We start from the raw sequence: 218370 nt of genomic DNA, 5'->3' as shown, positions 1-218370 counted from the left end.
AAAGTTATTTTTGATAATCTGCAGAAAAATTAGACAGCAAAAACAGTACTGTTACAAAAATAATGTCGCAGAAAATGCCTCTGAAGTGTCTGTATAATTTACACTTTTTTTTGCCTCTATTCAAAAGATAACTCAGAAGTTAACTCATAGCATCACAGGTCTGTTCAGAATAGAGAACATTTAATAGAACTGGTGGATTATCGCAGTTCAGACATTTATCCCCTTTGTTATAGGAGCAATTGCAAGATGCTACACTGAACAGACTTATAAAATTAATATAGTTTCTGTTAGAGAATAGTACTTAATGTTATATCAAATAAGAAAATCATCTTTTTCAAGGTATGCCCTGCATTATTGTCAGTTGTGGGCTTTATAGGAGTTGGAAATTTGTAGAAAAGTGGTGTCCAGTAGGTGCCACAGGGGTTTCATCTCGCAGCACTGAGCATTTGGAACACATTAGATAAGGGAGGTATAGCCCCTGACTGCCTGTTCTTTTTGCTGAACCTCAGAGTCTGAATGGGTGACTTTCAAAGGAACAGAGAACAACTAGGTGCCTGTCTCCCATTGGTAATTAATGCAAACTGAGCACCCAACTGCCACTTATGCCTCTGAAATTCAGCTCTGGTTTACATCAGAATTCTAAGGAAAATAAGAAGGTGAGGTATTAGTGTCAAATTTATGCATTGCTCAGCTTTGTATTCATTGTATCTGTAAACAAGGTGATATTTTATTTGTATGCAAACTTGAATATCTACAGGCATTGTAGATGCAATATGCATTTAACTGACTTCTAACATTTTCCCCTCTTCCAGCAAACTTATGTTTGTTAAAAGTAGCCATGTGTTATACATATTACATGGGATGGAACACTAGTAGCATTTGAGGGCAATCCACTATATTGGTGATTGACTTACTCAAAGTAAAAAGTAATACATTTAATTTGAATAAAAGCTTGGCTGTATTAGAGGAGACTGTCAGGACCTAAATTATCCAGTGACTTTCTGAAAAGATATATACTCACACAATACACATTGAATATTAAATCTGTGACATTACTGGTACTGCAGCTTACAAGCAACATTTCAATCTCTTTCATGTAGTGTTCTGTTTAAGCACTGGAAGTAGGCATTAATGATCTAATAAAAGGCTTAAGTCCTGTCCTTCTATGTCATGAGTATGTTCTGCTTGTGTTTCAGCGGGTTCAAGATATTTCAGTGGACTTAAACAGAATGCTGCTTTTCATTTGCTTTGCTCTACTTATACTACCCATAATAATTTTGATTAATGTAACCTTTTAAAATGTATATGGGTTGGGTAAGTGGTGCTGTAACTGTCTCTCTTTAGTAACTGGCCCCAGCAACTGCACCAGCTTATTACCTAGTCACAGTTAAAGGAGTTTTTCATTTATTCAAAAATCTTCTTAATATTGAAAGTTCCATGTTCACTTCCCTCTGATAACCATGACATCTCCATATGAGATATATATTTGCTGTGAAACTTTCTATTTGAATAATCAGAGCTTGATAAATTCACTCACTAAGAATCATAGAATAACAGGGTTGGAAGGGACCTCAGGAGGTCATATAGTCCAACCCCCTGCTCAAAGCAGGACCTATTCCCAACTAAGACACATGAGAAACTTTGCCTGGAAAAAGAACAAGAGTTCTTGTGGCACCTTAGAGACTAACAAATTTATTTCAGCATGAGCTTTCATGAGCTACAGCTCACTTCTTCAGATGCACAGAATGGAACACACAGACAGGAGATATTTATACATACAGAGAACATGAAAAGATGGAAGTATGCATACCAACATGAAGAGTCTAATCAATTGAGATGAGCTATCGTCAGCAGGGGAAAAAAAACTTTTGAAGCGATAATTAAGATGACCCATAGAAGGTGTGAGGAGAGCTTAACATAGGAAAATAGATTCAATTAGTGTAATGACCCAACCATTCCCAGTCTCTGTTAAGGCCTAAGTTAATTGTGTCTAATTTGCATATTAATTTGAGTTCAGCAGTCTCTCTTTGGAGTCTGTTTTGGAAGTTTTTTTGTTGCAAAACTGCCACCTTCAAGTCTGTCACTGAGTGGTTAGAGAGGTTGAAGTGTTCTCCCACTGGTTTTTGAATGTTATGATTCCTGATGTCAGATTTGTGTCCATTTATTCTTTTGCGAAGAGACTGGCCAAACCGGACAATGTACATGGCAGAGGGGCATTGCTGGCACATGATGGCATATATCATGTTGGTAGATGTGCAGGTGAATGAACCCTGATGGCGTGGCTGATGTGATTAGGTCCTATGACGGTGTCACTTGAATCGATATGTGGACAGAGCTGGCATCAGGCTTTGTTGCAAGGATAGGTTCCTGGGTTAGTGTTTATGTTGTATGGTGTGTGGCTGCTGGTGAGTATTTGTTTCAGGTTGGGAGGCTGTCTATATAAGCGAGGACTGGCCTGTCTCCCAGGATCTGTGAGAGTGAGGGGTCATCTTTAAGGATAGGTTGTAGATCTTCGATGATGCGCTGGAGAGGTTTTAGTTGGGGGCTGTAGATGATGGCTAGTGGCGTTCTGTTATTTTCTTTGTTGGGCCTGTGCTGTAGTAGGTGGCTTCTGGGTACTCTTCTGGCTCTGTCAATCTGTTTTTTTTACTTCAGCAGGTGGGTATTGTAGTTTTAAGAATGCTTGATAGAGATCTTGTAGGTGTTTATCTCTATCTGAGGGATTGGAGCAAATACGGTTGTATCTTAGAGCTTGGCTGTAGACAATGGATCGTGTGGTGTGTCCTGGATGGAAGCTGGCGGCATGTAGGTAAGTATAGCGGTCAGTGGGTTTCCGGTATAGGGTGGTGTTTATGTGACCATCGCTTATTAGCACAGTAGTGTCTAGGAAATGGACCGCTTGTGTGGATTGATCTAGGCTAAGGTTGATGGTGGGATGGAAATTGTTAAAATCACGGTGGAATTCCTTGAGGGCTTCTTTTCCATGAGTCCAGATGATAAAGATGTCATCAATCTAGCGCAAGTAGAGTAGGGGCGTTAGGGAACGAGAGCTAAGGAAGCGTTGTTCTAAGTCAGCCATAAAGATGTTGGCATACTGTGTGGCCATGCGGTTACCCATAGCAGTGCCACTGACTTGAAGGTATATATTGTCCCCAAATGTGAAATAGTTGTGGGTGAGGACAAAGTCACAAAGTTCAGCTACTAGGTTAGCTGTGATGTTATCGGGGATACTATTCTTGATGGCTTGTAATCCATCTTTGTGTGGAATATTGGTGTAGAGGGCTTCCACGTCCATAGTGGCCAAGATGGTGTTTTCTGGAAGATCACTGATGGATTGTAGTTTCCTCAGGAAGTCAGTGGTGTCTCGGAGATAGCTGGGAGTGCTGGTAGCATAGGGCCTGAGGAGAGAGTCCACATAGCCAGACAATCCTGCTGCTAAGGTACCAATGCTTGAGATGATGGGGCGTCCAGGATTTCCAGGTTTATGGATCTTGGGTAGCAAATAGAATACACCTGGTCGGGGTTCTTGGCATGTGTCTGCACAGATCTGTTCCTGTGCTTTCTCAGGGAGTTTTTTGAGCAGATGGTGTAGTTTCTTTTGGTAATCCTCAGTGGGATCAGAGGGTAATGGCTTGTAGAATGTGGAGTTAGAGAGCTGCCTAGCAGCCTCTTGTTCGTATTCCGACCTATTCGTGATGACGACAGCACCTCCTTTGTCAGCCTGTTTGATTACGATGTCAGAGTTGTTCCTGAGGCTGTTGATGGCATTGTGTTCAGCACGGTTTAGGTTATGGGGCAAGTGATGCTGCTTTTCCACAATTTCAGCCCGTGCACGTTGACGGAAGCAATCTATGTAGAAGTCCAGTCTGTTGTTTCGACCCTCAGGAGGAGTCCATGCAGAATCCTTTTTATTATAGCGTTGGTAGGAAGGATTCTGTGGGTTAGTATGTTGTTCAGAGGTGTGTTGGAAGTATTCTTTGAGTCGGAGACGGCGAAAGTAGGATTTTAGGTCACCGCAGAACTGTATCATGTTTGTGGGTCTAGAAGGACAAAAGGAGAGGTCCCAAGATAGGACAGATTCTTCTGCTGGGCTAAGAGAATAGCTGGAAAGATTAACAATATTGTTGGGTGGGTTAAGGGAGCTACTGTTGTGGCTCCTTGTGCCATGTAGCAGTTTAGACAATTTAGTGTCCTTTTTCTTTTGTAGAGAAGCAAAGTGTGTGTTGTAAATGGCTTGTCTAGTTTTTGTAAAGTCCATCCGTGAGGAAGTTTGTGTAGAAGGTTGGTTTTTCATGAAAGTATCTAGTTTTGAGAGTTCAGTCTTATTCTTCCCCTGTTTGCTGTATAGGATGTTGATCAGGTGGTTTCGCAGTTTCTTTGAGAGTGTGTGGCACAAACTGTCAGCATAGTCTGTGTGATATGTAGAATGTAATGGATTTTTTGCCTTTAGTCCTTTTGGTATGATGTCCATCCGTTTGCATTGGGAAAGGAAGATGATGTCTGTCTGTATCTTTGCCTGGAAAGTGTGGTGACCTAAATAATCCATTTCTGTAGAATTTAAAGGTGTTTTTTTTCTTCTGCAAACAAAACAAACAAGAACCCTACAGCCTTAGCCCTCCTGATAGTAAAGATAACCTTCCAAAAGTGAAAGGAACGTAAGTCAATTTGGTGTCATAGTTGAGTCTGCAGGCTGCTCCACTGCTACTTCTGATATTTTTGCCAAGCATTAGTGACTGAAATTAACAAAACACTTTACTGCTGTTATTCTGTCCCCTCGGAAGCAGCAAAAGTGACAAGAATCATGTCATTTTTATGTTGATGCTGTATTAAAAACTGATTAGCAGCAGAAGCAGGTACTGAAATTACTCAGGGTATAGGGCAGTGTTTATCAAACTATTGTACTGGTGACCCCTTTCACATAACAAGGCTCTGAGTGCAACCCCATTTATACATTAAAAACACTTGTTTATATGTTTTACACCAGGGGTCGGCAGCCTTTCTGAAGTGGTGTGCTGAGTCTTCATTTATTCACGCTAATTTAAGGTTTCGAATGCTGATAATACATTTTAACATTTTTAGAAGGTCTCTCTATAAGTCTAAACTATTGTTGTATGTAAAGTAAACAAGTTTTTTAAAATATTTAAGAAGCTTCATTTAAAATTTAAATTAAAATGCAGATCTTATCAGTTTAGTGCAGTGATTCTTAACCTGGGCTGCACGCACCCTCTGGGGCAGGGCCAGTACAAGGATATTTTGCCACCTAGGCGAAACTTCCAACTTGCCCATTGGTTCGTTGAGGGGCAAATCCCCAACGAGCCTTTATAGACCCTAGGGGCCAGCCGTGCCCAGGGGCTGCTCCCCAGACCAGGTTCCCCCCTGAACTCCCCTGGAGGCTGCACAGCTCCCCTGCGAGCCCTCCCAACCCCACCCAGGTGGCCCCCGCCCTGAGTCCACTCACTGGCTTTGCCGGGCTTGGGCCGCTGCAGCAGCTCGGCAGGGAGGAGTCACCTTCTGGAGGCACCAGAGAGCCAGAGCGTCTCGCTTGCGGTAGCAGCGAGCCCCAGCCATGGAGGAGCCAGCGTGGTGCAGGGGGGCAGCAGCCCTACAAAGGTGGCGGTGGCACTGCTAGCGGGGAGCAGCTGCACTCTTCTGCCCAGGCTGCAGCGTGGCGCCCCCCTGGGGGCACCTGTAGGCTGCAGTGGATGTATGTGGGCACTAGCCCCCATGTGCCCCCTGGCTCCCCCCTCGCCTAGGGTTATCAATTTCAACAATCAAAAAAGAGGGGAGAGACCTGCCCTAACCCCATCCACTCCTTCCCACTTCCCACCCCGATTGCCCTGGTCAGAACCCTCAACACCCCACCCCACCCCTGCTCTTTGTTCCCTGACTGCCCCCTCCTGGATCCCGTGCCCCTAACTGCCTCCCAGAACCCCACCCCCTACCTAAGCCTCCCTGCTCCTTGTCCCCTGACTGTCCCCTCCTGAGACCCTCTCACTCTAACTTCCCCCCTAGGACCCTACTCCCTACCTGTCCCCTGACTGCCCCAACCCTTATGAACACCTTCACCTCCAGAGAGACCCCTGGGGACTCCCAAACCCCATCCAACCACTCCCCACCCCGACAGGACCCCCAGAGCTCCCAACCCTCCCCCTGCTCCCTGACTGCCCCCCAGGACTCCCCTTACGAGGCCCATGCTGGTGAGACTCTGGATCCACGTGGAGGCAAAACCACATGGAGTGCAGAGGCAGCGGGGGGTGGGGGGAGAGCTGCGGGAGGGGCAGCAGTGGCTCACATTTCTGGGAGCTGGGGGGCGCGCCTGCCCGGCCTGTGGCCTGGTGCCCCCCTGGGGTGGGGGCTTCTGCCGTGGATGCATGCTGGCGGTGGGCCTCATGCACCCCCTGGCTTCCTTCTCGCCACACTTGAGCTCTGCAACTCCTAGGAGTGTGAGCTGCCGCCGCCCCTCCTGCAGCAGGCTCAGCCCCGTGCCCTGGCAGCTCACACTCCCGGGAGCTGCAGAACAAGCGTGGTGAGGGGGGGAGCGAGGGGGCACACCTGCTGTCAGTCTGGGGTCCCAGCCGCTGGCCATGCTGAGCGGGGCCAGTGGCCAGGACCCCGGCAGGCAGCCACATGCCAGGCAAACTCGGCTCGCGTGCCATAGGTTGCCAACCACTGTTTTACACTATTATAAATGCTGGAGGCAAAGCAGGGTTTAGGGTGGAGGCTGACAGCTCATGACCCCCTGTTTGAGAACCCCTGATCTATATAAACAATAGATTCCCAAAGGGGTCCACACCTTCATCCAAAAAGTTTTAGGGGCACACAAATGAAAAAAAGGTTGGGAACCAATGGTATAGGCCATGAAAATAGAGTAGGTGAATAGGTAGAGCAGTGGATATCTTTCTTCTTTGCTTCTCCTGGTATTTCTTCATTCCACTCCCGCTCCCCCTCTGACCACTTCCCTGATGCCCTGTGGTATGTTCGACAGGGACATGGGAAGGAGGGGAGCGATAGCTGAAGGTCTGCTGCAAGTGGAATGGGGGCAGGAACCTGAGTTCCTGAGATTCTTGCACTTCTCAGCTCCTAGAGTTTCTAGGTTTCTTGCCTATGTTCCTCTCAGCAGCCAAAAACCTTTAGCAAGAAGGAAAAGGGAAAGTAGATAGAGGAGAATGGAAATTCAAGTGATCACTAGTCAGGCTGATTATGGGGCAGTGTGCTAGCTGCACCATGGTTAAACACCAGTTTCTGTTTGGCCTAAAAACTCCTGTGCTGGCAGAGAGTTTGTAGTAGAGTTTGTGATGCAAATGTGGCTAAAGGGCTCATGAAAAAGGTGCCTCACATGCACAAATGATTTGTTCTTCTTTTTGCTTAGAGCTGGGGAAAATACAGGTAGCAGCCGAAAACATACATTAGTGGATTTCCTCAGTCATAGTTGCTTTCCAACACCAAGAGCCAGTTTCAAAACCCAATAATAGGTAAAAGCTGCTGTTCCCTACGTGGAAGGTAGCCACATTGGGTAGACTCCATTCTTTAGTGAACTACTATATGTGCTCCTGCCAGAGCTGCAGTTGCCAGATTCTTGTTCCTTTCCTTCCCCGTCATCCTACTAGGGAAGATAGAGGAAGTTGGCGATTAAGTTGTTTCTGGGGCACAGCTACCAGCTCGGCTTCCCTAGCAGTTGCAGCTGCTGATGAATTTACTGTGCTCTACCATACATCAGGAACCACCTGCTGCTGTCCTAATCCCTCTGGCTCCTCTGACTATCTCAGGGGCCAAGGATGTTAATATAGCATTTTGTAATACTCCCCCAAAGTACTGCCCTTTTTGATAGGTGGGGAACTGTCATCAAGCTTTTGTAAAGGGAAATCATGCCATCAATGACTGCTTATTGGAGCAGCTAGTCCTGGAACCCACAAGGGGAGAGGCAATGCTTGATTTGGTACTAAATGGAGCACAGGATCTGGTCCAAGAGGTGAATATAGCTGAACTTCTCGGTAATAGCAACCATAGTATAATTAAATGTAATATCCTTGTAGGAGGGAAATATCAGAGAAGTCCACCATAGTAGCATTTAACTTCAGAAAGGGGAATTACACAAAAATGAGGAAGCTAGTTAAACAGAAACTAAAAGGGACCATGTCAAAAGTGAAATGCCTAATAGCTGCATGGAAACTTTTAAAAAAAAACACCATAATAGAAGCTCAAATTAAATGTATACCCCAAATTAAAAAAACATAATAATAGGACCTCAAAAGCATGAACATGCCTAAACAACAAAGTGAAAGAAGTTGTTAGAGGTAAAAAGACATCCTTTAAAAACTGGAAATCATAACTGACTGAGGAAAATGGAAAGGAGCATAAACTCTGGCAAACCAAATGTATAAGTATAATTAGGCAGGTCAAAAAAGAGTTTGAAGAACTAACAAAAGACTCAAACTAACAGCAAAAAATGTTTTACATCATAAGCAGGAAGCCAGCCAAACAATCCCTAGGGCCACTGGATGATCAAGGTGCTAAAGCAGCACTCAAGGAAGACAAGGCCATTGGAGAGAAGCTAAATGCATTTTTTGCACTGGTCTTCAATGCAGAGGATGTAATGGAGAATCCCACACCTGAGCTATTCTTTTTAGGTGACACATCTGAGAAGCTGTCCTAGACTGAGGTGTCAATAGAGGAGGTTTTGGAAGAAATTGATAAATTAAACAGTAATAAGTTACCAGGACCAGATGGTATTCACCCAAGAGTTCTGAAAGAACTCAACTATGAAATTGCAGAACTATTAACTGGTATGTAACCTATCACTTAAATCAATGTCTGTACCAGATGATTGGAGGGTAGCTAATGTCACACTAATTTTTAAAAAAGGTCTCCAGAGCCAATCCTGCCAATTACCGGCCAGTAACACTAACTTCAGTACCAGGCAAATTGGTTGCAATTATATTAAAGAACAGAATTATCAGACAGATTAATACGGTTTGTTGGGGAAGAATCAACATGGCTTTTGCAAAGGGAAATCATGCCTCACCGGTCTGCTAAGTTATTTGAGGGGGGCAACAAACATGTGAACAAGGGTGAGCCAGTGGATATAGTATACTTGGACTTTCTGCAAGCCTTTGACAAGGTCCCTCACCAAAGACTCTTAAGCAAAGTATGCAGTCATAAGAAGGAAGGTCCGCTCATGGATCAGAAACTGATTAAAAGACAGGAAATGAAGGGTAGGAATAAATGGTCAGTTGTCACAATGGAGAGGTAAATAGTGGTATCCCACAGGGATCTGTACTGAGACCAATCCTGTTCAACATATTCATAAATTATCTGGAAAAAGGGGCAAACAGGTGGCAAAGTTTGTAGACTATATAAAATTACTCAGGGTAAAGGCCAAAGCAGACTGCTAGGAATTACAAAGGGATCTCACAAAACTGGGTGACTGGGCAACAAAATGGCAGATGAAATTCAATGTTGATAAGTGCAAAGTAGTGCACATTGGAAAACATAATCCTAACTATACATACAAAATGATGGGGTCTAAATCAGTGGCTCTCAGCCTTTTCAGACTACTGTATCGCTTTCAGGAGTCTTTGTCTTGTGTACCCCAAGTTTCATGTCTCTTAAAAACTACTTGCTTACAAAATCAGACATAAAAATACAAAAGCATCACAGTGCCCTATTACTGAAAAATTGCTTACTTTCTCATTTTTCCATATAATTATAAAATAAATACATTGAAATATAACTATTGTACTTACATTTCAGTGTAGAGCAGAATAAACAATTCATTGTCTGTATGAAGTTTTAGTTTGTATTGACTTTGCTGGTGCTTTTTATGTAGACTGTTGTAAAACTAGGCAAATGTCTAGACAAGTTGACGTATGCCTTGGAAGACTACTGCAGACCCCCAGGGCTGCATGTACCCTGGTTGATAACTACTGGTCTAAATTAGCTGTTACCATTCATGAAAGAGATTGTGGAGTGATTGTGGATAGTTGCCTGACAACATCTGCTCAATGAGCAGTGGGATTCAAAAAAGTAACAGAAAGTTAGGAACCATTAGGAAAAGAATAAATAATAAGACAATAAGTATGATGCCACTATTTAAACCCATGGTATGCACACACCTTGAATATTGTGTACAGTTCTGGTCATGCCATCTGAAAAAAGGTATATTAAAATTGGAAAAGGTACAGAAAAGGGCAACCAAAATTACTAGGGGTATGTAACAGCTTCCATATGAGCAGAGATTAAAAAGATTGGGACTGTTCAACTTGGAAAAGAGGCGACTAGGGAGGATATGATGGCGGTCTACAGAATGATTAATGGTGTGGACAACATGCATAACAAAGTGTTATTTACCCCTTCACATAACACAAGAACCAGGGGTCATGGAATGAAATTAGTAGGCAGCAGATTTAAAATAAACGTAAGGAAGTACTTCTTCACACAACATGCATTCAACCAGTGGAACTCATTGCCAGGGGATGTTATGAAGGCCAAAACTATAACTGGGATCAAAAAATAATTGGGTAGTTTAATGGAGGATAGCTTCATTAATGGCTATTAGCTAAGAAGGTCAAGGATGCAACTCCATGCTCTGGGTGTCCTTAGCCTCTGACTGTCAGAAACTGGGAGTGAGTAATAGGATACATCACTCAAAAATTGCCTTTTTCTATTCATTCCCTTTGAAGCACTTGGGATTGGCCATTATCAGAAGACACAATACTGGGCTAGATGGAACATTGGTATGGCCCGGTATGGCCATTCTTATGAGCCAAAGGAACATTAGTCATAGGACCAACCTACTTAATATCCTTATGAATAACTAGTGATCTATGAAAAATGCCAGATTAACGTTTTTTGTGGGGGGAGGGAGGGGTGAAGAAAATTACAGGAAATTATCTAAACATATTGAAACAGTTTAACGAGCCTTGTGTGTATGTGTGTGTGTATGTGTGTGTGTGTATATATATATATGAATCATGACAGCAAACTGCTGATTAGATTAGGCTAGAAGTATACACTACTACACATGGTCACATTTTTGGTGTAATATAGTGTAATTTCATTTTTGTCTCTAAGGAAGGGAAACTATCAGGTGCCTGTCAGACAGAGGTGATTATGTATGATCTCATATCACCAGGTGGCTGAAAGGAAGCTAAAAAAAATATGAGGAAAACAACATGTGGAATCTCTATTGTTTCAGTCACGGAAATCTGTAAATCTACTAGGAAGGAAAGAGTAGTAAGATTGGAGATCCTCTTCTAAGCACTGAATTTGTTGACAAAGAATTTGGCAGGTGAAAGAATAACAAGAAATTGCAAGTTAAATACCAAGTTAGAGCTCGCAGCAATTAGTAGAAAGTGGTCTAGAGCAGGCAGTGTGGTTGTATAGTTTGAAAAGAGAACACAGAACTAGAAATTCCTGGATTCTAATCCTTATTTTGCTGCAGATTTATTGTGTTTCTTTAGGCAAGTCACTTAAGAGCAGTGTTTTCCTTCCCACAACATATTTAAAATGAACTGACCACCATGATGATGATGATTTGGGAACTTCAATAAAGTTGCTCAATCACATATTAGATATGCAAAAGAAACAAGTCATTTATTAGAGATACAAGTTCAAAGTGAACTAAAGGAATAAATCAGATAATTCTGAGATCCAAAATCCCATTGTGGTAATCTCTATTCAAAATATTTTAGTAAACCTCCATGCAACTGCTGAACTCTGTCTGCTTTTCCTTTCTTGTCATCTTTGGTTTACCAGCTGTGTGTTTGCATTTCTAATAGATGCTGTTTTTTTTTCCTCTAAGGGAAAAACACAACTGTTAATTAAAACAGTAATGGGGAAGCTAATGTAGTGTGTTAGTATTTACAACCTTAGAAATTGGTTCCCTATCTGCCCATTCCTTGTGTAAAGGGTCATATTTAAGCTCCATCTCCCTTCAAGGCCCTATCCAACCTTACTCCAGTACAAGGCTATATTTACACCTAAAATGCTTCTGGTGACCTAGCACTGTCTACATGGGGACTTAGGTTGGCTTAACTACATTGCTCAGTGTGGCCCCCCTCCTGCCCAGGAGAGGGAGTGCCCAGCCAGAAGCCTGAGTGGGTGGGGCTAAGGAGCCGTGAGCCCGCCCCTCAGAGGGTCAGGTGATGACCCGGAAGCACAAAAGCCGGCCGTCAGAGTTCAGTTGGAGCCCAGCCACCGCCGGGAGCAGACCTGCTGCAGGGAGCTCAAGACTGGGAACCCTCTAGGGCCCAGTGCAGCTTCCCTGACTGGCCGGAGCTTCCCCGTGCCCGCTACCTGGAGGAGCTGCTGGAGCTTCCCTGTGCCCCCTACCCGAGGGAACTGCCAGAGCTTCCCCGTGCCTACTACCCGGAGGAGCCACTGGAGCCTCCCCGGCCCTGCTGTTACCCAGAGGAACCACCGGAGCAAGCCAGCCCTGGCGCTGAGAGCCTGAGCCCCCTTTGACCCTGTAGTGCGCTCTGCCCCGAACCCGGGGACCCGAGCCTTGTGACTTTGTGTTTGTCGCCCCAGGACTGGAGCCAGGGGGCCTGCCCGGCCAGAGAACATGTAGCGAGCCGCTGTCGGAGAGGGTCGAGCCCCGGTCCCATACCTTCACACTCAGAGATGTGGATTTTTCATATTCCTGAGCAATGTAGCTGGATCAATCGAATTTTCTAGTGTAGACCAGCCTTAATTCTCGATTTTCCTCTCTTTCTGCTGCCCTCTTCACGCTAATCCACATAACTTATGAACCCTTTATGACTTTCTCTCATTCTTGCCTCGAGGCCTTATTCTGGACTGCCCTATAGGCCAGAACTCCCCTCTCAGTTGCTCTGGCTGACCTCCACCATCTTCTTCCATTCTGAAATCAAACTTCCTCAAAAACCTATAAACCTTAACCCATCTTCACCTTCTTAACTTACTGAAAAGAATGTGTACGTAAACAAAACTGAAAACTGTAACCTTTGGAACTAAACTAACAAGATGTGTTTAATTTTACCATTTAATCATATTGTTTTTCACTATTTTCGTCCTGCGTTGCCCGCTTACTAAACCATAAGGTGAAGGTCATTGTCTTTGTATCCATTTACACAGCACCTACCATGATTGGAGCTTAATACATAAGAGATGGAATCCAAATGTGGCAGCAGTACAATTCTGATGGGAATCAGGATATGAGAAGTAAAGTACTAATGGATAAATGAGGGGATTTTCTATATAGTAATTTTGGGCCTTATCCAATTAAATGGCTCTCACTGAGTTCAAATGGCATCAGATCAGATCCTTTATCCTCAGAGACAACCCCATTTTTTTAATTTGTAGGCTGCCTATCATATAAACTGTGGGATCAGGTTAAAAGAACTGTAGCTGTATTGAATGGAAAACTCTTACATTTCATATCTGCAAGAAAAGATGCACAGATGACTATACATGTATAATTGAACATTAGTTCTTCCTAGTACCTGCCAAACTATGTATATATTCTGAGTTCTTTCTCTCCTGTAATGACTGGTACTATTGCGAACACTCAGAACAGGACAAAGAATGCAGCACCCTGCCCTGTTCAGAGGTCAGGAATGTCACCATGGGCTACAGTAAACACACAGAACTTTGCCTCCTTTATAATCTCTTGGTGGTATTAAATCTAGTGTGTAACAACACAATTGTTTCTGTGTTTCAGACACTGGACTATAATCCAACTAAATTAAATTAGGCCAAAGGACCAGATCCACAACAAAGGAGATGGTTTCTCTTAATAAACAATTATCCTAATGCTCAATACATACAGAAAGGCCATGACAACTCTCTGAGGTTTTTAGTATTAAAAAGGAAAGTTTACAGAAGTATGGCAGTGGTTCTTTCTTCCTCTCAGCATATGTACAACATGCCTCAGCTGACACATGACCAGGATTCATCACCAAATTTGGTCCACTAGTTGTATCATTAGCTTCCCTGGCCTGGGCTAGGTACTGATGGGGAGTGCGACATAAACAGTCAGTATAAGTGCCTGTTGCTACCAGAAAGAATCTGTTAAGCCTGAATAACGACTAGGCAGAAAATAGAAATAACATCCATTAGTAGTTTTTAATCAGTCACCTTGGGGATTTTATGTTACTGTGCATTTAATTATTCTGCTTTTCAAACTGATGTGACCTTCAGCTGTTTAACATCCATGTCATTGTAGTGGCTCAACCATATCATAATACAGAAAATAGCTGGAGTTCCTGCACAGCTAACAAGTTATGCTATGGGAAATAATTCTGGTGATTCTGTAAGTGTCACTTGTCCCTCTGGGCTAGCACAGAACCAATACTCCTGCACGGTATTAGGAAGTATTGTACAGCTAGAACTGCATGTCTTTCACATGAGATGTGAAACCAAACTCCTGACCTGTGAAACTTGCTGCAGAAGCTGTATAGTTAACATCGGCATACTGGGTGAATTCTGTTTTGGGATAATTCTAGCAGTCTTCATTTCATGTTCTAAACTATTGTGTATAGTGTTTTGTGCTAATGCTAAAAGAGTTGCTGCAGGTAAGAGATGCAGGTAAGAGATGAATTCTTGACTATAGGCATGTGATATTTCAGGATGGAAAACACTACATAAACAATAGACTAAATGACGAGTACGGACAAATCCCGCCATGTACTATAGAATTATAGAAGGGAGGAACAAGTAACAAGCTAAATTAGAATATGACTGAGCATTGGATATGTCATGCTATAATTCCCCACTCTTAACCTTAGCGTCCAAAAGATGGGGTACCAGCATGAATTCCTCTAAGCTCAATTACCAGCTTAGTACTTGTAGCGCTGCCACCAACCAGGAATTCCAGTGCCTAGTACACTGAGATCCCCCCAAAACTTTGCCTGGGGAACCCCAAGACCCAGTCCCTCTGGATCTTAACACAAGGAAAGTAAACCCTTTCCCTCACCGTTGCCTCTCCCAGGCTTCCCCTCCCTGGGTTACCCTGGAAGATCACTGTGATTCAAACTCCTTGAATCTTAAAACAGAGAGGAAAATTCACCTTCCTCCCTTCCTTCTCTTTTCCCCCTCCCAGACTCTCTCTGAGAGAGAAAGTAATCCTAACACAGAGAGAAATTAACCTTTCTCTCCCCCTTCCCTCCTTTCTCCCCACCAATTCCCTGGTGGATCCAGACCCAGTCCCCTGGGGTCTCACCAGAATAGAAAAACAATCAGGTTCTTAAACAAGAAAAGCTTTTAATTAAAGAAAGAAAAACAGTAAAAATTATCTTTGTAAATTTAAGATGGAATATGTTACAGGGTCTTTCAGCTATAGACACTGGGAATACCCTCACAGCCTAAGTATACAAGTACAAATTAAATTCCTCCCAGCCAAATACACATTTGAACTCCTCCCAGCCAAATACACATTTGCAAATAAAGAAAACAAACATAAGCCTAACTTGCCTTATCTACCTAGTACTCACTATTCTGAACTTATAAGAGCCTGTCTCGGAGAGATTGGAGAGAAACCTGGTTGCACGTCTGGTCACACTCAGAATCTAGAGAGAACAACAACCAAAATCTAACAGCACACACAAAAACTTCCCTCCTTCAAGATTTGAAAGTATCCTGTCCCCTGATTGGTCCTCTGGTCAGGTGACAGCCAGGCTCACTGATCTTGTTAACCCTTTACAGGCAAAAGAGATATGAAGTACTTCTGTTCTATTAACTCTTACTTATCTGTTTATGACAGGATGTATGCCCAAGAATATCAGTAAAGATAAAAATAAACCTGTATCAGAAATATTTCTTCTTTATTAAAGGTAGCTCTGTATCTTGAGGACATCTGAAGTATTCTAAAACAATTATACAACACACTGTTTATGGATGAGTTCTGCTTGTGATGCCTGTTACCTGTAATACTGTCATAACTTAGTTTATTGCACCCAAAATATCCTTATTAAATCTCTCTAGTAGTTTGAGATTAGAAATAGTTTTCTTATATTCCTCTAGCAGCCAAATTGTATTTCACAGTACTGCATACAATATGGCTTGATAAATGGTCTCCTAGCCCCCTTTTTAAACTTCAGGATAACCTGTTTAGATAAACTGAATAGATTTAAAGTAAACACTGCATTTCATTCAGTAAGTCAACTGAGAACTGGAGGCACATCCATTTTAATAAAGGATTCTGCTCTATTTCAATACTAATTGAAATGTAAACATTCTTTTCAGTAAATTTCTATTTGTTTAAATCTCACTGTATAATACAACAAGAAAAGCACTCTTATCAAAAAAAGTTTTTGTATAATTCTCTCAAATTAACTATTCTAGTTAGTACTATCCAGTCACTTCTCTCCTTTTCAACACAGACTATTCCTTCAGTTACGCACTCTTGGGCCCAAAGAGACGTAAATGGAAAGTGAGAAAACAATTGTATGGAACTTTCAAAAGCTGATTGGAGGGCAGGGAAAGAAGACCCACATTACTTTGATTTGTGTTGTGGTTTCACACCCCTTCCCGCATCATATAGGAATAATGTTCTTGGCATTGGAAGATGCACAGAATAAATGGACTTTGGGGGGAAATCCTTTTTCATATAGTACTCCTTTTACTAGTTTTTAACAGACTCATCTACGTTATATCATATGGGATACCCTCTTGGAAAAAAATTGGCTTAAAAATTGATTCTACAATGCAGTCTGCAGATGCATTTTCGAAAGTCCTTCAGTCATTCTTGTGGCTTTTTGCTGAACTCTGTCCATTTTTCCAGTAATGGTTTCACCCATGCCATATACTGGGGTAATTAACCTCCCTATCACTACTTGATATTCCCATTTATACATCCAAGGATCATGTTAGACCTTTTGGCTATAGCATCACACCACAAATAAAGCCTGCTCTGTAGAAATATATATTTCTACAGGATGATGAGCCAAAGCACTAATCATCACCAGTAACTTGCAGCTCTCATTAATGTTTGGACGGTTTCAGTATTTTCAGTGATTCTTCTATATGGAGTACCATTCTTTATATGATTTATGCAAATAATAATGAGACAATCCTCAAACAACACTGTCAGAAACCCTGAATATTTGTATTTGTATATGTATTATGGAAAGGATGTTATGGTAATAGAGAGACATTGCAGATACCTTTAGAAAAAATTAAAAGTCGGTTTTCTGCTGGTTAGATAATCCTACCATTGCTGCTCTTCTATCAAAATTCACCATCTAGAATTAAACACTTTTCTGCATTCTGTATTCTAGAGTCTGAGATTCCTTGTGAGTTGTGTACTAAATATAAGAAGCACCCATGCCCTTTCTGACATTTCTCAATTCACCATTCTCCTGTCAGTCACATAAAGCTCTGAAAAGTGATCAGTCAGGCTTTTAAAATACATGTCAGAAATGTGCTTCTGTCTTACAGAGCTACAGGTTACATATAGCCTTGACTTGTGTCAAATCTTTATGGAATTTTATATGAACAACAGGAGACACTATTGTGTTATATCTTTGAAGAAGGAACATCTTTCACTTGCAAACTACTTTGTAAAAGACTATGATATTTATGACTCTCGTAGTGCATCCTTAATTATATGGAGCTTTTATATAATTGGAGTTTGGAAATAAAGTATAAACAACACGCAAGTGTAACGCTCACAGATCCCGGTTGTTGGCATGTAGGATCAAACTGGGGACTTCTGGAGCTTAGTGCATGAGCTGCTATCACATGAGCTAAAAGCCAACTGGCTGTTAACTAAGGCTGTTGAGCAAACACATTAATCTCTCTCTAAGTGGTTTTGGTGCCACTAGATGGGACAGAACACCACACCCAGAAGGTGTGTGGGTTACACAAGGAGCACTAATTTTAATTGATTTATAACCTCTTCTTTCTTCCACTATTTACATATTCCACTCTTCTATATACATTTGTGTCTCTGACTTCCTACCTCTTCTGTTTACAACCTTGTCCTGAAGGGCCTGTCTACACTTGAAAGTCAATTTGGATTAAGGTAGGGTGTGAATTTAAAGCACAGTAGCTATTCCAGAATGACTCCATATGTAGACAAGCCCTCATCCAGCAGTAATCATCAGGAAGGAAAACAGTTGTTTTGTGAACTTCAGTTGAATAAAATAGGACATCCCCTCTTAAGTTAAGGGTTGATGGTGGGTGTCTATAAAAAAGTGGTAGATTAGCTACAATTTGTTGGCAATATGGTTTAAAGAACTCATATGAATACTGTGAGGTTCTATATGGGACCTTTGAGAAAATGTAGGTATCTGAAATCTAAAGCAGTTGGAAACAGTAAAGGGGAGCACAGAAGTGCCTGACCTCCCTGATAGCTGTTTGAGTTAACTGAAAACAACCCTATGATTTGTTACATCAAATGCAACAATACATCAAATACTAAAAAGAAAACCGTAATCATTGTTTCTGAAATAAAGGAAAGGAGATATATCCAACACAAAATGGCACCTTGGGAAAAACAGAACTAAATGTCAAAGAATGGATTGTCCTCTAAATCTCTCCTCTACCCCACATCTTCAGATAATATTCTGCAGCTAATACTTAGCTATGCTTGTATGCTTCCTCTGCTACTCTGATGATTACAATTGAAGAAAAGAAAAAAGCAAATCCAAGACATTAATGTGACAACTGATATGGTTATATACCTAAATATGTAAAAATAAAAATAACCTCTCCCAGGAGCTTTAACCTCTCTTTTCTGTTTGTGTCTCCTCCAGTCTTTCTGATGTGTTTATATGTTGCATCATTCTAAATTACAGTGGAGCAGAACTGGATTTTTTATGTATGCAAAACGCCCATATACACACATGATGGCATTTAATCTTTAGTACAGGATGATATATCCATTCCAAACAGCTACTACATAAAAGGACAATGTGACCATCAGTTTAAGGACCCTAGAAGACTGCATATCAGCTGATCCGCGCTCAACTCAGCAGATTCTCTACTGCTTAAGTGCACATTTGCAGCATCATGTGCATAGGATTAACCATACAACTGATGTTATTGTTAATAGAAATTGCATCTCTATTCCACTGTATACAGGGCTGAAAATGTGATGTCAGGCATTCAAACCTCTAGTAAGTATACACAGTCATATTATATACAAATTATATGGCTTCATTCCTGCTCTGACACTTCTTTTCAGAGTTTAACATTGACTGAGTAAACTTTAGAATATCAGCTATCTGTTCCATAATATAAAGTAATGTCCTAATATAGTACAGTAATGCAGTAAGACTTTTCTCCTGTTTATTTATTGTGGAGATTGTGTAGAGAATGAACTGAGTGTTCCCATTTTAGCATGATTTATCATTTATCTTCCTTTGCGTTAGTTTGCTGGGATCCAGACATATACTCTGTTTATGAATTTGAGCAGTTCAGCACATGATTATTGACAAATACATATCCTTGTCATTTTTGCAGTCTCCTAAATTCTGCTTGATTCTGTGTGAGATTGCTGGGACAGGATAGACAAATTAAAACAAACCCTTTATTCTAACATACAGACTCTTGTGTTTGAAGTATTATCCAAAATTATTTCAAAATTGTTGCTGTGTAACTTTCCTGGAGATTCATCGTCTTCCTTTGTTGACATCATCTGTTACAGTATACTGCACCTGCAACAGACTGCTTAACAAGGTTATTATTACTTACATGACTCAGTTGTTATAATTGCTTACCTACTCATGGCCAATTTTCACAGCATTACAATAAGAGAAAGAAATGTGACTTTCAGGAGGAAAATATTTAACAGTAAGCGAGACATACATGTGGTTCTTTGGAAGGGATGCACAAAAAAACTTTACATAATAAAAATGTAACCCTTCTGACCCTCTGAGTTGGCAGCAACAAGGGCCGGGTTCAGTATCCAGGGGTTCTGTTTCAATAGCACAATGCAAAACCGGCTCGAGCCCCCACCCAGTGACCTGGGACACTTACATACCACTCCCCCTGGGTGCCTCTAGGAGGCAATACTTCCCCACTCACAAGCACGGAGTCAGAGTGTAGCAAAATCCTTTTCATAAAGGAGGGAAACAATGCGGCATCACATTGGAGAAACACCACAAACAGAATTATAACACAAACCATAAGCAAAAAACCCACCTCCAAGTACGTTTGGCAATGTCTTTTCCCCCTTAGGGTCTTAAGTCGAATCACCCCAAAGTCCAACAACCCAAAAGTCTCTGTTTCTGGTCAGTGCCACTCCAGAGTTCAAAAGTTTATCTGCAGAGTTTCTCCCCCCCCCGCCCGGGTGGAAATGGGGGGGTATACACAGGGTGTTAAGGGGCACCTTACATGGGCCAGAGGCCAACTGCTCTGCCTCTCCGTGGAGTTCTGCTGCAGCCTTCACCACAACCAGCTCCACTCCACTCCACTCCATCAGCTGTGCTGCTCCTGCAAACCGCTCTGCTCACTGTTCTGTGGGCTGCTCCAACGTGCTGCAAACTGCTCTGCTCTGCCAGCCACTTAGCGATAGATCTTCAGGCTCCCCTGCTAGTTAACACAGCACTCAGTGATCTCAGCTCAGTAAGCTTAGCTCTTTTAGTGATTTCAGCTTGTAGTAGGGGAGCCCAGGTGCTGATGCACCATTGGCCCAACATGAATTCAGCTCAGCAGCCTCTAGATGGACTCCTAACGGATTCAAAATTAGCTCTGCTCTTCAACAGTGGAGAGACGAGAATGTGCAATTGATGTTCCAGGTCCTCAAGAGGGACCCATGCCAGTCCCCAACCTTTCTCAATTCACTGGGTTTTGGCACCCATGTCCCTTGTCTAGCAAGCACCACCCACCTGTTGGTGAGACATCTCTGTCACAAAGCGGTCCCACAGTTCCTCATCCACACAACCAAAGCGACAACACTCCACTCCTCTCGCCCCAACAACAAAGAAACTGGGGATCCCAGAGCTGTCAAAACAATGCCATGGGCCACGCCAGGCGCGGTGGGTGTGCCAATGCAAATACTTGAAATTCCCTTCCACACTCCCCACAATTCACCACCAGATGTCAGGGCAGAGCCCATCCTGACTCTGCTTACATAAAGGCTTACAACAAATACCTTTCCAGACCCCCTTTTTGTGTGATCAGTCTGTTAATGTCTGAACTATGTGAACGTTCCTCCCTTTGTGAAGGAACAATCACTGTTTAGAGGAATAGCAAGTGAGCAGAGACAAAATGGTAAATTACCAGGAAAAGGAAACCCTTCATTTTCCTTCAAAACCAGCAGCCACATTTTAGGCCCTTTTCCACACCAGATAAATTTTATAAACAGTTTATTAATGACTGTGCCTGGTATAGTATATGCCATAATATGGAAAAAGGTGTTCTCATAAATTAATCGTTTAAAGCTGTTCTACTTAATAATAAAGGGAGGAAACAGCAATGTTCTTCTAACAATACTAGGCAGCACTAAGCAGAAAAGTTAGAAACAATGATTCCCAGTTCTTTCCTATCTAGTTTAGTGAAAGCCTTTTTTAGCTTTAGATGTAAGAAAACCCTGCCTGCACCATTATAAATAAACAGCAACCTACCAATACAACACTATACATGCTACAAAAGAAGACATTTGTGCAAGTGTTAGTTTTGTCTCACTGAAGCTATACATTTGTTCCTGTCAGCATCCAAAAGCCAGGCTTTCTTTAGTCACAAGTTCCAGAATCAAAAGAACAATGGTTTAGTCAGCAGAAGTAAATAAAAAATCAGGTTTCTTGCAACTTAGACTATTTTAGCACTCTACTAAAATGTAATGGATTCTACTAAAATGTAACTAGAAAATGTCACAAGAAACAACACAACCCAAATCACAGCAAACTTTAAACAGCAAAATTATAGCCACAGCACAAATCCTATTTAAAACAGACATAAATTAAACCTGCAAAAAGCCTGATTTAGATTTCAGTGCATTTCTGAAGCTAGCAATAATTGCCTTTTCCAGGTATTAATTTAATGTGAGTGTATCCATCTGGTGAAACCTCTTGTTTCAGCAGTTCTAGTAAAAATAACAAAAATTTGCACTGAGAAAGGAAGAGGAACAGAACTTCCTTTAGCTATGTAGCTAGATGTGAAAATAGAAGCTACAATCACACGAAAATTAAGCAGTTTTCCACATAAGCACAGACCCTTCTCTTCTAGCAATGCACCTGAAAACAAAGAGGCTAGGATTCTACATCTCTGCCCTCATTACCGCCTATATCCCCTCCCACACCCTACTCTCTACCCTGACTATTCTCATGACTCACTCATGACTTTGTGACTTATTTCATACAACCCCACATACCTTGGACAACCACACACAGAATGCAGACAAGCTATGTATGTAGAACATGAACCTCTAAGGACTTTAGACATTGCACCGCTGCACATCACAGCACCTAATTTTTAGGGGGCCTAGAAACTCACAGGAGCAACGTTGTGACTCTCGAAGCAGAGTATGGCACATAGGCTTCCTAAACCATGAATGAGGAGAGAGAAGAGCCTAAGCATGTGATCCACACAAGCCAACATGCCAGGCAGGGAGCTGCCTAAACTAGCCAATGGGAGATGCCAACAATAGGCATGTGTGCTAAACCTCACTACGCTCTCAGAGACAGGTATCTATCTCTGCTAGTGATCCATGAACAGGAACCAGCCGCCTGAAGACAGGGGGCTTAAATGCCCTATGCGAACATGAGTTTGGCATCTGTTGCTGCATACAAAACAGCTGGAGGTGATGGTGCCAATGCCCACCTTCTAACTTTTAGCACAGTAGTTAGAGAACTCATATGGGAGGTGGGAAACTCCAGTTCAAGTCCCCCCTCTGTCAGAGGGGAAGAAAAAAATGTGTACTCCTGCTGGAATTCTGCACCACTGCACAATACAAAATTAACACAAAATAGATGTTCCCTGCAGAATTTTATTTTTTCCCATGGCAAAGTTATGATTTCCTCCCAGCATCCCTACCCGCACCTGGCATTGATGCTGGGGGCTCCCCCTGACAGCAGGAGCCCCAGCCATGCAGGACTGCAGAGCTCTAGACACATGGGGCTGTCAGCAGGACATCCAGCCACCTTGGGCTGACAGCAGAAGTACAATTATATTGTATTTTGTCAAATAAAATATGCAGAATTTTAAAATATTGCGTACAGATTTTTTATTTTTTTTGGCACAGAATTCCCCAGGAGTAATTTGAATAGTGTCTCCTGTCTCTCAAGAGAGCTCTTTAATCATAATCACAAACTCTCAGATATTTTGATGTGGGGCTCCCTCAATTTCTTCTGCTGAAGCTGTTCACTGAGGCTAAATAGTGAAAGAACAATTGGAGTAGGGGGACTGGCTAAAGGGTTTCCCACCTCCCATGGAGGAGCCCCAACCACTGAACTACAGAGTAATTCTTGCACTTGCTCTTTCTCTGGCTCCATGACTCTTTACATATTTATCCACAGTGAAACAGCTTTCAGAGGAGAGACTGAGGGAGCCCTTTAACTACCCATAGCTCAGTGGTTACAGTACCCTTCTGAAAGGTTTGGGAGACTCCTATTTATATCCTTCTTCCTCCTCTCATAGAGAGACAGAAATTTAACCTGGGTCACCCACATCTCCAGTAAGCACACTAACCACTAGGCAAGAACTTTTAAGACCATCATGTCACCCAGACAGATTCTGAATGGGACCTGCCCCAATAGGCATGCTCAGAAGCCACCTACCAAGGTGACTTAGGTGGATAAATGCCTATTTTCCCCTGTTTGTGACTAGTTCTGGGATTTGGCAGGGGATAGGCACCCAGGTGTCTAGAGAGATGCAGCAGCTTGCATGCCTCAGGGTCTAAAACTTAAGCGTCTCAGGAACTCTGAGGAAAGTTAGGCAACAAGTGAGATTAGGCACCTTGAAAGCTAAGCAGCAGCCAAATAGGAATTTTTGTGGAACACAGTGGTGCTGCATACAGGGAGTTAGGCACCTATATCTGGAGTTTAGACATCTAAGGTGCTTCATGGATAGCACCCCTAGCCAACCAGTGGAATCCACAAACACTAGGTTAGGTGCCTAGGCTCTCTATACAATGCATGGAGTCAGAGACATACTGGTGCCTGAGAATGAGATCCACTAAAGTCTGAGCTGCATAAGCTAGCTCATTGTAGATGTGATGGAGAGGGGTGTGTCCTAAAATCCTACCCTTCTTGGGGAATTAGGCACCTAAGTCTGAGCTGGAGCGAGGCACCTATCTCTGCTTGGGATCCACAGCTGGGAACCTCTCCTGGAGTCAAGCACCTAACTCTTTTCTTGGAAGAACAACAGCAGTACATACCTAACTCCACACAAAAGGGTCCTGGGGGAGGGAGCAGAAAGAAGGCAATGGCAGCAGAAATCTCCTTTATAATTTTTAGCCTAGTGGTTAGGGTACTCACAAGGGGCAATGGAAACCCCCGTTTAATTCCCCTTCTATCTGATAGGAGAAGGGACTTGAACATGGGTTTTTCATCTATAAGCTGAATACCGTAACCTCAGGACCACCTACTCATTGATTACCAGTCATGTAGCATTTTGCAGCAGCACATATAGCAATTGTTTACATGGCAAAATAACATTTTAAAATTATTTACTGTATTTTTAACTTCTTTTAATGTTATTATTGAAAACAAGAAGGAATCATCACCAGTCAGCTATCTGCACAACCACCAATAAGTGGTCCAAAGACTATAGTCTGAGAACCATTGACCAAACTGCACCTTGAATAACAAGGAGGGCATACATTTGGAAAAATAAAGATGGGCAAAGAGTTTCCAAAATGGCCCTTTAGCCACAATTAGACTCAGAATTTTGCAATATAAACACTGGGAGAGGTAGGGGAACTCCATTCACTGCCATTTTAATGTTTTTTACCTGTTTGTTAAAAATATCTAGAATATATCTGAGGAAGAATATAGTTAAATAACTGCTTATTTTAAGGTATATCAATAATTATAGTAATTTATAGCCTATTTTATTCTAGGTCTGCCTAGCTCCAGATTAATAAAGCAATTCTGAGTAAATCTGAACTTGTCTTTTTCTTATGTCCCAGTACCCTAGTCTTTCCTATGCCTACACCTGTGTGGGAGGTGGAATTCGTTTACAAGGTTGCCACTGTCTCACATCTTACTGTCAGCTAGAAGCACGTTGCATAGTACTTGCAAAATAATTTTAGGTTGACAAAACATTGTGTTATGATGCTAACAGGTTTGTCCAGCAGGACAATTTTATTCAAAAGTGGTAACTCTGTCATATTACAACATTCAACAGAGCTGAGAACTGATGCATTGAGACATATGGACACGCAATGCAATTTTTAAATATTTTATATTTATGAACTATCTTTTTAAGGCTGCTAAAAGATCTGAATAAATTTATGCACTATTACATAAGCAGCTGAAGTTATCACATGACTTTGGGTCTAGGATTTGCAGCCCACTCTCTTCTACCTGCAAAACCAAAACAAAATATTATTTGGTTGGATTGTGGGCTCCAAGGATTTTTAAGAGTCATCAAATCTCCAGCTGGCTCTCTCAGCTAAAAAGCTTTAACTTATCCTTTAACAGCCTACTCTATTTAACATGTTAAAAATTACCTCTCATGTATTTAAGTATACAGTTTCTTGACAAACAACGTACATGGTATATGCTGAAAGAAATGAAGAACAGAGAAATTAGCAGATCAAACAAAAGAGGATTTTTTATCCATACAGCAGATCCAACAGTAGGACTTAATTAATATTTTTCTAGACTAAGATAAATGTTGATAAGACTTACATAACCATATATTTGTATATATGTAATGGAATAGTCTTATTTTGCTGATTTGATGCATAACAGATTAACATCTTCTGAGCTGTCAAATAACTTTATTTTTACAGTTCTGCAAAACAAAACAATGTTTATAAGCTACGTGAAGTCATTTCCAAAGAAGCCTTTGAAACTATTTGTGAACAATAAGCACTACAGAATCATTACACCGGTGTCCTTGGCTAAATTTCTCTTCCCTTATTGTTATGCACTATTGTTTGGCGGACAGCAGCTAGCTGTTTCAACGGCAGTGTAGTTTTCATGATCTTGTAGGATGCCCAGGGTGCTAGAAATAAAGCGATACTATTGCATTATTTTATTTCCTTTTTCCTGTAACAGTTAAACATCCTCTATGTCATTTTATACTTCAGATGTATTGCTTTAGGATGCTTTTGTCCTTCAGGCTTCATGTTGCATGCCGCACTCTTGCACCGCCGGAGAGCGCCGATCAGCAGGGTTCCACCTTCAGCGAGGGCCCTCCGGCTTCCTCCTGCAGTTGTCGCTGCAGGCTGCTTTCAGTATAGGCCAGGAGGAGACGGGGATGGGGACGCTCTGAGGACCTTGCCTCTGCAAATCCGCATTCCCCACGTTCCAGCAGCGGCTGACGTCTGTGGGAAGACTGTCAGCTGCGCTGCGGCAAAGGGCCCTTTAAAGTGGCCTTTCTCCTACAGCCCTCCTGGTGCAAGAGCCTGGAGCACAGAGCGCCTGTTAGCGCACCAGGCCAGTGGTGGGAAGCAACAGTAACACAGAACATGGCAAGAAGCGGGGGGGGGGGGGGGGGGGGGGGGGGGGGGAGGGAAGAGGTTTGCCCGGGAGATGGGAGCCGCAGGCCAGGTCCGCTGCTATGGGAACAGGGCGGGAAGGGCCCAGTTTGCCCCTGCAGCAGGCCAGGGGTGCGGCATCAGCAGAAAATGAGGCAGAGCAGGCCCAGTACACCAGCGTGAGGCAAGGTGGTAGCGGGCCGAGCCCTGGGGATGGGAAATTAGGACAGGCCGGTCGATGCGGGGAGGAGCGGACGCAGGCCAGCAGCAGAGGGCGGGAGAGGGGCTGGGAGCACAAGGCAGGCGCAGAAGACAGGAAGGGGGAAGGCTTGGGACACCTGACGATAAAGGGCAGGGACGGAGGGGCGCTAGGTGCACGGGGGCGGGGCCCCGCGGGGGAGAGGGTAATAACAACCCTAGTAGAGCACGCGCGCGCGCGCTGCTGGTGTCACGTGGGCTAAGGGCCCAGCGCGCCCGCGTGCGTGTGTGTGTGTGTGCGCGCGCGCGCGCATGCCTTTCCGCTGTCCACCCCCCTCGAGCGAGGCGTCCCGCCCCGGCCAATGGGGAGGCGGCGCTGTCGTTAACCCCTGGCCTGGCAGGTAGCGCTGAGGTGAGGGGCTGTGGAGCCTGGCTGCCACCGCCGCCTTCATCTTCTCCCCGCTGTGGGCAGTAGCCACCGGGGAGCGAGGCCTGTGGGGGAGCGAGAGGCGCCTGTCGTCGCTGCCGCCGCGGTCTCCGCTTCCCCCGGCCGGTGAGGGAAGCAGCCCGCGCAGCAGCTAAGGAGGCTGGGAGCGACGGCGGCTCAGGAACCGCTCCAGAGATGATGCCGGTAAGTGCGAGACCCGCTTCGTCCAGGGCGCCCTGATCTCCCGCTGAGGGCGGCTGCGCTCCTAACCTGTAGCCGAATCCGTGCTGATTCCCCTGCCTGGGTCGGTGGGGCTGGGAAGGGCGCTCGGCACCACAGCTCCCCCCTTCCTTCCCGGTGTAGGCCACTTCCCGGTGGGGGAGGGGGACCCAGCCATTACCTCCCCCCATGGGGGCTGAAATGCCCCGTGTCCGCCGGCGGGCGTGGAGGCCCCATGTCACCCGCGATCGCTGCCTGGCTGGGGCGGCTTCTCTCCGAGAGAGGCGGCAGCATCGTCTGCCCCATCCGTTCGCCCTGCTGGGCAGAGGGGCTGCCCAGCCTCCTCGGGGCCGTGCGTCGGACAGCCAGCCCTGCCCGCGACGGGCTGAGCATCCTGTGGACTTCGCGCTCCGCACTGCCTGGCAGGTCTCCCTGCTCTGGAGACCACTCGTGCTTCGGAGGTACAGTAATTTGCTGCTCCTCCGTGCGGAGCAGGTTCGAGCCCTGTGGCTCCTCGGCGGTTACAGCGTGGGCTGGCTTTTTCTTCGTGAAGCCTCGTTCGTTTGTTTTTCTTTAAACACATTTTCATCAGCCTCGTGCGAAGAAGGGTTGATAAGAGACCTCTCGGTTAGAGTACAGCTTTGGTCGTTTCTCAAGCGTCTTCATGTGACCTTCTGGTAGGAAGAATGCATGGAGCAGCTATATCGCCAGCCTCTCCATTTCGGGATGGCAGGATCTCTCTCCTGTGTCTCCTTTCTCTGCTCCTCGCAGCTTCAGTGCGGAGATATGTTGTTTTGGTTGTGAAAGTTAAATAAACAAATTAGTTTGTCTCTCACAGCATAAGAGTGGGGATGGCATGTGGGTGGCATGTGCAGTGGTCAGGAGAGAGTTGTGCTTGATGCCGGTATTAGGTTTGTGGCTAACTCTTGAGACTTGAGTGACAAACAGCCATATTTATTTGTCGATTTCAAGTTCAAATTTGGGTTATTAAAAACTAGCTTCTACAAAATAAAGCACCCAATATGAACTTTTATCTGTTTTCTTGAATTAGAATTGAAAGATTTTTTTAAGTTAAAATTCCTCCACACTGCTGTCAGTGAGAATATGGAAGTGAAATTGAGTAAAAACTGACTTTCTGTTGTCCAAGCTTGAGAGAGAATTCAGAAACTAAGAGTAAATTGGATCTAAATTTTCATTTTGACCCATACAAGGTGGTGTATACCATGAGATATCTTTACATTTATTTTTTTATCTATTTTTCTTCTGATTTTCAGCTGCCAAATACAAAAGGAGTCCATTAAGATTTAAAAAAAAATTCCTATAAAACAGATTTACCAAAACCAGGCACAATAAGAGTAATTGATTTGTCGTACTTATGTTCCTAGTCCATAAACCTATGGATGTTGTGCAGTTTTAGAGAGGAGGAAAAAATGACTGGTAATTTTATCAGCTTCTGTGCTTCAGAAATAGTAACATGTAAACTGAAGGTCATGGCAGTCTCTGATTAAATATACTTGTTTGTCATTGCCTGTTGACATTTTCTCCCGGTCCAAAAATCATATGCTAACTTCAGAAATGCAGTGTTTGCACTATTATACTCTTTCTAGGCCATTTGATTAGTCTCAGTGTTTTGTATTCACTCCAGGCTACTTTTAAAAATTGCAGTTGCTTGTAGTGGTCTTGCGATAACTCTGTTTATAAAGATTACCTCAAGTATTTTAGTATTGATGTCTTTTAATACAACACATTTAACTTGCAACAGATACAGCTGTTTTGAAAACTGGAAGTTGCTAAATCCAAGTTCTGAAATATTAGATTTGTTTTCCTTTCTGAAGAATTGAGAGAATCCTGTGGTAACGAAATAATACTTAATTGAATCTGTCATAACATAGACACGTGTACTTGAATACCTTTTTTGAGAGTGCACCTCAATCCTGATCTAGCACATCCTGGATAGTCTACTTCTGGACCTCTAGAAAAATGTCACAAATACCAAATTCTGTCTGTATAGTGATCTAGTTTTGTGAGCAGATCTGGGGGACTGGAATGGGACCAGACTTACTTTCACTTTAGGCTCAAAAATTTGAGTCACGATTTTTCAGGAGTGGACGGTTAGTGCCCTAATTTATTGTATTAGGTAGCTCCTCGACATCAGATTAATGAAAGCTTGCTCCTTCATGAAATAGCTTTTGAATAATTAGCAAACAAAAACATGTTTGCAAGAAGATACACTTAACCACACAGTGTAGTTCTGTTAATAACATCTGTTGTTCCAGTATTAGTTTTAACAAGCAAATTTGAGAAATTTAGAAATATTAATTTAATCTGTATCAGATTGGTCTGTTGACTCACAGTGATCAGATATCAAGGAGTTGAATGGTAAACTTGACAGTTAATTGGTTGAAACTGGATTTCATCCTTGATTCCTAAAATGTCTCAACTTGATGGGGAAGCGTGATTCCTTTCTACCTTCCCTCCATGCTTCTTTTTTCCCTCCTTTCTCCCTCCTCCCCCCAAAGGGAAGATGGAGGAGGATGTCTCCAGAAAGAGGTTTTACCACTAAGAATCTTCTTGCCATTTGTACACCTTTTTTCTCCCCTTCTTCTAAACTCTTCTTCCTTACTCTGCCACATCCTGGGGTATGTCTACACTACAGGATTATTCCAATTTTACATAAACTGGTTTTGTAAAACAGATTGTATAAAGTCGAGTGCACGTGACCACACTAAGCACATTAATTCGGCGGTGGGTGTCCATGTACTGAGGCTAGCGTCGATTTCCAGAGCGTTGCACTGTGGGTAACTATCCCGTAGCTTTCCCATAGTTCCCGCAGTCTTCCCTTCCCCTTGGAATTCTGAGTTGAGATCCCAGTGCCTGACGGGGCAAGAAACATTGTTGCGGGTGGTTCTGGGTACAGCCTCACCCCTCCCTCCGTGAAAGCAGCAGACAACCGTTTCGCGCCTTTTTTCCTGGCTAAACTGTGCAGATGCCATAGCACAGCAAGCATGGACCCTGCTCAGATCAAGACTGCAATTGTGGACATTGTAAACATCTTGCACATTCTCATGCAGTCTATGCTGAACCAGGACCTGCAAAGCCAGGTGAGGAGGAGGCGGCTTCGGTAGTGCTGCAACAAGAGTGATGAGGACATGGACACAGAATTCTCTCAAACCGTGGGCTCCTGTGCTTTGGAGATCCTGCTGGTAATGGGACAGGTTCTAGCCATTGAACGCTGATTTTGGGCCCGGGAAACAAGCACAGACTGGTGGGACCGCATAGTTTTGCAGGTTTGGGATGATTCGCAGTGGCTGCAAAACTTTTGCCTGTGTAAGGGCACTTTCATGAAACTTTGTGACTTACTTTCCCCTGCCCTGAAACGCCATAATACCAGGATGAGAGCAGCCCTCACAGTTGAGAAGCGAGTGGCAGTAGCCCCCTGGAAGCTTGCAATGCCAGACAGCCACCGGTCAGTCGGGAATCAATTTGGAGTGGGCAAATCTACTGTGGGGGCTGCTGTGATGCAAGTAGCCAAAGCAATCATTAAGCTGCTGCTACAAAAGGTTGTAACTCTGGGAAACATGCAGGTCGTAGTGGATGGCTTTGCTGCAATGGGATTCCCTAACTGTGAAGGGGCGATAGATGGAACCCATATCCCTATCTTGGCACCGGAGCACCAGGGCACCCAGTACATAAACCTCAAGGGGTACTTTTCCAAGCACTGGTGGATCACAAGGGATGTTTCACCAACATCCACATGGGATGGCCAGGAAGGGTTCATGACGCTCGTGTCTTCAGGAACACTACTCTGTTTAAACAGCTGCAGCAAGGGAATTGCGTCCCAGACCAGAAAATAACAGTTGGGGATGTTGAAATGCCTGTAGTTATCCTGGGTGACCCAGCCAACCCCTTGATGCCATGGCTCATGATGAAGCCATACACAGGCAGCCTGGACAGTAGTCAGGAGCTGTTCAACTACAGGCTGAGCAAGTGCATAATGGTGGTAGAATGTGCATTTGGCTGTTTAAAGGTGTGCTGGCGCACATTACTGACTCGCTCAGACCTCAGTCAAACCAATGTCCCCATTGTTATTGCTGCTTGCTGTGTGCTCCACAATCTCTGTGAGAGTAGGGGGGAGACCGTTATGCTGGGGTGGGAGGCTGAGGCAAATCGCCTGATTACGCGCAGCCAGACACCAGGGCGATTAGAAGAGCACACCACGAAACAGAGCGCATCAGAGAAGCTTTGAAAACGAGTTTCATCACGGGCCAGGGTACGGTGTGACTGCTGTGTTTGTTTCCCCTTGATGAATGCCCCCTCTTGATTGACTCATTCCCTTTAAGCAACCCACCCTCCCCCTTCGATTACAGCTTGCTTAAGGAAATAAAGTCACTATCGTTTAAAAATCATGTATTCTTTATTAAGAAGTCATTATAAAAAGAGGGAGAGAACTGACAAGGTATCCCAGCTGGGTTTGGGAGGAGGATAGGAGGGAAGGCAAAGGCCACTAAAAATATTTCAAACTAATGACAGCCTTTTGGTTGGACTGTCCATGAGGGTGGAGTGAGCGGGTGCACTGAGCCTTCCCCCACGCGTTCTTACACGTCTGGGTGAAGAAGATATGGAACATGGTGAGGGTTGTTACACAGGGGCTGCAGCGGCACTCTGTGACCCTGCTGCTGTTCCTGAAGCTCCACCAGACGTCGGAGGATGTCAGTTTGATCACGCAGCAACCCCAGCGTTGCATCATGCCTCCTCTGATCTTCCTGCTGCCACCTTTCATCACGTTTGTCCCTCCTGTCCTCATGTTCACTGGCATCTTTCCTGTAATTTGATACCACGTCCTTCCACTCATTCAGATGAGCTCTTTCATTGCAGGTTAGTTCCATGATTTCCAAGAACATTTCGTCTCACGGCTTTTTTTTCCTCCACCTTATTATCTGAGAGAGCCTTCGGGATGGAGTAGGGAGGCTTGAAAAATTTGCCACTGCATGAGGGAGGTAAAAAAGGGAGAGAAGTATTTAAAAAGATACATTTTGCAGAACAATGGTTATACTCTTTCATGGTGAACAACACTATTCACCTTACATAGCACGTGTGTTTTCACTACAAGGTTGCATTTTGCATCTTAATATTGAGTGCCTGCAGCTCTGGTGTTAGAGATCTCACAGACGCAGGTCCAGGCAGCAGAATTCAATTAGCATGCGGCCATGGTAAGCCATTGTCTTTCGGCTTCTGCAGCCTTCATATACATAGTGCCCTCCTTTCCCAAATACCAAGCAAAGCCCGTTCAGTGCTGCTTCTTTCCTGTTAACATACAGCAGCAGAAACCACACCCCCATCCAATTCTCTGGGATGATCGCTTTACCCCTCTCCCCACCACGTGGCTGGTAGCAGGGAAGATCCCTGCTAGCCAAACGTGAAAAAGCTCAGCTTCTTTACCCCCCTCCCCATTCTTCCCTCCCCCCACCCGCTTGGCTACCTGCAAGGAAGGATTTATTTTAAGCAACAGGCAGACAGGCCAGTAGGAATGGCCATCTCTGTCCCCTTAATTAAATTTCTGAATTTCAACCAGGTTACCATGAACGATATCACTCTCCTGAGGATAACACAGCGAGATAAAGAACGGATGTTGCTTGAATGTCAGCAATCACCGGGACCATACACAGCTAAGCTTTGTCATGCAATGTTACCAGATTACTTGCTACATGCATGGCGTGGTCAAGTGTCCTATTATGGAGGACGGAATAATGCTGCCTTGCCCAGAAACCTTCTGCAAAGGCTTTTGGAGTACCTCCAAGAAAGCTTCATGGAGATGTCCCTGGAGGATTTCCGCTCCATCCCCAGACATGTTAACAAACTTTTCCAATAACTGTACTGGCCATGAATGCATCCCAAGTCCTCAGGGCAAATCAATCATTAAACGCTTGCTTTTAAACCATATTTTATATTTACAAAGGTACACTCACGAGAGGTCACTTCTATGGCTTCATTGTCTGGGCTACTGACTTGGGAGGGTTGGGAGGATAAGCCCGTCTGGGTGAGAAAAAGCTCCTGGGTGTTGGGGAGAACGGAGTGCTGTGTGCTCTCTGCAAGCTCGTCCTCCTCATCTTCCCCATCTGCAGAATCCTCAGTCATGGCTGAGATTACCAACCCCACCTCGGAATCCACGGGCAGGGGTGGGGTAGTGGTGGTGGACCCCCCTAGAATTGCATGCAGCAAACAGCGTAGAAGTGGCATGTTTTTGGCCCTGCCCCGGACCTTCCATTTTGTTCTTTGGTTTTCTGGTAGGCTTGTCTGAGCTCCTTAACTTTCACCCTGCACTGCACTGAATCCCTGGTGTGGCGTTTCTCCATTATAGCCTTGGAAATTTTTTCAAATGTTTTTTCATTTTGTCTTTTGGAACAGAGTTCTGTTAGCACAGAGTCCTCTCCCCATATAGCGATCAGATCCAGTAGCTCCTGTGCGGTCCATGCTGGAGCTCTTTTTCGAGTCTCAGGAGACTGCATTGTTACCTGTGCTGATGGGCTCTGCGTGGTCACCTGTGATGGTGAGCTCTCCATGCTGGCCAAACAGGAAATGAAATTCAAAAGTTTGCGGGGCTTTTCCTGTCTACTTGGCCAGTGCCTCCGAGGTCACATTGGTGCACTGTGGGATACTGCCCGGAGGCCAATACCATCAACTTACGGCCACACTAACCCTAATCCGATACGGTAATACCAATTTTAGCACTAATCCTCTCGTCGGGGAGGAATACAGAAACCGGTTTAAAGAACCCTTTATCGATATAAAGGGCCTCGTTGTGTGGACGGGTGCAGCATTAAATCGGTTTAACGCTGCTAAAATCGTTAAACGCGTAGTATAGACCAGGCCTTGGTGGAATACAAGAGTAACTGTTCAGTTGGTCCTGCATGGTTGAATTTCCCTGTAGTAATGGTGCAGAGTGAATTGATTTTAAATCAAGGCGATTTTAAATAGATTTAAATTACCAAATAAATGCCTTGATTATAAATCTGTCATAATCAACTTTTTCATTCATACTTCAGTTACAGTATTTCCTAAAGAGATGTGCCTTCCCAGTGGTTGGTGTAACATTACAAGAATTTGGTTTTTTTGTTTGTGTTTTTTTTTAATTTTAACAAGTAAATAGAGCCTTTACACTGGATTTGGAATATCTTTTTGCTGCCTAGTAGGGTCTGCTATAACTGTATATATTTACTTAAGCAATTATGTAGCTTAATATTTCCAGGTTCTTATTCTTCATTCACCATTTTCTAAAATGTGCAATTCTGTTTTGCTTATTTACTAGATTTTTGTTTGTGATGTGTCAAACTGAATTAGGATGGTAATTGGAACTTAATTGAGCACAACATATAAAATTTATTTTATTAAACAAAGCAAGCCCTTAATGCAGTGCATGGTCAATTGTGCCATATTTATGAAGCTTGACCTCACACTAGGTATTTTTCTCTGCCATCTTTAACTCAGTTTTTGATAAGGCTCCTTGATTCAGAAAATATACTTTTTTTTATTTTTAAGCCTTGACATATTTTGTATCAAATTCAGATTTAAAATTATTTTTCTTTAAAACAAAAAAACAAACCTTATTACGATTCAAATAAAATTTTAATCCACCCTACTAATGGGAAATGGACAAAATGCCATAAGTCTCAGTTTTGCTCAGCTGGGTAATATTATTCAGGAGCAAAAATGGTAAACTTTTGGGTCTCCAGCTAGAAATTTGTGTGATAAATACAAAAATTCTGTGATTCTGCAGACTGTAGTCCCCATCCCAAAGTACTCTGTAAAAAAATGGACATGTGTATGTCTTGATTAAATAGTTGATATCACTGACCTACTTTCACCAAAAAAGTGAAAACATCTTTTTGATATGTGTCTGATTTGATCTTACTGGTTTTGTACATTTGGCCTTACCACTAACTATCTGATACCCTTTCATCATCTAAGCTAATGTGGCTCTTTACAGGTTAAAATAGCCATCTGACTTCCAAAAGTGCTGTGCGTATTCCTGTAGCTGCAATTACATTGACAATAACCAGTTTTGAGAAGACTACCTTTCTTTTCCATCACCCCTGTGCTCCAATAGCAACTGTGTAATTCTTAGCCTATAATTATTACATAGGAACTCAGGTTTGCCCACTCTTTGGGGTGGGAGTTTTATAACTGATGGTGACATTGAACTGAAGGTTTGTGGGGTTGGGGGAGAGAGTTAACTGGGGAAGACATCTTAAACGGGATATGCAATTAGAGTACTTCTCCTTGGCTGATGGCTTCAAAGTGATATGACCTTGCAGATTACTACCAGCCCTTTGCCTTTTCTACTCACCAGTGTCTACAAGGTGAAAGAAGAGGAAGAATGCTTTCTCCCCAGTTGCATCTCTTCTTGTGTAGGAAAGGAGTTGCTACAGTAGAGCTCAGCTACAGACATAAAGTATTCCTCCAATATACCATTTGATTTCTAGGTAGTTGTTGGTCAGTTCTTGCCTCCACATCCTATGCAGGGATGTGATTTCAATCCTATGGCTTGGGAATAAATACTTGTGGGCTGTGCACCTTCAGTAGAACGGCAGGGAAGAAAAATGTTGTGTAAGAAGTTGTGATGCGTGGGGTACATTGAGATGAATATTAGATTTCCCCCCCTCCCCCATCTTCCTCAAGTAACTCCTAGTTTGTTCTGTGGAACTTTTCTTTTTGGCCTAGGTGTTGACTTGGATAGGTTGGTCTGCTGACAGCCAGTATCTGTAGTTTTTGTGGTCTGGAGGGCTTCAGATGTTTGTCTGGATAGACTCCTATGGTGGTTAGGATGAAACCTGAACTTTGGATCTAAAGTTAAGGTGCCCTTTTAATTGTGTGTGTGTGTGTTTGTTTTTTTTTTTTTTTTTTTATTTTAGTAGTTTTGTGAGGGCGAATCAGTTACTTAGTGTTTTGTGTTCTTTTGTTCCTTTTGTGTTTTGCAACTTAATATGGTAGTACTTGAAAGTGTGTGTGTGTGTTTCTCCATATTCCTTTTGGAAAATGTGTGGTGGCTAAGTATGTATATAATCTGTTCATAATAGGAAGTTTGAGTAGTCACTTGCAATCTGGAACCCAAATGGGAGTGGGTGCGGAAGGTATGGGTGTGTGTGTGCATGCATGTGGTCGTGTGGGTTTTTTAAAATCTTAACTACTGCATATATAACTGAACTGTTTAAACAAAATTTTCCCAAAAGAGCCTCCTACTGTATTAAGTACCTGCAGGATTTTATATGAAGTTGGTTTTCAGATGAATGCTGAGACACTTAACGCTATATGACCTATATTTTATTTTTTGAATTTATATGTTCCAAAAAGTCTGATGTGGGCATGGCTTGACCCTAATTTAAATCAGAATAAATATACACTTATTTAGACTTCCTCTGAGTAAAAGGTCAACTCTTTATTCTAATCAGTCTAGAGATACGTATGTCAACTTGACATTCTTAAGTTCAGTTTCAGTTTGAATGCTTGGAGTTGGCAGTACTGCATTCATCCTGACTTATGCCTATTCTTGTTGCTCTTCCATATCTTCTTGGTTTTACTATGAGTACGTTTACACTGCAAAAAAGACCTGAGTCAGCAAGTCCAAGACCTGGCCTACACTACACAGTTAGATTGACATAAGCTGCTTTATGTCAACCTAACTATGTCAGTGTACACACAATAGCTTTGCTCCTGCCTACTACACTAATATTATAACTCTACCTCCACAACAAAGGGCTTGTTTGGTGTAGATAGGGCACTGTGTTACTTACATCAGCTATTGGCTGTCTTGTCAACTTCATGGCTATGCTGGAGCTATGAAATGGACAAGAAAGCCTGACACCAGATCTCTGTTCCAAGCCAGGCTGCCACATAGCTTGGGCTTCTCCACAGGTTTCCCACTGGGATCTCTACTGACCCTCCCCAGGGTCCCGGCTCTTTGTTCCTAGCCTGGACTCTGAGACATAGCTTGAAAGCCAGCAATGGGCATGAGTCATTTGACCCAGACTCTGAAACTCGTGTTGTGTGTGGACGTAGTGTTCTTTAGACTAGCTCTTACTTTTATTTCCACCTCTTAAGAGCTTATTACTTTAACTTTGTTGTGCCATTCAGTTGGGCAACAGACTGCTATGTATGAGGGGATGGTAACTTGGAACTAGGAGAGAGGGGTGTGTGTGTGTGTGTGTGTGTGTTTCTCCATTTCCTGTTGGTCTACTGATTCTTGTCCCTAATGTTGTCTACTTGAGGTTCTGAAATGATTTACTTCAGAAGCATTATTTGGAAACAGGCTATAGAAAACTAACTTGTTGACATTATTTGGCTCAATCATTTTTCTTTTTGAGCTGGGTAAATAAAGCAATAGTGTCAGTACGTGAAGACTAGGTTTTGCAGATTTCAGTTACATGCTGGGATATTGCCTGAATTTTATAGGGATAGAGTTAGTGGGCATAACTTGAATTTTAATCTTAATTTTAATTAAAATTAAATGGTTTTTTTAGGTTTCTTATTGAATAAAAGTAAAAATTTTAGAATATGTAAAGCACCTAGATTTGTAATACTGTTGAAGATGAAGACATATATAAAGGCTCATCCTTGTATTTTTGAACACATGAATAGATTGGTTGCAAGCAGCTAAATTTTAATTGTTCAAGAATAAGGGAGAAATGTAACCAAAATCTTTTTAAGAGGTTAACTGAGAGCAGGGGGAAAACATTGTTTTGGTAACCTGGGTCTATGCTTGATGTCCTTTGGAAGAGTGGCCGTGATGATGGGTTGACTCAGGATCTGGCAAAGATATGTGGTGGGTAGCATGGGAAATCGGCATCTCTGACTTGTGTGGTTATGATGCATATGAATGTAACCAATAATACTTTGCTTCATGACCACTTGGATCTTGGGTGGTCCAATCCACATGTTGATTTGTTCATACCATAGTGCATCAGGATCCACTTGCTGGCAGCCTTCGTTTGCATACCCAAGAGGATAACAATTAGTTTGTGGATGCTTCAGATCTTTAGTCTTAGTAGTAAAATATGAAAGCATAATGTTTCTAACTTCTTCAGGTACTATTTAGTATTCAGATAACTTTCAGTCAACTAGGATAAACACTGAGAGAAGTCATTTTTAAACAATATAAAAATTAACTACAAGTCCACTGGAACTAATAATGGGGAAATAAGTGAAGCTTGATCTTTATTTGTGCCTTATGAAGGCATTTAAAAACACCTGCTTCTCTATGGTTACCAGTGCTTGTTTTTTATTTCATAGGCTGTTTATTATGATGTTCTGAAGACTAACTAGTGTGTTAACTAACGTTGGGGCTCAAAACCAAAACAAAAGATTGTGTATTTTTGAAGATTGATTAGTGTTCACTGTATTTTATGTAAAGTATTTTATGTAAAGTATCTTGTAATATTGATTGAAGAAAGCATCTCTGCATGCAGCTCTGAATTTCTCAGCATGTCTACAGTACTTTTTTTCACATAGACAATTGTGGACAAAAAGAGTAGTAAGCTTTGGAGAAGATGTTTGAATCCTGTTCTTTGGAGTGTGAAAGATATGTAGTGGGAGACCTACTCTGTGCTCTTCAATCATGACAGCTTCAATTTAATTATTTTAGAGCCACACCCATAGACTAGTTGATAAATCAGACACCATCTCACTTGACATAACAGCATGTTCTATTTGTGTTAGCTGTCTTCTAACTTCTTAATGCTGCAGCTTACCTGCTTTATTCTGCAACTTACCATTTTTCTTCTGTCTTGAAAGAAGGGAAGAATTTTGGGCCAGACCCATGGCTCCTTCTTTGACAGAAAAGGACCCGAGAGCTGCCCTGCGAAGGCAGATAGTGATTCCGTCAGCATTGGAGAATTCTTGGCATAAAACCAGCCAAACTAGCTATATATCTGCCTTTCCTAGTGTAGGCCAAGTGTGTCTTGTGACTTGATGTTTCCCAACAAATGCTGCAATTTTTACACTGGCTGCAACAGCGGCTTAAACTATAGCAAACCTAAAATGATCTAGTATAGGCTGGAGCCTAGAGAGGTAAGGGATTGACTGTGTACACAGATTTGCAGAGGGACAAATTTGAGGTCTGTTATCTCTCACCTCTGTTTAAAAACATTTCTGCTGTTAACAAGCATGTTACCTGTGGAGAGTCAAATTATCAGTTTGAGAATTGCAAAACTAAGCATCTCTGATGGTATCTTCTAGACTGAGCACCGGGTCCTATTGGATAGATAGAAAGATTAACCTAAATCTGTACAGAAGCCTGTGGAACCCCATGAGATTGGGTCCCTAGTCCATGAACTAATGGAACTCATTTACAAAACTTTTCTTAAACATTACATAACTATATTATCTAATACAATAGAATTAGTATTTATAATCCCTAATCTGTGATGAGATCTTTGAGCTATAATAGTTTTAATTAAGATTGGTTTTCCCTCAAAACACTTTATCAAAAATCTGACTTAAAAAATTTTTTTTTTAATCCACTCTGCAATCATATCCCTTTTTTAGCTCTTGTGGCTTCCCCTCATAGGATAGGCCCACCATTCTCAATCATCCTAGTAGCTCTTCTCTGTGCTTTGTTCCAGTTTAATTTAATCTTTCTTGAACATGAATAACTAGAATTATGCACAGCATTCCAAACGAGGATCTTCAAGACGATAGCATTAATATTACTTTATTGCTACTGGAAATGCCTTGCCTTATACAGGATTGTATTTGCCTTCTTCACAGCTGCATCACGTTGATGGCTGTAGTCATCCTATGACTGACCCACACACCCAAGTTTCTCCTCCTCTGTCACTTCCAACAGATGAGCTCCTAGCTTGTAATAGAAATTCTTATTAGACCTTGAGTGCATGAACTTGCATTTTGTACTATTGAATTTCATTCCATTTCTGTCACTCCAGTCTTCAAGGTCATCTAGATCTTCTTGTATAATCTGATCCTCCTCTGTACTGACAATGTCTCCCAACTTTGTGTCAGCAAACACTCCTACCTTTTTATGTCAAGGTCAATAACAAAAATATTGAATAAGATTGGTCCCAAGACCGATCCTTGAGGAACTCCACTAGTAACCTCTCTGCAGTCAGATGATTTACCTTGCAGCTCAACCTGTTGCCTGCTCCACTTATGATGCTTACACTGATCTCTATCTTCCCTAATTTGTCTAATTTCCCGTTTGGTACGGGGTCAGATGCTTTACTGAAGTCCTAATAGATTAGAGCTGTTGCACTTCCCTTACCTGAAAACTCAAAGAAGGAAATCTGGTTAGTTTGGCATGATCTTCTTTAGTGAAATCATGTTGCATTACATTCCCTTTACCATTTACCTCTAATTTAATTGTTTTTTCCTTCACAATTTGCTCTAAAACCTTGCTTAGTACTGACATCTGATTAACAGGTCTGTAACTGCCCAGATCACATTCTCCCCCCCCCGCCCCCTTTTCCTTTAAATACAAATATGATGTTCTCCAGTCATATGGTACTACCCCTGACTAGACAGACTTATTAAAAATCCTAGCTATTGGACTAGCAATCTTATGTTCCAGTTCTTTCCATCCCAGAATACTGAAATTATCTGTGACCTCTCCCCCACCCAATTTTAGTTCCTTAAACTCTTTTTAAGATTTTCTGCCTCTGGCCCTGCTTTGAGCAGAGGGTTGGACTAGATGACCTCCTGAGGTCCCTTCCAACCCTGAGATTCTATGATTCTGTGGTAACTTTCCATTTCCAATTGTACTGCCTTCATGCACAAGTTCCATATTCTTGTTACTGAAATCTGAGGCAAAGTATTCATTCAGTTTTTGGGCCATACATAGATTATCTTTAATCTCCTTCCCATCCACACTGCATGGCAGCCCAACTTTATCCTTCCTTATTCTTAGTTATATAGCTAAAACCTTTTCTATTTTCCTTGACAAAAGTTAATTTTGGCTTGACTTTTGTTCCTACATTCTCTAACCTTCACAATGTACCTTTTTTTGCTGATCAGTCCCTTTTTTCATTCCCTATAGGCTCTTGGCTTATTCCTAATAATCTTTTGGGGGTGGCTATTAGGCTCCAGCCACAACTGGATTTTCTTGGGATGCAAATTTCAGAGAGCTTTTTTTTTTTTTTTTTTTTGTATAGTTTTAAAGAAATTCCAAGCCTCCTTATTTAAGTGTTTGTTTGAGTTCTTCTTCAGTCCAAATGGCTACTTTAATTCCCTTAATTTCCCAACATCTGCCCTTTTTTGAAATAAAAACCCATAGCTGGTGACCTGGTTTTGTTTATCCTTACAATTCAAACTGAATCAACTCACAATCTCTCATTCCATGTTATTTCCTATGACTACCTCTTCTATGGTATCCTGACTACTTACTAAAAACAAGTCTAAAATTGTATCACCTCTTGTTGGTTCAGTGTCGATTTGATGAAGAAACCTGTCACCTAGTACATCCAAGAATAACTGGGCCCTACTAGTATTAATAGCATTTACTCTCCCTGATTCCTTTCCCCTGAATCTAGCCTGGTGCTGCTTGTGATCCCTGGTCTCGAACTTCAGCCTGACTCTTGCTTACGGGACCTGGCTGTTGCATACCTGGGCCCATCTGTGATGGTTAGGTCAGTCTGACTATGCCTCAGTCCCTTACAGAGCTCGTCTTTTAAGTGTTAAGTTTGAGCTGACAATTAGACATCCACAAGGAGGTGGCAGAGAGACCGGCTGAGTTTGGACAAAACGAGACAGGTCGGGGAGGGGGTGGGGGGGAGAGAGAGAGGAAAAAATCCTCCACATAGAGACTGTAGTTGAATGTGTGTTTGTGGATGAGATTAGGTGTAGAGGGAGAAGTGAATAGATCTGAGGACAAAGGCTTGTAGAGGAGAAGCAGGAGTAGACAGTTATGGATGCCAAGAGTGGATGTGATTTCAAGAGGAGCAGCATGGTCAACTGTGTCAAAGTGGCTGATAGATCAAGGAAAATGAGGATGGAGTACCAGTTCTGAGATTTGGTTAAGAACTGGTCACTGGAGACGTGGGAAGAGCAGTTTCAGTTGAGTGCAGTAAGTATAAACCAGATTCAGTAGGGTCTAGGATGGAGTTGTAGGAGAAGTCAGGACAGTAATTGTAAACAGCACGTTCAATGACTTTAGATGTGAAAAGGAGATGGGGGGTGGTTGGAAATGCAAGGGGAGTTGAGAGTGGGTTTTTTAAGGTGGAAGAGCCTAAAGTATATTTGTATTGTAATGTGAAAGAGGTGGGTGGAGGGGAGAGAAGTTAAGGAGAAGAGTAAGGGTGCAGAGGAGAGTGGGCACAAGGCAGATTAGGATACGGAATTGAGTCACTGGAACATGTTGAGGGGTTAGTGGAAGAAAGCGGATTGGGGTGGAGGAATGAAACACAAGCTGAAGGGAGGAGGAAGGTCATGTATTTTGTCAACTTCTCCTGAAGTAAATCCATTGTGATTCTCTTTAGAGAGAAGTAGTGGCAGGAAGAAAGCAGGGTTTGAGAAGTGAGTCAAAGGTGGCTTGGATGTGGGGCCTGGGGTTCAGTTAAATTGGAGAAGTAGAGTGTTTTTAGCTAAACAAAAAAAAAAAGATGGCAGAACTTAGAGGGGCGTATGAGTTCATAAGGGAGGAACTCATGCTGGCCACAGGATTTCTGTCTGAGACCTTCCACAGTAGGAATGGGTAGAGGTGGTGGTGGGGGGGGTGAGCCTAGGGATGGGCAAACCAGATCTCATGATAGGAGAGTGAGGCAAAGGAGTCAAGGGTATAAGAATAAAGAATGGAGAGACTCAACAACCGTCTTCATGGAAAAAAGTTATTTAAAGAAAAGTAGGCAGTCTGCAATACAGAGATGACAATCTGAAACACTAATCCTGCAAACTTTAAGCATGTTGTGCTGATTTATTCATATGCATATGTTCATAAGTGTGCAGGATGAGATGCAAGAAGATGAAAACAGGAGGAGTCAAGGTGATTTTTGGGGAAGCGCAGGAACAAAGGTTATAAAAACAAACATGAGTTAGCTAGGTAGTACGACATAGGTCTTACTGTTCTTTCTTTTTGAATTGCTGCTATTTTTAAGTTAATTTTTAATCCTTGCCTATTGCCAGTGTATTTGTTTTAATTGCATACTTTCAGTAATTATTTTTAGCTCATGGCTATTAAACATTGCCTGTCTATGTTCATTTATCTTGATAATGCTTGACTCATTTTATCCAATGACTATTTAAAATTTCATTTTAATACTTTTTACTGTTTTTTCCTCTTCTATACCTCTTGGTTTCGGTAGAACTGTGAGAGGATTATAAGGTTCTGCCTGTTTAAAATGCCTTTACAGGATTAGGGCCCACATTTGTATTTTCTCAGAGTGGTTTACGTAATTTGGATTATGGAACAAGCAGAGAATGTCCTGTCCTTGCAGTTATCCATCCCAATGTTTTTGCTCACTAAGGACTTTATTTCACAAGATAGCTATTTCAGAGACTCATGAGCCTCTAGAACCTTGCATCCATCTGGCTTGTATCTAATTCAGAGTTAAAATTCCAAAACCTATTGCTGTAGGTTGTGTATATACTCCTCTCTCCCTTTTAAAACAAATTCAGAGTCTGACCCTTTGGAGAAAAAAATTTATGCAAAAGAATTTCTCTACCTACCCTGATACCTCTCTAAAGTAGGGTCTTATTGATTACTTCAACAAATTAGCTAGTCAGGGAGCTCTTTTTAACTATCCTCTTCATCTGCTGTCCATGGTCTAATATTGGTCCTAGGTATGTGGTGTGGTTTTTTTAATATTAAAAAACAAATTAATCATGATATTTTAGACCTTACAGGCAAATGAGTGACTTGGGCCAAGAGCTCTGATTCAGAGGCCGTACGACTATGGGTCAGGGTTTTGGGAAAGAGTGGAAGAGACTGCTCTATAGTTTATACTGCTCTTGATTACTGCATTATTTAACCCAATGGTTCTCAAACTTATTTCATCAGACCCCACCCGCTTCTTTATGTCTGTAGTCATTTATGCCCTCTCCCCCAAGTACATATACCGCCACCTGGCTCTGAAGGCCAGGCACTGCTGTGCCAGCAGCAGCACAGAAATAAGGGTGACGATATGACAAGTGATGGATTGGAGAGGGATGGGAAGAGGTGAGCCCAAGCCTGCCTGTGAGCGGAAGCGGGGGGGTGCAGCAAAGGGAAAGACAAGCCCAGTCTCTAGCTGTCTACTTTATGCATGCTGCCTGGTTGTGCATGCTCCTTTTGTAGGAGCCCCAGCTACCAAAAAAAAAGCTCATGCCTCCTTTGACACATTCCTGCACCTCCCAAAGGCATGTCCCATAGTTTAAGAACTGCTGACTTTACCCACTCAATACAGGTGCTATTCATCCTTACGATGTCCGTTTGTTTTTAATGTAGCAGAGGGTTTTTTAGTTGATGGGTTTTCTTTAAAAGAACACTGAAGAGTGGCTGACAGACTTAGAATTAGACCTACTGGAAAGGGGGGAGCTGGGGAGGGTGTGTGTGTGTGTGTGTGTGTATATATAAAGTCTACATCACAAGGTTTTGTGAGCATACCTATGTTGGTGAGGGATGTGACAAAGCCACAAGCCGCCTAGCCAACATAGTTTTGCCAGCATAACTCCCAGTGTAAATGCAGCTATGCAAACAGTAGCTCTGTTATCATAAGTAATATAGTTCAGGGATGTGATGTTACTGTGCTGGCAGGAAAAACTCCTCCTTTTTTGTTGGGATATGCAGCATCTACGTTTGTAATGTAGACAAGGCTTCTATCACAATACCTCTTAGAAGGCTTCTTAACAAATTCAGTATGCTCCCTGTTTCCAAGAATGGAGCAAGTATGCATAGTGTAGGGTTAGTACAATGTCACCTATTTAACATAATCTATTTCTTGTCTTCAATTATGGATTATTTGAAAAACCTCCAATCTTCTTTACTGGTGATTAAATTTGCTATCTGTGACAGTTCTGGGTTTTGAGAATTAGATTTCCCACGCCTTCAAATAAATTTAAAATCAAAAGATAACATTTTAGTTCTAGAAAATGGGAACATTTTCTATCAAGTTAGATGGTTCCATTGTCCCTCAAAGGAGGTCTGTAGTGATCCTCCCAATTTCTTTTGATAGACCTATGTCACCCATGAAGGTCTTCTGAGGTGAGAGGGAGCCTGTTAGGATCAGTTTATACCTCCCCATTCCCAGCCCCCATGCCCTCTCAACGCACTTCAGGAGCTACTGGTGATGTGTAGCTCAGCATGTCAGAGGGCTGTGATATGTAAGATTCAATGGTGGCTCCTATTTTTGCTTGTAGGGATACTTGGTCACAGCCTCTTCTCTTCCGCCTTTAACTGGGCTCTCGGAGTGTGAGAACACAAGGAATGGAGGGGCTGGAAAATGTTCTGTAGCTCTTCCGATGCCTTTTATGGAGCTGCAGCTGGATTCACAGGTGGTCTCCTGCAGCTGTGGATCCTGTGCACTAGAGAAGAGTGGGATGTTGGTGATCAACTCTCTGGCCTCTGAGGCACAGAAGCAGCAGTAAACGCAGCTTACCAGTCATTGTGCAGTAGCTGTTTGATCCACATCCAAGAAATGGACAGGGCTTGAAATAGTGTATGTATACATATAAACATAACATTTTAGAGATGAGTATATATGGGTTTTTGTTTTAAGCAAACAGACTGTTTGTTTCATTCTGAACTGCTTTGTTAGCATGTTTAAGAATGGCTCTAATGTAAAAATTGTTTAATATTCTTTAGGGTAACTTAGCCAACTTTTAACAAAAAACCGTAAGTGGGTTTCTAAGAAGGATGGAAAGAGCCTTGTTTGTAAATGATTTAATGGAAATACTTAATCTTTGCCATCATTTGTTATAATCACAAGCAGAGATGAATATTGCACAATGATAAGATAGTAGAACTCTCCTAGTGCAAGTTTGCCTAATTAGGTGAAACTTGATTCTCCATATCTTGTTCCTGTCACGGCCCTGGCCTGTCTTGTTTCATTAGAACATCTTATCACTGCTCGTCATTATTACTTGTATTCATATGCCAGTAGACCAAAGGGACATCCATTTAAGTAGACTCTCACTGTAGCAGCTGGTGCACAGAAACTATTTTAGACTTCAGCTATACATCACCTATTTATATACTTTTTTTATTTTATATTCACTATTGTTTACTGCTCTGCACATGAAGAATATTTTAAGAATGGTTCTTCAAAGTATTATAATCAAGACAAAAGATAAATCTTGGCTACCAGAAAAGATTGGACTGAAGCCTGAAAGTAAGAAAACGGACAAAGTAATTCAAAAAAAGGTGGGATTGTATTGTTTGCTCTGAAACTGAACTTTAATTTGTAACCACGTTTTACAAAGACTAACCATGAAATGTTATGCTGGTTCGAAGCTTATAAGTGGGTGGGATTTTTTTCCCCCTTGATATTTAGGAGCTTGCATTTACTGCCTGGTAACACCCCTCTCATATGTGAAATGCCTAAAAATAGCAGTTCTGTGAGTTCACTTTGAATTTAAAAATACAGTGAGCCAAATTTTAAGTGCTCAGAACAAAACAGATTTTTTATTTTCGTTCTGCTTGTAACTAAAATTTAGCTACAGTATTTTTGTAATGCTCTATCAGAGTTATTATCCAGTCATTAGCAACTCTCACCCCAAGAGTATTGGAAGGAAGAGTCTGTCTTCAGACCGTCTCTTGACTCCTAAGGGATCTTTGTTTTCACTTATTAAATGATTCTCAAGCCAGTAAACAATAGATCCAAGATCAAGGGCTTGCTACAATCTTAAAACAGCCCACCAAACAAACCACTTATTTTTTTAACACAGTTTCTAAGCTGTCTGCTTTCTTTCATAAAGGAAGTGGTCAGTTACTCCTTATGTCAGTGTTTGTTTGAAAATACAGAAAAAGGTCTGGAATACCTGTCTACTTGCAGCAGGGTCTGTGTTTATACATTTTAAAGAAGTTGCTGCTTGCTTGAAGCATGTAATAAGATGTAAGTGTTCAAATACAATGAGATAGTCCTGAAGGTATGGTAGAATCAGAGCTATATCTTCAATAAAAATTACTTTTGTGTATAACTTTTTTTTGTGGGTCAGACTGCCTTACAAATAAGAAGACGACATTAAATGTACTAGTAGGCTTGCATATATGCCATAAAGTCCATACAACTTTAACTTCCTGAGTCATAGTACATGGTCAGTCACTTCTGGAAATTTAGTGAGAGTCGTGTGAACTTTCAGTGATCATTCACAAGGCCAAACATGGGACTGTAGCAAACAGCACTTCATTCTCCCAAACCTTGTACCTCACCCTACAGAAGAGGGTAAGAAGTCTGTTTAAATGATGCTACTTATGCAAACTTCGTTTTTTCTGAAAGGCACAGTCTTCAAAAATTAGTTGCCTCCATTCTCCCGCTACAGCCATGCTGTGTGGTTTAAAAAGCCTACCCAAAATGAGTGGTCATTCAAAGCTGACTACAGTAGTGAAGATCCCAAACATTCAAAAATCATGAGTTAAGCCTTTTTTTTTTTTAAATAAATATTTTGTTTTCTTAAGTGGCTTAAAATCATAATATGGTTTGTGTGGCTTTTTTGTCTTCTGGGTTCTTGAGTCTTTAGTGTTCACCATGATAGCTAGAAATTCGCTTTTTCTAAAAGGAAAGCTGAGATGCTCATACAGTCGAGTGATTACTTTAAAGCTGCGACTTCAGTAAATTAACAAATTTTGTGTAACTCATAGACTCTAGGACTGGAAGGGACCTCGAGAGATCGAGTCCAGTCCCCTGCCCTCATGGCAGGACCAAATACTGTCTAGACCACCCCTAATAGACATTTATCTAACCTACTCTTAAATATCTCCAGAGATGGAGATTCCACAACCTCCCTAGGCAATCTATTCCAGGGTTTAACTACCCTGACAGTTAGGAACTTTTTCCTAATGTCCAACCTAAATCTCCCTTGCTGCAGTTTAAGCCCATTGCTTCTTGCTCTATCATTGGAGGCTAAGGTGAACAAGTTTTCTCCCTCCTCCTGATGACACCCTTTTAGATACCTGAAAACTGCTATCATGTCCCCTCTCAGTCTTCTCTTTTCCAAACTAAACAAACCCAATTCCTTCAGCCTTCCTTCATAGGTCATGTTCTCAAGACCTTTAATCATTCTTGTTGCTCTTCTCTGGACCCTCTCCAATTTCTCCACATTTTTCTTGAAATGCGGTGCCCAGAACTGGACACAATACTCCAGTTGAGGCCTAACCAGTGCAGAGTAAAGTGGAAGAATGACTTCTCGTGTCTTCTTTACAACACACCTGTTAATGCATCCCAGTTAATGCGTTCTCATGAACCAGTGATCTGTCCTCATCCTCCTTAAACCTTCAGCTGTCTTCAACAGTGTCAACCGTGCTCTTCCTGAAATCTTGTCCTTCCTTGGCTTTCATGACTCTGTCCTATCCTGGTTCTCCTGCCTCTCCTAAACACTTGTTAAGCATGTTCACATCCTCCCTTGCCTCCCTCCACCAGTCATCTGTGGACAATTTAGAGCTCTTTTTAGGGTGCAGAGGGAAAAAGCTACCACTATTAAATAAGAACATAAGAACGGCCGTACCGAATCAGACCAAAGGTCCATCTAGCCCAGTATCTGTCTACCAACAGTGGCCAATGCCAGGTGCCCCAGAGGGAGTGAACCTAACAGGCAATGATCAAGTGATCTCTCTCTCCTGCCATCCTCTGACAAACATAGGCTAGGGACACCATTCCTTACCCATCCTGGCTAATAGCTATTTATGGACCACCATGAATTTATCCAGTTCTCTTTTAAATGTTGTTGTAGTCCTAGCCTTTACAACCTCCTCAGGTAAGGAGTTCCACAAGTTGACTGTGCAGTGTGTGAAGAAGAACTTCCTGTTTGTGTTAAAGCTGCTGCCTATTAATTGCATTTGGTGACCTGTAGTTCTTGTATTATGGGAATAAGTAAATAGCTTTTCCTTATCCACTTTCTCCACATCACTCATGATTTTATATACCTCTATCATATTTCTCCCCGACCCCCCCCCTTAGTCTCCTCTTTTCCAAGCTGGAGTCCTAGCCTCTTTAATCTTTTCTCATATGGGACCGTCTCTAAACCCCTAATCATTTTAGTTGCCCTTTTCTGAACCTTTTCTAGTGCCAGTATATCTATATATATATATTTTTTTTTTTTTTTTTGAGGTGAGGAGACCACATCTGTACACAGGATTTGAGATGTGGGCGTATCATGGATTTATATAAGGCAATAATATATTCTCAGTCTTACTCTCCCCTTTTTAATGATTCCTAACATCCTCTTTGCTTTTCTTGACCGCCTCTGCACACTGCATGGACATCTTCAGAGAACTGTCCACGATGACTCCAAGATCTCTTTCCTGACTCGTAGCTAAATTAGCCCCCATCATATTGTATGTATAGTTGGACTTGTTGTTTTCAATGTGCATTACTTTACATTTATCCACATTAAATTTCATTTGCCATTTTGTTGCCCAATCATTTAGTTTTGTGAGATCCTTTTGAAGTATTTGGGTAATCTCATCCGTAAGCACAAATTCAACTATCATCTCTTTGTGGATGACACACTGGTGTATTGCCCTTCTTAAGACTAGTCTCCTTCTATCCAAACTAAAATCTTAGCCTGTCTCTGACATCTCCTTGTGGATGGATAGCCATTAGTTCAGACTCAACATGGTTAAGAGAGAGCTCCTAACATTCCCTGTGAGACATTCTATAACTTGGGGTGAAGGGGGGACATCATGTGACCTCCATATTCCCTACAAGGCATGCTTTATACGTATCAGGGACAGGTTATGATCTGCTGAAAGTCATTTCCCTACCTATATATGTATATCATTAATGCATATGAAGTTATGAGAACTGTTTGTATGGCTGTCACTAAAACATACTGCAAGTTGGGGAATCAGCGAAATATTAGCCCCCCTAGAGACAATAGCAAGGAAAGTAACCAATGTGTCAAACAACCTATCAGCAGCCATTGTCCAGCAAGGAAGCTAGAATTCAATGACTCACCTGCATGAGGCCGCGCCAGGGGAATTGCTCAACCTTGCCTAGAGACACAGTAATGCCCACTGGACGTGTTTCCCAAGCATGTGAGACTGAGGGTATAAAACAGGCCAAGCATGGGCCTGCTCTGTTCTTTCTCCTTCACGCACCTATGCTGCAAGCAACAAGGACATTTTGAAGACTCTGAGGAGACTGGCCCACATTTCAAGAGTGAAATCTATGTACTGCAATATCTGGAGGGGGAGAAACTGTTTAGTCTAGTTGCCCATTCTAATAGGGTTGAGAGTTTAGACTGGCTCTGGGAGCATTCCAGCAATATAGCTGGGTGTGGGTGTCCACGATGCAGTTGTGCTGAATTATAACAGCTCGTGGAGGGGTTTGCTGCTGGTCACTAGCAAGGCATTGTGAGAGACAGCCCAGGCTAGAGAGAGAGTTAAGGGGGCACAACGGTCCCACAGTCTCAAGCTTAACCCCAGGGATCCCATCATACCTCCTCCACTCCTCCTTTCTCAGTCACAGGTCTATTTTGTACTACAAAGTTAGGTCAATGTAAGCTGTCTTGCGTTGACCTAGTTGTATATGTTTCTACACTTAAATCTATCTTTCACTGATGTAAACAGGACACTTAGAGCGATGCAGTAACACCCCTTCCCTCAACTGCATTGAGCCATGGTTGATACGCTGAGGTTGATGCAGCAGTAAGTGTAGATGTTAGGGTTGACATAAGTAACGCAACAATTCTCCAGTAGCTATCCCACAATTCCTGACTGCTCTGGTCACAATTGTGAACTCCACTGCCAGGGGTCACACTGACCAGAAGGCCTCTTTTTCCCCCCCCCCCCCCAAAACAAAACAAAACAAACAAAAAAACACCTTTTAAAGTCCTGTGAATTTTTTAAATGACTTACCCTGATTGTCGAGCTAGGCAAGTGCACCTAGCAGCTTTCCTTTGTGTGCAGCTGACCATCCTGACTACATGCTTCAGATGTGCTCCTGCTTGAAGTAGACAAGAGATTTTTATCTCCTGGCCCTGTGTGGAGAAGAGGCTGTCCAAGGACAGTTATGGACCTGCTGTAGAAATTACCATGGGGGTGCAGGAGAAGGCTGAGAGGGGCCAGTGCTGCATGAAAGTGAAAGAAATGCATCAGTCGCATCAGAAAACTAGGGAGACAAACAAACAATTCATCCAGTGCTGAGCCACAGACCTGCTGCTTTTACAAAGAGCTGGATGCCATGCTTGCTAGAGAACCCACAGATCACCACGGATCCCTCCAAAGAACTGGAATCATGGCCCCATCACGTGGTGAGGAGGAGAATGGGAGATGTAACCAGGGGCTCAGCTAAGCTGCGAGACAGGACCTGTTTGAGACTACACCTCAGTCCTGGCAGGCAAGCACGCGAGAGTCTGATGCAGGAGGATCGGTCTTCAGGTAACTGTACATATTTCTTGTTACAAGTGATGGGCGCTTCCCCGCGTGCCCCTCCCCCAACTTCTTGAAAAGTCAACTGTGTCCTGTTAATTTGCTCTTAGTAAAGAGGTAGTGATACAACTAAGAGATAGTGTTGTCTGCTTTTCACTCCTCTGTGGAGATGGGGGAGGGCACATGAGGTAGTTGATGTACACAGGAATGTCCCTTGAATCCTGCTGAGAGATCTCAATGAAACTTTCATGGAGGTACCATGCAATCCTCTCCTGAAGGTTTTTAGGGATGGCAGCCTTATTTCTTCCTCCAGCATAGAACATATACCCATATCGGTCAACAATAACTTGAGCAGACAGTTTCGCATGGACAAGCAAGTAGCATTCAGGTCCAGTTGGCTCTGGGACACCAGCAGCAGCTGTTCTCACCCCTGAGGGTAACAAAGGCAGAGAGATCAGCTAAAATCACTGCTACCTGTGGAAAATGGTGCCGGTATTCAGTGCTGTTGCCCTTTACTCATAGTTTCATGCAACTAAGCAATTCCCTCCTCATTCCTGGCAGGCCATGTTCACTATGGCTGGTGCTGTGAGCACTTCTGTGCGCAAGCACTCTGAAGCAAAAATGCTAATACGCATGGTGGCTTGTTTTGTTTAAACTTTAGAGGAGTAAGAGAAGGGAGTTCTGCTTCTTAAATTTTTGCTTTCTGTTGTGACTACTGACAGTGGTACCTCCCTGTGTTTCATCTGCAGTTGCTGTGGCCTTGAGGGGTTCCCCCTTCACATGTGTGGAATGACTAAGCCAGATAAGGAGGAGAAAGAAGAGTGCTTGGAATGTTATGTTTTAGTGAGTTTCTGCAAGCCAGTGCTGCATGAGACTGTGAGCAAAGGACCTGGAGGGTGAACATTGCAGACAGCCTGGAAAAAGAAAGCATGAATAAGAGTGTCCCAGCAGGACAAGAAGGGGGAGATTTATCAGGACAATAGTGGGGCTTCTCTAGCAGCCCAAACAGATGCTGCTGACTCTTGTGGACCTTCAGGTCCACCAATCCCCAATTCACTTCACTTCCTTTTGCACTCCTCAGAACTCCCATTACAGCACCTTCCGTCAGCATCCAAATGGTGTCGGGTGCCACATCCCTACCACTGCCACTCCACCCTGACGTTAAGGACAACCACGGCTTCCTGTACACTGACCTATGAAAGCCACAGTTGCTATATGTGTAGGTAAAATGGATGTGAATGTGCTTTCCCTTGTAAAGTTCTGTTCCATTCTTAAGTTTTTAATCTATTTGCTCTTATTTTGCACTTTTTTTTGCACCAATTTTATTATTGAATATAATTCTATATGGAAAATAATTCACCTTTATTCATTCACAACATATGCTGCAGAGTGCCTAGCAATTCAAAAAGCACCCACTCGTTACTGTACAGTGTGGCACAACTCATAGGATCAGTGGCAGTTTAATAATCAGGAATATACAGTAAGCACAACAAAGATTTTTTAATAGGTGAATTGAAAGTGTTGTATTTAGAGATGTATACCAAGCACCACACAACTCATAACAGGGCCCCAAAACAACAGTGCCAGGTAAAGCGCAGGGACAGTGAGCCACAGTAATGTGACTTTTTTGTGTAAAGTGCTCTTTCAGAGCCTCCATGAGCTGCAGAGCTCCACATCGAACACTTCTAATAGCCCTTTTGTATGACTAGTCACTCGGCAAACACTGCTCCACCTCTGCCCTGCACCCTGGCATCAACTCTTCTTCCGTCTCCCCCATTCCCCTTCCCGCTGGCTTCACAAATATATTATGCAGAACTCAGTAGGCAGCTATAACCATTGCAGCTTTTTTTTCCCCACTGAGATCCAATCTTGATTAAACAATACCAGCATCCCTCAGCCTACTAAAAAGTGCATTCAACTGTCATTCTGCACTTTCTCAGCCAGTAGTTAAACCTTTCCTTGGTGCTGTTGTTCATGAAGCTATACAGCAGCATCCTCAAGAGGTAGGCTGGGTCACCCAGGATCGCTCTTGGCATTTCAGCATCACAATGGTCATCTGCTTTTTGGGAGAGAGAGAGTCCTTGCTTGTAGCTTTCTGAGGAGTCCTCTCTTAAAGAAGAATGTCATGCATCTTCTTTGCCCATCCAACACTGATGTTGATGAAATGTCCCCATAACCATAGAAAAGTAGCCCTTTCTGTGGATGTACTCTGGCAGGGTGGTCTGATGTCAAAATAAGGATATGCATGCCATCTATTGCCGCACCACAGTTCTGGAAGTCTGTTTCTGCAAATCCATCCACTATGTCATGCACATTGCTGAGTCATAGTCCTGCATAATGGGAGATGATTGACTGCACACTTGCATGACAATGGCCCCCACAGTGAATTTTTCAATTTAAAAAAAATTCTCACTGACTAGTAGCCATTTGGCATTGCAGATTTTTTTTTTTATCACAGCTCATTTTAGTGTTCTTGCATTGGAAGGCTGGGGCAAGCTTGGCCCACAAACCCAGGAATGTGGTCTTGCACATCCAAAAGTTCTGCAGCTGCTGCTTGTCTTCGCTTTCCAAGTCCTTTATGATGTATCCCTACCCTAGCTATCCTTTCCTCATTTACTATTGAAATGTCAGTTGTTGGTTTTCTTTCCCCCATCAATTGACCAATGATACCTGTCTCCAATACCCACTAGTTTAAAATTTTCACACAAACCTCTTCATAACTTTCTCCCTTGCTGTCCCTCATGCTTCAGAAGATCTTCCCATAAACTTCTATTTTGCTACCTCATCTTCTTGAAATCTTCCTTAAAACTCTTTTGCTGTGATGCCGCTTAAAAAACTTGACAATAGCTGCTGGTGTTCTGAGACCACTGCCTATCATGCTGACCCATTGTTGCCTTGTACTCCGTCTCTGTAGCCATTGGTGTCTGTCTTTTTATATTTAGACTGTATGTTCTTTGGGGCTGGTACCATCTTGTTAGTGTGTTCCTACAGTGCCTAGCACAATGGAATCCTGGTACACGAGTAGGGCTTCTAGGCACTGGAATAATACAATTGATACAAAATCCAGAGAGTTGAAAACACTGAGATTTCATAATATGAATATAGTTCGTTCTTGCATGCCCTGAGTAGTAAAATATCTAATGTTGACACTTAATGTATGATCATTGGCACCTGAGTTAGCACTCAGTGAAATGAATTGGTCAGTTACACTTTAGAGCTAGTGTTTTTTGGGCTTTCTGCCCAATCAGTCTCCCCTGCACCTGATGCAAATTATGTTGGCATAAAGCTGCCACCATTAGTGTATTGCTTGTGCATATGCATACTTGGCTCCCTGTGTCAGTGCTGTGCATACTGAAATCAGTTTGAGTGTGGCTAATAACTGTGTAGTTGACAGTGGTGGTGTAGATGTTCTGTTGTTCAGAAGTAGGTCCAATAAAAGATATTACCTCACCCATCCTTGTCTCTCTGTACTCAATACAGTAGTGTCTGTATACGGGAGTTGAACTGAATCAAATTAGAATTTGCTGAAGAATTCACAGAATTGTGAGACAGAATCTGACCTTTAATTTACAAAATTTCTAGCCTTTATGGTTGAAGATAACCTAGAAAATGTGAAACAACTGTAAACCAGTTCAGTGTCTGCCATCCTCCACAGCCAGCCTGAAATTGGCCCTGGAAGGTATGACCTGCTCCATTCACGTCTGTTAGGGGGACCGCATGAATTTTGTAATTCCACAACTTTGTGATTTGGCATTTTTCCCAGGAGGCTATGGAATTTAGTATTGTGGTCACTGAATTCACTGTTTTGCTGCAGCCAAGTACCTTTTTTTTATTTTCTATCTCCCTTCTCTGTTGGAACCTGTCCAAAACTGCCTCTTGCTCTGCAGCTTCTCCAAAATGGTGAGTTGTATTTTGGTGCATGGTTCATGTAATGTGGAGGTGAGTGAGCCAGAGTTGGAGTGCAGTTTTTAGCCAGGAAGCAGAGTGGTAAACAACAGTCTGGAGAATAGAGAAATAGAATAACCCCTCACTGGTACATATGGGGTAGGGTGGGAAAGGTGTTTTTGAACTAGGTTATCTGGACATCTTCAGGGGAGTATTGGTTGTAGCAAACTACTGCCCAGTGACAAACCTCCTGTTCCTTAGCAGGCTCATACAGAAGTTACAGAAGTTACTCAAAGGCTATCTACAAGCTCATTGAACTGAATCTAATATTCTGGATTCAGGTCAAGACAACAAACTAAATCTGTTTTTTGTGGCACTGATGAATGATTTCCTAATGGATAGAGAACAGCATTCATTCTCCTCCTCCTGAACCTCTGAAGTGTTCAGCACTATCTACAATGAGATACTGCTGTCTAGCCTGAGAGAGGTGGCAAGGGTCCAGGGTAATGCACTAAAATGGCTTAAGCCCTACCTGAAGTGATGTGATGGTAAGTAGTGATGGGGGAGAGGGGGGAACTGCACCTCCCCACTAGGCTCCTTACTTATAGAGGCCCATAAGGATCAGTTCTCTCTGGTTATTTTCAGCATGTCCATGCAACCACTAGGTGAACTGGTCAGACAGCCTGGACTCAAGGTGACCTCAATATGCAGGTGAGACACAGCTCTACTTCCTTCACCACATGTGACCATACCACAATCATCAAGGTGGACCAGTGTTTTGAACAAGGTCAGCACAAGGATGAAGAATAGCTGGCTGACGCTAAGGAAGACCGAGGTGATGGTGGTGGGCAAAGGAGAGCACTTTGAAGAGTTCTCTGCCATAATCCAGTCTTTTCTGTGTGTGTCGAAGGTGTACACCCACAACTGGCCAATTCAGTGTAATTTAGGAGTACTCTTGAATTCCTCACCTGATGCTAAGCTGTTACATAGAAATGCTGCTATCATATCGGATTGTTTAGACTCTACCTTCTTCTAGTAGACAATGACCTGACCTCAGTTATTCACATCTTTGTCAGCTCTTGGCTGAACTACCACAGTCTGATACATCTGTGCTTGAAGCCTTCAGCACTTAGGAAACTCCAACCAGCACAGACTGCTGCAGCATGTGTCTTTTTAGCAGAACAAGCTACTGCAAACACATCAAACCTGCTCTCTGCGCTGGTTTCCTTTTAGACTCATCTGTACAGGAGAGAGAATGCTCTTGGAGGCTAGTCTAAGACTGCAGAATGAACTCCCCTGAGCTGGGAAAGGGGAAACCAATTTTTGGGGCTGTTTCCTGTGGGTTATAGGTGTATCTTGTTAACAAGAATATTTTTGTGCCTGTCTCCTTCCCTTCTCTTTTTTCACCCAGAATTAAATGTGTTTATGTGGAGGTAGATTGTCCTCAAATCTAAAATTTTGTGGGGTTGTCTTGGGACACAATTTCTATTATGACAAAAGCACTAAAAGGCACTGTAGACACATGTTGGCAATGTCTAACTGATAGTCTGGGAATCCGCACAAGGTGCAACAGTGTGACCAAATATGTCCAAGAGTTAGATTTCTTGCAGAAGGATGGGGGAGAGATAATCAGTGGGGGAAAATTGCCAAAAGATGACTTGAATTTTTGCTGTTCCTTTTTTTTTCTTTTTCTTTTTCCCCCATTAATCAGATCACTATCCTACATTCATAGAAATGTAGGGCTGGAAGGGACCTTGAGGGGTAAACTAGTACAGCCCCTTGAGCTGAGGTGGGACCAAGTATACTATCCTTGACCATCCCTGACAAGTGTGTTGTCTAACCTTTTTCTTAAAAACTTCCTAAAGGTGGAGATTCTACAGCCTCCCTTAGAAACTTATACCAGAACTTCACTATCTTTGTAGTTAATGTGACGCCCTAGCACCCGCTTATTCGCCATTGTCTTACAATTAGGATATGTTTTGCATGAAGTATGCCTTGTGAGAGAGAATTCTAAAAGTCTTGGTCTGCTAGACATTAATATCTCATTTGATTGTATGTGAAGTTATGAAGTTTGGCTATATATGTGTTACTGAAACATGTTGAGGTTGAAAACACCCACAAGCAGCCTTTCGGGTACAACAGTAAAAAGGCTAAACAATGTTAATGGCTTATTGAGGAAATGCACATAAGCACAAGAATTACCCCAGGAACTGTGTATAACAGAAACTGCACAGAGATAGCACTACACAATGGGAACTGTTTGACCCAAGTCACAGCAAAAGAACTTTCCAGTAAGTGGAAAGAAGATATAAAAGGGGACAATGACATCATACACCTGAGGAACAAAGACTGAACTGGGGGAAGTGATGGTCCCAGGCTAAAGGGATTTCTAGCCTGTGTATAGAAAACCAAGCTGCAAAGCCAAGGCGCTTGTGCCTTAAGAGTTTGCCAGCCTATTTATCACTCAGGGTGAGAATTTGCTAATTCATATCCTACCTATCTTGTATGTTAAGATCAGTTTGCATTTTTGTTTATTTACTAGGTAATCTGCTTTGATCTGTTTGCTATCACTTATCAATCCTTTTATATTTTAATCCAAACCAGTATGCGTTTAACTAAGGTGTCTGGGGAAAATCTCAACTTGGTTGCCACAAGTGTGCATGGACTTCTTCACACTGAAGGAGAGGTGGACCAGGTGATAAACCTATATACTGGGCAGATTTAACCAGGGCAGGATGGTATTGCTCTGGGATCTGAGGCTGGTGATTAGAGAGCCTGCATGTAACTGCAGCTAGGTGTGTCCCTACCTCTTTGAATGCTGGTGAAAGTGAAAGCTTGGAGGGCTTTGCAACTTGACACAGCAGCACAGTGAGAGGGAGCCATGGCTGGTGGGTCAGAGGACTCAGTTGTACCCCAGTTCCAGGTGGCATCCTGGGGGGGAACCAGTCATTTAGCTTTTCCTAATACCTAATCTAAATCTTCATTGCTGCAGATTAAGCAGATTGCTTCTTATCCCACTTCAGTGAGCACGGAGAACAGTTGATCCCCATCTTTATAACAGTCTCTTTGAATATGTTAAGGGCTATCAGGTCTGCCTTTAGTCGTTGTTTCTCAAAACTAAACGTGTCGTGCTGTGCCCTGCCCTGCCCTCTGCCTCCACCCCGCCCACCCACTTTTTAAACCTTTCTTAATATGTCAGGTTTTTCTAAACCTTTTATCATGTTTGTTGCTGTCACTCTAGACCTCTTCAATTTGTCCACCTTTTTCTTAAAGGGTGGCACTCCTCAGCTGGCATACTGTGTCCAGTTCGGACACACATGTTCTCTCCTGTGTCTTACTTACAACATTCCTACTAATACACCCCAGAATATTAACTTTTTTTTGCAACTGCATCACATTGACTCTGACTCTCTCATTTAATTTTGTGATCTACTATAACTCGAAGAACCTTATCAATAATGTCTAGCTAGTTATTTCCCATTTTGCAGCTGTGCATTTGATTATTTTTTCCTTAGTAAATAAAACATAACGATTATAATCTGTTTTGGTTTATGCCCTATCTTTATTTTGTTTAAAAGCTCTTGGTAAAACTGAACTTTAATGCAACCTCAAGTAGCAGGGCTGTAGTTGGCAAAGGCGAGGTTGAAGAGTGCCTTGCACTTGAAATGAAATGAGGTGTGGTTTCTATGGTGATTCTGGGAGTACGTGGAAGTTTTGTGTTATAGTCTTAGACCTTTCCTGAGACTCAGTCCATCTCATTCGCAAATTCTCCATCTTGTAATGGACAACTCAGTTTGGTCACAGGCAGAGTTTGCTGATCAGTCCTCATCCTGGAGCTTTAGGCAATATTTTTAGATACCTTGTGCCCAACCATTAAGTGCCTTGAAGGTGAGGACCAAGATTTTGAATGGGGTCATGATCTTTGTAGGGATAGTGCCCAGGTTTTTCTCCAGTGTCACATAAGAGAGGAAAATGGGATTGTTCTATGGAAATATCTTTGAACTCTGCTTAGAATCTACTGTCTCTGTCTCTGGCTAACATATTTGAGAACAGATCAACCTCACCCTGCCTTTTCTTCCTTTTGGAAAAGGAGGAGCACTATCTCTGTCTGCCCCTTCCACACCAGAGCCTCCAGAATACAACAGTGAGTGTGGGGGCAGTCTGATAATGGTAGTAATGCATATGTACAAGAGTCTAGCTACATATATAGTTATATTTGGGATCATGCTTCCTAAGTTAATGACTTGTACAAGATAATTTGGTAGAACTCGAACATCATTTTGGTTACACTTTTATCTAAAACTAGGAAAGATAAATGGGAACAACAGGAAGGAAAATCTAGTTACTAGTCAATGTCTTGCGATTGACAGCCCTAAGAAAAGATAATTAACTCACGTGATTTATCTCAAAACTAACTCAATTAAAATAATTGTGATCAGTATTTAACAGTGCAATTAAAATACCAATTTAAATTTGTTTGGATGTTTTTTCCACATTTTCAACTATATTGATTTAAATTAAAGCACAGAATACAAAATATACAGTGTTCATTTTATATTTTAGATTACAAATATTTACACTTTAAAAAAAAAACAAGATTTAATATTTTTCAGTTTGCACTATAGTACTTGTATGAGGTAATCTCTTTATTGTGATAATGCAACTTGCAAATGTAGGTTATTGGTTGGTGTTTGCACTCAAAAACAGTTTTATGTAACAATCTAAAACTTTGGACTTGTAGGGTCTAATCAGTCCTACTTCTTGCTCAGCCAATCACTAAGACAAACAAGTTTGTTTACATTTACAGGAGGTAATGCTGCCTGCTTCATATTTACAGTGTCACCTGAAAGTGACATAGCACTTCAGTAGCCAGCATTGCAAGCTATTTATGTACTAGCTATGAAGGGGCATACAAATGTTTTTAGCATGCTTTGACCACCATTCCAGAGGACATGTTTCCATGCTGATGATAAAACCCTTTATTTGTGACACTGAACTCCTTCGAGGAGAACTATGTCTCCTGGTCTGTGGTTTTACCCTCATTCTGCCATATATTCCATGTTATGGCAACCCAGTATATGTTCAGTTTAAGACTGGGGAGGGCAAACTATGGCCCACAGGCAGGATCTGGCCCATCAGGGCTTTCAGTCCAGCTCTTGGAAGTGGCCGGCACCACGTCCCTGCAGCCTCGGGAAGGGGGAAGCAGAAGGTTCTTTGCGCTGCCCTCGCCTGTAGGCACCCCCCCCCCCCCGCCCCAGCTCCCATTGGCCAGGAATGGAGAACCATGGCCAATAGGACTTTGATGGTGGTACCCACAGGTGAGGGATGCATGCAGCATAGCCACCTATACCACTCCACCCCCAGGAGCCACTGCTTGACATGCTGGCCACTTCCGGGAGCGGCACAGGGCCAGGGCGGACAGGCAGGGAGCCTGCCTTAGCCCTGCTGCACGCTGCTGCCACCCCAGAGTCACTCGAGGTAACAAGTGTCGGGCCAGAGCCCGCACCCCAAACACCTCCTGTACTCGGCCCCCTAACCACCTGCTTTGAGCCCCCACTGCACCCTCCTGCACACTAACTCTCTGCGCTGAGTCCCCTCCCGCACTCTGTGAATTGTTACAATTGTAAACACATTTTTTAAAAAAAATATAGGGCCTGATTATGGTCTCAGTTACTGATTTTAAATCTGTTACTTCTGCAACCCAACCCCTTGCCCTGCACCCTTTCTACACCTCTCACTCCCTCCTGCCCCAGCCCTGCATTCATGACCCTGCATATTATTTCCCCACCCAGATGTGGCCCTTGGGCCAAAAGTTTGCCCATTCCTGATTTTTAAGAACACTTTCATTGCAGATTTGACAAAACACAAAGGTACGAATATGATTTCTAAAAATAGCTATAGCACTTGACCCAATGTCTAAGATTCTGAAGTACCTTCCAGAATGGTATTCTGTTTAACAGTGCCATTAAAACTGCAATTAATCATTAATTTTTAAAAATCATTTAACTACCCTAGTATTTTTATTTTAATTTATTCTGTCCATTGCTTCATCATCAGTTTTTGGTTTTTGTTGTGGAGTTTTTGTAATTCTTAATCTGACTTTTCCAAATAGACAAAATATAATGTGGACATATCATTACATTTTCTGCATGTAATTTTCATATAATTCAGTTTGTCAGAAACCTCATTTTAATGGAAATGAAGTTTTAGGTGAAAGGCCAGTTTCTTGTAAAACAGCAAACCCATGTAGTAGGCTGCTTTTTAAAAGGCTTGAGTAATTTTCCCCTTCATCCCCCACACTGCCACCAATTTAACTTTTTTTTTTTTTTCCAGTTTGTTAGGTTAAAAGTGGGAATCCTGTTAAAGAAATTAATATGTGACTTATTTAAATATCATAACATTAAAACGTATCTCGAAATAGCATAGCACTATATGAACAAGCTGTCAGAATGCAAGAAAGTATTTCAGTTTCAGGAAGTAGGACATCAGAAAGCATGCATTTGTGTTGAAATGCACTGAAGCCTGAAAGCCTTTCCTGTTAACTGATTAAGTTGGTAAATATCACTGAAGGGTAAGGTAGCAAAAGGATTTTATGCACTGTTTTTAAACTTACAGTTTAAGACATTGGTTGGCAAATCTAATACTTTGGATCTTGGAGAAATACAGCACAGCATTTGTAATAGAAAATATTTAGTTCAGATATTTTTCGACTAAATGAAAAGTACAACGTAAAGGAAAAGATGTATTTATCTCTGTCTGCTGTGTTTACTGAAGTAGTATCTGAGTGCAAGATCTAGTAAGTAGTTCAAACAATACTGCATGTTCTCTTTCCTCCCCTCCTCATTAATAATAAATAATCATATTACTGTGGGAAGAGATGGTGGAGAAGCATTTCATTTTAAAATTAAGGGTTGTGGTTTTTTTCTTGGCTCTCCTAGGAAGGTTTTTCCCAGTCATAGGCCAGCTGCCAACAGAGCTGTCTCCTGTTAGTTTTCCTCTTGATCTAGATAGTTAGTGTTCCTGAGACATGCAGCTGATGTGGTAAATATTAGGTGCAGAGGTAAAGGCAGTTTCTTAGAGACCCTCAGCCCATGGAGAGCAAAGAAAATAAGAGCGACATCTGAAACTTAACTTGGTATTGAGCAAGGAACCAATGCAAGTATTGTGGTCCAGAGATGGTTTACTCATGAATATTTTTGGTTCATCCTCATTGTGGCATTGTTCCCAAGTATCGTGAATTGCACTAATCAAGCAGGAAGGATATGAAAGCATGGATTAAAGTGGCAAAATCCTGCTTTATCAGGAACAGCAACAATCTCGTAGCAGGAGCAGGTATTTTGAAGTTGTTTCCATTTGAAACCCCATTATCCATAGATAAGGACTTGCTAATTCCTCCATGATTTAGCGAAGAGGTAAAGAAGCATTTTCCATAAGGATTAAAATATTCCATATGGACAGGGCCTAATGGACACACTGGTTCAAAATCTGAGGTGGAAGCTCTTAGAATAAATGAATGTTGCTTCAGAATTTATCACCAGGAAATATCTGTCATTATGATCCCCTCATCCACACCCAGTCACACATAGATATGGCTCACAGTTGAAAATACTGATGCAAAACTTTTTTTATTTTCAACCATAATTGTTTTTGAAAATTGTTTTCCCTGTGTTCTCCAGGAGATCTGTTCCACACTTCTTTCCTATCCATATGTATTTGGAAAGCTTATAGTTGTTTCAGCAGCATATTTGCCTGTCTGAAGGCCTCAGTTGCTGCACTATTCTCTGGGCTGCCTAGCTTTCTCCCTATACTTCTGGTCCCCAGTTGCAAGTTAAACTCCGCACTGGTTCCCTATCCTGGCTATATGAAACAGTGCAAGGAACATTGTGGTGAAAGCTGCAGAACAACAGAAAGTTGAAGGCAGGTCCCAGAAGGGCAGGTAGATAGAAAAAAATAAATAAAAATTAGGCACTTAAATGCAGTAAAAATGGTGAATTTTGTTGGCAGGCTGAATTCCATGTCGTAGTGGGGAAAATGTCAAATTGCATACTGTAAAATTCATGGTGACCCGATTTGAGATGAATGGGGCAGATCATACTTCACAAGACTGTGTGGTTTTTTTTTGTTTTTTTTTTTTTGTTTAGGCTGTCTGCAGATGCAGGCAGGTACCATTGTATTGATTTTACACTATTTTTCATGTCATGGTTACAAATTTCATAACCAGAAAGACTGGGAACTTGAGTCTTAATATTTTTTTTTAAATCAAGATTCCACTAAAATATTCAGGTACAAAGGGTGAATTCTGCAATAAATTCCACAGCCCTGGAATACTGTGATCATGTCTGAGTCTTGTCTATCCTAGGAAAAGTCAAATATTTAATTCACCGTCAGTGCTAATGATAGTTGAAGCTATTGTGTAGGTACAAGCGTGGTGGTTTTTTTTTGTTTTTTTTAAACACACTGTATCTACTCAAAAGATGGCTACATCTCATCTACACTATAGCTTCCAACGTTGTTACCATTGGTGGAGAATTGCAGGTCTGAATTTGTCCAGTGTAGGCTCATCTTTAGATTAGTACCTTTCCAACACTGAAACGTATTGGCTTCAAAGACCCCAGTATATTGGGGAGGAGATGGCTGAAGGGCAACAGTAGTATAGAGGACTGAGCAAAAAGCTAAAAGCTGGGAAATTTGGCTTCTACTGTAGCCACTTCTTTGCAGTTTTGAATCACTTACTGCAGGGGTTGGCAACCTTTCAGAAGTGGTGTGCCGAGTCTTCATTTATTCACGCTAATTTAAGGTTTCGCGTGCCAGTAATACATTTTAAGGTTGTTTTTTAGAAGGTCTTTCTATAAGTCTATATAATATATAACTAACTAAACTATTGTTGTATGTAAAGTAAACTAGGTTTGACACATCATTTAAAATTAAAATGCAGAGCCCCCAGACCGGTGGCCAGGACCCAGGCAGTGTGAGTGCCACTGAAAATCAGCTCGTGTGCTGCCTTTGGCACGCGTGCCATAGGTTGCCTAGCCCTGACTTATTGTCTCAGTTTCTGGCTACAAAACTATGCAAATATCATCCCCTTTCAGAAAGTTGTGCGAGGTCTGTGAATAGAGATTGTTATGAGTGTAAGTATTGAATTTTTATCCTGGGAAATGTAAGTCTATTCGGATGGATGGCACTCATTTAATGAAACAAAAATATTCTATACCTTCTCACCTTCATTGTTCAATGTGTAGCCCTAGGCCTTTTACTGCACAGTGCATACTGTGTAAACCAGGGGTTCTCTAACTGTGGGTCAGGACCCTCAGGGGGTCACAAGATTATTATATGGAGGTGTTGCGAGCTGTCAGCCTCCACCCCAAACCTTGCTTTGCCTCCAGCATTTATAATGGTGTTTGTGTGTGTGTTTTTGATTTATAAGAAGGGGTCGCACGTAGGCTTGCTATGTGAAAGGGGTCACTAGTACAAAAGTTTGAGAACCACTGATGTAAACCTTGCTCTGTAAACCATTAACTTCCTCAAACTCTTATGGCTCTCAACTGCAGTAATGTTTCACAAACATTGATTCTTCATAAAACTCCTGTGAGTGGGTGGTGTTACCCTCTTTTACAGACTAAGGGTGCCTAATTTGAGTTACCTAGGACCTGATTTTTCAGAATATTTAGCACTATATAGCACTCTGTATATTCCAGCCCAGCTGCCATTGATTTCAACTGCAGCCCAAGTGCTCAGCACTTATGCACATTTGACCTTAGGGCAGTGGTCTCAAAGTCCAAGCCCATGGGCCATTTGCAGCCTGAGAACCTACCCAGTGTGACCTGTGGGGCTCCAGCAGTTTTGGGGTTGGGTCTCTGCCTTGGCCCCACTTGTTGCCCCATGACACTCTCCTTCCCTGTGCGTCCCCCAGCTGATTTAAAATGGCCAGGGTCTCACCCACCACCAGCAGCACTGCAGAGCTGAGCAGCTTCCTGCAAGTTTTGGTGCAAGTTTGCTCCATGTGGCCGCTGGCCCCTCCCTGCAGCCCCAGGGCAGGGCGGGGCTGTGCCTCCATGCGCTGCCCCTGCCCTAAGTGCCCCTGCGGCCAATGGGAAGCTACGGGCTCAGTGCCTGGGGGCAGCAGCCCACCGAGGCCCACCCAACCTGCCTTGGAGCCGCAGGTAAGCGCCATAGCCCCCTGACCCTCTCCCCCCTCCTCCCTCCCAGAACCTTTAACCCCACTCTTCCTCCTGCACCCCTACCTCTTGCCCCAGCCCAGAACCTGCACCCAGTGCCCAAACTCCATCCCAGAGCCTGTGCCCCAGACCCCCTCCCCCACTCAAACTTCTTCCCAGAGCCCAACCTTTCACCCCAATCCCCTACCCTAGACCACCTCACCAACCCAAACTCCCTCCCAGAGCCTTAGGCAGGTGGGGGGAAGAGTTTGGGGGGGCACATTCTGGGTGGCATGAGTGACATTATTGGCCCACTGGGAGGATTTGAGGACTGGTGCTGGCTCTAAGGTAAATTGAGTTTTAGACCCTTGCCCTGGGGACTCTAGTGTGGCACCCATAGAATGAGGAACAAGCAGTGATCGTATCTGAATTTTTTTTATTTTTATTTTATTTTATTTTATTTTTTTTTTTTTGGTAAGTGAGTTGATTAGTATCACACAGGAATTCTCTGACCGAGGCAGGGATAGAATCCAGTTCACTGGGACAGTATTCAACTTCCTTAACTGTGAGACCTTCCTTTTTCTTTCCAAAATCATTCACTGCCCATCTTTCAACTTCATCAACAAATGAGGCAGGGGGTCCTACAGACAGACTCCTTTAAAACAACCCTGATTCACACCCTGAGCAGATCCATCCAGTGCACTGAAGGAGGCAGGGGACCTGTGGAAAAATTATCTGATAATTTAATTAAAAACTGTATCTTAATGCATTCACATAGGTAACCTTGTTGTGACACTTCCTAACTTCTGAATGCTTGAAGTTGCAACCTTAATATTTCACTGTGGTTTTGTGTGTCTGTAGCTTCCTAGCTTTTTAAGAAGTGTACTGAAAAAACAAATTCCATCATGTAACAGCATATTGATGATCACTGTGAATATCGGCAGAGTTGGCATCTTTAGATCCACCAGAGGCGCCCCCAGCTTTGCTTTGCTTCGCCTCCCCTCTGAGGCTACAGCTGCCTCATGGGAAAAGCGCATCTCTTCCTGATGAACCACCTGAGGTTTTTTTTATATGTTCCATGCAGGTTCTGGTGCTGCTGAGAAGGCAGCATCTGCTTTTCCCCAGGGAGATTACTGATGAATCCGGGAAGCTGAGAAGCAGATACTATCACCCAGGCAGGTTCCAGGGTGGCTAGAGCATATAAAAAGCTCAAGTAGTTTGTCAGAAAGACGCAGATGGCTGCTGTCTCAGGAGGCGAGGCACAGCCTGTGCTGGCTTATTATACCTGCTGCCTATGCTGTCACTTCTAGGGACTGGCTACACCCTGGCCTGAAGGCAGGAGCCATGACAAGGAAAAGTCCAGCTTCACCTTGTACTCCCTGGTTGGAGTGCATGTGCTCATTTGCTCTGTAGGGATGGCTTGCTAATGGGGGCTGCAAGGGAGTGCATAGAACATGCTCAGTCTCTGTGGGAATGGCATGTATGCAATCTAGTTAGCTTGGTAAGGAGGGAATCTTTGAAGTGGTTCGTTTTTTAGATGTTAGCAGGTTTGCTGGACATGTGCAAACTGGATGTGTTTTGTTCTGGTTTTTCCAAAATGTATAGGTTGGTCAAATTTAGGTGGATTTTCACAGGGATGGCAAAAGCAAATCTGACACCAAAGGCACCCTTAAATTTCAAGTTCCTGCTCCAAAGATTGGGGGTGCTAGAATATTTCAAAGAAAAGGTCTTGAGAATCTTTTAATACAGGACAAAAATAGTTTTGTCCTTCACTTTCGGCACCAGCTGAACCATTTTGGCTGGAACTTTATATAAAAAAAGAAATACTCAGCTTGAGGCAGACACCCAAGATAGAACGTTTCATTCCAAACAGTTCAAGGAATTGAAAATGGGGTCTTTAAATAGGAAGTGTCAGGAAACTTTCATATCAGTTTAAAGGAGGATGGTATAAAACTGGGCTCTATTCCTGTTTGGCATTGTTTTTTAATTATTGTTGTATCACTTTTCTCTTTCAGATGATATTAACTGTGTTCTTGAGCAACAATGAACAGATTTTGACAGAAGTTCCAATTACACCAGAAACAACCTGTCGAGATGTTGTGGAGTTCTGCAAAGAACCCGGTGAAGGAAGTTGCCATCTGGCTGAAGTGTGGCGTGGAAATGGTAAGTGAAGTGTTCTTTGGTAACAGATATAAATTTCATATTTTAAGATACAAATGTAGGTTTATTAGTGATTTTTAGTTGTATTTTGCTTTTGCTAGAGAATTTTTGCAGAATAGTAAGACTTCAAAATGTCACAGCTTTAAAGATAAATATAACCCTTGCTAATTTTTTTTCCCTTGTCCCTTCCTAGCTTGGAATATTTTAATAAAATGTACGTGGAATGCAGGAGACAAATAATAAATGTCTCTAAGGTTATGTGAGACTTTTCAGATTTTTAGTCTAAACAGTAATACTGAACATTTTTACTTAAGCAGAAATTTAGTTTTGTAAATTTATTCATTTTGGGCTTGTGATTACCTTGCTTATGTATACACATTCATGCCAGCTCTCACTGAGCTAGCTCATGTATAAATAGCAGTGTAGCTACAATAGCATGGGTGGCGGCATGGTTGACGCGTGCTGAGTATGAACTTGCTTGAGACCAATGGGAAGATAGAGATAGAGATAATATGCAGCACAGCTCAGCTGTGCTGCTGCACTCTATCTTCCTCTTTTCATGGAAGCTTAATTTCTGGTGATAGCCAGTGCTTCTGGCTCTGGGTTGTGATGTCTTGTATCTAATTTTCCATAAAGAAGTGTGTGTTTGTTTGTTTTGTTTGTTTGTTTGTTTATTTGTTTTTTTTCCCCCCATACATGTCCCAGTCTCCTTGTGTAACCTAAATCATGAAATCTCCCTTCCTAACTTCTGTAGCCTTGCTTTGTGATTGGGGAAGACTGAGTGGCATTCTTCAGACATCTGTAGAGCTCTTCCAGAGTAAGCTGTTCACATAATACTAAAGTCCTATTCTCTTTTAATTTCAAGATTCTATAAAGGTGAGAGGTATCTCAATGTGTCTTCTCCTACCAGATGAGAACCCACATCTAGCATTTGTGTGTGCTCCTTTTATGGGCACAGCTCCCATGTTGAGTTACTCACAGGTTGGGTGTGCACAATACTGGGCTTTTAGAAATCCAGCTCCAAGCTTAAGTGTAAATGTACAGTGCATTATTTCTCCTGTGAGGGGAGTAAAAATGCAAAACTTAAAGTATCTCTATAATTCTTTATTCACTCCTGTGAATGGCACTGTGAGACCTAATGTGTCTTCCCCTCTCCCCCACAGCACTGTATGGTATTTGTCTTAATTACCTCATGGCTCTGTGTAGAGTCTACATTCCATTTTGAATTGTGTCCAAGGGCTGGAGTATAAATTTAGTCCAACTCGTCTGTTTATACTAGCCTCAGCAGGACTCCTAGTGATGTCAGTGGAAGGTTTGCAAAGGATTGGGGGTAGAACATGTCCTTTAACTTTACTTACTATTGCTAAGTGCATTATTGTCAAATTCATTGCCACTAAGTTTGAAGAGATAATACATTTAGGTCCAATACTCTTCTTGTTTTTCTTTGGGCTTGGCTATACTTGCGAGTTAGTGTGCAATAAAGGAGCCCTGTGTGCACTAGCTAACTCCCTGTCTACACTAGCAAGGCACGTAGAGCGCTCTGACTCCATGGCTAGAACGCTTGTGGTACTTCACCTCGGCAAGAGGAATAATGTTTGCTACACCCCCTCTGGAGTGCTGCAGTGCCAGTGTGAATGAGGTGTTGCATTACTGCGCTCTGATCGGCTTCCAGAAACGTCCCATAATCCCCAGAATTCGTGTCCCGTGCAGATTTCTTTCAGGGAAGCAGAGGGAAGCTGCAAGAGCAGTCATGCACCTTTCCCCAGCAGCATGGACATGTTTCAGGCACCCGGAGAGGTAAATGACTGGGGTGGCAGGGCCATTTGCCTCACATCCATGCATATGGACCCTCCACGAGCCTCATCCCCTGCATCTGGAGCCATCCACACCTGACCTGCTACCTACTCTGGGCTGAGCTATTAGTCCTAGCTGGGCTGAAGGCGAGGGAGAAGCACACTTCCCCTCCTGCACGGATTGCTTGGGTCCAGGTCAGACCCGCCCCTAGAAACCTCCCCTAGCTCCACACCCTCACCTTGCATCCTGCCCCTTTTGCTCCTCAGCCCTGGGTCACTGTACAGGGAGCTGCTCCCCTGTCTGCCCCACACCCTGCATTCAGACCACACCCCTGCTGATCCCTGTGCACTCGAACCCCCATCCTGATGCATCTGGACCACTCCACAAGCCTCCTGCACCCCCACCCAGCTGAGCTTCAGTCAGCTGTACCTGGACCCCATCCCACCAAGACCCACTCCCCTGCTGAGCCACCCAGACCTGCCCCCACCTCCCCCTGCAACAAGCCCCTATGCAACCAGATTGCTCCACCACATAGAACCCTCTTATCTGGATTTCTCCCCCACTAAGCCCCTCCACATTTGATTCTGCCAGGCTGAGCCTGCCTGCTCACACCTATTGAGCCTGACAAGTTGCCTCTGGTGAGTTGCTTCACTTGCTACTCCTGAGGGAATTCTGGGCCAGAAATTAAGAACTCACCTGGACACAGACTCTGGGGGAGGCTCAGCCTTTGCTTTGTGTCAGATTTGGGTGCAGCCTCACCATTGAGTCCATGTGCTGGGGTGGGGCTGAAGAGTTATCTCTCATCTCTGTGAAGCTTGTCACCTATGCTCCCTGCTGCTATGCTGGAGCCTCCACATTTATTTATTGACCAAGAAAATTTGCAGAGTTTTAAAATAGTGTGCAGAATTCCCTCCAAGTAATATTGTAATGTATTATCTGTTTGAGAGGTGGTTTGGTGATTCACAGAAGCTCACAATACAGGAGGGGGATATCAATTAGCAGCATGAAAAGCTACTCTTCTACAGAAATTGTTATGCCCCACCTGAAAGAGGAGACCCATCGGTACCAGAGGGCTCTGGCTCTTACAACTCCCTATATCTGGACTGACAAACCATCATCAGGACTAACTACTCATATTGTTTTTGCTCTCCTCGCCCGGAAGAAGTCTCATGCACGTCAACCCCACCTATCAGCTGACTTTGTGGCTCAAAGCACATGGCAGGAGGGGGATAAACCCAAAACCAAAGGAATCAAGGATTTCTCTGCTGCTTGGACTTGGGGGTGGGGGCAAAGTGTTTCTAGGCATAAGCAAAAGATAATCAGCTGCTGAGCCTGGGTTAGCTCTCAAGGACAAATAGAGGTTGCTGAATATAGAAGCCTATATCACCTTTTGGGAGACTGGGCACCGAAATGGCAGATAAAATTCAATGTTGATAAATGCAAAGTAGTTAATGTTGGAAAACATCATTCCAACTATACACATAAAATGACTGGGTATAAACTAGCTGTTAACTCTCAGATCTTGACATTGTTGTGGACAGTTCTCTGAAAACTATACATTCAATGTGCAGCAGCAGTCAAAAAAATGAACAAAAGGTTGGGAATCCTTAAAGGTTTAAATAATAAAATAGAAAAATCTTATTGCCTCTGTATAAATCCATGGTACGCCTACATCTTGATTACTGTGTACAGATCAGGTTTCCCCATCTCAAAAAATGTATTGGAATTGCAAAAGGTACAGAGAAGGGCAACAAAAATGATTAGGATATGGAAGCTGTTCCATATGAGGAGAGATTAATAAGACTGGGACTTTTCAGCTTGTAAAAGATGACTAAGGGGGAATATGATAGAGGTCTATAAAATCATGACTGGTGTGGAGAAGGTAAATAAGGAAGTATTATTTACTCTCTCATAACACAAGAACTAGGGTCACCAAATGCAATGAATAAGCAGCAGGTTTAAAACAAAATAGGAAGTATTTCTTCACACAGTGCACAGTCAGCCTGTGGAACTCTGCCAGACGGTGTTGTGAAGGTGAACATTGAAACAGGGTTCAAAAAAGAATAAATTCCTGGAGGATAAACACATGCTAGGTGGTAATCATTTATGGACAGGGATGGTGTCTCTAGCCTTTGTTTGCCAGAAGCTAGGAATGGGCAACAGGAGATGGATCACTTGATTTCCTGTTCTGCTCATTCCCTCTGAGGTACTGGCATTGGCCACTGTTGGAAGACTGGATACTCTGCTAGATATACCTTTGATCTGACCCAGTATGGCTATTCTTATGCTCTTAAACCTAAGACTGTAATTCATTCGTGTCTGTCTGTTTACTTGTTTTAACCTTGTAAATAACAATCTAATTGCCTTTCCTATTTAATAAATTTTCTTCTAGTTTACTATAGAATTGGTTACAAGAATTGTCTTTGAGATGTAAAGTGCAGTTTACCTGGAACAAGTGATTTTTGGGATCAGGAGTAACTTGAATATTGCAGTGATTCTTGGTGTAAGGGGCCATCTGTCCAAAGGAGACATTCAGCTTCGTGGGGCAAGATAGACCAGAATACCCAACAGTACTGTGACTCTCTGTGTTAAGGCTGTTAAAGTGCCTGAGGAGTCCACACTTGATGCCGTTGGTTGGTGAAATTTAAGTTTAGAACTCTGAATCAATTTTGGGTTTGTGCCTCTTTTTTGTAACTCTCCTCTGGGTTAGTGTATGTACTCCTTGTTGCCATTGTCAGGGTCATGGGTATGATGGTCTTAGCTTCACTGTTGCTTGCATTAAATCGCCTGGAATGAAAGCGCTTTCATAAGTGAAGCAAAGCTTATCAGAGATCCTTGATTAAGACTCTCTGGGTATTTTTTTTCCATTATGTTTTCCAGTAAAATGAAACATATAAAAATAAGGTATTGGTCAAGTAGAAATGAAGGAAAAGGCTATTAGGACTCATAACAAGACAGAAGGCAGAATATTTTTCACCTGTTTAAGGGAAAAGGAGAACCCTTATTTACCTAGTACGTGGAATTCCCCTACTTCTGGAGGCCTAGAACAGCCCTATTGTATTAACAAGTAGGAAATTAGGAATGTGCCCTCCACAATATCTCCTTTGAGTCACCCTAATAGGAATTTTACCCTAAGCTTTTTGTCTACTTTCCTACAACAATAGGACACTCATGAACTCTGTGCCTTGGAGTTTCCTATTGTAAGGGTAGAGAATTAGATTTATGAAATTAACTCAGCCTCTCTAATCCAGGTTTAATTATTTTTCTCCCTCACACATGTATCAAACGTTATATGTTTAAGAAAAAAAAGTTGGGCGGCTTCGTGTGTATACATTTGTGACAATCTCCAGGATGCAGCCTCGATCTGGGAAGACTTCTGTGCCTCCTTAACAATCCAGCCTTGGTCGTAGCTCATAAAGCTATGACTGTGACAAGCAGCAAACTCCTCCTGGTCCTGTGATCCCTCAGTCATCAGTAGGTGGAGTCCTACACCCAGCTAAATTAGTTTGAATGCTCCTTGAGCCACTCATGAATCAGAGAGAAGTCCCAGCCAAATCCCTCAGCCCCCAGTTTGGCACTCCGGAAAGTCTTACCCTGCTCAAGATTCCCTTGGACAGTGCAAGCTCATTAGTCCCTTCTTCAAAGGAAGGTGGACATGCTCCATAATCTGTGCTGAGATTCCCTGTACTGTTTTAGGTTAAAATATATAAAACAGATTTATGAAGTACAAAGAATAAGTGATTGATTGTAAGTAGCAAATATAGAGTTCAGAGTTTATCTAACAAATAAAAATAAGTTTGCAGCCTAAATTCTCCAGACTAAGCAAGATCTGAGTCAAACAGTCTCTTGTCCTGACAGATGTTATTGGCAACTCAGTTCTCAACACACAGGCTGGATTCCCTTCCCAGCCTGGGACCAGTCTCCTCGGTTCAAAATCTTTGTCTTCCAGGTATTGAGATGTGGGAGGAAAGAAGCCAAGTGACTATGTCACTGTCCCTTTTTTTTTTTTTTTTGCAATTTCTTCCATTTGCTAAGAAGATCCTGGCTGTGACACTGGGGGTCAGGCAGTCCTCATTGCATATGTGCCCTCTCCAAGGAGCCTGTGGGAGAGTGGATTCATGTTTGGCCTGGATACCTGTCTGGCCAGTGATAGTTGCTCCTTTGTCCTTACGGAAAGGCCAGCTGTGGGCATCTCCCAACCTCAAACATTTTTCAGTAACGCACACAGTAATACTTCGTAATGTCACATACAATGATAGTATATACAATTCAACAGGATATTAAGGTTCAGCAGATCAAGACTTTAAAATGGTACCTCACAAAACGTGCGTTGTACAAAACATGACAGTGGTGAATATGAGGGTTCAAGGGTGTTACTTTGAGGTACAGATTCACGGCATTATGGCACAAATATAATCTTTTGAGACTCTAGATATGAAGGGCTAATAAATCTGTACTGAGCATATGCAAACTGAGAATTTTTTTCAAAGGTTTGTAATTTGCAATATTTTCGGAGGAAGGCAAATCCCTCACACACAAGCCACACTGCTGCCAAATATAAAGTGCCTTCCTCAAACCATAGGCATGCAGAAGTGTCTCTGTCTGAATTTTTTAACATGGGAAAACAATATACTCTTTGATTAGTGTCCTTAGGGGTGCTCCATGTCGGGATGTGTATGTGCCTGTGCACTCTTGTTTGGAGATTTTCGTCAGAAGTGTTTCTTGATCCATGCCTGTGGCTTAAATTCCCTTGTGCTCCAATGGGAGGGGACTCACTGCCACTCATGTTCCTTCACAACAGTCTACAGACTGCTCTTTCTGCTCGCTATATCTTCTAAGCAGTAAAGGAGATAGTGGGTTCCTCCTTCATCTTTGTTATAAGATGGATCAAGGATAAATGTACAAAGAACAGGGGGGGAAAAAAATTAAGAAAGCAATTTGAGAAACAAGCACAAAGAGCTTCCATCTGGCTTCTCTATAGAGAAGCATGGGAGCTGAAGAGGAAGTTTTTGCTCAAGAGATGACTGAAAAGTGCTTTTTTTCTTCAGAGCATTTTGACCTGAGGGTAAAAAAGGTAGTTTCCACCTTTAGAAATATGAGAGAGAGAGAGAGAGATCTGTTGAGACTTAAAAAGAAATGTTTTCTGAGAATGAACCTTTAATCCCATTAATTGAGCCAAATTTGGAAATCTGGTAGATTTTATTTAAAAAAAAAACCCACAAAACTTATAAGCAACATTTTTAAAATAACCACTTAGTTACGTAAGTAATTAAAATATATCTATATAAAGTGGCACACAGACCTTTTCAAAGCTAATAAACTGAAAGTTAAGCTTTCACAGTTCTTGATGAGTCTACAACCCATCTACCAACAATCCTTTTATGTTGTATCTTTTTAAACTTTAACTTCCTTATTTCAGTGTGGTGAAGTTCAAGTAAATTGTTGATTAAGTCCCTCCCTTTCCCTGTCCGTTCCCCCCCCTCCAGACTTACTTCCTTAACTCTTGTTTAAATAATCTGAAACTTTGGGAAGGGAAAATGTTTTGACTCTCTCATGTTATCTGTGTTATGGTCATTATGGTTACTGTGACATGAGAACAAATGCATTCTCCTTCTAAAATTGAGAGCATCTCTGACGTTTCCTATTCAGATGGTCCTAAGAAATATAAGGTTAAAAGACCATTCCTGAATCAGTCTTTCCTAAGTGCCATCAATTGATTTTTACTTGTAGCCACCCCCCCACAACAAAAAAACCCCCCACCAACCTCAGTAATAATGGGGGATTTCAGTTATCCCTATATTGACTGGGTACATGTCACCTCAAGATAGGATACAGAGATAAAGTTTCTTGACATCATCAATGACTGTTTCTTGGAGCAGCTAGTCCTGGAACTCACAAGAGGAGAGGCAATTCTTGATTCACTCCTATGTGGAGTCCAGGATCTGGCCCAAGAGGTGTATATAGCTGAACCATTTGTTAATAGCTATCATAATATAATTAAATTTAACATCCCTGGTGCAGGGAACACCAAAGAAGCCCACCACAATAGCATTTAAGAGGACTGCACAAAAATAAGGAAACAGAAGTTAAAAGGTATAACCACAAAAGTGAAATGCCTGCAAACAGCATGGAAACTTTTTAAAAATACCATATTTGAGGCTCAAATTAAGTAAATACCCCAAATTAAAAAAACATAGAGGACCAAAAAAGTGCCACCAAAGTAAAAAGTGTTTAGAGGCAAAAAGGCATCCTTTAAAAATTGGAAGTTAAATCCTACTGAAGAAAATAGAAAGGAGCCTAAACACAAATCAAGTGTAAAAGTATAATTAGGCAGGCTGAAAAAAAATTTGAAGAGCAACTAGCCAAAGACTCAAAAACTAACAGCAAAAAATTTAAGAACATCAGAAGCAGGAAGCCTCCTGAACAATCAGTGGGGTCACTGGACGATCAAGATGCTAAAGGAGCACTCAAGGAAAATAAAGCTGTTGCTGAGAAGCTAAATTAATTCTTTGCATCAGTGTTCACTGCAGAGGATGTGAGGGAGATTTCTACCCCTGAACTATTCTTTTTAGGTGACATATCTGAGGAACTGTCCAACATTGAGGTATCATTAGAGAAGGTTTTGGAACAAATTGATCAATAAGTCATCAGGACCAGATGATATTCACCCAAGAGTTCTGAAGGAACTCAAATATGAAATTGCAGAACTACTGACTGTGATATGTAACCTATCATTTAAATTAGCTTCTGTACCAGATAACTGTAGGATAGCTAATGTGATGCCAATTTTTAAAAGACTCCAGAGGCAATCCTAGCAATTCCAGGGCTGCTACGCCTAACTTCAGTACAAGGCAAATTCATTGAATTTATGTTAAACAGAATTATCAGACACATAGATGAACATGATTTGCTGAGGAAGAGTCAACATGGCTTTTGTAAAGGGAATTTGTCTCACCAATGTATTAGAATTCTTTGAGGGGGTCAACAAACATGGACAAGGGCGATCCAGTGGATAGAGGATACTGGGACTTTCATAAAGCCTTTGACAAGGTCCCTTACCAAAGGCTCTTAATCAAAGTAAGCAGTCATGGGATAAGAGGGAAGGTCCTTTCTTGGATCAGTAATTATTTAAAATACAAGAAACAAAAGGTAAGAATAAACAGTTGGTTTTCAGAAATGGAGAGAGGTAAATAGTGGTTTCTCTCAGGGGGTCTGTACTGGCAGCAGTGCTGTTCAACATATTCAGAAGTGATCTAGAAAAAGAGGTAAACAGTGATGTGTCAGAATTTGCAGATGGTACAAAATTATTCGTTATAGTTAAGTCCAAAGCAGATTGCGAAGAGTTGGGATCTCACAAAACTGGATGACTGGGCAAGAAACTGACAGATGAAATTCAGTGTTGATAAATAGAAACTAATGCGCATTGGGCAACATAATCCTAACTATACATATAAAATGATGAGAGTCTAAATTAGCTGTTACCGCTCAAGAAAGAGATCTTACAATTGTGGATAGTTGAGCTGCTGTTTTTGGACAATGTGCAATGGCATTCAAAAAAGCTAACAATGTTAGGAACCATTAGGAAAAGGATAGATAAGACAGAAAATATAATGCCTCTGTAGAAATTCATGGTATGCTCATCTCTCGAATACTGTGTGCAATTTTAGTCACCCCATCTCAAAAAAGATGTGTTAGAATTGGAAAAGGTACAGAGAAGGGCAACAGAAATGATATGGGCGTATGGAATAGTTTCCATATGCGGAGAGATTAAAAAGACTGTCTCTTTTCAGTTTGGAAAAGAGATGACTAAGGGGGGATATGGTAGAGGTCTATAAAATCTTGACTGGTGTGGAGAAAGCGAATAAGGGAATGTTATTTACTCATAACACAAGAACTAGGGGTCATCTAACGAAATGAATAGGCAGCAGCTTTAAAACAAAAAAGGAAGTACTTCTTCATAAACGCACAGTCAACCTGTGAAACTGATTGACGGGTGATGTTGTAAAGGCCAAAACTATAACAGGCATATAAAAAGAACTAGATAAGCTCATGGAAGATAGGTGCATCAATAGCTACTAGCCGGGATGGGCAGGGATGCAACACAGTGTTCTGAGTGTCCCTAGCCCCTGTTTGCCAGAAGCTGGGAGCGAACCACATGGGATGGATCATTTGATGATTGCCTGTTCTGTTCATACCTTCTGAAGCACCTGGCATTGGCCATTTTCAGAAGGGCTGGATCAACCATTGGTCTGACCCCATATGGCTGTCCTTGTGACCTAGTTATAGATACATGCAATTATGGTGCTATCTCAGGGTATATGATTCCCACTATCGTAGTCACAGGCATGCCTTAGGGGACGCAATGATTAAAAACAAGCAAAAGCATCACAAGTTTTAACCATGTCTGATTTATTATTAAAGACAAGAAATCATTAAACAAAACACAAATGATAGAACACAACTGATAAACTGGTTATTTCCATTACAATCTCTTCTGTCTGCCTCTATGTGTAGAACCTTAACAGTGATTACACCTTTGAGAGTAGACTACATGTGAGGATGTTCTTTGTTTGGGAAATTAAGTCTGAAATATATAGTTTCTTAAAATATTGTGACTTCAGTCTCAATCTTATTAGATACTTAAAACCTTTATGTATGGGCAAAATAATTTGTTTTAGGGTAAGTGAAACCTGTCTTGTTGTTAATAATAATCAGCCAGTTTGTAAATTGGGGAAAACAGATAATTGTAACTAAATCCTATGAAATCAAATAAACTATTTAAATCAGTTACTTAGAAGGAGCCATTTAAGGAGCTGTCTTGAGACAGGCTAATGAACCAATATTAAGAATCTTAAATCCAGTTAAATCTCACTATTTCTCTGTTTACCACTGTTTAGTCCCTGTCGCCTCTTCAGGAGTATATGGTCTAACCATCTGATGATCAACAGGACAAGCTGTTAATATTTTAAGTTACAGTTACATTTCAGTATTCCAGTAAAAGCATTACAAGAGTTTGTAAATCTGATCCCTTGGCTGGGTCTTAGTTAACTTTCTCTTACCAATCCATATTGAAGTCTTGGGGAGGTTTTCCTTGGGTTGGTTACTTTGAGTCTTTTGTATTTTTCTTAGCTTTCTATGATAGTTTATTTGTACAGATAGACAGGATGAGTTGTGGACTCCTTGTTGTTGAAGCAGAGTAGCAGAGGGGTGAGTGTATGAGGAGTGCTCAGGTCAGTTTTTTTATACTTTTCCTCCTACTTTCATTCAATTATAGGAAAACAGGCATCTGTCAGTCTTATTTAGATTGAAGTTCATTGCTATCACTCTTTCTTTGACTTCATGCCTGGGGGGTTGGCTTAGTTATCTTCAGTTTCTGAATATGCAGTCTCTTTAATGGATATACAACATTTCTACTTGTTTTTGTACTTCTGGCAGGAGATTCTCAGAATATCTTTAAAGTTAATTTTAATTCTTTTATTCGGTCCATTTTCTGAAATACTTTTTATTAGCATATGACACGTAATGAAATTGTTTTAAAAAGTCAATACACTCCTGTAGTTTATATGCAAGTTTTTTCAGTTTTCAAAACCATCTTTTAAAGTTAAACAGTTCTTAAAACCTTTAGCTTAAAGAGTTATTAAAGAAATTGTTAATTCTTTATAACAATTTTAGAAGAGATGGTTCTTGTCTTCCTGAGTTAGGTGAGGGAGTTGTTTGAGCACTGCCAGTAATTAATAATTAATTCATTGTTAATATAAATATTCTATACTCAGATGGCTTCTTATATTGATAATCTCTTTAAGAAGGTAGTTAAATTTGAGGTTGGTACATAAGGCATTTTATCATTTACATAGCAATGGTATTAGGAGCTTTGCATTTAGCTGTTTGCAAGTGTGCATTTCTCAAAGGTTTTTGCCATTTGTAGCTTCATAGATTCCAAGGCCAGACGGGACCATTGTGATCTAGTCTGATCTCCTGTACAACAAAAGACATAGGCTGTAGGAATTATTATTTTGGGGAAGTTCTATGTTTTGGAAAAACATCCAATCTTGATTTAAAAATTGGCAGTGATGGAGAATCCACTATGACCCTGGAAAATTTTTCCAATGGCCTAATTACTAAGGCTACATTTAGTCATGGGTATTTGTAATAAAAGTCATGGACAGGTCATGGGCAGTAAACAAAAATGCATGGCATGTGACCTGTCCTTTTACTATATACTCCTAACTAAAACTTGGGCTGGAGGTCCACGGGTCTGGAGTGCTGCAGGTGCTAGAAGGATGGCCTTGCTGGTGCTGGGGGGGAAGCAGACGGTGGCATGTGGTCTGGGATCCCCTCTGGTGCTGGTGCACACGGTCATGCACAGGACCCATGCTGGGGGAGGGGCAGGCAGCAGTGCCTGACTCGGGATGGTGCTGTGCGGCCTGGGATCCCTGCTAGTGCTTGGATGGGGAGGATGAGTGGCAGCGGCCTGGGACCCCTGCAGGTGCTGGTGGGGGAGGGTGGGCGGGCGGGCGGGCAGCGGCAGCACATGGCCCAGGTGTGACGTTCCCCTGGTGTTATCCGGACTGGTGCTCTGCTAGGTCACTCCAATCCTTGACTCTGGGAGCCAGCCTTACCCTTGTCTGCTTTGAGAATGCCCCACTCCTGGGCTGTTCACAGACAGCCTCTGGCATGTAAGCTGCTTCTTGGATTGTGCAACCAAATAACACTAGCCAATATCTCTGGCCCCAGACACAACCTTAGGAATCTCTGTCGTGCAGTGTCCAGTTATGCCCACTGGATGCTGCAGGCTTATATGAGTTTGTCACTTTAACAAGGAAATCGATATGGACCATGCTTGTTATCCCAAGGGGAGTCTCTGACACACTTCAAACCAAATGCACTGCTTCAGGTAGAAAAAACAAACACACATATTGACTACAGAGAGAGATTTTAAGTGATATTAAGCAAGAGGCAAAAAGTCAGAGTGGTTACCAAAATAAAATATAAGCACACAGTCTAAACTATCAACCCTATTAGACTGGACAACAGCTGGATTAGGCAGTTTTTCTCACCCCACTGGATACTGCAGTCCTTTATATAAAGGTTTGTTCCTTAAATCTGGGCCAATCTCCCCTGTTGGAGTCTTGTCTTCTTCTCAGTGTCTTAGTTGCTTGCAGTGAAGGTGGGGGCAGGAGAAGGGCCCAGTATGTGTCCACTCTGTCTATCTGTTTTATACCCTCAGTCCATGTGCTTGGGGAGCACAAGTCCAGGCATGTCTGGTGGGCATTGCTGAGTCTCTCCAAGCAAGGTTGAGCAATTCCCCTGGTATGGCCTCTTGCAGGGCGAGTCATTGCATTGTAGCGCCCTTGCTAGACAATGCCTGTTGATGGGTTGTTTGATACCCCACCTGGGCATTGGTTACTTTCCTTGCTGTTGCCTCTGGGGAGCTAATATGTAGCTGATTCCTCAACTTACAGCATGTTTTAGTGAACACCATACAACACAATTCTCATAACCAGGGCCGACTTTAGGAACTGCGGGGCCCAATTCAAATACCTGATGGCGGTCCGGGTCTTCAATGGCACTTCAGCGGTGGGGAGTCCTTCCCGCGCTCCGGGTCTTCTGCGGACCCCCGCCGCTGAAATGCCTCCAAAGACCCAGAGTGAGTGAAGGACCCCTGTGCTGCCGAAGACCTGGACTACCGCCCGCCAGGTGAGTATAAAAAATTAAGAAGGCACCTAAGGCCTGGGGCCCGATTCCAGGGAATCGGGGAAATTGGCCTAAAGCCAGCCCTGCTCATAACTTCATATGCATTAATGATATGCATATATGGATAGAGAAATGACTTTCAGCAGATCATAACCTGATACCTTACAAGGCATGCTTTATATATAAGATCACAATTATATGAAAATAAATATGGGGGTTACGGGACCCCTGCTGGTTCTGCGGGGTTGGGAGGGTGTGGGTTGGCAGGGCTGGCAGGCTCCTTATCTGTCTCCAACCGGCTTGTCCCTGCAGCTCATAGGGGAAGGGTGGTTGGGGGGCTCCATGTGCTGCTCCCACCACAAGTGCCAGCTCTGCAGCTCCCATTGGCCAGGAACCATAGTCAAAGGGGGCGGCAGCTGTGGACGCGGGCAGCACGTGGAGCCTTCTGGCCTCTCCGCCTAGGAGCTGCAGAGACATGCCGGTGGGAGCCAGGGAGAACACCTCCCCTCCCCATAAGCGCTGCCCTGCACCCCAGCCCTGAGCCCCCTCCCACACACCCAAACTGCTGCTGCTGGCCCAGGGGCTGCCCAGCTCGGGATCATGGAAAGTCACGGAATCCATTACTTCTGTGACCTCCATGACAGACACGCAGCCTTACTAATTACTCTCACCATTAATTTACACCTTATTTCCAGTTTGAATTTGTCCACCTTCAACTTCCAGCCATTGGATCATTTTACACCTTTCTCTGCTGGATTGAAATTTATAATATTTATTAGTGGACTCTTCAGTGCTTAAGAAATGAACAAAGTTTGAAACATTTCCAACTACATATTTTTTTCCTAGAGGCTTTTAAAGACAGAAGCAGATATTTCTAGAGTAATAAAAATCATTCCAGCTAGGATATTTTGAAAATTGTTTGTGTGGATTTACTTAGAAGTTTTTTGTGGACGAGTGAAAAAACCCATTAACACCTAGATTTATTGCTCTGAAAATACAACCCCACATTCCTTTTCACAATTAGGTCTTTTCCTAATGCTTTACATGGTTTGTTTTCTTGAGATAAGGATTACATTTGTACCAAACTGGTATTTATACTGGGAGAGGTGTCCGGTCTAGATAAGACATGTTTAGGGACAATAAACGTGGGTTTATGGCCAAAGAGGGCTATCTTCCTGACATCTTGTTTGTCTTTTGGTGATAGAGAACAGAAATTTCCTGCAGTTTCTTTAACCAGACCAAACATTTAATAACACAACTAACTAAAATATAGACAGGTATTGTACACTTTGTCTAAATGGCTTTATTGATCTGAATTATTCAGGTTTGAGTATTTTAAACTAAACTTTGGGTGTGCTTGTCTCAGATTGTATGAGTAAATACCCAGAGATATTAAATTATTTAAGAAATGTTTCTTGGATAACCTTTTCTCTGAGATTGAAGTTCCTTTTTACTTTCAATGGAGGGAAGTTTAAAAAGAAAACACTCAGACTCCTACTGCTTTGAAGACAACAGGAAAGACATTAGACTTTGAAGATAATCTTTTGATAAAATATTCATTACAATTACCTAATCAGGTAAATGTGGTTTAATTTCCTTTTCTCTTTATTGCCAGGAAGTGTCCAGACAAAACACTAAAATGAAAATAACCTGAATCCCCTGTTTCATCAGGCTAATGTTCTCACAAGAGCCATCACATTCTGGCCGCTGCATAAGACTCCAGATGGCCTTTGGGAGTGGTCTGAGTACTAGGCTGAAGAAGTAGGGAAGGGGATGGAGGACACCATTCCTCAGGGAAGAGTGAAGTTACCTCTCATCGAAAATTACTGAAACATTTCTTTTCAGAAAAATAAAAGTCAAAAACCAAAAAAAGTAGGGCTGGTCTACATAAGGAAGCTTATCAGCTTAAATTTATAGCATTATATTGGTATAAGATTATAGTGATAAACTTCTCACTGTTAGACACCTCTTATTTTGATTTCCTTGATTTTTGTTTGTTTTGTTTAATAAATAAATTGTATCTTAAAATTAGGTTTTAAAATACAGTGCCTTTTCTGATGACTTGAATGGAGTATGAGATACTTCTTTCTTAATTTATCTTATATTCCTGCCTATTAGTAGAAAAGTGGCCCTCTTCATAGGTTTTCTAACTTGTGCAGTACTGTTTAAACACTGGTATAAGTATAATTCTGAAAGATTTTTGAAAATTGATTTTTAGAAATTTGGAAATAACATTAAAATTCTTGCAAGATTAATTATATATTGCTTATTCTTCTGCTAGTAAGTTTGATATTTCTGAAATAAACACCTTGTTCAAAATTTTGAGAAATGGTGTGTGTGTGTGTGTGTGTGTGTGTGTGTGTGTGTGTGTGTGTGTGTGTGTGTGTGTGTGAGAGAGAGAGAGAGAGAGAGAGATTTAATTGTAATACTGCAGAAAATTTAGTCTTGATTTTACTCCTGGATTTGTTGATTACTGCCATCTTGTACCAGTTTCTGCTGTATTAGTGACTATTGTGTAATGTACTCTCTTAGAGTGATAGCACATAACTAAATCTTAGGGGTGAATTATCATTATGCATGTGTATTATACATGACTTTAGTCTAGTGGACTTCATTGGAAGTCTTACGGTTCAGACTGAGTATGATGCTTTCATAACAGGCACAGAAAACCCAATTGGCAAAGGAAAGCAGAGTTGAAAGGCTTAACTGTCTGAAAAGGGTGTAGGTGAGGGAGAATTCCTGGCAAAATTTAAATGTCACCATGCCTCAGTGGGTCACAACTGAGAATACCAAATTCAGGACAAACTGCTGAGAAATAGGGCAGAGACAGCCCAAAACTGGTGGTTATTCTTCCATAAGATATACCAACCCAGCAACAAAATGTCTGTCTCACCACCCTGGCTAACAAAAAATCAGAAATACAGCCTCCTTAGCTATTCCAGTCCTGGATTCAACATCCGGACACTAGACTTAATGGTGAGTGATTATTTAAAACCAATTTTATCAATCAAAGAATTCTTCTGATCCCAACGGACCAGCCGCATACCCAGGTCAATATGTAACTCAGCTCTTACCCAATAATCTTGCGGTTGCCAATCTTTAAATATGTAATATCTAAAGGCTTATTTATAAGAGAAAAGAAAGAGGTGAGAGTTTAAATTGGTTAAAGAAATCAAATACATACAATAATTGCAAAGTTCTTGGATCAGGTTTCAAGTCGTGATGGCATAAACTGCTGGCTTGTTAAGTCTCTGGTTGTTTCCAAATGAGTGGAAGGTCCTTAGTCCCTTGGTTAGAATGCTCCCATTAGTATAAGTCCATAATCCAGAGATCAGAGCAGGGAAGAGGCAAAATGGAGATGTTTCCAGGACTTTTTATAGCTTCTCCTGTGTTGAAAGAAACTAGTTGTTCCAGGCAGAGCCCTCAGCACAGTTTCTGGAAAAGTACAGGCACACAAGATGGAGTTCAGCACCATATAATCTAGTCACATGCCCTTGCATGCTTCGATGAGTCATAACAGGGGCCTTATCCATATTCTAGCAAAAATGTTCTCAGGAAAGTCCATCAGGTGTAGATAAGCTTCTTTCATGGCCTATTGTGTTCGTTGATGGGATGTCGATCGAAGTATTCCCTTCACAATGTGCTGGCTAGACTGGATGCAAATACCTTGTGAGTGTTATCCAGGGGCAAACACATTTGAAATAGTTATACAGCCAAAATTTGTAATTTCCGATACAAAAATGATGCATGAATACAAATAGGATAATCACATTTCGCACACCATAACTTTTTCATTGACACCTAACATAACATACTCTGTGCAAGATTTGTTGCATTGTATAACAGTGGCAGCAACAGTGACCTACATGGTCATGTTTTAGTCATATAATGTCATAGAAGGTGATGGAGAATTTCTGGCAAAATTTAAATGCATGCATAGTAGGATTATAAACTTTGAAATTATGTAGGTGGTTGTACTATCTAAAATTATGTCACTTGTTATGTAATTAACTGTTGTTTTAATAGTATGTTAATATGCTGTTGCAGTTATTTTCTTCCTGTTTCTGCTTTTATTTTGAATTAGTTTTCTGCATGTTAAGTTGTCAGATGACTGCTTGAAGTGCCAAAAATGCACCCACATTTAGAAGCAGTTATTTTAATGTTACTTTGTAAGAAGTTGCTGGATTCAAAAATATTATATTCTCTACTTTCAGAACGCCATATACCCTTTGATCACATGATGTATGACCATCTACAGAAGTGGGGACCCCGCAGAGAAGAGGTGAAATTTTTTCTTCGTCATGAGGAATCTCCAGCTGAAAGCAATGAACAGAGTAAGTACACTTACCTTACACAGATGATAATTGGTGCTGGAGGGGGGACAGGCAGCAGCGTGCGGGGGGCCAGCAGGCTCCCTGCTTGGCTCTGCGCTTCACACCCCAGCAGCAGCAGCAGCGCGCAGAGCTCCCTGGCCACTCCTCTGTCTAGGAGCTGAGCAAGGGGGATATTGCCGCTTCCAGGGAGCCCCCCAGGTAAGCACCTCCCAGAGCCCACCTCACCCCGTCCTGTATCCCAAACCTCTACCCCCTCCCACACCCAAACTCTGCTGGTGTGTGTGGGGGGGGGGGGTGAAGGGGGAGCGCAGTGGCCCGAGACTGTCCCTGCAGCAGCCGATGTGATTTGCACAGGGTCTGCCTGGACTGCCCCTGGGCCAGACACACGAGCCACTGCAGAAGTCACAGAGATCACGCAAAGTCACGGAATCTATGACCTCCTTGACAAACTCGCTGCCTTAATAACTAAAGCTAACTAATCAGGAATTCATTAAAATTGTTAGCATTTGTCACAGTTCAGGGCAGCTGTACTTGTATTCCCCCTCATGGTCTAGTAAGGGCACCCACTCTTAAGCTTCTGGCTCCCCAGTCGTTACCCTTCTTGGACAGAGACATATGTCTCCCTTCCTCCTAATGAGGGAATCTCCAGGCTACAAGTTGCATGCTTACACTGAATTCCCAGCAAATCAGACTGCCTTGGCAGGCCTGTTTTGCCGCCTTCTTAGAGGCTATAAACAGCACAGTTGCCCTCAGTTAAGTTACCACATAGCTCTTTCTAAGCAATTTTTTCTTAAGGTAAAAGCATTACAGAGAAAACACATTAAAAACAATAAAAGAATCCACATGCATGGTGATAAGGTTACCAGAGGTCATCCCAACAACCAGAAAGGCTCTGGCAGGTGAACAATCCTTCAGACCCCACCAAGGGGGTTTTCAGTGATCACAAGTCTATCACAGCTGTTAGCTCACAACAGGCGTCTGACAAAGTGAATATTCACCCACAAAAGCTTGTGCTCCAATATATCTGTTAGTCTTAAAGGTGCCACAGGACTCTCTGTTGCTTTTTACAGATCCAGACTAACACGGCTACCCCTCTGATACTGGGAAGAGGTAATTTGTAAACAATGAGTTTCTTCTCCTCAGGGCCCTACCTTCAAAAGGCTGGAATTTTGCATAACTTTGAGGTGTTACATGTGCATATCCCTCTCCTTAGAGATTTCTTGGGAATCCCACTTCATTTTAAAAGTTCGCATCATTTCAAATAGTCCTTTGAAACTCATACTTACCAGGGTTTACATTAGTCAGGTCTCCTCTAAGACATATAATCCCATATAATATGTAAACATTTGCATTTTTAATACAATGAAGGTTTAACTTAATTCAGTAAAGTATGTTCAGGCTATTGGAGGAAATCGCCATATCTGCTACAACACTGTATTAGCATAATATAATACATAATTATTCATACGCTTTATTGATAGACATTGCATAGTTTTATAAAATGTGTTGCCAAAAGGCTTATTTGACCATGACTTTGAAAGTATTCACCAGGAAATATTATTTTTCCCTCACTTATGTGCTGTTTGAGTATGGAATAGTATATTTAGTATACATGCCCCAATGCTAAATATAAGAAATCAACAAAAAATGTATGTCCTCTTTTTTCTGTAGTATGAAATTGACTGTTACATTAAAAAGGTTCCCCCTCCCATTCCTGCAGTATATACGAATAGCGTTTGTATAGGAATTATTGAATATCCATTGATTTATTTTTCTTCTGTGATATATTTATTCTGTTAATGTGTTAAGTGTTATGTTTGTCACTCATGACTAATTTAAAAAAAAGAAAAACTCATTGCCTCTGGACTTTGAACACTTCCTTCTGGTGTAGGAATTTTTTAGTCACATATTAAAATTTGTTTACATTTTTAATTCTTTTGGTTTTCTACTTAAAATTTCAATGACTGAGCGTGATAACTTTTTACAACACTTTGTTAGATTGGAAATGTCTTGTAAAATTAATTTTCATTTCCTAAATGTATTATTTCAGTTTGTCACAAATTCAGAATTATTCATTTTATTCCAAAGTATATCCTGGAAATTCTTTTTTGTATTATGCCAGCTATTAACAGTAGTAATCTAAAACTCAAGAGAGAGAGGTCATTTAGGGGTGAGGGCAGTGAAGCAGAGAACTAGAATAACAAAAATCAGAATTCCACTGGAAAGTGACTTGATTTTATTTAAAAAATTTGCTCTCAAAAACAAATGAAGCTAGAAAACTACCAACATTCAGTTATTCAAGCATGCATTAAACTTGGCTTTAAAAGCGATGTTATTGCTTAAAATAAACTCAGTATATAAATTCAGCATCCTTTTTTCTGCTAAACCACATTCAAAGACTCCTAAAAATTCATTATTTCCTAATATTTCTCCATGTAAACAATTATTCTAGTTCCCATAAGGATATTATGCAACTGTGGTGCGAGGGGAGGTGTGTCCCCAAGACACTCTGTAAGAAGTGATCATCTGATCAGAAAGTTTGAGAATCCCTGCCTTAAATATCTTTCCACAGTCATAAATGTCCCTCTCTGAACTATTCCCTTCAGGAGTTTCCTCTTGATAGCCAGATACCCTGTAGCCACTGGAGGGGTGCTGGAACAGTTTGTACAGTGGGGGTGCCATTGAACCAAACTGTAAACCCTGTATATGATGGAAACCACTTCAAGTCAGGGCTTGCGGCACCAATGGCTGCTGGAGCTTCCAAGAGCAGAACGGGTGTCTATTAGTGGCAACAGGCAGCACTGCAACTTGCAATATCTGCTACACACTATAGTACCTAGTGTGGCTGATAGCTGTGGAGTTATTGATCAGGCTCAGGTGTACCAGCTCCTGGTGACCAGCTGCCTCTGCTTAGGCTCTTTGTTTTGCTTCACTTCCATTCACACTTCTACAGTAGCAGCGTAGCTGAAGAAGTACACTTCTTCCAATAATCCTTGAGACAAATGAACTTCTGTTCTCCTGCCTTTTCTACATAATTGTATCTTGCACAAATTTCTCACTTTCTTGTTCTCTTTTTTTACTGTACGGTTACAGGTTAGTGGCTGAAATCACATTTGTCTCCATTAAAACTGATAAAGGGGATTCCTAGGCATTTCACTTTTGCTTGTTCTAATACAATTGTTGTTGTTGTTGTTATTTATTATTATAAATATATTTACCTTTTTTCACTCTTTTGGCAGAAAATCTGATTAGAATAGTTATGGACACTAATCCACCTCCCTGTGACTTGCATGCTTTGGTGCCAGAAATGACATAAATGAGTTTCAAATGTTTCACTCCAGAAGTAGTTAGAATGCTGAATGCCTTTTCTGTCATTACAACAGAGCACAAGTACCACATATCAAAAGACAGAGGAGAAGTGAGAAACAATTACACTTGCCTCTTATGAGAACAGCTTAACAGGAAAATATGATTTGCTTTATTTCATAAAGCAGTTTTTTGTTCCTTTTGATACTGATCCACAGGGCCGGCTCCAGGCACCAGCATTCCAAGCTGGTGCTTGGGGCGGCATTTTGCAAGTGGCGGCAGTCCCTGTTGTTTTGCCCCCAAGCAGCGCTCCGAATTGCCACCCCAGGCTGCGGGGGCAGTCCGTGAGCCCCTAGGGGGCAGGCGCGTTTCCGCGGCAATTTGGCAGCAGCTTCTATGTTTAGCTGTCCGAGGCTGCTTCAGCTAAACATAGAAGCTGCCGCCGAATTGCGGCCGCCGCGGAAACGCGCCTGCTGCCCTAAGGGTGCAGGGACTGCCCCCGCCGCCCGGGGTGACAATTTGGCGCGCTGCTTGGGGTGGCGAAAACTGTAGAGCTGGCCCTGCTGATCCAGAAATGCTGATGGGTATGCAAGGCTTAACACAGTTTTTATATTAAAGGCAAGGTCACTTGTTTTACTTTCCTGAAAGAGGGCACTGTGCTTCTCCAAGCAAATGACTTTGATCCGAGAGAGGGAAATTAAAATCTATTTTGCAAAATATCCCTGACAGACTCCTCTACTACTTCTTGTAGTTATATTTAAAACAAAAATGGAGTAGCAATTTCTATCAAGAAAACCCTATCGTCTACTGGACTTTTAGAAAGAAGCTTTCTATCGAGGAGTGTAGTATTTAAATCAGAAGAGCCTTAAGGGATTGGTGTAGGTAATAGAATCTGTTTTCTCTGATCAAACAGAGATAGATCATAGTTAATTTACAAGAAAACTTTGAGCTTGTACTTGTATATGTACTCATTGTGTCATGGTCAATTAATCTGTCTGAAGGCTATGAAGGAATCACCAGTTGAGATGCCTATTGGTATTCTCAGGCTGTTTTGACTCAATTCAATTAATTTGACCATCTCTAACAAGTAACTTCTTCTTACGTCTCAGCTTAGTCTTGATTGCTTTAACTAATTCTCCCTTTGAACCATTTTTGGTTGTTCCATATGTAAAGTTTTCTAAAAGTAGTATTTTTTGGCTCATTAGTTCTTCTTCGAGTGCTTGCTCATATCCATTCCAGTTAGTTGTGTGCATGCTGCATGCACGTTCGTCAGAAGATTTTTACCCTAGCAACACTCAGTGGGTCGGCTGGGCGCCGCTATGGCGCCGGATATATACCCCTGCCGACCCAGCCACCCTTCACTTCCTTCTTACCGCCCGTGTCGGTTGTTGGAACAGTGGAGCGTGGCTTAGCTGACCTCCACTTCCTTAGCTACTCGTAGTTCTCGTGTATATAGTTATAATCCTTTTTTATAAAAATATTTCTATAGTTATATGTTTTTTCTTTACTAGCATAGTTAGTTTAGTAATAGTTAGTGGGATTCGGGGAGTAGCCCCTTCCCCGCACCCGGTGCCAGAGCCCATGCCCAGCTCACCGGGTTTTAAACCATGCTCTGCCTGCCACAAGCCGATGCCAACAGGAGATCCTCACAAATCCTATTTGAAGTGCCTCGGGGAATCGCACTTGACCGCTAAGTGCCCCATTTGGAAGGCTTTTTAGCCGAGAACAAAAAGGAGCGGGACTTTCACTTACCCCTCCGCCTTCGGCACCGAGCGCTGGTCAATCGGCGGGCAGAAGCGCCTCCTCGGCACCGGACCCCGCCGGTACTGCCAAGGCCTCTTGGCACCGGCCGTCGCCAGCACCGAAGTCGACTCGGCACCGCTCCCTCTCTCTGAGGTCAAGAGAGCCTACGACTCCTCCTGCCAGTGCCTGACAGCTCCCCAGCACGCGCCGTGGTTGAGCTCCCTGCTCCTGCTGCTTCCGTGCCAACTGCACCGCAGCCAGAGAGCCTGTCTAAGTTGGATCGCCCGGCACCGACACCTGCCGAGGCACCTTCCATCCCGGTCCCACGAGGGCCGCCGAATCCAGTGCCTGACAGCTCCCCGGTATGCGCTGTGGTTGAGCTTACTGTTCCCTCCACGCCGGAGACAGTCCCAACGGTGAGGGATCTCATTTCCATGACAGAGTTGATGCTGCCTGAACCCCCGCCACCGCCGGTGCGGATAATACAGTCTCTTGGCAAGCCTCCCTTGATATGACCATCCTCTGTCAGCACAGCAGAGCGGCACCGTTCATGATCACGGTCCCGCAGACGCTCCAGGTCCCGTCGGCACTCCCGCTCCCGACACCACTTGCAGTCCTGGTGCTGTTCTCCTCCTCGGTACCAGTCGCACTCGCCGCACCGGTCGCTATCCCATTCGCCGACCCGCTACTCTCGGCACCGTTCCAGCTCCCGCTACCGCTACAGGCACCGTGATTCTCGTAGCCGCTCCCGACGTCGAGCCTTGAGATCTTGGTCAACCTCCCAGCACTGCTCTGGTCGCAGGTCTGGATCTCGTTCCAGGTACTGGTACGCGTCCCGGTCCCCGGTGCCGAGTTGTACAAGGTCCGATAGAGTCAGAGACTCTGCCCATGGTGTTTCAGCACCTCCGTGGCCATCCAGACACGCATCAGTGTCATCCCACGCGGACAGCTCTTATGCTCAGGACCGCGATTCTGATGTGCCCACCTGAGAGCCCATCAGGATCTCCTAAGGAGGGTAGCACTCTATATGGACCTCCAGGTGGAGGAGATCCCGGAGGTAGAGGACCCGGTAGCGGGCATTCTATTGGCGGTTGCCCCACTAGAGGGGCCCTGCCCGTTTATTCGAACCATCCAGGCGAATGCCATACTATATGGCAGTCCCCAGCCTCTATCCCTCCTGCGGCCAGGGGAATCGAGCGTAAATATATGGTGCCCTCTAAGGGGTACGGCTACTTGTATGTCCGTCCTCCTCCCTGCTCACTAGTCGTTCAGTCCATTAAGGAGAGGGAATGGCATGGCCAGCAGGCACCAGCCCCGAAATCGAAGGAGGCTAGGCGAATGAACCTACTCGGCCACAATGTGTACTCTGCAGGGGCCTTACAGCTCTGGGTGGCAAATCAACAAGCCTTGCTTAGCCGCTATAATTATAAACCTGGGTGGCGGTGGGTAAGTTTATGGAGCTTCTCCCTCAAGACTCCTCCAAGGGTTCGCTGCCCTCTTGGAGGAAGGGAAAAAGGTGGCCAGAGCTCCCCTCCAGGCCTCGTTGGATGCAGCAGACTCAGCAGCCAGGACTCTGGCCTCGGGTGTTACCATGAGGCGCATCTCATGGCTTCAGGTTTCAAACCTCCGGCCGGAGCTGCAGTATACCATTCAGGACTTATCATTTGATGGTAAAGGCCTCTTTGCGGAAAAGACAGCCCTACGCTGCAAAGCCTGAAGGACAACAGGGTCCTAATGCGCGCTCTCAGCGTGCATACGCCGGCGACCAAACGCAGGCCTTTCCGTCCCCAGCCACACCGCCGTACTCTGTGCCTAGCCAGAGACAGGACTTTGGCAGACGGCATGGCCGAGGCGGTCGCAGACGACCGTCAGGACCCCTAGAGGGCCAAGATCAAGGTCCCTCGCAATCACCACCGGGACCAAAGACGAACTTTCGAAGGTGCGCCCGAGGGCGGCGTACCAGTTACAGGCCGGGATCCCACTCCTACTTCCTCCTGGCATGGTCCCAGTTAACTTCAGATCGCTGGGTCCTACGCACGGTTGAGTATGGGTACCATCTCCAATTTGTTCCAATCCTGTCCCCCTTCAGGGACCCCTCTCACGAGCAATTCATCTTACAAGAGGTGCAGACGCCGATGGACGAAAGGGGCAAGGGGTTTTACTCCGGTTATTCCCTAATTCCCAACTCGAACGGAGGTCTCAGACCTATCCTAGACCTGCGAGGACTCAACCAGTTTATGATAAGGTTGAAGTTCTGCATGGTATCCCTGGGAACCATTATCCCGTCCTTAGATCCTGGAGACTGGTATGCCGCCCTCGATATGAAGGATGTGTACTTTCACATTGCCATCTTTCCTCCGCACAGGAGATACCTCCGCTTTCTAGCCAACCGTCAGTACTTCCAGTTTACGGTCCTGCTGTTCTGCCTTTCTGCAGCCCCACGGGTATTGACCAAGTGTATGGCCGTAGTTGCCGCCTACCTCCGCCGACGTCAGATATGCGTTTTTCCGTATCTGGACAATTGGCTTATCCGAGGAGACTCCGAGACACAAATCACTCAGCATGTGGGCATCGTCAAGGACCTATTCACATGTCTAGGCCTGATGATTACTATAGAAAAATCCACTCTGGTTCCCATGCAGAGATTAGATTTCCTAGGAGCTATCCTGGACTCCGACCTAGCCAGAGCCTGCTTCCCACAGCCGTGGTTTCAGGCGATGGCAACAATCATCCGAGGTCTGCAGACTTTCCCAACGACCTCGGCTCGCACTTGTCTCAGTCTCCTGAGTCCCATGGCTGCCTGCAAGCTTGTAACCAAACACGCCAAGCTCCGCCTCCGTCCTCTCCAAGTTTGGCTCAACTCAGTGTACCGCCCAGACAGGGACCCAGTGGTCACGATAGTCACCATTCCCTCGAGCACACTGGGCTCCCTAGAATGGTGGCTAACTCCCTCCCTAGTGTGGGCAGGGATGCCGTTCTATCCACCCCAGCCCTCACTGTCCCTGACGACAGACGCGTCATCTCTCGGCTCGGGTGCCCACCTCGGTCACCTTCGAGCTTAAGGCCTTTGGTCTTCTCAGGAGCTAGCATTCCACATCAATGTCCAAAAATGAGAGCAGTCTGCCTGGCGTGCCAGGGGTTCCAGCAGCAGCTGCGAGGCCGTGGTGTCTCAGTGTTTACAGCCAACGCAACGGCCATGTGCTACATAAACAACCAGGGAGGGACATAGTCCTCCCCCTTTTGTCAGGAGGCCATCCATCTCTGACTTTTGCATAGCCCACTCTATAATTCTGGTAGCGTCCTTTCTCCCAGGCGTTCGGAACGCCTTGGCACTTCAACTCAGCAGGTCTTTCCTGTCTCACGAGTGGTCACTCTGCCCCGATGTGATGCATTCTGTTTTCCAGAAGTGGAGACTTTTCCCCCCATAGACCTGTTCGCTTACCGTGAGAACAGGAAATGCCAGATGTTCTGCTCCTTCCAAGGTCTCTCGCCGGGATCGATCTCGGACGCTTTCCTGATGCTGTGGAAGGGCCAACTCCTTTATGCCTTCCCACCGTTCCTGCTGGTTCATTGGGTCCTGCTCAAACTCCACATGGGGCAGAGCACGCATCATCATGATCACTCCAGCGTGGTCCAGGCAGCACTGATACACCACGTTGCTCGACCTGTCAATAGCCAACCCAATTACCCTGCCACTCCACCCAGACCTCATAACTCAGGACCATGGCAGGCTTCGCCACCCGGACCTGCAGTCTCTTCACCTCACGGTGTGGCTGCTGCGTGACTAAACCAGGGTAGCAGGAAGCCTTCCACCTGGTCAACGTACCTGGCCGAGTGGAACGTTTCTCCTACAGGTGCGAAACGCTTAATCTTACTCCTACTATGGTCTCGATCCCCTCTATTTTGGACTACCTCTGGCCTACAACAGCAGGCCCTAGTGGTGTCATCGCTGAGGGTGCACTTGGCAGCCATCTCTACCTTCCACCCAGGCTAAGGTGGTCGTTCCGTGTTCTCACACTCTATGGTTTCGAGGTTCCTCAAGGGCTTGGAGCGCTTACACCCTCAAGTACGCCGCCCAGCCCCAACCTGGGACCTCAACCTGGTTTTAGCCAGACTTATGTCTCCCCTATTCGAGCCGTTAGTGGCCTGCTCTGTGCTATACCTGTCTTGGAAGACAGCTTTCCTCGGAGCCATTACATCTGCCAAACGAGTCTCCGAGCTCAGCGCTCTTACGGTGGTCCCGCCGTACACTATGCTTCACAAAGACAAGGTGCAGTTACGACCACACCCGGCTTTCCTCCCTAAGGTGGTTTCGGCCTTTCATGGTACCTACACTCAGCGCAATGGGAGCAACAATTACACTCCCTGGATGTCTGTAGAGCGCTCGCATTTATATTGAGCGGACAAAACCATTTCGTAAAACGCCCCAACTCTCTGTCGCGGTAGTAGACCGAAGGAAAGGCCTACCTGTTTCCTCTCAGAGGATCTCATCTTGGGTGATGGCGTGCATCCGCACTTGTTATGATTTGGCTCATATTTCCCCAAGCCACATCACCGTGCATTCTACCAGGGCTCAGGCTTCATTTGCCACCTTGCTGGCTCGTGTACCTACCCACGAGATCTGTCGCGCAGCTCCATGGTCCTTGGTCCATACCTTTGCTTCGCATTATGCTCTGGTTCAACAGTCAAGAGATGCTGCAGCCTCTGGCTCAGCACTTTTACATCCTGCCACATTTCACTCTGACCCCACCGCCTACGTAAGGCTTGGGAATCACCTAACTGGAATGGATATGAGCAAGCACTCGAAGAAGAAAAGACGGTTACTCACCTTTGTAACCGTTCTTCGAGATGTGTTGCTCATATCCATTCCAAACCCACCCTCCTTCCCCTCTGTCGGAGTAGCTGGCAAGAAGGAACTGAAGGGTGGCTGGGTCGGCAGGGGTATATATCCGGCGCCATAGTGGCGCCACTCCAGGGGGCGTCCAGCCGACCCACCGAGTGTTGCTAGGGTAAAAATCTTCCGAAGAACGTGCACGCGGCGCGCGCACACCTAACTGGAATGGATATGAGCAACACATCTCGAAGAACAACAGTTAAAAAGGTGAGTAACCGTCTCTTTTACAACAGTGGGGAGGAACCTGAAGCATAGATGTTGGTTTAGATTACTAAAAGTGGCCCAGGTTTAGTCCCTACATTAACTTTTACCATATATACTTAGGGATATTGCTCTACGTATATTTCAGTCTTGATCAGACTTAAAATTGAGGTACTGACCATTTGTGGTCGTAGAAATTAAATCCATGTTTCTATTCTATTGATGCCATAGCGAAGTTCCGACAGACATAGTTATTCTATCCACCAAAATTATTTCTATCGTTTCAGTGGGATAAAGGATTCCCTACTACCTCTCTTGAAAGCTGTAGAATATAGTGGTGCAGAAAGGCTCGTTGATTTTTGACAGTAGATGAAGTAGCGCATGAGGGGATGTCAAGGGATGTCAATATGTACTGATTTCTATACACTGTAAAGTGCTTAACCATCCTCCTTGATTTAAAGTGAAATATAAATGTATATGTATTAAATATGTTTTAAACATGGCCTGGAGTTTTACATACATGGAGAACATGCTTGTCCTTTCTAAATCAGGCATGCAGGGATTCTAAATCAACCATGGTAAGATTAATCACGCTTTATATTAAGGAACTTTGCAAGGCATCTGGGAAACAGCCTCTAATATACATTTGCAATGTACTCAGCCAAAACGACTGTTTCATGTGGGCACAGAAATATGAGGCTTTCTTTAGCAGTCAAACTGTGACAACATGATGCTCAGTTCACTGACTTAAGTACTGTAACACTATTTCTTGGATGTTTGTAGCAACAAAACTTGTCTGAGGCAGAAAAATACAGATCTTAATAAAGTCAGGCCATGAAGTCAACATTTTCTACTTCTGTTGACTCTGCCACCTACAAAGAGTAACCTAATGCCAAAGGTTTGGATTCATATAGTAGGAATTGGCAGAATTGACATTACAGTTAAAGGAAACTTTATGTGCTCACAACCAAGAGGAATAGTTCTGTGTTTAAAATGAATATTGGCAACAACTAAAGCAGTCAATCTAATCTTTTGATAAACCTGTCTTGTCAAATAGTTCCTGAAGTGCTGAACTTCTGTTGAGAAATGTGTAGCCTCTTTTAAAGGCATTGGAATCTTATTGTAAAAAAACAAAACAAAACACAAACTTGATACTGTAATGAATAGTGATACGTATGGGATGGTTTGTAGAGGATTAGAAAGAATATTTTAAGTAACTCTTAATTTTACAAATCACTTCAGTATTGGTGTGAAAAAAGCTCAGTGCTGTTTGGCTCAGTTCAAGTAAGCTTGGTTACCCATTGTATTAAAAACAAAAACACCTGCTCCTTCGCCTCCCAAAAGAAGAAAAACCCTTAATAATATATCAATTTTTTAATTTCTTTTGAATTTTTTTTTTACCAAATCACAAATATAATGTAATTATTATAGTTTGTAAGGAAGGAAATTAAACTTGCAAAAAGCTGATTTGTTAGAGTGATTGTAATTTGTGCAGATATAGTTGTAGGTTTACAGTGAAAACCTTCTGAATTAAAAACAAACCAAAAAACCTCCCCTTGCTAATAAGATTGATACTTTATTTCTAGGTGGGCGTCAGACCCAAAATCAGAGAAATGGAATAAATATACCTCTGGAGAAACGTACAGAGAATGGGGTATGTAACAAATGATAAATACAGTGTGTTTATGTGCAAATTGCCATTATCTGAAAATTTAACATCATCTGTTAAATTCATCTCTTATAGCTGGGAACTAGAAGAAAGATACTGAAGCTTAAGATTCAATATTGTATTTTTGAAAGGGAATGGGAGTGTACAGTTTAACTCTTAGAACAGAGAGAATAGCTTGTCCTCCAGAAAATTTAATCTTCTCCCCAATCTCACAAAAGCAGCCTAATGTCCTGCCAACTGCTGACTGTGTCCTTTTGGTTTTCTGCCTCTCCTCCCCTGCGTGTTTGATAAAGAACCACCCAGATTACTGTGAGACAGTGGTGTCCCTCAGCACCACCTAGTCAAACATCTGTTCTTACATGAACTTCCTCTCTACTGCTGGTTTCTGATTTAGCAATCATGTAGAGACCTGTCAAAATTGAAGCATGTTTCAGTGGATTAGGTGTCTTTTTAGACTGCGGTGAAGTAGGTTGAGTTTCCCTGCTAGCTGAGAGTGTTGATATGCCGTATTTCACAGCCACTTCTATTTGTTGTTTTATGCCTTGTAACAGTGGATTGGTTTTTTGTTTGTTTTGTTTTATGCCTGTGTTTAACTTAGTAAAACTTCAAAGTACATTTCTACTTTGAAAGTTCTCACACACATAAATAGCATTGTGGAGATTCCTTGTTTCATTCCCTGCTCCTGTATTTTCCACTCCATGCATCTGATGAAGTGGGATCTAGCCCACGAAAGCTTATGCCCAAATAAATGTATTAGTCTCTAAGGTGCCACAAGGACTCCTCATTGTTTTTACTGATACAGACTAACACGGCTACCACTCTGAAACCTGTCCCTGTTTGTTGTGTTTCAGTTATTTCCACATTTAAGCTTCCTACTTACACATAAAAATAAGGCTTTTCTAACCACCAGGCCTAAAAACTCAAACCTGGGACCTGAAATCACTGGTACATAGGACTGGAAGGGACCTTCTGGATGGTCAAGTCCAGTCCTATATTGCCACAGGCAACCCATGCCATATAATCCCATTCATAAATGTATCAAGCTCCATCAAAATAAGTTAGGTTGTTTGCCTCCATTACTGCAATTGGAGGGTTGGTCCAGAACCTCACTCCGCTGATGGTTAGAAACATTCTTCTAATTTCCAGCCTAAATTTATTTTATGCCCATATGTTTTTGTGCCAACATTGTCCTTTAGCTTAAATAGCTCTTCTCTCTTCTTGGTATTTACTTCCGTGTGTGTGTGTGTGTGTGTGTGTGTGTGTGTGTGTGAGAGAGAGAGAGAGAGCAGTCAGATACCCTTTCAGCCTTTGTTTTGGTAGACTAAACATGCCAAGCTCTTTTAGTCTTGTCTGATAAGACAGGCCATCCATTCCCTAATTCTTCTATTAGCCCATCTCTGCACCTGTTCCAGTTAGAATTAATCTATCTTGAACATGAATGACTGTAATTGTATATAATATAACAGATCTTAATAATGCCTTATATGATGGCATTAATCTTCCCTATCTTTACTGGAAATACCTCACCTTACATTGATGCCTCACTGTCATCCTGGAATTGACTAATAGGCTGAGGTCTTTCTACCCCTTGTCATTTCTGACTGATCAGCCATCATCTTATAGTAAAAATTCTTGGTGTTAATTCGTAGGGTGTGACCTTGCTAGCTTCTTGCCTTCTTATGCATCTTCTACAGCAAAGAAAATTCTTCAGGACATGTTCTGCGCTCATTTCTACCTATGCCATCCCATTACATTCATTTTGGTAGTATAGCTATAGCTGGTCCTGCAATTGTACCTTCTTCAACATTGTACTGAAGACACAAAAATGAATAACATCCAGCTATAGGCACCTAAGATGTACGTGCACTTTTAAAGATGACCAAAAAGCCTCCATTAATTTTTTTGTTTATTATTCAGGCACACAATAGGTCTTATGATTTTAGCAGCAGTCTTGTGCATTGATGTTCTCCACAGGGACACAGTGGAAGAAAATTTTCCTCCAGCACCAAACAGCTATTGATCATGGGGCTACCATTTCCTCCCTCCCTCCCCCCGGTGTTCTTTTGGAGGTTCTGGCTGACAGAGCCTTAGCTATGCCGCTCCATCTACCCTGCTTCAACCTCTTTGGTGACAGCACACAGAGGAATCCGCCCCAAGGTGTGCAAGGGATGCATAGCTCCTATATAGCTCCCCAAATCCTACCCTCCGTATGCAGGAACACCACACTAGTTCCACTTCCTCTGGGACCTCCTATGCCTCTGGAAGCAGAGAGTCACACATATAATTTTCCCTTTATTCACCACCTGTTGACAGTGTTAAAGTTGATGAAAGTATGGCTTTGTGTCCAATTTAGCATGCAGATGTTAATTTTACATTTATGACTCAGGTTCATAACATGATAAATGATTGCTTTAAGTTTTTGTAAAAAGATTTTCAGGTCAGCATTTATTTATTTATTAATTATTATTATTATTTAATCAAACTCCTGCTTTTAGCCACAAATGAAGAATTTATAATAAGCTGTTCTAAATTCATCTGAAACATGGCAATTTGTGTTTGAATTCAAGATTTCCCATCTATAAGCACTAAATCCCATTGACATTAAGGGGTTAAACTGATTTAAGTTCTTGTGGTGTATATAAAAATACAAATGCTAATGATAGGAATAATGCAAGTTCTGAGAAGCATAAAAAACTAATATTCTGTTTGTGACAAGTTTCAAACTGGAGGGGGAGGAGGGAAAGACGTGGTTTCAGGCTCAAGAATTTAATAGGCTTATTCTTACGTAATGCATTAGGCTTATTCATTGTTATTGAAATGCTGAATATTGTACTGCTCTAGAATAAATGCAATACAATGGAACACTGAAGAAGCTTACAAAACTTAGCAAATTTTCTATAATCAGGTATACTTTTACTGTACTCGTATTGTGTTAACATTGAAATATTGATTTTGACAAATATAATTAACTGGAGAAAGCTGAAAGTGTGACTGATGCATAGAAGCTGTGTAGTAGGATAAAAATATTTGTCTTGGTGTTTAAATCCATACTGCTGGATGAAATCACAGTAGTAAATCTATTTTATTAGAATTCAGCTTGAGTAATTTTATAGTATTAAGTATCAGAGGGGTAGCCATGTTAGTCTGGATCTGTAAAAGCAGCAAAGTATCCTGTGGCACCTTATAGACTAACAGACGTTTTGGAGCATGAGCTTTCGTGGGTGAATACTCACTTCGTCAGATGCATCTGACGAAGTGAGTATTCACCCACAAAAGCTCATGCTCCAAAACGTCTGTTAGTCTATAAGGTGCCACAGGATTCTTTGCTGCTTTTATGGTATTAGTCATGTGTGCAATTGCTTTTCTGTTCTGGGAAGCTCTCTGTGTTTGCATGATCACTACTTTTGATCATCAGTAGTGGTGATTTTAAAGTCAGGAGGAAAACTACTGTTTGATTTTTATCGGATTATTTTCAAAAGGGAGACTTTAATATTAATGGTAGAGCAAGTCTCCTCAAAAGGTTAAACATACATTGCTATAAAAGCAATATTTATCATCCATAAGAATGAAACAAGGTCTGTGTGAGGTAGCATTTATTGCCAGGTTCTTCTTAGGTACCAGAGACTGAGTAGAGGTTGTCATGGCCTGGCTTTTGTTTCCAATCTTACCAACTTTTCCCCCTTGGAGGAAGGAATTGCACTGTTCTCATAACATGACTTCTCCTCATTCCTATGGAGAAGAGATTCATACATCTAGATTTCTTCCCGTTGCCTGGAGCATGGGAAAGAGGGTAGCTTCTCAAGATCAGTTTTCCTTTCCTGTGTAAAATACCAAATTTCCAGTTTCCCCAGTGGAAAATTGTATTCCTAATTGAACTGAAGATTAATATTTTTAATTATATGATAAGACTTTTTGCCTTATTGCCAATATTATGAACAACATTGGAAAACACTGCTGTTTCTGTTATTTTAGTTTGTTGATTTGGCCATTGTTATGAGAAGATGGAACAAATCAAGGTTTCAAGTATCAGGGGATGGCTGTGTTAGTCTATATCCACAAGAATAACAAGGAGTCCGGTGGCACCTTAAAGACTAACAGATTTATTTGGGCATAAGCTTTTGTGGGTTAAAAACCACTTCTTCAGATGTATGGAGTGAAAACTGTTGGGAGTGGACTACATCCACCCTGATCAAATTGGCCCTGTCAACACTGGTTCTCCACTTGTGAGGTAACTCCTTTCTCTTCATGTGTCATTATGTCATAATGCCTGCATCTGTAATTTTCACTCCTTGCATCTGAAGAAGTGGTTTTTTTACCCACGAAAGCTTATGCCCAAATAAATCTGTTAGTCTTTAAGATGCCACCAGACTCATTGTTTTTTCAAATCAAGGTTGTCCTTCAAAAGGTTAAATTGTATAAAATAGCTGTCTTGAGAACACGACGAAGACAAAGCAGAGCCAAGAAGTCCTAATTAGTGTAATAATGAGTTTTTCCAAATTTGCCATTTGAGAAGGTGTATGGCTCTCATAGGACTTAAGTTGTGTTATGAACAGAATGTTACTTTATAGCTGGCTTGGCTGGTAGATAATCTTGTCTTTCAAAATCTCACTTCCTAAATTTTTGAGAGGGGCCACTCTCATCAGGGCCCTACCAAATTCACGGCCATGAAAAAAGCGTTATGGACCGTAATATCTTGTCTCCTCTCATGAAATCTGGTAGTTTTTTGTGTTTTTACCCTATACCATACAGATTTCATGAGACCAGTGTTTCTCAAATTGGGGGTCCTGACGGAAAAAGGAGTTGCAGGGGAGTTGCAGTATTGCCAATCTTACTTCTGTGTTGCCTTCAGAACTGGGCGGCCAGAGAGTGGTGACTGTTGGCCAGGTGCCCAACTCTGAAGGCAGTGCCTTGCCAGTAGCAGCACAGAAGTTAGGGTGGCAATATCATACCATGCTGTCCTTCTGTGCTGCTGCTGGTGGTGGCTCTGCCTTCAGCGTTGGGCTCCTAGCCAGCAGCCACCACTCTCCAGCTGCCCAGTTCTGAAGACAGTGCCACTGCCGGCAGCAGTAAGGGTAGAAGTGCTGCACCCCACCCCACAATAACCTTGCAAACCACCCCCCAACTTATTTTTGGGTCAGGATCCCCACAATTACAACACTGAAATTTCACATTTAAATAGGTGAAATAATGAAATTTATGATTTTTAAAATCCTGTGACCATGAAATTGACCAAAATGGACTGTGAATTTGCTAAGGCCCTACTCATGATGGATCTAGCTTCTGGAACAGGGATGAATATTGGATGCAGCCTTGATTTTTCTTGGCTCAAGGGAGACTTACAGGTAGCAAAGTTTGAAAACCAATATTTTAGAGCAGAAAGGAGTAATCCTTATTCTACTGCTGAATGACATTCACACTAATGAGTAGCAGCTTCTTTCCCCTTCACTCATATACTTGAGCCAGTTTTGTCAAGATTTTGATATCCTAGTAGTCCACTTGCTTTATATTAGTGGTTTCAAAACAGTGGTCTGTGGAGAGCTGATTGCTCGTATGGTGCCAGCTGCTTCTATAGGTATCTAAGCTCTTCATTGCAAATTGTCTGAAAACAGGGAGGAAGAGTAATAATACCTGAATCCACTAGGGGCCACTGGTAACACAGGAGAGGAAATGAGCCACCAGCGGGACTAGAGTTTCTGTCTGCCAGGAGGAAAGGTAGCTGGGGAGTTATTTGAGGGGAGCAGAAAGAAGAGGACCAGGTGTTCAGGTATGCTCAAGTGGGAAGAGAGTCAAATGCATGTTGGAGGTACATGGTGAGAGGAGAAAGGGGCCAAGCACAAAAGAACATGGTGGAGGGAAGCTGGGGGGGAGGGGAAGGTAGAAGAAATACAGAATAGAAGTAGGCTAGTGTGATTAACATATCAAAAAGGACAAAATGTTGATAAGGTTAAATACAGTTTAAAAATACTTTTTCTCATGTAGGCAATTACTACAGTTGTACAGGGATGTTGTGATAACACGAGTAGGACTGGAAGTGGCACCTGAGACAGTCTATTTGTTAAGAAGTGGCACCCATTAAAAAAAATCCCCACTCTTCAACCTAACTTAGAATTTTTTGACATGGCAGCTTTCTCTAAGAGGAAAGGAAGGCAGCGTATAGATTATAGAGTAGGTCTTGCTACAGTTTATTTTGTTTTTCTTAATGCTAGAACTCTCCCCTAGTTTGGAAAAGGGAGACAAGCTCAATAAGCTTTCTCTCGAATGTATACTGGGAAGAACTTCTTCTGCTACCGGGCAGCATGGGACAGAACTTGAGGCTGATTTAAGAGTTTTGGAGTCCTTCTAGGCAAATCACATTAGTTTCAGTCTAGGAGAATCTCAAGCAAAACAGGAAATTCTATTTTCCTACCAACTGGAAGTTAAATTCCTTTAAGCTTCCCTAGTCTGGAAACCTCAACCAGGAGATACAAATGGGAATTGATAGTATCTTTTAGTAGGTAGATAATGAAAATTTGTTTTTGAATTTTGACTGCTATCTGGTGAATGGGTTATTGTAGGTTGTACCAACATCCTGACAATCAGGTTGGTTCAAATACTTTAGTGTGAGGAGGATGGAATAAGCAACCCAGTAGCTTCAGACTGGGAGAACTCGTCAGTTTTCAGATAGGAAAATAGTTTTTCCCTTCTAAGTTTATGTAGGCACAGAAGCAGCTATTCTTAGTATTTGATTTGACAGAGGGGAACATTAGAACTAAATCTAGATCTCCTAGATCTCTCCTTATGGAATTTCCAGTTCATCCTTCTGTTGGTAGCGAGGGGAATGAAAGGGTTGCCGCTCTAAAGAAGAATCAGCAGCAATAGCTGCATTAAAATTAGCCCTCAAGTCTCTAATACACTAAAGACTAGGGCCAAACATGAATGCTGAAAACTCTGGGAACTGAGAGAGCTTATGGACAGAAAGCGAGACAATTTAGAATTCTACCCTGGTCTACCAGGGTGCTTTTTGCTGCTGTAATGGCTAATATTTTATCATTTAAAAAAAAAGTTGTTTGCTGAGCCACTTTAACTTATTGTAAGAGATACGCTCTGTTGTGGCTTCTTAAATGACAATGAAATTTAGGTTGATTTAGCATAATAGTATGTAAATCTTTAAATATATGTACAGCTATATAGCTTTACATTAATGCATGCAAATATATCAAGTGATTTAAACCTAAGGATAGGACTTCATATGCAGCAGGATTTAAAAACAAAAATACTAGAAGCGACATAATCATGAAAACAATCGGTCTGTAACCTATAATTTTGTTGAAATGTTCCTGCTTAAAATGATAGCATAAACAAATGAAGTTACTGTCTGAAAAAAATATGCAGTCTTTTCAGACTGATTCTAAAACTAGTGTAGGTGTGGGAGGGAGAAAAATAGTTACTATTTCTAGCATAAAAAAATAAAAGAATGCATTTCCTTAAGCTACAGCTTTCCAGAAGATATCTTAGATCTTAAATAGGAATTAAATCTAAATATAGATAGTAGTAATCTAAATAATAGTTCACTATATATGTTACTTCCCACCCACGCATACTTTTTTCTCCTCATTTATCAAGATTTTTTGTAAACCTAATTTGGAAAATTAAAAAATTGTGTAACTGTTGACTGAGCATAGGCTAGAGGTAATCAGTCTGGAGAAATGTTTATGTATAAGGTTTCATTCTGATAGTACTAGAAATGAGCTTCTGTCAATGCCTATTGTGAGACGTGAAATTTTAGATCTTCAAATATCTGTCCTTATGGGTGCTCCATGTTTGGTATGCCTGTGCCCATGTGCCTTGAATTGGAGAGTTTCCTCAGCATTGTCCATGGGTTCCCTGCGTGCTTCTGATACATCCTTGTCACACTGGGTATGTAGGAAGGGGAATACACACTGCTGCTCCAGTTCCTTCTCAGTCTCTTGGAGCTGTACAGAATACTGTGGTGTCCATTAGCTTGCCTTTGCTTTGTGCATCTTTTTTTGTCTTTTACTTATTTATTTTATTTCCTTTCTTATTTCTTCCTTTTGGACAAGTTTTTGTGCCGTTGTGCCTCCCTCTCCTCTCCACTAACCTTGGCTGGCCATGGCTAGAGCTGCTGCCCTCAGCCTTCCCTCACTTGCTGTCTTTTCTCCCTGTATGTTATGCCCAAAACTGCAGGTTATGCCTGAAACCCAGTCTGCAAGCCCTGCCAGACCTGCCAGAGGTCTTTCCTCCTGCCAGAATCGCTGGGTGGCTGGCTAAGGCAGGAGCAGATGCAGGGGTTGGCTAGCATGGAAACAGGTATGGGGTAGAGCAGGAAGCAGTAGTGGGCTGGAGAAGTAGCACGGGCTATCGATCTGAACTAGTAGGCATTGGAAATGTTCCTGGCCAGGTAGCCAACTTGGCTGCCAGTACTGGCATCCCCTAGCTTCTCTGTTGGACACAGGGGATGACATGTCTTCTCAATTGGATATCGCCACTAGGATTCAACTACATTCCCTTTCCCACCTCTGTCCCTACAATGTATCCTGAAGAGCAGACTCCGGGAGCTAGTCATCACTCTCCCAGCCAATCTTGGCAGGAGCACCCCTGGAATCCTGCTCCATTTCTTTATTCATGACCACACTGGGCATTTTGGAACACATTTCACCAACCTCAGAGTGAACTAGCTCACTTGGTAAACTGAACGCAAGTAAACAAGCATTTTAATACAGCTAAATGTAAATGTATACATCTAGGAACAAAGAATGTAGGCCATACTTATAGGATGGGAGACACTATCCTAGGAAGAGTGGATAATCAGCTGAACATGAGCTCCCAGTGCAATCCTGTGGCAAAAAGGGCAAATGAAATCCTTGGATGCCCAAAGAGACGAATCTTGAGTAGAAGCAGAGAGATTATTTTACTTCTGTATTTGGCACTGATGTGACTGTTGCTAGAGTACTGTCTCCAGTTCTGATGTCCACAGTTTTAAAAGGCTATTGATAAATTGGAGAAGGTTCAGAAAAGAGCCACAAGAGAGATTAAAGGATTAGAAAACATGCCTTATCATGGGCGGCCAATATAAGAGGCCAGAGGAGGCTGTGTCTCCCCAAACACCTCCCCAGGGAGATGCACTGGCCTGCCGCCTTTGGAGTGCTGCTGCCAAAAGGGTGTTTGGGCTGTAGCCCTGCTTCCGCTCATCCTCTTCCACCATGGCCCTGCCCGTGCTGCTGCTCTTCCTGACCCCGCTCTGCCTTTTCTCCCTGAGGTCCTGCCCTGACTTGCGCCGAGGCTCTGCCACTTGTGCCTCTCTGCCCCCTCCCCTGAGCTCCCCCCACCATATGTTGGTTTTTATAAGGCTGGGGATTCAAAGCTTAAGTAGTCTATATTTCAGAAACCATTTATGCAATCCTTTTCTCTCTGTCTTTTTTTCTCTTAGAAGCCTGGGCCTTTGCGGCTACAGTAACTGATATGGAAAATCTGTGTAGTACTTTCTGTATGCAGTAAAACAACTTAGGAGGGAGGGGAAAAGTTGAAGAGCAAAGAGCTTGGTCTAGGAAGAGACCCAGTTCTTCAAATCAGAACTACGATAAACTTTAATTAATGTAAACATGCAACATTAAATATTTCTATTGTTAAACTCTTACTCCCCATGCAGTGTTAGAGGTGGTACCTGTTATAACAGGCTGGCCATCTAAGAAGGTCACACTTCTGGAGTCCTATTTTAAAAACAAACAAAACAAAAGCTGTCCCCAGGGTTTCGTATTCTGCCACCAGACTTCTGGGGAGAGTCTGGAATGTCCAAAATCCAAACAAACAAGCTCATATAAAAATTTCGTATAAAGAAATTAAAACTTTTAAAATACTGTGGGATTTGCAGAGTCTATGCATAAATCTGGACATCAAAACTGAGTTCTTCCTGTTTTCTGGTGGAGACTGACAGCACTTCATCTTAGTGCCTCTTCCCTAATGCAAAGAGGTTGTTTTTTTTTATACTGCCTCCTTTTGCAGAATGGCTCACGAATCTGAGCGACTCAGACTTAATTTCCCAGGATCCCTTCCCACTGGCTGAGAGATCTAGGAATCTTGTTTCTTCTACACTTCAAGGCTCTCCTCCTGGGCTTTGCACCAAGTTAGCAGCCTGGGTTCTTCTCAGATCACAAACTGCAACCCCAGGACCACTTCCTCTTTTTTTAGTGGCTGCCTCCTAAGTTTCCTGGGTCTAAATGCCCTATACTTCACAAAACATAAAAACTAACCAAACTATTAGAACCTGAGGAAAAAATAAGAATTAGGAAGCTACAAGCTTACAATGTGAAAACCAACTCTAGTGCATCCAAAATGGTTTTTGAATTCTTGCTTGACTAGAACTCCCAGTCTCTTCGAGATTTTCATGAAGGGTAGTTTCTTAATTCAGGGTAACAAACTTGGAAGACTCTCTTAGCTTTTTTGGGAAAGATTCAGGAAGCACTTTAGGCTCAGGCCTTGGAACAGAAATAAACTAGCCCTGGTTCTTTACAGGTCCACAAAAGGGGTCTCTTCAGCTACAAAACCCTCATATCTGAGAAAGGGGAATCTGCTAGAGCCGTTTGTGGCACAGGTCACTGCACTGATGCTTGGAATTACTTTGAATTCCTTCTCTTCTGCACAGGAGCATGAGTCAGTTGCTCATGGTGCAGACAGGTCAGCAGTCCTCTCCAAAGTGAGAGGTAATCCTAATGCCAGTTAGGTCTCTGAATATGGAGATCATAGTAAAGTCAGCTGTATTAGTGCTGGACTCCAAGAGCGCAACTATAGTTGGGATCCTGAGGTGGTCTCTTCTTTCAGTCACAGCTGAAAAACTTCTCCAAGCCATTTCCAAAATTCCAGCCTCACTTCTGATAAAGTTAGTAGTGAGTACTGATGACCAGCTGACACCTCGTTCTGGTGTCCCATTGATGTCCAGTCTGGGCAATATGTTGAGGCGTCTCTTCTTTCTGCAAAAAGGGAACATGGAAGCATTCATATCAGAAGGACCCTTCCTCAGGTCTAGGCCCTGAGAAGAAGAAGATAAAGAATCATCATTGCCATCAGAGTAGGAGTCAGTTCAGAACCAAGAATCTCAGTTGTACAGCCTTCTGTTCCAGGAGCCTTTGAGCCCATTCTGATTCTTCATATGCCTTTTGAGATCTTTTGGTTTTAGGAAAACAAACTGGGTTATTGGTGCTGCCTCCTGCTAGGCTGCTTCAGTTCCAGAGCTCTTTTTAAGCCACTGAATGAATCCATGTTTAGGACCATTGGCCCTGGAAATTTATAATCTATACATCCCTTGTTTTTAAAGCATATTTGCAACTCTTAGTCCCACTTTGAAATGGGCAGACGGATTTGTCAGGTGAGCTCACTATTAGTAGACATGCCATGCCTGGTGATCAAGACCTTGTTGGGGCATAGTGCTTCTGAGTTATCATATTGCTTTAATACCCCTTTTCCAGCATTCCCTTACAACTATGTACCAGTTTCTTGCCCAGATCAAAGAACTGTAGTGCTTCAGTCAGCAACATAATCCTTTGGCTCTGGCTGTTATCAGCGGCAAAATCTTCCTTTCCAAGACATCATCCAAAATCATCCTCCCATCTGTTGACTGGTGTCTCCTTTCATCTTTCCCTTGGCCCATAATTTATATACAGTGGCCACCTCAGCTCCTTTCACTGACATGCCCATTACACACTCACTGTCTCATATTAATTTTATTTCCCTGTCCATTCAACCGAAGAACATAAGAACGGCCGTACCAGGTCAGACCAAAGGTCCATCTAGCCCAATATCTGTCTACCGACAGTGGCCAATGCCAGGTGCCCCAGAGGGAGTGAACCTAACAGGCAGTGATCAGGTGATCTCTCTCCTGCCATCCATCTCCATCCTCTGATGAACAGAGGCTAGGGACACCATTCTTTACCCTTCCTGGCTAATAGCCATTTATAGACTTAGCCACCATGAATTTATCCAGTTCCCTTTTAAACATTATTATAGTCCTAGCCTTGACAACCTCCTCAGGTAAGGAGTTCCACAAGTTGACTGTGCGCTGTGTGAAGAAGAACTTCCTTTTATTTGTTTTAAACCTGCTATCTATTAATTTCATTTGGTGACCCCCTAGTTCTTGTATTATGGGAATAAGTAAATAACTTTTCCTTATCCACTTTCTCCACATCACTCATGATTTTATATACCTCTATCATATCCCCCCTTAGTCTCCCCTTTTCCAAGCTGAAGAGGCCTAGCCTCTTTAATCTTTCCTCATATGGGACCCTCTCCAAACCCCTAATCATTTTAGTTGCCCTTTTCTGAACCTTTTCTAGTGCTAGAATATCTTTTTTGAGGTGAGGAGACCACATCTGTACACAGTATTCGAGATGTGGGCGTACCATGGATTTATATAAGGCAATAATATATTCTCAGTCTTATTCTCTATCCCCTTTTTAATGATTCCTAACATCCTGTTTGCTTTTTTGACCGCCTCTGCGCACTACGTGGACATCTTTAGAGAACTATCCACGATGACGCCAAGATCTTTTTCCTGACTCGTTGTGACTAAATGAGCCCCGATCATATTGTATGTATAGTTGGGGTTATTTTTTCTAATGTGCATTACTTTACATTTATCCACATTACATTTCATTTGCCATTTTGTTGCCTAATCACTTAGTTTTGTGAGATCTTTTTGAAGTTCTTCACAATCTGCTTTGGTCTTAACTATCTTGAATAGTTTAGTATCATCTGCAGACTTTGCCACCTCACTGTTTATCCCTTTCTCCAGATCATTTATGAATAAATTGGTAGAATTGGTTCTAGGACTGGCCCTTGGGGAACACCACTAGTTACCTCTCTCCATTCTGAGAATTTACCATTAATTCCTATCCTTTGTTCCCTGTCTTTTAACCAGTTCTCAGTCCATGAAAGGATCTTCCCTTTTATCCCATGACAGCTTAATTTACGTAAGAGCCTTTGGTGAGGGACCTTGTCAAAGGCTTTCTGGAAATCTAAGTACACTATGTCCACTGGATCCCCTTTGTCCACATGTTTGTTGACCCCTTCAAAGAACTCTAGTAAGACACGATTTCCCTTTACAGAAACCATGTTGACTATTGCTCAACAGTTTGTTTTTCTATGTGTCTGACCATTTTATTCTTAACTATTGTTTCGACTAATTTGCCCGGTACCGACGTTAGACTTACCAGTCTGTAATTGCTGGGATCACCTCTAGAGCCCTTTTTAAATATTGGCATTACATTAGCTAACTTCCAGTCATTGGGTACCGAAGCCGATTTAAAGGACAGGTTACAAACCTTAGTTAATAGTTCCGCAACTTCACGTTTGAGTTCTTTCAGAACTCTTGGGTGAATGCCATCTGGTCCCGGTGACTTGTTAATGTTGAATTTATCAATTAATTCCAAAACCTCCTCTAGTGACAATTCAGTCTGTGACAGTTCCTCAGATTTGTCACCTACAAAAGCTGGCTCAGGTTTGGGAATCTCCCTAACATCCTCAGCCGTGAAGACTGAAGCAAAGAATCCATTTAGTTTCTCCACAATGACTTTATCGTCTTTAAGCGCACCTTTTGTATTTCGATCATCAAGGGGCCCCACTGGTTGTTTAGCAGGCTTCCTGCTTCTGATATACTTAAAAAACATTTTGTTATTACCTTTGGAGTTTTTGGCTAGCCGTTCTTCAAACTCCTCTTTGGCTTTTCTTATTACACTTGTGCACTTAAGCTGGCAGTGTTTATGCTCCTTTCTATTTGCCTCACTAGGATTTGACTTCCACTTTTTAAAGGAAGTCTTTTTATCTCTCACTGCTTCTTTTACATGGTTAAGCCAAGCCACGGTGGCTCTTTTTTAGTTCTTTTACTGTGTTTCTTAATTTGGGGTATACATTGAAGTTGGGCCTCTATAATGGTGCCCTTAAAAAGGGCCCATGCAACTTGCAGGGATTTCACTTTAGTCACTGTACCTTTTAACTTTTGTTTAACTAACCCCCTCATTTTTGTATAGTTTTCCTCTTTTGAAATTAAATGCCACAGTGTTGGACTGTTGAGGTGTTCTTCCCCCCACAGGGATGCTGAATGCTATTGTATTATGGTCACTATTTCCAAGCGGTCCTGCTATAGTTACCTCTTGGACCAGCTCCTGCGCTCCACTCAGGATTAAATCTAGAGTTGCCTCTCCCCTTGTGGGTTCCCATACCAGCTGCTCCATGAAGCAGTCATTTAAAGTATCGAGAAATTTTATCTCTGCATTTTGTCCTGAAGTGAAATGTTCCCAGTCAATATGGGGATAATTGAAATCCCCCACTATTATTGGGTTCTTAATTTTGATAGCCTCTCTGATTTCCCTCAGCATTTCATCATCACTATTACTGTCCTGGTCAGGTGGTCGATAATAGATCCCTAATGTTATGTTTTTATTAGAGCATAACATTTCTATCCATAGCGATTCTATGGAACATGTGGATTCGCTTAAGATTTTTACTTCATTTGAATCTACATTTTCTTTCACATATAGTGCCACTCCCCCCCTGCACGACCTGTTCTGTCCTTCCGATATATTTTGTACCCTGGAATGATTGTGGCCCATTGATTGCTCTCAGTCCACCAGGTTTCTGTGATGCCTATTATATCAATATCCTCCTTTATCAAAAGGCACCTGTGTATAGTGCATCTCTCCCACTGCCCCCAACACTCTAGGAGGCACTTTATTCCAACCAGCAGAACCTCCATTTTGCTGCCGATGCAGCCTCCTCCTGTTCCAATTGTTGCCATCTCTATTCCACAGACCATCTTCCTAATATCAAGTAGCAGTAAGATGGAGTCTATTTTTGGCTAATTTAGGAGAAAGGGAATTAAACCTAATTTTTTTTTATCCATCTTCATATGGTATCAATGGGGGATCTTGCTGTAGCTCCTAGATGGTCTTTTTTTGCCTAAAAATAAGCCTGACTCTATGCAGCCAGAAAATATATTTTATTGTGGTTGCATTGGATACATGATTTTTCCATATCCTGATGGAGATCAATGTTGCTGGACCTCTTTCTTGTGTAAGCCTAATCAGGTTCATGCCTGAATTCCCTTCCTGAAAGAATGGAAAGGGTGTGTGTGTGTGTGTGTGTGTGTGTGTGTGTGTGTGTGTGTGTGTGTGTGTGTGTGTGTGTATTGTAAAACATTGACAGCCTTTCATGTTTTCATCTTCTCTATTGTTAGAAGTGTGCTGTGCTGAAGGACAGAATTGGGGAATGAGCAATGTGTAATGAGATTTAGTGTTTTGTTTTGGGTTTACATAGGAGTTGGAAGTACTTGAGTTGATTTAAATAATTGAAAACATTTGGGTTTAGATTTGGCTTGATAGAGTCTTTTGTATGATGCAACTTCTTGGCTTGTGTTATTGTATGAATGCTGTGTCGCTGACTGTTTCATTCATTCATCTTGTGCATATTTTAAGAACAAAAAAAAGTTTGGAGGAGAAAATCCCTAAGCGTAGAATTGACAACTTCCACAAAATTGTAGTGTGTTCATTTTGCATGAGATGTTTACTTTGTGCCTTGTACAGTAAGTTTCTCACAATAAAGATACAGATTTCAGTACACCTCAATCAATATGATCCTCTGTTACTCTAAACAACAGATATTGCAGGGATGCAGGGGGCAGCGGGATAATGACTTTTCACAACCTGTGACACCCAGACTTTTGCACTGATTTGTAAATATTACAACACTAAAAAAGAAACAAACATTCTGTTGTCTCTTAAAATCAAAATGGTCTGCATTTGAGTATTTTCAGTTTAACCCTATAACTAACTGTGAAAGAAAAGAGTATTGCTCAACATTTTCCATTGGCTATGGAAAAGTGCAATACATCAAACTGATTACAGTTGACAGCTGGCTTGATCTTGCCATGATTAAGTCTTTCACTGCTGGCAAAATCCACTAGCCTTTTCCGTTCACTGATTGCTGATGAATGCAGAGAGACAGCTTTCCATATTGATAAAGGATAGGGGGAGAAGTCCCTCTGTTTAGTGTAGAAAAAGATACAAAACCTTACTTGTTATTGATTATACCTAGCCATGAAGGCATGAGAAAGAGCTCATCTTGTAGGATTTCTGTGGTCATTTGCTCACTTGGCTTAATTAACATGGTTGCTGTAGGTAGAGAATAGCAGAAAAAATGGAGTTGAAACATGTTGAAGGAACGCAAGAGTTTACAGCTAATGGGCAATGCAGCAAAATAAAGATGTGCTCTTTTACAATTACATGGGAAAGTATCCAGCAGGTAATAAATTACTTTACAAAAATTATTAGTTTTAACTTAAATAATATTTTCTTTTGCAAGCAGTTAAAGTACTGTATTACTTTTTCACTTGAATTTAAGTTATTGTGGTTTTGAAGTCACATGACTAGAATGCAAACTAGTTTGTTTTAATAACTATAGTTTTTAGCACTGAAAATGCAATTCTGAAAAACAGGTTATTGTTTGGCATACAGATAACACACAAGCTGCTAACTGTAAGCTGTAAAACTGTAGTCATTTTAAAACATAAGTAAATTATTTAAAAGGAAACGCGCTGTCTGTGAGAAGTACAAGTCAAACTAATCATAAAATTGCTTTCAAATACAGGCTACTTATTTTTCAGTGCATTTGTACTTGCTTTGGGAAATATTTTGTTGTATTGTTATCATGTAAACAGTATGACATCACCACTGTAATACAAAGCATTTGAAACCATTACTTAGGGGAAACATAAACACATTTGATACTAACCATATTATTTAAGAGACCTGTAATGAAATGCTTTTTTAACTCTAATGGACTGGCGTATCAAAATAAGATGTTTTTCTTCTTTAATATGCAGAAAATCAAGTTCCAAAAGCTTATTTTTAAAGAAACTCACGTTTGCTTTGAAAGCTAAATGAGACATGGCTATTACTCATCATTACTCTGAGTAAAAGATTGGTGCGATAAACAAGTTTAAAGTTACCTCCATGCTTATGCATGAAAAGCTTTTATTATTATTATTATTTTATTTTTATTTTTTAATGGATATGTGTTTCTAGTCAGGAGGATGAGAAGGGGAAATATATATGTCTCTGCTGCTGCAAGTAAAAACTATGGTATTTTCAACTTGCATGTGTAGCTGAATAAAAAAAGTTTGTTTTTTCTGTTCTTTTATAAGCTTCTTTGGAATTCATTTACTTTTTTCCTTATACTGTAGAAATCGTTATTAAGCAGTCCTGTTTTATACAATACATATTAACATGCTCACTATATATTTGTAAAATAGGTAAATACATCCATTTGCAGCTTTTTAAATTTGTTATAGAATCATAGAAATGTAGGGCTGGTAGGGACCTCAAGAAGTCCAGTCCCCTGAGCTGAGGCAGGACCAAGTCGTGGAGTCAGTTTCCTGTTTTTGTTTAATTAGTTTGTTTTCTGAAACTAATACCAGGATAGCTGCTGGTCTGCTTTGCCAGAGAAAAATAAGCAGTTATTACACTTGAAAGTTTTGAACATTGGAGAAAACACTAATAAGTGATTGGCTCTGAAGTTTGAGACTTAAAGTAGCCTAAAATCTTTATTTGTAGACTGATACAATTATGTCAGCATGAAGTAGGGGTTGCTAACAGAATACTCCCTTTTAGGAAGAGCTATCGAGATTTTGACAAATACAGGAAAAGTGAAATTCATCTGCAAATTGCGATGCAGTACAGCTGGTATAATATTTTGCATTTTAAAGTAATTGAGTATTATTTAATGCACAAAAATATTGAATGCTGTTCCATTGTAGGTGTCTAAATAAAAGTACCAGATTAAATCTGTGTTAGCTTGAAGGTTGTACTACACAATCATACTTAATGATTGTCTGCAGATAGCTTATGTTAACTTTGTTATTCTTTATTTTTTAATTTCTGAAATTGTGTTTTGTTTTATCTGTGTTTGATTAGCTTGTTCATCTCCATGAGCCTAAAAAAGGCACCGGATTTTTAATCATTGGATTTTTAAATGGATTTCTGCTGCTGGCATTTTCTGACCTAATTTAAAAAATGCAAGGCAGAATTGTGGATAAAACCATTAGACTGGAAATAATGTCATCTGCACAGAGATCAGCAAACATTCTATTTTAGTTAAAATAGAACCAGATACTCATTTTGTAATGTTAAGAATAGGTCTGTTCACAACGCTTCCAAAATGTACCATACCATAACAAGGTCAACTTCCTATGTGAAATACAGGCAAGGGAAGTCACAAAAGATTAAACTGTTTAATTAGACTTTGGGTGTGGAGAGGGGATTATCAAGTCTTTAACTCGGTGGTGTCCAGGCTTTTCAGGCTGAGGGCCGAACATTACCTCAAAAGGCCAACTGGCCCCAGTTAGTAGTTTGGAGCAGACTCTCTGCCCTGTGATGCTTGCTTTGTGCTGTTCAGCTAGTAAAAAGACAGCAGAAACCACTTGGAAATTTCAATGGATATAATAACCAACGTAACCTATTCTTACATCCTTCTTCCTGCTGCCCCTGGCATTAAGAAAAGGGTGACTAGAGTTTGCTGCACTCTGGCTATTCCCAACTGTGCTATGGTCTCTTGGGCACCATAGCCAGTTAGGTAAGTCCATAGCAGCCCCCAGGGTACCTTAGCTTGCAGCAGGACTAAGGAATAGAATTGGAAAGCTATATTTGGTTGATGGGTCTCTGCTTCGCCTCCTTTTCCCTGTCCTGGGTGGTTGTTTGGAGGAATGTAGCCATCCTTTGTTAGATGCAGCAGATGGACAAGCTCCTATCCTGTTTCCTGTAGGTTTCTGCAGTCCAACCTTATTGCTAAACAGTTTTTTTTTCTGGGGTGCTCTGATGGCCTCCCCTCTCACGTTCATCTGTCTTCAGATTGTTGCCAGATCTTCCCTCATGTCTTTGGAGAAGGCTAACAAGGGAGAGGTTGCTGTCTAATCAAACAGGGCAAGGAATTTAGTGAGCAGGGAGAAGAAAGACGGCCATACTTCCATCTGGCATGGCCCTGCTCAGCTTTGTAGGCAGACTGAACTTTGTTTGCCCAGGGGAACCCTCACCTCTGTAGGAGGGGTTTACCTATGCATGTGTTGAAGAAAATCCCTTATTAGCAGGGAATGCCTTAAGTGGAGGTGGAGCTACCTCATGGCTGGCAGAGGTCAGTCTGCTGGAAGGCCTGGGCATTGCCAGTATTGGGAATGGCTACTTCCCTTTCCCTGAAGATTCTGTTGTCTATTGGATTGGGGAGACAGTGGTTCCCTGAAGACAATCGGAGGAGAAGGGAGAGGCCCTCGGGGCAAGTCCCAGAAGACATCTCTAGTGAAGAGAGAGCCGGGACCTGGGGCTAGGTGTGGGTGTAGAGGGGTAGCAGCACCACATCAAAAGCATATGAGGTACTAATGTAAAGGAGGGAATGGGGGCAGGCAGCACTGGGCTTAGGGCCAGCAGACCAGATAGGGAGAGGAAGGCAGCACATGAGGCAAGAACATGTGAGAGAACAAGTGGAGCTCTGGGCAACAGCCACCTATTTCAGGAGACTGGTGATACTGGAGGCTCCACTGGCCTGGTGCAGAACTCTGGAGAGGGAAGAAGCAGTGTCAGTATCTTCATTTCCTTTCTGTCCTTGGGGAGAGGGAGAATAGGGTGGACAGGAACTACTGGTTAAGGGTTTGTAATGGATATCTCTACAACAGCTAACACGTGTTGCCAGTTGTTGTGACTTTATTATGAGTTGCAAAATATTTGCTATTTTCCTCAAGCAACAGCTCTTGGAATCCTGAGATTCTCTGGTTATTTTATTTTATTATGAAAGTTTCTAGCCCTTGTGGTTGTGGAGAAAATCTGGAAAATGTGACCTGACTGAACTCTGAAGGCTTCTTCCCCGCTGCAGTGTATTTTTTAAATCTCACGATTTTGTGGGCTATTCTTACGACTTTTGAACAGTTGGGTTGGCACTACAACTAACAGCCAGCTGAGATACTCATTTTAGCTTGAAGGATAGGGTCTTTGGGAGTGGGCTGGATGGAAGCTCCTGGGATGTATCCTCATTGATTAAGAATGTCTGTCTGCATTACACAGATGCTCTGCTTGTTAAAGATATTCTGTGTGAGTTCAGATGCAGTGTTTCCTCTGTCAGTCTTCTGGGCTGCCTGTAGATGAGCCATTTCATTATGACTCATAAGCAAATTAGGTAGATAGGGAGACACATGCTGGGGGGTGGGGGTGGGGGTGGGGGGGATAGACAACAGGAGAGATACGTCTATCCCAAAACCATGCTGTAAAGGAAGAAGAGAATGAACAAGAGGATCAAGAAACTAGACCTCAGAGTACACAGACTGAAATGTGGAAATAATTATTTAATCACATATATATTTTATAAGTGATAAAAATGTTTAAATGGGTAAAGCATTTCTTGAGATGGTTTAGTAATAAACTAGTACAGAAACTGGTTTATAATCTGACTTTCGGTTCTCATTGCCGGTGCCACCAGGAAAAATAACTTCTGAAGTGGTAAGAGAGTGGCCCATTACAGTCAGTCAACAAGAAGGTGTGAGTAACAGTAGGGAGGAATTAGTATTGGGAAAATTAAGTTTAGGTTTTGCTTCAAAAGTAATTTTTCCTCCCTCGGTATCCTGTTGTTAATTGATTTATCTCATTAGACTGACCTCACACTTGGTAAAGCAACCCCCATCATTTCATGTATTTATATCTGCTCCTGTATTTTTCACTTCATACATCTGATGAAGTGGGTTCTAGCCCATGAAAGCTTATGCCCAAATAAATGTGTTAGTCTCTAAGGTGCCACAAGGACTCCTCATTGTTTTTGCTGATACAGACTAAAACGGCTACTTCTCTGAAACCTGTCTACAGATGGGCAACTGAGGTATAGAGAGACTAAGTGACTTGCCCACGGTCACACAGGGAACTGGCAGAACAGGAAACTGAATCTTCGTCTTCCGTATTCCAAGCCAGTGCCCAACCACTGGGATATTCTTCCTCCCTTCGAGCCTTGTTGTTTGTTGCAAATTGCTCTTGTCAGATGAGCTTTCAAGATGATACGATGAGCAGAACAGGTGCAACATTTTTTGAAAATGTTTACTACCTGTAAGCAATTCATGGGCATGGATGGGAAGTACTTTGTGAATGCTTTTGTTTATGGGAGGTAGTTTATTACACAACTGTAATGTTTGATAACTGAATCAACAACATTTACACCTCTACCTTGCTATAACACTGTCCTCTGGAGCCAAAAAATCTTACCGCATTATAGGTGAAACCGCATTATATCGAACTTGATTTGATCCTCCAGAGTGTGCAGCCCCGCCCCGCCCCCCAGAGCGCTGCTTTATCGCGTTATATCCGAATTAGTGTTATAACGGGTGGCATTATAACGGGGTAGTGATGTATTTAGGAGTTCATTTTAGAGCGTAAGACTCTCAAGTGATGAATGTAAAGAAAGTTACAGTTCAGCAGACTCATCTCCTGGAACTTATCACTATATTGCAAGTGAATTTGTGGAATCTGGAGGAGTAGATATTTGCAGTGCTCTTGTTGTTGTAAAAAGTACAGTCCCAGAGGAGGTAGATTTTCCTTGCTGCAGGAATAGGGAGATGTTTTATGGCTTAAATGTGATAGGTTCAGGTTTGTTGTGAAAGGCGAGTGACGCCATGTAATAACTAGTATAAGCAGAAGAAATTTATTGGAAGGATGATGATCTCATTAAGGATACATACTGTGCTGTTTTGCATTATACTGTAACACAACAGTACTTCGGAAGAAGGACTTGGACTGACTAAAAAACTGTTCCAAACTTTCCCTTGTTTTCTCAGTAGTTTTGCTTGAATTGAATACAGATTATTATAAATTACATCAGTGAAGATAAAATGATTGAAACAAACTGATTTATTCAACTAGATCTTGACAAGAGAAAATATTTTGGAATTTTTGCCTTTTTGCTAAATTTCCTGATGTTTCAAAGACTATGCTACTTGGGACATCTAACATATGTTTATTTTTACAATCTTTCTGAAAATAATTAACTTGAAACTGAAGAGGAATCTTGCTTGGTTTCTTTACTTCATTTCTCATGTGGATGAAAAGAGGGCAGCAGCGAGTGAAACTGCAGGTTTAAATCTCCTCTCTTCCCTTCTCCTCCTCCTCCTGCTCAACACTGTGTAGTTATTTTAATAGTGAAAGGCACTTAGCCATTATGATTTTCAGTAAAATAAACATTTAGAAGTTTTAGAGAAGATTTGTATCTAAAATGCAGGCTGTCAGGGTTTTCTTGGGTTTTTTTTTTTTTTTTACAGATTATATAAATAGCTTTTTAAAACCTTTTATGTATGCAAGTTAAATGTTTTTGCACTATAAAATTATATACAAATATTCTCAGAGGTTTCTATAAGGAGAGGCTAATGTATGAATTTATCATGCTCTCCTGTTCTATATGCTGTGGCATGTGTTAAGCATAATAATAGATTTTAACAGATATGCATAAAATGTACTGATCTAGAGTAGCGCACTGAGATCTTAGTTATCAGGAGTCAAATTGGGATGGCTTGTGGTGGCTCTGAAAACCAATTATTTTCTTAAAGATTGTCATTTTGTACTCCAAGATCTGAGCTTTCATTTTGAAAAATAAAAAGTGTTTAGCCTTATTATTGGGATGGTGATCTTGAAAATGTGAACAAACATAACCTGATGCAGCGATGTTTTCCTGAGTCTGCAGACATTCTGAACAATAGCTCTGAGAGATGTAGATTGCTGCCATATGTCTTAGGTGGGAAGAGAGGGGGCAGTCTGAAGCTTAAGGATGATAATTTAAATGTCAATATTGCCAACTTTCACTGCTGATCAAAGCATACAAGAAGGAAGGACTTTGCAGATCTGCATAGTTTAGTGCAAGTGGTGTCTCATTTTGAATAAAGTCTGTGGTGCATGGGGGAATACCACCTATTTTTCCAATTCTGACCCTTGGAGCCATCAGGCAGGGAGAACTGGGAAGCATCTGCACCCTACCAGTCAGGAGCCAAGCCTGAAGTCCACCAAACACAAAAAAGATCAGGGATATCCTGAGCCCAACTGAGGGATCCAAGCCCAAGAAGATAGATGAGCCTAGAGAGTATCTGAGCCCTATAGGGAGTCATGCCTAAGGAACGCAACAGAGCACGTGTGATTATTTTCAACATATGCACAATATACTAGGAGCAGCATTTCATTTTGGTATCTTATTTTTGTGTCTTTAAGTGAACATATGCTGATTTGTGGATGGAACTTAGAAAAGTTTTCCTTTTTCATTTTGAGCCCTGCTTTAATATATAGCTCACTGTAAAATGTCTTGGCCATTTAATCATAATAGTAAGCAGCAAGCTTAGAGAAGGTATGAGACCTATAAAGGAAAATACTGTGGAAAAGATGTCTGTTACAGTCGTGCTACTTAAAAGAATTAGTACAAACTACTAATACCTAGGATTTTCCCTCATTTGGTAAATCAAATTAATACCAAAGTGTTCCATATCTGATCTAGACATTATGCAAGTGTTTTTATACCCCTTGATTTTAAGACCTCTGTTCCATACTCTACCCGCTTCATCACCTGTTCATCTTTTATAAACAGTTTTCATTGTTGCTGACATTTACTAGGAGAAGGGTTACATGGGTTACTATTTCCAATATGAACTCTAATTCTGCTCTATAATATGACCAGCAGGAGGTGTTCACAGAGTGGAATTCCCTCTGGAATTTAAGTGAGTCAGGTTTACATCATACTGACGCCTTAGCAGCTTGAAAAGGAAATATTCCAAATTTGGATCTCCCTAGTGACTGAACTGCTTTCATGCGTCTGAGCTGATTTTGTGTGTGAGTGCATATAATAGTATATACACTTTGTATATTCAGTCTATAGTTAAACTTGCACATTCATTGATATACTGTAGGGTAAGTGATGACAGACAAACAGCTTATATTCTAAATTAAAATATGTCTATAAAAATTCTTTCCAATCTGAATTGGATATAAAATAAAAACCTGAACGGAAATAATTTAGGTTTGCTTGACATAAAAATGAAATGTAATTCAGTCAAAACCACCCCCACAAAATTTGAAATAATTAACAGATACTGAGGCAGAGTAGTGCACTGGAATTGGTGTGGTTATGAGAATGTGAAATGTGAAACCTTCCTGAGTTCTAATCCTTGCTTAGTATGTAGCATTGGGCAAGTAAATTATCCTCTGTGTTTGTTCCTCATCTGTCAAATGGGAAGGATACTTAACTCACAGGAATGTTTTGAAGGGTTAGCTAAGTGTTTGTGCAGTGCTTTGACAATAGGAAATGACTATGTGCATATTACTTTTTATTATGCTATTACTGCGTGCTATTGGATAAAAAGGATAAAGAAAGAAACATTTAGATATTCTGTGTCATAAAGTATGACCTTTCAGGAAGACTATGAAGTTACAGTGATATTGTTAAGATATTGTTGTATATAAAAAATGTTAAAATGCATTATTTGCCATTCCCCCTCCCCCGCAGCAATTCCTGTTGCAATATGAATATACACTAGTTTTATGAGAGTCTGTTCTTGTGACTAGGGGAACCTTTGCTTCTTCTCATTCTATATTGTGAAGGGCAACAAAGAAGCAGAAAGCCCACCTTAATGTGAGCTTGTCAAAATCTTTGCTTTACATTCCCCACTACTTGGACCTCAAAGAAACCACTCTGCAGGGATAGAAAGACTGGAGATCTGTAGATTTCAGAGCAGTGTGTAGCAGAGGTGGAGGTCAGTTACTCAAGTGCCCTGTTTCTCGGTTACCTGGCGGATTTCAGAGCAGGAGTTTTCCTCTCTTGGGATTGGGGCTAAGACACTGGTATGGCAAAGAATCGGTTGGCAGCTCAGATCATTACAGAACTATAATGCAATGCAACTTGGGAGGACCAAAGAGCAGAGACTCTAAACTAGATCTTCTCTCAGATGCCAGGAAATTTGGGGTTTGTCTTAGATTTCTCTGTGATTGTTCCTTTGCCCTGTCTATGAATCTTAAAACCTCTCTTCCCTTGTGTAAGCATTGTTTTGAGTTTCATCTCACAACACTCCCAAAGCGCTTTTTAACTTCCTTTGATTTTTCTTTGGGAGTGCTTGTAATGGGATAAGATATGGTGTACCTTTAACTTTGTTATTAATAATGTAATCTTATGCATTAGCTCAAATGCTGCACTGACTGTAGAATGATTACAATGCCAGCACAATAGCCTGCCTGTTTCATTATTACACTTTACTGATTGCATTAAATTTCAAACCAGTTGTAACAGAAGTTCCAGTATTTTCTCCTACCAACTCTTCCAGCTATTCATGTGTTGGCATACTATGTTCTGTTGGATAAGAATGTCATGCACTTCTGGTATTGCAACGTTCATTTATCTAAGTGTAGCAGAGCAGATATTTGGTGTGAGAGAGAGAGCAGTTTCAACTTTTGGAATTTACTTTTGCTTTGTTTTTTATAGTTCCCACTTTTAAAAAATTTCTTTTTATGAACATGTTTCACAGAGTAGAAGGCCTGAGTGTGTAAGTAGAAATGACTTGGTTTTTTTTTTCTTTAATAAAAGACTATGAGATTGTTGAAATAATTTGAATAGTATATTAGATTCCTGTTAGAACAATACTTAGCATTTCATATCTTGAAAGTGCCTTACAAATTGTAAATAATATTCAATAATTGCTCCTCATTAACAAAGTGTTAAAATTGCCCAAATATTAGGCTTCGGTTTTGTGAAGGTTTTTGTTACCTTTCACATGCAAAATTTATTAAAACACTGCACAGTAATTTGTTGGCCTCAATTTAATTTCTATTAAATCTGCCAAAAAATGGATCTTAAGCAGTAATAGTTAATGAAAAAATGGTAGCTTTTCTATAGTTTGTTTGTTCTTTTCTCATTTTATTAATATTTGTTGCAACTAGAGAAAAACTGCTTTCATGTGCTGTTATGGGGGAAAATAGGATTTTTAACTCTTTAAAGCTTGTGGTGGCCATCTTGTGTGTAATCCTTCTGAGGAATCTTCATGACTGTCTGAAGTGTGAAAATCTTTACTTTCACTGCTAAGTTAAAAACAAAAAGAGCCCCATGTGTATTCTTTCTTATATGTGTATTGGCAAAAGTCAGAATTGTCTTTAGGATTTCTTTGAGGAGGACCACTGAGATGATTCATGAAAACACCACATATAACTTGCTCAGTTTAAATAAAGGGTGGGAGAGACAGCCTTTAGGCCAGAAACTGCCATAGAAATTCAATAAAAATAAACACATTTAAAATAAATAATTGTCACACCTAAAAGATGTATCTATTGCAGATTTTCCCTCTCTCTGTCTTTCCCCGCCTTTTGTCTCTGTCTCACTCATTCTTTGGCATTGTACCATTTTCATTTTTGTGTACTGTTTTCTGTTCTCTTTTCTCTTATCTTTTGGTCTACTCTTTGAGTATCAGCATTGTTTTCTCCTCATTTTTTGTCTTCCATATTTGCTTCCCTTCTTCATCCACTTCATTGCTTTTTCATGTTAACTTTTCTCTTCCGCCTTGTATTCTGTTCTCTTCCCATGGTATTATCTATCTTCTGCCTCCTGCTGCCTTCCTTCTTATAGCGGTCCATCCTTCCTCTTCTGCTATGGGAGCTGTTATTAGGGATGGGGTGCCTCTCTTGCTGCCCCTCTGCGGACATGTCTGCACTGCCTCTCGGAGCCTCCCAGCCTTGGTCCACAGACTCAGCGCTGTAAAAATATCTGTGTAAGACAGTGCTTTGGTGTGCTCTCAAGCCCACCTCTCCCCCCAGGCTTAAGAGCCTGAAAGACACTTAGATTTTTAAAGAGACTATACTTTGAATAATAATTGTTAGAAATTAATTCCTGCATGTGCTTTTGCTCACAAAATACATAGTTTACCATAACTAAGGAAAAAGTCTCATCTAAAAACTAAAAACCCAGGAACATCAAGTATTTGTTACATTTGGTACATGTCCAAGAAATAACACATAGAACAAAACCCCCATAGAACCAAGGGTATTCAGAAAGCTAGAAACAGAAAACAAACCAGTAAATTACATATAGTGAAATTCTGATCTTGTGTTTCTGGAAAATCTGATTTGTGGCATTTATAATCCTTTTGTTGATTGCTTTTTAGCTGCACTCCAAATGCATAAAACTCTGGCAAAGCTCAGAGGCAGAAAATAAAATAAAATATATTTTAGATTCTGATTGAGACTTAAAAACATTCTTAGACTACTGATTTCTGGTTTCTAATGTCACAAAATTCAATGTGTGTAAATAATCATCTTAACGTAGTGCTTTGTGCTTTCTGCAGGTTGGGAATCCACGTGTAGAACTCACACTCTCTGAACTTCAAGACATGGCTGCCAGACAACAGCAGCAGATTGAAAACCAACAGCAAATGTTGGTTGCTAAGGTAAAAATACGAAGGAGTGGAAAAGAGACAACTGCATCAATTTAGAGACTTAAATAAGCTGTTCATAGATAAAATTATATATAGATTTCCTTCAACATACGGATATATAATTTTCAAGAACTTAGAAAAATACACTACAACATTTGGAATAAAAGGAAGAGCCTGAGAAATCTGCTGCATTAACAAATATTTATAAATCCAGGCAATATAGGACACTACAGCTTAATAAACAGTAGACATGGAATATTAGTATGACTCCTTAGTTATATTCATCTTTAAAATGATTAGTATGTTGTTGTTAGCTCTTTGTGTTAGACTCACTTCCTAATATATAAACATGAATGTATGCTCAAAGTTTTGTATTTCTGTGAAGCATTTTGTGACCCTATTACAGATGCTATATAATATATACAGTATGTATTGCATGCTTGGACTACAGGACTGAAATATATTTAAATGGATTCAAGCTAGCAGAGTTTGCTGTATTTGGAGTTCTCTGGAAGAAATTATATTGGAAAAAAAGAAACATTTCCCTTATTGCTCAGTGCATGGGCTGTCATTTAGAGAGTTGGAACTTTATCTTACAGCAGATCTCCTTATCTTTGCCTGTCTAAAATCCTCTACTGACCATTGTTTGCTTCCTTTGGGAAATTGAGTAATGGAGGGTTGGAAGACATTTTGCAACAGCAGGAAGTGTGTTGCTAGCAGCAGGAAACAAATGCTTGCGGAAGCTTCACAGATGTGTTGGAATGAATGTTTAGTCTGAAATTGATTTTGGTGTACATTTGATGTTTGACTTAGTAGTTTCAAAAGCAGTGTGCCCTGTTTCTATTTTTTGAAGACAAATTTGTATAGGCACGAATTATAGTAGGTTTTTCTAGAAGTATTGTTATACATTTTAATTACATGTTACTATCATATGTGATTTTATTTATTTATTTAGAAAAGATGTATAGGCAGGAAAACCATCCGAAGTTGATAGTGAAGTTTGGGTTTCTTTAAAGTCAACTTTTGTTGGTTGTTTGTTTTGCTGTTATCCACCTATTAAAAAAAATTCTTCTAAAGTTAGATTACATGTTCTCCTTGTTTTGGCAGGAACAACGTTTACGTTATCTGAAACAGCAAGAACGCCGTCAGCAGCAGTCTATTTCTGAGAGTGAAAAGCTTCAAAAAATTAAAGAACGGGTGGAGACCCAGGAGTCAAAGCTGAAAAAAATACGTGCCATGAGAGGACAAGTGGACTACAGCAAGATCATGAATGGCAATCTGTGTATGTGGATTTTTCAAATCTATTTCCATTGTAAATTTCACTGATGATATTTTGTACTGTAACTTGCAAATATTAGTATAGCAACAGGATATTGAATTGAGTATTTGTTCTATTTTTAGAAAAGGTCTTTCACAAATGAATTAATTAAATAAGAAATTAAATAATAGATTTTAGTAAATATGTTCAGCTTTTTGCAAATTACGTTAGCATGTTATAAACATAAGTTTGTATGCTATGTTAAATTGATGGAAACGTTTCTGTATATAGGACTACAGTTTCCAATAGCTGTATGTTTAGAACTATGAAAATACACAAGACAGTTGTACTGAAATTTCATTTGGTTGTTGTGGTGTGTTTTTTGTTAATTATAGCTACTGAAATTGAGCATATCAGTGCCATGTTCCAAGAGAAGCAGCAGGAGTTACAAGCTGCAGTGTTAAAAGTAGATCAGCTAACTCAGCAATTGGAGGACTTAAGGAAAGGGAAATTGAATGGATTCCAATCTTATAATGGACAGATGACAGGACCTGCAGCTGTAGAATTAAAAAAGTTGTACCAAGAACTACAGGTAAACTATTAACTGAGACATTTTTCACAATATCTGTAGCTTAGCAAAAGTAATACTTACCTCCCCAACCTAGTGTTGCAACTAGTGTTGTACTTGATTTTGGGAAACCCCATTAACCAGTATGATAGAATGTGTGTTAATTTGTAAGGGCACATTAAATGTATAAACCTCAGGTAAAGGGAACTTCATTAATTTTCAAAACCACGTTTTTATCACCATTTTTTTACAAATTGTAAATAATATAATAACCTGTATAAATGTTTTGAAGAGGATTACTCAGCAATGAAGAGAATGTATATGCAAAAATTGAACTCTACATGTAAACTAGTACTTGTTTTTGTTTTCCTTTTTTCTAAAATTTATTATCTCAGACTAATTTTTCAGATCTTAATCTTTTCTCTTTTGTGAGGTAGTAGGTATAGCAAACATTGTGTAAGGTGCTTTCATAGCTAAAAAGTATGATTAAGCAGTGAAAAAATCCATTGTAAAATGCAGTATGAAAACATAATAGTGAATATATGATATAACTAAAATGTATAGGGGCTAAATAACAAGCCTGTCCTGATCATATTTTAACAGAATCACCAGAAGTAAAATATAAACTGCAAATACAAGAAAAATTTGCAGTTACTCTATGCCTTATTTCTCCGAGTATTCCTTTATAGCTATAGTGTAGATCTTAATTTAGAAGGTAAAGTATTTTGCTTACATTGCTATGGTTTCTGGTTAAATGTATGAAATGACAAATATTTAACTACGTACCATTTTGCCGGGATTTCATGTTTTTTATAATTTGCTTATAGTGTTTTGTGGTTGAGATGTGAGCTCTACCATGTGTTAGTTTAAAAATGGGAAATACAAGTAATGCTTTTTGACATTTCTCATTTTCTCGGGATGCATGTATTTCTTTTATCCTTAGCTCTGAACCTTTGAATATAGATCAGGGATTGGCAACCTTTGGCATGCGGCCCGCTAGGGTAAGCACCCTGGCGGGCTGGGCTGGTTTGTTTGGCTGAACCTGTGGATGCAGCAGGCAATCGTGGCTCCCACTGGCTGCGGTTCACCACTTCAGGCCATGGGGGCTACGGGAAGCAGCGTGGGCTGAGGAATCTGCTGGCTGCCACTTCCTGCAGTCCCCATTGGCCTGGGATGGTGAACTGTGGCCAGTGGGAGCCGTGATCGGCTGAACCTGCGGATGTGGCAGGTAAACAAACTGTCCCGGCCCGCCAGGGTGCTTACCCTGGCGGACCGGGGGCCAAAGGTTGCCGATCCCTGGTATATAGATTGATGTGATTTTTTTTTTTTTAAATGAGGACGCTCTTGTATGATGATTTCATGTAATTGGGATGTGCTCTTTAACAGTCACTAAAATATAATTTTTTTCTTTGAAGTGGAGGGAATCTTCATTCAAAGTATTATACCAGGTTGCACAGTATGAAGCTTAATCTAATCTTTCTTACATTTTTATTTAATTGAAAAAGAAGTGACCTTTTTTCCCCTGTTACTTACACTAGGTGAATCTCCATTTCTGGAGCAATTCTAAGTGCAAAGATGCTTAACAGATTCCTGAGATGTCTGTATTGTTGCTTGTTGTCATTTTGACCCCCTACATATTTATCAAGATTTAAATTTGCCTCAGTTTTTTTGCATGTAACATCAACATGAGAAGTGGAGAACTGGGACAAACTATCAGAAGTATTTACCAAAGAGAGCCAGTGAGGAGACAAGAAAAATAATTATGAAGGACGCAGTGATTGATTTTAAACTATAGAGGCTACCCACCCCCTTAACCTTTAGAAGCCTTCAAATGAAGGTTTCACCTAATTCCCATGTAGAAAGGAAAATCAGTGTCTAGACTGTGTACCAGTTCAGTTAGCATCCCATTCATGCATCAAGAGGTTTTATTTGGAATTGGAAGCAGAATAAGTAGCATTGCTTCTGTTGTTGAAACTGACATTTTCTTTCTATTTTTTTTTACCATCCAGGTAGTTAAAAATTGACTGACTTTAAGAGGGTTTAAAAAGATGAGCTTACCGTCAAATTTTATATATGATTTGGTTTTCATCTCATCAGTGTTCCTTTATGAAACCTCTTTATGCTTGGAGTTGCCATAAGTTGGATGATTCAACATGTACTCATGAATGTACAATTGCTTCCTAGGATATATTTTCTTTTTCTTCTTTTACTAAAAAATTGTATTTCGATGCAAATGTTGAGTTAACAGGCTATGTAGAATTGTAGACTTACATCCAAGAACTTAGTTGATCTATATTACTTCATGTCTTTGGATATCTTATAAAATAATTTGACAGCAGGTGAAATAAAGTGTCTACTGTAATTATAACAATTGCATTTTTAAAGATTCGTAATAGGCTTAACCAGGAGCAGAACTCCAAGCTTCAGCAGCAGAAAGAACTTTTAAACAAACGTAACATGGAGGTGGCTATGATGGACAAGCGTATCAATGAGCTGCGTGAACGACTATACAAGAAAAAAGTTGAGGCACGTCAAAAAGAAAACATTCCTGTAAGATAAACTATTAAAAGGGCCACATTTTAGTGGTTCAACAACCTAAAAAAGTCATAAAATGTAACTTTTTTTTCTCCCAGCTGAAAAACCACAGTTACGAAAACACTTCTTTTGAAAATAGAAACCTTTAGAAATACAGAATTTTGTCATTCTTCCCACTGAGATTAGGAAAAGCTTAGATTGCAATGTGTTTCCTTTTATTTTTATGTTAGGAACTAAGATATTGTTTAAAATTTGCAACAGTCACAATATTTCAGAAATGAGGGCTTAATTTTTGGCTTTCCATCAGGGCATTTGTTAGGTTTGGATAATTAGTAAAATATTTGTTCCCAACTATGAAAATCACCACCTCCAAGCCTGGAGCAGAAAGATGATTTTTATTTAAGTAGTTTGATGATCTGCTCGTAGTTAAATAACCTGGTCAACCAGTGCTTAATTTGTGCCAGGGCTTGCAAGGCTGAGCCCCGGCACTTCTAGGCTTGGCAGTTCGTAGCCACAGCACCTCTGGGCTTGCTACATCAGTTATAAATGTATAAAAGTTGCTTGAGCTCTTGCACCTCTTTCATTACAAATTAAGCACGGTGGTCAACTGCATGCTGGACACTGTATGTAAGGTGACCAGAAATCCCAATATTAGGGGCTTTATCCTATGTAGGCAACTATTACCCCCTCCCACCCTGAATTGATTTTTCACACTTGCTGTCTGGTCACCCTAACTGTATGTGTGTTTTCTGATGACCAGGTAAAGGCCCAGATGAAGGGGCCACTTACACTTAGATTCACTTTTGGTTTTCAGTGCCCTGTTACGGCCCCAACCTTATAATGTCTGAGGTGAAGCAAGCCCTTGAACAGAGAGAAAATATTTTCCTTGTGGAAAATATAGCCATGGTTGAGAACTCTGTATAGTTTCAGGTGGTCAGAGTCTGTTTTTTGGAGTAGAAATCTGCTTTTGTGGTTCACATTTGATTAACAAATTTGAGGTGACTTATCTACCATGCATTCAACCATACTTTTTCTTAACACACTAGAAATGCCTAGATAAATAGATATTTACACCATTTTTGATTTGTCTATTTTAGTTAAATCATATTAATGGAACATCATCGTCCCAGTCATCTTTGACTGCTTCAGGAAGAGTAGCAGCAGTGGGGCCTTACATCCAAGTTCCTAGCTCTGGTAGTTATGCTGTACCAGTAGACCCAGTGAAACCACAGTCTCTCACCATCGCTTCCACTGCGACTCATGGGAGATCAAAATCTGGTAAATATTTTAAGTGTAATGATTATTAAAATATTTGGGGTAAGAGGAGGCAAAGGAATTATCCAGACATGCGACCTCCAAGGACCATCTTCTCTGGTCAAAGTGAGCTAGGCTTCTCAGTGCTGTTCTGTGAATTGGGCATATTAGTCATTTGAGATAGATGTGAAGTATTTTTGCTCTTCTCACTCATCCTAAGAGCTTTGCCAGACTTTTACATGGCTAATGAACTGAGTATGGCACCTACAAAAGAGCATGTACAATTGTCAGAAGTGTGACCATGAACAATTCTGCTCTAGGAGTGTTTCTAAATAATAGATTTTAAATCAGTTTGTATTTTAAAATCCAGTATGTAACTCCACTTTAATCTGTAAATATAATACAACTAATTTTTGCAGCATTTTGTTTTCATCTGTTTTTAAAAAGCATTCTGCTTTGTCTTAATTTTTTTTATTTAAGTAGTATTGAATTGGCCAAAATACACTGCTTCTCAAAAAATGAAGCTGATAGATTTCTATTTCTGAGGTCCGTTTCCCCAGCAAGAGGAGAGCTTGCTGAAATAAGTTTGAAAATGATTGGTTCTGGTTCTGGGGTGTCTGTTTGTCTTGTGCTACTTCTGCAGTGGAATGTCCTTTAGTAGTCCAACTGCCAGCTCCTTTCTGACTACGACTAATGAAGAAGCCTCTCTGCAGTCATATCTGTAACATGTTTTTCAACGCTATGGCACCCATGTATCCCATAATTAACAATTCTGTCTATATTGTAATACACCTTCTCATATGGGGCCTGGTATAGGAAACCACCTATATCATCTATGCCTTGGGTGCTTGAGTCTATTGGCTCACATTCTCCTAGAGTTCTCTGCACTGGGCAATTTGTCAGTAAATGTCTCAGTAAAGTCAAAACTCCGAAGAATGGGTTGGTAACAAAGAATCTCCTTAAGACTGAGAAATGCACAGTCCTAAACCTCTGACCACAGTCATCTCACTCAAAAGGGGTCACCTTTTGAGTGAGATGACAGATAAGCAATGACAGATGAGCAACTCCTTTGTGTTGGCTTCTGTTTTTTTGCATTTAAGTCTCTTATCACATGGAAAGGGTCAATTCATAAGTTGCAGTTTATATACAAACACCATTTTGGTATTTGTAAATCTCACTGTTGTTTTTTTTTTATAATTGCATATATACTTCTAGGTCTGCTGTATTCTACCCCAGGGTTTATACTGCATTAGACCTTTTTAGACTGTAAAAGAGAGATCATTCTCCAAGACTTCGTAGTGTAGACTAGTCCTTACTTTAACATGCTTATGATTCTAATTGTATTTAAAGCAATTTTTTCAAAAGAGCTGTATATGAAAATATTGTCTATCCACTGCTAGAAAAAAAATCAAATTTGAGATTTTTTATTTCAAGTGTCATGTGTTTATTTCTGCATTTCTGAGTTTTCCTGTTCTAATTTCTGCATTACCATTATGTTGTAATTTTTCCACCACTTTTTTCTTTATTTTTTTGTGTAACTGAATCTGCCTGTCCTGTAGAGACAGATTATGAGTGTGTGAAAAAATCTCCAGAACCTGGAAGATTTCTGATTTAGACATAATAATGGAGCCTATTCTGTCACCTCCCACTTCCTCTCTTCAGTCTGGTGTTCAGAGTTTCATCTGCCTGGCACCTACTCTGTCTGACACCCTGCACTGTGCGTGTAGATGATAGCTGGCTAGCTAAGAATGCCAGTTTTTAATATGGTCATTTGAGCTCATGCATACAGACGCATATTAAACAGCAATTTTAGAAACTGTACTGTGTCCTGGTATGCACTAGATACACTATTATAATGTAAACTTTCTAGGAGGCTAATTTGGGGATTAAAAGAAAGTAAATGGATTTGGGGCAAATTCATCTCTTGAGTATTGCCAGATGAGTTTCACCAGGGATGAGTTTGCCCCATTGAGTGTTTAGGTCTAAAAAGATACTGAAAGAATAGTTACAAAAACTTACTAGAAACTTTTGTATAGGTAATCAATCTGTAAATTAGGGTGAATTCACAATGTTGGAGAGACCTGGCATGTGTAGGATTTCTTTTGAGATAGGATTACATGTGAGACTATGAGGGTTTATATGGCCTTCTGTGATGGGAATTGGGAGATCTGATTTCTGGTCCTGGAGTGAAATCTCAGCCCCCTTGAAGTCAGTGGCAAAACTCCCATTGACTTCAGTGGGACTAGGATTTCACGCTTGCTTTTGCAATTCACTTGCTACATGACTGTGGGATAAGCATTATCTCCTGTTTGTCAATTGGTCTGAAATCTATGAATGCAAAGTTCTATAAAAGGCCCAAATATAATAGTAATAGTGAAATCAAGTATCTTCAGATTGTTGGTTTACAGTATACAGTTACTGTAAGAATATACTAGTAAAATGACTAAATAATTGGATGAAATTGTGTGTGTGTGAGAGAGAGAGAGAAGGTAGGCAATAGGGTTAGCGGGAGTGGCTGAGGGATACTGAAGGGAAGTTGGATTTTGGGGGTGCATGGGCAGAAGATTAGGTAACAGAAGTGTTGGGCGTGCTGGAGGAGGGACTAGCTAAGGGAAGCTGGGTTTGTGGAAGTGTCTGGGTAGGGAAAGATGAAGGAAGCTCAGTGGCTGAGGGAAGATGAAGGCCTGGGTGGAGGGGAAGAATTTGAAGATGGCTGGGATTCACAAAGGGTGTCGGGGGCAGCTGGATAGTTAGACTTTTAGGAAGATCCAGGGGGATAACTTGATAGTTTGGAGGAAGCAGGGGACAGCTGGGTTCCTGGCGGTATCTTGGAGAAAGATGTACCTTGAAGTGGCTCTGTGATACCTAAGGGAATTATGGGCAACTGTGTGGGGTGATTGAGGGCTGGATAGGAGTAGGGGGTAGCAGGGACCTGTCAGGGTAGCAGGTCAGCTTGGTGAATGGCAGTGTCTGAGTTAGGAGACTGGCTGGTTGCTGGATAGGGGAGCCTAGGGCCAGTACTGCATCCCTCTCACTTCTGTCCTTGCCTTTGCCTCCACTTGCTGCTGCCCTTGGGTTGCCACATTTGGTTGGATGAATTCCTGGAGGTTTCATCACATGACATTATCTTTACTTAAAGCTTAATCTTTAATTCCTGGAGACTCCAGTACAACCTGGAGGGTTGGCAAGCCTAGTTGCCACTGTCAGAGCTTGCCTGTTCCTAACAGCTGGTCCTTCTCTGGTCAGATCCACCAGAGGGAGTAGCAGACAGCAGCTGCTCAGCACCTCTCCCCAGCAGCTTTTAGCAGCCAGAGCTGTATTTGTTAGGCTGTCTGACGCTCAGTTTAGGCATTAATGTGAGAGGCAGTCTCCATGCATGTATGCCATGCAAGGTCCATGATACTTGGCAGACGTGTTTGACTGATATATAGGGGGCAGAAAGATGAGATCAGATGCATTCTGAAACTGAAGGAAACCAAGAACATGTCTATATAGTGCCTTAGGCCACAACAGAGGGGTGTAAATTTTAGTCCTCACTAGTGTGTTTTGCACTAACTGGCCCAAGTGGACCCTGCTGACATTCACTAAAAGTTTCCTAATGCATGTTAACATAGTGCTGTTTTAAGTGGGACTATGTTAGTTTGGACTAGGGAACTTTTGGTGCACACCAACAGGGTCCACACAGACTAGTTAGTGTGCGACACAGTAGTGTGGACTAAAATGTACACCCTTCTGGTGCGAATTAAAGCATCCTGCAGACCAGCCCCCTAAGAGAGACACTGGAGAGGTTGGAGAGACAGAGGTTAAACATATTTGGTTCCTATTCCTCACTGTAGAATTCTAAGGATAAGTGCACTTGTCCCTGTATTTCTAAAATTGAAATTTTATACTCAATGCACATTTTTTTGTCCAATTGGCTAGCTCTCTGAGCATTCTTTTTGAAACTGTGTGGATGTGTATTTATAAGATTGAAATATGTTTTATGATGTCTTGCTATTTCTTACCCCTTAAATAAGTTTACTACTTCCCTCTTTTCATTCTTACCTACTAAATCTGAACTACTAAATCTAAATCTTCATCTTCATTCCTTTGTTTAGTGTAAATAGGATATAGGAACTGCTGGAATTGATCTGTGAACTGGAACAGTAATAAACATGCTTGAATTAAAGAACATCTTAAGTCTATTAGGTAGTAAATATTAATCCAGCAAACTGTTCATATTTAGAAAAATTGCCCTTACTTAGAGGCACGTTTTTTACTTTTGTCTCTTTTGGTCTTACTCTTGTTACCTAGATTATGATAATAAAAACAAGGTGCACAGTTTATGGACAGTGTCAGATCTTGATGTTGGCCCTGACTACAGCACTTCCTGGCATTCTGCAGACTCTGAAAAGCAGTTTCGGGACTGTATGTTACACAAAGTGCTTTGGGCAAAAATCTACAATGATCTTAACTGTATTAAATTAACAATCAGAAAAGCATTCTTATCCCAATGTAATTCTCTCTCAGAATTCAACCTAGATTGATTTGAAATTAAAATGTTGTTGTAACTCTTTTGTGTGGAACATTTAGGAAAGATAATTTTAAAGATAATTACTAGGGCAGTTCACATGCAGAGTGTAACTTTCAAATGAGTGAAGGATAGAAAATAGATCACATAATCATGTGGGCTTGGGTAAAGACAGATTAATGAGCTGATAAACTATGAATGTGGACTGGCATGGTGGAAATATGGGTTGCTGAACAGTCTCCAGATTCTAACTTCTTTATAAATTGGATGTTAAATAAAAGTGGCTCAGGTTCATAAGCCTTAAGATGAGTGATGTAAACTGCATTGTATCTACCACACCCTTATGTGGCCTATTTGTGGGGTAGCAGTCAAACTGTTTTTGGAAAAAACTGTACAAGGTAGTGTATGGTGACAAATCTGGAAATGGGAAAAAAAGCATCAGTGAAAGGCCTAGATAGAATTTTTCTGTAACATTGAGATGAAGTGGAAGGCTTTGTCACTGAGTATCACTGACCTTCATTTGGTCTCCTCACAGTGGGGTTCCAGGAATCCAAATAAATTCCCTTTTTTCCACATAAGACTTGGCATTTCAGTTAGCATCCTCTGGTAAAGTAAGGCTGTATGTGCCTCTTTCACAGGCCATTAATACTACTATTAAATTGTTTTGCTATGGTCACTACAGAGCAGTGAGGGGGACGAAAACAACCGTATCCACCTCATAGAGCAAGAGTGAGTCTAGCAACTGAAATATGATCTTTTAAAGAGGAGAACAAAGCACTAATTCAAAACTGTTTTACAGTAACAGCATAGGTCTAACTTTCAGATCGTTTTAAAACTTGTATCCTAGTTGGGAAAATAGAAAGTGAATTGTTTCCTCCAATTACTAAAATTGTACACTAGAGCATTAAGGACTCGGTCAAGGACAGACTACTTCAATTTACAAGCAATTGTGGATAATATTTTTGCATGCAATGAATAAATATGTCTGTGGCTTGAAATTTTCAACTGATTTAAGATGAATTTCTGAAAAATTAAATCTTTAACAAGGAGACACTATTGTAATTACTGAGGGTAGTGGGAAGAGAAGAAAGACATTAATGCATACTTTGGAAGATTTTCGTTTACTGTAATTAATGTAGCTACAACAAGTTTTTACTTACAACTCACTGCATGTCAATGACTCTGGGCCAAATTCTGTTCAGTTCTACAGGTGCCAATTTGGAAAAACTCCACTGAAGTTAATGCAGTTACTCAAGATATACATTGATATAATTGATACATTGCAGAATTTAGCCTTGTATCTTGGTGGTTCACCAAAAATTATCAATATTGAATGCTAATGGCATATTTATATGTATAGATGAACTTTAAAAAAAAAAGTTTAATTTTGGAATATGATAGCTGAAATTGCAATTAGCACCCATATATTCACCATCTGTCATTAGAGCTGATTTTAATATAATTAATTTGAATGTCAAAGGGTAACGAATAGCTTGTTGTTCCTGGTGGTTAAGCTTTTATTCTGTTCTTCTGGAGCAGACCAACATTAATGAGAGCTTATCTGATGTTTGGCATCATATTAATCCCATTGTGATTAAACTAATCTGAATAATGGATTCCACTTCAAATGTTTTGCTTGTTTACAGTGATCAGCATTGATAACCATAAATATCATATTTTCCCTCTATTTCAAGCTAATGATGGAAACTGGCCGACACTTAAACAGAGTTCAACTCCTGTGGTAAAACCACCTCAAATCTCCAATGCAGACTGGAAGGAATCAAGCATGGATACTGCTTTAAAACAAGGAACTGTATTCAATCAACCGTTGCCATCTTCAGTATTAGGAAGTACTGATAAGCTGGTGGGTTTCATATGCGGCATATAAAAACCAGTAACCTCATAATGTCTGTCAAATTTATGCAGTATTTTTATATATCTTGTTTGCTAAAACTTTTGACTATGGCTTTGGCCTCTCTTGCAGGGTTTGCCTCAGGTCTCTGCTCATCTCACTTCTTCCCTTCCATTTGTCAAAAATGTCACTAATAAAATCCTCTTCATCTCCCTTCTTCAAATTCTTTCACTGTCTTCCCATCTCTTATCACATCAAGTTTCAACTCCTGTCCCTCACCTTCAGGGTTCTGTGTATTGCCACTCATGTACATCTCTGCTTTCACTTTCTCCAGCTCTCCCCCTCAAGCCCTTTCCTACTCCTAATCCTCTCCTTTTACATGTTTTGTCTCCTTCTCAGTTTCACACCTTTCATGTTGTCATTTGCTGCTGCTTGGCATAACTTCCCATTATCCACTAATCACCCTCCCTCTTCTTTTCCTTCAAAATCCTTTTAAAAAAAAAAAAAAAAACTTCAAATCCATCATACATGGAGCCTAGTGTTGTCTTTTTGTGTCCTCTGGTGTTTGCACCGTTGCCCAGTGGTTTATATTTTTCTTAGACTGTAAGCTCCAACAAGCGACGGCCTTGTCTTAATTTCTTTTCTTAAGTGCAGTGTAGATTTACTTCACATTATTACCAAATGGATTTTGTGGTCAAACTTGCAAACTTAGGTGCCTAAAGCTAGGCGCTCAGGTTTGAAAATCGGGCCCTTGCTGGTGCAAATGCTGTTTTGATTCATATTTACATATTATAATTGGAGATATCTTACACTGGGCTTGTAAAATTTGTGTGTTCTCTCTCTCTCTCTCTCTCTCTCTCTCTCTCTCTCTCTCTCTGATACATGGTGGTTCTCTTGATCTTTGAGTCTTCTGTGGAAAATCTCGTAGAAGCATAATGTCTAATACAATTTTAAAAAACATGCTTCATAATTGTGTATATATGTAATGTATATTATTATAATTGTGCATATATATGTAATGTATATTATACTTTGTCCTTCAGAAATATGAATCTGACTAGTTAAGATGTGCATGTTTTTCTCATGTTATTTTTATTTTATTTGTGAGATGGTGCAGTCTGCCCAATTTTTCATACAATACTTGTATTGTTGTTCTTATTTAGGGTCTTGATATGGGGAAAGTGCCACCTGCTATCCCTGGTGTAAGTAAGCAGTTGCCTCAAAACTATGGAACCTATCCAAGCCCTGTTCCTTTAGGAACAGGTTCTACAAATTCACTGGAAAGGCGGAAGGATAGCAGCCTACCAAGACCTGGCTCCAGTATAACAAATCGGCAAAGACCTATACCATTACCACCATCGAGCAATATACATCAGCCTAGTTCCTCACAACAGATACAACAGAGAATTTCTGTACCTCCTAGCCCTACTTATCAACCTTCTGGTCCCTCCTCATTTCCTGGCGGCGGAGATGGCAGGCCTGAGCTCCCTTTAACTGTGGCTATCAGGCCTTTTCTAGCTGATAAAGGATCAAGGCCTCAGTCTCCAAGAAAAGGACCTCAAACAGTGAACTCCAGTTCCATCTACTCAATGTATCTTCAGCAAGCAACACCACCAAAGAACTATCAACAGGCTGTATACAATACCCTAAATAAATCAGTAAAAGCAGGTAGAATATATATATTTATTGCCTTTCCCTTTTAAATAGGCTACTGTTACCTCAGACTTACTCAGTAGACTTGCTTTTTGGTCTGTTTGTAATAAATAATAATTTAGTTGAGATTAATGTAAATACACTTACCTTAAAAGCATTATTTTGTTGTTTGAATAACTTGTCTAAATTTAGAGGAAAGGAGGAGGATTTTGATTTTTCTTATTCAAAGAGTATGGCATCACAATTTAATTTAACCTCATTTTTAGTTTTTGAGGTGGCAAATAAGTATGTGCTGAGAGACATCTTTATTTTAAAACATACTAGCTAACTATTGTAACAATATATCTTATATTAGATGTAATATTTCTCGGCCTTATGGCTGAGGGGTGAAAACATTATCTAATGTTGTATTCCAGGTATCTTTACAGAGACTGATTTAAAGAAAGTGTCTCTGGCAGGCTTTTCTTTTAAACAACCCTCCTTTTACCATTTATCAATGAATAGTTTATAACTCTCTATCAGAAGTATCTCCATCACTAACAGATGAGTACTGATATCCTAGTTTGATCAGCCAACTGGGTGGTAGGTTATGACATAACCGAGCTATTGACAGCTTTTTCTTCTATACAACCAGCAGCACACGCATCCAGCAGCTTATTGCATGACCTTTCTGATATAAATTCAGAACAGTTCCTCACTGTTTTATTTTCTCCTCTTCAGTTTATGGAAAACCTGTCCTACAGTCTGGTTCAACCTCTCCATCACCTTTACCATTCCTTCATGGATCTTTGCCTACCCACACATCACAGCCACAGTCTCAGCCTCAGATTGAGTTCACTGAAAAAGATCAAGAGCTGGAAAACATTCCGCCATCAGGTGAAAATAGCAACGTGGAAAACATTCCTCGCCCTCTCAGTCCTACTAAGCTTACACCTATTGTGCATTCACCCCTACGATATCAAAGCGATGCTGATCTTGAAGCTCTTAGAAGAAAATTAGCCAATGCTCCTAGGCCATTAAAAAAGCGTAGCTCTATCACTGAACCTGAAGGGCCCAGTGGACCAAATATACAGAAGCTACTGTATCAGCGCTTTAATACACTTGCTGGAGGAATAGAAAGTACTCCTTTTTATCAACCAAGCAATCCACAGGACTTTATAGGCAACTTAGCAGATGTTGATAATGGAAACACTAGCACCAATGGCAATATTGAAGAACCTATTTCTGTGCAACCCACAGTTGCTCTTCCTGATGAACCACCTCCTTCATCAGATGCCAATGATAATGAATTACCTTCTCCTGCCACTGAGGAACTGATTAGCACTGAAACCACTAACCAAACCTCTGAGACTACTGAAGACAATAACAACAATCCTGCTGTAGTTCCTTCCACTGAGCAGTCACCCAGTCCCACACCTGAGGTCAGCTCCCCAGTAGAAGATGAAGTTCTTGTGCCACCAGCTGTTCCTCCTCCACTTCCTCCAGTAAGTGACAGCAGAAATACAGTTATATTACGTATTACTCTTGGCCTTTGGAAGTAGCTATACAGTCAATTACTCCTGCAGTGACTGGAAGACAATGGGATTATGCTAAATGATATACAGTAGCATAAGGTTTATGGTATCAAAGGAATAAAGGGAAAATGAACACAGCACCGTGGAAGATTCCTATGAATAAGTTGACAGAAGTGCTGTTTCTATACTAATATTGCTTCATATGCGACTCTGGCTAGTTAGTAAGGAAATGATGCACATATTTTGTAGATGATCCTGCGTGTTCAGGGTCATGTGTATCCTCTAGCTGCAGAACTTTTATCTGAAATTACCCTTTGCCAAAAACTGAATTCCAGAATCAGACTTAAATTTAAATAATGTTTTCAGACCTCACGGTTGCAAAGATAACTGTAAACGTGAACCTGAGTGGGAACTGTGGCAGTGATGCTTTCCTAGTTCTGCAGACAGTCTGAAAAAAACAGCTCTGGGCGGTGTGAACTACCCACATTCCCCATTACACCCTAAAAATGACAACATAAATGTCAACATTGCTGATTTATTTTAGCAGAAACATCCATCTACTGTGCTTATCCCACAATCCAAATGACTGTCCATGCTTCCCCAGATGCCATGGCCCCCAACTACCCCCCCCCCCCCGCCTTCTAGCTGCCAAAGCCTCCAGATTCAGCCTGGCACATCTGCAACACTATTTGTCTTGTCATTATCAATATCTGCACTAGGTAGAGAATTGAAAATGTGGGGACAGCATAAAATAAATTGAATTTAATATAAAAATATTACTTATTAGATTGTATTATTCACTTTCATATTGAATACAGTGAGCACACCTACTTTTTCATTTATCTAAAGCTGTCATAGAATCCAAGGATCTTGCTGAAGAATTTAGGTCCAGCTTGGCCACGGAGTACACAGGGCTTTGCATTATTCCCTGTGGGAACAGGTGCAGACTGTTTTGAGGAGAATGGAGAGATAATCTTTTCCCCCACACTTAAGTAGAACAGTAATTTAAAACACACATTTCAAAACCCTACAGTCTGTAGTCCACATAAAGCACAAATTGCATTTTTCCCAGGCTGCAGCAAAATGTTTTAACATCTGATTGATGTAATATACTGTTTAACAAAACAAACTTTAAAATGGTTTAGATTTTGTGAACATGTTTCTCCTGAAACCACTGGCTAAAAAACCACATACAATAGTCTAGTGCTGTGCAAGCTTTCCTTCCTCACCGCAAACAGCGTAGCATATTAATGCATCTCAGTCCTAACCTGTAATGAACACTCCTGCTAGTTCAAACCTGAGATTCTCCCAAGTAGAGACTGTCAATCATGCTGAATTGTTGAATTTGTAATGAGACCAAAGTCTTGCTAGAGACTAGGATGAGCCCACCAGACTCGCTTTCAACTGTGATGTCAGATGGGATTTAAAACTATGATATTCAGAAATGAGGGATGAGCTAAGTATTAACCTGCTGTACCTTCTAACCATTTTCTTTAAACAGTAATCTATCGTTGTGTTGGAATGACTTTCAGATTTCCAGATAATAAAATTAATATCTGCCACTGTGGTTTTATAATGGAAATGCTGATAAATCTTAATCAGCACTTTGGGGGCACAGTAATGCTTGTTTGGTTAAAACGAAGTTGACTGTTTTGTGATATTTATGCAACTTGGAATGACATCTGCTTTTTCTTCCACTCAGACTAAACGTACCAACCTGAAGAAACCTGACTCTGAACGAACTGGTCATGGTTTGAGGGTAAAGTTCAACCCTTTAGCCCTCCTGCTTGATGCTTCTTTGGAGGGAGAATTTGATCTGGTACAAAGGATCATTTATGAGGTAAACTTTTCTATATGTAGTCAGTCTCTTCCACATTTTTTTTTCAGTGAAGGAAATGATTTGGGCTTAAGTATTTCAATTTTTTCCCATAGGTTGATGATCCCAGCAAACCCAATGATGAAGGAATTACCCCTTTGCATAATGCAGTGTGTGCTGGTCATCACCACATTGTAAAGTTCCTGCTTGATTTTGGTGTTAACGTGAATGCAGCAGACAGTGATGGATGGTAAGTGTGTTGGCACTTTTAACTTCAAAGTCCCAATTCAGTCAGTTTTGATAATGAAATTTAGTGGAGCGCTATCTTGGGATCAGATTATTATATATTTACCAAATGACCTTTTTGTCAACTCTAAGACTACGTCTACACTAGCAATTTTGTAGTAAAACTTATTTCGCTCAGGAATATGAAAAAAACCACACACATGCAACCCAACTGATATAAGTTACACTGACAGACACGCCAGTGTGGACAACACTATGTCGGCAGAAGATGCCCTCCCGCCGACATAGCTACTGCCACTCATTGCGGGTGTTTTAATTATGTTGACAGGAGAGCTCTCTCCTGTCAGCATGGAGCACTATGATCTTACAGTGGTGCAGCTGCATCGATATAGCTGTGTCACCATAAGGTCTCTAGTGTGGACATAGCTTTAATGATAGAGGCGTTGAAATGCATGACTTTACTAAATGTTCACTTACGTGTAATGTACCAACTCTTCCAAATAATAAATGCTTTTGTATTTTGCTTATATTTAACTGTATAATTTTTCTCCCAAATGTTTAATAATTTTGCCTTGAAATAAACAGCCTTCCCCTTTTTTATCCAAAAGTGGGTTTAGCTTCATGGATCCTTTGTCCATAGATTGTTATAATTTGGCAGTATTTGTAATGCACTACTTTATTAAAAAATGCTATATACTTTTCTATAAGGTCTCTTTTGTGTCATCAATTTTTTAAAACTTTCCATTGATTTTTAGAAAGGGATGTTTAAAAAAAAAGTTGATCCTAATATTACTCATGGGGCATTCTACTCCCAAAACTTAAAAATTCTGCACACAATATTTTAAAACTTTGCAAATTTTATTTCTCAAAACAACACTACATAATCACGCCAGTTTCAATTATTTTGGTAATTTATTTCAAAATAGCTGTCAGCAAGTATGTCTGTAACAATACAGACACACGCAAAAATTCCCCCAGAAGTAGAGAGTTAAAGAAACCCCTATGACAACTCAGGTCCTATTTCTCTGTCCCCTTCCCCCCCACCCCCAGAGCCCACCCGGGGGATCAAACACCCACAACCCCTCCCCTGTGAGGCCCACCTGTGGGGTCCCCCCAGCCAATACACCTGAACCCTCTAATCCCCAGAGCCCAACTGCAGGCCCCCCTCCCCAGCCCAGATACCCACACCCCATCGTCTCCTCCCAGAGCCCAGCCGCGGCACCTCCCTGGCCCAGATACCCTTGCACTCTCCCCCCAGGCCCGCCCCCTTGCCCAGATACCTGTCCCTTTCCCCCAAGATCCCAGGAATCCAGAGGGAGAAACAGCCTGATGCTTGCTTGGCCTCAGGCTTGCACAGAGTTCCCTGTGCGCCTCCCTCTCCTTCTCTCAGGGCATACTGGGAACTGCGGTTGCCAGGACCTCTCTAGCTCCCTCTCCCTCCCCCCAGCAGTGTCTTCTGTGTGCAGACTGGGCTCTGCCTAGTCCAGTGGCCCCTAAAGGTGGGTAGCAGTGCTGCAGCCTATTTCTGTGCTGGGGGGAGAGGGAGGAAATTGTGTGTGCACAATGTTAATTTCTGCAAAATTCTGCATTGCACAGTAGCGCAGAATTCCCCCAGGAGTATAATATATAGTCCATAGTTCTTCGAGTGCTTGTCCCTATGTGTCATACATTTCAGGTTTGTGAATGCCCAAGACCGAAGTTTTTTTCCAGTGTGTTTGGTCCTCACATGCGCCACCATTCTCCTCATGCTCTGCACTGGGCTGCCAGACCCTCATCATATTAGTTCCTTCTTACTGCATATGGTTTAGGATGAAGTTTTAGTGCAGGGGTCGGCAGCCTGCGGCACGTGTGCCAAACATGTCTCACAATCTGATTTTGAGTGGCATGCAGACGTCTGCTGCAGTCCTGGCCCTCAGCCCCCCTGCCCACCGCTCTCCCCTGTGGGGGGCAGGAGGCAGAAGCTTGGTTCTGCGGCAACCAAGCTTCCCTCTCCCCTGCTTCTTCCCCCAGAGTGGTTCTTTCCTGCCCCGCCCCCTCTCCTTCCCTGCGCCAATCAGTTGATGGCCCTAGCGAGGGGGAGGGGGCAAGAGCAACAGCGTGCAGATAGTCCCCTAGTGGAGACAGAGAGAGGTAGGGACGGAGCCTTGGGGAAAGTGGGGGAGAACAGGCATATCCCTTCCAGCCCCCTGCCCTGAGCGGCTCAGGGCAGGGGCCTGGGAGCACCCCCACGAGCGGAGCACTCCAGCCCTCTGCCTTGATCCTCCCCACACACTCAGTCATCTGTCCTACACCCACCACGCTCCCAGCCCTCTGCCCTGATCCCCCCCACACACTCAGTCATCTGTCCTACACCCCCCATTCCCCCAACCCTCTGCCCTGACCCCCCCACACAGCCTTCTGCCCTGAACCCCCCCACCCCAACACACACAGCCTTCTGCCCTGCACTCCCCACACCCTCCAGCCCTCTGCCCTGAATCCCCCCACCTCCCCCACACCGAGCCTTCTGATGTTCAGCCCCCCACACATCCAGCCCTCTGCCCTGACCCTTGACCCCCACACATCCAGCCCTCTGCCCTGACCCTTGACCCCCACACATCCAGCCCTCTGCTCTGACCCCTGAAACCCCCCCTGCCAGGCCTGGGGTCCCAGTTGCAGTCCCTGCTCAGCCGGTCTAGGTGAACAGAACCCCAGGCTGGCAGCGAGCTGAGCAGGCTGGCGGCGTAAGATCAGCATTTTAATTTAATTTTGAATGACACTTCTTAAACATTTTGAAAACTTTGTTTACTTTACATACAATAGTTTAGGGCTTGTCTACATCAGAAAGTTGCAGCGCTGGTGAGGGAGTTACAGCGCTGCAACTTAGGAGGTGTACACATCTGCAGGGCACCACCAGCGCTGCAACTCCCTGTTTGCAGCGCTGGCCATACTCCCGTTTTGTCTCGGGTGTAGAGGATCCAGCGCTGGTGATCCAGCGCTGGTAATCAAATATAGACACTTACCAGCGCTTTTCTTGACCTCCGTGGAATAAGCAGGTATCCCAGCATACCTGAGGAAGCCTCTGGTAATCAAGCTGGTCTCCTTCCCCGGTTTGCTCTCGCGTTCCCCGAACCCCGAGCAAGCAGGTCTCCTTCCCTGCGGTTTGCTGGGTGGTTCCGGGAACGCGAGAGCAAACCGCGGCGAAGTCTCCTTTCCCGGTTTGCTCTCGCGTTCCCGGAACCACCCAGCAAACCGCAGGGAAGGAGACCTGCTTGCTCGGGGTTCGGGGAACGCGAGAGCAAACCGTGGCGAAGCTGGTCTCCTTTCCCGGTTTGCTCTCGCGTTCCCGGAACCACCCTGCAAACCGCAGGGAAGGAGACCTGCTTGCTCGGGGTTCGGGGAACGCGAGAGCAAACCGCGGCGAAGCTGGTCTCCTTTCCCGGGTTTGCTCTCGCGTTCCCCGAACCACCCAGCAAACCGCAGGGAAGGAGACCTGCTTGTTCGGGGAACGAGAGAGCAAACCGGGAAAGGAGACCAGCTTCGCCGCGGTTTGCTCTCGCGTTCCCCGAACCTCCCTTGAAGCCGCCCAACAGCGCTGCAGTGTGGCCACATCTAACACCACTTGCAGCGCTGGTTGCTGTAAGTGTGGCCACTCTGCAGCGCTGGCCCTATACAGCTGTACTAATACAGCTTTAACAACCAGCTCTGCAAAATTTTAGATGTAGACATGGCCTTAGTTGTATAATATAGACTTATAGAAAGAGACCTTCTAAAAACATGAAAATGTATTACCGGCACGCGAAACCTTAAATTAGAGTGAATAAATGAAGACTCGGCACACCACTTCTCAAAGGTTGCCGACCCCTGTTTTAGTGTATGTGCTGACTACTTCAGCTTTCCCTGTAGATGATTTTTAAAAATTAGTCTTAGTTGTTGTAATCTGGTTAGGATAGATTTTTGGGGTTTGATTTCCTAAACTTCGGGAATCCCACCCATGGCATGTGGAGCGATGCATTTCCTGTACCACACACCATAATCCCTGTTTACACACACTCACTTATTCTTACCGCCCTCTAGTTCTTCCAACAGCAGTGTGGAGAGTATGCCAAGGATCCCTGGCTTCAAAAACTGCATAGACTGCCAGAAGTTATTTCTGGTTACAGATTATCACAACACTTGCTTGGACTGCCTGGGGGAAAACCATGTCCCTTCTAGGTGCAGGTCGTTTCCAAGGAGGACAAAACAGTCAAGCGAGTTCTAACCCAGAAGATTCCTCATGGAGAAGTCTATAAAAGTGGTCACAGGCTCTGACTTGGGAGATCCCCCTCCCAAATGTCTAAAGATGGTAGGAACATTCCTTACAGTGGCTCTGGCTGGTTCCAAGGCATCCCACCCCCACACACACACCAGTGCCAAGAGACTCAGGTGAGGAAAGCCAAGGCAAATGGAAGGGAGACAAAATGTCTCCCATAATCTTCCCTCTTGTCCTTCCCCATTCAAGTCCTCTAAGAAGAGGCAAAAGTCTCCATCGTGCACCAAGTCAGGAGACACCTTGTGCTCCAGAATGGGACCATCTGATACTGGGAAGGACCAGTCTGGGACTTCATCAGATGGTAAGGCCACAGCACGTTCCAGAACCACGGTACTTTGGCACCATCAACAGCTGCTGCATCCGCACTGCCAGCTCTGGCTTTCTCTGTACCAATGGCCTGAATTACAGAAACTACTCTGTCCACTCCAGCCTGTTTCTCAGCAGTGGGTGACTTAATTGTATTTATGGAAGTAGAGTCACTGTGATACTCTTTGGAGTTCCATGTCTGGGACCAGGATATTATTCAGTACAGATATTTCTGCAGTCAAGCTAGACTGTTGCCAGTATTGTAGAGGCAGGTCATCACTGCCTCCTCCAGGACTGAGAGGTCCCCTGTTGAAGTTGGGGTTGGAGTCAGAAGAAGAATATGGGGGACACCCATCCCAGACTACTTCCCCCAACGGTGTCTTGCAGGGGTTGAGCTCAGAAAGGGTATCTGTATTGTCCAGAGTGTCTCGGTACTCCTGTGCAATTAAGAACCCTCCCTGTGCATATTGATGTCCGTCACCCTGGGACTTTGCACTGAGGGGGCATGAGGTCATGCAATGGCAGTATCGGGGCCTGGAAGACCCAAGACTATCACCTGACATACCCATGTTAGGGACAGAGGATCCTCGTAGGTGTCCTGCTTGCAGGGTAGAGGAAGAGCCCCTCAGCCTCAGAAGTCACAACAACAATCTGGAGGAGAGACCCAACAAGAAGATGATGCCATCATGCTGGTGATCTTGTCCTCGTCTCCCAACAAGGCAGTGATTCTTGCCTACCTGCATACCCTGGTGATTCTAAGGCCTTCCAAGATTTGGTTAAAAGGGTGGCAGAGGCATTACACATTCTACACATTGCTAGACATTCTGCACAGATCAGAACCAAATGGAATGGCACTCACCAAAGCCATCATCAAACCTACAAAGACACTTTGGTAGACAGCTGCCACAGTTTCACCAGTAGCTAAGAAGGCTGAAAAGAGGTATTTTGTACCTGTGAAAGGGTTGGAATACCTGTTCTGTCATCTGCCTCGCAACTCTCAGATAGTGTCAGGAGCCACCAAATGTAGGCAGAGACAGGTAAGTAGACACCTACTCTGTGTTTTTATACCCAGTCACATCTTGATTCCTGAAAGGTTTGTTAACAGTTTTCCCTCCCGTGGCAAAACTCACACCAGCCTGGGACCTAAACTTGGTTTTACCAACTCTGACAAAAGTGCTGTTTAAGCTTCTGGTACCCTGCTCTCTACTGCGATTCTCAATGAAGGTAGCATTTTTAGTCACAATCACTGGCCAAAAGAGTAGGGGAGTTAGGAGCACTCATGGCAGACCTCCTCTGCCCCCCTCCAATAGTTTTCCACAAGAATAAGGTATTCATGAGACTGCATCTGAAGTGCATCCTTAAAGTAATGTCAGACTCACATTAACCAAAACATCCATTTCCTGTGCCCTACTCTAAACCACGCACCAACAGGGAAGAGGTAATGTGGCTTCTTGGATGTGCGTGGGGCCCTTCCCTTTTACCTACAGAGGGTAAGTCATTTAGGAAATCTAGACATTTTGTATCATTTGTGGAAAAGATGAAAGGAGAGGCCACTTCCACCCAGAAGCTGTCAAAGTGGATCTCAGGATTTATCATACTTTGTTACGAGCTGAATAATGTCCCTCTTGAGAGGCGTGCGAGAGCTCATTCAACAAGAGTCCAAGCAGCCTCAGTAGCCTCCGTCAAGGGTGTATCTGTTATTGACACCTGCAAAGCAGCAACATGAGGCTCTGTACATACCTTCGCAAGACATTCTGCACTGGTGCAAGCAGCTGCTTCGGATGCCTCCCTGGGTAGAGCAGTTCTGTATTCTGTTGTGACATAGGGCTGTGGGTACCCACCTCCTACAGAGAGACGCTGCTTCTGAATCACCTGAAGTGCATGACACATAGGGACAAGCACTCGAAGGATGTGTTGTCCTTATGTCCACTACCCACCTCCTTCTCTGCTGCTTCAATTTCCCTAAGTGGAGCCTAGCGGTAGAGAAGGAACTAAATGGTGGCAGCCCGGCAGCCCCTTCTATAGTTTCAGAGCAGACCATGAGCAGAGTCGGGGTGCATGCATGGAGCAAATGGACACTGCTAGGGAAAAGTCTTTGGTCCTGGGCACATGAAGTGATGTGCAAGCCTGAAGTGCATGACACATTGGGAGAACCCACCTTAGAGAACTCCAGTTACTATACGGTGAGTCATGTTTCCTTGTCCTGCCGCACTTCAGTAGTGTATGTGAGGAATTTAGAGAGCTGGCTTGGCTGAGCTATTTCTCACCCTTCTTGCCTTGCCCTCTGCTCTCTAACCAGCACAAGCCTCTCTGCCCTTTAAAGCTAACATACTGCAGCCTTGTAAAATGTCATGAAAACTTAGCATTCTCATTAAAATCTTTGCCCCAATTGGCTTCAGTGGGGTCAGAATTTCATCTAGGTTATTTATTTAACTTTTATGTGGAGAACGTTTGTGGCACAAGTAAAAACATAATTGTCTTTCAAAAGTAACTTCTAAAGGATGACTGAACCCTTTGTTGGAGGTTGGATTTGTAGGGTTCCTGGCCCATTTTGATGTCTAAATGTTGGTTTTGTTTCAGGACGCCTTTGCATTGTGCAGCTTCTTGCAATAGTGTTCATCTCTGTAAACTACTTGTAGAATCTGGGGCAGCAATTTTTGCTTCAACTATAAGTGATATAGAAACTGCTGCGGACAAGTGTGAGGAGATGGAGGAGGGTTATATTCAGTGTTCCCAGTTCTTGTACGGTAGGTTGCCAAGTGTATATGTTTGATAATTCCCTTTACAAACCTTTAAAATGTCTCCGAAATTCAACTTTTCTTCTCTGTCCTGACTACCAAGTTGCTAGTTAAATTCTGTATCCTCTGCATAGGTCTTTGAAACTAGCATTGCCCTTCCCCACACTCTTGTGCATTCAAAATACTGGTGCCAAAATATTTTCTTGGCTGTTTCTTTGGCCATGTCATTCCTCCCTCTTCAAGTCAGTTCACTGGCTCACTATGGCATTGTGCACGATTTTTAAACTTCTCTTCCTTCCTTTCTAGGAAACAGTTCTAATGATGATAGGGTTTTGGAGTTAGCAGGGTGTTGCCATGTAAATTTCACATGGAATTCTGTCAGGATAGCCCAGACTTCTAGCAGACCGCACCAGGAGGCTGAAGATCTAAACTTATTTGAATTCCTTATTATGAGTAGTTGTTCATGTTTTGTTCACTGAATTAATGAGACAGATGACCTACAGCTTTTAAGTACAGTGCATATATCACGAGAAGCATCTTTCTAGAAGCAGCAATTGAATAAAATTAAGATTCTAACTTACACCAAAAAGAGTGTGAAGACTTCATTAGGGTTTTAATATACCCCTTGAGGCAGATTTGCAGTTTGAGGATATAACTGTATGCTGTATATGCTGTAATAACTAGGCGGAGCAAGAAGATGTAAGAACTCTAAACCTGTTGTGCTAGAGAATGTGTATGAGACTAGTATGAGTGATTTGCACTAGGGCTGTCAATTAATTGCAGTTAACTCATGCTCTTAACTCAAAAATTAATCACGATTAATCGCACTGTTAAATAAATTTAAATTAGTATTCTAATATTTTTGAATGATTTTCTACATTTTCAAATATATTGATTTCTATTACAACAGAATACAAAGTATACAGTGCTCACTTTATTATTTTTGATTATCATTTTTACAGTGCAAATATCTGTAAACGAGTATTTTTCAGTTCACCTCATAGAAGTACTGTAGTGCAATCTCTTTATCGTGAAAGTATGTTACAAAATGTAGATTTTTTTGTTACATAACTTTACTCAAAGACAAAAGAATATAAAACTTTAGATCCTACAAGTCCACTCAATCCTATTTCTTGTTCAGCCAACTGCTAAGACAAACAAGTTTGTTTACATTTATGGGAGATACTGGTGTTGCTTCTTTTTACAATGCCACCTGAAAGTGAGAACAGGCATTCGTATGGCACTTTTGTAGCCAGCATTGCAAGGTATTTTCATGCCAGATATGCTCAACATTTGGATGCCCCTTCATGCTTTGGCCACCATTCCAGAGGACATGCTTCACTGCGCGTTTAAAAAAAAAAAAGTGTTAATTACATTTGTGACTGAACTCCAGCACCTTTGCTTCAAGAACATTTTTACAGCAGATTTGACAAAATGCAAAGAAGGTACCAGTATGAGATTTCTAAAAATAGCTACAGCATTCAACCCAAGGTTTAGGAGTCTGAAGTGCCATCCAACATCTGAGAGGGATAAGATGTGGAGCATGCTTTCAGAAGTCTTAAAAGAGCAACACTATGTGGAAACTACAGAACCTGAACCATCAAAAAAGAAAATCAACCTTCTGCTGGTGGCATCTGTCTCGGATGATGAAAATGAACATGTCGGTCTGCTCTGCTTTGGATTGTTATTGAGCAGAACCCATCATCAGCATGGACACACGTCCTCTGGAATAGTGGTTGAAGATGGAGACAGATGAATCTTTAGTGCATCTGGTATGTAAATATCTTGCTACGCCGGTTGCAGCAGTGCCATGCGAATACTTGTTCTCACTTTCAGGTGACATTGTAAACAAGAAGCGGGCAGCATTATCTCCTGCAAATTGTAACCAAACTTGTTAGTCCTACTTCAGCCAATTGCTGAGTTATTTTTTTGTACATAATTCTACATTTGTAAGTTCAACTTTCATGATAAAGAGATTGCACTACAGTACTTGCATTAGGTGAATTGAAAAATATTTTGTTTTTTACAGTGCAAATATTTGTAATAAAAAATAAGAGCACTGTACACTTTGTATTCTGTGTTGTAATTGAAATCAATATATTTGAAAATGTAGAAAACATCTAAATATATTTATTTAAATGGCATTCTATTAAGTGTGATTAATTTGTTTTAATTGCACTATTAATTGCAATTTTTTAAATCACTTGACAGCCCTAATTTGCATCCTTAAAGTAAGGCCAACTAATTTTCAAATACACGTGCAATGAAAAGAAAAAAACATATTCCCAACCTTCTATGACAAGTTTTATGCCATATCAGGTTTTAATCTCCAATTAAATTCCTGGGAGGAGGAAATTATAATGGAAACATGGACAGTCTTAAATTGCAGCAGGAATGAAAGTCTCTCAGTGTGTTCCACTGGAGAGGAGGACCCAAAATCCAATGTGGATAAAGTCAAGGTACTTTGCCATCTGTAATATTCTTGTTTAACTTTTATTTCTTGATAACAGGAGTACAGGAGAAGTTGGGAGTCATGAACAAAGGAGTAGTGTATGCTCTATGGGATTATGAAGCCCAGAATAGTGATGAGCTCTCATTCCATGAAGGAGATGCCATTACTATCCTGAGACGTAAGGATGATAATGAAACAGAATGGTGGTGGGCTCGACTCAATGATAAAGAAGGCTATGTGCCTAAAAATCTTTTGGGGGTAAGTTACTTTAAGCTTCTTCCTTCCTTCTTGAACTTGGCCTATTGTTACACTTTTCCTTAGATGGGGAGACTAGAGGGAACTTCTAGAACTGTAGTTAAGAATTTAACCCAGGACAGTAAACAGAATAGTAATTGTTAGGCTGCCTGAAGTTTTTTTATGTTATAACTTTAATTGATCTTTAACATCATATTAAATAGTGATATTTTCCATGAGATCAAACAAAAGGATAAAACTGGCTCCCTAAGTATAGTATGGTGGCTGTTGTGAGCAACCTTGATAGTTGGTACATGAAGATATTTAAATAATTGGGATGTAACAAGTTTGTGGCATGGATCATTCCTGGTGGGAGTTTGTGTTCTATTCACCTGCCTAGGAGGTAGATGTGGCCAAAATGCAGATCGGAATTATGCAACAGGTAAACTTTAAATTTCTGACTGCATAAAGTGGTGGAAAGTTATACTCATTTATTGCCAGCTGCTGAAGAATGGAAATAAAAATAATTAATAACATCAGTTATTTAGGTAAGGAAACTCAAACCTCTGACAGTCTCCCCTTGAATTGTTCAGACCTGCATGTCACTTGGTAATCTAAAGAAATGTACTAAATGTGTCCAGTGGACATCATGTCAATGAAATATCTTACCCTTTGCTGTACAATCCATTCATGTAATCAGAAGTAGCCTTTTGGCTGTAAGTGGGTTATCTGTTAATTATAGACTTGATTTTCTGATTATCACACCTAAAGCTTGGGTATTTTTTACTTTTGATTTTGTTTTGCAGCTATATCCAAGAATAAAGCCTAGGCAGCGAACCCTTGCTTGAATTCAGTTGTTTGGCAGTGCAGAACATGGCTGGTAACTGGAAGCTTAAACCCACACTGGAGTCATCTTTTTCTATCACATTTCAACTGGAGAAATAAAATTCTAATCTTTGTTTTTAATGGTGCTCTCTCTTATTGATGGACAGCAGTCAAGGGTTTTAAAATCTGCAGTTTATAAACGAAGGTCTTTCCATGTAACCCACTACTGACTGGAAGAGGTACTTACAGTCTACAGTATTTTGTCAACTCTACTCTAAATACCAAAAATACTCTTATAGAAGAGTCCATGGGTGGAAGCTTCTTGTGTTAAATGTTCACAAATGTCATTTCCAAATTGCAGATGTGCTGTCCAATCTGTTCTAGTCCCCCAATAACTGTCCCGTGTCAAGATTTTGGATATTTTTTGACACCATTGAATGTTGTTTACTCATTACTGAATTAATTCTGTGTGTGCTGCAGAGAAGACTTTCACATGCTAAGTGCATAAGCAATCACCAAGGCTCTATATGCTCTAGGATTTAGAAATAAAGATATGTTAACTAATGTTCTAAGTCTAGGGCCTGCTCTACACCTAAGACTTAAGTCAACCTAGCTACATTGCTCAGGGCTGTGAACAATTTTACATCCTGTATCACAATTAGGTCGACCTAACCCCTACCATACATGCAACTATTGAATGAGAAGTAGTTTATGTACAGCAATGGAAAAACCTCTTCCCTCACTAGAGGAAGCATCACGCTACAGCAGCACAGCTACAGTGCTGGAGCTGTGCCACTGTAGTGTAAAGATACTCTTTACAAAGCTCAAACAAGCTTTAGAGATGCTAGGATCTAGATTTTGTTTGCATTTAAATGACAAGCTAAAAGCATCAAAACTACACTGTTCGTATACTTCTCAAAACCCCTACACTAATTAACTTGTTCATTTTCTTGGTATTCAGTTTATTACACGAGTTTTACCCTCTACTAATTTAAGTTACAGGTCCCACTCCCACTAACCTGTGAACTTGTCTGTTTGGAACAAAAGAACATGTAACAGTGGATTTGCAGTCAGATTAAAGGATTTGTATGTTTGATGGATGAGAGTGCAATAGTTGAGAAGGGTAAGAGTCTGATAAATTAAGAGGTACACTAACTTGAAGTCTGTCTGAGTAGTTGAAGGACTAAAAAGTGGAGAGCTAGCTGTGCTAATACTGAGAGTCAATGAGGAAGAGAAACAAGGGGTTTGAGGATTTGAGAATGGCAATACTTTGCTATTTTGGTAAGAACAGTTTCTGTGGTTCTTGGCAGCCCAACACCTATTGCCAGGGTGTGTTGTGTTATGCAATAACCTTTCCACTATATTGTAGTTTCAAGCAAAAAAAAAAAAGGCACTTCACTGGAGTTAATTGTACATGACTTTATATACCAGAAATATATTTATAATTTCTTGTAAGTTTAGCCATGTGTTTTGCATTTTTTCTTCCATTAAAGTGTAGGCCAGTTGGCTTTAACTCTTCATGTACAAGTCTTGTGTATAATTTATATATCATTTATGCAGCGCTGTAATTTGCTTTTACCACCATTTAACATTAATTGTATATATATTGTGATGAAATGTGAAAGGGTATTGTTAAAGAACATTGGCTACATTAATGTGACAATTTCAAGAGCCTATGATGCACATTTACATGTTCTCTGGATGAGTGTATAATAAAATATTGCTAAGGCATGGCTGCATTCTGAAGTGTTTATTTTAAAATAATGTTAGGCAAAGAACTGTAACCTTTTTTCCACCTAACCTGCAAAATGAATCCACACTGAGTGATGGTGATCACTTCGTACTTTGCATACCCACTTGTGACTACTAAGGGGCTAGCTTGGCTGTACAAAGAGAAAAAGGCTAGAGCAGCATCTCAGTGACTAGGTAGGCCGAGTCCCTTAAAATTTTTTTTTTCACCTTAAGTTGCTGGCCTCTGTTCTTCAAGGCCAGTCTGAATGTTTGAACTTCATTCACTACCACGTGCAGCCAGTAAACTCCTAGCTGTTTTCTTAGAACAGCTGAATACATGAGATTTTTCTAGTTCATGCTATAGTGCTTGAACAGACTATACCATTTAAACAGGAGACATGGGACATTTCTGAGTAGTGTAAATAAACTTTTATTCTCTCCTCCACTCAAACCAAGAATATTGAAGTCTTTAAGGTTGAAAGTTAGCTTAAGTTGCTTAGCAAGTTGAAGCGAATGCTCTCGAGCATTTTGCTTATTTTAATAATTATGAATTCATTTGATCCATAAGACTTGTACATTTAAAATACTGTATACGATATGTCCAAACATTAGTTACAATAATCTGATTAATTAGCAAAAGGTCATTACCACAAGTAAAATGAATATAAAACTTCAAAATCATTTTCTGGAAGCTTATATTTTCCTACATAAGGGCGGCCCCAAGAGGTCACATTCATACAACCCAGTTTGCGGTATTTGGTGAAACTTATCTTTAAAGTCTTTGATCACATGTTGAGAGCCCAAAATGATTATTTCTATAAAAGGGTGTCTAAGGCAGATTTCATTTGGATAAGGAAAAAAACCTGAGATCTATACCCAAAAAGCTATTCTCTGTAGAAGAGACTTACAGATACATTTGTTTGCTGTTTGTAGCCAACAAATTAAATATATATAGTATACATAATTGGTACTACAAAAATTGTGCTATACATTTTAGCTGTAGTGCAGGTCATACTTTCATTTTCCATATTAAGTGCCAATAAGAAGACTTAACAAAATAGTCTTAAACGTGAAGCTATGTTTAAAGCATTAATTGTATACATATTGCACACTAGATAAGTGAATACTCATGGTTCCAAAATACTCACATTGCATTTGCCAGTGCTTACATAGTGAACCACATTTGGGGTAGAGAGGGGTTCATAATACCAATTACATGGATCAAAGTAACTAGCAAAAAGTGAGAAGCAGTTTTTCATCAAGCTGGTCTTTTCCCTCAGATCTCTGACAACTTGCTGCTGTTATTGGTCCCGGGATTCATAAAGGAGTTTTGCTGCCTAGGATTACAAAAACAAGACATATCATTGCAGTTTGCTATTTAGGCACCTCAGTGGTAAACAACAAACTTAAGGCCTCTTAGTCTTCCCCAAGAAACTACAGTAAACCCCAAAAGCTGTAACTTTTTTTTGAAACCCTGGCCCTTCTACAGATGTATAGTTTTCTTACATGGGAGTGAGACTAAATCATATTCTAGAGCTTACTATCATGCCACATCAATTTTAATCAGATTCTCAAGGGGTAAAACTTCAGAATTTCATAAAAATATCTCGCAATCTTTAGAATAGTTTATCAGTTATCTGGCAGGTCTATCATGACAATTTCTTGTTGGGAAGTCATTAAGTGATGTTGGCTAGGTAACAGCTTTCTAACCAAGTTGCTTATCTTATGCAGACATGCACATTGTCATTTGTGCTTCAAGAAATATTCCTGAGGAATATCATATCAGCCTTGGTACTGAAAAAAGTAATATCTGTTGGGGGGGGTGTTCTATGAAACAGTGAGTACAGTGGTAAACAGCCTTTTAAATGGGCTTTCTACAACATGAGTGATCTGGCCTGTTTCCATGTGAAATAACTCACTCAATGTATTTTCTTTTTAAACACATTTTTCATAAGCTTGGTGTTCACTGCCATCAGAAATGTTGATTAAAGGGATTATAGAAACCTTCTCACATAGTAAATAAGTGCTACATGATTTCAAGATTGTTTACAAACTCTGGGAGGATTGCCAGAAATTCTCAACTCTGACTTTTTGATTGAGGTGCTATATACCCTCTCTTGTACCCCCAGCTAAACCAGGATTAATAAAAGCCTGGCCCAGAGAGATTGCCTGAGGTCGGCCTGGAAAAAGGAGCTGACAACCATGTTTGTATGGGGTAGTAGAAAGTGGATTAAACAGCTGTGCCTTGCGAAAAGCAGAAGTCAGTACAAGCTGGGCCTTCTGGGAGAGATGTTAAAGGATGAAGCAAACTCTCTTCCTTTCTGGGAGAGGACAGGAGGGGTGCAGATGGGGGCTCAAGAGAGGGTTGGGGGCTCAGGGCAGGGGTGTGGGTTCCAGCCCAGTGGCGCTTATCTTAAGCAGCTCCAGGGTGGCAGTGGTGCACAGTGGGTCTAAGGCAAGCTCCCTGCCTGCCCTGGCCCTGCACCACTCCCAGCAGTAGCCAGCATGCCAGGAAGTGGCTCCTGGAGGTGGGGTGGGGAAGGCAGCTGCACCATGCACTGCCCTTGCCTGCGGGTACCACCTTGAAGCTCCCATGGGCCACGGTTCCCCATTCCCAGCCAATGGGAGCTGCAGGGAGAAGTCCTGCAGGCAAGGGCAGTGCACAGAGCCCTCTGCCCACCCCCTGCCACAAGGACATGGTACTGGCCACTTCTGCGAGCAGGTAGGGAGCCTGCCTTAGCTCCCCTGCTGCACCATAGGGCTGGCAATCCAGCATGGCAGATTGAAAGCCTTTATGGGCCAGATCCAGCCCACGGGTTGTAGTTTGCCCTCCTCTGATCTAATAGATAAACTAACACTTTCTGCACTCTGAGATTTAGTTTAAACACTGAGTTCTTTTCATGTCAATTTTTAACTTGAACAGTATCTCTCACATCAAGACATTTGCTTATTCTTAAACAATTACCCAAAACCACATTAGTATATAATCAACAGTTCATTACTCAAAAAGACAAGTCTTGCGAGCAATTATCACAGACTAGAATTGAGGCTCAGTAATTATATTAAAAACCAGTCAAATTACCAATATTTCTTATTACATTTACTTATGATCAACAATTCTCAATTCTTTAGTACCTAAAACATCACACTTCCAAAGATGCACTTGTCTTTAAGGCACTAACCACAATCCTCTCTTAGACTAGTCCAAAAGGGACAAGTTTAGAATATTAAAAGCAATTGCTTAAAACAATTCTTTTCAATCTCTAGTTCCTTTAGAAATCCAAACAAATGTATCTAAAATATAATTACTTGAGCCTCACTAGAGTGCGTAGATTCCGCAAGGTAACTTATATTTATATTGAAGAATAGAAGGGGAAATACCATCTTTGAAATGAAATTTCACCACCTCTGCTTATCCTCTTAACCTTGGAAGAGTCTTTTCCACATGACTGAGCTGGGTGGAGGTTGCATTTAGGATTCTGCAGCTACTTGGTTAGGTTCTATCAACTCTGAGTACATAGTGACCTCAGTTTTACACACTGCAGTTTCAGTGCTCACTGAGGGGGGCCACCCTCCAATTCCTATAGGACACATACCAAGTAGGTACACAGGTTTGAGCTTTATTTCTCTGCTACTTCCATTAGTATCTAGTACATGGTTGTTGGTGTATAACAAATTTCCTTAATCCTTTTCTCAGCAGATGCTTTAAGTTTGAGTCATTTCAAAAACTACTTCATTATTTGCCTGCACAAATTGGGATCCCCCATTCTAAGCAATTTCTCTTAATATCCCAAAGTTACACCCTGCTGAATATCTTTACATTTCTCCTTCCTTGTGTCAGTCATTTCCTATTATTTCAAGCGCTCAACAATTTGAAAGAATTTTGTTGGTTTTATTGTAATTGTATTGTATTGTAATCTTCTAAATATGGAGGACGTAATCAAAGAATGTATGGAGTATAATATGCATTTCACATTATTTAGGACTTACAACAGAACAAGAGTCATTTTCCACATACAGGATATAGCTCTGACTCACAACGCAAACAAATGTGCCATTTCTAATTTGGGGTGAAAGATGATTCACAATAAATTTGATTTTCAAGGAAACAATGTAGAGTTTATAATTTGGGATGAAAACATGTGGCTTGGATTTCTTGGGGTAAGACCCCAATTTAACATTCAATTTTATAGCCACAGTTCTAAGTTGTTCAACTTGCAACTTCCCCACCCATTTCTTTTCTTGACCCACTCAATGTGCAACAGGCCACTTTTGTTTGGAAACTCGGAGTTCTTTTTAACTAGGAACAGAGAAAGAGGTTTATACATCTGCATATTAGGAGAGATTCCTGCCTAGGTGATTAACAATACTTATTTAGCTATTTTAGTTTCTGTAGCTGCAGAGGGGAACACTCAACCTTGGCTCATCTGTGGGTCCTTACTGTCACATGATGTGAACCATTTTGTCATTGTCTTCAGAGGTAGATCTTATTTTTGAGATAAACAGAGGTTGACAGCTTTTCTAATCCGAGGGCCAGAAGGAACAATTATTAGTTATTAATTATTCAAGACATCTGTCCCAGATATCCCAAACACTCCCTATTCATCTAATGATTGCTTTTGCTCGTAGCCCAATATCAAACTGTGAACTTACATTCAGTTGGCTTTTTCCCAGTCACTGCTTTCTAAAATACTTTCCCCCCTAATCCTACCTTCTTGGTAGGATTCCTACCAAGTTGCACCTAGATGTGCAACTTTGCCTTGAGCTGCATAAAAAGACGTTATTCAAGTGAGCCCAGCTTAGCCCAGTTCAGATCACTCTGTGGAACTGACCAGTTATTTACTATTCCAGTTTTGCATCATCTGCAAGCTTTACTAGGAATGACTGTTTACTTCCAGATCACTGATAAGATATTGAATAGCAGTGGGCTAACACCACATTGCACTGGAAACCCTCCCAATGGACTATGATTCCCCACTTACAGAGAGCTAGCCAGTTTGTGATTTATTTTATGTGCTGCAGAGTCTGTAGTACTAAAGTATTAAATTAAATGCCTTACAGAAGTACGCCAGTTACCTTTGTCAACCAAACCTGTAATCTCCAAAAGAGGAGAGAGTCTAACAAGGCTTCTTCCATAAAACCATGTGATTAGTATTAAGTTGCTGTGCTTTAATTCTTTACTGATTGCATCCCACATCAACTGCTAACTGTGGTAAATATGCACATGTATATCAAATAGAGCAACAGATGAAGATTAGATTGTCTGTCCCTGTGTAAGAGGTGGTAATAGCTGAGCTGAACGTTCACTGCCAGTATCCCAATATGCAGAGCTTGGATTTGGCAGTTTTGACACACTAGCCCAGCGATACTCAGACCTCAGTGGTTCAGGAGCCAAATTACTGATCAACATTATCCAAAAGAGTCACAATGGTGTGAACTCATTGTTTCATTTACTATTTTTATTATATACACACACAGCAAAATGATTGACCAAGTATTACTTTATCAACTACAACTGGTTAATATAGTAAAAGCATCAGGAGTGGTTTCTTTTTTTTAATATCATGTGCTGCAAAAAGCCATAAGAGACACATTTGAGAGCCTCAGTCTGAACATCACTGCTCATCCTTCATTCTGTTAAGATTTAAGCTGAGGCTCCCTACTGGAATTTTATTATTTTCCTGCTTAGGAATACTCTCAAGCTGCACGCTAAAACAGTGAGGTCTTAGATTTTTTACTGACTGTTCTAGAGTTCAGGAAAAGGGAATCAAAGGAAGAATAGGCCTGGACTGACCCTTCCCTCCCACTTAACAGCTTTAATAATGGCACAGAAGTGGAAGTTTCTATAGTAGCAACTGACTGATTTTGTGGGAGAGAACTTCTTAAATGAAAACGTGGAAGCTTTCAATATGATTTCAGGACACTGAGGAAGTCAAGTTTTAGATGGACTTCAATTCACACTTTCAGGGATGGGAACTTCCATTCTGATTTTCTTGAAATACTCTAAGGAAAGTGGTTTGGGAATATTAAAGTTGAATATTTCAGACTATGCAGCTTAAAATAAATGCAACACACCCATCTAGTCATTAAGATAATGCTAACTCATTCGGCCGCTTTCCTCTTCCTTTTGGAGGAACCACACTGCCACTTGAAAGAAACTGTTACAGTAGGGATGCTCTTTGCTTTTGGGATTGACATATTAAACAGACAATTAATGCATCTAAGAACCTGCCTCATCTATAATCTAACCTTTAAACCAAAATCCTTTTGGAATGTGTTATGGCTGGTTTTAATATCTATTTGCAAAATTAAAGTTTTATTTGTGATTTCCTTACGGTTACAGCTGATTTGTGAAATAAGTCTAACAATTTGGAGCAGCATATATATCATTGTAGCCCCCAGCAGTCCCAATCAGGATTGGGGTCCCATTGTGCTGGATGATAAACAAAAAAAGTAGTCTTAGCTAGGAATCAAGGAAGTTCTAAAAGCCCAGGAATCAGGAACCAGATCTTATTGAGGATGCGGTGTTTCAGAGCAGTTATGAACTATACAGATTTTTGCAAGTCAGGCAGATGTTTATTCTCCTTAGTTTACTTGTCAATTCACCCTGTATAGTTCATTATACCCCAAGTATTAACTGTACTCAACTACTAATTCTAGTTAATGCAAAACAGATTCACATTTTTATTGAAGATCTGGAATAAAACCAAGTGAACTGAAAACCTTTGCAGATGACACAAAAAGGTTGATGGAGTGGTAAATAATGAAGAGGACAGGTCACCGATACAATCCTATCTGGATCATTTGGTAATACAGCTAACTGTGAACATATACAGCTATGAGCAAATAATGTAGGCCATGTTTACAGTACAGGAAGCAGTGACTGAATGATTTGGGGGTCATGGTGGATAGTCAGCTGAATATGAGCTCCCAGTGCAATACTGTGAACAAAAGGGCTACTGAGATCCTCAGATGCAGAAACAGAGGAATCTCAATTAGGAGTAGCAGGTTATTTTACCTCTGCATTTGGCACTTATGAAACAGCTGCTGGAATACTGTTCAATTTTTAAAACAAGATTGGATGTTTATCTAAAAGATCTGCTCTAGAAAATATTTTGGGAAAGTCACATGGCCTGCGTAACATAGGAGGTTAGACTAGATGATCACAATGGTCCCTTCTGTTCTTAAAATCTATGAAGTATTCCAAGATCCCTCTATCAATTTAGCATTAAGAATAAAGATAACTTTGGAACTTAGAGAAACTGAATTCCTGATTTTTTTTAAAAAAATGTTACAGTATGAAAGATATGGCCATCTGGTCCAGTTTCACTGATTTATAACTGTTTCACAAGGCTGACGTTAAGGTTTAGCAAGATTATGTTCTTCCCCTGCATCTGGTGTTCTGTTAGTGTACCAACAACATGCCCTGTCTGCTGCTGTTTGATATATTTTATGTATTATCTTGCTCTCCCAGTTACTTAGGTCTGAACACACAGTGCACAGTTCTTAACCACAGATACTCCTGTTTGTTGTTGTTTTTTTGGTTATGAAAGTGAACTACAGTGGACTCCAGGATTATTACATAAGAACTGTCAGGGACTTTAACCCCGACGGCAAAGTTTGTTGTTTGACCGCGAGAGAGACAGGCAACACCGGCAAGGTCCGATTAAAAGCTTTTTATTGACAAGTGCACGCATTAATAGAGAGCAGCTTGTCTTCAGAGAGAACCAGCCTGCCCTTTACATCTTAGTATAAGCCTATATAGACAGTTTTGTTGCGTTATAAATTATTTACTAGAGCAACCCACCCCCTTCTTCTAACAACTAGAAACTAGACACCTTTAGTATACATGCATGCCTAAAGTTAGAAATGTAGGGGAATTAAAAACAAACAAAGAACAAAACCAGGGAGTGAAGACAAGGAGGCTGGGAAACCAGGGCTCTTATCAGTTCTTTGAACGAGCTACCCTAACACAGCACATTTGGTACTATGCCAGGAATGCAGCTTTTTTTTTATTTTACTTTTTCCCACCGCTTGTGAGACATGCTGCTGCTTTTCAGTGTTTTTCACTCAGGAATTACCCACAAACCTCTGTTAGCCTGACTTTGGTCAGGTTGGCATACCTGGTTTTGTCTGCTATATCTTTATTCAGGCCTAACAGAACTAAGGGAAACTTTATGCAGGTTTTGGTATTTTTGTGTGTGACTAACATACATACATACAAGATGAAACCCTTGGAAGTGAAGGCTCTAGTTTGTAATCTTGTCAAATACTGAGTATCACTCAATCCATGGCATCTGGAAATCCATTTACCACCAAATATTAAAGCCCCAGAGTAAAGACAGTTTCCCTTGCTTGCTGTAACCACTCAGTTCCCCCCTACCCATTTAGATGCCACACCAGCATGTTTTCTAGCCCTCAGCAGAAGCCAGTCCTGTAGACAGAGTATGGGCTACCTAGTACAAGATGGGTTGTGGCCTTATGTTTATAGTACAGTCACAACTGGTGGCCAAATGCACACAAATGGTGGCCAAACTTAAGGTGATCAATTTTAAACATTAAATGTATTTTACACAAGTTACCTTATGCATAGCTGCTAGCCAGGCTGCTGACAGCTTCTTGTTAGAATTGAAGTCTTCACTGGCAGTAAATTTCATCTGTGTGAGCTCCTCTGACCCTGGTACCTTACACTGCAGGAGCATACCTGTGGCACGAGTATTGCCTCCTGAAAAGGGAAAATTAAAGTAGAGTCCTGAACAAGCATTAGGAGAACAAAGTATTTAGCCACTTGAGAAACAAAAGAAGAGGCTGGTCTGTCCATAATCACCAATATGACTCATTCCCAATACCTCTTAAATGCTTTAAATGTCTTGCATTAACAGCTGCAGCTATTGTACGCTACTGTATGAGAATGAACCACAGTGTGTTACCACAACCCAAAGCTAAGAATGCACTGTCAGAATATCACTCAGGGAAGCTAGCAGCAAAGGGAATTATTGCTGGAAATAAAGCTATTTATAGACAGACATCGCAAGAACACCTTTCCAGCCTGGAATTTTTTTTAAGTGTTAGAAGTCTTAAAAATAAAATTCACGGCAATTCACCACAGTATCTTGCAGCTTGCAAACAATGGAAGTTGTTATTCTTGAGAGGTTTAACCATTGTTCATATTTTAATTAAAAAAAGAGGGGTCCTTGCTTGAGGAAGTCAAGCTCATCACACTGCAAGCTTTCTGGTCTCTACCAGATAGGTGGGAGGGCAGGTGGCCTCCTGGTGGAAGCCTACTGTGAAGCCAAATAACTCCTGAAAGTATCAGCACATGGGGTGTGTCTGCCACAGAGGATGGCTTCACTCAAGGAAGTGTGTGGGAGAGCACCCCACCTTCTAGAATTGATATTCTAGATGGGATTTTAAGTTACATTATTAATAGGCCATCCAGTGAAGACAAGGAGGGAAGTGAGGAACACGCATAGGAATCAGGTTAGCCTAAAAGTCAAGAAAGGTTAGTATGGAACAAAATGTAGCCATGGCCATCTCTCATACTGAAACGCTTTTGTTTGGGGCATTTAGTACACGATTATAGGGTTAACAGTCACCAGAACCTTCAAAAACCAATCCCCTTGGAGGTCACCTCACCTGCCTGATCCAATGCTCCTTAGGCATACAAAGGCCTCATTTATTTCAGTGACAAGATTATCTGCATATGGAGTAGGGCCCTAAGGGATCAGTATCCTTATGGCACTATGCAAGAGAAATCCAGGCACAAAGACAATCTTGCACTAAGCTTCTGACCACAAGCCCCATAATTACATTTATGAGTTAACATGTTTTTCAGTCTCCTTGCAAAAGGAGCAATTAGATTCCTCTGCTCTCTCCAATTTACCTAGTTGGATTATAAAACTGAGTGCCTAACTTTCATGTACTGGGACCTTGACCAATTTCAGATTGTTGCAAATGTGATTACATGATCTACCAGTAAGCAAAAGTCAGCAGTAGGTTACGTAAACAATACAGCACACAGCAAGACAAGAGAAAAACAAATATTGTAACCAGTATTTTCTCTTCATGATTTGCTTAGTCACAAGCCCATCTTTCCACCCAAAACAAAACAAGCAACCCCTCCCACACTACTTGGGTATCAAATAGCTAGCTTCTCCCCTCAAAGGGGCAGACAATTCTTATCTTAAGGATCAAATCATGCCAAAGGTACTGACTGTCCAAAATTAAGGTTTTTACGAAGATCCATTTTTAAAATCTCATGACGTGCCAATCACATATGCAATACATTTTGTGTACATATAACTGTACATACCCAGCTACACAAAAGACCACTGTTAAGATCGTATATTGAAGCAGAATAGCAAGATAACAATCCGTTTTGAATATGCACACTTGCCCATGTATTGGTTACCAAAAATACTTAAAGAAAATCAATTTATTTACAATATTTCGTTATGAGGACTAGAACAAAGCTTCCAACTGGTGCTCAATAATTTCTATTGTGATTTCACTACTGCTTTGGTTCAGAAACTAGCCCAACAGCACACTGTTTGAGCACCAGTATTTTCTCTTCATGAGACATAAGTCGAAGAAACTAAACTGTCTTAGTTATAGACCTACAACTCCAAAGCGATACTAAGTTTTGGTCACTTTTTGTATGAAGTGTAAGTTTCCGTTTCCCTAATTTGGCATGTTAATTATGGGTAGTTTTTGCTGAAACTGCACTGATGCATGTTAAAGATATTCTAAAATAGTTTCCAATGTCAAAGCTAGCGTTCCCTGTAATTGCCTCTCCATGAGGAATGAGAGACTGCCAGAGATCAAGTTTAAGACTTACGAGGACAGTCTCTTCTGTTCCATTTCCACCACATCTTATTCTATTCCTTCCATTTACCCATTCCCTCCGCTCCCTCATTTATTCTATAATCGACATTAAACACATCCACACCTTTCTTCCTCTATCCATGCTCCCATCTTGAGCAGCAGGACTTTGGTCGCTTCAGGAAGTGAACACTCTAGTGCCCACCCATTTGTGCAGCAGGAAGTGAGCTATGCATAGTGCCTGTCAGCAAGGGGAATAGCCACAAATATATGATTTAAGGGAGCCCTGATCAAGGCAGAAGTATTTTAAGTCTTCTTCCAATAGTCAAAATATTCTCCACTTTAGAATTTAGATTGGATAATTTCTATGTGTTCCTATTCTTTCTAAGGGCATCACACAATATACATGTTTAAATCTAACACTTTTAAACACAGGTTGCCCAAAATTAATTTCAGTAAGATCTGTAGACAGCAAAGAGGAGAGGAAGAAAGCAGCACTGAAAAGGGCATCATAACAGCATGCTCAGGTGAATCAAGCTCACAACAACATTGCTGACCTTCAGTAATGTGTTGGCTCTCCAGAAGGCTGGTATAAGTGTGAATATCTTTTTCTACATCAAGAAGGTAGGAAAGCAGTGAGAAGAAAAATTAGTCAGAAGAGTAGTGAATAAGGAAATTAAAGAGGCATTAAGTTACACTCAAATAGCCACACATTTGGTTGATCTGAATATAGGAGTTAGTTCATTACACTGGTCCCACATTCTAGATGTGAGATTTACAATGAAAGTCCAGTAGTACTTGACAAAGTTATTAATGGTAAAGAATCACTTTCAAAATCTTTGTTCCCATTTTTTATTTAGTGTACTCTAATACTGGGTTTGTGCCTGATAAGCATACTTTGTAGGACTTAGGCAAACATTAGTTACCCCATTCAGATTTTGGTTGGCCATAATCAGGGGTCAGGTGAAAAGTAAAAAACTCTGCATAAGTGTTTGGTTAACTACAACTAACTGGTATATGGTTAACAGTTTGTTAATTTGATAATACTAATTGGTCCCCCTCTGTGGTTAGACTCTTAATTCTTAACATCTTATAGATAACATCCTCTCTGACACTGCACTTCCATCAGCTCCAGAGTCTGTCCCTTATAATGCTTGCTTCAAGCAAAAGCAGGCCACATCTGGGTCCTGATACTTTCCATTCTGATGACCAAAGTTCTTCCCCAGCACTACCCCCACTCAAGTAAGAGTGCATCTCTATGGTTCAGAAGTGGAAAGCGGCAGCAGAGCATATGTCCACCGTCACTTGATTTAAGACACAAAGTTCTACTGGGTTGAGGATCAAAAGGTCAGAAGTCAATCTGAATTCTTGAGTTCTCTAAAATGCTACTGTCAGCAGCCACAAGGATAGGCTTCCAAATGCTGCCTCTATACTCAGAGTGAAATGAAGCACCCATACCCGAGTTGTCAGGGTAAAAGAAGGTGGATTGTTTTATTAGGTTAAAGAAAAGCATAACAAATTCCTAACTTATGACCATTAGTTTAGATTCATTGCAAGATTTACCTCCAGGAGTAAATCCCTCTGTCAGTATCTGGACAGTTGAAATCTGTGCAATTTCAATTTCATAATGGCTGTCTCCATCCAGAAACAGATATCTATACAACAGAAGAAAACATTGCTTCTTACAAGTGTGTCAATTTTCAAGTTTACAAAGTAAGTCTGATTCAAGAGAAACAACAACAGGTTCTTCCAACAGTATCCTGACAGTTTATGTACTTTAACACAAACCTCACGGGGATTAATTACTACACTCTTAATCACAAGCAGTAAAGATAGGAAGAAAAGCTTTTAATACAAAAAACAAAAACCAACCAACCAAAAAAAGAACTCCCCTCCCCCACAACCTTCGGATCTTCAGTTAAAGCCAGTTGAAAGCCATGGGCCAGACTGCCAGGTGCCTCTTGCAAAACTTCCTGCAGAGAATCCTCAAGAGGAAAGGTGACAGGCTTTTTGAAAGACATTGTCTAACCATCTATAGTTTGAGGATCACACATAGCTCTGTGGAGGCTAGAACCTTATGCATGAGTTCAATTTTTAAAATAAACATTTTTAAACAATTTTTTGAATGGTTAATTTTTTCCTCTCATGCCCTCTCAACCCTTTCCATTACTGTTGGCAACACATTATTTATATTCCAATAGCACTTGCAGGTCAACTAGGGTTGAGATCCCACTGTACTAGGCACTAAACAAACAGAAGACTGCACCTACCCCAAAGTGGTTAAAACAACCAACAACTACGCACAGTAGGCAAAAAGAACAAACAAACGAGGAGTCCGGTGGCACCTTAAAGACTAACAAATTTATTTGGGCATAAGCTTTCATGGGTAAAAAACCCACTTCTTCCCCACGAAAGCTTATGCCCAAATAACTGTGTTAGTCTTTAAGGTGCCACCGGACTCCTCATTGTTTTTTGTGGATATAGACCAACACTGCTACCCCCCCTCCCAAAATACTAGACAGCAGGCAGTTTGTTTATAATTACACTACAATTTCTTTCCACTTTTATTCACAATCAACCAACCATCCCTCTATCCTATCCACTTCCAATAGAGGAATATTCCACCTCCCTCTGGTTGTAGGAGTTTAAATTAAGAAACCTGTCAAAATTATCTGAAGGCTTCCTCATGGCTATTTCATCTCCGACACAGGAACTTCCCTTCTCCCTCAAAAAAGGAACAGGGCACTCACCTGGTCTTTTGCATGCCACAAGTCCACTAGCAACCAATAACTTCCATTCCCCACTGAGGCGAGGGGCCCTACACTGCTCCTCCATTCTTCCTACCACCTACATCCACAACCTTGGGATCAGCAGATTCTCCTCTCTTCCTCCAGAACCAAATTTACTAATTTTAAAACTCTCTGGCCATGAAATTGATCAAAATGAACCATGAATTTGGTAGGACCCATGTACCCACATGCTGATTCTGGAAACATTTTAGAGCACATAAACCAGCAGGAATGCTGTTGAGGCAACATACAAGCCCTCATGAAGAGCAGGGATGTGGAGATTAAACAAAAATTTAAAAACCTAACCAGATTTAACAAGTGCAGTTTCCATTCACATTTCTCACCTCTGGTTGTTGGAAAGTCGACAAACCATCAGCTCAGATTTTTCTGATGTTCCTCGAGCAACAGAGAATGTAGCACCTTAGTAGGAAAAATCCCCAAGTATTTATTCAGTTATTCAAATGCTAAATTTGTAATTTAAGAAAGAAGTTAGCATATCAAAAATGTATAAACTTCTGCACTTAATGCACCTATCCTAATGGCTTGAACACTAAGCTACGTTATGCTCTCCATTTTACCCCATGTATCTTAAAAGTCTAATCCTGAAAAGCACATAAAAAGAGTTCACTGACCATCAGCAGCAAAATAGTGCAGCTGTAATTAAACATCCTGTGATCAGTTAATACTTCTTCTCCAATGTGTTACTCCTGGAGAAATTCTATGCTACTGCGTGCATTTTTATTTTTTTTTGGTGCAGAAAAAAGCTTCTGCTGAAATGCTGACGCAGTTCTGCTTTTTGCCCACCAGAGGGCACTGTGGTGCAAGAACACAGCAGCAGCTCCCAGCCAGCTAGGGAAGAGAAAGAGTTTGTCTTCTTCTCAGTGCCTGTCAGGCCAGGCCCAGGAAACTGGAGCAATGAGGAAAGATAGCATGCGGCTGCTGTGGGGGTCAAATAGGGGCTCACAAGGGCTAGTGGGGGAGGATACACTGGGGCAGGGGCTGAATGGTAGTTCAAGCACAGGGCCACGGGGGGGGGGGGAGGGAGGTGTAGGGCCACATAGGGACAGTGGGTTGCTGAATGGGAGCACAGAGACATGGGGACAAGGAGTGCAGGACCACATGGAGATGGGGAGAGGGGGCCACACAGCCACATGGGGTCGGGGCAGATGTGCCTGACTGAATGGGAGAGGCTAGGTGTCAGCCAGGGTCTGCATGGGGGAAGCTCCCTAACAATCCCTTCCAACCCCCCAAAAAGCCCTGTTCAATACTTTTCCCACCCATACCAAACAACCCTCCAAGTTCACACCCCAGGCAGTTTACTTCCCTCTCCTTCAACTCCTCCATTACCCCTGACTCCCCCAAGCATTTGCACTGCTTCTGAGAGGTGCAGGAAATAAGATTCTGTATTGTAGTTCATATGAATTACTCAGAGTTCTGTATTAATATGCCTAGTAAGGAATCTATTTGTCAAAAAAGATTTCCTGAATCTTTTTTGTCATCTGTATTGTTACAGATATACTTGCTGACAGGTATTTTGAAATAAATGACCAAAAATAATTGAAACTGGTGTGATTATATTATGTTATTTTCACAAAATATGAAGAATTTTAAAATACTGTTTACCTGATTTAAGGTATACCCTCAACCTCAAAGCAAGAGGCAAAGAACAGTATCAAATGATTGTGGGACAGTTTCCTGCAGCTACACTGGACCATTTTTGTCATCAAATGTTGCAGTTAGTAAAAATATTATAAAAACTTTTAGAAAGTGTACAGAATATACAGTGAGATATAAAGATTTTATTGGCAGGTGGCCGTTCAATTCAGGACTGCCCCATGCTCAAATTTTCTTAGTACATCAGTGTAAGTCAGGAGTTACTCCATCAAAGTTAATGAAGTTATACTACTATACATGAGAATAAAATAATCCCCTTACAAATAGTTTAAAAGCCATCTGTGCCTCACCCCTCGAGCACATTATAGAATAACCAGTGCATGACGTTATACATAATCCATGAGTAGATGTGTTTGCAGAGCATGTTTCCCACCCCATGAGGAGCGCTAATTTTGGCTGAGTCTTTCACAAACCAAAGAGACCAAAGTATTAAAATTCAAATGTAAGTGTTCTATAGAAAGTGGTACATTCCTTCCTATGCTCATGGAGCTGTAGGACATCTCACCAGGAATGTGCATTCTAATTAGAAGTGTGCTCTTGCCTAACTACTGAAAATACCTATTGAAGTCACATTCAGCATCCCTTGAAAGGCATGTTCCCAATTTTAAATAGTCACAGGATATTTTAAAAATTTAACAAAGACATATCACATTCGTCATTTTTAAAAACAGTACAATTAGGGCTCCAGTTATATTTCATACTGCTCTTTAAATCTATTCACAGTTGACAGTTCAGTGACAATCACAACCACCTACACAGTCTAGGGTGGAAGAAGAGGAGATCAGAGGCTGAAATGAAGTTTGAAGCATGTATTCTCCATTATAAGACTTCAAAATTATTCTCTTTACTGTTAAGAGTGTATTTGATCCACATTGTGTGTACAGGGACGTGATTTAATAAAGTGCAATATTACAAGAGAGCTATTACCATGCCCTCATACATTCATCAGCTAGTAAGAGGCATTAGAGTTCCTTTGACTGTAGAAGCTGAACAGATCTGGCTGGATAACAAAATAATGGGCAAATGAAAAAAAATGACAGTGGAAAAGTATTTCAAAAGATATTTCTAGAGACTGCAACACAGCACCTTACTTGACAACATAAGGGAATTAGTTCTGCTATTAATCTCATTATTTGTTTGACACTCACTCAAATAACTATGTACAAGATCAAAACAACAGTTGTGCATGCATTACTTACCATTCATAAGCACTTTAAGCTGCTTGTCATAAAATTCTGTTTCTTTCTGAGAGATGAGAGCACATTCAGCACACTGGCGCACAGGATCTACAAAGCACATACGAGGTAGAGGCACTTTTTTACTGCAGCACTTGTCACAAAAGCACTTCCCACATCTCCGGCAATGGTGCTAGGCAAAAAAAATACTAATTACAAAAGATGCAATCAATAAGAGAGCTGATAACGTTACCACATCAACACTACTACTCCTGAAGCATTGGCATGCACAAGAGAAACTAGGTGAGCAAGTAACAAGATACATAGAGGGAAAAAAATACTAGATATGGCTAATGAAATGTCACATGATTCTAGAGATAGTAAGAAGTGCTAAAATGACATCTCTGGAGACTGGAACTCTAAAGATGGTCTAGCATGAGCAACAGCAGTGCAAGCTTCTCCAGACACCTGAACACTGTACTTCAGGTCTGACCAGAGTGAACAAGGGTAAAAAGGAGTCTCCATGGACCATTAAATCCTTGTCCTCACTATCAACAAGACTGCAAAATATAATGGTGGTTTGCATGTCCTCTTCACTTTTCATGGAGATTCCACTGGGCTCCATCCTCAGCCCACTCCTCTCCCTCCAAATATTTAATTCCATGTCTAACAGTGACAGAAGCAATTCCAGGTTTTATAGACTGAATGATTTTTATTTTTAACCCTAACAGAAAAATCAGTTAGTAGAACAAGAAAAATTCCACAAGTGTCCAGTGAAGTTGGGATAATGGCAAATCATTTGCCAGCGTGATAAGGCCTATTTCACAGCAATTATAAGTTCGCAGCAAGTTGGCAGCGACAGCTACCCCTCAATACAAGACTGATACCTGCCAGGAGGAAAAGTCATTGATGAGACTGAAGATAGCTGAGGAGTCCTATCTGTGCTCTACAGGTTTTTCCACATACATGACAGGGGGTTGTTTGGAGAGAGCACAACTGCTGGCCAGGATATTATACGTTTTCCTTCTGCCTGTGCTGTTTCTCAGCCTTGTGTGCAAGGCAGTTCTCTTCAAAACAGCTGAGGCTTGATGTATGATGCGATGCCATTGCCGTCTACTACCAGCCAGCTCTTCCCAATTTGTGGGGTCAACACCTCCCTTCTTAAAATATACTTTCAGGGAGTCCTTGTAGTATTTTTTGGCCCCGTGGGTCCTCTTAGAAAGACTAAATTGAGAAAAGAGCATTTGCTTTGGAACGCAAGTACTGGCAATCTACACACAATGACCAGCTCAACAAAGCTGATGTTTCATAATCTTCGCCTCAACACTGGTGATGTTAGCTGCAAAAAGAATGCTGGCCTTAGTGCAACAGTCTTCCCATCTAATATGGAGAATATTCCTAAGGCAACACTGTAAGTGCAACTTCAGATGCTTAAGATGGCTTTGGTACATCACCTAGGTCTCGCACCCATAAAAGGGAGTGGGGATGACCACTGCATTGTAGATCAGGAACTTAGCTTCCATTCGCAGATCTCTCAATAAAGACCTGACGAAGCAACTTTCCAAAGGATGTGTTGGCACAGCAGGTACTATGTTCAATCTCCACATCAAGATAGGTTGTGTGGGAGAGACAGCTACAAAGGTAAGGGAAATGCTCAACATTTTCCATGCGTTCACCACCAATGACAATTTGTGGGAGAAGGGGGGCAACTTATCCTGGGACAGGCTGATGGAGCACCTTAGTCTTCCCAATGTTGCAGGAAAGTCCCAGGCTATGATAGCACCATAGAAAAGATCTAGGGTGGATTGCAACTCAGCCTCGGTGTGCATGTGGATAGCACAGTCATCAGCATACTGAAGGTTTGTAATAACAGTCCTAATGACCTTTGTTTTAGAATGAAGATGCCACAGGTTGAAGAGCTGGCCATCCACGTGATTCTTCAAGAATTGGGATTGAGTAAGGCAGTCACAAATAAGAATCAAGATCACAGCAATGCAGAATGGGGGGAGGGGTAAAAGGCTTGGGGCAATAACACAGCCCTGTTTGACATCAGTCTAGACGGTGAACGGGTCCATCTCTAACCCATTAAAGAGGACAGTGCCGGTCATCCCATCATGAAGTAACTTGACAACGCAAACGAACTTCAACGGACAGCCGAACCTAGACAAGACCTTCCATAACGGTTCACAACTGAGGGAATCAAATGCCTAAGTTAGGTCAATAAATGCCATAAACAATGGCTGGTGTTGTTCTGTACACTTCTCTAGTATCTGTTGTGCAAGAAGAATCATGTCGGCGGTGTCCCGAGACAGTCTGAAACCACACTGGGATTCCGGAAGGATACTTTGGCAAGAGGCAGGAGATTGTTCAAAAGGATGCGAGCAAGGATCTTCCCCGCAACGAAGAAGAGAGCAATGCCTCAATAATTTCCACACATTAACTTGTCCCCTTTCTTAAAAATGGTAACAATATTGGCACTTTAGGTTGGGTCAAATTTTCTCATTAACTTCAAAATCATGCTAGTCAGACTCTTCAGCAATGCCTCACTGAGAAGTTCTCTGACCTACCTGACAACATCAGTGATATCCAAATACATTGGAAGGAGTTCAAGACCACTATTCACAAGGCACATACTGAATTCACAAGGCAAACTTGTCATAAACAGATAACTAAGGGTGAATGTCTCTTTCACCTGAAGCACCTGACCAGAGGACCAATCAGGAAACCGGATTTTTTCAACTCTGGGTGGAGGGAAGTTTGTGTCTGAGTCTTTGTTTTCTGTCTGCCTGCTTTCTCTGAGCTTTGGAGAAGTAGTTTCTGCTTTCTAATCTTCTGTTTCTAAGTGTAAGGACAAAGAGATCAGATAGTAAGTTATATGGTTTCTTTTCTTTGGTATTTGCATGAATATAAGTGCTGGAGTGCTTTGATTTGTATTCTTTTTGAATAAGGCTGTTTATTCATATTTCTTTTAAGCAATTAACCCTGTATGTGTCACCTTAATACAGAGAGACCATTTGTATGTATTTTTTCTCTCTTTTTTATATAAAGCTTTCTTTTTGAGACCTGTTGGAGTTTTCTTTTCTGGGAAACTTCAGGGAAATTGAGTCTGTACTCACCAGGGAATTGGTGGGAGGAAGAAGTCAGAGGGAGATCTGTGTGTGTTGGATTTGCTAGCCTGATTTTGCATTCCCTCTGGGTGAAGAGGAAAGTGCTTGTGTTTCCAGGACTGGGAACGGAGAGGGGGAGTCACTCTGTTTGGATTCACAGAGCTTGTGTCTGTGTATCTCTCCAGGAGCACCTGGAGGGGGGAAGGGAAAAAGGATTATTTCCCTTTGTTGTGAGACTCAAGGGATTTGGGTCTTGGGGTCCCCAGGGAAGGTTTTTCAGGGGACCAGAGTGCCCCAAAACACTCTAATTTTTTGGGTGGTGGCAGCAAGTACCAGGTCCAAGCTGGTAACTAAGCTTGGAGGTTTTCATGCTAACCCCCATATTTTGGACGCTAAGGTCCAAATCTGGGACTAAAAGTTTGACATGGTGGCAGCGGTGGGATAGACAAAATCCAGAAGCCAGTAGGAATATTATTTTTTTCTCTTCTCTGCTAAGGGCTTTTTAGCAGAGAGAAACAGTTTGGGTTTAAAAGAGAATTTTTTTTCTGCTCTCTCTGGCAGTTTGTGGCTTGCATGTTAAGCAAGAAGCCATTACCAGACTGTTAAGGGTCTTTTGTCACACAATAGCCCTCCCATTAGGAGGCAAGTACCAGCACTATATACATGCAAATAAAGTGGTTTTTCTGGTTTCCTTTCATTGAACATTAGCTAGAGAGAGAAAGGGAAAAAAGCATTGTTGCTAGGCAGACTCTAGGAGGCAACAGAGCCTGCAGTGCAGAAGATAAACACCGGAGGGCACCCCAACCCAAGAAAACAGGAACCATGACTTCCAAGACAAAAATGGAGGCCGAAGAACAAATCAAAGAAGCTGAACACAGGCGACAACTGGAAAAAAGACAAAAAGAGGTGGAGCTGAAAGAAAAGGAAGAAAGCATCAAACTGGCAGCCTACCAAAGAGAACAGGCAGCCAAAGAGGCAGCACACAAAAGGAAACAAGAAGAAGAGGAGGCAGCCCACAGAAGACAGATAGAACTCCAGAGGGAAGCCCACCAACAGGCCATGGAATTAGAAAAGGCTAAGCAACAGACTCCAGCCAATCCTAACAACCCATCGCCAATTATTGCTCCACAGCACAGGAAATTTCCCACCTACAAGGCAGGTGATGACACCGAGGCCTTCTTGGAAAATTTTGAAAGAGCTTGTCTTGGGTACAGCATCCCTGAAGACCAGTACATGGTAGAATTGAGGCCACAGCTCAGTGGACCTTTAGCAGAGGTGGCAGCTGAAATGCCTAAGCAGCAAATGAATGACTATAAACTTTTTCAAACCAAGGCCAGATACAGAATGGGGATCACCCCGGATCATGCCCGTCGGCGCTTCAGAACCCAAAAGTGGAAACCAGATGTGTCATTTCCCAAACACGCCTACTACGTTGCAAAAAATTATGAGGCCTGGATATCAGGACACAATGTTAAAACCTTGGAAGAACTGCACCTCCTCATACAAATGGAGCAGTTCTTGGATGGTGTTCCTGAAGACATCACACGGAACATACAAGATGGAAAACCCAAAGATCTCGCTGAGGCGGGGGAGATTGGAGCCAGATGGAAGGAAGTGGCAGAAAGCAAGAAAGCTACTGTCAAGGGGAACGAATACCCCAGAGGGCACACCGACCATAAACCCTACAACCGAGGACAGCCAAAGACCCCACATACAACCCAAGTCAAGCCACAGACGCCCTATTCGTCCACCTCACCAGTCTCCAGTAACTCACCTCGGCCCAGTGACCCATCAGATGGAAGATGCTTTAAGTGTAATGAACTGGGACATATCAAGGCCAACTGTCCAAAGAACACCATGCGAGTACAATTCATTACACCACCATCACACCAAAGATCCCCAGGCCCAGATGCCTCTCAAATACCCTTGGAGTGAAGGGAAAATTTGAGAGTGGGCGGAAAGAAGGTTACTGCGTGGAGAGACACGGGGGCACAAGTGTCAGCTATCCACCAATCCTTCATTGACCCCAAATTCATCAACCCAAAGGCCAAAGTTACAATTTACCCCTTCATGTCACAAGCTGTAGACTTGCCTACAGCTGAACTGCCTGTCCAGTACAAAGGCTGGTCAGGAATGTGGACTTTTGCAGTCTATGACAATTATCCTATCCCCATGCTACTGGGGGAAGACTTGGCCAACCAGGTGAAGCGGGCCAAGAGAGTGGGAATGGTTACACGTAGCCAAACCAGGCAAGCTTCCAGACCCATTCCTGTTCCTGAGCCGTCCACAGAGGCCCCGTCTGGGTTACCAGAGACCCAGACAGAGGTAGTGGACCCGGATTCCATGCCTACCACTGAAACAGCCACAGCACCTCCAGTCCCAGGCCCGGAACTGGAACAGCAACCAGCACCAGCAATTGCAACCCCATCTTCAAACTCAACGCCAGAGGCGCCAGCGAGCCAGAACTGGCAGAAACAACAGACAGCCATACCCAAAAGGCTCAGCCAGAGCCTGAAATACCCTCAGGTGCACCAGCGGAGAGCGGTTCACCAGCAACGGAAACAACCCCATCACTTACATTGCTTCCAGAGGGACCAAGCCCAAGTACACAGTCTGAGGAAGAACTGGTGACCCCAGCCTCAAGGGAACAGTTCCAGACTGAGCAGGAAGCAGATGACAGCCTTCAAAAAGCTTGGGCGGCGGCACGGAGCACCTCACCGCCTCTCAGCTCTTCTAATCGATCCCGGTTTATTATAGACCAAGGACTTTTATACAAGGAAATTCTTTCTGGTGGACACCGGGAAGAATGGCAGCCGCAAAAACAGTTGGTGGTTCCAACTAAGTACCGGGGGAAGCTTTTAAGCTTAGCCCATGATCATCCCAGTGGCCATGCTGGGAAGGCACATACTGAATTCACAAGGAAAACTCCACTCACCAGATTGGATTTCATGAAAATGAGGAAATCCTAGCACTTATTCATCAGAAGAGAAGCACATTTTGCACTTGGTAAAATGAACCCTCTAACCAGCAAATAGAGACACTTATTGGCTAAAATTGTATCAGTGGTGGCAAGCAAAGGCAATGGAGATCCAGAGCTTCGCTGATCAACCTGACATGAGAAGCTTTTTTCAAGCAACAAAAGTCATTTATGGGCCAAGTTCAAAGGACACAACCCCTCTGCAATCTCAGGACAGCTCCACCCTTCTTAAGGACAATGTAGACCTCAAGCAACATTGGAAGGAACATTTTGAGATGCTATCTAACTGTGAATTTGAAGTCTTAGCTGCCACCACCCAATCCATTCCTGAGCATTCAGTAATAGACCCTCTTGCTGACCCCCCCCCCCCAATCTTCTGAGGAAGTTGGCATGCCATCACTCAGACTAGAAACAATAAGGCGACGGGCCCAGATGGCATCCCCTTTGAGGTCTTCAAAGCTGGTAGAATAGCACTCATGCAAAAACTTCAATTTCTCAGCTAGTAGTGGGACCCCAAATCATTATTTCCACTGGAAATTATGACATGCACAATAGCTATTCCTTGTTTGAGATCACAGAGGAAATTAAAGTAATTCATGTTACATAGTAAAACTCTCCATGGGAGATGGAGCATGTCAGGCAACCAACTTATGGATCAAAATAAGTCTCAACCACTGATGTGAATAAATGATAGCTTGAGTTTCTGAATATTTCTTAATTAGGGAGCAAAACTTATGTGCACAGAACCACCAATCAACCTCTCCAATATGCCCATCCTCCTCACTGACCAGCCACATTTACTTATCATAGTTACCAGTCTAATACTTTTAGGATTCCTGAAGATTCCCAGTATACCATATTTAATAAGATTTATTTTCCATTTCATTACACCGTATCTGTTGGGCTTTACATTCCAAATAAAACACATTGCAAAACAAGTGTTTCAATCCAAGATGCATCTTATATCCATCTTTCTTCCTTTCCATCAGTGCATGCTAGCAAAATGTCTGCATAATTAGGTAGTTATGCAAGGAATGTTATTCACAGCTAGAATGATTGCTAGTTTGTGCAAAAGTCAGCAGGACAATCTGAAACAATTCCGTCTCCCCTTCTCCAAGGAGAAACTCCAGATTCTCGGCAATATGCTCTGTCTCCTCTGACAGTAGTTCTCAGTAAGACAGTACCTTCTCTATGCTGCTTGCTAGTAAAAGTTCATGCATCGGAAGACAAGATAAAAGTTAGTTAAAATACTCTACATGGATGGACTGAATTACATGCCCAGTGCAGCCTACCTCATCAGTTTCAATGAATTACAGTTCATAATTTTACTTATAGCAAATGCATCTCTTGCCAATATCTTCACCCGTTATTTGTTTTGCACATTTTGTCCAAGTACTTTAGGATTCTAGGGAGAGCCTGATTATAGCCTTGAAACAAGTTTTCCTAATACTAGACTCTTTCACTCACATAACCAATTTTTTATGCAATTCTGAGTGCACTGAAATTAACATGATTTGTCATTTACTTGCCAGCATTACTGACAACAGCATATTTTGGGAAGTGTTACTTACATGTTGCTTCAAAACCAGCAAAGTATTTTAGTCCTAAAAATAGTCATTTATTTTAAATGTCACAGCAGAATAATAGATTAAAAAGGATGAAGACCTATTCCTAGAGGGGGGAAACAAAAGCTATTTTTAAGGCACGTCAAATTATGGGTGTAAGGTACTTGAAAGTATCCTTTTGAAAGAGACGTTTCAACACATTTCAAAACAAGAGTTCATAAAAAAAGTTCCACAATGTAATGTATTTAGGCTATTATGTTTTGTTGCTCTCTCTTACCTTTCTGGTTATGAAATCAAACTTTGTTTCACACTGCATACATCTTGGACACTAGAAGGCAGTAAAGAATATAAGATTTATGTACATCTTTATCCAGGGACAATGCACAAGACTAAACATATTAGAGTAATTTCTAGAAAGTTAAATAGCTCTAATGAATTCCCATGCAAGCAGTATCTAAATAATGCTTGTTTCTTGCTTATCTTGATCTTCAGAACATCTGTGTGTTAGGCAAGTACTATCCACATCTCACAGAGAAGGAAGAGCAAAAAAAAATTGATTTTCCCTAGGCACAAAGTAAATCAGTAACAGTCAGGATTACAACTCAGGAGTTCCAATCTCATGCACAGTCCATTAGGCTACGTGGCCACTTCTGTGCTCCAAATTTGTATTATCTTCTATGTACACTATACAAGTTAACTATCCATTTATTATACTGTTACACATTTTTAATTCACAAGCGACGTTAGTTTATGCACTTCAGCAACATTATCAGTAATTAAAAATATCTGAAAAATAGCATCATTATCTTGGAAGTTCTGTTCCCTCCTCCGTCTCCCCCCTATAACCATGAAGGCTAAATCTATATCTGCAAAATTTCACTTGATAGTTTAGAACTTTTTCCTAGAAAGAGCTTGGTGAAAGAAAAAAAAAATGAAGTCACAATTTTTTTCCTCCTCTCATTAAACATTTGATAAGAACCAATTGCTCTGGGTTTTGTTGTCTAAACTGGTAACAGTGCTTGAGAGAAACTCTATTCAATAAGTATTAGGTGTGGTCATTATTATGGCATTTTCTACGCAGATACTAACAAAATTCACCCACTAACATGCTGATCTACAGCACTATTTTACATCACTGCCATCTTTCCAGAGACCCTCATTGTTTCAATTCAACACATAATACCAGATAACATTTCAATTATAAAGCCTTGGATAGTATCAGGTTTATCTGCTAGGTTATTAATGCAATGTTATGTTTGACATTTGGGACAGGTGGTAATATGTTGAGGTTCTGTAATAGCTTTTGAAATTATAAAGACTGTAAGCTCTTTAGACCAGAGCCCATCAGGAGAGTCAGGGCGGAAAGGGGAGCGGGGAGATGTCCCGCTGGCGGGGGGCAGGAGGGTCAGGGCGGAAAGGGGAGCGGGGAGATGTCCCGCTGGCGGGGGGCAGGGGGGCCAGGGCGGAAAGGGGAGCGGGGAGATGTCCCGCTGGCGGGGGACAGGGGGGTCAGGGCGGAAAGGGGAGGGGGGAGATGTCCCGCTGGCGGGGGACAGGGGGGTCAGGGCGGAAAGGGGAGCGGGGAGATGTCCCGCTGGCGGGGGACAGGGCGGAAAGGGGAGCGGGGAGATGTCCCGCTAGCGGGGGACAGGGGGCTCAGGGCGGAAAGGGGAGGGGGGAGATGTCCCGCTGGCGGGGGGCAGGGGGGTCAGGGCAGAAAGGGGAGCGGGGAGATGTCCCGCTGGCGGGGGGCAGGGGGGTCAGGGAGGAAAGGGGAGCGGGGAGATGTCCCGCTGGCGGGGGACAGGAGGGTCAGGGCGGAAAGGGGAGCGGGGAGATGTCCCGCTGGCGGGGGGCAGGGGGGTCAGGGAGGAAAGGGGAGCGGGGAGATGTCCCGCTGGCGGGGGACAGGAGGGTCAGGGCGGAAAGGGGAGCGGGGAGATGTCCCGCTGGCGGGGGGCAGGGGGGTCAGGGCAGAAAGGGGAGCGGGGAGATGTCCCGCTGGCGGGGGGCAGGGGGGTCAGGGAGGAAAGGGGAGCGGGGAGATGTCCCGCTAGCGGGGGACAGGGGGCTCAGGGCGGAAAGGGGAGGGGGAGATGTCCCGCTGGCGGGGGACAGGGGGGTCAGGGCGGAAAGGGGAGCGGGGAGATGTCCCGCTGGCGGGGGACAGGAGGGTCAGGGCGGAAAGGGGAGCGGGGAGATGTCCGCTGGCGGGGGACAGGGGGGGTCAGGGCGGAAAAGGGAGCGGGGAGATGTCCCGCTGGCGGAGAAAGGGGGGTCAGGGCGGAAAGGGGAGCGGGGAGATGTCCCGCTGGCGGGGGACAGGGCGGTCAGGGCGGAAAGGGGAGGGGGGAGATGTCCCGCTGGCGGGGGACAGGGGGGTCAGGGCGGAAAGGGGAGCGGGGAGATGTCCCGCTGGCGGAGGATGGGGGGGCGGTCAGGGCGGAAAGGGGAGGGGGAGATGTCCCGCTGGCGGGGGACAGGGGGGTCAGGGCGGAAAGGGGGGTCACGCTCCCCCACTTACATCCTTATCGGGCACCCAAGGCGGCTCGTCCAGGCCGAAAGGGCTGCGGGCGGCGTGGTGCTTTGGCACCATGCGGAGCCCGCTGGACGAGCGAACCAGCTTCTTCCCATCACAGGCCTCCCCGCCCGACATCTTTCCCACAGTGCCACCGCTATCAGCCCAAGCAACGCGCCGCCCAATCTCCCGTTACTTCCCTAAAACTGAGGCCGCTCTCTGCCAATGAACTCTCCGACTAGTGACCCGCCCACTACTAGCTTCACCCAATGGAATGTGGCCTGCACATACTCTCAGCCAATCCCTTATCGCAATGTAGTATCGCAGTTAAGGCGCATGCGCATCTCGAAAAACCAGACCCTAAGCCCGAAAGAGGAGGAGAATGCGCCTCACTCGCGCCCGAGTGTCTGAACCCGGATGAAGCCTGTAACCAATGAGCAAATCGGAATGTGCGGAGGGCGGAACCAAGCGTTGACCCCTCAGGAAGGCCACGACTCCGAGCGCTCTGATTAGCCGGCATTCCTTTAGGGATCTGAATAGACTCCCTGGGATTGGCCTGACCCTGACGCCTCTGATTGGGCTTTTCGACCCCGTTTCTGATTGGTGCGCGCCTTGCGCGGCTTCAGACAAATATCCTCGGGTTAGCGGCCATCTATAAATTCTAGGGCGCCCATCCCGTTCGCCTTCTTGGGCGTGGCGCCCGCTGATTGGTTGGCAAGCTGCGAGGGTGGTTGGCCGTGGCCGTGCGAAGACTCAGGCAAGTCACTCCCTGATTGGCGACTGGGTTTTACCTGCGCGCCGTGTGGTCCGGGAGCGCGGGTCGCGAGGCTTCCCTGGGGAGAGGAAGCGTCTGGAAAATGGGCGGGGCTTCACGTTGGAGGCGGGTCCGGGTGCGGCTGGGGTAGGGAATTGCTCCCATTCCTGCCCCGGTCAGACTTTGTGGGTGTGGCCGCTTTACCGTCCCAGCCCCGCCGGTACCCGGCCCTGGTCCCACCACGAGCCTGGGGCCGCGGCGGGGGTTAAGAGACTCTTAAGACCCTCCCGGTGTTGTGAGTCCCCATGACACTGGCGGAGCGAGCAGCACCGCGCTCCTGCCTGCGCTATGAGGCGAGCCGCGCCCCCCTCAGCGCGGGTGTAGGCGGGCCGCGGGCCTCACCCAGGGCTTTGTAATTCCCGGCGGCGACTGTGGGGCATCGAGCCCTGTTGGGAGGCACCGCTCCGCCCGAGCTGCCTGCCTCAGGCGGCTGTGGTGGCTGAACGGCGGCGAGCCCCATGTGTAGACCAGGCGCAGTGTCACCCTCCTTGCTGTGCAGGTGACAAGTGCACCGTGGTGCCGTGTGTGGCGCTGTCACCTATGAAGTGGGCTTTCCTCAGAGGACTCCAATTGGTGGGAACAGCCCCACCCTACAGTTGCCAACTTTCACATGGTAAATAAGCACCCTGACTTTCACAATAAGTCAAAAATCAAGCTCGTCCCATTTCAAAAGAAGCCAGTCCCTAAGAACCCCAAGAGTGTGTTTGACTAGATTTCCCCCGGTGTGCAGTCTGGGACACTGGTGGGCCTGCTGTGTAGCCGTCACACTCTGCCCCACTCCCTGCCTGGAGCTGATCAAAAAAAAAGAAGCAACAAGCAACTCACAAGCCAATTAAGTGAAAAACAAGCCCAATTTCTGTGGTGGTGTTTTTGAAGTGGGTTTTCCCGTGTCTGCCTCACTCCTGGAATCCCAGGGGAAAGGTGTAGCAGGGCTGTTTGGCATACAACAGGGTTTCTTTGCCTCTTCAGTGAGAAGCTGCTGAACTTGAATTAATATGCAAACTAAAGGCCATTAACTTAGGTTTCAACAGAGACTGGGAATGGCTTGGTCATTACACTAATTGAATCTATTTTCCCATGTTAAAGTATTCTCACACCTTCGTGTCAACTGTCCGAAATGGGCCATCTTGAGTATCACTTCAAAAGTCTTTCTCCCCTGCTGATAATAGCTTCTCTTAATTAATTAGTCTCTTACAGTTGGTATGGGTACTTCCACCATTTCATGTTCTCTGTATGAATAATTATCTTCTTACTATATGTTCCAGTCTATGCATCCAATGAAGTGGGCTGTAGCCCATGAAATCTTATGCTCAAATAAATGTGTTAATCTCTAAGGTGCCACAAGTACTCCTATTTTTTTTTTTTGTCTCTTCAGTTTATTGACCTATAGTTTGAAGTCTGAGATTTTTACATGCCCTTTATTTTTATAATAAATGGAACAGAGAGAGTAGTGCTGATAAGTTACCCTGTATAACTTATTTGTGTGGATGTTTTAAGGTTGACAGAGAATACTTGTCCTTGAAGGGTGAGCTGGCAATGGGAGAGGTGTTGCATTTTTGTGTCTGTTTGTTTTGCTTTGAATTGCAATAACATTGTCAATGCCTTGCATTCCCTCAGTTGTCTTTCGTGACACCCCCTCCAAGCAGTGTCAGACCCACCAAATGCAAAACAGTGGTTCAGAAGATTGGTCAGGGTTCCAAGGGAGGAGAGGAAAGAATAAGCACCCATTTATTTCTCTTTCTTCCACACACAGTTCTCTAATGCTGACCAAAACCACCACCGGTGTGCCCTCTCTAGCTTAGTGGTTTAAGTATCCAGTTTAATATCTGAACTCCCCAGGACCATAAATTCAAATACCTGCTGAGCTGGTTCTCCTCTTCATCTTTCTCTGATGATGCATTTCATACCATGTAGTTTAGTGCATGTAAATTAGATTTTAAAAGCCAAGATCCTTTCTACTCCATGTGAATATTAAAGATCCTAGAGCACTTTTCATAAGCAGAGGTGTTTGTCCTCATCTCTTGCTCAAAATTTCCCTTCCCACTTGTATGATGCAGTGGCTGCATTTCAGTGGTACTGTGTGGGTAAAGTTTGTAAAGTGCTTTGGGATCTCCATTGCTTTTGCTTGCCACCACTGATGCTTGATGTCATGCAGCCCCCTTTGAACTACAACTTTAAGCCAATAAGTGTCTCTTTTTGCTGGTTAGAGGGTTCATTTTACCAAGTGCAAAATGTGCTTCTCTTCTGATGAATTAAGCTTAGCCCTTGAAACAGGTATTGATCGTGTTTGTTTTAAATAGGTCTTAATTTTAATGAAATTATGTTTAAATCACTGACTTTTTAATATATTAATCCTGCTCTCAGGACCCATTTCCATATATTATGTATAGATCCCAAATAATTGGACCCTTTTGTTTTTAAAAAAGCAGATTAACTGGGGAACTAAGTCTTGTAAATATGTTTTATACTTGTCTGCCATTACATTGCACAATCCATTATATAAATATTAAAAAGCCTTATAATGCTGCTTTGTTATATAGTAATAGCACATGACTCGGCTTTTCTTTTTTAGATCAAAATTTCAGAAATAGTTGGATCGCATTATGCTGTAGTATTTAGTCACCCCATGTTTTAATAAATCAAAACAGTTCTGGGTAACAGAAATATTAATAGTCATGGACTATTTTATATTACATTTGCATGATTTTATTTCTCTTTGAAAATGAAAAGCTAGGGAGCTGTACAGCTGTAGCTCAGCTACAGGTAATTTGAAATAATTACCAGCTGTTCCTTTCATCAGGGTTACCGTTATCTGTCTTCAGTAGGGTGTAGCCAGAGAGCATCTGAGGAGAATTTCCATCATGTGAATGGCTAATTAGATCCTGGGCTATGGATTATAGACAAATATATTGTTAAGAATTAATAATATTTGAATGTCCATTTTTCCACAAAGTTGGTCAAATGAAATAAATACTTATGTTCTGTATTTCATGTATGTTTGATAAGACTTCAATTTCTGTGAAATCATCAGGCTCTGTACTCACTACCGTACTGTATCAAGACATGGACTGGGACCAGTTTGACATGAACCCCAAAGTGATAGCTGCTGTTAAGAAAGGTAATTTAATCCACCTGTGTGTACATTCTTGATTTGCTATTACCATAATATCTACCTGTACATAATCATATCCATACTGGAAATCTAATTTAAATACTTGGTGAGACAGTGTGTATATTTTCAAGTGATACACTCTTCTTCCAGTGGTGATTTTTCCAAACAGCTTTATAATCTGCTTTTGATAAACCCCTGATGCATGCTACCTCCCATGTCAAAAGCTTGTCAAGAGTAGTGTCCTGGCTTCCAAGCAGTCAAGAAGAGGTTGGAATACTGGAGTTTGTTCCATTAGGAAAGAAATGAACAGACACAGTCAGACTATTCTTTTCTAATCGAGTCAATTTTATTTGCAATGTGCATTTTATTTCTGTTGCCTTCTTGAAGAAGAAGTTAAAAATCCAAAAGCAGCCACCGTTTACACACAAGTAACTCCACTTTGGTGCACCAGAAGAACATCATAGTGAAATCGCTTCTCTATCAGAGCCTTCTCTCAGGCCCCACTTCTATCTGATGTTAAGACTGATAATGCTTTAAAGCCTTCCAAAAAAACATTAATGTCCCTTTCCATTCAAAATCACTGATAATCATGATGATATAAATAAAACTTGTAACTTTTTTTAACCAGTACTCAGTAAATTAACAATAAATGGAAGTCCTTCTCTTTTGTAAGGTTATATCAATCCAAAAGCATTTATGAGAATTCCTCTAATTTCAGCTAATATAAAATCAATGAAAGAGATTTTGAATCTTTCTGGAGCAGACTTGCAAAGGCTGACAAAACTGTCCAGTATGGATGTACAGTGCTTACTGAAAACAGTCTCTGGTACATTGAGGAAAAGCTGTGTGCTTACAGGTAATACTGTCAATACAAGTAAAGTGTTGTTGTATTTACATCATTTAAAAACAATTCTAGACTTTAGAGCTATAATGAAATGTTTAAATTTATTGCTCAAAGATCTGTTGTTGAAGTAGAGCATAAAACATTTTTTGTATAACAGGTAATAGTATATTGATAAATTATTTCTCAGTCAAGTCAAGTATTCAGGAAATAAAAAGCTGTAAGTTCCTGTTATTCTTTAGTACTGTGGTTCTCAAACTAGGGCCGCCGCTTGTTCAGGGAAAGTCCGTAGCGGGCCAGGCTGGTTTGTTTACCTGCCGCGTCCGCAGGTTTGGCCAATCGTGGCTTCCGCTGGCTGTGGTTCACTGTTCCAGGCCAATGGGGGCTGCAGGAAGTGGCACAGGCCGAGGGACATGCTCGCCATCCTTCCTGCAGCCCCCATTTGCCTGGAGCGGTGAATTGTGGCAAGCGGGAGCCGCCATGAGCCGAACCTGCAGATGCAGCAGGTAAACAAACCGGCCTGGCTTGTCAGGGCCTTTCCCTGAACAAGCGGTGGCCCTAGTTTTGAGAACCACTGCTTTAGCAGATGCTTTTATATTCTTAAAGGGCCTGATCCTGTGAAGCGCTGAATGTAAATAGAAGTGGATTGTACTCAGCCTTATAGGGTCTAATAATTCCTCTACATGGAAAATCTTGGCTGGGGGACAGGACACTGCAAGATTCCCCTCATAGAATTTCCACCAGAATATTTCATAGTGCAGGGGTTGCCCTCCTCTAATGGAATGGGCTAGGAATTGAGCAATTGAATCCACCATTTCTTGTTATCTGTGTGGATCTTTAAAGCTTAGCCAGAAGTACAGAGCCTTCTATGTTTTCATACTGCTTCCTGATCTTTAGCAGCTCTCCTCCACTTAAGGTTGTCAGGTGTCCAATTTTCAACCAGAAAGTCCAGTCAAAAAGGGCACCTGGCAGTGTCCAGTCAGATGAACTGACCAAACACAAAAGTCCGGTTCCCGCGGGGCAGGGGAAGGAATGAGGTCATTAATCCATGCCAGCCCCTGCTCAGCCTGGGCTGCCTTCTACCTGCAGGCAAGCTCCTTGTCAGGCTACAGCAGCTCTCATTTCAGTCCCGGAGCAGAGGAAGTCCAGCTGGAGGGGGAAGTGTGGTATAAAGGACAGGGGTGGAGCAAGAGGTCGGGCCTCAGGAGTCTGGTCACCAGCCATTAGAAAGATGGCAACCCTACCTCCACTTCCTGGTCATATCTGCTCCACTGAAGTCATGCAGACAAGATTTTCCTTGCTGCAGCGGTCCCCAAAAGTCTCCTTAAAGGACAGGAAGAGGGAAAAGTTCTAGCATGGAAGGGATCAGCGTAAATGCAATCTGTACCAATTTACAAGCAGATTCCTCAGTGCATGGATTATTAGTTGGGAGGAAAACAGGCTGAATCATGCTTACATCTGGAAAAAATGTCAATCATAGAGCTACCTAGAATGTGGCAGCTATGTTATATTGTCCCTTATTAAGAAAATGCTAAACTGAACTTTCTTTTAAAAAATATCCTCTAGCACTTCAGCTGTACCAAGACAAAGATCACTGCACATCCCAACACCAGAAACTAAGCCTGGGTTGCTCAGTACTAGATAGCTTGTTAAGAGGTGGCATTCCTTTGGTGGGGATCACAGAACTTGCTGGTGAGAGCTCTGCTGGGAAGACTCAGATTAGTTTGCAGCTGTGTCTTTCTGTGCAGTATCCTTATGAATATGGAGGATTAGAATCTGGTAAGTACAATACACTTTCAGATTTACTTATTGTTTTAAGGGAGTATGCTAGCTTTAAGCTAAGTAATTTGTGTAATTGCAGTAAATATTTGTATCTGTGGATACAGAACCATTGGCAGTAAGATGAGAAACTGGGCATTTGGAAAAGAAAAGCATGCGTGTACAACTGCTACATCCCCACATAATACTTCCCACTTTTACTACTGGCTGCTGATGGCACACAGGTTAGGGTGGCTGTGTGGATAGAATCAGACATGACTTTCCATTGAGTTATGATTGACTTTTTCCCTCAACAATCAAGAGTAGTGGAAAGTTTGTTAATCAAAATGCATAAGGCATATACAGATGGAGTGTGTTAGGTTTCAGCATCATGACCACCCCCGACTCTTCATGAAAACTGACATGACAAAACAATCCACATGACAGATATTGTTACATTAATATCTTAGGCATGTGCTAAGTATCCCTTATGTAAAGCAGGGGTTACAATATCACGAAGGATCTGGTCATGATGTACAGGGCAAAACTGATGGACATATAGTCAAAAAAGTCAGAGGCATTGTGTTGTACCCTACAATTTTCCTATGTCTGTGCAAGTAAGTAGATTAGAAGGATAATTTGAACATAACCATTATTATTGTAAAGCCAACGATCTCTTGTATTTTTTTTGTTTGTGTTTTTGTACTTCGATGGGGAGGAAGAAACTTATGTCAATTCTGAGAACTCTTTAGTCTAGTCCTCTGTATGACTAATGTTTTGGCTAGACTGTTGTTCTGCGTCCCTTGCAGCATCATGTTTAACATTGACGCTCTCAGAGTTTACTGTGTGAAAGTTGCTCAACTTGTTTCCTACTGTGTCCAACCACATGGAAAATTCTTGAAACGTCAAAAGGCAGAGATGGCTTTTAGGGCAGAAATTAGTCCTTGGCTTACATTTTTTTTTTGCTCTAGGTTATGTCATTGATAGGAGCAGAAGCATATATGTTTTTAGTCCTCCCCTTCAGTTCCTTCCTTGGATGCTACTACGTGTTACATGTGTCACAAGTTCAGATCTATACTCATTTACAAGATCAGATGTATTCTTATTTGTGCCCTAGTGCTCCCCTTCATTTATGCTGGGAGAAAGGAACTAAATGGGTTCAGATATAGGATATTGGGGGCAGAAAGGAAGACCCTCATCCTAGTTGTATTTTTGCCAGTAGAATCCTCCTTGCACGGGCACAGTTTTGTGAGAGGGTAATGGCTGGATTCCACAGCATCCCAGCTTCCCCATTAGTGCCTGGGGCTGTTATGTTGTTTTGTTCTGGGCATATTGATCTCCTTGCCTCTGCACTGCCAACTGTGGTTTGTGGCACATCAGCGGGCACAGAGCCCATAGTAATAAATACAACTCCTGCAGAAGGGAAACAGAAACAGTATCTGAGGGGTGGAGAGGAGAAAGTGTTTCTGAGGTTCCTAATTAGATCTGAGTGCATGTAAATGAGTAAATCTTTGCTTTTGAACAGGAACAACAGAACCCAACTTTCTGACATGACAGTTGATGGGGCAGTCTGGTAGACAGATGACTGGCAAGTTTTTGGAGCTCAGACAGTTGGAGCAGCACATATTGCAAGTGTTGCCCCTTTTTGACCTGAGTGACTAGTCAAAGTTCATGGCCCTGGGGCTATTCCAATTGAGAGTAGAAACTGATGATGGAGTCTGGCATTTTCTTTGATGCAATCTTTTTTGTTTACAACAAATGTACAAAGTTCTGCTTCTCAGCAGACAAGTGGAACCAAAAACAGGAGAGCTTCTTTGCTTTCAGCCTCAAGCCTTTTTAACCATCTTCGACTCAAAAAGCTCTCTAGCTTCTTGTAAGGCCATACAGTGCTTACAGGCTTCTGTTTAGATGTCTTCTGTCAGTCTCTCATTTTCTGGTTCTGTGTTCTCCACAAACTTTCTTCCAAAAAAAATCAGCAAAAGCCCCTCTTCCCACACAGTTCCACTACTGGACTGGTTCACACAACAATTTTATCTTAGGTGAGGGTTTGTGTCAATCTAAGAATAGCTTTCCTTAATTGCTTATTTGGCTGAATTTACTTTATATGCACGTGTGGAAGCTGGGAACACCAGATTGCTACCAATCAGTGAGGAATCAATTTGGAGTTGGGAAATCCACCGTGGGGGTTGCTGTGGTGCAAGTTTGCAGGGCCATTAATTGCATCCTGCTACAAAGGACTGTGACTCTGGGACATAGTGGATGGCTTTGCAGCAATGAGGCAATAGATGACAGGCATATCCCTGTTTTGGCACCATACCACTTTTCCACAGAGTACATGAACAGAAAGGTCTACTTTTTCTTTAGTATTGCAAGTGCTGGTGGATCTCCAGGCTGTTTTACTGACATCAGTGCGGGATGGTCAGGGAAGGGGCATGATGCAGGCATCTTTAAGAACACAGGCCTGTTCAGAAAGCTGCAAGCAGGGACTTTCTTTCCAGACCAGAGGATCATTGTCGGGGGCATTGAAGTGCCAATAGCAATCCTTGGAGACCCAGCCTACCCCTTACTCCTGTGGCTCATGAAGCTGTACACCAGCCACCTCAACAGTACCAAGGAGTGCTTCAACTACAGGCTAAGCCAGTGCAGAACTACAGTGGAATTTACCTTTGGCCATTTGAAAAACAGCTCGCGCTGTCTACTCATGAGGTTAGACCTCCATGGAAAACATTATCCCAGTGATTATAGCTACCTGTTATGTCCTTCATAATATCTGTAAAGCAAAGAGGGAAAAGTTTCTGCTGGGGTGGAGTGGAATGGCTATCTGCTGATTTTGAGCAGACAGATACCATGGCTATAAGAAGAGCTCAGCAGTGAGCTATACAGCTCAGGGAGGCATTGAAAGACCATTTTAATAGTGAGCCACAGTAATATGTATTGCTGTAGTGTGCTCTCCCTGGCATTTTGTTTTTTGCATTCCAATATGAACCTTGTAATGAGTGCTGTGTGTGTGTGTAGTAGTAGTATAACATTGCACATGCACCTATTGCTATTGTCTCTGAATGATGTGAGAGCCACACAGCATATATTGTGAAATAATAATGATGAATTCAGTTTCCATAACTAAATTTTTATTCCAAACCCAAGCATACAGACGCATTTATAACAGAATGAAACTTTATAAATACAGGGAAAAGAACCTTTGAAGGGAAAAGAGCAGTCATTTTCATTTCACAAACACATACACATACACCAACCGTGTCCCTCACAGGTCAGTGTTTATGTGACTGTGATTGTCATGGGATCTCTGGTTCCCACAATCACATGCTGAAGCGGCTCCTGGGCTGGAGGCTCCACCAAGCGTCCTCCCTGCTTGGTAGTCAGCCTTGAATGACTCCAGCCATTTAGCTACTGGGGGAGGAGGGGAGCGGCTATGGCCATGAGGTGCAAGTGCTGTCCTTATGGATACTGCTAGGCAAAATTCTCTGGCTTTGATAAATTGGACATGTTCGTGTACACACGCGCACACACACACATGCGGCTGCACCTACAGCCATGTGTGTGTGGATTTGTGTGACTGGACTTCTTTAAACCCAGTGAGGAGTTGATTACTGGTGTGTAAAGTATGGTAAAAACGCACACCCATTTGACACCCCTAAAGATGCAAGGGATGAGTTTCATTAATCAGTGTTATTGGTATATAAAATAAACGATGCAGTATTGGTATATTTATCATTGAGACATGATCTCCATAATGTGCCTATACAGCAAAGGCATAAGCCAGAGACCATTCCTCAGTCCTGTTGGGTTCTGGGGAGGTTGGCTAAAGGCTCCTCCCGCAGCCTATCGGGAGGATCCACTGAGCCTGGGACTCATATAATTACGGGGAGAGAACAGAAAAAAATAACAAGGACAGGTGTGAAGGTCAAAGGGTCAAAAAAAGGGAACCTGAAGAGGACACCAAGTGTCAGGCAATTATGTAGCTATGCAATAAAAGCGTCATCTGGTGGGTCAATGAATAGTGGAAAGAGGAGTCTGTGAAACCAAAGGATGTGATCACTGCACTGGGCACCAGAAGAACAGCTGCAGGACTGTTGTGATCATAGCTGTATCTTTTGTTGGGTCACCAAGTTTGGATAAAAAAAGTAAAAATTGTCCTTTTAACAGTACCAAGATTTTGAGAGAGTTGTAAGAAGAAAATATTCCCTAATTTGAGTTTTCATTGCTAAGTGGAAAAAGGAATGAAATTTGAAAATATATTTGTAATGTGAGTTGTGTAATATTAGAGATTGGTTTTATTTTGATTGCAGGTGCTGTCTACATTTGCACAGAAGATGTTTTCCCAAATAAACGCTTGCAGCAACTGATTGATCAACAACATACATTTAGGGCAGATGTTCCACTTGATGTCATACAGAAAATAAAATTTGGAAACAGTGTTTTCATTGAACATGCTGCAGACCTTGTAAGTAACAGTGCAACTTACAAATAAATTACTTGGGAACACTAAATCCAATTAGTGCAGATGCAAACAAATAGTACAGGGGGCTTAACTGTAGCTAGGCAGTAGTGCTCACAAAGACAACAAATAAATTAAGGTGATTTTCTATATATACCAGCTTCCTAATCTCTTCATATTGTATTTAGGAGCTGAATCCAAGTTTTCAGAGATTTAATTCTCATACGAAGTTTCATTTTGAAAAGGACAAGAGATCTTTACAGACTAACATTCAACTTCTTCCAAAATCCATTATATTATAACAAGTATATGAGGCATTACTATTACTTGTATTGCAAGAGTGCCTAGAGACACCTCCCCCCACTCTTTATACTAGGCAGTGTAAAAACTCATAATAGAAAAATGGTCCCTGCCCCAAAGAATTTACAATGTAAGTTTTTTTAAGACAGTGGGTAAACACTGGTTGATAAAACAAACAAACAGGATGCAGGGGAATGAAAGGTAACAATGATATATAACCATGATAAACAGTAGCCATAGTATATCAGCTGTCCAGTCATTGCCAGTATTCTTGTATGTGTCATGATACAGGGATTAGTTTTAAGAAGAGATTTGGGGGGAATCCTGCATAATTTTAGAACTGAACCATCAGTTTAGCTTAATAATTGATAGCCTGGTGGGTGTAATGTTTAGCGCTATTTTTGTAATTGCTTTTATTTTTTCGAGTTGGTCTTGACAAACACAAAGAACTACTGTGCAGGATGCATTTGTTTTTCCATTGTGTATTTTCTAAACTGTTGAGTAATAATCAAAATGTACTCCATGATAATCTTGGTAACTTATACCCCGCTTGTTTTGTATTAACAAAGAGAACAGTTGTAAGATAAGAGATTAAAACTTTGAGGTGAGAAAAGACAATAACCATGCAAACTGCAGCTAATGCCTGCAGAGAGAGTGTAAAGTACCACATTACAGTGTTTGTACATATATTTGAGATTTGATAAGTTAAATGAGAATTTTACTCCCTTCTTTCATCTGCAATTCTGCAGTGGGGAAAAGAGCTGTTTAAAGTGTGATGTAGTTCAAGTGGCGTTTAAACCTCAAGTTTACTGGAAGTAGCTCTCTAGGACCTAATTCTGTGTTGGGATACGTCTCCCTGTGGCCAGGTGGAGTCCGATTGACCTTAGTGGAGGTCTGCATTTGCTGATTTGAATGAAGGAGGAGGCCTTAGTGTTTAGAGAACTTGTTTGTACTAACTGAGCTACAGCCAGGGCCAACCCTAGGTGTTTGGTTGCCCAAGGCAGAAAATGTTTTCAGCGCCCCGCCCTCCTCGAAGGCACAAGCAAAATCATTCCTAAATGTGATGACTTGCATCCATGAATGTTGGCACCCATGGGCCTGATCACCCTCTCCTAGGTTCAGCTCTAGCTACAGCAACATATTCTTTTTAACTGATCTTATGTAATTGATGGTATTTCAAAAGCCACACATCTGAGTTGCCCTTTGTCACCCCATCAGTGTTTTTATATAAGCGTAGATGAGTGACTGGTTGAATTTTCCTCATGCACGTAGCCTCCCTCATGTATGGATTTTTGTAATTATATATAATGCTATGTGGGATCAAAAGTTTCTAAAATATCAAAATAATTCTTTTTAAAAATTTAGGGTAGTTTTTCCACATCCAAAACTTCTGAGAAGCATTCCTGGTCCATCAGTATTTTAGTGAACTGTTTATAACCTGAATCATAAATAATTTATAAATAAAGTATCCATCTAAATGCCCAGCCAAAGCCACTTTCAAGTCCCTCCCATTTTCATGAGTAGCAAATAAGGTCATCATGAGCATATGTCCTCAGGACTATGAGTGGCCCTTGATTTGATGGAAAGTGTACTTCTTCAAGTGGCCTCAGCATATTCCCACTTGTGTGATCAAGGCACCTGGGTGCACTGTGAGCATCAGCAACTTTCTGGAGCAGCGCCCATTGGGGCCATTCACCCCTTCCTCTCTCTCTCTCATCCTGGAGAGTTTTGAGGGTATAAAAGGAGAGTGGCCCCAACCACGCCTCAGTTCCTTTCTAACTGCTGAAGATGCAGTGAGCTCAGATCATAGAAAATGTCCTCTACACTTTCCTCATCAGGTTTTCTTTTCTTTCCACACCCCGCATCTCTTTCTGCTCTTTTTTTGGCAAATTTTGTTTTATAGTTACTGTCTTAATCAGGTTTTTCTATGAAAAGACATGAGGAGAGGTCTGTCTGGCATGGGCTTTGTGTGGGCTCACAGTGGAGGCGCCTCAAGCCCAGTCAGCTAGCTGGTACTGAATAAGTCCAGCATTCACTTTGAGGAGCGTCCCACTGGAGTGGGTTTGGCTGCATCTTGCACCTCTGCACCAGACAGACTTCTCAGGCTGTTCACTGTCAAGGTCTCTGGGTCTGTCCAGGTTGTCGCAGGAGACCTAGCTGTGTGCCTACAGTGGCTCTCTTATTTTTTGGATCCAATTTCCAAAGGATTTGCATCCACAGAGCTTAGATCCAGCAGCCTAGTGTGGATCTGGGGCTGCAAAACCCAGATCTGGCAACCAGGTATGGATCTGGGAGCAGCAAAACCTGGATCCACCACAGAGCACTATACAGAGTTACTAAAAAAAAGAAAAATGCTGAGTATAGATCTGTGACTGGTTAGTGTGGCTTTGGATACAAATGGATCCAGGGTCGGAGTCTGAATCCAGATTCAATAGTCAAACATTAAGGACTGGCAAGCACAGTTGCCAAGAAGGGATCTGATTACCTGGGATCCAGCCAGCATGAGGATCTGACATCTTTGACTGTTGCATCACTTGTCTAATGGCTCTGCACTACTGAGGCCCCAGATCTGCCCAAGTTAGTGAAATCTGGCAGGGGACTATATTTCCAACACCAGGATCTTTGCAGAGCTGCTTGCCTTACTAATTCTGTGCTCAACATAGTAGCATAAACAAACCAATCAGTGGAAAGGTCTTTGCAACACTGGAAAGGGGAAATGCACTGCAAGCTTCTGATCGGATCTGAAATGGTGGATCTCTAAGTTAGAGGACAGTTTTCACATTATGCATCCTGTTTGGCCTTTTTCAGACACACACATTGTCTGTCTGTCTCTCTCTGAGCCCTGCTTGCCTGGGAGATTTTCCCATTCCAATGCTCTATCTATCAGACCCTTGCCCTGTAGGCAAGAAGAGAGGGACCAATCCATTCTTAAACTCATTTACTATCAGAAATTGTAAAAGGCAGTTTACCTGATCCAGGAATTGTGAGCTCACTTGGTTCTGGGCAGGAACTGCTGAGGTTCTCTTAGGTTCCTAAGGGCTAAATCAGCTGCCCAGAACCAGATTTATGAGAATCTGGCAGGCTGAGAACTGGTACAATGGTCAAATGCTTCCTTAGGATGTAAAGGTACTATACCTATCTCAGTTCTATTGATTCTGAGATTCACAGATCTGAAGACTTTTGCTGCACAGCATCTGTAGGAGAAATCAGGTATGGTGTTGCAAGATCCATCTGATGTTTGAGAAAGGACTGCCTGTTGTCTTTTAGAGTCTCTTTGTAACCCTCCAAAGTAAAGGCAAAAAAAGGGAGACCTGGAATCCGTTTTCTTCTTCAGGGAATGAAACTGTATTGCTAAGGTTCCCTGAAGAAGACGAGTACTGTTGGTCCTATTTTAGATTTAGAGCTTTTTATAAGGGGCTGTGACAACTGCTCTGATATTCTTTAATCTGACATCATAAATATGCTGATAGATCTGTGTCTGATCTCTCATAGGAGTAAGCTTTATTAGAGCATTATTGGATCCAGGGTACCTACCTTCAGTTATAACTAGTTCCTGATTCTAAGCCAGAAAAGAAACTATTGAGGCTTGCTTCTGGCTCCAGCATGAAATACACAAGTGACTCTGGGTTGGACAGTGTCTTTGGTAGGCCCTTGTATGCGTAGTAGAAACACACAGAGGCACCTATCCTTAACTTTACCAAGCGTTCCTTGGAACCAGTAGAGAACTTGGATCCAATTGAGCACTAGGCGCAGCATTTCAGAAAATCTCAGTAAACCTAGCTTTGATTCTTCCCATCTTGGAATGAACAGGTGCACCTAAGGGTTGAGACATCCATCACCTGAATGCAATGGTATGTGAGGTTTGTTTCCTGGCCACAATGTGAATTATAGCCTTCTATCATATAATATGGGCAATAGAATTGGGTCAGAATGCTATCTGGCTGTACTCCCACCCTATGGTTCATTGTATTCATATCTGGGTTCCTGTGAAGGGGAACACATACCAGCAGTGCTTCCTAGTGGACAGGCCAAGATATGGCAGGTTCTCGTCCTCTTGGGTGTTCCCCTTTCTCACTGTAGCTCTGCTGTGATGCTCTGTCTTTTTAGCAACTCAGCCTTTCAACTAGGTCACACATTCAAGTCTACCCTTTTGGGGGTACAAGTCCAATGATGTGGAAGTCTTCAGAGGTCAGCAAGGGCTTCAGGGCTTCACTCTTGCGTCAGGGTATTGGGATCTGGACTCTCATGCCTTCCAGATCTTCCCCCACCTAGGTTCTATGCTGATATATAGACTTCTGTCACTTCCCTTTTTTAGGAGGTGGTAGGGGAACCTGGGCCCATCCTCTCTACCAGGTTCAAATCCAGGGTTCAATGGTGGGCTGCTAAGATTTGCACCTCAGGGTGTTATGCCGCTGCTTAACTAGATCGCTTCCTGCCAGTGCTTCCTCTTCAGACACAGTTAAGTAAAGAACAGAACACACAATTAAAGTTTCAAAAGTCATCAGTTCCTCCTTTGCAGGCTGGGTCAGGTTAGTATTTCCAAGTCTCAGGCAGCAAGAGCTTCTGTGGTACTCCTGAGGAGTTGAGAACATAGGTCAGTTCACCTTCCCCATCTGGAGGGCCTTGCAAATCTGCAGATATCTGCTTTATATCCTCAGATAGCCACATTCGTGGACCATTTTTGCAGATCACGGATTGGATGTGGATACAAATTTTGTATTTGTGCAGGGCTCTCTCCATCTGCCTTCCATTGAGCTACTCTGCTTCCTTTTTTAAGCTTTACTTCCACTGTGGACAGGTTTTACAGGTGCAGTGGGGTGGGGCTGCCTGGGCTCAGAGGCGCTCCTTAGCCCCTAGTTCTCCAGTGTGGGGTTTGTACATCCATCACAATTCCAGAGACAGAACTCTAATTTCCAGATGTATTCCAGTATTCCTATTCTTTGCCATGGTCACATATGTCTCTTTACATATACCTCTGAGTCAAAGAAGACCTTTATCAATACCCCTGAGCATTTCTGTGGCAGCAAGTGTTCCATTAAATGCCTATCTGTCATGATTATTCTCATTGAATGGTTGGTTATCTGTTTGGGAATAGACATTTACCCTCAATAGAGTGTCCGGGTGCTCCTTTTCTAGTAGTTTGCACAAACAAAGGTACTTTCATGCCGATTTAGAAGATGTGTGGTCACTGAAGCCTTGATATATTTTAGAACTGCAATTTTTCCTGCAGTGTACAGATTCCTTACTAGCACAGTTATGTGATACCTTTTAATACTAGGGTATATCTGAGACCTCACCAAGGCACTATATGACTTTGTCACCTTTTCTTGATGCTCAGATGTTCGTGATGGCTCAGAATTTTCCAGATGCCTTATTTCATATGACAGAGTAAGAACATGCCCCCAGGGAGTTCCCTTATCTCCTTTCTGCCATCTGCAGTAGTGCTCCTAGAGGGTGTAAGGCAGGCCCGCACAACATGCGGCCCGCAGAGGCTCACTGTGCGGCCTGCAGGGGGGATTCTAAATCCCGCGCACACAGCACTCTGCGGGCAGCCCAGAGCCCTTTGAATCCCGGCCACAGCTCACTGTGCAACCCGCGGGGAGATTCTGAATCCCATGCACACAGCGCTCTGCGGGAAGCCCAGAGCCCTTTGAATCCCGGCTGCGGCTCCAGCAGCTGGGCTGGGGCTGGGATTTAAAGGGCTCGGGCTCCCCTCAGCGGCAGGAGCTCTGGGCCCTTTAAATCCCTGCCCCAGCCCCACAAAGCCCTGGGTTCCCCCAGCCGCTGGAGCCCTGGGCCCTTTAATTTGCCCCTGAGGGCTCCCAGTCACCTCTTCAGCTAGGGGCCCCTGGTTGATTTAAAATCAAGTATCCCCACCCCCAACCTTCCTTTTTGGCCGACAGCTGTTTTGGTGGGCAGCGCTGGGGAAGGAAGGTTTGTTTCTGCAGGGCTGGGCGGCGCTGGGGCGGGGTGTTTCTGTGGGGCCGGGGGGTTTCGGCCCTCAGCTGTTTTCTTTGGAGTAATGTGGCCCTCGCCGCTTTACGAGTTGTGCAGGCCTGGTGTAAGGGATTCTTCAACGTGATTTCCATCCATTCCAAGATTTGTGATCTCGGTGAAAGATGTGATTCCAGATAAAGATATGAGAGCTATTTCTCTGACTTGCAAGACTTTTTTTCTTCCCTTCATAAAATCCAAATCTGTCTAAATTTCTGATGGACAGCATTACGTGAGTATGTTACACAGATCACTAAAGAGGGGTTTGCTCAAGCCAGTTATCAGGGAAATATCCTCTTTAAAAAAAAATAAAATCCCTGTCCTCATTGGATGGGTCCAGTATCTCACCTACCAGTGAAAGATGATGTATTGATAGACTCTTTGAGAATTTTTCATTCAACAGTACAAGTGCATTAGCGAGGGCTCCATTGTATATTCTTTCTTTCCACGAGTGGGTAAATACCAGTTAATTCCCAACAGGGATACCGTGCTTGTGCATGGCTGTGATCCAAAGACAAACATGTCCTAACATTAATATCACACTCTTTTCTTGCACCAAGAGCAGAAACTTAACTATATGTTGACCCTGATTCTATTGAATTAAGAGGTTTTTTTTTTTTTGTTTGTTTAATGTTGCTCCAGTTGGTACCAAGTTACTATCATTAGCCATGGTTAAAGATTGGCAATTCTGTCATCAATATCATGGAGATGTGTCATGGGGTTGGCTGCCTTCTAAGTGCCCCCTTGTGGCCATGGATGCCTTCACAGTGTCTTGCCCCTGTTTTCCCTTCTTCAGGTCCCTTTTAAGAACTTACCCAGTTTAAAAAGGAAATTTAAAGCAATCCGCACAAAGGATCCTGTTTATTTAGTTTTCTGGTCATATTCTTGCCCTCTGGGCCTCAACTCCTATTCAGTCTCTCTCACAGTAATAAAAAATAACACACAGTCCTCGAAGAACAAAGTATAAACTCATGAGATCTTTGACCCAGTTTCAGCTTGGCACAGCCCCCTCATCCCTGAAGGGTCTGTCTCAGTCTCTACCTTGCTTCTTGGAGAGAGTCTCACCCAGGCTTCCCTGCTTGGAGATCTTTCTCCTTCTTATTTGATAGGTTTCCTGCCTCTGGCAATTTCAGTTACTCTCTCAACCAGCCCCACACCTGCAGTATCCTGTTTTTTTTTATATTAGACTAGCTGATTCAACCCCAATGTGGCTTGTCCTGTAATCAGGATTGGCTTAGCCCCAGGCTTTCCAGTCCATTGGGGGCATTTACACTATTATATTAATGTCTATAAAGTCATGCTTTCCAAACTACTGAGTGTCCCGCCTGTGACATGAGGTGGGAGTCTCCACCCAGGTTCAAAGTTTCTTTGGTCGACATTTTGACTCCAGATTGCTGGTGTCTTGACTGTTGGTGTTATGCTGAGATCTAAAAAACTCTAGTTTAAAAAGATGAATGTTTGATTCGTCAAATCTGACCTATGGCTTGAAAAAGATCTCCCATCTGGTCAACTCTTAAATGAGTAGATCTGATAAGGTCCTTCTCAACTGTTATTTTACATTAAGTGAAGATGCCATTCTTGACACTCATTCAGATAGTCATTAGGTTTGTATTTCAGTAACTATATCTCTTTTAAATTGCATTCTTATGGAACAGGTGGCCTTGGTTGCATCTCCATTCCAAGAGTCTAAGATGTCTGCGATTTCCATCTTTCAGACCACTAGATTGTTTGTTTGTTTGTTTGTTTGTTTGTCCCTGAGCCTCTTTTATATTCAGGGAAGCAGGTATCATATTTTTGCATATTCAGAGAACATTGTCATTATATATCATGCCAAAGCTTATCTACAAGTCTCCCCAATCCTTTGGAGAAATGGAGCTCACATGAGGAGCCAAAGGTTGTCCATCTGTCACACTGTGTTTTACAATTGTCATGACCTGACACAGCTTCAACCTTCTGGAATTGTCTGTCCTCATCCAGAGCAGAGGCAGTGTCTGTGGCATGCCCTCATACTGTCTTCATCAGATAGTGTTGCATGACTGATACTGCAGCTATATTAGAGAGAGAGAGTGCTGAAATTGTATCTTTTTATTGGACCAACTTCCGTTGGTGAGAGAGACAAGCTTACACAGAGTTCTTCAGCTTCATGTAATTTTGTCTCTTACCAACAGAAGTTGATCCAATAAAACAATTATCTCACCCACCATGTCTCTCAAATATCTTGGGACCAACACAGCTACAAGAATGCTGCATACTGAAGCTGTGTGTGTTTTTAGCAAAAATAATCCATCATTAAGACTTGTTTTGGGAGAGCAAGATCGGTCACTTCTGTTCCTCTTGACCTGGCACCCAAAGCTGATGCTTTTTTGGCATTCCTATTGACCCTTGTTTATCTAGAACTCCTCAGTCCCCTTTCCTGGGCATTGTACTGCTTGCTACACTCCCACAAGTAGGAATATGCAGAGGCCATTTGAAGATGAAATGAAAGTTACTTACCTATAACTGAAATTCTTCTAGATGAGCCTCTGCATATTCACATTCCCAGCCCACTTTTTCCACTTCTTCTTCAGAGTCTCAGGTTAGGAATTCCCAAATTAGTGGAAGAAACTGAGGGATGGCTGGGATATTTCCCCTTTTATACTCTCAGAACCCTCCCAGGTTGAGAGCTGGGAGGAGGTGCAAATGACCCCAGTGGACACTGCTTTCCAGGTTCCAGAAGCTTCCTGCTCAGGCACCTTCATCCAAGAAGTGTGTCAATCCAGAGTAGGGGTGGCCAACTTGTGGCTCTGGAGCCACATGCGGCTCTTCAGAAGTTAATATGCGGCACCTTGTATAGGCACCAACTCCGGGGCTCGAGCTACAGGCGCCAACTTTCCAGTGTGCCGGGGGGTGCTCAGTGCTCAACCCTTGGCTCTGCTACAGGCCCTACACCCATTCCACCCTGTCCTACCCCTCCCCTGAACCTGCCATGCCCTCACTTCTCCTCCTCCCTCCCCCAGAGCCTCCTGCATACCACGAAACAGCTGATTGGTAGGTGTGGGGAGGTGCTGATTGGTGGGGCTGCCGGTGGGTGGGAGGAACTGGGCACCAGGGGGGAAACTCATGGGGGCGGGTGGGGGGCGCTGATGTATTACTATGGCTCTTTGGCAATGTACATTGGTAAATTCTGGATCCTTCTCAGGCTCAGGTTGGCCACCCCTGATCCAGAGGCTCATCTCAAAGAACTCTGGTTATGGATAAGTAGCCTTCATTTTCTAATGGGCTCTAAAGGTTAACAATAATATTTGTTCAAAGTACTAGATCATTATTTTAAAAAATCTAGGGTAAATATAAGAACACATTGTATATGATGATAATATTGCAAATTGTTATCTAAATGTCACATTCGCTGCAGTCCAGACAATTGGCCCTCCTATGTTGGGAAACAATGGCTTTTTTCCAGTCCTCTGAAACGATAAAATGCATTTATCATGGAGAAAGTCTGCACAATAACAGCAGGCATTCTGAGAAACAGCTCATAATAGGATTTACGTAGAACCAAAGCACCCCGCCAAATATAAAATGTTACACATATTGACAAGGCAATAAATGGCAGCAATATCTGGCTATGGCTCCCCAAAGTGCAGTCACCTCTCCAATGCACTGTAGACCACCCTTAGTGTACAGTGAACACAGTAAGAAATCTTTCTCAAGTTATCTATTCTGCTGAATGAATTCTTTTCAACAGTTAGAAACACACAGTTAAGATGATATTTGTGTGAAGAGCAAATCAGTTTGGTAAGATTAATCCTACTATTATCCAGTTCCAATAAATTCAGTCTAATTTTGACAGACATGGAATGTAGGAAGTTGTCAGACCTTTAATCCCGGCAGAATGTTTATAAATCTTCAACTGTATATTCCTATTTATTTGTGAAGAATGGTGTCTTCCACAAGAACAGTGTAAAGGTGTCAAAAGAATTCCCTCTTTGCTAAAATGAACAACTGTTACATGTTACATGATAAAAGAAAATTACACTCTACTGGGTGGTTAGTAGTTTAACTTCTGAAATATTTTGGGGACTTCAGAAACATTCAGATGATGGAATTTTGTATCAGCTGGGGAGGAAACGAGTTTCAGGTGATACTAACTTTTACCAGAAGTTTTGGTTAATAGAGGGTCTGATATAATAGCTATATGTAGTACTATCTCAATTCCTTTGATGAAAGAACACTGTCTTTTTTTCTCATTTATCAATACCCTGAGGACTTATGCTAGCCTTGAGTGAACTCCTCAACATTCAAGTGAGAACTTGAATGCAGAGTGGCCATGGAATAGGACTGCACTGTCATGTTCTTGGGTAACACTGGAATTTTATACGTGATTCAAAAATCCAGGTCAAACTTTCTCTTGACTTGTGCAGCCCCATTTACTTGACTGTGCTAGGCTGCACAAGGTGTAAACTAGTGCTGCAGTTGATCTCCTTCTTTTGTTTTTCTTGTGACTACTTTTAACAGACACCAGACCTACACAGAATACAATTGTGTTGTAAAGATCTACAATCTTGGTTTATGAATATAACCTCCCATAAATAACCACAGAGCCAAGCAGTGAAATGACAGGTATCTGTCTTAGAATTTTATAGGTACCAGCATTCTAACTAGTTCTAATGTTGAATATTTGTATTTTGTGCTAGGACACCTTCTACAACTGCATTGCTAAAAGGATTACCTTACTGCTCTTGAGAGGCGTGGTGCGTTTGGTGGTCATTGATTCTATGGCTGCTTTGTTTCGATGTGAATTTGGAGCAAAAGATTCTGTTATGAAAGCCAGATATCTGCAGACATTCGGAGCAAAACTTCACAGTTTAAGCAGCAGATTCAGAACTCCAATACTGTGCATTAATCAGGTATGAAACTAGAGTATTTCTTACTCTGCAGAACCACTGAAGAAACAGAGAAGAGAACTACAAACAGAAATGAAGCTGACAGTATTCTTTTTGAACACACACTTTTTTGTTCTATGATCATTTAATGATTAATGGAGGAATTTTATCATACAGAAACAAATTCACTAGTATTGAGACATCTGTTGGCCCAAAAGTATTTGTATGAATGTTATACAAGCTGGTTGATACATTCTGAAAGTGAGAACATATTTGTATTTATACAAAAATTTCTTCTCTCATGAAACTGCAAAACCTATATAAGAACTAGGAAAGTCAGTATGTCCCAATATTTTCCTCGCCAACATTTTAGGTTTTTTAAAAATCTAGTCAATCTATGATAGCTCTGGAGGTCTTTATCAACAGAACATGTACAACCCAGGCAGTACCAGAGGCCATTATGGTGACTTCGTGATGTGGAACTTAGTCCACTGAAAGCTGGCCCAAGGAAGTCATAGGCTTAATTTTTTGAGTGACATTTGGGGAAATAATCTTTCTTTAAAAATTTTTTTTGAGGTATTAAAAGAAACTAGAATGAGCCAAACAGGAACAATCAGTACAGAGAACTAATGGAAATATTTTCTTTAAAATTGGGATGAAGCCTCAGATCTTATACTTGCTTATGCAGCTTTATCTGTTTTTAGCTTGTTTTTTTCCTACTAATATTTTTGGAACACATTTGGAGACAATTTTTATTACGTTATTTGTATCACAATAGTGCCTGGAGGTCCCAGTGGGTGCTGTAAATCTGATTTTGCAAGTTAGTGTTCAGTACATTAGGAAAAAAGAGCTGCTTAAGTGAGAAAATTGTCTTGTTTTAAAAGGATATTATCAATTTTGTCATAATGACTAACTGAAATGTTCCAATTGCTAATAAGGCAGGCTTCAAATATCCTGAAATTTTTTTTAAAATGATTTGTATAGATGTTTTCTCCTCCCCTGTTTAATGTTTGCAAGGGTCTTTTTTCGCTAAGGGAGAAACTGTCTATACAGAGGGGAAAGTGAAAATAACTATATGTAAAGCATTGTCAACTGCACAAAGTAATCAGACAGAAAAAAGAGAATTTCTCTCACACTCACACTAACTTTGAAGGGGTCCCACAGGGATCTGTACTATCCCATCTTCTCTTCAATATCTAATGAGATAGATGTTGTTGACCCAGTTGCCAACAGTATGCTAATGACACTGAACTATCTATCTCATTCGCAATCCATGCAACTGTTACTACTAAAATGTCAGCATGCCTACAAGACATTAGTTCTTGGATGAAGGTCAGCTGGCTCAAGCTGAACCCAGTAAGACCAGTGATGCTAGTCAGAGAGGGGAAACATTTTGAAGGACCAGCGAAGACGACATTTCTACCTTCCATTGATGACATAAAGCCTCCATCAAAATAGTGTGAAGCTTTGGCTTCTAGTTTGACTCATTAAACTTAGATGACCTTGTACCATCAGTATCTAAAAACCACTAATTTCATCTCCAGTTCATTAAGTAACTTTGTCTCCTGAACATGGACCTGGCAACAGTCAATGCATTTGTCACATCTAGGGTAGATTACTGTAATTCAGTGTATCTGAAGCTGAATGTGAAGACAATGCATCAGCTCTAGCTGTTACAAAATGTGTCTGTCTGCCATGTCTGTGGTTTAGGAGGCTGCCCTGAGCACAAGAGGCTTATGCTGAAGTCCCTCCATGGGCTCCCCAGTCAACTTATGATGCCAGTTTAAGGCTTTGGGTCCTAATCAACAAAGCAACTAATGGATCAAACTCAAACTCCATTAAAGACACAATTCTGTCTATGAACTATCATGACAGCTGCAGTCCTTTGGGACAATGTAGAAAATGAAGCCCAGGATGAAGTTTGTGAGAACTTGGGATAAAACATTCTCAGTCAAGGGGACCTGCTATGGAACAAACTTCCAGAGGTGATTGTGCAGAGTCTGACCACCTTTAAGAAACACTGCAAAACTTTCTTCAAAGTTTTTTCCTCCATAATAATGACACAGTGACACCCTCTTGTACCACCAAACCCCTACCATCTAAAGAAAGAAAAGAAAATCTAAAAGATCAAAACCAAAAAAAGCCTATTTTATCCTGAAAAAAGGAAACGTGCTAGAGATGCCATGAAGTCAAGTAGTGGCTTCGCTATTGCCATTGATTTGGAATACTACAGCGATGGGCAGCAGAAAAAAAAACCCTTAGGCAACATCTTTCAGTTGTAATAATTTTAGGGATCACTTGTAACAATACTTCAAGCAACATCTTCAAACAGAAATGATTCAGCAAGTTGATGGTGGCATCCCTTTAACTTTAGTCCATGATAAGATTGATAAACCTAAACCTAGGGCTCTGCTTCATTAAAATATTCCTAATTTTAAATGGCTGTACTAGAAAACAGATTATTTCTATAAAATGAGACCCTCTCCCCAGTAGAAGAACATGTGGCGAGGACATAGGAGGAGGGGAGGCTTCCCTCAAGTTTCCTTTGAATTCTTTTGCTGGCAGAATCAGAACTCCATCGCATGATTCAGGCCCTAAACATAGTGGCTTTCTGGGGATGTGAAGCCCCTAAAGCCTCGGCACTTACTGTAGAACAGAGGTCCCCAAACTGTGGGGTGTGGAGGAACATTTGGGAGGGTGAGGCTGGGGCCCAGGCCAGCCCCCACAGGGGGTAGGGAGAAAGCACCGCCCAGCTCTGCGTCTGGCTGTTGGTCCTGCACTTGGGGATGTGCTCCTAGCTGCCAGCCTCGGGCCCCGGCTGCCGGCCAAGACCCCTGGCTGAGGCTCTGCTCCCACCCCTGCCCCAAGCTGTGGCCCAGCCTTAATCCCTTTTCCTCTGTCTGCATCTCGCCCCCCGAGCTGCAACCCTGCTCCTAGCTTGGGGGGTGGGTGGGACATGGACAGGGGTAAAGAGGGGCATGAAGTAAACATTTTGGGGACTACTGCTCTAGGACCCTCTGCCCTGTCTCCTCTACAGTGCAGTTCCTGGAGAGCCTTGCTTATCATGGATTCTGCCACTGGCCCTTGGATATCCTGTAGAGTGGGACTGTGCATTGTGGAGTCGGCTCTTTTTGGCTATTTTCCCAGGGTTTTCTGGGGCAGCTATGCTGCAAATAAGGTTCTGACAAGGAAGCAAGGGCAAGGCAAGGATGTATCTTTTCAAAACTCTTCTGAGTTGAGAAGATTCTCAGTTCTGCATGGGAGGTGGTGGAGGTAGTTTAAGAGTGCGGGTTAGATCTGTCTTCAGAATCAGGGAACTGTAAATTGGCTCTGGCCTGAGCATAGGTCAGTGCAAACTTTAGGGTTCTCTAACCTATCTCAAATGGACTGATTTCCATTTGGCTACATGCTACCTGAGGTGGGACATCCTTAAGGGCTACAATCTTATGAATGTGCAGTCTAAAAATGAATGTAGAGTAGCCCGCAGACTTCTCAGCCAGGTGTTTATTACTGAACATCAGGGCTGGCTCTAGGAACCAGCGCTCCAAGGGGCGTCACTCTGGCCCCTTTTTTTTTTTGCTTGGGGCACAAAAAGCCAGGAGCCTGCCCTGAGCGGAGGTGAGATGCAGTGGTTGGGGGCATAGGGAGGCCCGCAGGAAGTAACCTGGTGGCGGGAGGGCAGAGGAACTTCTACCCCCACCCAGCTCACTGCCACTCCACTGCCGCCTGCTCCCCCAAGTGCGCCGCCACTTCGCTTCTCCCCCCTCCCTCTCAGGCTTGCCACAAAACAACTGATTCACACAACAAGCCTGGGAGGGAGGGGGGAGAAGCGGAGCGGTGGCAGCGCACTCAGGGGAGCAGGCAGAGTGGAGGTGAGCTGCTGCGGTGGTGGGCATGGGGAGGGCTGCAGGAAGTAACCCTGGGGAGGGCACAGGAACCATTTCCGCCCCCTCCCCCAAACTCACCTCCGCCTCCTCCCGAGTGCGCTGCTGCTCCACTTCTCCTGGGAAATGCGGCATACCTGGGGGAGGAAGCAGGGCCGGGGATTTAGGGAACGGGTTGGAATGGGGCGGGGAAGGGGGCAGGGCTGGGGGCGGGGCAGGAAATTTTTTTTTGCTTGGGGCAGCAAAAAACTTGGAGCCGGCACTGCTGAACATCCTGGGAGGAAAGGAAAGACAAGACTAAATGGGTAATATTTTGTACTGATTTTTGATAATTTGTGTAAGTGTGCTAAAAAAAGACTTCCTAGCTATTGCAGCAATAGTTTGGGGGAGGAATTTCTCTTGTGTTTATTTTAGTCCAGAGTCCCCCATCTTTGGGGAGCAGCTTTGGATTTGGAACGCTTTATTGAGTTATTTTCCTATGCTTTTGGCTGTTTGAGGAAATCTTTTGCCTTTTCGGGAAACGATGGCTTTCTTCCTCTGAGGATTAGCCTCTCTTTTAGGGAAGAGTTCTGTTTTGAGCCTGAGCCTGAGCCCAGACCTTCCTTTTGCAAAGGAATCAGAAAGTATCTAGATTTCTTCTAAGTGCTTCAGTCACTTAAGAACTTGAGATTAGACAGATAAAGCACTAGAGTTCAGAGGTGGATTGGACCCCTCAGGTCCTAGTAGTGTTTTGACCTTAGTACTGAAGAAATTGCTCTGGAAGGTCTGGATTGACTCCCAAGAGCTGAAGAGGACTGATGTGCACTTAAGTGTCTTTAGAGGAGTCTTTGCTTATGTGGTGGGATGCACAGGTCTCAGATTTATGTAGACCAAGTCTCTTTTCCTGGCAAAGCAAGGTTCTGCAGATAGGGAGCTACTGTGGAAGAACTACCCTTCCAAGTGTCCAGAAAGGGTCTCCTAACCACTGGAGCATTTCTTAGCCTTTGAATTGTTCGATTTGGACTGCTCTGCTGTAAAAAGAAACAAGTGAAGTACAGAAGCCCAGTGAATGGTCTCATTTGGGGAATAAGGCTCCTGAAATTTCAGACCCCAAAGCCAAAGGAGGATCGGGATATCGGGACTATTGTTGCTATAATCTCAAATTCAGCTTTAACAACTGAGAATACTGGATTGCCATTCTGCTTAAAATGCTGGAGATAGAATCAAACACAAGGGCGGAAGGCCCATGATCAAGCCTCATGCACGGTCTGAACTGCCTCTGGTATTTGCTGAAAGAGAAATGCAGCCCAGTCCTCTGACTGAGGAGGAGCTGGATCCAGAAAGCAAATGCATTTTTAATTAAAAAATTTAAAAAAAAAATACCAGTCACTAACTGAATTCCTTTTAAAATAAGACATGTAGCATATCAAGTAGGCTACAAAACTTGTAGTTACAGGAGGGAGCTGTGAATGTAATCATTTTTTCTCATCTGTATCTTCAAGCTGTGTGTCCAAGAAAAAAATCATAGCATACACTAAGGGCTACATACAGACAACTGTTCTTTAACTTACTGTGCTTTTGTCAACAGAAAGATGTTAAGAACAAAGATTTTTATATGTTTCATCTTGGAAGACAATTCATGTGGTTAAGATGCATTCCTGGGAGGCAGGACACCTGAGTTCTATTCCAGGCTCTACCCACAGTCTGTGTTTGTGATCTTGGGCAAGTCACTTAAATCACTGAGTGTCTTCACTTACACACACATAAAATGGGGTTTATTCTTTTATAGTTCTCCAGATGATGGTACAATCTAGTGAAACTATTCAAGGGCCCTTTTTAATTAATAGATTGGTACAAGCTGTGACTAAGTTTATACCCCACAGTACCCCTTCAATTTCAGCCTGGATAAGTAAGTTTGGAGTGTTATTTTTTGTTTTGTTTTGTTTTTTTAATTTAGTTTAAGTAACTTGTGATTCAATAGATGCTCTTTTTTTTTTGCGTGGCACCCCTTTCCCCACCCTTCCTTGGGTAAATACAACTATATATTCAAAATGCAACTTCATTCAAATTCTATTTTATTTTTTATTTTTTTTATGATTTAGGTAACTGATGCAATGGATGAGACAGATGTTGCTCAGAGCAATTTTGGGTAAGTAGTTCTCCATAAACTAAAATGTAATAGTGCACGCATGTGCGCGCACACACGATGATTTAATCCTGCACTCTCCCCCCCCTTTGTCAGTTTATCCTCAGTATAATATATAGGAATATAGAAACAGAATGCTAGATGAGATGAACTCTGGTCTGATGCGGCAAGGCAATTCCTGACAGTGATCAGTACTAGCTGTGGAGGAAAGTGGAAGAAATCCTATAGGGTACAATTATGGAATAATCTGCCCATAGGGGGGTGTGTGTGTGTGGGGGGGTGGGGGGGTGTTTTTAAATCCTCAGGTATTAGTGGTTGGTTTACACTCTAGCACATGAGGGATTATATCTTCTCTTGTCTGTCTAATGTAACTGTGGATGTTGTTGTTTCTTTCATACAAATTTAAACCTTTATTAAAATCCTGTTTTTTAAAAAAAAATTGTAAAGATATCATTAACCAGCAGAACTTCATTGCCACAAGATACCTTTGAGGCCAAAAAATTAGTAGGATTTAAATAAGGCCTTGGTATTTATATGAATGAGAACTTTCCCAGTGACATAAGATCATATTTTTAAGAGGAGATAAAATTTTGTTTCAGGGGCATGACATTGTTTATGGGGGTTAGGGAGAAACTTCTCCTTTGGGCCGGTTATTCTCTGCCTAGTGGAGGGTTATTTCCATTTTCCTTTGAAACAAATTTTATAAATGACAAATCAAGAAAAAAAATTGAGGGTGTTTAAATCTACCCCACCATCCTTAATGTTGTCTCTAATGGAGCCCACGGTAGATGGCCCTGTATTTTGTCTTTTAAGTGGTTGAAAATTGTTTGAAGTTGACTTATGGTAATTCTTCCTAGCACAGTAGAGGATTTGTCATGAGAAATGCCATATTTATGAAGCATTGGAGCTACTTTTAGCTGAAGTGTAACTTCTAATGTATGTCTACTTAACATGTTTCACACTAGATTGTTAATTCATTTTGTGTTTCATGCATGCAAAAACTTACAAAACACTGTTTTCTTTTAGCTTATTGGATAAGAAAGTTTCTCCAGCACTTGGGCTAACCTGGTCCAATCAACTGTTGATGAGATTGATGGCCAGTCGCATTACACAATCAGAACAGGCACCTGGAGGTGCATTACAGCATAGTGGAAGTGTTTTGAGGACTTTAAGGGTGGTTTTTGCTCCTCATCTCGCTCCGTCCTTCTGCTGCTATGCAGTAAATTTGGAAGGTGTGAAAGGTGTAAAAGTGAAAACCCCACTGTGAAAATGTTACATATCTATCGACTCACAGTCACTTACATCTATCTTTGGAATCAAGCAGCCATTGGCCTACTTTTTTTTTTCCCCAGCTGTAGAAAAGATGCCTCGCCATGTATATGAAAAATGTTGCTTGGACAATACACTTTTATAACCATATTCTGCAAAAATACAGAAGCAGTGATGAAGAATAAATTTCTGTACCTACTTTTAGATTGTTAGGTTTGCACCTTATGTATCTATTTTGGAAAAGAGGGGTGTCATGGGGGGTCCAGTCCTGCACCCCTCTTCCTGGGACCCACAGTGACTCTCAGCCAGCCAGTAAAACAAAGTTTATTGGACAACAGGAATGCAGGTTACAGCAGAGCTTGCAGGCACAGTCAAGACCCCTCAATCGAGTCCTCCTGGAGTTTCAGGGTGCTTGGTCCAGCATAGGATCCCCTGAATTCCCCTCATCCAGCCCGAAACTGAACTGCCCCTCCTCCAGCCGGCCGATTCCTTTGTTCAGCTTCCCAGGCCAAGGTGCTAACCCCCTCCCCCCTACCTCGCTCAGGTTACAGGCTTAAAGATCCTATCCCTCACCTAAAGACATCCCTGGCTCTCCCATTCCCCATGCAGACAAGCCCTACTCCATCACAAGGGGATCTTAATAAAATATTACCTGCATCTTTGGGAAGCAGACTATAATAATGCTGGCCTGCTTTAAACACTTACTGAAGTAGGCCAGCTGTACTTTCGAATCCTGACTCTAATTAGTTTTATAAACATGCTATTTCCCTGCTAAAGTAGCTGAAAGTGTGCTGCTCTCAGAAAGGAATAATTCATTAATAAAGTACCAAAGCAATACTGACTTGTTACCTGCACTAACCCCCCCTTCTCCCTCCCAAAAGATCTCCCCCTGCCACAACCAACAAAAAACCTTTGTGGTGTTAATTCTAGCTAAACCATAGCTGACTTCACTGCTTGTAGCAGTGAGGATATTTATGGAGAAGAGGACACAGCTATTCCTAGCTCCTGTACATTGGCTATAGATTCTATGAAGATTCTTATACTGCTCTCATCACCAGAGCACCTGAACAACTTCAAGTACTTCATGAAGCAAATATTAACATTTGTTATATATGATTCATTCTCTCTGCAGAGAGAGAATTGTGTATGCAGTGTAGCATTTTGGTAACATTTTAGATATACATACAGCTATGTATTTATATTTTCATTGCAGGCAGCACTCACTCCTTATGTTCCATATCTGCTCGTAAATGGGGTTAAACCTGAAGTTTGTTTACAACAGTTACTGGCCACAGATGGGAATATGCTCTAATATGAACTGGCTGCAAAATGTATAGGCTGATCCTAGCTAAGATTTTTAAAAAGCTCATTTATCATCAAGCAAGACCAAATATAAACTGAACGGTATGGGATAAGTTAGTCTGGAAAGAATTGATTTTAGGTTCTACTCCTTCCTTGTTTCTTTCAGCAAAGAAGTATTTTACTATATCATTTTAAAATAAAGCTGTCATAGGTGGTGTACAGGAATGTCTGATTTAACCACTTACTGAAGACTACATGCATGGAGCTGAAGCTGGAAAATACAGATGTTGCATGCTACTGTTTGGTAGAAGAGAGGTAGGTAGAGCATGGAGAGTGAAGATACATTTGTTTTTTAAGCTTCCACAAAAAGAAAGGTTGTTTAGTTAGCATAGCTCTTTTTGTTGCTCATTTACAATACTTCTATCTCCCTGACTAGTGACTCCAAAGGGTGCTGTTGTGCAGTGCTTAATAGCAACACTGTCAATTTGATCATCTTTTAAATTAAGTCCTCTGCTAGAACACTCTAAATGGCATGTCCTAATACTTTTAATTCTATTAATTTCCATTCCCTGTTGAGGTTTAAAAGCATCTGCTGGACAGCTGCTGAGAGCAGTGCCAAAATTAACTCAGGCCTTCTCATTCTGTGCAAACTCTTGCTGCTTCACTTTCAGTTCTTGTGAACACATGCAACATAACAAAACCGCGAAACAACAATAGCAGTATTGTCAGTCATGCACAAAGGGACCAAAAATCATTAGTGCTGGCCACCTGAGAATTCACCCATTATTACAGATTCATAGATTCCCAAGCCAGAAGAGATCATCATCTAGTCTGACCTCTTGTATAAACTCAGGCTTTGAAACTTGCCCAAAATAATTCCTAGAGCAGATTTTAGAAAAACATCTGATCTTGATTTAAAAATTGTCTGATGGAGAATCCACCATGACCCTTGGTAAACTATTCCAATGATTAATTACTCTCACCATTAAAAATGTACAACTTCTTTCCAGTCTGAAATTGTCTAGCTTCAACTTCCAGCCATTAGAATGTTCTATTTTTCTATACTACACTGAAGAGTCCATTATTAATGGTTTGTTCCCCATGTACATATAATCAAGTCACTCTTAAATTTCTTTTTCTTAAGCTAAATAGATCGAGCTCTTTGAGTCTATTAGCATAGGACATGTTTTCTAATCCTTTAATCATTCTTGTGGCTCTTCTCTGAATCCTCCAATTCATCAACATCCTTCTTGAATTGTGGACATCAGAACTGGATGCAGTATTCCAGCACCAATTGCACTAGTGCCAAATGCAGAGGTAAAATAACCTCTCTATTGGTACTTGAGATTCTCCTTTCTATGCATCCAAGGATCACATTAGCCCTTTTGGTCACAGCATTACACTGGGAGCTCATGTTCAGCTGATTATTCACCACTACCCTTAAATCTTTTTCAGAATCACTGTTTCCCAGGATACAGTTTCCCAAGCTGTAAGTAACCTTTGTCCAGCTTGTCCTCGTCTGTCCTTCCAGGAATGCAAGTTTTGTTTTGTTGTGAGCACATTCTTTCCATTTCTGGCCAAAGATTTTTGTCATGCGATCAGCCCAGTGCGTTTTCCGTCTGTCCAGCGATCACTTGTGGTTTCTGGGGATCTAGTCATTGATGCGGGTTGTCTACGTATTTTCTTGCCTGTGGACTACATGACCTGCCCATCTCTACTTTGTGTCATACATTGCCTGCACTACATCGGTCACCTCTGTACGCCCTCTGATCCCATTTGGTATACGATCACAGAGTGATATCTTGCACATTTGCCTTTCCATTGCTCTCTGGGTGACAGAATTTTTCTTCTTCCACTTTTGCTGTTGACCAGCTTTCTGCTCTATATATCACTGCTGGCAGAAGAGTGGAGTTAAACAGTTTTCCTTTTTCTCCATGGGCAGTTCATCATCCGTTAAAGACATTTATTTTTTGTTGAAACTTGCCCACCCTGCCTTTCTCCTCCTACTGCATTCCCCTTCAAATGAGTTGTCTCTGTTCAGCTGGTAACCCAGATAAATATATTTATCAACCTCCTTGATTACTTGCCCATTTACAGTGATGATTCCTGCTGCACAATGCTCATTCCGTATCCTCCTCATCTTTGTGTTCACTTCCAACCTGATATCATCTGAAAGTATTTGCAGTTGCTGCAATTTGTTCTCCAGTTCTGCATCCTTTCCCAATATTACACAGTCGTCAGCAAAGAGAAGATGTGTTAACTGCTCGTCAATTCTGATTCCTTCTTCCTAGTTCAATTTCTTGAACAGCAACTCCAGTACTGCTGCAAACAGCTTCGAAGAGATTATGTTGCCTTATCTGACTCCTCTACATATTAGTAGTAATGCAGGGGACATTGAATAATGTTCTCTGTTGAACAATTGCGGTTAATTTCTTCTAGCAGGTCAGTGTACCTTGAGTCAATTCCAGTTTCATTGAGCGAATTGAGTAGAGTGTTAATCTCCACTGAGTATCAGAGGGGTAGCTGTGTTAGTCTGGATCTGTGAAAGCAGTAAAGACTCCTGTGGCACCTTATAGACTAACAGACGTTTTGGAACATGAGCTTTCGTGGGTGAATACCCACTGAAAGCTCATGCTCCAAAATGTCTGTTAGTCTATAAGGTGCCACAGGATTCTTTGCTGCTTTTACAATCTCCACTGAGTCAAACTCCCCTAACCACTTTGGAGCTGCGTTTCTTGTCAGGACAATCATTTGGAAAGCTTCAGAAAGATGTTTGGCAGTCAAATTTGGATGGGTTGGCTCTACTTCTTGGTCCTCTTCTTCCATTGCTAGTCACCTCTAGTTGCATCAGATCTTCATTGGTTAGCTCTTCTCCACGTGGTTGCAGAAGTTGTATAACGTTGACTTCTTCCACCTCATCAAAACCTGCTTTCTTGGCCAAGCCAAGCCAAGGATATTTCTTCATAGTGGGGACATCATCTTTAAATCCTTTTAAGTCATTGACACATTTCATGCATGCCTGAGTAACTTCAGCCCAGGACTCAGCAGTGTTATTGATGCACTTCAGGATGTTGTTGTCACGCCAAAATTGCTGAATTTTAGATTTGTCTTCCCCCCTCGGTGCCTCTGAGCTGCTGGAAGAATGGTGTAAGTAATATGCCTTAAATGCAGCAATGGCTCTTTGGTCCATGGGTTGGATGAGTGATGCAGTGTTAGGTGGTAGAAAGACAACTGATGTTTTCACACAGGTCGTCCAGGTTGATTGGATGAGCTGGTGCATTATCAGTAAGCAATGAAATCTTGAAATCAGGATTTTCCTTGGCACAGTATTCCTTCCATGCAGGGGGACAGAGAGTCAGCCATTCTGAAAAAACAGCTCCAGTTATTTGTGCCTTCTTATTAGATCTCCAAATGACTGGAAGGTGTTCCTTTGAAAATTCCTTGAGAGTGATAGTGTTTCAGATTGGTACATTGTCAGTGGTTTCATTTTCATGTCTCTGGCAGCATTACCACCTAGAAGCAAAACTGTCTTTAGCCGCTTTAAAGCTGGGTGCTGTCTTCTCCTCTCTGGAAACGTAAGTCTGCTCGGGCATCCTCTTCCAGTACAGGCCCATTTCATCAACACTGAAGACTTGTTCAGGGGAATAGCCATCTTCCACAATTATTTTCTTGAGATAGTTGGGGAATTTTTTAGCTGCTGCAATATGAGCACTAGCCACCTCACCAGACATCTTGATGTTAATGCAGGTGGAAGCGCCTCTTGAACCGATCAAACCATCCCTGACTTGCTGTGAAAGTGTCTGTCCGTGATCCTTCACCTTGGTCTGTTCAGATTGTCATACAAACTTTTTGCCTTAGTTTGTACCACTAGCAAACTTCGAAGTATGTTCTGCTGGTTTTGGTCCTCTATACACAGTAAGAAGACGCTCCATGTTTTCCAGCAAACTACTACTTGATTGACTTTTGTAGTAGCACTAACCCATGTTACACACCGATTACTAGCCCTCATCTTGTTGGCATTATTCCTTATTGTTCTCACAGTGGTCGGAGTAAGACCTAGGGTGATGCCAATGTCTACTGCCTGCTCGCCTGCATCAAAACACTTAAAAAATGTCTACTTTAGTATCCAAATTAATGGTTTTCTTGCTCCTAGTGGTACTGCTAGGCACTCCACTATCACTTGCTGGACGTTTTTTACTCCAGCTGGGTGTTTTGATGCTGGGCAATGCTCCTCTAGATGTGCATTCATGTGCTACTCTTTACGGTCTTCACCCGGGAGTGGCTGTGGTCATGCAGCATCAGTCAATTACTGCAAGGGAAAGAATTTGGAAAACCCATGTCATTCTCCATGGTAATCTGCTCCCCTCCTGGAAGCTCTGTGGGTTTAGGCTAGGACTAGTTATGGAGGTTCTTACTTTCTTGCAGGTTCTTTCTTTCACAGGAGCCCTGCTGGAGGTCCAAAGGCCTCTCTTCCTGGAAAACTGGCCCTGCTGTATCTCCCCTAGTAACCATGCACTCAGCACCCGAGGGCACTGCAGCCAATATAGTAAGAGGAGGAAAATGTTTGCTGCAGAGTGGGCCACTCTTTGCTGTGTGCATGCAGGGGCAGAGAGATGCAGCTGGCATAAAAGGGGAACAACAAAACTCCCATGGATTTCAGACTTTCATGGGAGCAGGGCCAGGTTCTGTGCATCTCTATGCCACTTCTCACCATTGCTATAGCAAAGCAGGTGCTGGAATGCTATTCCTGTAACTTGGTTTGGGTGGACTGCCAACCCATGTTCTTGCCTCCCTCCAGTGCAAGGGGTGGGGGGGGGGGGAAGAGCAGATAAAATTGTTTATTCTGTTGCAAGAGAGGGCCTCAGCTGTGCACCACCTGCAGCTGCTTTGCAGGCAGCTGGTGGCCTCACAAGTGCTTGGTGTAGCATCCTATTTCCAAGCAGGGCTGTTGGGCCATAAAGCAATAGTGAATCGTTTGGGGGGGGGGGTAAGTGTGCACATGTTATGTGTTTACAAACATACTGTACATACAGTACTATAGTTGGGAGGTGCCCCTGCCTTACCACACACAGGCACAGCAGGCAAGGAGGCTGAAGGTGCTATGGTAGGCCAGAAGCACCTTGTGCAGCAGCAGCAGCAACTTCCCCTACTGTGCAAACACAGGCACCAGACTTTGGCAGGGGCAGGGGGCTCAATCCTCTGTCTGTCCCCTTCCCGCAAGCACCCACCCTTAACCCACCTCTTCCCCCCACACAGACACTGCTCCACCTCCTCCCCCCAGCTTCCTGAACACAGCAAACCAACTGATTGCTGTGGGCAGGAGGGAGGGGGAGGTTGCATGCCACATCCTCACTCCTCCCCCCCGGCTCCTGAATGCCACAAGACAGCTGATTGCTATGGGCAGGAGGAAGGCGCTGATCTGCAAGGTCTGGTGGGGGTGGAGAGTGTAGCGGGGCTGCCAACCCACCCTGATATAAGTTGTGCAATACTGTCTCAAAGTCGCTGCTCTTCTGCAGAATCCTGCAAGCTGTGAACAAAGCAGGCAGCCAAATGACGTTATAGGGGAGCATTATTCAACTTTAAACTATCATGTTCTATAACAGAGCAAGGACATAACATTGAAACAACGTTAAGTGAGAGGACAGTAAGGGGAGGCATTACTGTATAGTCCTGGATCTTGCAGGTTACAAGAGTTTATAATGTTCTTGAGGTTTCTGCACCCACAAAAAGAAAAAAGTGACAAGTTTAAAACAAGAAACAAAAAAAACCTTGTTCACAGAGAAGCACTTATACAGTCAAAGGCAATGTTTAAGAGAATTTCTTTACTGTATTTTTTCACCAGCTATAGCTGTATATAGGGTTCACATAAATTGCATTTATGAACTACACTTTAATTCAATACAAGTTAGGTGGTGTAAAACCCATGAAAAGCAGATCTGTAAACAGTGCTACATACTTATTTTGTTAAGTGTTCCTTACTTTTCAGCAGAATATTATCAGCAATACAGGAACATACTGTAACTCTCCATTGTAAGTCATAACTGTTCCAGTAGGGTTTTTTAATGTAAAAA

At 42.1% G+C, this 218370-nt stretch overlaps 3 protein-coding genes across 8 annotated transcripts; 2 read left to right on the top strand and 1 right to left on the bottom strand.

Moving 5' to 3' along the window:
* The first annotated feature begins 26138 nt into the window (after positions 1 to 26138).
* Positions 26139 to 154956, top strand: PPP1R13B (protein phosphatase 1 regulatory subunit 13B). 5 transcript variants are annotated; one of them, XM_050954113.1, is made up of 17 exons: positions 26139 to 26507; positions 67949 to 68096; positions 85796 to 85915; positions 97646 to 97713; positions 125087 to 125188; positions 126284 to 126458; positions 126830 to 127026; positions 129388 to 129528; positions 130635 to 130815; positions 136996 to 137165; positions 138317 to 138821; positions 139527 to 140290; positions 142023 to 142160; positions 142253 to 142386; positions 149557 to 149723; positions 152225 to 152424; positions 153207 to 154956. In XM_050954113.1, the coding sequence occupies exons 1-17, from the start codon at positions 26196 to 26198 to the stop codon at positions 153246 to 153248; spliced, it is 3564 nt and encodes a 1187-aa protein (XP_050810070.1). In that variant the 5' UTR covers positions 26139 to 26195; the 3' UTR covers positions 153249 to 154956. The 5 variants fall into 5 exon arrangements, with proteins under 5 accessions (XP_050810070.1, XP_050810069.1, XP_050810071.1 ...); XM_050954112.1 differs by having other exon boundaries at positions 129388 to 129552; XM_050954114.1 differs by lacking the exon at positions 26139 to 26507 and adding an exon at positions 27149 to 27377 and having other exon boundaries at positions 129388 to 129552.
* A 414-nt stretch (positions 154957 to 155370) lies between these two features.
* ZFYVE21 (zinc finger FYVE-type containing 21) lies at positions 155371 to 181773 on the bottom strand. Of its 2 annotated transcripts, XM_050954244.1 has the most exons (8): positions 181589 to 181773; positions 179342 to 179392; positions 171440 to 171608; positions 168911 to 168986; positions 167341 to 167432; positions 166335 to 166388; positions 163539 to 163681; positions 155371 to 156293 (listed from the first exon to the last, which is right to left on the bottom strand). In XM_050954244.1, the coding sequence occupies exons 1-8, from the start codon at positions 181718 to 181720 to the stop codon at positions 156258 to 156260; spliced, it is 753 nt and encodes a 250-aa protein (XP_050810201.1). In that variant the 5' UTR covers positions 181721 to 181773; the 3' UTR covers positions 155371 to 156257. The 2 variants fall into 2 exon arrangements, with proteins under 2 accessions (XP_050810201.1, XP_050810202.1); XM_050954245.1 differs by lacking the exon at positions 166335 to 166388.
* A 3635-nt stretch (positions 181774 to 185408) lies between these two features.
* XRCC3 (X-ray repair cross complementing 3) lies at positions 185409 to 211248 on the top strand. The gene is made up of 7 exons (XM_050954257.1): positions 185409 to 185514; positions 186227 to 186364; positions 187916 to 188128; positions 192415 to 192569; positions 203531 to 203743; positions 209685 to 209731; positions 210755 to 211248. Exons 1-7 carry the CDS (start codon positions 185460 to 185462, stop codon positions 210993 to 210995), a joined length of 1062 nt encoding a protein of 353 aa, XP_050810214.1. The 5' UTR covers positions 185409 to 185459; the 3' UTR covers positions 210996 to 211248.
* Positions 211249 to 218370: the final 7122 nt, after the last annotated feature.

Source organism: Gopherus flavomarginatus, chromosome 5 (assembly GCF_025201925.1).
Source record: "Gopherus flavomarginatus isolate rGopFla2 chromosome 5, rGopFla2.mat.asm, whole genome shotgun sequence".
Classification (NCBI taxonomy): domain Eukaryota; kingdom Metazoa; phylum Chordata; order Testudines; family Testudinidae; genus Gopherus; species Gopherus flavomarginatus.
Note: the sequence above shows the minus strand (reverse complement) of the source record. Positions and strands in the feature narration are given on the sequence as shown.

Coding starts and splice junctions, on each gene's coding strand:
- XRCC3 (XM_050954257.1), top strand. CDS start 185,460: ATGGACTGGGACCAGTTTGACATGAACCCCAAAGTGATAGCTGCTGTT. Junction 186,365..187,915: donor GAAAAGCTGTGTGCTTACAG/GTAATACTGTCA, acceptor AATATCCTCTAG/CACTTCAGCTGTACCAAGAC. Junction 209,732..210,754: donor GTTGCTCAGAGCAATTTTGG/GTAAGTAGTTCT, acceptor GTTTTCTTTTAG/CTTATTGGATAAGAAAGTTT.
- PPP1R13B (XM_050954112.1), top strand. CDS start 26,196: ATGTTGCATGCCGCACTCTTGCACCGCCGGAGAGCGCCGATCAGCAGG. Junction 130,816..136,995: donor TCATGGGAGATCAAAATCTG/GTAAATATTTTA, acceptor CTCTATTTCAAG/CTAATGATGGAAACTGGCCG. Junction 149,724..152,224: donor GTGTTCCCAGTTCTTGTACG/GTAGGTTGCCAA, acceptor TCTTGATAACAG/GAGTACAGGAGAAGTTGGGA.
- ZFYVE21 (XM_050954244.1), bottom strand. CDS start 181,720: ATGTCGGGCGGGGAGGCCTGTGATGGGAAGAAGCTGGTTCGCTCGTCC. Junction 167,433..168,910: donor CGACTTTCCAACAACCAGAG/GTGAGAAATGTG, acceptor TCTGTTGTATAG/ATATCTGTTTCTGGATGGAG. Junction 156,294..163,538: donor GGCTAGCAGCTATGCATAAG/GTAACTTGTGTA, acceptor TTGTAATCCTAG/GCAGCAAAACTCCTTTATGA.